This window comes from Myotis myotis, unplaced genomic scaffold, assembly GCF_014108235.1.
Source record: "Myotis myotis isolate mMyoMyo1 unplaced genomic scaffold, mMyoMyo1.p scaffold_m19_p_1, whole genome shotgun sequence".
NCBI classification, from domain to species: domain Eukaryota; kingdom Metazoa; phylum Chordata; class Mammalia; order Chiroptera; family Vespertilionidae; genus Myotis; species Myotis myotis.
In genome coordinates this window covers 106039494-106270465 of record NW_023416313.1, presented here as the reverse complement: position 1 = coordinate 106270465, position 230972 = coordinate 106039494, and the positions used below count along the sequence as shown (strand labels likewise).

Sequence of the window (230972 nt, the reverse complement as noted above, 5' to 3'; positions counted from 1 at the left end):
GCAGTCCCTTTAATATTTCTAGCAATGATGGTTTGGTGTTGATAAACTCCTTTAGACTCCTTTTGTCTGGGAAGCTCTTTACTTCACCACCATCTATTTTGAATGATAGCCTCACTGGATAGAGTAGTCTTGGTTTCAGATACTTGCTTTCCATTAATTTGGAGGCTTCATGCCTTCTGACCTGTAGAGTTTCTGATGAGAAATCAGCTGACAGCTTTAGGAGCTCCTTTGTAGTTCACAAATTGCTGTTCTCTTGCTGCCTTTGAGATTCTCTCTTTACCCTTATGCTGGGGTGTTATCTGCTTCTAGACGGGTTCAGGAATCTGGAAAAGGGGCCGTGCATACATGGATTAAAGAGACTAGAGAAGAAATATGAATTTGGAAGGCATTTTGGAGGGCCAGATGGAAACTTAGTTCTAGTGACTAAGCTCCTGGAATCTCTGCACCCAGGCTTTTTATTCACACATTTGCCCTCTAGCAAAGCAGATATACATATCAAAGGTAAGGAAGGCCTGGTAAACAATAAGAAGATTATCAAGTTAGGGGAACTGCCTTCAGCTGTTCCAGCAGCAGGTAATAACATGCAGATTTTCAGCCCTGCTGAAAGTGTCCATCAATCTTTTGATTGACCTCCTGCATTTATTATGTTAACTATTGTTCCTAGCCTCCAGCACCCTTAATTTTTGGCATTTTAATTATGATGTGTTTAGGTGTGGGCCTGTTTGGGTTCTTCTTGTTTAAAACTCTCTGTGCCTCCTGAACTTGTGGGACATTTTTATTTACCAGGTTAGGGAAGTTTTCTGCTATTATTTCTTCAAACACATCTCTATCCCTTGCTCACTTTCTTCTCCTCTTGGCACATATGCAAATATTGTTACATTTTGCATTGTCCCACAGGTCCCTTAAGCTGTCCTATTTTTTGTGTTTTTTTCTTTTTTTTCTTTTTGGTTCTCTGATTGAGTGATTTTTTCTACCCTGTCTTCTAATTCACTGATCCGATCCTTGGCTTCTCCTAATCTGCTGTGTATTCCTTCCAATGTGTTCCTTAGTAGTGCTATGTCATTTTTCATAGTTACTATATCTTTTCTCATGCTATTGAGTATCCTTGCTATCATTATTCTGAACTCTATGTCTGATAAATTTATCTTCATTTCATTTAACACTTCTGTAGAATTCTCCTGTTCTTTCATTTGGGGCTTGTTTATTTGTCTCCCCATATTGGCTGCCTGTTTGGGTTTGTGACTACGTATTAGGTAGATCTGCTATGCCTCCCAATCTCTAATGCAGGACAGTTTCAAACACAGTTTCTGACTAATTAGATCAGGCAAAGATTCAAAGTCTCCAGAGGCCTGTTTCTGCCTGCAGACTGATTGGATTCAGTTTTGAGTAGCCTAAGACAATTGTCCACAGGTGGGGCTAGAGGTTTTCCAACATGGTGGGGCAATTGCTTCTGTCTGGAGGCTAATTGTTATTCTCAGTCTCTTATTGGGCCTCAGAAACTCAACAGGGTGGGGCAAGGGGTTTTCCAATAGAGCAGGTCAACTGTCTTCCTCTCAGGAAAAAGCACACCAGATTAGCAAAGATCTGCTAGAGAATGATGTCCTCCACAGTGTGAGGGGACAACTCAGCACAAGAAACCAGGTGTCTTCCTTCTGAGCTCTAACCCTAGAGCCCCCAACCCTGGCTTCTGCTCACACAGCTCCATTCCACTCTGCACTCCCTCTGCAAGGGCCCAGGGTGAGTAGCTGCGCAGAAATTTTGTGCATTGATCCTTTAAGAGGGTGCCTGCATTTCTAGCCATCTCTCCCTGGCAGGCAACAACCCTGCTGTTTTTCACAGTCAGATATTATGCGGACATCTTTCTCAGTTCTGATGCTCTGTACTGGGGGGCCCATTTTGGGGTTTAGACCCTGGTGTTCTCAGTGGCCCCCCCCCCCCCATAGCTGAGATATCTCTCTGGAAACTCAGCTGCTGTCTGTGGGAGCCTGGCCAGACCTTTTTGTGTCTCTGCACTTCCTACTAGTCTCTATGTGGTCTCCTCTTTCTGTCCTTGGTTATCAAGGTTCCCTCCAGCTAAACTTCAGGTAATTATTAGGGATGGTTTCTTTGTATTTTATTCGTAATTCCAGTTTGATCCTGGGAGTGTGTCTGTGTAGCATCAACTTACTCTGCTTCCATTTTTAATCTGTTATTATTTCTTCAAACAGGTTTTCAATGTTTTGCTCTCTCTCTTTTACTTCTGGCACCCTTATAATGTGAATGTTGGTATGCTTAAAGTTGTCCCAGAGACTCTTAACACTATCTTCATATTTTTAAATTCTTTTTTCTTTTTGTTTTCCTGATTGTTTTTTGCTTCCTCATATTCTAAATTGTTGATTTGATTTTCAGAATCCTCTACTCTACTGTTGAAACCCTATAAAATACTTTGTTTCAGTTAGTGTATGCTCAATTTCTGGCCTGTTCTTTTTCATCTTTGACATTCTCACTAATATTTTTGAAAGTCTCACTAAGTCTCTTGAAGCTCTCATTAAGTTCCTTAAATCTCTCATTTTGAACTCTGTATCTTATAGTTTGCTTGCTTTCTTTTCTTTCATTTGTGTAGCCTTAGTTGACTTTAAAAGAAATTGAATACCACATTGATAAGCTTTGGGAAGCAAAAAGATATACAAAATACTGTAGGTTAGTGGTTGTGTCAAGTTCTAAAACACAGTAAAGTCAGATGATCTCAGAATCAGAGAACGAAAAGATCAGACCAATGGGGAAAGGTGTTATTAATGAAATGAATTTCTTCCATTTACTTCTCCAGATCAACTATCCACCCTTCTCCAAGTTCCATTCTCCAGAGATTGACCCTAATGAATTATATTCCTTTCTTCCTGGCTACTAGTTGTGTCTGGCTAACAAAGAGTCCTGGCAGATGGATGGGAAAAGTGAGGTCAGAATGTTTATTTCCCAAGCTCTCTCCATGTGGGGGATCTCGGCTCTAATCAAGGTGGCCCTCTCCATATCACTTTCTTCTTCCAGGTTTCCCTAAACCCTGCAATTGTAAATAGTCTCAAATTACCCACTTATTAACCACTTCTCAAATTACCCTAATGTTGATATGCCATCTATTTCCTTCTTGGATCCTGACTGATAAAAAGAGCAAAGAGCTTCTTCTGATATTCAGTGTTAATCACAACATTTGAGCTATTCCGTATAAGATTCCTGTTTATTTCTTCAAAATGTAATATGCAATGAAAAAGTGCATAAAACACCATATGGCTCACTTAATTTACAGAATATATTTGCTCTGGGGAATGAAATTTGTTCATTTATATTATGCATTTTCCAACTTAATTGTGGTGACTCTTGTATTAGTTAGAAACATTTAGACTCCTGTATTAAGTGTAACTCACCTGTAACCTTGGATCCTTAGAGTGCTAGGTCAGTGATGGTGAACCTTTTGAGCTCGGTGTGTCAGCATTTTGAAAAACCCTAACTTAACTCTGCTGCCATGTCACATATAGAAATTTTTTGATATTTGCAACCATAGTAAAACAAAAACTTATATTTTTGATATTTATTTTATATACTTAAATGCCATTTAACAAAGAAAAATCAACCAAAAAAATGAGTTTGCGTGTCACCTCTGACACGTATGTCATAGGTTCGCCATCACTGTGCTAGGTACATTCCCTTCACCAAGAATTTTTTTTAAAACATTTTATTTATTTACTAGAGGCCTGGTGCATGATATTCATGCATCAAGGAGCAGGTCTAAGCTGTCAATTTGACATCCTTAGTGCTGCAGCAGAGGCGGAGGCGGGAGAGGCTCCCGCCACTACTGCTGCGCTCGCGAGCCGCGAACCATGAGCCCAGCTTCTGGCTGAGTGGTGCTCCCCCTGTGGGAATGCATTGACCACAAGGGGTCAGCTCCTGCATTGAGCATCTGACCCCTGGTGGTCAGTGCACATCATAGCAACCAGTCATGCCACCATTTGGTCAATTTGCATATTGCCCTTTTATTATATAGGATTTTTATTTTGTTATTGTTAATCCTCACCTGGGGCTATTTTTCAATTGATTATTATAGAGAGTGGAAGAGAAGGGAAAGAGAAAAAAACATCGATGTGAGAGAAATACATTATTGGTTGCCTCCTGCACAAGCCCTGACCAGGTCCTGGGCTGGGGAGGAACCTGCAACCGAGGTACATGCCCTTGATCAGAATCGAACCTGGGACCCTTTGGTCCCCAGGCTGAGGCTCTATCCACTGAGCCAAACTGGCTAGGGCTAAGCAATACACAGGTGCAGGGAGAATCAGCATCTTTGAAAAGTACTTGTGGTTGTTCTCTTTGGCTGGGGATGCTACAGTTGATATAGCTGCCATGATTTCAATGGTGATACAGATTCCTAGGTGGCAGGGAACTCAATTATCAGAGGCAAAAGAGGCATGATTATGAATAGGGAGCAGGACCTTGTGGTAATTGGGTGGTGTGACCAGCAGGGATATTTAGTAATACCTAATTGATCATAGTTCTAAACCAGATGAGTAAAATACTCATTTTTTATTTTAAATATCCCTCCATTCTAGTGAAGGGAACCACAATCTCTCAGCTACTTCCTAGGACATCTTGAAATAAGATGAGGGCAAATAACCCTAGAGAAGGATTCTACAGTACTCTCACTATGACTATTCCTCCTATTCCTCCAGAGACTTTTAGACATTTATCTATCATCTATCTATCATCTATCTATCTATCTATCTATCTATCTATCTATCTATCTATCTATCTATCTACTAGAGGCCTGGTGCACGAATTTGTGCACGGGTAGGGTCCCTAGGCCTGGCCTGGGATCAAGGCCAATCTTTCCCTGCTGCTGGCAGCCGGCCCTGCTCCCCCCTCTGCCCCCCCCCCCCCCCCCCGCTACTGACGCTGGTCGTCCTCTGTGTGTGGGGAGACTGGTGGGGTGATTGGGGGCCCTCTCGCTCGCACCCGCCTTAGCCTGGTGCTGCCCACATCCGCTGCCACCCACCCCGAGTTCCCTGTTCCCCATTGGGTGATCAGAGCCTGCTGTCTAGGGAGAAGGACCGAGAGGTTGGCCGGCAGGCCCCAATCAGGCCATCGGGGCTTGTGGGCTGGTGGCAGCTCCCAAGTTGAGCTTCTGCCTTCAGTGGTCAGTGCATATCATAGCGACCAGTCATTCTGCCGTCCAGTTGATTTGCATATTATGCTTTTATATATATATATAGATTTATTTTTTATTTTTTTCATGAGACCTTTAGACCTTTAAGAGCTACTTCTTAAAGCAACTTTGCACTGGGAAAAATGTGCTTACTTTTGAGAATTTATTGGACACTGGTTCTAAACTAATATCATGTCTTTAAGGCATAGAATGCCATCAGACAGAGTGGAGTTTTAGAATACGACAGATTGTAGGTTGGATCACTCACATCCATTCCTACTACCTTCCTATTATCTTCCTATACTATTAAGACAAGGAATTAAATACTCAATTTCCCAGCCTCCCTTGAATCTAAGCATGTCCCAGGAGATGTAGGCAGAAGTACACAGGAAGGGCCTTCTTTCCTAAATAAAGAATAAAACCTCAATAGAGAAACTCACTATTATTACAAATTTAAATGTTGACTCCTTTATTCTCCTGATCTAAGTGTGTCATCAATTCAGTTCAGTCCTACCACCAGAATACCTTCCAGGTACATTGCTTTAATTTCCACTACTTCTATAGTTTAGACCGTACTATATAGAGTTTAGCTCAGAGCCTAGCTAGTAAATTACTATACTCCTATTGGAATTTGATGTAACCTCACAGTCTTTTTCAGCACATTGCACAAACAGACGTTATCAATGCTTTAGGCTAGAACCTTTGATGAAATCCATTTGTACAGGTAGGTTTTAGATCCATGTTTCCAAATTGATTTCCCTGCCTACATCTTTTTCTCCTTCCATCCATCCAACTACCACTCTGCCACTGGTTATTTTCAATACACTACTTCCAATCTTGAAAACATTTTTTTCTATCTCCAGAATAAATTTCAAAATTATACATCATTCACCATTTTATTCAAGTATTATTTATTTAGCTCCCAATATAGACCATATTCCAGGCATAGTGGTAAAGAAGAAAAAAAACTGGTCCATTCAAAATTGGTCATAGTTGGGTACCAACAGATCATCCTGCCTTCAATTTTACATAATGATGTCTTACCCCTTCCACACTCTAGTATTTTTTTAACCACTACTTTGCTAAATCTGTAATTTACTTCAATGCCCTTTTAAGTATTGGGTTGGCCCATTGTTCTGCCCAGAGAAGTTTGAGTTAAGAGTTTAAATTCTCTTTTACAGTACACACTATGAGACTATCAATGATTAATAATACTATAGTGCTTAATTGATTTTGCCTTTGCTTGACATATTCAACCAGATAACTAGCAATGAAATAAGTAGGCTTAGCTTATCCTAGCACTAAAGATTTCTGTAGGGTTTCTGCTCATCTTTCATCTTCATTTGCTGCTGGGAATAAATGACTTTTGTAGGAATTTGAGGTTTAAAAATATTTTCTTATACATAATCCCATTTTAATTTGGTATGCCATAATAACTCCAGGATATATATAAGATTTGACAGATAATAATAAAATTGGTTTCTAAATCCATGCTTTCTGAATCAAAGTCTTATGCTCTTTACCTTTATAATTACTTGCTTCCCTCACTCATCTCCCTTCTGGTCATATCACTGTCTACCTCCTCTAGCACTTTAGATATTCACTACTGTCTCTCTTTTGGCCCGTATTTTTTCTCTTCATATTCTTTATTTTCAGCTTACCTTCATTTACTGTAATTTAAATTTTTACATAAGCAATACATGTTGCTTATTTCTGAAAAATTAGAAATTTCAGAATAGTACACTGGAAAAACTTCTTCACCAATGGTTTACCACCATTAATATGTTGGTGTATACGTATAGCTCTAGTTTTATTTTCTGGGTGCATATATATTTGATGGAGACACTGTACTTATTTTTTAGTTAGGCTCTCCCCCACCCCCCGCTTTAACACATTATGAACATTGTCCTGTGATGAAAGTATTTCACATACTCATTACTAAATGACATGACTTCAATTGAGTAAAATATTCCATTGAAATGCTTTTTCCCCCCTCTTAATTTTAGTTGCAGTGTTAGAGGGATTAGATTTTTATAATTATCACTGCTTGTAAAAAAAAAAAAAATCATTTAGCCCTGGCTGGTGTGGTTGGGTGTTGCCCTGTGCACCAGAAGGTTGCTGGTTCAATTCCTGGTCAGGGCACATGCCCTGGTTGCCAGCTCCATCCCTGTGGGGCGTGCAGAAGACACTGATTTTTGCTCTGACATGGACTTTTCTCTTTTTCTCCCCCATCTCCCTTCCTCTCTAAAAATTAATAAAAAATAATTTTATAAAACCACAAACAAAAAATCCCATCCTTTTATTCCAATTTATTCAGGCCTTCAGCTTTCCTTTAGTTCTTTCAAACAGTGATCAGATTTCAATTTTTTTTTAAAAAAATATTTTTATTGATTTCACAGAGGAAGGGAAAGGAAGAGAGAGTTAGAAACATCAATGATGAGCCCTAACCGGTTTGGCTCAGTGGATAGAGCATCGGCCTGTGGACTGAGGGGTCCCGGGTTCGATTCGTCGGGGTCATGTACCTTGGTTGCTGGCACATCACCTGTGGGGGGTGTGCAGGAGGCAGCTGATTGATGTTTCTCTCATCGGTGTTTCTGGCTCTCTGTCCCTCTCCCTTCCTCTCTGTAAAAAAAAATAATAATAAAATATATTAAAAAAAACGAACATCAATGATGAGAGAGAACCATTGATTGGCTGCCTCCTACATGCCCCACTGGAGACTGAGTCTACAACCTGGGCATGTGTCCTGACCGGGAATCGAACTGTGGACTTCTTGGTTCATAGGTCGATGTTCAACCACTGAGCCACACTAGCTGGACTTCAATTCTTTGTTAATTTCCAAACTGATAATAATTCTTGTTCATAGAGTGCAAGACTTCTAAGTACTCAATATCAAGAAGTTACTTAAAATAGAGAACTCTTTTAGGCCTGGAACTATATTACATTATTACTATCCTATATAATAAAAGGGTAATATGCAAATTGACCCTAATGGAGGCATGACTGGGAACAACCGGTTGCTATGACATGCACTGATTACTAGGGGGCAGACGCTCAATGCAGGAGCTGCCCCCTGGTGGTCAGTGTGCTTCCACAGGGGGAGCTCTGCTCAGCCACAAGCCAGGCTGAGGGTTATGAGTGCAGCAGTGGTGGTGGTGGGAGCCTCTCTGGCCTCCTCAGCAGCGCTAAGGATGTCCGACTAACAGCTTAGGCCTGCTTGCCCCTGGCAGGTGGACATCTCCTGAAGGCTCCCAGGCTGCCAGAGGGATGTCTGACTGCCAGCTTAGGCCCGCCAGCAGGTGGACATCCCCCGAGGGATCCTGGACTGCGAGAGGGTGCAGGCCTGGCCGAGGGACCTCCCCAAATGCATGAATTTTCATGCACCGGGCCTCTAGTTTTCTTTATAATAAGAGAAAACACTGGCACTCAGTTGGTTAGAGCATCATTCCGATACACCAAGGTCACGGGTTCACTCTCTGTTCAGGGCACATATAAGAATCAACCAATGAATGCATAAAAATGTGGAGTAATAAATTGATGCCTCTCTTGTCTCTTTCTGATCCTTTGTCTCTCTAAAAAATCAGTAAATTAAAAAAGGAGAGAAAACACAAAGATTATGTGAAGTAAAGTCTCCATTTACTAGTAGTGATTATATTTACTGTACTTTCTTCAATACTAAGTTCAAACTATATCTATTTAAAATAATAGGTCAGCCCTAGCCAGTTTGGCTCAGTGGATAGAGTGTCAGCCTGTGGGTTGAAGAGTCCCGGGTTCGATTCCAGTCAAGGGCATATACCTTGGTTGCAGGCTTGACCCCCGTGTGTGCAGGAGGCAACAATGGATGTTTCTTTCTCTCTGTCTCTCCCTCCAACACACTCTTTTAGGGATTCACCACTCTTTTAGGGATTCCCACCACCACCACTGCTGCACTCATAACCCTAAGCCTGGCTTGTGGCTGAGCAGAGCTCCCCCTGTGGAAGCACACTGACCACCAGGGGGCAGCTCCTGCATTGAGCGTCTGCCCCCTGGTAATCAGTGCATGTCATAGCGACCGGTTGTTCCCAGTCATTCCTCCATTAGGGTCAATTAGGGATGCAGAACACATTCCTCCATTAGGGTCAATCAATGGAAAAATATCCTCAGGTGAGGATTAACAACAACAAGAAATAATAAAATGTCTCCATGTATTTTTTTTTTTTTTTTTAAAGTTTTTTTTTTTTTTTTTGTTTTTTTTTTAATTAAATCTTTATTGTTCAGATTATTACATTTGTTCCTCTTTTTTTCCCCCCCATAACTCCCCTCCTCCCAGTTCCCGCCCCACCCTCCGCCCTCACTCCCCACCCACTGTCCTCATCCATAGGTGCACGATTTTTGTCCAGTCTCTTCCCGCATCTCCCACACCCCTTTCCCCCCCAGGAATAGTCAGTCCATTCCCTTTCTATGTCCCTGATTCTATTATAATCAACAGTTTATTCTGTTCATCAGATTATTTATTCACTTGATTCTTAGATTCACTTGTTGATAGATGCATATTTGTTGTTCATAATTTGTATCTTTACCTTTTTCTTCCTCTTCCCCTTCTTAAAGGATACCTTTCAGCATTTCATATAATCCTGGTTTGGTGGTGATGAACTCCTTTAGCTTTTCCTTATCTGTGAAGCTCTTTATCTGACCTTCAATTCTGAATGATAGCTTTGCTGGATAAAGTAATCTTGGTTGTAGGTTCTTGGTATTCATCACTTTGAATATTTCTTGCCACTCCCTTCTGGCCTGCAAAGTTTCTGTTGAGAAATCAGCTGACAGTCGTATGGGTATTCCCTTGTAGGTAACTGAGTTTCTTTCTCTTGCTGTTTTTAAGATTCTCTCTTTATCTTTTGCTCTTGGCATTTTAATTATGATGTGTCTTGGTGTGGTCCTCTTTGGATTCCTTTTGTTTGGGGTTCTCCGCGCTTCTTGGACCTGTAAGTCCATTTCTTTCACCAGGTGGGGGAAGTTTTCTGTCATTATTTCTTCAAATAGGTTTTCAATATCTTGCTCTCTCTCATCTTCTGGCACCCCTATAATTCTGATGTTGGTACGCTTGAAGCTGTCCCAGAGGCTCCTTACACTATCCTCGCATTTTTGGATTCTTTTTTCATTTTGCTTTTCCGGTTGGGTGTTTTTTGCTTCCTCGCATTTCAAATCATTGACTTGATTCTTGCGCTCCTCTGGTCTGCTGTCGGAAGTCTGTATAATATTCGTTATTTCAGTCCGTGTATGCTTAATTTCTAGTTGGTTCCCCAATATAAGATCGAGGGTCTTATTAGTTTTCTTGTAGATCTCATTAAGATTATCGATGGCTTCTAAACAGTTCTTGAGAGACCTTAAAAGTGTGGTTCTGAACTCTATATCTTCCATTGACAATTTTGTCCTGTTTCTTTGTCTCCGCATTTTGTTATGCTTCCTTGGTGCACCCCCTAGTGGTCTTTGTTCACAGTCTTATAGTTAAATCTTGATTGTTGTAGCTAATTCCAGGGAGGGTTTGACCTCCAGGCCAAGTGGCTATGAGAATCAGCTGTGTCAGCAGTGAGAGAACTTCTGTCCTCTAGGGAGGTGCTAATCTGGCGTTTGCCTGAGGCTATCCGGCAAATGCCTGTGTGCAGGGCTTGGGCGGGGCGGGTCGCACAGGATCAACAGGGTGGGCCGGAGAGAGCAGTTATGGCGGCTCTCAGTCCTGTCCCCAGGGGCTCTGCCTCTCTGAGTCCCAGCAAAGCTCAGAGAGAAAGCTGCACTCGCTCTGACCGAAGCCAGACAGTCCCGCTTCTCCCGTTTGAGTCTGGGTCCCTAAAGACTCGCCCGGATCTGGAGCTCAGAGTCTGCGACTCCCTCCCGATTGAAAACGCCAACCGCGCCCTCCGCCGCCAGCCCGCTCCACGCACTCCGCACCTCAGAATTTGACTTCAGCACTGCGCCTCTTCTGAGTGTCCGTATGCGTTTCTCTTTCCTCCTAGTTGTAGGACTTCCACTCAGGCAGCGTTCCTGTGGTTCTGGGTGATGTCCCTTCCGTTTTTTGGTTTCACTTTTGAAGTAGTTGTTCAAAGCAGCAAACTCCAGCGTTAACCTATGCCGCCATCTTGGTTCTCTCTCCATGTATTTTTAAAAATAAAACAATGGGTCTGCTTATAGAGAAATGGTCTTTTGCCTTTAAAACTTAAACTTTACCTTATCAACAATCAATCAATGTAAACTTAGTAGACACATTTGCAATGACACAGGTCAGTAGTCAAAATTAATAAAGTCTGGAATCTGTAATTATAGTGTCAATGACACATATCATAAAGGGTTGAAGCAAATTTAATGATGCATTCAGTTTTATAACTTAGGTTAAAGGGTCTAAACCAGGTGTTGCAAGCTATGCCAGAGGCCTATTTTTGTTTGTTCTGAGTTAAGAATGTGTTTTATACTTTTTAAAGGGTTGTAAAACAAACAAAAACAAAGAATATGCTACAATTTGTCTGTGACTTACAAAGCCAAAATTATTTACTTTCTGGTCCCTTACAGAAAAAGTTTGCCAACTTCAAACCTGAATTATAAGAACATAAAATACACTTAAAGAAAAGAGAAAGTATTTTAAAAGTATGTTTGTAACTATAAAACAGTGCATATAAATAAAGTAAGTTTTTACTTTCCTTTCAGCTTAGCTTCAAATGGCATTAAAAACATTTTTTTTTTTTTAAGTCACGGATTAATAAAAAAAAAAAAAAAAAAAGGCAAACCCATTTTTTAATAATCTTTACCCAAGGATTTTTTTTCCATTGGTTTTTAGAGAGTGGAAGGGAGGGAGGGAGGTAGGGACGGAGGGAGAGAGAAACATTGATGCAAGAGAGTCACACATCGATTGGTTGCCTTCTGCATGCACCCTGACCAGGGCCGGGATCAAACCTGCAACCCAGGTATATGCTCTTGATGAGCAACCAAATCTGTGACCCTTTGGTCCAAGGGCCAATGCTCTAACCACTGAGAACACTGACCAGGGCCAAAAAAAATCACAATTTATAAAGCAGCCAAATACGTTTAAAAACTGGTCAGTGACATAAGAAGTAAAAGAGAATGGAAGAACCCAGAATTATAGAATTGTAGAACAAGATAGAACCTTAAAGATCATCTAGTCCACCCTCACATTTTAGAAATGAGAAATCTGAGGTCTAGATTTAGCAAGTGACTTACTCAAGGTCACACAGCTACTTTCCTGTAAAGCTACTATAATTCAGGCAGTAGAAATAGGTCAACATTATAATATATATATATTTTGCCATTTTAACATATACGGGAGTTGGAAAAATAGGACACCTTTCACAAACCTACAGAAATAAATCCTTTTATTTTATAACAATCCTTTTCTTTTTTAAGATGCATACAGTACTTGTAGTCCAAGAATTCTGAGAAAAGCTACAGACAATCTGGCACTATTTTTGAGAATTATACAACTGGACAGCAAATTAACACCTTTATAAATGTTAGGACATATAGAAATATAATTTAGTGTTTGCACAAAAAATAGGGAAGTTACATTCAACACGTTTTCTTAAACGTGCATTTAAAATGTTTAAATGTCTTCTAAAACTTTGGTCATCATGCTTTATTATAATTTGTTAAATTTCACAATTATGTAGATGATTAAACCCAAGTGGTAAGTAAATATATCACATTAACACAAAACAGCAAAAACAAGCTAATACTGCACAATCATATTAGCAGACTGATTTGAGAATACATATTTTTCACAAATAGTACACAAAACTTTGTGATAACATAGTTCAATGACTTTTCTTCCACTTCATAAAATAAGGCTGAGTAAGGAGACATAGCAGAACATGATTACATAATAAAAAGTATATTTTTAATTACAAATCTAATTGTACATATAGGGCAACAAATTGCGATTTCTATAGAATAGTGCAAACGAGCAGGACTTTTCTCAAAAATATTAAAATTGGATTCACTTCATGTTCCTCGTATTTTAATGAATATTAAGTTATATTAATTATTTTAGGTTTTTGTGTGATGGGACATGTGATAGGGTTGATAGAGGTCAGATGTGTACTCATAGGCTGCAAATAAAAATAGCCATTGACTTAATTTACTGGATTAGAAGTGCAGGCACTGAAAATGTAACTTTAAAAAAGCTCCATTTGTCATCATGTAAACACTTTTGTTCATCATACCATATTTCATGAAAGATTTCTAATTCATTTCAAATTGTCATATTGAGTAATTCCTCTAAACTCTTTTTAATATGTGGTGGTTGAGATGCAGCCTGATTTAACAGATTCTGGCCCATCTGTGCAAAAAGTGCTTTTGACAATTTAGCTGTGGCTACTCGTATATTTCCTCCAGCTCCAGGCAGAGAGCCACTATTTGTCATGTTCCCTAAGAGGTGCCATAAAACAACCAACACTTTCTGTTCTGTGGCAAAGGGCTTCCTTTGATAGAGTTCCATAACAATATCTGAAATATAAAAATATGATAAATCATAAGGTTTAAAAAATAAATTCAAGTTCTGCTAATTAAAAAGCATATATACATAACTTCTTTCTACTGCCATTTTTCTAAAATGTTAGGTATCTTAAAAGAAGTAGGTCAGAAACTTCCCTCCTAAAGAGTGGAATCTTCAAGTACTAGAATTCCATATATGATGATTAGTTCAGGCAAAAGTAGTGAAGATGGGAATGAAATCCAAAATTCATCTCCATGTTTTCTAAATGCAGTTAATTAAAGATTTCTACACTTTCCACTCATGGACCTTTTATCAAAGACATAATTTGAAATAGCAGTTTTTATGAATACCAATAATTGATTTTAATTATTTTTATTCATTCTGTTTATTTCTACGAACAGTAAGACTAAACACTTACTGGGGAAAAATAATAAAATTCTTTTAAAGAAAAATTTTGGGGTAAAAGTCTTAAAGGTCCTCTTGTGAATCATGATACAATTTATTTCTACTTCCTGGGTAATGATATTGAATTTGGCAGCTTTATTTATTTGGTTTTATTTATTTATTTTTTAAAATATATTTTATTAATTTTTTACAGAGAGGAAGGGAGAGAGATAGAGAGTTAGAAACATCAATGAGAGAGAAACATCGATCAGCTGCCTCCTACACATCTCCTACTGGGGATGTGCCCGCAACCCAGGTACATGCCCTTGACCAGAATTGAACCTGGGACCTTTCAGTCAGCAGGCTGACGCTCTATCCACTGAGCCAAACCAGTTTCAGCTGGCAGCTTTATTTAAATTAAAATGAAATACCCATCAGTTTATCCTTAATTAATAAAATATTTCTTTATCCCTGACCAGATAGCTCAGTTGGTTAGAGTGTCGTTCCCACGCCAAGGTTGCATGTTTGATTCACTGTCAGGGTACATACAATATTCAACCAATGAATAAAGAAATGATTGGAACAACAAATTGATGTCTCTCTAAAGTAATAAAATAAAATTAACAAAAAATATTTACCAGCAAGCTTTTCAGTCATATCCTGTTTTGCTTTTCCATTTAAAAACTGAGCTTTTGTGCAAAATGGCTGTAGAAGTAAGTAATTGTCTGAACAAAAAGAAGAGAGACATGTTTAAAGAGTTATGAGAGCTTAGTTATTTTCAATTACACAGAATTGAAAACAAAAAAGATGCAAGTGATTGCAAATGCATTAAAAAGATTTTTTAATCTTCCTACATGACCACTATTTAAAATTCTCTATAAAACCTTAACAAAGTAACATTCTTAGAGCAAATGAAACATAAAAATACATCACAAAACATTAAAGGAGCTATCCTATGGTGTATATGTATAAAGAACTGTCTACATCCTAGGTATCTTATTCTAAATGATACTATGTATGTTTATAAAAAAAACAGAAAATAATTGTTTTGGGGGGCGTTTACCTTTAGTGATTTTTCCAGTTTTCATTTAGAAATAATTATAGATTGATAGGAAGGTGTAAAGACAGTACAGAGAGGTCTTATGTACCTTTCACCCAAAGGTTATAGCTTACATAATTACAGGTGTCCTCTGCTTTTTTAAAGTTCATTTTTCATCACCCTGCTTTTAGAAAAGACGAACATATCTATTTTTACTAACCAAAAGAAAGACCTAGACAAAGACCAAAAGAAAGACCAAGAGATCATGGTCTTAATTTGTATTTGTATTTCCCTAGTAACTGGCGAAGTGAACATCTTTTCATGTGTTTATTTACCATCCATATATCCTCTTTGGTAAAAAGTATTTTCATGTCTTTTGCTCATTTTCTAGTTGAAATGCTATTTTTAATTTTAATGTTGCGTTTTGAGAGTTCTATATATATTTTAGAAATAAGTTCTTTGTCATATATGTGGTTTGCAAATATTTTGTCCCAATCTGTAGTTTATCTCTATATTAGTTAAAGGGATTTTTACAGAGCAAATGTTTTTAATTTTAATGATGTCCAATGTATCAGCTTTTATGGATCATGCATTTAGTGTCATGCTAACAATTCTTCACCGAGCCCTAAGGTCCTTTCCTATGTTGTCTTCTAAAAGTTTTATAGTTATGTTTTTCATTTAAATCTATGATCCATTTTGAATTAATTTTTAAAAAGAATTGAAGTTGAGGTAGGAAAAAAAATTGAAAAGTCAAAGGTAAGGGAAGAGAAAGTCAATTTTATATGATAACATTTAATTACTAATAGTAATTTAAAATATACTAAATGAAGAAATTTTATAACATTAAATGATTAAAATTGGATAGTTAGAATTTTAGCATTATAAAAAATATGCAAAATAAAAAAGTACAAAAGTAAAGTCCCAGTAACTGGAGTGCCAAAGTAAGATTTCTTACCTACATGCTGACTCAGTGCCTGAACAACATTTGTGGCAGCAGTATAGATGCCTGGATTCTTGGAATTCAGATTGTTATCTACTATTGCTGGAATTAGCATGTTGATGATAGGAGATAAGTTGTCTCTAAGCAAAGGAATCAATTTGTGCATTGTTTCCAGAGCCACCAGATTTACTTTACTATTAGAATCATGAAGTCGAGATTTAAAAGCATCAAAAATCTGAAAGTAAAGTGGTAAATTATTTAAAATGAAATACTGTTTATACCTATTATATTTATGTTTCTTTTGGCATTTCATAGTATTTCTCCTTTAGCATACTGTTTAAAAACACATGCACATTTCATTTAACCTAAATTTAGAAAATAAAAGCTTTATAAAAACTTGGATGATAAATCTAAGTGTCAAATTTTCTAATAGCAAAAAGAGAAGGCTTAAAAAATCACTCCAAAAGACATCTTAATAAATTAAGGTTGAGAAATCTGGATTAGTAGGCAATGACTGATTTACTATAAATGTGATAAAAGTGATGTTTTCTGGACGGTGCAGTTAGCTTAGCTACCTCTAAGGAATTAAGATAAGTTTCTATCTTTATCGACTCATAGCAAAAAGTAGATATGTAAGTTTTACTGTAAAAATTTCAGTTTAGGTAACAAAAGAAACGATCAACAAAACAACAAGAAAACCCACTGCATAGGAGAACATATTTGCCAATGTTATCTCTGATAAGGGTTTAATCTCCAAAATTTACAGAAAACTCATACAACTTAACAAAAGGAAGATAAATAATCCAATCAAAAAAATGGACAAAGGAATTAAATAGATACTTTTCAAAAGAGGACATACAGAAGGCCAAGAGACATATGAAAACATGCTCAAAGTCACTAATCATCCGCGAGATGCAAATCAAAACAACAATGAGGTACCATTTCACACCTGTCAGAATGGCTATCAACAACAAATCAACAAGTAAGTGCTGGTGACGATGTGGAGAAAAAGGAACACTTGTGCACTGCTGATGGGAACGCAGCCTCTGTGGAAAACAGTATGGAGTTTCCTCAAAAAGTTAATGAAACTCCCATTTGATCCAGTAATCCCACTTCTAGGAATATATCCCAGGAAGTCAGAAACACCAATCAGAAAGGACATATGCGCCCCTATGTTCATAGAAGCACAATTTACAATAGCTAAGATTTGGAAACAGCCTAAGTGCCCATCAGCAGCAAGTGGATTAAAAAACTGTGGTATATCTGCACAGTGGAATACTATCTATACTAATAAAAGGGTAATATGCTAATTAGACTGGACATCTTCCGGACAAAGCCATGGTGGCGGGGCTGAGGCAGAGGCGGTTAGAGGCGATCAGGCCGGCAGGGGAGAGCAGTAAGGACGATCAGGCTGGCAGGGGAGAGCAGTTAGAGAGATCAGGCTGGCAGGGGAAAGCAGTTAGGAGGATCAGGCTGGCAAGGAGGTGAGTGGTTAGGAGCCAGCAGTCCTGGATTGGAGAGGGTGCAAGCCGGGCTGAGGGACCGCCCCCCCCCACCCCTGTGCACGAATTTTGTGCACTGGGCCTCTAGTCCTATATAATAAAAGGGTAATATGCAAATTGACCCTAATGGAGGAACAACTGGTCACTATGATGCACACTGACCACCAGGAGGCAGATACTCAACACAGGAGCTGCCCTCTGGTGGTCAGTGTGCTTCCACAGGGGAGCATTGCTCAGCCAGAAGCTGGCTCATGGCTGGCCAGTGCAGTGGCGGTGGTGGGAGCCTCTCCCGCCTCCACAGCAGTATTAAGGATGTCCAACTAATGGCTTAGGCACACTCCCCAGGGAGCAGGCCTAAGCCATCAGTCGGACATCCCTCAAGGGGTCCTGGACTGTGAGAGGGCGCAGGCCGGGCTGAGGGCCCCCCCAACCCCCCAGTGCACAAATTTCGTGCACCGGGCCTCTAGTGCTGCTATAAAAAAAGAAGAAACTTTTATCATTTGCAACAGCATGGATGGACCTGAAAGCATTATGCTAAGTGAAATAAGTCAGTCGGAGAAAGATAAATATCACATGATCTCACTCATTTGTGGAATATAATGAATAACATAAACTGATAAACAAAAGTAGATCCAGAGACATAGAAACACCAAACAGACTGTCAAACTCAGAGGAAAGGTGAGGGGGGTGGAGCATAAAATATTAACCAAAGGACTTGTATGCATGCATATTAGCATAACCAATGGACACTGACACTGGGCAGTGGGGGCTTGTCCTGGGGAGTGGGAGTGGCTGGAGAGGGGTTGTGGGGGGAAAAAGGAGACATATGTAATACTTTAAAAAAATTTTCAGTTTAGGTTTCTTATGATAATTTTAGCTGCAATTTCAGTTAAATTTTATTATCTTTTAACCTGATTACTTTAACAATTATTCCTTCCTTTTTAGAATTTTATAAATTTCATAAATTAAAGATATAATACAGTGAATGATAAGCAATTCTTAAGTCATGTTAGGTGAGTGAAGAGTTATTCTGTGAGGCTGAGACTCTCACTAATAATTCCCGATATATATTATCCTATCTAATAATAGACAAACATGATAATTGACCATACCTTCGCTATGCCTCCCATGGGCTAATCAGCACGATATGCAAATTAACCAACAACAAAGATGGCGGCTAATTTGCATACTGCAGGCAGGGCGGGACAGCATGAGCCACCATCCAGGCCCCCTGTGCGACCCCAGAAGCCGCCTGTGATCGGATCTGATCATGGGCCGCAGGCCAGCCCCCGAAGCCCCAGAAGCCGCCTGATATGGTAGTAACTCTATCAGTAAGCACTCTGAAAGTCAGGGGCATAAATGCACCAATTAAAAGACATATTATGAGGGTGAATCAAAAACAAAACCCACTTTAAAAATAAAGACACATATAGATTAAAAGTAAATGAATTAAGCTGCAGCCTGTTTTGCTCAGTTGATAGAACATTAGCCCATGGCCTGAAGGGTCCCAGGTTCGATTCCAGTCAAGGGCATGTACCTCAGTTGCTGGCTTGATCCCCAGTCCCTATCAGAGCATGTGCAGGAGGCAACCATTCAATGTGTCTCTCCCTTTCCCTTTACTCTCTCTAAAATTCAATGGAAAAATATCCCTGGGTGAAGATTAACAAAAACAAAGTAAATGCATTAAGTAACATTAAAGAGATTATAAGAAAAATATATTCCAAATTCTGTTAGTTATATAATGGTTATATTTAAATTATTAACACCTAAGAAATTGGGTGAAGGGTACATATAATATGCTTAGTATTTTATAGTTTTTTTTACATGTATGAGATTATTTCAAATTAAATTATTAAAAAATTAAAAATTAATAAAATATTAATGGAAATGTATCTGCATTACATGAAAAATCTCCTAATTGCTTCTAGCATAATTTATTAAATTGTGCTAAAATTTACAAGGGTTAAGTTAAAAAATATCTTAATTCTAAATGATATAATTGAAAATATATAATAGTGCAGTTATAAGCACTTATCTGAAAACAAAAATTTAAAGAAGTGAATTTAAAGAAGGGATTAGCCAAAGAAAATATATGCACAACCCATGGACACAGACAACAGTATGGTGATGGCCAGAGAGAAGTGGGGGGCAAGAGCTGGGTAGAGGGGGCAAAAGGGGGGAAATAGGGACATCCTATATAATAATAATAAAAGGCTAATATGCACATTGACTGAATGGCAGAATGACTGGTTGCTATGATGCGCACTGGCCACCAGGGGGGAGACGCTCAATGCAGGAGCTGTCCTTTGGTGGTCAGTGTACTTCCATATGGGGAGTGCCACTCAGCCAGAACCTGGCTCATGGCTGGCCAGTGCAGTGGTGGTGGCAGGAGCCTCTCCTACCTCTGTGGTAGCACTAAGAATGTCCAAGTAATGGTTTAGACCCGATCCCTTGGGGGCCTAAGCCTTTAGTTGGACATCCCCCGAGGGTTCCCTGGCTGCCAGAAGGATGTCTGACTGCAAGCTTAGGCCTGATCCCCTGGGGAGTGAGCCTAAGTCAACAGGTGGATATCCCCCAAGAGGTCCGGGACTGGGAATGGGCGCAGGCCGGGCTGAGAACCCCCCCCGTCTACCACCGTGCACAAATTTTTGTGTACCGGGCCTCTAGTATATATATAAAACTCTTCATGTTAAGAATAGTCTGCCCAAGACATTTATTTATACTCAACAGAAACAGAAAATCTAACTTTCTGGTTTGCATGATACTTTTCTTCTGAAAAGTGATGTGGTACTTTTCTTTTGAAAATTAAGAGGCAACACTACTGGAACTAAAGAGTATAATATATTTGCCAAGTTTAATATACATAATACAAATTTTAAATGAAATTTAATTAATAAATTACTAATAAAATTAAGTAAACTAAACTCTGATGAAGCATAAATAATTTATGCTTTAATACCACTAACATTTATTACTCTGTCTTTCTATTGCTTTTTGTTTTCCTAAAGGTAGGTAGTTAAGCTGGTATATTTAATCTCTACCCTATATATGAAAAATGTTAATACATCCAATTCTAAAGTGATAACACATCCCTTAAATTCTCTGGTTTTAAAAATATTTATTGATTCATTCAACATATATTTACTGATTGTCAGGTTCCAAGAACTTTCAAGGAGTTATCATCTAGTGAGAAGATTCATACTTAAATAAGCAGCCATTTTGTTACTTTTTAAAAAAATTACTTTGAATTGTTCTAGAATGCTCTTCAAAGAGCAAAACCTAAGTAAAACACCCTTTTCACTAAGGTTATTTTAACATTTAAAAATAATATATATATAAAATACTAAGATTTAGGGAAGCGTTTTATACTAATAAACTTTATTAGCAACAGATTGAAAAGGAAAATTAATTTTGATGTGTCCTTACCTTCACAATGTTTCCAACAACAAGCTCTTGATTGTTTTCAGTATCTGATAAAAGCTGCTTAATCCCATTAATACGATCACGAAAGTCTTTTGCATTTAATAAACCTGTTATGACTTTGATGTACTCAGCACTTTCTAAGGAATTACGAGGAACTGACCTTCTGGAGACTTCACGAATTTCAGTTACCTCTCTAAAGTAAAAGAAAGGTAAAATTAACTTTATTATTAATGTCCTATCTAAAACACAAACCTAAAACATAATTCTCATTATATATTTATTTTCTAAAAATTCACAAAATGACCTGTCTTGGCCGGTGTGGCTCAGTTGATGGAGCGTCATCCTATGCACCAGGAGGGAGCAGGTTCAATTCCTGGTCAGGACACATGTCCAGGTTGTAGACGTGATCCCCAGTACAAGGTGCACAGGAGGCAGCCAACCGATGTTTCTCTCTCTCCCTCTCCCTTATTCTCTCTCTAAAAATCAATAAAAAATATTTTAAAAAATATGTTTTTATTGATTTCAGGAGGGAGAGGGAGAGAGAGATAGAAACATCAATGATGAGAGAGAATCATTGATTGGCTGCATCTTGCATGTCCCACACTGGGGATCAAGCCCACAACCAGGATACATGGCCTGACCAGAATTGAACCATGACCTCCTGATTCACAGATTGCGAAGCTCAACCACTGAGCCATGGTGGCTGGGCAAAAACATATTAAAAAATAAATAAATAAAAATAAAAATGTGTGAGGCTTTAGAAAAACACAACAGGATGCATTTGATAGTAAAATAACATTAATACACATTAGGGAGAAAAGATAAAGTAACATCGAGGAACTCACTAGGTATATTAACAATAATACAATTTATTTTTAAAAAAGAAGACATTAAGAATGATAACAGAGCAGATACAAACATCCTCAACAAAAATATTAGTAAACCAAATTTGATAAATTAAAAGAATCATACACAATGACCAAGTGGGATTTATTCCAGGGATACAAGGATGGCTTAACATTTACAAATTAATCAATGTGATACACTACATTAACAAAATGAAGGATAAAAAGTCATGTGACCATCTCAATAGATGCAAAAAAAACATTTGATAAAAATCAACATCCACCCATGATAAAAATACTCAACAAATTGGATATAGAGAAAACATACCTCAACATATTAAAGGCAACATGTGATAAGCCCATAGCTAATATCACAATCAACAGCAAAAAGTTGAAGGGTTTTTCTCTAATATAAGGAATAAGAAAAGGATGACTCTTCTCACCACTTTTATTCAACATACTATTGAAAATCCCAGCTGAAGCAATTAGGCAAGAAAAAGAAATAAAAGGTATTTGAATTGAAAAAGAGGAAGTTGCTCTGGCTACTCAGTGGTTAGAGCATTAGCCCGTGGACTGAAGAGTCCTGGGATCAATTCTGGTCAAGGGCAGGTACATCGGTTGCAGTCTCCATCCTCAGTCCTGGTCAGTCATGTGTGGAAGGCAACCAATTGGTGTGTCTCTCTCACAACGATGTTTCTTTCTCTCTGTTTCTCCCTTTCCCTTTCACTCTCTCTAAAAATCAATGGAAAAAATATCCTCGGATGAGGATGAAACAAAAAAAGCCAGAAATAAAACAACAACAAAAGAAACAGAGGAAGTAAAACAGTCTCTATGTGCAAATGATATATTACATACAGAAAACCCTAAAGACTCCACCAAAACACTTTTAGAACTAATCATTAAATTCAGTAAAGTTGCAGGATACAAAATCAATATGTAAAATTCAGTTGTATTTGTAAACACAAATAATAAACTATCAGAGAAATTAAAAAAACAATCCCAATTACGTAAGAATAAAATACCTAGGAATAAATTTAACCAGGAAAGTGAAAGGCTTTGAACACTGAAAACTGTAAGACAATGATAAAAAAATTGAAGACACAAAGAAATGAAAGGTATTTTGTGCTTGTGAACAGAAAGAATTAATATGTTAAAATGTCTATAGTATCCAAAGCAATGCACAGATTCAGTATAATACCTATAAAAATTCCAGTGGTATTTTCCACAACTCTAATATTTATATGAAATCACAAAAGACCCAGAATAACCAAAGCAATCTTTCCCCCCACTTTAATTGCTTTTATTACTCAAAAAAGCTTCATTTTTAAAATTTAGGTTTCTGACTCTGTGCTTGTGCCTTCAATATTTTCACAATAATTTTCTGCTCCTCAATAAGGAAAGCACACTTTGATCCTGTCATGGAAGCATTTAGCACACATGGATCTAACATAAGCTCTGCTGACATATTTTTTCATTTTAGACAACCTCATTAGAACTTTAGGTCTCATAGCACGAACTCCATGGAGTGAGCCTGGGCACATGCCACATGCAGATTTTGGTGCTTTCCAAACTTTTTTGGTTAAAAGGTAAACAATTCTATTACCAGGGGTTTGGGACAGTGTAGTTTTTTTTTTTTTTTTAAACCTTTATTGTTGAAAATATTACATATGTCTCCCTTTTTTTCCCTATTGTCCTCTTCCAGTCTGCCCCCCAAGGGACAGCCTAGTTTTGTTAGAGGCTGTATGTTAGATAAGCCTTTAATGGTATGTTAAGTGCTGGACCACTGTGAGTAGCTGAAGTTGCTGTCCCCAGAAGAGGACCAAACAAATTTCAAGAAAGAAAAACAAAGCTGGAAGCATCACACTTCTTTTTTTTTTTTTTTTTAATATATTTTATTGATTTTTTACAGAGAAGAAGGGAGAGGGATAGAGATTTAGAAACATCGATGAGAGAGATCGATCAGCTGCCTCCTGCACGCCCCCCACTGGGGATGTGCCCGCAACCAAGGTACATGCCCTTGACCAGAATCGAACCTGGGACCCTTGAGTCCGCAGGCCAACGCTCTATCCACTGAGCCAAACCGGTTCGGCCACACTTCTTGATTTTAAACTATATTAATTGAAACAGTATGGTATTAGCATAAAAACAGACATATGAATCAATGGAATAGAATAAAGAGCTCAAAGATAAACCCACATATACATGGTCAATTAACTTATGACAAAAGAGGAAGGATAATTTCTTCAATAAATGATATTGGCAAAACCAAACACTAACATGCAAAAGAGTGAAACTGGACCCCTATCTTATACTATACACAAAAATCAATTCAAAATTAATTAGAGGATAGCTGGTGTGGCTCAGAAGCTGAGCGGTTCAATTCCTGGTCAGGGCACATGCTTGGGTTGTGAGCTTGCTCCCCAGTAGGGAACATGCAGGAGGCAGCCGAATGAAGATGTTTCTGATCAATGTTTCTATCTCTCTATCCTTCTCCCTTCCTCTCTCCCTAAAAATCAATAAAAACAGCCGAAACCGGTTTGGCTCAGTGGATAGAGCGTCGGCCTGTGGACTGAAAGGTCCCAGGTTTGATTCCGGTCAAGGGCATGTACCTGGGTTGCGGGCACATCCCCAGTAGGAGATGTGCAGGAGGCGGCTGATCGATGTTTCTCTCCCATCGATGTTTCTAACTCTCTATCTCTCTCCCTTCCTCTCTGTAAAAAATCAATAAAATATATTTTAAAAAAGTCAATAAAAACATATAAAGAAAATTAATTAAAGACTTAAATGTAAGAACTGAGACCATAAAACTCCTAGAACAAAAAAGGTATAAGCTCCTTTATGTTGGAATTGGCAATGATTTTTTTGGATCTGACACCAAAAATAAAGGCAACAAAAGAAAAAATAAACAAGTAGGACTACATCAAACTAAAAAGCTTCTGCACAGTAAAGAAAACCATATGCAAAGTGAAAAAGCAATCCATGGAATGGGAGAAAATATCTGCAAATGATATATCTGATAAGAGGTTAATATCCAAAATTATAAAGAACTCATATGACTTGCCCTGGCCAGTGTGGCTCAGTTGGTTGAATGTCATCTCATGCACCAAAAGGTTGCCCGTTTGATTCTGGTCAAGGCACATCAGGTTGCAGGTTCGGTGCCCAATTGGTGTGCGTACAGGAGGCAACCCATCGATGTTTCTCTCTCTTCCTCTCCATGCCTCTCTCTAAAAAAATCAATAAAAACAACTCATATGACTCAATAGTAAAAATACCAATCTGATTAGAAAATGAGTAGAGAAACGAAATAGACATTTTTCCAAAGAAGATATACAAACGGTCAACAGATACATGAAAAGGTGCTCAACATCACTAATCCTCAGGGGGAAAAAATCACAATGAAGTATCACCTCATTGTGATAGTCTCTTATAATAGCCTGTCAGAATGGCTATTACAAAAAAAGACAAGAGTCCTCGCTGGTTTGGTGTTGGCCTACGGACTGAAGGGTCCTAGGTTGAATTCCAATCAAGGGCACATGCCCAGGTTGCAGGCTTGATCCCCAATAAAGGGCATGCAGGAGGCAGCCAATTAATGATTCTCTCTCATCATTGATGTTTCTATCTCTCCCTCTCCCTTCCTCTCTGAAATCAATAAAAAAATATTTTTAAAAAAAGACAAGAAATAACAAGTGTTGGCAAGGATGTAGTGAACCCTTGCATACTCATTTTTTTAAGTATTATCTTTTTTTAAAAAATATATATTTTATTGATTTTTACAGAGAGGAAGGGAGAGGGATAGAGAGTTAGAAACATCGAAGAGAGAGAAACATAGATTTAGCTGCCTCCTGCGCACTCCCCACTGGGGATGTGCCCGCAACCAAGGTACATGCCCTTGACCAGAACCGAACCTGGGACCCTTTAGTCTGCAGGCCGACGCTCTATCCACTGAGCCAAACCGGTTAGGGCCCTTGGGTACTCTTAGTGAGAATGTAATCTGATATAGTATGGAGATTACTAAAAAAAAATTTAAAAATAGAACTATCGCCCTGGCTGGTGTGGCTCGGTTGGAGCACTGTCCTGTGCACTGAAAGGTTGCGGGTTCAATTCCAGGTCAGGGCACTTACCTGAATTGAGGTTTGATCCCTGGTCAGGGTAGATGCTGGAGGCAACCGATCATTATTTCTCACTTCTCTCTCTCTCTCTCTCTCTCTCTCTCTCTCTCTCTCTCTCTCTCTCTCTCTCTCTCCGCCTTCCAATCTCTCTAAAATCAAGAATAAAATAAAATAAAAAACAGAACTATCATATGATCCAGCAATTCCATTTCTGGTTTTATATCTAAAAAAAATAAAATAAAATCACTATCTTGAAAAGATATATGTACTACCATGTTCATTGCAGCATTAGGTATAATAATCAAGACATAGAAACCATGTAAGTGTCCATTGAGGGATGAATGGATAAGGAAAATGTGGTATCTATATACACAATGAAATATTATTCAGCCATAAAAGGAGGGAAATCCTGCCATTTGGGACAATATGGATAGGCCTTGATGGCATTAGGCTAAGTGAAATGTCAGAGAGACAAATATTGTATGATCTCACTTCTATGTGGAATCTAAGAAAAAACCAAACTCATAGATACAAAAACAGATAAGTAGTTGCCAGAGGCAGAGAGTGAGGGCAAATGGGTGAAGGTGGTCAAAAGGCACACATTTCCAGTTATAAGTAAATTCTGGTAACTCTAGTTAACAATACCAGCCTGTATCTTTGAAAGTAGCTAACAAAGTAAATCTTAAAAGGTCGCATCACACAAAAAAATTATGTAAGGTGATGGATGTTAACTAAACTTATTGTGGTAATCATTTCACAATATAAACATAGATCATTATGTTGTATACCTTACAGTAATAGAACATTATATGTCAATTATAGCTCAATAAAATTGGGGGAGGAGGGAATGAACATAGTCATGCAACATTTATACACTATATCGACTGTTCAAAGTAAATTTAACAAGATTGTATTGTGGAGACAAAAATAACATAAAAGATAAAAAGAAGATATGAAAGCATACTGTTATATGGTTTTCACATTATACCTAAATTGGTCTAATATCATTTGAAAGTAGACTATGAGAAGACAAAAATACATACTGTAAAGTATGTATATTACAAAGTCTAGATCAATCATTTAAAAAAAGAATGAGGAGTTAATGAAATAAAAAAAGAAACACACACATCAATCAATTCAAAAGAAGGGAGGAAAAGAGAAAAAAAGAAACAAAAAACATAGTACTGATTGAACAATACCTTCAAGATGTAGGCTTACACCAAACCTTATGAATAATTAATATCAAATATAAATGGTCAGATACCCCATGCCCAGCTGGTGTGGCTCAGTTGGTTGAACGTCATCCCATGCACCAGGGGGTTGCTGGTTCATGGTTCAAATCCTGGTCAGGACACATGCCCGGGTTTCAGGCTTGATCCCCACTAGGCGGCATGCAGGGGCAGCCAATCAATGTTTCTCTCTCATTGATGTTTCTATCTCTCCCCCACTCCCTTCCTCACTGAAATCAATAAAAACATATTTAAAAAATTAAAATAAAAAATAAATGGTTAAATACTCCAATCAAAAGGCACAGATTGTTAGACTGAATAAGAAAAGCAAGGCTTAATTATATACTGTCTACAAAATAAAAACACTTTAAAAATACATACTAGGATATAGAAGCCCAAACCACAACATGTTAAAGAAAAATTATTCTGACACTTGTAAAATGATTAAGAAAACATTATTCAAGACTACTGGAATAGGGACCATGACTATTGTAACAGGGGAGAAAAAGTGTGTTCAACTTTGAATACAGCAGAGACAAATGGGATTTATAGCCAACATACATAGTGAGGGGGTCAGTGGACAGAAAATTACTAAGAGGAGACATCAAGGGTAGGGAGTTTCTTGCTAAACTGGCTGAGTAAGATTTTTGCTAAAGGCAGGCTAGGTAGTTATACATCAAAGGTGGAGGATAAGGAACCTTCTCAGATAACAAGGGGGAGGGAGGAAATGACAGCAGGATTCTTTGCTAAGACTGGCTTATGTAAGCCAAGAACAGTGCAAAAGAGGGCTCAGAGGAGTCTGTCTAAAGTTTGGTCAAAGAGAGAGTCTGTCAAATGAGATATCAGTTTATACCCACTTGGATAACTACAAGTGTTGATGAGGATGTGGAGAAATTGGTAGGCTGTGCCCTTGACCAGAATCGAACCCAGGACCTTTCAGTCTGCAGGCTGACGCTCTATCCACTGAGCCAAACCAGCTCAGAGCAATAGTTATTTTTTTTTAAAAAAAGACTTAACCAAAATAAAAAAGAAATATCATACAAACATTACAAAACTAGACAAAGTAGACTTTAAGAAAAGAAATAATCTAAGAGGGAAAGAGAGATACTTAATAAATGATAAAAAGGTCAATTTATCAAAAAGTCACAAGTATCCCAAATATATGTGAATTTAATCACATTAATCACATTGCATCAATATACATAGAGCAGAAAGCGATAGAACTTAAAGTAGAAATAAACAATTTCACAAATATGGCTGGAGATATCAATACTTTTATCTCAGCAATTGATAGATAGTAGATAGAAAATCAGTAAGGATTTAGAAGAGTTTATTTAAAAAATCAATCAACTTAACCTGACATTTTATAGAACATTACACCCAACAAGAGTATAAGTACACCTTCTTTTAAGTAGATATAAAAATACCAGAGGCCCAGTATGCGAAATTGCGCGAGGCTCCCCGCCTCCCATCTGTGCCGTGAGAGCCGCTGCTCCTGGACCAGGGGAAGGGCCCGAGAGATGCTCCAGCACCTCCTGCTGATCGGTCGTTATGGCATGAGGGCATGATGACCATTTGCATATTAGCCTTTTATTATAATAGATTCTCTAACAAACTATATGCTGGGCCATAAAACAGTAATTTTAAAAGAACTGAAATCAGCCCTAACCGGTTTGGCTCAGTGGATAGAGTGTCAGCCTGCGGACGGAAAGGTCCTGGGTTCAATTTCGGTCAAGGGCATGTACCTTGGTTGCGGGGGCGTGCAGGAGGCAGCTGATCGATGTTTCTCTCTCATCACTGTTTCTAACTCTCTCTTCCTCTCCGTAAAAAATCAATGAAATATGTTTAAAAAAATAAATAAAAGAACTGAAATCATATGAAGTACAATTAATGACACCACAGAACTATTCAGAATTACTAACTAAAAGGTGTTAAAAAACCTCCAAATATTTGGAAATTAAACACATTTCTAAACAGCCCCTGTATTAAAGAAGAAGTTCCTGTATTAAATAGGAAACCACAATGATATTAACCAATATTATTTCAATACCAGGAGAAACCACCCATTATCAGTAATAAGATAATAACATCATCCACCTCATGAAATGATGCACTAAGAAGGGCAAAATATCATTTTTGTGGTATTCCTGCATCACCTAACTGTGAGGAAATATTAGATAAACCCAAATTGAGAAACATCTACAAAATAAGTAACTCACTAGTAAAGTGTATAGAAAAGATTTGGAACACAGTACACTCTCAATAGATGTTAAAAAATAATTTTTGTTGGGTGTGAAAAAACATTTTTGACCAGAATATCTGATCTAGGATCTTATGCGACAATATCTCAATGTGGAAAAACAGCAGATTCTGATTTAGTAGGCCTAGAGGGAGTACAAGATTTTGGATTTTTTAATAAACTTCTAGGTGATGCTAATGCAGCTGTTTAGTGGACTGTACTTTCATTTCAATAACAAGGTCCCCAAAGCATATATTGTCACATGAATTTTTAATAAAATGTATTATTTTAGTTTATAAAATATTTTAAAGATATACAAATACAGAAAACATAAAATATGCCTATGTATTTACTCATACAGTTTTTTTTTTTAAAAATATTTTTATTGACTTTTTACAGAGAGGAAGGGAGAGGGATAGAGAGTCAGAAACATAGATGAGAGAGAAACATTGGTCAGCTGCCTCTTGCAAGCCCCACACACTGAGGATCGAGCCTGCAATCGAGGTACATGCCCTCGACTGGAATCAAACCCGGGACCCTTCAGTCCACGGCCTGACGCTCTATCCACTGAGCCAAACTGGTCAGGGCTACTCATATAGTTTTTAAATGTTTAAAATATACCAGAGCAATCATAATACTTTTGAAAGATTTTAAAAAATGAAATAATCAACCTACTAAATGCTGTTAAAAGAGTTAAAACAGATGAGACAACTACATATACAATTATATTTATAAAATATTTAAGAGTACAGTGGGGCCTTGACTTACGAGTTTAATTCGTTCCGTGACGGAGCTCGTAACTCAAATTACTCGTATGTCAAATCAACAGTGAACGAGTGAGACACGTGATGCTGGGCTGATGTTGTGGCGTTCACTGTGACGTTTGCTGCGCCAACTAGCGGTGGGGCATCTGAAGCTGGCTTATAACCCGAATTTTAGCTCGCAACTCAAAGCAAAAAATCAGCGGAGAGACGGCTCGTATCTCGAAAAACTCGTTAGTCAGAACACTAGTAAGTCAAGGCCCCACTGTAGTTTTTTACTGGTTATTGGCATTATTGGTTAAATTCTTCTTTTAATGTTTGTATTTCCTAAAGGTGTTTTTTCTTTAACCATAATTATGTATTACTTTTATAATTAAGGGAAAAAAGTAAAGGCTATATATTAAAAAAATCAATCACAGCTATCCAACACAAGCATAATATTGCTAAGTTCAATAACACTAAAGCTTTACTAATGTTTATTACATGTAAAAGCAAGTTGTTGTAAGTATATGCATAATTGCCTTATTAAATCTAATTACCTCACTTTCTAAGTCCTTAACTTTTAGAGTTCTGTTAAATTTTGGCAAATACCTCTGGGATAGCTTATGGAAATATCCAAATGAGACTACTATCACTAGAGAGTAATTTCTCTAATGATGTGGACTATCAAATGATTCTACCTTTCGGCTGCATTTAAAACATCTCTGGAAACAGATGATGACCTTGCATTTCCAACACTGCCAGTATGAGATCGTCTTCCTTTTGCTGAAGAAGTATCTAATGGTAAATCTCCCAAGCCCTGTAAGTCATATAAAGAAAGGCACTGTAATGAAAGTCTTAACTAATAAATTGAAATAACTCATAAAATGTAATTTTCATAGCAACCATTAATAATCTGTTTTTATGAGTGAAAACATTTTTATTTTGGGGGTTAAGCAATGACATTTATTTATTTTTAAAATATATTTTTATTAATTTCAGAGAGGAAGGTGGAGGGAGAGAGAGAGAAACATCAATGATGAGAGAGAATCATTGACCGGCTGCCTACTGCACGCCCCTACTGGGGATCTAGCCCGCAACCCAAGCATGTGCCTTGACCATAATCAAACCATGACTTCCTGATTCACAGGTCAACACTAAACCACTGAACCACACTGGTCAGGCATGATTTAAAACATTTTAATAATCTGCTATGTTTATGCTTTAAAAATTATCAAGTATCAGATATATATAAAGTATCCTGTAATTAGTAATAAATTAACAAAATATGTGAACAATTAATAGGAAATGATACTGGCTTTGGTAAAGTGTTTAAAATTTTGTAAATGAATATGTGAAAATTTAAAAAATGAATATGCTATATTTTAGGTTTTGTAAGTACTCTTATTTTATATATATATATATACTAGAGACCCGGTGCACAAATATTGTGCACTCGGCGGGGGGGGGGTCCCTCAGCCTGGCCTGTGCCCTCTCACAGTCTGGGACCCTTCGGGAGATAATGACCTGCTGGCTTAGGCCCGCTCCCGGGTGGCAGAGGGCAGGCCCAATCCCTAGGTGCAGCCCCTGGTCGGGCTCAGAGAAGGGCCGATTGGGGAGTTGGGGCGCCGCCCCGTCATGCACAGAGCAGGGTGGATCGGGAGGTTGCGATGCCACCCTCAGTCACACTTAGGGTAGAGCCGATTGGGGGGTTGGGGCACCTCCCCCTGTCACACTCAAGGCAGGGTAAATGGGGAGGTTGCGGCGCCACCCCCTGTCACGCACAGAGCAGGGCCATTCAGGGGGTTGGGGCGCTGCCCCTTGTCACTCACAGAGCAGGACCCATCAGGGGGGTTGGGGCTCCATACCCTGTCACGCACAGAGCAGGGTTGATCAGGGGGGTTGGGGCTCCGTACCGTCACGCACAGAGCAGGGCCAATCAGGGGGTTAGGGTGCTTTCCCCTGTCACGCACAGAGCAGGGCAGATCAGGGGGTTGGGGCGCCACCCTCTATCACCCACAGAGCAGGGCCGATCAGGGGGTTGGGGCACCGCCACCGTCACACTCAGGGCAGGGCCCGTGGGGGGGGGGGGGTTGGGGCACCGCACCCTGTCACACACAGAGCCCCAGGGCGATCAGGGGGTTGGGGAGCTCCCCCCTATCAGGCACAGAGCAGGGCTGATCAGGGGGTTGGGGCGCCTTCCCCTGTCACGAACAGAGCAGGGTGGATAGGGAGGTTGTGGCCCCGCCCCGTCACACACAGAGCTGCAGGGTGATCAGGAGGTTTGGGCGCTGCCCCCTGTCACACTGATCCCAGTGCCGGGAGGCCTCTCGGCTCCACTGATCCTGGTGCTGGGAGGCATATTACCCTTTTACTATATAGGATAGAGGCCTGGTGCATGGGTGGGGGCCAGCTGGTTTGCCCTGAAGGGTGTCCTGGATCAGGGTGGGGTGCCTGGCCAGCCTGGATGAGGGGATGTTGGCTGTTTGCAGCTGGTCACACACCCTTCAGGGTGGGGGTCCCCACTGGGGTGCCTGGCCAGCCTCTGGGGTGCCTGGCCAGTCTGGGTGAGGGGCTGAGGGCTGTTTTCAGGCTGGCGGGTGACTGAAGTTCCCAACTGCTCCTTTTTTTCTTTTTCTTTTTTTATTCTGGGCCAGCTTTAGCTCTGACTCCAGCTCTGAGGCCTCTGCTGCTGAAAGCAGGTATCTGGTTGGTTTGTGTTATATAATCGAAACACTGTATCAAATCCAGCTCTGAGAACCTGGCTGGCTGACAGCAGGCTTCTGGGGTTTTGTTTAGCTTCTATATTTGTAACTATGTTTCAAACTGGAAGCTCAGAGGCCGGCAAGGCAGGCGGGGAACGTTGGTTTCCTCCGTCACTGAAGCAAGCAAGTCTCAGGTTAGTTTCAAGCTGCCTGGCTGCCGGCCGCCATCTTGGCTGGCAGTTAATTTGCTTATCGCCCTGATTAGCCAATGGGAAGGGTAGCGGACATATGCTAATTACCACGTTTCTCTTTTATTAGACAGGATATAATTGATTTTTTTACAGAGAGGAAGGGAGAGGGATAGAAACATCAATGAGAGAGAAACATTGATCAGCTGCCTCCTACACACTCCCTAATGAGTATGTGCTGTGTCTGCAAGCAGTGCCCGCAACCAAGGTACATGCCCTTGACCAGGTCAAACCTGGGACCCTTGAATCCACAGGCTGATGCTCTATCCACTGAGCCAAATTGGTTAGGGCTGTAAGCACTCTTCTTAAACCTAACCTCTATATAGAAAATAAGAACACATTACATAAACAATGAGTTCCTATGGAAACACCAATGTGAGAATAAACCTTTTGATAATAACTATTTAAAACCTCTTTTATCCCTCTGACACTTATGTGAAATGATTCACAAATACAAAATGCCTCATTTGAGTAAGATAATTTTTTCATGGTTATTTTAATAAATTCTATGGGAATGAAGCTGAAGTCTTTAACATCAGTAGGCAGAAAAAATGTTCTAAAATGTATATTACCACGTATCTTTGAAACATCCTTTTATAAATAACCTAGAGGCCCGGTGCACAAAAATTTGTGCACTGGGGGGGTGTCCCTCGGCCTGACCTGTGCGCTCTCTCTGTCTGGGATCCCTCGGGAGATAACCACCTGCTGGCTTAGGCCCGCTACCCAGGTGGCAGATGGCAGGCCCGATCCCATGGTGCCTGCCCCGCCTCCCCGGGTCACAAATGGCAGGCCTGGATCCCACGCTGGGTTGCAGATGGCAGGCCCGGATGGTGGCGGGATGGGTGGCAAATCGCACTGCCCGGCCCCACTGCCCCGGGTCGCACACAGGAGGCCCGGATGGTGGCGGGCGGGCGGCGGATCGCACTGTCCCGCCCCGCGTACAGTATGCAAAATTTAAGGGCCATCTTTGTTGGGTTAATTTGCATACTCTTCTGATTGGCTGATGGGCGTAGCAAAGGTATGGTCAATTAGCATCTTTGTTTTTTTTTTTTTTTAAATACATTTTATTGATTTTTTACAGAGAGGAAGGGAGAGAGATAGAGAGTTAGAAACATCGATGAGAGAGAAACATCGATCAGCTGCCTCCTGCACATCCCCCACTGGGGAAGTGCCCGCAACCCAGGTACATGCCCTTGACCAGAATCGAACCTGGGACCTTTCAGTCCACAGGCCGACGCTCTATCCACTGAGCCAAACCGGTTTCAGCATTAAACATACTTTTAAAAAAACTAGTATATGAATGGAATACATTTCTACAAGACAATTTCACATTTTAATTTACTTGGTATTCCTTGAGCCACTCATTTCACAGACATTTCTAAATCCCTTATATTACTTATCAGGAGAAAGGGGCTTCCTCTCAAGGAGCTCTGCAGTGTGGTGGGAGCTATAATAGTGAAACATACAAGGTAAATAAAGCAGGCACCCAGCATAATAAACATTATTACCCTCATTTTATAAAAATAAAAATTCTGGTTAAAGAAACAATGTGCCTGCCCTGGCTGATGTGGCTCAGTTGGTTAAGCACCATCACATGCACCAAGAAAGCACCAGTTCAATTCCTGGTCAGGGCACATACTCAGGTTGCGGGTTTGAGGTGCATGCCGAAGGCAACTGATTTTTCTCTCTCATGTCAATGTTTCTCTCCCTCTCTCCCCCTTCCACTCTCTCTAAAATCAATAAAAAAATTTTTTAAAAAATGATGTGCCTAAAATTATATATTTTAATTTGCTAAATTCTCATAGTTGATTCAAACCCAAGTCTTGTAACTCCAATAAACCACACTGCATCCTACCAAGTATCAAGCTCCTGTTCAGTAAACATTTATTGACACCATGGATGTCTACTTAGCACTGCAGTTGCTGAAATACTCCTGTAGATATATTCTAATGATCAACGAAGACAATTGAAAAAGTAATTACTTCTATCCTTTACCTTGCTGGGCAAATAAACTTTGCTTTGAAAGTTGTTTATATTAAACTTTTTTTACATACCTTGTGTCGTAAGCTTTTAACAGATTCCTTAATATATGGCAAATCTTTAGATGGCACATACTTTTCAAGCATTTTATCAAAATTAGGATGACACATCATGAGGAAAAGCATCTTTCGACCATAATACCTATAGATATTTGAGAAATACGTAAATAGTTTCACATGTATTAAACAAGCTCAATTTCTGTCCTTAGATATGAGGATCCAAAAGCTTTAAGTCTATTTTTCAGGCACTCTAGGATCCATATCTAGGATGGCCTTTGGCAAAACTATGAATTAGGATAATTCTTATCTTTTTTCTGGGCTCCTTGCCCAGTGTCCTTCTGCTGCTCATCTGCTTGTTAGATGCTTTGACCTAAGTCAACCTCCCCTTGGTTCTGTATTTCTGACTCTATTTTTTCCTAGTCACAACTTACCTGGGATCCAATTTGTCAAAAACCTATTCTCTGCTACCTAAAATAAACCCAAAGTTAGTTGATAAGTCATGGTTGGTATATTAATGAATGTGTAATGCTCTCTAAACTAGGATTTTTATGGTATATGAATTTAAACTATTTCTTTTAGGATAATACCTTAAGCTATCAGTCTAATGGTAGAAACTCAAATATCATGGAAGTGCATATTGGAAATATTTTTGGATTGAGAGATCATACAGTATCTCATAACAATACCATATTTTATTTTTCAAGGAAGTTTGGCCCCCAAATAAATTACAGTTATACTTTTGCCTATAACTAAGGATATGTATATGGGACTAGAAGAACCAGAGAAGGCAGTGCTTTTGAGGGGGAGGGATATAGGATGATCCCAGAATCATACATAACAACAGATTCTCAAAAAAAAAAAAAAAAAAAAAAAAAAAAGAAATTACAGAAAGGGTATAGAAGAGAATAAAAATTACCTTTTCTCTCCTCACAACCAGAATTAGGTCTATATCCATATAGGTCGCTCCTAACCAGTTACTTTCAACCAACAATTCTAACTTCTGGGGATTATCAATCCCCAGAATGTTAAAGACAAGAGGTCTACCAGAGGACCTAATTTGGGAGTGGCTAAAACAACCAAGTAAGAAAGCAATAGAAACACAAAATGTGAGAAATATTAAAACTGGAAATTTGTAAACATTTTATAATTTTAAATTTTCAAATAAGAATCTAGGAAGTGACAAATGGATTATAAGAATTACTAGGCCATCAACAAAAAGTTATGACACAAAACAACCATTATCTTTTTTTGTTCCTAAATAGTCTATTAGGATCCAATCCTCCTAAACTGTTTTGCACATTACTGTGGTATGTAGAACTTCCAAAATGGTTCCCCCAGGATGTCCTGCTCTTTCAGGATTATGTTATATGGCACCGATGATTTTAGGATAGGGAAATTATCTAGATCTAATCGAATCACATGGGCCCTTAAAAGCAGAGAGCTCTCTATGGCTTGCAGCAGAAGTCAGGTTCTTACCCTTAAGGAACTGAGAGAGAACCCTGACTGACAGCCAGCAAAGAAATGGTTACTCATTCCTATAACCACAAGGAACTAAATTTAGCCAACAAGTGGAATGAATTTGCAACCAGATTCTTCTATAGACCCTCTAGGTAAGGGTCCAGCACTGTGGTCACCTTGATTTCCACCTTGTGAGACCCTAAGTGGAAGCAGTTGAGCCATGCCAGACTTCTAACCTAAAGAACAGTAAGCTAAAGAAAAAAAAAAAAAGAAAAAAGAAAAATCTGTGTTGACTTAAACCACTATATTTGTAGTAATTTGTTATGCAGCAATAGAAAATTAACATAGTTACCTTCTATATTATTAGCTTTTGATATGACTCCCACAAGATTAACTCCAGTTACCTCAAGTAATGAGCATCTTAAAATGTTAAAAATTTGAATCCTTTTTTACTTTAGTCTCTATGAACTCAGGAGTCTCCCTCTCCCCTTTTATTTTTTATTATTTATTTATTTATTTAATTTCCTCTCCCCTTTTAATCTAACTTCATATATAACTGCCATAAATTTTTAGATTTTGTGTGGGGCATTATCAATCCCCAGTCTAACCTTTCTAATTTTATAGACAAGGAAACAAAGGCTAACGGAGGTTGAGTAACTTGCTTAAGGGCAAACAGTGATTGGAGTTAGGAATTGAACCTAGGCATCTGACTATATCCAAAATTCCTGTCACCACTACACCTACTGCACCATCCACATCTTAATTATTTTGCCATTTTCCTTTGACAGTTCTTAACCTTCATAAAATTGTTCTTCAAGTACAGATAGCAATTAGAAATTCATGGAATTTTCTAAGTGCAGATATCTCATGTTTCTGGAGTTAGTATGCTATCCATTTTTTATGTGCACTGATTTCCTTGATTTTACCTGGCTGCTTGGAAAATATATCATTTCTCCCTAAATACATTACCTTACATTTCTCACAATGAAGTTCTGCCACTTTTCTGCCCATTCATACAGTCTTGTGACATTTTCATGCAGTTCATCCCTGTAGCATGGTATCTTACTACACAGAAGTATTGCAGTGTCATCTGCAAATCTGGAGGATTCACTGTGCACTCCCCAAAGATCATTTACAAATTGGTTAAATAAAACCATTCCCCCAGCACCAATCCCTGGGTACACCACTTGTACATTTAAAAAAATGTTCATTCTTTTCAAACATTTGTTTCTTTATATTAAGCCCTTATACTAAGAGATTCAACAAATATTATTAGCAACCATTCACCTGGTTTCTTGTGAGCTGTCCTGAGCAAACTTAGCAGCAGCTGGTAATATACGTTCAGCCATATCTTTTGTTCCAGATAAAATACGCTCCACTTCCATAAGTTCCACTACATCTGAAAGGTGCTGGGCTGTACATCTTCTTACTGCAATGTGTAAATGGCTATAAGGAAACATGGTGAATTAAAACAAAGTTGATGTATAAACAATTTTCCAAAGGTATACCTTTATCTTTAATTTCTTTATTGGTTAAGGTATTACAAATGTGTCCTCATCCCCCAATTAACCCCCAACTTCCCCCCTCTCCCCCCCGACTCATGCTCTCATCCCCCTGTTGTCCGTGTCCATTGGTTTGGCTTATATGCATGCATACAAGTCCTTTAGTTGATCTCTTTCCCTTACCTCCACCCTCCCCTACTTTCCATCTGGGGATTGATAGTCTGATCACTGTTTCTCTGTCTTTGGATCTGTCCCTGTTCATCAGTCTATGTTGTTCTCCATATTCCACAAATGAGTGAGATCATGTGGTATTTATCTTTCTCTGACTGGCTTATTTCACTTAGCATAATGCTCTCCAGTTCCATCCATGCTGTTGCAAATGGCAAGAGTTCCTTCTTTTTTACTGCAGCATAGTGTAGATGTACCACTATTCCATTGTGTAGATGTACCACTGTTTTTTAATCCACTCATCTGCTGATGGGCACTTAAGGCTGTTTCCAGATCTTAGCTATGGTGAATTGAGCTGCTATGAACATAGGGGTGCATATATCCTTTCTGATTGGTGTTTCTGGCTTCCTGGGATATATTCCTAGAAGTGATATTACTGGGTCAAATGGGAGTTCCATTTTTAGTTTTTTGGGGAAACTCCATACTGTTCTCCACAGTGGCTGCACCAGTCTGCATTCCCACCAGCAGTGCAGAAGGGTTCCTTTTTCTCCACATCCTCTCTAACACTTGTTGTTTGTTGATTTGTTGATGATAGCCATTCTGGTGGGTGTGAGATGATACTGCATTGTCGTTTTGATTTGAATCTCTCATATAACTAGTGACTTTGAGCATGTTTTCATATGTCTTTCAGCCTTCTGTATGTCCTCTTTCGAAAAGTGTCTATCTAGGTCCACTGCCCATTTTTTGATTGGATTGTTTATCTTCCTATTGTTAAGTTGCATGAGGTCCCTGTAAATGTTGGAGATTAAACCCTTATTGGTGATATCATTGGCAAATATGTTCTCCCATGCAGTGGGCCTTCTTGTTGTTTTGTTGATGGTTTCCTTTGCTGTGCAAAAGCTTTTTATTTTGATGTAGTCCCATTTGTTTATTTTCTCTTTAGTTTCCATTGCCCTAGGAGCAGTATCAGAGAAGAAATTCCTTCGGCATATGTTTGCGATTTTGCTGCCTGTGGATTCCTCTAGTATTTTTATGGTTTCCCGTCTTACGTTTAAGTCTTTTATCCATTTTGAGTTTATTTTTGTGTATGCTGTGAGTTGGTGGTCTAGTTTCATCTTTTTGCATGTATCTGTCCAATTTTCCTAACACCATTTATTGAAGAGGCTGTCTTGACTCCATTGTATGCTCTTGCCTCCTATGTCAAATATTAATTGGGCAAAGTGGTTTGGGTCGATTTCTGGGTTCTCTATTTTATTCCATTGATCTATATGTCTGTTCTTGTGCCAGTACCAAGCTGTTTTAAGAACAGTGGCTTTGTAATACAGCTTGATACCTGGTATTGAGATCTCACCTACTTTGTTCTTTCTCAGGATTGCTGCAGCTATTCGAGGTCTTTTTTTATTCCAGATGAATTTTTGGAACATTCGTTCTAGATCTGTGAAATATGCCGTTGGTAATTTAATGGGGATTGCGTTGAATCTATAGATTGCTTTGGGTAGTATGGACATTTTGATGATGTTGAGTCTACCAATCCATGAACACAGTATGTTCTTCCATCTATTTATGTCTTCCTCTATCTCTTTTTTCAGTGTCCTGTAGTTTTTCGCATATAAGTCTTTTACCTCCTTAGTTAAGTTTATTCCTAGGTATCTTAATTTTTTTGGTGTGATGGTAAATGGGATTGCTTTTTTAGTCTCACTTTCTGTAAGTTCACTATTGGTGTAAAGAAATGCCATAGATTTCTTGGCATTAATTTTGTATCCTGCTACATTGTTGAATTCATTTATTAAGTCTCATAATTTTTTGTCCCCAGCTGGGACAGTTCCGCCTTCAAGTCGTCCAGCTGTTTGAGCAGCTCCTCCTTCTTCTTGCCGCGAAGGTCCCGAGCCTTAATTTTGGCCATAGCTGAACACCCCGCCGCCTGCTTGGAGGGTTCTCTATGTACAGTAGGGTTCTCTATGTACAGTATCATGTCATCTGTAAATAAGAACAGTTTTACTTCTTCTTTTCCAATTTGGATGATTTTATTTCTTCTTCTTGTCTGATCGCAACGGCTAGTACTTCCAGTACTATGTTGAACAGGAGTGGTGAGAGGGGGCATCCCTGTCTTGTTCCTGTTTTTAGGGGGAATGGTTTTAGTTTTTGCCCAGTGATTATGATGTTGGCTGTGGATTTGTCATATATGGCTTTTATTATGTTGAGGTATGATCCTTCTATTCCTACCTTGCTGAGAGTTTTTATCAAAAAAGGGTGTTGGATTTTGTCAAATGCTTTTTCTGCATCAGTTGATATGACTGTGGTTTTTATCTCTGAATTTGTTTATGTGATGTATTACATTTATTGTTTTGCGGATATTGTACCATCCTTGCATCCCTGGGATAAATCCTACTTAGTCATGGTGTATGATCTTTCTGATGTACTGCTGGATCCGATTTGCTAGGATTTTGTTGAGGATTTTGGCATCTATGTTCATGAGGGATATTGGCCTGCAATTCACTTTCATTGTGTTGTCTTTACCTGGCTTTGGTATTAGGGTGATGCTGGCTTCATAGAATGAGCTTGGAAGTGTTCTTTCCTCTTGAATTTTTTAGAATAGTCTGAGGAGGATAGGTTTTAGTTCTTCCTTGAATGTTTGGTAAAACTCCCCTGTGAAGCCATCTGGTCCTGAGCTTTTGTTTGCTGGAAGCTTTTTGATGACTGCTTCAATTTCTTCCATAGTTACTGGCCTATTGAGATTTTCAGATTCTTCCTGATTAAGTTTTGGAAGGTTGTATTTTTCTAGGAATATGGCCATTTCCTCCAGGTTGTCTAGTTTGTTGGAGTAGAGTTGTTCATAGTATTTTTTTTTACAATCTTTTGTATTTCTGTGGGGTCTGTTATTGCTCCTCTTTCATTTCTGATTTTGTTTATTTGGGTCCTTTCTCTTTGTTTCTTGCTGAGTCTGGCTAGAGGTTCATCAATCTTGTTTATCCTTTCAAAGAACCAGCTCTTGGTTTTGTTGATCTTTTGTATTGTTTTTTTTTTTTTTTTGTCTCTATGTCATTTATCTCCATTCTGATCTTTATTCTTTCTTTCCTTCTGCTTACACTGGGCTTTTCTTGTTGCTCTCTTTCTAACTCTTTGAGTTATAGTGTTAGGTAATTTATTATTATTTTTTCTTGTATTTTTTTTTGCAGTAGGCTTGTACAGCTATGAACTTCCCTCTCAAGACTGCTTTCGCTGTGTCCCATAGGTTTTGGATTGTTGTGTTTTCATTGTTGTTTGTTGCCATGATGTTTTTTATTTCTTCTTTGATCTCTCTGGTAACCCAGTCATTGTTTAATAGCATGTTATTTAGTCTCCATGTGTTTGATTTTTTTGGATTGTTTTTATTGTAGTTGATTTCCAGTTTTATGCCATTGTGATCTGAGAAGATGCTTGATATGATTTCTATCTTCTTGAATTTGAAGAGACTTTGTCTGTGACCCAATATATGGTCTATCTTTGAAAATGACCCATGTGCACTTGAGAAGAATGTATATTCTGTCGCTTTGGGGTGAAATGGTCTGAATATGTCAATTAATTCCATCTGATCTAGTGAGTCATTTAGAATTGATGTTTCTTTGCTGATTTTTTGTTTAGAGGATTTGTCCAATGATGATAGTGGGGTGTTAAAGTCCCCTACTATGACTGTATTGCTGTCAATCTCTCCCTTGATCTCTTCCAGAAGTTTTCTTATGTATTTGGGTGCTCCTATATTGGGTGCGTATATGTTTACCGGAGTTATTTCTTCTTGTTGGATTGCTCCCTTTAGTATTATGAAGTGGCCTTCCTTATCTCTTTTTATGTCCTTCACTTTGAGATCTAATTTGTCAGATATAAGTGTTGCTACCCCAGCTTTTTTTTCATTTCCATTCGCCTGAAAAACTTTTTTCCATCCCTTCACCATCAATCTGTGTGCGTCTTTTTTTCTGAGGTGTGTTTTCTGTAGACAGCAGATATATGGGCCTTGTTTTCTTATCCACTCAGTTACCCTATGTCTTTTGATTGGGGAATTTAATCCCTTTACATTTAAAGTTATTATTGATAGATACTTGTTTGTCACCATTTTTATTCTTTACCCCTGTGTTCCTTCTTTGTTTCTTATTTTTATTTTTTATTTTTTTTTACAGCAGACCCTTTAGCATTTCTTGCATTGCTGGTTTGGTGGTAATAAACTTCCGTAGTCCTTTTTTTGTCTGTGAAGCTCTTGATTTCACCCTTAATTTTGATTGATAGCCTTGCTAGGTACAGTATTCTTGGATTCAGAACATTCCTTTGCATGACTTTGTATATTTCATTCCATTCCCTTCTTGCCTGATGTGTTTCTGTTGAGAAATCCGTCGCTAGTCTGATGGGGAATCCTTTGTAAGTAACTTTCTGTCTCTCTCTGGCCACTTTTAAGATTCTTGCTTTGTCGTTGGTGTTTGCCAATTTAATTATGTGCCTTGGTGTCGGTCTTTTGGGGTTCATTTTGTTTGGGACTCTGTGAGCTTCTTGGATTTGTGTGAGTTTTTTCTTCCCTATATCAGGGAAGTTTTCTGTCATTATTTTTTCAAACAGGTTTTCTATTTCTTGCTCAGTTTCCTTTCCTTCTGGCACCCCCATTATGTGGATGTTGTTTCATTTGATGGTGTCCCAAAGTTCTCTTAGGCTCTCCTGCTTTTTAATTTTTTTTTCTAGAAGCTGCTCTGCTTGGGTATTTTTTCCTACCTTGTCTTCTAGCTCACTGATGCAGTCCTCTGCTCCTTCTAGTCTACTGTTGATGCTTTCTATTGAGTTCTTTATAGCAGTGATGCCATTTTTCATTTCTCCTTGGTTCTTCTTTATTTCCTCTTGGTTCTTACACATATTGTTGAATTTGTCTTCCATTCTTTTCATCCACCTTATGACCATTTCTCTGAATTCTTTCTCTGACAGGTTGCTTGCCTCCATTGCCTACATTTCGTTACTTCCTTTTCTGGTGATGCCTGTTCTTCTTTCATATGCGGGCTGTTTCTTTGTCTCCCCATGATCTCTCTTCTCCAGGTGTTTGGTTATGTAGTTCTCTCTCTACTGTGTTGATTTAAAGGCACAAAATACAACACAACAAGGCACAATGCACAAGGCATGAACACAAATGTATTAATGATACTAATAACCCCAAATAAAGGTGACCACCAGATCAAAGAGAATTAGGGGATAAGGAAGAAAGAAGAGAAAAAGAAAAGAGAGAAAAAGAAAAAGAAAAAAAGGAGTGCAAAAATGAAATTGGGAAAAGGAAAAAAAAAGTAAGAGAGAAAAGAGAATGAAATAGAAGAGGGGAAGAAGCTATTTATATGGGGAGAAAACTCCAATAGAACAGCCACTAATCCCAACAAATTCCAGCAACAGATCCCTGGTGATGAATGCAAACTACAAACAATAAGTAATATCAAGCAAGGCAAGGGAAAACAGAAGCAAAAAAAAACCGGAAAAAATAATAACCAACAGAGAAACCAAGATGGCGGCATAGGTAAACACTGGAGATTGCTGCCTCGCACAACCACTTCAAAAATACAACTAAAAGACAGAACGGACATCACCCAGAACCACAGGAAGTCTGGCAGAGGGGAAATTCTACAACTAGAAGGAAAGAGAAAAGCACACCGAGACTCAGAGGAGGTGCAGTGCGGAAAATACAAAGGTGCGGAGGTGCATGCGGAGCGGGCTGGCGGCTGAGGGCGCGGTTGTCTGTTTCAATCGGGAGGGAGTCTCAGGCTCTGAGCTCCAGTTCTGGGCGAGTCTCTGGGGACCCAGACTCAAACGGGAGAAGCAGGACTGTCTGGCATCGGTCGGAACTCAAGAGCAGCTTTCTCTCCGAGGTTTGCAGCGGTTGCTGGGACTCTGAGAGGCAGAGCCTCTGGGGATGGGACTGATTGCAGCCATAACTGCTCTCTCCGCCCGCCCTGTTGATCCCCTGGGCCCCTCCCTGGCCAAGCCTTGCACAGAGGCATTTGCGGGATAGCCTTAGGCAAAGGCTAGATTAGCACCGCCCTAGAGATCCAGCACAGAAGTTCTCCCACTGCAGACACAGCTGACTCTCATAGCCAGTTGGCCTGGAGGTCAAATCCCCCCCAGTATTACCTACAACAATCAAGGCTTAACTACAACAAGACTGCACACAAAGACCACAAGGGGGTGCACCAAGAAAGCATAAAAAATGTGGAGACAAAGAAACAGGACAGAAATGACAGGAATGGAGGATACAGAGTTCAAAACCACACTTTTAAGGTCTCTCAAGAACTGTCTAGAAGCTGCCGATAAATTTTGTGAGGCCCTTGAAAAGACTGGTGAGACCGCCGATAAATTTAGTAAGGCCCTCGAAAAGACTGGTGAGACCGCCGATAAGTATAGTGAGATCCTCAAGAAATCTAATGAGACCCTCAATGTTGTGATAAAGAACCAACTAGAAATTAAGCATACACTGACTGAAATAAAGAATATTATACAGACTCCGAACAGCAGACCAGAGGAGCGCAAGAATCAAGTCAAAGATTTGAAATGCGAAGAAGCAAAAAACACCCAACCGGAAAAGCAAAATGAAAAAAGAATCCGATAATACGAAGATAGTGTAAGGAGCCTCTGGGACAACTTCAAGAGTACCAACACTCACATTATAAGGGTGCCAGAAGGAGAAAAGAGAGAGCAAGATATTGAAAACCTATTTGAAGAAATAATGACAGAAAACTTGCCCTACCTGGTGAAAGAAATAGACTTACAAGTCCAGGAAGCGCAGAGAACCCCAAACAAAAGGAATCCAAAGCGGACCACACCAAGACACATCATAATTAAAATGCCAAGAGCAAAAGACAAAGAGAGAATCTTAAAAGCAGCAAGAGAAAGAAACTCAGTTACCTACAAGGGAATACCCATACGAATGTCAGCTGATTTCTCAACAGAAACTTTGCAGGCCAGAAGGGAGTGGCAAGAAATATTCAAAGTGATGAATGCCAAGAACCTACAACCAAGATTACTGTATCCAGCAAAGCTATCATTCAGAATTGAAGGTCAGATAAAGAGCTTCACAGATAAGGAAAAGCTAAAGGAGTTCATCACCACCAAACCAGTATTATATGAAATGCTGAAAGGTATCCTTTAAGAAGAGGAAGAAGAAGAAAAAGGTAAAGATACAAATTATGAACAACAAATACACATCTTTCAACAAGTGAATCTAAGAATCAAGTGAATAAATAATCTGATGAACAGAATGAACTGGTGATTATAATAGAATCAGGGACATAGAAAGGGAATGGACTGACTATTCTTGGGGGGGAAAGGGGTGTGGGAGATGTGGGAAGAGACTGGACAAAAATCATGCACCTATGGATGAGGACAGTGGGTGGGGAGTGAGGGCGGAGGGTGGGGCGGGAACTGGGAGGAGGGGAGTTATGGGGGGAAAAAAGAGGAAGAAATGTAATAATCTGAATAATAAAGATTTAATTAAAAAAAACAAAACAAAAACAAAAACAAAAAACCAACAGAAAAAGAAAAAAAACAATCTCATAAACAAGCATAAAACCCCCCCAATAAACTCAACAATCAAGCAGACAACAAAACGACAGAGAGAAAAGAAACTTTGGATAGTGAAGAAAGAGAAGAGAGAGGTGTATATGGATTTAGAGCAGGAGATTGGTAATTAGATATATAAGTAGGGTGAAATTTTAACAGGTGGTAAAAATAAGGAATAGGAAAAATCTAAAGCAGGGATAGGGTAAGAGAAACAGGACAACAAAAGGGGAAAAGTGAGGAAGAGAATTTTGGCATAAAGGTAAAGTTGATGTAGAGTAAAAGGATGCTAAAGGAAAGATGAAAATAGAATGTAGAACACTAATCCCAAAATATTCACCTTAACAAGACATGACCCAAAGGGAACAAAGCATGAATGCACCCACGGCACCGACAACCCCAATACAAGCAACCACCCGAGAAAAGATAATTAGGGGAGAGAAAAGAGAGCACAATGATATACAAGAGAGAGAAAAAAAGATTCAAAGGTATACCTTTAAAGTTAAATGATTAAACTACTCTTAACCTTCATCACCCTTGAAAGCTAAAATGACTAATTATTTGCATTACCTATCCCTCAGCCAAGAAGTTAAAAATAAATAAGTGAAAACTCAATCACTAACATTTATTTAGCGTTTGGTCTACAAAAGTAGATATTACTAGAAAAATAATATTATTCAGCACCTAATATAGTGTTTATCACAAACAGATTATTTAATAAATGTTTTTCAATTGAAATAATATTGGAATCTGTTAGTTTTTGTCTATACCTCTGATTACAAACAACTGCATTTTTAGTTTAAGGACATATCAAGATTATTTTGAACATTACCTCTGTCCTCCATTGATAAGAGAAACAACTGCACGTGCAGGAGTTACATTACTGACCATAGCTCTCAAGGCTTTGTCAACATCTTCTCTTATAAATGTATTTGATTCTCCTGCCTTATGCAACAAAACTTTTACTGTAGTATCTAGTTCTTGATCCATGTTCTTTTTCAGGTAAGTGAAAAGATCACTTAAACAGACCACAGCAGCACGAGAAACTCCAGAGCGTAAATTTTTCACCTAAAAAAAAAAATCTACAATGTACATTTTGCTGATATTCTGAAAGAAAATCAGTAATAATAACTTTGAAACCCAATTTACTATTAAAATAACATGTTTTAACATGTATTATCTTATGTACTAAAAATAAACATTTAATAATTTTTATAAATGTTGCATATTTATTCTTTGTTATTAAACAATCCTTAACTCAGCTGAAAATAAGTTTACCTCTTGAACTACTGCAAAATTTGTTTCATGCAACTTTGTGTTCAATGTTTCAGAATGAAAAGCAGCTAAGCATCTGATAAAATTCAGTCCCTCAATTTTCTTCTCCCTATGGGAAAAAGAAACAAGTGATAAAATTATTTATTAAAATGAGGCTCAAATGGAACAGGATGTCTTCTTTTGTGTATGAAATAATGCCAATGAAGACACCTTGCCTATTTTCCTTTATCATGTAGGAACTTCAAATTAAAAAAATATGTAACGTGCTATTTGCTCTAATAGTTCTCTTTCATGATTCAAAACCACTACTAACAAACTAAGTTCATGCTTTGTAAATAAAAAGGAAAATGTTTGTCCCCTAGTAAGAGTGCCATATTCTTTCTAAAAAGGAGGGAAGGGAATGGCAAACAAAAGGTGAGGGAAACAGTAAAACAAAAATATGAAAAAAATAACTACCTGTTACCTTATTGTTGAATATATAATTTAAGAACAGAAAACCACCAATAGGTGGTTCTATAACTTGTATTTCTTTTCATTATCTAATGTAATGAGCCAGATGAAGGGTAGGTGAATACTAACACCAACAGGGTGGATTCAATTGGATTTTAGATACAACATTTCAAATTTGATGGTTTTCATCTTGAGGGTTTGATAATGTGAACTAAGGTGAGTTTCCTAAGTTAGTAATATTAAGTTAATGGTTATTTTTTTAAGCAGTTAAATTCTCTGAAAAAATTATGGAAAACAGAGAGAAAAGACCTAAGATTCTAAGGTGGTAAGAACAAACCTACTTAATAACTGTCTGGTTCAAAATTTTCATTTTATAGATAAGCATAAAACAGTTTACAGTAACAAGTTAGATGTAGAAGCAACCCAATTCTATACAGATAAAAGTAAATAGAAAGTGGAGTTGAGAGAAGTATAAAAAAGAAATTAAAAAACAGTGGCTGAAATTTTTCCAAATTTGGTCAAAATTATAAACTCTCAGATCCAAGAATAAGCCCCAAAAAGGATAACCACAAAACAAACAAACCTCTCCCCCGCGGCCCCCCCCCCGCCCCCATCAGCACCACAATATGGGAAATCAGAATGAAATTGCTAAAAAAGAGTGTTAAAGGGAATATTCTTAAAGGCAGCTATGGAAAAAAGACACATAACATACAGAAGAACAAAGATAATAATTGCAGAAGACTTCAGGTCAGAAATATAAAAGCCAGAAATCAACTGAACAAAATCCAAGTGCTAAAAGGAAAATAACAACAACAAAAATAAAGTTTAATTATTAATAAACTTCAACAAATCTTCAATTATAGTTGGAGATTTCAAAAGCCCTTTCCTAGTAATTGATAAAACAGACAGAAAATCAGTAAGAACACAGAAAACTTAAACATTAGCAACCATTAGCAACCAACTTGATCTACTTGACATTTATAGAACACCACAATCAACAACAGCAGAACACAGATTCCTTCCAACTTCATGTGAAATGTTCGTCTGAAAAAGAGAAAACATCTCTGTCCTCATGGATCTTATAATGAGAAAAAAAAAATATAAGGTCAGGTCACAAAATGGGATATTAAAAATAAAGCAGCAGCCCTAGCTGGTTTGGCTCAGTGGATAGAGGTCAGCCTGTGGACTGAAGGGTCCCAGGTTTAATTTCAGCCAAGGGCACATGCCGGGGTTGCAGGCTCAATCCCCAGTAGGGGGCGTGTAGGAGGCAGCCAATCAATGATTCTCTCTCATTGTTGATGTTTCTATTTCTCTCTCCCTCTCCCTTCCTCTCTGAAATCAGTAAAGATATATTTTAAAAAATAAAGCAGCATAAGTCGATGGGGAAAAACACTATTTTAATGAGGGTCATGAAAGAAAGCTTTCTGAGGTGACATTTGGCAGGTATCTGAATGAAGTGAGAGAGAAAGCCATTGGGAAACTGTTCAAAGAATGAAGTACAAAGATCTTGAGGTAGAAGTGAGCTTGGGTGTAGCTAGAGTGGTAGCTAGATAGCTAGAGTGGATAAGTAAGGCAGAGCATGGTAGGGAATAAGGCTACAAAAAGAGGCAAGGGAGAGAACCAAGACAGAGGTGTAGGTAAACGTCAGTACTCACCACCTCCCATAACCACATCAAAATTACAACTAAATACAGAACAACCATCATTCAGAACCACCTGAAAGCTGGCTGAATGGAAGTCCTACAACTAGAGAAGTAAAGAAAGTACATCAAGACTGGTAGGAGGAATGGAATGGGCTGGTCCGACACCCAGGTGTGGTGTTTTTTTTTTTTAAATTGGGAGGGATATCTTGGCTGAGGAGGCTGCCCGTGAAAAGCAAGGGGTCCCAGCCCCATACCAGACCCCCAGCCCAGGGTTCTGGAGCCAAGATGAGAAGTCCCCGTAACTTCGAGCAGTAAAAACCAGTGGGGATTGTGGCTGAATGATACCAAGTCTGCTAGAGCCCCAGGTAGTTCTGCTTAAAGGTCCTGCTTCCTCCGAGCTTCAGTGTCTGACAGTGAATTTGGGGAACCCGGGGACATAAGGGGAGGAACTGGATTGTCTGGCATTGGGGCAGGAACTCAGGGACAGTTCTTCCATGCTGGGGGAGGGTGTGCTCACAGGGGTAATTGTTCTTACGCTGGGACCCCCCCGCCCCCCGCAGGGCAGACTGGCAGCCATACCTGAGTTTCCTTCAGGGTGACCCACACTGTTTGTTCCGCTTTGGTGAATCCCTGAGACCCTGCCCCATCCAATTTGCCAGCCCCACCCAAACTGTTTGCAGTGGCTTTTCCATATGAATGGCCCCAGACTTTTTGAAAATCTCTCAAACAAGCAGCAGCTGGCATCACCATGCCCCAAACCTATCAATAAGAGGCCCAAGACCCAGCACTAGTAGCAGCCTGCCTTGCTTCAGAGCTAGGCCTCACCTGGGCTCTTCCAAGCCCAATACAAATAGCAGCCATCAGCAGATCGCTCTGTGGCTCCTGCCAGGTGGCCTCAGGCAGTAGCTGACTTTGTACCTCCCTGGGGGCCCCAGAGCCAGTGCACCCAGTGGACAGCTTCAGACCATACTGGATTACAACTCTACACATCGGTAAGCAACACACTCAAGGGGCAGGCTCAGTGAGCAGCAAAGCCTAATGGAAGCAAGTCCTGCTTTATAGGAGTTTCTCCTGCATAGCAGCTCTCCCACTGTAGTTTCACTTGGTCCTCACAGCCAATTGGCCTGGAAGTCAGTTCCTCCCAGTGACACCAACAGCAATCGAAGCTCAACTATAAGATTGCTCACACAACCAACACAGGGGTAGACCTAGCAAGCTCAGTCAGCTCAGGTGACTGAGGAGGCTGAGCCACTGGGCTCTACAGGACACCTACTACATAAGGCCACTCTACCAACTCCAGGAGACAGAGCAGCTCTACCTAATACATAGAAACACAGGGAAGCAGTCATAATACAGAGACAAAGAAACATGTCACAAATGAAAGAAATGGGAGCAGACAAGCTACTGGATGCAGAATTCAAAACAATGGTTCTAAGGTTACTACTCAAGGATCTTAATGAGAGCTTGCTTCAAGGGATTTAGTGAGACTTTCAAGGATCTTAGTGAGAATTTTAAAGACATGATAAAGGACAAGTCAGAAATTATGCATACACTAATTGAAATAAAAAATGATTTACAGGAATTCAACAGTAGAGTAGAGGATTCTGAGAGTAAAATCAACAATTTGCAATATGAGGAAGCAAAAAACACCCAATCAGAAGAACAAAAAAAGAATAAAGAATCCAAAAATATGAAGACAGTGTAAGGAGACTCTGGGACAACTTCAAGCGTACCAACATTCACATTAGGTGGGGGGTGGGGGGGTGTAGGGTGGCGGGGGGCGGGAAGGAGGGTGTTGCCAGAAGAGAAGAGAAAGAGCAAAATATTGAAACCTATTTGAAGAAATAATGACAGAAAACTTCCCCTACTTGGTGAAAGAAATAAACTTACAAGTCCAGGAAGCACAGAAAGTCCCACACAAGAGGAACCTAAAGAGGCCGACACCAAGACACATCATAATTAAAGTGCCAAGGGTTAAAGACAAAATCTTTTTTTTTTTTTTTAAATATATTTTATTGTTTTTTTTACAGAGAGGAAGGGAGAGAGATAGAGAGTTAGAAACATCGATGAGAGAGAAACATCGATCAGCTGCCTCCTGCACATCTCCTACTGGGGATGTGCCCGCAACCCAGGTACATGCCCTTGACCGGAATCGAACCTGGGACCTTTCAGTCCGCAGGCCGACACTCTATCCACTGAGCCAAACCAGTTTCGGCAAAGACAAAATCTTAAAAGCAGCAAGAGAAAAGCAGTTAGTTACCTACAAGGGAGCACCACACAACTGTCAGCTGATTACTCAATAGAAACTTGGCAGGCCAGAAGGGAGTGGCAAGAAATATTCAAAGTGATGAATAGCAAGGACCTACAACCAAGATTACTCTACCCAGCAAAGCTATCATTTAAAATTGAAGGTCAGATAAAGAGCTTCACAGACAAGAAAAAGCTAAAGGAGTTCACCACCACCAAACCAGTATTATATGAAATGTTGAAGGGTATTCTTTTTTTGTAAAAATATATTTTATTGATTTTTTACAGAGAAGAAGGGAGAGGGATAGAGAATTAGAAACATCAATGAGAGAGATCGATCAGCTGCCTCCTGCACGCCCCCCAGTGGGGATGTGCCCGCACCCAAGGTACATGCCCATGACCGGAATCGAACCTGGGACCCTTCAGTCCGCAGGCTGACGCTCTTTCCACTGAGCCAAACTAGTTCGGCTTGAAGGGTATTCTTGAAGAAGAGGAAGAGGAAGAAGAAAAATATGAACAACAAAATGGCAATAAACACATATGTATCAACAATTGAATCTAAAAATAAAAATAAGTGAACAAGAAATCTAATGAACAAAATAAACTGATGAATAAAATAGAACCAGAGGCATAGAAACGTGGAACAGACTGACACATTTAGAGGGAAGGGGGGTAGGAGTGGTGCGAAGAGATTAACCAAAGATCTTATATGCATACTAGAGGCCCAGTGCATGGGATTTGTGCACTTGTGAGGGGTGTGGCCTGTGGGGATCCACCCGCTATGGGAGCGCTCATCTGGCTCAGCCGAACAGCTGTGGACACGCCCTCTGAGTGGCTGCTCCTGATGTGGGCGCAGCTGCTCATCCCTGTCAGCTAAGCGGTGCTCCCACTGTGGGAGTGCACATCCAGGGGGCAGCTCCTGCGTTGAGCATCTTTCCCCTGGTGGACAGTGAGTGTCATAGCGACTGGTCAACCGATTGTTCTGGTTCTTCCGCCATTCAGTCGCTGGGCTTTTATTATATAGAATATGCATTACCTATGGACACAGACAATAGGGTGGTGAAGGCCTGGGGTGGGGCAGAAACCAGGTGAAGTGGGGCATTGGGGAAAAAAAGGGGAACATCTGTAATACTCTCAACAATAAAATTTACAAAAAAAAAAAAGAGATAAGAGACAGATAACGAAGGACCCTGAAAGTTATAGTAAGCAGTTAAAGGACCCTGTAAGCTACAGTGACCAGTTAAAAAAAATTTTTCTGTGTTTTAGAGAGCCACTGGAGGGTTTTTTCATGAGGGAATTCCATGGTCTGATTTATGTTTTAAAAGCATCTCTCTGGCTGTTGTATGAAATGGGCAAATAATGGATGCATGGAAACTAGCAATCACACTGCTATAGCAAGGTGAGTGGCAGTTGTGGCTTAGAGAAGAATAGCAGCAGAGATTGCAGTATGTGAATGGGTTTAGGACATGTTTTATAAACAGTAAAACTGATGAAATGGGAAGAAATGAGAAAAAGTTAACACTTAGTACGAACAAATAAATGTCTATGGCAGGGGGATTAATTAAGACGGTGAATACTGGTGGAGAAGCAGATTTGGGACTAGGAGAAGGGGAAATAAAAAGTTTTGTTTTAAGAATTTTTGCATCTATGTTCATGAGATATATTGGGTATAATTCTGTAGTTTTCTTTTTTTGTCTTTGTATGGCTTTGATATCAGGGTAATACTGGCCTCAAAGAATTAGATGGAGAGTACTCTAACATCTTCAATGTTCTACAATATTGTGTAGAGTTGATTTCTTCCTTAAATATTTGGAATAATGCACTAATGAAATTATCTGAGCCTGGAGTTTTCTTTGTGGGAAAATTTTAAACTCAATTTCCTTAATAGATATTGAGTTATACAGGTTATCTAATTTCTTTTTGAGTTTTATTAGTTTGTATATTTCAAGGAATTTGCCCATTTTACTAAGTTGTCAAATTTAAGGGCATAAAGCTGTTTATGACATTCCTTTTATTATTTAATAGCTATATGGTCAGTAGTGATGTTCCTTCTTTCATTTCTGATGTGGTAATTTGTTTCTTCTCTTTTCATGTCTGACTTAAGGTTTATCAATTTTACTGATCTTTTCCAAGAACACACTTACGCTTTCACTGATTTGTTAAAAATTTCATTGATTCTGTTTTGCATGTCATTGATTTCAATTCTATATTTATTATTTCCTTTATTTGCTTATTTTGGGCTTCATTTGCTCCTTTGTTTCTAGTTTAAGGTGAAAGCTGAGGTCCTTGATATAAAGCTTTTCTTCTTTTCTGATATAGGTGCTACAGTGCTTATATAAATTCCCCCTTTAACTTAACTGCATCCCAGAATTTTTTTTAATGTTTTATTCTTAATTCCTAATTTATTTAATTCCACTGTGGTCAAAGAACAAAATTTGTATAATCTGAATCCTTTTATAATATTTGTTTTATGTTCTAGAATATAGTCATTCTTGATAAATGTTCCTTGTGAACTTAAAAATAATATGAATTTTGTTGTTTTAGATCAGTGATGGCGAACCTTTTGAGCTCGGCGTGTCAGCATTTTGAAAAACCCTAACTTAACTCTGGTGCCGTGTCACGTATAGAAATTTTTTGATATTTGCAACCATAGTAAAACAAAGACTTATATTTTTGATATTTATTTTACATATTTAAATGCCATTTAACAAAGAAAAATCGCCGAAACCGGTTTGGCTCAGTGGATAGAGCGTCGGCCTGCGGACTGAAAGGTCCCAGGTTCGATTCCGGTCAAGGGCATGTACCTGGGTTGTGGGCATATTCCCAGTAGGGGATGTGCGGGAGGCAGCTGATCGATGTTTCTCTCTCATCGATGTTTCTAACTCTCTATCTCTCTCCCTTCCTCTCTGTAAAAAATCAATAAAATATATTTTAAAAAAAAAGAAAAAAAAATCAACCAAAAAAATGAGTTCGCGTGACACCTCTGACACGTGTGTCATAGGTTCACCATCACTGTTTTAGATGGAGTATTCTATAATCTCAATTAGTTCTATAGTGTTCAAGTTTTCTATATACTCATTGATTTCGTTTCTACTAGTTCTGTCAATTAATGACAGAGGGTTATTGAAGTTACAACTATAATGTGAATTTGTTTACTTCTCCTTGTAGGTCTACCACTTTTTGCTTAATGTATTTTGAAGCTCTGTTATATGGTAAATAAAAGTTTAGGATTGCTATGAACTCTTGATGATTTACCCTTTTTCATTATAAAATGACCCTCTTTATTCCTAATGTTATAAGCAGAATTTTAAAATGCCACCACATGATTCTTCTCCTGGTGTATACATCTGTATAAGACCCTTTCCTTGATGGCAAATATGATGGGATATCACTTCCCTTAACCATGTTACATTATATGGCTAAAGGAATTTTGCAAGTTGTCCTACAGCTCACTGTTTCTCTGTTCATATCTTTCTTTTAGCTTCTTTAATTTTGAAAAAATTTATTGATGTTAGAGAGAGAGAGGAAGGGAGGGAAAACGAGAGAAAGAAACATCAATTTGCTGTTCCTCTTATTTATGCATTCATTGGTTGCTTCTTGTATGTTCCCTGATTGGAGATCAAACCTGCAACCTCGGCATATGGGGACGACACTCTAAGTGACTGAGCTATCTGGCCAGGGCTTCTTCTAGTTTCTTTAACACATGGATTAGAACGATAACTATAGTTACAATGTCCTTGTCTATGAATTCTTCCATCTGTATCCTTTTGGCATTAGTTTCAATTGTTTAATTTTTTTCTTCTCATTATAGGTTGTATTTTCCTACTTCTTGGCATGCCTGGCAATTTTTGTTAATCCTGACTGGAGGATATTATTTTTCCTCATTGATATTTAGAGAGAATGTAAGAAAGGGGGGGAGAGAGAGAGAGAGAGAGAGAGAGAAACATTGATGTGAGAGACATCAATTAGCTGCCTCCCAAATGAGTTTCGACCAGAGTGGAGTATCGTGCCTGCAACTGAGGTATGTGCCCTTGACGGGAATCGAACCCGAGACTCTTCAGTCCATGGGCTGACACTCCAACTATTGAGCCAAGCCAGCCAGGGCTGCCTGGCAATTGTTTACTGGATGCCAGACATTGTGAATTTTACCTTGGATATTGTATTCCTATAAATATTTTTGAACTTTGTACTGGGATGTAGTTATTTGGAAAATTTGATGATCTCAGGCCTTGCTTTGTTTGGTGGGACCAATCCGGTCTTTACCTTAGAGTTTATTCATTCCATAGTCAGCGGTTCTCAACCCGTGGGTCGCGAACAATGAAAATACATCCTGCATATCAGATATTTACATTACGATTCATAACAATAGCAAAATTACAGTTATGAAGTAGCAACGAAAATAATTTTATGGTTGGGGGTCACCACAACATGAGGAACTGTATTAAAGGGTCGTGGCATTAGGAAGGTTAGGAACCACTGCATGAAGCAAAATTCTTCTGAATTTTCCAAACCTTTGTGAATTGTGAAGTTTTCCACTCTGCTGGTAGGAGCAGGAGGTATTCTTGGTATTGTATATGCTCTAGGGATTATTACCGATACTTCTCTGAATGGCCCTTGTTCTGGGGGCAGGTAATTCACCTGCATGCCTGACCAGCTCTCAGATAAAAATTTGAGAAGATTCCTCTGACGGCCTCCGAAGCTCCTTGTGGAGCTCTATTCTCTCTGGCATTCTGCCCTGCATACTCTATCTACCATCGACATCCCAAACTTCCATCTCCATCTCCATCTCTGCTGATATCGAGATGGTTTCTCCCTCCTTGAGCTGTGACCTGCAGATTGTGGTTCAATTTCTGGTCAGGGCACATGCCTTGGTTGCAGGCTAGATCCTTGGTTGCGGGTGCGCAGGAGGAAGCAGAGAGATGTTCCATTCTCACAGTGATGTTTCTCTCTCCCTTTCCCTCTCCCCCTCCCTTCCTCTCTTTCTAAAAATCAATTAAAAAATCTTAAAAAAAAAAACTTGTTAAAAAGAAAATAATGGTGAACTTACCAATCCTCATCAGCTAAAAGCTTCAAGGCTTCTATCAGCGCTATATCTGGTTTAGAAAATGGCCGTAGTTCTGATGAATCCATTATTTCTGGACTATGAGTGACAGAAGACATCCTTTCTTTATACTGTGGAATAGCTCCAGGAGACGCTTCACCTAAACGAAAAAACATTAACTCAAGAATCAATTGGAGATCGAGGAAGATGGCAGCGTAGGTAAACGCATGTACTCGCCGCCTCCCACAACCACATCAAAATTACAACTAAAATAGAATAACCATCATCCAGAACTGCTGGAAAGCTGGCTGAATGGAAGTCCTACAACTAGAGAAGTAAAGAAGAAAACACACTGAGGCTGATAGGAGGTGCAGAACGGGCTGGTCTGGCACCCATGGGCTTTTGCACCAAGTGTGCTGCTTTTTAATTGGGAGGGAGATTGTCACTGTGGAGGTTGCCAGTAAGGAGCAAGGGGTCCCAGTCCTACACCAGCCCCCCAGCCCAGAGTCCTAAGGCTGGGAAAAGAAGTTCCTATGGGCATTAAGAACGATGGGCTGTAAAAACCAGTGCAAATTGGGGCTCAGTGACACAGAGGCTGCTGGAGACCCAGCTGTTCCTCTTAAAAGGACGGCACCATGTACTGAACTTACAAGGTCCCACTTCCTCTTAGCTCCAGCACCAGGGTGAGGCTCTGGGGAACACAGACACATACAAGAAGGAACTGGATTGTTTGGCATTGGGGCAGGAACTCAGGGACAGCTTTCTCCCAGATGGAGGTGCTCAAAGGGATCATTGTTCCTATGCTGGGCTGACTGGCAGCCATTCCTATTTGCTCCACCCTAGTGATTCCTTAAGACCTTGTCTCATCCAATTTACAACCACACCCAAGCTGTGTGCAGCAGCTTTTGCATATGAATGACCTGTCCTTGCTCAGGCTAAAATCTGTCAGATATGCTGCAGCTGGGTCAGGGAGCCCCAAACCTATCAATAAAAGGCCTAAGACCTGACACCAGCACCAGCCTGCCTTGCTTCACAGCTGGGCCTCATTTGGGTGTTTCCAAACCCGATACAAAGAGGAGGAATCTGCAGATCTGTAGTTCCTGCTGGGTGGCCCAAGGCAGTGGCTGACTTTGCACCTCCTTCAGACCATACCAGGTTACAACTCTACACATCTGTAAGCAACACACTCAAGGGGCAGACTCAGTGAGCAGGAAGGCACAGCCTCACTGAAGCAAGTCCTGCCCCATAGGGGTTTCTCCTGCACAGCAGCTCTCCCACTGTAGTTTCACCTGGTCCTCACAGCCAATTGGCCTGGAGGTCAATTTCTCCCAGTGACACCAACAGCACTCAAGTCTCAACTACAACAAGACTGTGCTCACAGCCCACAAAGGGCTAGATCTCCCAGCTCAGGTGACTGGGAGGCTGAGCCACTGGGCCCTATAGAACCCCTACTACACCAGGTGACTCTACCAACTCCAGGAGACATAGCAACTCTACCCAATACACAGAAACAAACACAGGGAAGCAGCCAAAATGTGGAAACAAAGAAACTTGTCACAAATGAAAGAAAGCAAACTACTGGATATAGAGTTCAAAACCATGGTTATAAGATTACTCAAGAATCTTCTAGAAATCTCAAAAAAAAAAAAAAAAAGGAAGAGGAAAAGGACCAGTCAGAAATTAAGCATACACTGACTGAAATAAAGAATAACATACAGGGATTCAACAGTACACTAAAGGATTCTGAGAATCAATGATTTAAAATATGAGGAAGCAAAAAACACCCAACCAGAAGAGCAAAAAGAAAATGGAATCCAAAAATATGAAGATAGTGTAAGGAGCCTCTGGGACAACTTCAAGAGTACCAACACTCACATTATAAGGGTGCCAGAAGGAGAAAAGAGAGAGCAAGATATTGAAAACCTATTTGAAGAAATAATGACAGAAAACTTCCCCTATCTGGTGAAAGAAATAGGCTTAGGAAGCGCAGAGAACCCCAAACAAGAAGAACCCAAAGAGGACCACATCAAGGCACATCATAATTAAAATGCCAAGGGCTAAAGACAAAGAGAGAACCTTAAAAGCAGCAAGAGAAAAGCAGTTAGTTACCTACAAGGGAGTACCCATATAACTGTCAGCTGATTACTCAACAGAAACTTTGCAGGCCAGAAGGGAGTGGCAAGAAATATTCAAAGTGATGAATAGCAAGTACCTACAACCATGATCACTCTGCCCAGCAAACTATCATTTAAAATTGAAGGTCAGATAAAGAGCTTCACAGACAAGAAAAAGCTAAAGGAGTTCATCACCACCAAACCAGTATTATATGAAATGCTGAAGGGTATTCTTTAAGAAGAGGAAGAATAAAAAGAAAGAGAAAAAAAATATGAACAACAAAATGGCAATAAATACATACCTATTAACAATTGAATCTAAAAATCAAAATAAACAAATAAGAAATCTAATTAACAGAATAAACTGGTGAATAAAATAGAATCAGCAGGATGGAAATGGAACAGACTGATGATTCTCAGAGGGAAGAAGAGCGAAGGGTTGGGAAGAGATTACACAAAGATCTTATATGCATATATGCATTACCAATGGACACAGACAATTGGGTGGCGAAGGCCTGGGGTGGAGCGGAACCAGGTGGAAGGGGGCAATGGGGAGAAAAAAGAGGGACATCTGTAATAATCTCAACAATAAAGATTTTAAAAATATTTAAAAAATTAAATCAAGCATCACAGAATACAAATGGTATTCTGATAATATTCTATGAATATTTCATATAGGAACTAGTGCTATTAGTTTAGTCTCCAACAAAATTGTAATATCCACATACCAAAGCTATTTAAAACTTTACTTTTTTAAAAAAATATATTTTATTGATTTTTTACAGAGAGGAAGGGAGAAGGATAGAGAGGTAGAAACATCGATGAGAGAGAAACATCAATCAGCTGCCTCCTGCACACCTCTTACTGGGGATGTTCCCGCAATCAAGGTACATGCCCTTGACTGGAATCGAACCTGGGACCTTTCAGTCCGCAGGCCGACGCTCTATCTGACGCTCTATCCACTGAGCCAAACTGGTTAGGACTAAAACTTTACTTTTTATATACAAAATTATTAAATTACATATAACAGTTATGAGTTATGTAACAAAACCTAGCTTTAAGAACTAAGTCTTTAAGAAGCATATAATCCCATTTTGTAAAAAATGTGCGAATATATCCCTGTCTTACTATACAACTGATAACTAAAAATGAAGCTTCAAGGCATCTGTATTTAGAATTCTAGTTGAATTATAAAAATATCAATTTTTGCTATTAGCATAGAATCAGTAGTATATCATAAATCTTAAGCCTATATGTAGTTCTAAAAACAATGTTTTTTTCACAATCAGTGACTTCCAGATGAAAGGTATTTTCTTACATCACCCCTCAGTGCTCAGGATAATGTCATGAGGGTGTTGCACAATGTAAACTTTGCAGGGAGGTATTAGAAATGTGTAATGGCTTTTGTAGATGGGTAAAGATTTGTTAGCTATTTTTCATGTTAATATTACTCTTAAAATAATATTAGGTACTAGAAAATGACTAGCATAAAAGTATTTATCAATAATGCTATTGGTAAGAAAATGTTACATAAAATATACGAGATACACAAATATAAGAAATTTCACTTGTTGCTACTCCCTAATTATGTATTCAGATGCACTTAAAATTCAAAGGAAACAAGGTATTAACAATATTAGTTAACTTTAATAAAATATTTTGTGCTATATCTTATATCTGCTTTTACAATCTTTACTACATTTAATTTTCTCAAAAGCTGATATAGATAGTATCATCTCTATTTTATGACAGAAGATAATTGAGTTTTACAGAGGGTAAAAAACTTATTCAAGGTCTCAATGATAATGAGTGGCAAAGGCAGAATTTAGATCTAGGTCCACTATTACCTTTGATTTTATATAAAGAGGTCTAAGACAAAATTCCTGTTTTCAAGAAGTTCACCACATAACTGACAAGAGATATTCAAATAGATAAATATGATATTTTGGATTACTGCAGTAATAAACTAGTAGCAGTCTTTATCAGAGTAAATTATACACAGGAAAGATGATGTAGCAATTAAAGAATATAATAAGTAACCCTGGCCAGTGTGGCTCAGTTGGTTGGTTTGATTCCTGGTCAAGACACATGTCAGGACTGTGGGCTCCATTCCCAGTAGGGGGCGTGCAGAAGGCAGGCAATTGATGTGCGCTCTCATGTCAATGTTTCTCTTTCTGTCTCTCTCTCTCTCTCCCTTTAAAAAAACAAAATAAAAAAAACTTGCCAAGGATACCAATGATCTACTTGTTGCCAAATCCAATAAACACTTCTCTATATTAATTTCTTTTTGATATATATATATTGATTTCAGAGAGGAAGGGAGATGGAGAGAGATAGAAACATCAATGATGATAAGAGAATCAATCATTAATTGGCTGCCTCCCACATGCCCCCTGCTGGGGATCGAGCCCGCAACCTGGGCATGTGCCCTTGACTAGAATCAAACCCAAGACCCTTCAGTCTGCAAGCTGACACTCTATCTACTGAGCCAAACCAGTTAGGGCTATATTAATTTCTTAAAAAAAAATAAAAAGAAGAAGAAGAATATAATTAATAGCCCTGGTCCAGTAGCTCAGTTGGTTAGCATGTCCTCCTGATACACCAAGGTTGTAGGTTTTTTTTTTATAATCTTTTTAAACTATATATATTTTATTGATTTTTTACAGAGAGGAAAGGAGAGGGATAGAGTTAGAAACACTGATGAGAGAGACACATCGATCAGCTGCCTCCTGCACGCCCCCTACTGGGGATCAAGCTCACAACCCAGGCACGTGCCCTTGACCGGAATTGAACCCGGGACCCTTCAGTTCGCAGGTTGATGTTCTATCCACTGAGTCAAACCAGCCAGGGCAAGGTTGTAGGTTTGATCTCCAGTCAGGGCACATACAAGAAGCAACCAATGAATGCATAAATAAGTGGAAAAACAAATCGCTGGATGGGGCCTGCTGGCCGACCTCTTGGTCCCTTCTCCCGGGGGCAGGCTCCAATCTCTCCATTTCTCTTTCTCTCTCTCAAATCAATAAATTTTAACCTAGCCGGTGTGGCTCAGTGGCTGAAAGTTGATCCATGAGCCAGGAAGTCATTGGTTCCATTCCAATCAGGGCACATGCCTGTGTTGTGGGGTTGATCCCCAGTGGCGGGGAAGGGGGCATGCAGGATGTGGCCAATCGATGATGCTTCTCTGTCACCCATCAATGTTTCTATCTTTCTATCTCTCTCCCTTCCTCTCTCTCTAAAAATGAATAAAAACATATTTAAAACAAATAAAAATTTTCAAAAGAACAGTCCTCATTTTTCTTAAAATTTTTTTTTCAATTACAGTTTATACTCAATATTACTTTGTATAAAAATATAGAATTCTTCATGAATTTGGGTGTCATACTTGCACAGGGGCCATACTAATCTTCTCTGTATTATTCCAATTTTAGTACATGTGCTGCCGAAGCAAGCACCCTCATTTAAAAAAAATTTTTTTTTTGGTATGATTCAGATTATAACCTTATTAGGTTTCATATGTAAGCCTGATATGTATAAATAAAAACCTCCAACTTGGGAATTTCATAACCCCCCAAAAATAACAAATACAAAATACTAGCTATTATTTGAGAATTTGCCTAGTATTGTGCTAAGTGCTTCATTTACATTATCTAATTTCATTCATTCAGGAACCCTATCTGATAGTTATATTATTCCTACACTAGAGGTCCAGCGCACGAAATTCGTGCTGGCCCTGGTGCCCGCCGCCCACCGCCACCCACCCCCGGTTCCCTGTTCACCATTGGGCGATCAGAGCCTGCTGGCCGGGGGGCGGGGGAGGGGCGGGGGCAGGGACCGAGAGGTTGGCTGTTCCTGCCCTCTGGCTGGCTCTATTCCCTGTCACGGGTTGCCCTCTGTATGTGGGGCTATCAGTGGGGCAGGGGCCTTGGCCAGGCACCGCCCTTGTCTGCCATCACCCACCCCGGTTCTCTGTTTGTTATCAGGCAATTGGATCCTGCCCCAGGGGGAAGGGACCCAGAGGTTGGCAGGCAGGCCCCATCCAGCGATAGGGGCCTGTGGGCTGGGGGCAGCTCCCGTGTTGAGTGTCTGCACCCTGGTGGTCAGTGCGCGTCATAGCAACTGGACGTTCTGCCGTTCAGTTGATTTGCATATTACCCTTTTATTATAAAGGATTATGAAGCTGTAACCGGTTTGGCTCAGTGGATAGAGCATTGGCCTGTTGACTGAGAGGTCCCAGGTTTGATTCCGGTCAAGGGCATGTACCTTGGTTGCGGGCACATCCCCAGTAGGGGGTGTGCAGGAGGCAGCTGATTGATGTTTCTCTCTCATTGATGTTTCTAACTCTCTGTCCCTTTCCCTTCCTCTCTGTAAAAAATCAATAAATATATATATATATATAAAAAGGATTATGAAGAAACTGATGCTAACATTTTAAGGATTCCCTTTCTATACTCCACCTAAATTAGAGAGAGAATAACTCATTATGAAAGAAATGTAGATAAATACCAAATTTTCAACCTTGCAGTTATATCAGTATCTTTAGCATTTTCATGTGGAAAAAAAAAAAGAAAGAAAGAAAACTAAACAAAATTTTAGTCTTGAACAGGAGTTGTATACAATATAAATCCAAAGCAGTAATGCTCAAACTAAATTGGTTTTGTTTTAAACTTCCACCATATTGTAGACTAATACTCTTATAAAATACAATAAAAGTGTCATGGCAACGTCGAACTGTTGAAATAGTTCCTAAAAGTTTGCTTTCAGCCCTGACTAGTGTGCTAAGCGGTTAGACATGGGTTCCTGGGTTGCAGATTTGATACCTGGCCCTGGTCAGGGCTCCTGCAGGTGACAACCAATCGATGTGTCTCTCTCACATGGATATTTCTCTCTCTCTCTCCTCCTTCTCCTCTTCTCCCTTCCTGCCTTCCACTCTCTCTAAAAATCAATGGAAAAAATATTCTCAGATGAGGATTAACAAAAAATAAATAAATAAAAGTTTACTTGCACCTTTTGTATTTATCTTGTAAGCATATTCTTCTGCTCAAATAATACCAGGGTGACTTCAAGGATGCACTCTCCTCATACTTCCTAGAAACACAATCTGTGAAGCCTCCATTATAGGCAAAATAACGAAATTAGGTGATATCTCTAATAAGAATGAATACTTAAAAATTTATGATTTGGGTTGAGCTTCAACCCATGAACCAAGAGGTCACTGGTTTGATTCCTAGTCAGGGCACATGCCTGAGTTGTGGGCTCAATCCGAGTAGGGGGCACGCAGGAGGCAGCTAATCAATGTTTCTCTCTATAGATGCTTCTATCTCTCTACCCCTCTCCCTACCTCTCTCTAAAATCAATAAAGACATATTAAAAAAAACATAATTATGACTTATTGCTATTTTGTACTATTTGGTACTGTTAACAACTAGTGTAGGTAAGAGGTTTTGTGGGTTTTTCTCCCAATAGCCTGTCCACACTTAACCAGTTCTTAGGGCCATTTTTCCCTAGTAACTTTATAGACGAACATCTCTCATCAGTAATACTCTCAACAATGATTAGTTTTGAGGATACAGAATTTTTTAAGTTTTCACAACTTCTTGCATTATAAAAGAATTACAAGCTAGGAAAAACCTGAGACATTCATCTAGCTCAAATATTTTTTATATTTATCTTTGAGAAGGTTAAATATTTATTTTTTCATACTTGTTTTTTTGTTGTTGATACCTTGACTTTAGACTCAACATAAATTAAAGAATGTTTATTATAGTTCACACAGTTTATTCCTTAGAAGTAATTAATAATAAACGTAGCTAATAAGCAATAATCCTTAATGTTTGTTATAGTTCTCACAATATTTCAGTTTAACCTCTGATTTTACCTAGTTGCTACTATACCTCAGACCTTTTTAATATTTTTAAAAACAATACAGGAGCCCGGCAGGTGTAGCTATGTGGTTGAGTGTGGATCCATGAACCAGGAGATCACGGTTTGATTTCTGGTCAGGGCACATGCAGGGTTGCGGGCTCAATCCCCAGTAATGGATGTGCAGGGGGCAGCCGATCGGTGATTCTCTCTCATCATTTATGTTTCTATCCCTCTTTCCCTCTCCCTTCCTTTCTCTGAAATCAATAAAATAAAATAAAATAAAATAAAATAAAATAAATAAAATAAAATAAAATAAAAAAACAATACAGGAAACATAGAGCCTACGTTTGGCCAGGTATGGAACCTTGTAAATACTCAATGAGAGGCTGAATAAATGATAAATATAATTTTAAAAAATCATGCCCTAATATAAACTAGCTTCAAAATCTCCATTATCTTACCTGTAAAATGGAAAAACTCTATTCAACGAAACAGGAATATTTGCAGGGAGCATGGAAGAAATCTTTGAGATAATCTGGATCTTTGGGATAATGTAGATATTTATAAAGACAGAAAATAAGGCCTGTTTTCAGGTCACAAAGCTAATTAAAAGGCAGAACTGATACTTAAAAAGCCAGGTTTGTCTAATGACTCCTACTAGTTTAGTGTTCTCTCCATCACCAATGAGCTGAACCAGATGTGGTCTCTTAAGCTCAACAAGCATGGTGACATTACTCTTTACATTTAAACAAGTGACTTACCTGAATCTGAAAACACTAGAGATGGTGACCTTTTTAAACTGGCCCCTCCTTTCAATGGAGGGTTAAAGGTAATGTTTTCTAAAGAGGAACTCTCATTTTTTGATATTCCCACCTCATCTCCAAAAATATTTAAGTCTAGAAAAGAGAAAAACAATCAGTCACCTCCTGCTTATGAGTAATAGTTAATATTTATAATAGCTACTGGGTTTTATAAATTTCAGCATTATAGCTCAACATATTCCACTATTAGCCATATATAACCCTAAGTAAAACCTCATTACACTAGCTCTAGAATATTATTGTTAAAAAAGCACACCATAAGCTAAATTCCACTTACTTTCTGATATCATTTTTTCAGTTTCTGTATGTTTCATTTCCTCCCAGGGATTATGTTTCTTCTTTTCACAATCTTTAATGTCAAAAAGTTCCTTTTCCTCTTTTCTCTTTTGTTTCATCTTGCCAAAGGTAGATTTTGAAACAGAAAGTTTGACCTGCATTAAAAAGTTGAAATATCTGAAAGTATTCAGGGACTCTGACATTTAAAATAACTATCTTAATCTCAGACAATTGTATATAGGCATTAAATGTCTATATATAATATAAATCATACATTTCTTAGTTCTTACTTCAGGAATTCTAAAATAGAATAGAATTACATAGAGCTAATATCCAACAAAATTTGTGCCTGAGGATATTAGTCTGTACACATACACATGTACATACATAAAGTAACATAAAGTATAAAATACACTAGATGCTATATACCAGAACATGAACATATTTGGTGGAAAAAATAATAATTTATTATTTAAAAAATTAAGCATCAGAATTTTCAATTACATTGCAATTAAAAAATTTTTAACTGGAACACTTTCATCAACCCAAATCAGACATATACAAAACAATAATGTATGACAGGCTTAAAGTTACTCTAATAATTAAGCAAATAAACTTACATCTTTTTCATTCTCAACATCAAGATATGATGGAATACTTTGTTGGACTGCTCTTCCATAAATCCCTGATGGTGGTTCAATGTTTTGTTTAACTGAAAATCTATACCCATTTTCCACAGAAGATATCACTGATTGGCTGCAGGTTGCTGGTGCTGAATTTGGACTTCCAAATACACCTGAAATCAACCAACAATAGATTGCCATTAAGTATCTATGCGTCACTCTGAAAAATAAAGTTTAAGACAAGGCTTTGGCCTTCAAGAAATGAACAATATAGTTAATAAGAAAAACATGTTAAATAATCATCTCTCTATATAAAAGCCTAAGTGACCATCCAACCGGTAGCTATGATGTGCACTGACCACCAGGGGGCAGATGCTCAACACACAGGCATGGAAAAATGGAACAGGTTGATTAACCTAAGAGGGAAGGGGGGACGGGGAAGGGTGCTAACAGATTAACCAAAGATCTTATATGCATACTAGAGCCCGGTGCATGGATTCGTGCACATTGAAAGGAAATTAATTAGAAGGAGGCCGGTGGGGCAGGACTGGGTGAGATGGACTGGGCACGCCCTGTTGCCAACCTGCCGTGGTCCCTCCCTGGCCGACTGCACCTGGGGTGGCGCCGTGGCTCACAAGGTGTCTGCAGAGTGAGTGGGGTCTGTCTGGCAGGTGAGGATCCTCAGCCGGGCCTACGGGGATCGGCTGAAACCCGCTCTCTGACATCCCGAGGGGTACTGGAGTGCGAGAGGGTATTCTGCAAAGTTGCTGCTGTACAGGGTGTGGAACGCAAACTCGAGTGTGCAGTAAATCAGATTTGGGGCCAACAATGCCCCAGTAACAACAGAACCCATGGCCAAAGGTGGAATTGCGTGGCCCTGCGAGGAATCGGGCTTCCTCCTCTCTGGTTTTGGGGTGCATCACCCGAGAACCGCTGCTGCCAAGTCACTGCAGCTCGGCAGCTCCTGCGATGAGTGTCTGCCCCCTGGTGGTCAATGTGCATCATAGCAACTGGTTGGATGGTTGGATACTTAGCATATTAGCCTTTTATATATATACTAGTAGCCCGGTGCACGAAATTTCTGCACATTAAAAGGGAATTAATTGCCCTAACTGGTTTGGCTCAGTGGATAAAGCATCGGCCTGCGGACTCAAGGGTACCGGGTTCAATTCTAGTCAAGGGCATGTACCCTGGTTGCAGGCACATCCCCAGTGGGGAGTGTGCAGGAGGCAGCTGATCGATGTTTCTCTCTCATTGATGTTTCTAACTCTCTATCCCTCTCCTTTCTCTGTAAAAAATCAATAAAATATATATTTTTTTAAAAAAGGGAATTAATTAGCAGAGATATTTTAATATTGCTATTTGCCATTTCTCTATAATAGAAGTGTGAGAGATGAAAGGAAATTAGTAAAATGTATATGAAAATAATATATAAATTTATTAATAAACTAGAGGCCTAGTGCAAAAAAATTTGTGCACACAGCGGGGAGAGGGGGTCCCTCAGCCCGGCCTGTGCCCTCTCGCAGTCTGGGACCCCTCGGGAGATAACGACCTGCTGGCTTAGGCCTGCTACCGGGTGGCAGAGGGCAGGCCCAATCCCTAGGTGCAGCCCCTGGTCAGGCTCAGAGCAGGACTGATTGGGGAGTTGGGGCGCCGCCCCCTGTCATGCACAGGGCAGTGCGAATCGGGAGGTTGCGATGCCACCCTCAGTCACGCTCAGGGTAGGGCCGATTGGGGGGTTGGGGCACCGCCCCCTGTCACACTCAAGGCAGGGTCGATGGGGAGGTTGTGGCGCCACCCCCTGTCACGCAAAGAGCAGGGCCAGTCAGGGGGTTGGGGCGCTGCCCTCTGTCACGCACAGAGCAGGTCCCATCAGGGGGGCTGGGGCTCCATACCCTGTCAAGAACAGAGCAAGGCCCATCAGGGGGTTGGGTAGCTCCTCCGTCACGTACAGAGCAGGGCTGATCAGGTGGTTGAGGAGCTCCCCCCTGTCACTCACAGAGTAGGGCCGATAGGGGAGTTGGGGCACCGCACCCTGTCACACACAGAGCAGGGCGGATCAGGGGGTTGGGGCACCGCACCCTGTCACACTCAGGGCTGGGCCGATGGGAAGGTTATGGCTCTACCCTGTCACACACAGAGCAGGGCCCGTGGGGGGAAGGGGGGGTTTGGGGCGCCACACCCTGTCACACACAGAGCAGGGCTGATCAGGGGGTTGGGGCGCCACACCCTGTCACACACAGAGCCGCCAGGTGATCAGGGGGTTGGGGCGCCTTCCCCTGTCACGAACAGAGCAGTGCGGATAGGGAGGTTGTGGCCCCGTCCCCCTGTCACACACTGAGCTGCAGGGTGATCAGGGGGTTTAGGCGCTGCCCCCTGTCACACTGATCCCGGTGCCGGGAGGCCTCGCGGCTCCGCTGATCCCGGTGCTGGGAGGCATATTACCCTTTTACTATATAGGATAGAGGCCTGGTGCATGGGTGGGGCTGGCTGGTTTGCCCTGAAGGGTGTCCTGGATCAGGGTGGGGGTCTCCACTGGGGTGCCTGGCCAGCCTGGATGAGGGGATGTTGGCTGTTTGCAGCTGGTCACACACCCTTCAGGGTGGGGGTCCCCACTGGGGTGCCTGGCCAGTCTTGGTGAGGGGCTGAGGGCTGTTTTCAGGCTGGCGGGTGACTAAAGCTCCCAACTGCTCCTTTATTTCTTTTTCTTTTTTTATTCTGGGCCAGCTTTAGCTCTGAGGCTTGGCTGCTGAAAGCAGGTATCTGGTTTGTTTGGGTTCTATAATCAAAACACTGTTTCAACTCCAGCTCTGAGATCCCGGCTGGCTGAAAGCACGTTTCTGGGGTTTTGTTTAGCTTCTATATTTGTAACAATGTTTCAAACTGCAAGCTCAGCGGCCGGGAGTGGCAGGCGGAGAACGTTGGAGTCCTCCGTCACTGAAGCAAGCAAGCCTCATGTTCGCTTCAAGCTGCCTGGCTGCCAGCCGCCATTTTGGCTGGCAGTTAATTTGCATATCACCCTAATTAGCCAATGGGAAGGGTAGCGGAGGTACAGCTAATTACCATGTTTCTCTTTTATTAGATAGGATAAACAGTAACAAAAGGATATAACAACAGAGGCATGATAAAAAAATGACAAAAACATGATATGAAAACAACAAAAACATGAAAACAACAAAAACATTATATAAAAACAACAGTGATGCAAACAATGACTGATAAAGTGATTAAACTTATTCTAATATCTCCCTGTACACCACATTAAGAGTGAAAACACTTTCAGAGTGCTTGACTAATTTCCCTTGTGATGAAGTACTTAGAACTTTAACTGTAACATCACATGCTTTTCAAACTTGAGAGACAGCAACATATAACTGACCATGTGCAGAAACGGGTTCAGGTAGGAATATGCCTACTTTGTCTAGAGCAGGGGTCCTCAAACTTTTTAAACAGGGGGCCAGTTCACTGTCCCTCAGACAGTTGGAGGGCCGGACTATAGTTTAAAATAAAAACTATGAACAAATTCCTATGCACACTGCACATATCTTATTTTGAAGTAAAAAAACAAAATGGGAACAAATACAATATTTGTATTTGCATGTGGCCCGCGGGCCATAGTTTAAGGACCCCTGGTCTAGAATTTGTCCTTGTGATTTATCAATAGTCATCACAAATGCTGGCATCATGGGAAACTGTCATCGAATAAATTTAAATGGGAGGCCAGTGTCAGATGGGGACAAATTAATTCTTGGAATCAGAATAGCCTCTCCCTCTGCAGATCCTGTTAATACTTCAGCTTCGAAAATGTTCGGTCGTAATCTTTTGATAATAAATCTGGTACCATTATAAAGACCCCATTTACTATTGAGATCTCTCAATAGCATGATGATTGCACCCACTTTCAATTTTAATTTATGACACGGCATTCCCGAAGGAGTAATACTATTAAGAAATTCGATGGGAAAATTTTCCTTTTCAGCATCATCTGTGGAATCAATGGAATCATCACTCAAACATGTGTGAAAATCTCCATCGAGTATATCCAAATTTTCTTCATTTAATTTTTGAACATGCTAATTTTTTGGACAAAGAATTGCATGTTTAGATATATTTTTAATATTATCTATATCAGTGGTTCTCAACCTTGGCTGCACATTAGAATCACCTGGGAATCTTTTTACAATCCTGATTCCTGGGCCTCATCCTCCGGAAATTGTTTCTTTGTTATGGGGTGGGGCTACAACATTAGTAACAAAGAAACAGAATTGAAACTTCATTGTGGGGAGCCGCTACAGTGTTTTGGACAGGTTCAAGCCTTGGACTGATGAGAGGGCACAGTCTTCTCATTGCCACGTGCAAGTCCCAGCTTGGAGGGCAGGGCCCTCCCAGCACAATGATAGCCAACAGCTATAGTTGTAAGCTTGAACCTATGGTCTGAACACGTGGTCCCATGTGCCTGAGTGATGTAGGCTTGATAGAGTTCAGGTGCATGTAGCTGAGTAGGATTGAAACCCAGGAGAATGTTTTAAACATCTTGGTCACACCCTTACTTTGCCTCGTAGCATCTGCTATAAACTAAAGGCATGGCTGTGGGCGTGGTCGCTGTCTCTCAGAGAAGCAGCATCCCACCAAGACCCGGCTTTCATTCTCTTGTCTGTCTTTTCTAAGCCTTTCAGCCACCCTCACTCAGGTTCACCCTTGGCTGTGCTGGTGAGGCACACTTTAGAAAGATATATGCCTCCACGCTCCCAGGGCGGGTTCCTGCCTCAATCCCCGCCCTTACAGAAAACAGCTTTGGGAAACAGGTCGGGGGAGGGCACAGCCATTGCCAAGACAACCCCTGCAGGACTGACTTCCTTCCACTTGGTCGCCGCGGTTGTGGTCGTGATGAACACCACCCATAGTTTTTATACAAGTAGACTAGAGGCCCAGCGCATGATTAAGTCATGCGTGTGTAAGGTCCCCTAGACCTAGCCTGCCATCAGGGCCATGTCCACTGCCCCCAGACGCCTCGCACGCTCCGTGGATGCTACCAGTGCCCCGCGACTCTCCACAAACTCTGCCAGCACCCTGCGATGCTCCAGGGATGCTGCCGGTGCCCCGCGACTCTCCACAAACTCTGCCGGCACCCTGCAATGGTCCAGGGATGCTGCCGGTGCCTCGTGACGCTCCGCAAACACTGCTGGAGCCCCACGACGCTCCGGGGAACTGCCAGCGCCCTGTGACACTCCGTTGACACTGCCGGAGCCCCGTGAGGGGGGGGCCCAAGAGGTGGTCCATGAACATCCTGGTGACTGGTCCTTTGGTCATTACGGTATTACGGCCACTGGCCTTTAATAATATAGAGGATCGGTGCATGGATTTGTGCACCAGTGGGGTCCCTTGGCCTGGCCTGCGCCCTCTTGCAATCTAGGACTCCTCGGGGGTGTTAGACTGCTGGTTTTGGCCCGATCCCCGCAGGCCAGGCCGAGGGACCCCACCAGTACATGAATCCGTGCACTGGGCCTCTAGAATGCATATGAGATCTTTGGTTAATCTCTTCCTGCCTTCCCCCCTTCCACCTTCCCTCTGAGATTCATCAGTCTGTTCCATGTTTCCATGCCTGTGTGTTGAGTGTCTTCCCCCTGGTGGTCAGTGCATCATAGCTACCAGCCGAACGGTTGGATGGTTGCTTAGGCTTTTACATATACAGATTAGAGGCCTGGTGCATGCATTCGTGCACCGGTGGGGTCCCTCAGCCTGGCCTGTGGGGATTGGGCCGAATCAGTGCACTGGGCCTCCAACATGCCTCTAGTAAAGTCTAAAAGCAAATGCACTAATAAGAGTATTATAAGACATAATATCAAATGAGATCATGTAAGTGCTGAATTCACAGGAAGGAAAGGCTGTTGTGAGTTGGGTGTTAAACACAGTTTCAAGAAGAAAGGGTTTGCCTGGCTTGCATGGCTCAGTGGTTGAGCGTCTACCCATGAAACAGGAGGTCATGTTTCGATTCCCGGTCAGGGCATATACCCGGGTTGTAGGCTCGATCCCCAGTAAGGGCATGCAGGAGGCAACTGGTCAATGACTCTCATCACTGATGTTTCTTTCTCTTTCTTTCTCTCTCCCTCTCCCTCTCCCACTTCCACTCCCTCTCCCTCCTCCTCTCCCACTTCCTCTCCCACTTCCTCTCCCTCTCCCTCCCCCTCTCCCTCTCCCTCCCTGTTCTCTGAAATCAATTAAAAAATATTCTATCTAATAAAAGAGAAACTTGGTAATTAGCGTACAACCGCTATGCTTCCCATTGGCTAATCAGGGCAATATGCAAATTAGCTGCCAGCCAAGATGGCGGCCGGCAGCCAGGCAGCTGACACGAACAGGGAGGCTTGCTTGCTTCAGTGATGGAGGAAGCCAAGCTTCCCCGCCTGCCTTGCCGGCCTCTCAGCTGCACTCTAAGTAACATTGTAACAAATATAGAAGCTAAACAAAACCCCAGGCTTCAGCCAGCAGGACCGCAACATTGTTTCAAATACAGAGGGTAAACAAAGGCCAGAAACCTGCTTTCAGCAGGTCTCATAGCTGGAGCCGAGCCTCAGAGCTAAAGCTGGCCCAGAATAAAAAAAAAAAAGGAAAAAAGGACAGGTTGGGAGCTTCAGGCACCCGCCAGCCTGAAAACAGCCCTCATCCCCTCACCCAGACTGGCCAGGCACCCAAGTGGGACCCCCACCCTGATCTAGGACACCCTTCAGGGCAAACCAGCCGGCCCCCACCCATGCACCAGGCTTCTATCCTATATAGTAAAAGGGTAATATGCCTCCCAGCACCGGGATCAGTGTGACAGGGGGCAGCGCCCAAACCCCCTGATCGCACTGGGGCTCTGTGTGTGACAGGGGGGCGGGGCCACAACCTCCCTATCCACCCTGCTCTGTGTGTGACAGGGGGGAGCTCCCCAACCCCGATCGCCGTGCGGCTCTGTGTGTGACAGGGTGCGGCGCCCCAACCTCCACCCCCCCATCGGCCCTGCCCTGAGTGTGACAGGGGGCGGTGCCCCAACTCCCCTATCGGCCCTGCTCTGTGAGTGACAGGGGGGAGCTCCTCAACCCCCTGATTGGCCCTGCTTTGTGCGTGACAGGGGGGAGCTTCCCAACCCCCTGATCGGCCCTGCTCTGTGCGTGACAGGGTACAGAGCCCAAACCCCCCTGATGGGCCCTGCTCTGTGCGTGACAGAGGGTGGTGCCGCAACCTCCCTATCGACCCTGCCTTGAGTGTGACAGGGGGTGGTGCCCCAACCCCCCAATCGGCCCTACCCTGAGCGTGACTGAGGGTGGCATTGCAACCTCCCGATCCGCCCTGCTCTGTGCATGACAGGGGAAGGTGCCCCAACTCCCCAATCGGCCCTGCTCTGAGCCCGACCAGGGGCTGCACCTAGGGATTGGGCCTGCCCTCTGCCACCAGGTAGCAGGCCTAAGCCAGCAGGTCGTTATCTCCCGAGGGGTCCCAGGCTGCAAGAGGGCACAGGCCGGGCTGAGGGACCTTCCCTCCCCCTGGAGTGCACAAATTTTTGTGCACCGGGCCTCTAGTTTAAAATAAAAAAATAAAAGAATATATATTTTTAAAAAATAAAAAAGAAGCAAGGATTTGAGCTGGGATTGGAAGACACAATGGATTTGGAGACCAGAGGAGGGAAGGATATCCTATGAAGGTAAGTATGCTTGTAAGCAGAGTTGAACAAGTATAAAGCATGAATGTGGAGTGAATAAATTAGTTTGGTTTGGTACAAGGCAAGTAGAAAACTAAGAGAAAATAAGTTTGTAAGAGTAGGTTGGAGTCAATCTGAGGAGGGCCTTATAATGACTTAATAAGACTCTATCAGGTAAAGAAGTTAGGAAAGCTTTTCAGACATTTCATTCTTTTTACCAAAAATAAGATGTATATCCTCAATGCCTATCATCACATTCTAGTTTTTCAATTAAAACAGAGTCTAGTTGGGATGTGCTAAGTAACTTCATAGGGAATCCTTTCTCAATTTATATGGATGTCAGATCATGTTTTACACTTTAAATACCTTACAATTTTGTCAATTAAGTATCAATAAAGCTGGAAACACTCCATCTAGTTTTAAAGGATATTTGCAAATATGTACTACAAAGGTCCCCTAATCCCCCTAAGATATAACAAGTGTTAACTCTAATTTGGTTAGACACTATATAAGTGGTAATAAATTTATATTAATTTGTATTGGTCCCTAAATTCATAAATAAGGACTATCATTTGAATTTAAACTATGGTAAAACTGTCTTAGCTATCCTAAAAGTGCCTTAGATGTTTCCAAACTGTAGTTGTTATGTACATAAAACATCTCTCTGAAAATTACTGACATGAGTTACTGTAGTTTCACTAGAAATGTGAAGTATTCACTTCTAATTCTTTCAATTTAATAACTTTTCAAAAAGGAAGTTCTATTCACCACCTGAACCAAACTCTTCTTTATTCAGATACTTTGCTTGTGAGTGAAGAACATGAAATACAATTAAAAAACTAAATAGATTTGAAATACCTTTTCCAACAACTACTACTGAATCTTCCGATAAGGTATTTGTGGATGTGAAGTCAAAATTGGTTACATGTTGTAAATTTGATGATGACCCTGTAAATCCTAAGGAAAAAAAACACACTCACATTAAAAAATACATAGTATTTGGGGATATCATAATATAGTCTTTTAAAACTAAAAATTTATTATATACAAAGAATTTAGCATTTATTTATTCACACATGCTCATTAATTCAATATATATTTATAATTTGAATATCTAATATAGACTAGGCACCTTAAAAAGTTTATACATGCCAGTGTTAGTGGGAGAGATACACAAGAAAATAATCACATGCCCAGCCAGTGTGGCTCAGTGAAAAGAGATATATCCAGATGTTATTTATAACGGCCAAGATATGGAAGCAACCTAAGTGTTCATCAACAGATGAGTGGATAAAGAACAAGTGGTACATATATACAAGGAAATGTGACTCAGCCATAAAAAAGAATGAAATCTTGCCATCTACAACATGGGTGAACCTAGAAGGTATTGTACTGAGTGAAATAAGTCTGACAGAGGAATACAGTGCCATATGATTTCACTTAGATGTGGAATCTAAAAAATAAAATAAATGAACAAGCAAAACAAAAAGAGACTCGTAGACATCAAGAGCATTTTGATAGTTGCCAAATCGAAGAGAAAGGGATTGCAGGGATGGGTGAAAAAGGTGAAGGGATTATGAAGTCCAAATTGATAGCTATAGAATAGTCATGGGGCTGTAAAGTACAGCATAGGGAATATAGTCAATAATATCGTAATAACTGTGTATGGTGTCAGATGGGTTCTAGATTTATCAGGGTGATCATTTTAAGTTATATAATGTCTAATCACTGGGCTGTACACCTGAAACTAATATAATATTGTAAGTCAACCATGAGAAATAAAAAATTATTTAAAGTAAAAAAAGAGAGCAGAACAACAATAAGAGAAAAATAATTGAAAAACCTGTTTATGTATACTCATACCTTTGTATGAACAAGAAAAAAGGCTGAAAAAAAATTATATATAAGTGAAACTGACAAAAAGTTAATAAATAAAATGTGAGAGAAAAGAAATTAAGCAGATAGATTACTTTGCTAACTTGCTAAAGATAATGACTTGCTTTGCTTTTGCACAAACATGACAAAGATTAAAGAAAGAAACCCATGTAGTTTATCATATTTTATATTTTTCTTTATAGTTTGGAATAATCAAAATTAATGTGCATTGTTTCAGCACATGCCAACTGACGGAAACATCTGACAGCCCCCAAAGATGGTCAGTAACAAAGAGAAGCAAATGTCAGTAAATGAAACAATTTACTCAATAGCCCACAAACATAAAATCTATACGTAAACTATTAAGAGTTGGCTGAATAATTAGATAAATCACAGGAAATAGATAAAGAACAAGTTATCTATAAGTAATTTAATTTTTGTTATGAGAGAGGCTGACATAACTAATCATTTTTAATGTTACTTTTACTTTTTACACTATATTTTCTTCTAAACAAAGACGTATTGAAAGAAATATTGCTCAAATCTCACTTGGGAAATATAAGGAAAAAATATTCTTTAAAGATACTTTACATATAAACTATCCTTATACAATCTCTTTTTGCTACTTCTATCCAATTCATTCAACTAGAGAAAAATATTAATGCATGGAATCTAGTTTGCTAACACTTCAAGCATTCATCATTAATAACTTTCTCAAGTTATTCATTGGGGCTCTAAGTTGTTATTATGTTATTAAACAGGTTCAAAAGGACAACCAGCAGAGGAGAGGAATGGAAAAAAGACAAAATTCTGAGATCTTATCCTACAAAAGTCTGAAGTTTACTGCAATATGAATTCACTCACATATATAACTCATTGGCATACTTCTTTGGGAAGTCTTTTCATTCCCTGCACCACTGCACTCAGTATTTACTTTAACCAGATTATTTGAGAATGCAATTTTTGAGTGATTATGCCCACCACTACACTATTAATTTTGGTTGGCTCATCACCACCCCATTCCTTTAACATGTGGCACTCGGCACCTTCACTCATTCATTCATTTACTCTTCACCCGAGGATTTTTTTTTTATTTTTTAGGGAGAGAGAGAGAGAGAGAGAGAGAGAGAGAGACAGAGAGACAGACAGACATTGATGGGTTGCCTCTCCTACATGCCCCACCAGGGATCAAACCCAAAATCTAGGTATGAACCCTGACCGGGAATCTAACCCACAAACTTTTGGTGTTTGGGACAATACTCCAACCAATTGAGGCACCCCGCCAGGGCTGAACACCTTTATATACAAAGCATAAGACTAAGAGAGATATAAAGGTAATAGTGTCTTTAGTTTTAAGTATTTTGTCCTGCTTCAGGCTAGTAGAGTAGGGAAAGTAGCAGGAGAGTAGGGAAAACTTTCTAAAGAAACAGCTTTTAAACCAGTATTCTAAAAGTAGACATGATCTGGACATATTAAGATTGGGAAAAAGAATGTAGGAAGACTATACATACTAAAAAAAACTACTATTAAAAATGCTAGAGCACAGGGCATGAAAGAAGGATAATAGTAAGAATTAATGCAAAAAGTTAAACTACATAGCCCTGGCCACTGTGGTTCCCTTGATTGGAGGGTAGTTCAGTACAAGGAAAGGTCACAGGTTTGATTCCTGGTGAGGGCACACACTTGGGTTTCCGGTTTGGTCACTGGTCGGGGCACATATGGGAGGCAACCCATTGATGTTTCTGTTTCTTTCTCTCTCTCTTACATTCTCTGAAAATAAGCAGCAAGACGTTTTATTAGATTCCAGGGTGTGGTAATGAAGGCCCAAATTAAACTGAGAAGTACTTGTAGGATGGGTCGGTCACTGACTGAACTTGGAGAGTAAGGAGAAGATGACTCTAAAGTTTTAAGTCTCCATAACTGGGACATGCTGATGCTGCTAACAGAAATGGATAACAAAGGTAGAGGAACAGGTCTGGAAAGAAAAGTAAGTTTGGTTTTGAACATGTATATTCTTGTTGACCAGATCTAGTGCATATTTGGTTTAGAATTAGAAGCCTGAGTCCAACCAGTATGGTTCAGTGATTGAGCGTCGACCCAGGAACCAAGAGGTCGCCCGTTAGATTCCTGGTTGGGCCTGGGTTGTGGTCTGATCCCCAGTGGGAGGCATGGAGGAGGGAGCAGATGGATGTTTCACTCTCATTGATGTTTTTATCTCTCTCCCTTCCTCTCTAAAAATCAATAAAGACATTTTAAAAAAAAATTGAAAGTATGAGTGTGAAGTAATTTTCTGGAGAATTAGCTGCTGGTCAAAAGACATACATATTTATATGATTTTGCTTTATAAAAAAGAATACCATTAGCAGTGAATGAATATATTCAGCAATTATTTCAAAACAATTACAAAGCACGGCCAGTATGGCTCAGTGGTTGAGCGGCATATGAATCAGGAGGTCACGGTTCCATTCCCGGTCAGGGCACATGCCCGGGTTGCGGGCTTGATCCTCAATGTGGGGTGTGCAGGAGGCAGCTGATTAATGATTTTCTCTCATCATTGATGTTTCTATTTCTCTCTCCCTGTCCTTTCCTTTCTGAAATCAATAAAAAATAAAAAAAGTTATGAAAAAGAAAATTTAAAAATTGTATGTTAGGGTAAGGATTGCCTTTGGAAAGAAAAGTATATTTTGTATTTGATTTTCTTTACATGAAAAATAAAATATGCAAGAAAACATGAAACAACTCTGTCATTCTCTTCTTTAAATATGTTTTTTATTGATTTTTAGAGAGAAGAAGGGGAGGGAGAAAGATAGAAACATCAGTGATGAAAGAGAATCATTGATTGGCTGCCTCCTGCATGCCCCCTATAGGGATCAAGCCTGTAAACTGATGGGGAATGGAACCATGCTTTCTTGGTTCATAGGTCAACGATTCAACCACTGAGCAACACCTGCCAGACTCCTGTCATTCTCTCTTTTTTTTTTTTTTTAAAAATATATTTTATTGATTTTTTACAGAGAGGAAGGGAGAGAGATAGAGAGTTAGAAACATCGATGAGAGAGAAACATCGATCAGCTGCCTCCTGCACATCCCCCACTGGGGATATGCCCGCAACCCAGGTACATGCCCTTGACCGGAATCGAACCTGGGACCCCTCAGTCCGCAGGCCGACGCTCTATCCACTGAGCCAAACCGGTTTCGGCCTGTCATTCTCTTTTATAAAAACAAAGAACAACTGATCTCCTTGACAAAGAAAAGATAGAATTACATTATGGATTAAATTATAAGAAATGTACACAAAAAAGAGAAGTTTCTAATCAATTTCTCTCTTACTCAATTTGAGTTATTTACTGCAAAATTATACATGTCCTGGAATGCCAGCACACATATGACTTAAGATCTCAGGAATAAGAAAAGTTGACCTTATTACAACCCTAGTTGCTATACATAAAAAATGACAGCTCCTTACACTTACCAGATGATTACAATGCTTAAATACAGGTTACTTCTAATTATTCTATTTAAATATTTATACCCTTAAAAAATCACTTACTCCTTGCCCTGGCCGTGTGGCTCAGTTGGTTGGAGTGTCATTCCATGCAATGAAATTTGGTTGCCCATTCGATTCTTGGTGAGGTCCCAAACCTAGGTTGTGGATTTGATTGGTGGGCATACATATGGGAAGCAACTGATCGATGTTTCTTTCTCATATTGATGTCTCTCTCTCTTTTTTCTTCCTCCCCCTTCCTCTCTCTAAAGTCAATAAACAAATCATGAGGTGAGGATTTAAAAAAATCACTACTCCTTAACCTAAGGGAAATTTTTTAAATGCAGCTGTAATAAGAGCTCTGAAAAAATGGAAAGAGCAGTCACAGAGATGCTACTTGCTACTAAAACAAACAAACAAAGAATGTAAATTGTTAGTGATAATAAAGAAGCCTTCACAGGTTCTACCACATGGAAATTATATTCCAGTTTCCATAGTTTTACTCCATGGTTACAACCTACGTAGGCATCTGAGAGTCATTTACTCACATGATTTCTCCACCCATTTTAGTGGTAAAATGTCTTATAAAAAAAAGTGTGTGAGTGTGTTCTGGGGGGGAGGCACTGTCAGTAGGGATTCCCTACTTTTAACCTACTGGGCAGTTGCTTCTCTGCACTGGCTCCTCAGGCAAGCCCATAAGCCAATACATGAATTATGTGTTCTACTTAGTAAAATTATTTAAGCAACAACATATTAGCAGAAGGGTAAGAGAAAAAATTTCAAAACTGAGAAATTTCAATCAATGTTTCTCTAACGGCAAGTTTAGGGAGAATTCTGATTTAGAGACAATCAGTCTTAAAAATTAACTTGCTATGAAATTTACTAACCTTTTGTATGCTTATGTCTTGGGTGTTCCTTATTTTGTATTTTTAAAACACTAGAGGAAATGTCATGTGACCTAACATCTTCAAAATCACCACATTCAAACCCATAGTTCATACGTTGACCAATTATGCTTACGTTGGATGTTGTAATCCCTACAAAATACAATAACAAAAATATTTATTTGAATGATTTAGGTAATATGATAGAGATACATATCTCCCCTCTAAATCTATCTTGCCTTCTACCCTTTTAAAAATGTCATTAATATAACAATAGAAATTATAACATTATAGTAATTTTAAAAGTTTTACCTTATTTTAAATTTTGTATTACTTTTTACTTACTAGCAGATAAGAACATTTATTATAAGCCATACTACAATATTTTACAAAACAGGCTTTAAAATTACAATGAAATATAAAATTCAATGTTGAAAGAGATAATAAAATACATATATTTTAAAAATATGACAAGCATATCATGTTTAAATGACATTTTAAATTTTACAGCAAAAAGAAAAATTTTAAGTCTAAAATGTTTAAACTGTGTCTTGAGACATCCTTTGCATTGAAAGGCTGTTGGTTCGACACTCCATTCTTTTCTTAATATATATTTTTATTGACTTCAGACGGGAAGGGAGAGGGAAAGATAGAAACATCAATGATGAGAGAATCATTAATTGGTTGCCTCCTGCACACCCCCGATGGGGGATCAAGCCCCCAACCCAGGCATGTGTCCCGAACTTGAGTCAAACCGTGACCTTCTGGTTAATAAGTTGATGCTCACCCACTGAGCAACACTGGCCAGATTTTATCCCATTCTTGTGTAATGGGTCTATACTGGTCTGGCTGGTGAGGCAGTAAACTACATCGTGAATAAGAGCTCAGAATCTGGAATCTTACTTCCTGGCTTTATTGTTTGAAAATATTTTCTTTTTTAAAAATTTATTTTAGAGAAGGAATACGAGAGACAGAAAGAGAAATGGAGAGACATGGGTGTGAGAGGTAAATCAATTGGTTGCTTCCCATACTCTACCCGACCAGGGATCCACCTGCAACCTGGTATGTGCCCTGACTGGGAATCAAACCTGAGGCCTATGGTGCACAGGAAGACACTCCAAGTAACTGAGCCCCATTGGCCAGGACCCTGGCTTTAAAACATAGTACCACCACTTAAAATGCTGACAGAACTTGAGGAACACACTTAACCTTATTTGTAAAATGGGTATAACAGTAATACTTCTTCCAGAACTGTTGTGAGGATGAAATTAAGAAAATAGATGTAAAGGGTTTAGCAAAGTGCCTAGCATATTATAAATATCCAAACAAATCAAAACCTTAATGTAGGCCTCCTTTTAACAAATATCAAAAATTTAATCTATATGTTTGGATGTTTAAACTGACCACCCTATGCTAATACTCTGCAGCTGTGAAAACCACTGTGTACTAAATGAAAGTCCTAGGCAATATATATTTGAGTCACCATCCATTTTTATATATAGCTCCTATGTAAACCATTAAGCAGTGATAACAACATATCATATTTTTAATATAGTTATGGGTATTTTAATAAAATGATAATGAGGAGAGGAAGTGGGTGGTTGCAAGGGGGCTAGAGAGGACTGTAAAGGGCACTGGGTCAGTTCATAGAGAATGATTTAAAACTATCTGATAATAGCCTGGCCAGAATGGCTCAGCTAATTAAGCATCATCCTGTGCATTGAAACGCTGTTGGTTTGATTCCTGGTCAGGGCACACACCTGGGTTGTGAATTCAATCCCCAGTCCTGGCACTTATGGAAGGCAACCAATTGATGTTATCTCTCACATCAATATTTCTCTCTCCCTTTCTCTCTTCTTCTCTCCCTCTCTCTAAGCAATGTCCTTGGGTGAGGATTGAAAACAATCTGATAAATAAATTATAGAGAACTTCCAGGAATAAAGTGCCTATCTTTCCAAATTCTTCTTAGTTTTTTTAAAAAATATATTTTATTGATTTTTTACGGAGAAGAAGGGAGAGGGATAGAGAGCTAGAATCATCAATGAGAGAGAAACACCGATCAGCTGCCTCCTGCACACCCCCTACTGGGGATGTGCCCACAACCAAGGTACATGCCCTTGACTGGAATCGAACCTGGGACCTTTAGTCCGCAGGCCGACGCTCTATCCACTGAGCCAAACCGGTCAGGGCTTCTTCTTAATTTTGATATTCATAAAGTAAGCATCATAAAGATACTGGCTTTGAGTGGAAATGCTTTCTATTAATAGGTGAGACTAATCATTAAAACCAAGAGCTGGTTCTTTAGGGATGTTCTTTTTAAGCATATACATACATTTTTATTGATTTCAGAGAGGAAGAGAAAGGGAGAAAGAGAAACATCAATGATGAGAGAGAATCATTGATCAGCTGCCTCCTGCACACCCCCTACTGGGGATCCAGCCCACAACCCAGGCATGTGTCATGACTGGGAATCCAACCGTGACCTCCTGATTCATAAGTTGATGCTCAACACTGAGCCATGCCAGCCGGCTAAGAGCTGGTTCTTTTTTATTTTTATTGATTTCAGAGAGGAAGGGAGAGAGAGAGAGAGAGAGACAGAAACATTAATGATGAGAGAGAATCATTGATCAGTTGCCTCCTGCACGCCACCTACTGGGGATTGAGCCCACAACCCAGGCATGTGCTCTTGACCAGAATAGAACCTGGGACCCTTCAGTTCACAGGCCGACACTCTATCTACTGAGCCAAACCAGCCAGGGCTAAGAGCTGGTTCTTTAAAAAGCTAAACAAAAATGACAAACCTTTAGCATCATACTTCCTGATTTCAAACTATATTACAAAGCAAGTAATTGAAGCAGTGTGGTATTGGCATAAAAACAGACACATAATTATTGAAACAGAACAGAGAGCCCAGAAACAAAACAAGTTATACATGTTGAGTGAATTTACAATAAAGGAGCCAATAATATACAATAGTGAAAGGACAGTCTCTACAATAAATGGTGTTGGGAAAATTGGACACCACATCCAAAAGAATGAAATTGATTATCTTATAAACTACACAAAAAATTAACCCAAATGGATTAGATGATAAGCTCACTGACATCAGTCTTGGAGATAAGTTTTTGGAATTAACACCAAAACCAAAGGCAACAAAAGCCAAAAATAAGCAAGCGGGATTACATTAAACCAAAAAGCTTCTGCAAAGCAAAGCAAACCAACAAAATGAAAAGGCAAATTACAGAATGAGAAAAAATACTTACAAATCATAAAACTGGTAAGGGTTTTAATATCCAAAATATATATTTTAAAAACTCATGCAACTATATCTCAAAAAAACCCCAAACAATCCAATTTAAAAATGGGCAGAAGATCTGAATATAAATTTTTCCAAAGAAGATATAAAAATGGCCAACAGACACATGAAAAGATGCTCAACATCACTAATCTTTAGGTAAGTGCAAATAAAAATCATGATATATTACCTCACACCTGTTAGAATAGCTATTATCAAAAAGACAAGAAATAACAAGTATTGGTGAGGATGCGGAGAAAAGGGAACACTTGTGCACGGTCAGTGGGAATGTAAAGTGGTGCAGCCACTATGGAAAACAGTATGGAGGTTCCCCCCAAAAACTAAAAACAGAACTATCATATGATCCAGCAACTTCGCTTCTGGGTATATAACCAAAAAAAAAAACAAAACCACTGCCTTGAAAAGATATCTGACTTCCATGTTCAATACAGCATACTTTATGATAGCCAAGATATGAAAACAACTTAAATGTTCACCTATGGTTGAATGGATAAAGAGATGATATAGAGACACAATGGAATATTATTTAGCCATAATAATAAAATCTTGCCATTTGCAACAATATGGATAAAGCTTGAGGGCAGTATGCTAAGCAAACTCAGACAGACAGAAAAGGCAAATACCGTATGATCTCCCTTATATGTGGAACAAAAAACCCTCATAGATAGAACAGATTGCTGGTTGCCAGAGGAGAGGGCTGGGGATGGGCCAAATGAGTGAGGGAGTCAAAGGTACAAATTTCCAGTTATAAAATAAATAAGTCATTGGGATTTAATTCATACAACTGTACTGCATATTTGGAAGTTGCTAAAAGAGTAGATCTTAAAAGTTCTTATCTAAGAAATAAAATTCTATACCTGTATAGTAACAGATGTTAATTAGATTGGTGGTGATCATTTTGCAAAGCATACAAATATTGAATCATTATATTATACACCTGAAACTAATATAATGTCTTATATCAATTACATCTCAATTAAAAAAAAAATAGGTGATACCAATATAATGCTATGGGAAAAAAGTTTACTATAATATCATTCAGAAAATTTAGCACTATGTGCTATAATAGATAGTGGTAGAATATATGTGGAAATATTTATTGGAAGTGCTGTTGTAAGGACAGATTAGGTTTATAGTTTTTACATAATTATTTTTGTTTTTTCTTCAGATAGTCTTTATTATAACAATTAAATAATAAACTTGTAGAAATTGTTTGCTTACCGAAAAGAAAACAAACCCCATCCCACATAAGCAAAAAATATAAAGTCAAGTTTATAAAACACTAAACCAACGGTTCTCAACCTGTGGGTCGCAACCCCTTTGGCAGTCGAACGAACCTTTCACAGGGGTCGCCTAAGACCATCCTGCATATCAGATATTTACATTACGATTCATAACAGTAGCAACATTACAGTTATGAAGTAGCAACGAAAATAATTTTATGGTTGGGTCACAACATGAGGAACTGTATTTAAAGGGCCAGAAGGTTGAGAACCACTGCCCTAAACCTTAGCAACTTGACATTTTGACAGTATATTACATTTAACCAAGACTATCCTATACTGAATTCAATAACAGTGTTTCTAAAACTTGATCCTAGAAATACCTAAGTTGTTAAAAATACAGATCACTAACCCTAAAGATTGATTCATTAGTGTGAGGCGAGGACTAGAATCTGTATGTCATATGCATTCCTGGTTATTCCTAGGATTAGGCAAGTTAGAGAACCATTCAATATTAGACAATGTTGAAAAACACAGAATATTGCCTTTTGAAGTATGTACTATTGTAAGAATGATCACTCTAACATAACTTAAATGACTCACAAGGTCATAGAACTAGGTTCTGAGGGAAACACACTAGAATTTCTAAGTCTATTCTTTTCTACTTCCAAAGACATTCTTCCAAACGAGGGCTCCACTTTTATAAACGAGATACAACCTAGCAATAGCATGTTTCTTCAAATGTACATAAATATTTGTAAAGCTACAAATAAGTTATTAGAACAATCAGCCTTAAAAAAGTATTGAAGAGTAAGTTTATGTATTGTATTTCTTTATGTCTTCCCTTTAGGGGAACAAATGCCAAGTGTCCACCATGCATTAGGTGCTTTATATGTTATACATCTAAATCTTCAGTACCCTTCTCAAGGTTTACATCATCAGACAAGGAAACTGAGTTTCAAAGTGGTTAAGTAACTTGCACAGTTCATGAATATGGTTATTAAATATTAAATTAGGATTATAACTAGAGTCTTTCAGATTCCAAAGCACATACATTGTCTCCCTGTGCCTAGTAGAACTCTTTGTTGAATACTGCCTTTGTGAAAGCCAGTATACCAGGCACAAATGGTTGAGTTGGGCACTCGTGATTATGACAGAAACTTGGTAGATAATTTAGAGGTAAATAATCTCTGGGAATCAAGGCTCTGAGAGTCCAAAAAAGTAAAACAACTGTAATACCAATATAAAGATGTCAGTGCAAAATGTAATATCACAAAAGAATGAACAATTTTATTTATGAATTGGGGAAGGCTGCCCAGAAAGAGCAACTGAACTGTTTTCACACCTGAATAAGTGTGATGTGAATTCCAGATTTCATCCAGAAGAAATGGTATGCACCACTGCAAAGAGATTGGAAAAGGTATTGAAGATGATCTGATTTAACTGGAACACAAGATACAAAGAGGGAAGTAAAAGATGAGGCTGGAGAGGTGGGCAAGGGCCAGAACATGGAAAAATGTTCTGAATAAATTTAGGCTGGGCAACACAGTCAGATTTACACTGTGGGGAATAGATTGTAAGTGAACGAGACTATGACTGGAGAGAAATCTTAGGAGGCTAAGTAGGTAAGAAATGAATAAGAGTGATAGTGGGAATCAAACTGAGATGAATTTAAGACATATTTAATAGCAAGAAATTAATAATTATAGCAAACAATTAGCTATATATATATAGCTTTTCAGGACGGTAAAGTAGCCTTAAAAGTTGATAGGATTTTTATACTGAGATCATGTGAAAATAAGTATTATATCCTAATTTGTTATCATTTATTCATAATTCCATATAGTTTACTAATCATAAAAAAACATATACAGTTCCCATCCTAAATAGACAAGAATCCAAATATTTTTCTAATTGATTACTAATAAATTATTTTTTTGTGAAAAATGATTATAAATTAGAGACTTCCAGGTTAGTTCACAAAATGTTTAACATAAGATACATATGAACTCAACTACTAGTTAAATTTTTTAAACTGACTTATAATAATTTTTCATAAAAAACAATTTATTAGTAATAAATTAGAAAAATATTTGGATTCTGATCTATTTAGGATGGGAGAGCATTATGCTGAGTGAAATAAGCCAGTAAGAAAGATAAATATCACATGATCTCACTCATTTATGGACTATAATGAACAACATAAACTGATGAACAAAAACAGATCCAGAGACAGAGAAGCATCGATCAGACCGTCAAACCTCAGAGGGAAGGTAGGAGAAGGTGGGGGTAAGGGGGAGAGATTAACCAAAGGACTTGCATGCATGCATATAAACCTAATCAATGGACACAGACACTAGGGGGGTGATGGCATGCGTGAAGGGGTGAGGGGCAATGGGGGGATAATGACACATTTGTAATACCTTAATCAATAAAGAAAAAAAAAAAGAAATTGTCTTTTGTGATGTTCAGTGGTTCTCAAACTAAGCTGCCTATTAGAATTACCTGGAAAGCTTTCAAAAACTGATAGCCAGGTCTCTTTCTATATCAATTAAGTCTAAATGTCTAGGAGCTATAGGCTTACAGGGAGAGCATTTATTCAGGTAAATACTTTTTATAAAAAACATATATTTTTATTAATTTCAGAGAGGAAGGGAGAGGGAGAGAGAGAAACATAAATGACGAGAGAGAATCACTGATTGGCTGCCTCCTGTATGCCCCACACTGGAGATCGGGCCTGCAATCTCGACATGTGCCCTGACTGGGAATCAAACTGTGATCTCCTGATTCATAGGTCGATGCTCAAACACTGAGCCATGCTGGCTGGGCCAGGTAAATACTTTTTCTTCCAAGAATAAATAATACAATATTTATTCTTGCCAAAATGTCTTTTTAAGGAGTTAAAAGAATTAGTCCTAATTGGTAACTATAAAATTCTAACTCTGAAATGTATCCATTATCATTTCTGACATCATTTAAAAATCATACTTTCTATAAATAACATTCATAAAACAGTCATACAATACCTGTACTGGGGCTTTGTTCAGCTATTTGAGAGATTTTATTCTTTCCAGAAGAAAGACTTGTTAGACAAAGTTTTGATCCAAATGTTGGTAATATGTCTGACCTACAATGAAACAAAATAATTTCAATAAACATTTAAGATCGAGAGCTATTCAATACTCTTAAATCAAACATTCTTTATACTTTTTATTAATTCACTAAACAGGCAGCAACAAGTATAAAAAACTATGGCTCAGAATGTTTTAAATATATATATGTGTACACACATATATATATATAAATTTTTTTTCATTGATTTCAGAGAGGGAGAGAGAATCAATGATTGGCTGCTTCCTGCATGCTCCCCACTGGGGGATTGAGCTCACAACCATGGCATGTGCCCTGACCAGGAATTGAACTATGACCTCCTGGTTCATAAGTTGACACTCAATTATTGAGCCACACCAGCAGGGCAAGAATGGTTTTTATTGGTATTCCTAGTTTGCCTTTTGAACTTCCAATCTTTTGAACATACAGTCAGTTCTTAATTAATCATGAGAGGACTGCCAAAGAAACTTAAAACTCTCTAACTTGTGCCATATAGTCTTTTGTTGGATCAAAAAACCCCCCACCTAATTCTAGAAGAGTCCATTCCAAACTAAAACAAATGATTCTACATAATTATCTAATACTAGAGGCCCGGTGCACAAATTCGTGCACAGGTGGGGTCTCTTTGCCTGGCCGGCGATCAGGGCCAATTGGGGCCTCGGGAGCACACTGACCACCAGGGGGAAGCTCTTGTGTTGAGTGTCTGCCCCCTAGTGATGAGTGTGCATCATAGCAACTGGCCACTTAGGTCACTAGTAGATACTATCTACCTTCATATATAATCTAGATCATAAAAGGCCTGTGGTCGTGACACCATAATAGCATCATGACCAAACAACCGGTCACCAGGAGGTGCATGGAGCACCTCTTGTGGGCCAGGACTCGTGGCTCGCGTGGTGAGGCAGGGCTCGAGTGGGGCTGGCGGGGCCCACGGCTCACGTGGTGAAGGTGGGGCCCATGGCTCGCGCAAGGTGGGTCTGGGGTCCTGAGGCTCATGCAGGGCGGGTCTGGGTATCATGCGATTTCATGTGCTGGGCCTCTCGTAATACAAAAATAGAGACTTAACTATGTGATAATACATCTGCAACAAGTGAGTTTAGTGAATGCCACTTTCTTCTTGGACTACTATTTGTTTATTTTCCTAACTTTATAAAGGCCTAAAGGCCTTATTTCTCAAAGAAAGCAGCCCTAGCTGGTTTTGCTCAGTGGTTAGAGTGTTGGCTCCTGAAGGGTCTCCGGTTCCATTCCAGGTCAGGGCACATGCTTGGGTTGTGGGCTTGATCCCCAGTGAGGGGGTGTGCAGGAGGCAGCCAATCAGTGATTCTCTCTCATCGTTGTTTCTATCTCTCTCTCACTCCTTCTCCCTTCCATTTAAACTTAAATGTGGAAATACTGAATTCTTTAAAAATAATTCAGTCCATAGATGAAGGTATACTGAACTCACTTCTCACTGAGTTCAATATCTGAAGAAAATAACTCTGAGACAATATAGGAAATAGTGAGTTCTAAATGTTACAGTATCAAATGAAGTCTCTTCCCAGTTGTGTACCAAATTAGTTACAGGACCTTGCAACTGTAGTAGTATGTAACATAAAATTTCGCATTCATGGACAATAAGGGAAGGACTTTAGATCTAAATCATAAATATATATTTTAAATGCCTGATAATTTAATGAAAAAATAGTTACATACTGATTCCAAATTCATTTTGTAAATATATAGCATTAGTCTACCAATGTAATTAAAACAAGGGAATTCCCAGTAGAAAAAAAATTCCAACTGCAAAATAAGCTGCTATTTAAATTAAAAATGATAAGGAAATCAAGAAATGAGAAACACATTCCACAACAGGACACAAAAATTCAGTTTACTTCTATGAACTGCTGAAATAAAACACCCTTTTTCATTAAAGTTACTAGAACACTGGCTCTCTTTTGATTACACCAGTGGTCAGCAAACTGTGGCTCGTGAGCCACATGCGGCTCTTTGGCCCCTTGAGGGTGGCTCTTCCAAAAATACCGACTTCTGCGCACGGGCCACGAAGTTTTAATCGTACTGTACATGCGCGCCTGCATGTGGTATTTTGTGGGAGAGCCACACTCAAGGGGCCAAAGAGCCGCATGTGCCTCGCGAGCCGCAGTTTGCCGACCACTGGATTACACAATCTATATTTACCTAAATTATTGTGGTTCTAGCTCATTTAAGTGAAAATAATATTAATTTTAAATATTTACTTTAAAAATTATTTACTTGTAATAGGTGTATATAAACATGGTTCAGATTGAAATCAAAGGAAAATAAAATTAAAAAGACTGACAACATTAACTGTTAATAAGTATGTAAAAAAAACTGGAACTCTCATACATTGCTTCTGGGAGTGCAAAATTGCACAAGCAATTTACTAGTAAAAGTTAAATGTACATCAACCCTATAATCAAGCAATTTTACTCTTAGATTTTTGTCTAAAATAAAAAAGATAGGACTCCCTAAAATTCTAGAATAGAGTCACAGAGATCTCAGAAATCAAGGTGGGATCACTGTTTAAAACTTAGAGTTTACTGAGGTAATCTAAAAAAATTTGTCAAATTGCTATGCTGAAAAATAGATGGCTAGGACTCTAATTCTAACACTATTGTTTTAAGAAGACTTCTAAGAGGGCTGGGAAAGCTATGGCATGAAATCCTAAGTTTCTACAAAATAATGGAATAACAAAACATAATAGTAAAGTAGCAGCTAAATGGAGTTTATCCATAAATTAGAGGAAATTGGCACTGAATTTAAAATGAAAGCAGTAATATCAGCTATAGGTCAATTGCCAAAGAGCAGTGATCCAGAAAAGAGCTAAGGAACAAGAAATGTTGAGATAAATCTTAGATAGGTAAATGAAAAACTGATGCTGGGGGAACAGACTTTATACATATTAATTTAGGTGCTCTAGATTAGAGCTGGGGTTGTGTTCTCTCTCCACCCCATCCCAAACCAACGTCAAGCAAAGTAAGATATGTAAACTTTTCCATTGTCTTTTAAATGTATTTAAACATTTTTAAAATTAGAAAATTGCTTTAAAGGTTTGTTTTTTTTCAAAGATGATATTAGGGCTTTAGACTATAAACTACAGATTAGCATTCAAATATCAACTTAAAACATAAAATACATCATTCTATTCCCCTGGGGAGTTGTAGACAGAGAGGAAGTCAATGATTCTTGGCTGTAAACTCCACTTTCACTATAAGAGCTGATGTTTGGAGAGGAAGAGCGAGATGGGGAGTCCATAGTCAAGTCGAGCTTAATTGCAGAATCAGGGCTTTCAAGATCCGAAGTACTGCCATTCAGTTTTGCTCTTTTCTTAGCTGCACTGTTACGAAGGGACCTAAGAGAGCTCTGCATCTGAGAAAAAATAAAAGCAATCAACTTCACAAAGTAATTATATTACTAAAAGTTATCCTTAGATTTTAAAATCCATTAACTGTATCTATTTTTCCCCATTAACTATATCTAGCTCCCCACTCTTCTTTAATCCACTAGTAACAAGATGGATGCTAACATATCTGCACATAGTATTTTTTTAATATATATTTATTGATTTCAGAGAGGAAGGGAAAGGGAGAGAGAGATAGAAATATCAATGATGAGAGAGAATCATTGATTGGCTGCGACCTGCACAACACCCACCAGGGATTGAGCCCGCAGCTGGGGCATGTGCCCTTGGCTGGAATCGAATCTGGGACTCTTCAGTCTGCAGGCTGATGCTCTATCCACTGAGCCAAACCAGCCAGGGCTGCACATAGTATAAATATAGATTTCATCACTTAGGTATTTATAAATAACCCACTATTTTATAAACCCTGTAAGAGAAGGATCTTATTATTTACCATGGTATTTCCAGCACTGGGCACAAAGATTAATAAATGAATCACTGAATTAGATGGTAGACAGCGGAGTGGGTTAAAGTCACAGAGATCCAGCTAATCTTAAGTCAATTGTGTGCTTATGTGACTATTTAGATGTTCTATGAGGTTAGCAAAAAGTAATCCATTTTTTAAAATTTAAAGTTCACATCCAGCCTGCCAGTGTTAGAATTCAGAAAATAATAGATCATTTTATTTAACTTCTGAAGCCAAGTATTTCTAGAAATGCAGAGTAGAAATCATTATCTGAAACTAATACATTAAGGTTGGGAATAGAAATCTGAACAAATTAAGGAACACAGAAATATACATAACTGTGCTTTGTTTATATTTTGATTATAACAATTATAATGGTTGATTCAATAGGATGCCACTTCCTTAGTAAATCTTTGAAAGATTCAATATCTAAAAAGAGTAGTATCTTCTTACATTTACTAATAATTATATATTAAAAATTACCCTTTCAATTATCCACTGAAAGAAAAAGGCCTATTTTACGTTACTGTAAAATCAATACAAAATGTATAATCAGATGAAATTTATAAATTATGTAGGTAAATGCCTTTTCTATAAAAGTTTGTTTTCTTAAATAAATCCCCTTCCAAGTACCACTGAAGTAAAAAAACCAAGAAAGATTTTTACAAGTAGTTAGAATTTGGAATGACTAACTCATTAAGAACCAATTTTGGCACTTTATTAGTTTTACACATGCTTAATGCTAAAGAAATGCTTTGAAAATAAATATGCATCAATATTTATTTTATTGAGCAAGTGATCTGTGCATGATGCTTACAGCTTTAAAATCAGCTAAAAAAGACCCCATAATATCAACATCTAGTGTTTCAATTTACATATTTAATGTAAAACACTTTTTTAAACTTAAAATCAGGCAAACAAATGATAAAAAGAAAGCATTTATAAAAGCTGTGCTCTGAATCCAAACTAATATAACAGCCACATTCTTTATCTGGCATATTAATATGTACAGAGTTATCATATTGACAATACATTTGTATAATTTAAATGGAATAACCTAGCATTCAAAGATGAGTATCCAATATGATCTTAATTTCATAAAGATAAATAATGATGCACATATATGGACAAGGGACATGCTCAAGAATGAAGAGGAAACTATATTATGTTTCACTTATTTAAAAATGAAAACAAATATGACAAATTGTTAATTTGGGAGGGGTTAGTGCAAGAGTATATAGCTATATTATTCTTATTTTTAATTTAAATAGTAATAATATATGCATAAAGGGAATACTTAAAGGAAAACACATTAGTGTTAACAGTTAATTATTCTGGGCATTAGGATTTGGTGTGATGAATTTTCTTCCTAGTACTTCACTAAAATTTCCACGTTTTCTATAATGAACATGAAATATTTTTATAAGCAAGAAAACATGTTATGGGATAAAAACTACTTGATTTTTCCTTAGATAAAACTATTATATTATAGAAAATCACAAACATTTAAAAAATTAAAAATGGTATTTGGTTCTAACCTCTTCTTGATCCAAATCTTTGTCCTTGATATTTAATTCTGAAAGATCAATTTTAACACTATCATTTTCACTTTTCCAAATATCATTAGGCTCTTCCTTTTTGGGTCCCACTGTGCTTAAATCGGTTTTATCAGGCAAAAGGCTGATTCCCCTTGGTATGGGAGGAACAGGCTTGGTCCCATTCAGGCCTCGTCGGGAAGATGATGATCTTGCCAAGGCAGGTGTGAGTTGAACTGGAAGTTTTTCTTGAGAATTTTCTCCTGCATGAAAAAATGCATATTTTACTTTTTTAAAAAATGTTCAGAGAAGTGGAAGTTTAAATCACAAATGCCTGGAATACAGTGTTTTAAAATTAAAAAGCACAATATCTTTTATTAGAAATAGATTACTACTTAAAATGAGATAAAAGGATCATTGTCTCCTAAACAAATATAACAAAAATGAGCCACTTCATCCAGCTGGTGTAGCTCAGTGGTTGAGCGTTGACAAATAAACCAGGAGGTCACCGTTTGATTCTTGGTCAGAGCACATGCCCAGATTTCAGGCTCAATCCCTAGTAGGGAGTGTTCAGGAGGCAGCCGATCAATGATCTTTCAGGCATTATTGAAATCAATAAAAACATATTTTAAAAAATTATAAAAAAATGAGCCAACAGATATATTTAAACATGATTTATTTATAAAAATAAAAATATGACATACCAAGTTAAATTTCTATCTTCATATACATTACCATGGCCAGTATTTGTATAGTAAAGTCCATAATAAGGTAGAAGAGCTACTTTTTTTTGCTTGATTTAATTACATAAGCAACATTTGAAGGACTACCATATGCAAAACAGAAATACTGGTCACTGGGGAGAACAAGTTGAATGCCTCAGCTTTCAATAATATTTGATCTTGTAGGAAAAACAAATTCAGAAAGAAATTAATACAAGAAAATGAAAGTTTAGTGCTAACAGAAAGTGATAAAATTCACTATAAGTTAAAGTGACCTTATATTTATAAACTGGAACATTAGCATTGTGGGATAGTTTAAAGGTGAAATATCTTACCTCAGGCGCTGCGGATAGGAAAGCCTGTGGGATAAGGGGGTTGCCTTTAACAGACATTTTATTTTGAGACTGAATCTGTCTTGAATAAACTTATATGCTAATTTCATAATTAAAAGAATATTTTAATTCTCATCTGAGGACATGTTTAGACAGAGGAAGGGGGAAAGAGAGAAACATGGATGTGAGAGAAAAACACTGATCGGCTGCCTTCTGTATGTACCCCAACTGGGGATCGAACCAGCAACCCAGGTATATGTCCTAACCGGTAATCAATCGGCAACCATTGATGCATAGGATGATGCTGAACCAACTGAGCCATTCTGGCCAGGCAAGAAAAAAATATTTTGTTAAAAATAAATAGAAAACCCATTAAAATAATTTTAACATATCCTATATAATAAAAGGCTAATATGCAAATTGACTGAATGGCAGAACGGCTGGTTGCTATGATGCTCACTGACCACCAGGGGGCAGATGCTCAATGCAGGAGCTTCCCCCTGGTGGTCAGTGCACTACCACAGTGGGAGCACTGCTCAGCCAGCCAGAAGCTTGGCTCAAGGCTGGCAAGTGCAGTGGCAGTGGCAGGAGCCTCTTCTGCCTCCACAGCAGCATTAAGGATGTCTGACTTACTGCTTAGGTCCACGGGGAGCAGGCCTAAGCCGTCAGTTGGAAATCCCCTGAGCGCTCCTGAACTGCGAGAGGGAGCAGGCTGGGCTGAGGGACTCCCCCTCCCCCTCTCCAGTGCACAAATCCCGAGCACTGGGTCTCTAGTATTAAATATTCAATAAATGTTGAATGATGAATAGATATTATAGTAAACATGAATGACATTTTATATTTGTAAAGCTAAAATTTTTAGTAGCTTCTCAGGCTGTTCATGTTTATGTCCATTATAAAGCATTATTGTTTACCTAGTTCTGAAAAGGATTTTGAAGTGGCAATAGAAGAAAAAAAGCAATTCAAAATTTCAACTGAATTTTATATTACACATTTGATCTAATTAACATATGGTTATTTTCTTAAATATTTACTAATGCACAGAAAAATGTAATTTACAAGCTTTTAAAGATCTAACAACATAATTTTAAAATACAATCAAACATACAAGTAAATTTGAAAAAATATTAATTTTTACCATCATTTCTTCCTGTTGAGCCAGATGATTTTTGGCTGACAAGCTTTTTTTGAGGACTTGGCTTTGATAGTCCTTCAAAACTTTTAAGAGGCCAGGAATTTGAGAAATTAACAGAATTATCTTGAGACTTCTTTGGAGACACAGTAAGAGATGTGTGTTTTGGGCTAGTTCGAGATGAGAGAGGATAGGAAGGAAGGATGAAGGCTCCTGGGCTTGGATTTGGACCAGAGTATGATGAAATACATTCCATTTGGTTACCAAATGTTGGCTGTGTCCTACTGCCAAAATTTAGGCTAGCATACACTATAATAAAACAAACAAAAAAATGTTATTCCCACTAAACTTTGAAACCAATGAAATAAACAAAAATAAATAAGACAGAATACACACACACACACACACACGCACACACTTTCTAAGAGTTTTAAGATTTTTGCTTTTCACATTAAGGTTTTTATTCCATCTGGCATTTATATTTTTGTACAGTGTGAGGTAAAGATCTAATTAACGTTTTTCTATATAGATAATGCAATTTTTCCAGTGCCACTTTTTGAGCTAACCATTCTTTCCCTTTTATCTATAAATCTATATATTATTTGAGTCTATTCTTAGATGCTTCTTATTGGTTCCATTAATCTATTTATGTATACCTATTACAATATATTATTTGTAATCAAGCTGATAGGATAAATTCCCTTCCATTTTGGTTTACTTTAGAATTATCTAGGCCAGGGGTGGGCAACCCCTGTCACGCGTGCCAAACATGGCACGCCAGTAACTTTTTTTTTTTTTAAATATATTTTATTGATTTCTTACAGAGAGGAAGGGAGAGGGAGAGAGAGTTAGAAACATCGATGAGAGAGAAACATCGATCAGCTGCTTCCTGCACACTCCCTACTGGGTATGTGCCTGCAACCAAGGTACATGCCCTTGACCGGAATCTAACCTGGGACCCTCGAGTCCGCAGGCCGATGCTCTATCCATTGAGCCAAACCGGTTAGGGGATGCCAGTAACTTTTGCTGGCACGCAAAACCCTCTCTTATAATCTTCCATTTACAACTTTTGTGAACATTTGAACGACTTAAATGTTAAATTACAAGGAACTGGCAAGACACTTGATGTTATGTTTGGTTACATAAAGGCTTTTGAAAAGAAACTGGAAGGCTTTAAGAGGGATGTGGACAGTGAGAAATTTAGATATTTCCCAAATCTTAAGAGGCACATTGAAGACCTCCCAAAAGATGACAGAACAGACTGTCAAAGCCTTCAAAAGCTGTTTTTAAGCATCACTGAGTCAAGTATTGAGCAGTTCTTCTCAAGATTTGCGAAATTCAGAGAACTGGAAGAGACAGCAAAATTCATGAGGTTTCCAGACAGCATGAAACTGGAGGAACTAAACTTACAAATGTTTTCATGGGTAGACATGGCTGACTTCGAAATGCAGTTGATTAAATTTCAGAGTAGCTCAATTTGGAAGGAGAAACTTATTGACCTTAGAGTTGACTTGGAAAACATTGAAAAAAAGTGATTAGAGACAGGAGTACCAGAGAGAAGTGTCAAAAACGAACTATTGAGGACTTGGAATGCCATTCCAGAAAATTTTTCCTGTTTAAAACACTTTGCAACAGCATTGCTCTCCATGTTTTCATCCACATACGCTTGTGAATCTTTGTTCTCAGTGATGAATTTTGTTAAGTCTCGTAATAGGAGTAGCCTGACGGATGAAAGTAGTAGCTCGTGCATATCTCTGAAGGTCACGAAATAGAAACCTGATGTAAAATCTCTGTCATCAGTGATGCAGCAGCAAAAGTCCCACTGATAATATCAAGCGGAGTCATAGTTTTCTATCGGACTATCAGTGTACATGTATACATTAAAAAATAAATGTATTTTTCATCATCATATACTGTGTTTTTGTCGCTTGAATGAATTTTATTATTTCTTCAAGGTTCTTCACATACATACACTTTAAGAGATATCAAGTAGGTGTAACATGATCTCAAAAAATTAGGGTTGGCACGCAGAAGAATTTTGAGTCAGAGATTTTTCTGGTTTTGGCACGCACTCACAAAAAGGTTGCCCATCCCTGATCTAGGCCATTCTTGACCCTCTATTCTGTCATATGAATTTCAGGATCAGCTTGTCAGTGTCCATAAAAGATTCTGTTGGGACTTTGGTTGAAATGACATTTAATTTACAGATTAATCTGGGAATAAGTGTCATTTTCCTGCTATTGAGTCTCCCTGTTTAAAAATATAGGATCTTTTAGCCCTGGCCATGTAACTCAGTTGGTTATAGCATTGTCCTAAACACCAAAAGGCTGTGTTGATAGGAGGAAACCAATCAATGTATCTCTATCACATTGATGTTTCTCTCAAAAAAAAAAATAAATCAATAAGAATATATCCTTGGGTGAGGATTAAAAAATACATATTTATTTATTTACATAAATTTATTTACATGTACTAATATATTTATGTAAATAAATATACTTATTTATATATGGGATCTTTTAGTTTATTCAGATTTTCTTTCACGTCTCTCAAAAAAGTATTTTAGCTATTACAATAAAGGACATGCAAATCTTTGTTAGATATCCATATATTTACAAATTTTGTTCTATAATTTCTTAAAAACTACATTTTTCTAAAAGTTGCTGGTATTCAGGAACTTTATTTAGCTTAACATTCTAATATTATACCTGGCAAACTTGCTAAATTATTTAATATTTTAATAGTTTTCTGTATATCCTTTTGAATAGTCTATGTAATCTAATAATGATTATAATAATAATGGTGACTATAATGATAATAATGATGAGCTAATGTTTATTGAGCTCTTACTATATGCCATGTGGTATTCTAAACACTTTCCATGTATTAACTAATTTAATCCTTACAACAATCCTGTGGGAATAGGTATTAGTCTTATTTTACAGATTAAAAAAATGTACAAAGGGGATAATAAGTAAATAACTAAAGGGCATACATTAGGAAATTATAAAACTGAGATATCAACCCAGGCATTTTGGCTCCCAAGCTTGTGCTCTAAACCATTACACTGTACCATGTATTATCTGTAACAATGCCAATTTTTGTTTCTTCCTCCTCAAATTTTATATTTTTAATTTTGAGCTAGGTATTCCCTAGATAGATAACGACTCCCAAATTTTTAGGACTGATTTTCCCTTACACTCCAGACTCAGCATCAAAATGCCATTTGACATCTCTGAAGAGACAGATGTCCCAAACATTGCATATCTATAACAAAAACTCTTGATTTCCCAGTCAAATCTGTTTCTCCTCATCTTCCTCCTCTTGGTAAACAGTAGCTCTATTCTTCAAGTTGCTCAGACCAACAGTGTTGGACTCATCCTTGACTCTTCTCTTCAACTTCAGATTTAATCCATTAAGAAATCTCATTGGCTCCAAATTAGTGATACACAATGATCACTAAATCTGGAAACTTGGGTGAATACAGAATAAATGGCTTGTTCATATTACATTACTATATATGTAAAATAAAATTACTAATGTTTCTAAACTTTACAACCATGCTGGGTATCAGAATCTAACCATTTTTCATCACTTTCATTGCTTCCTCTAAAACAAGCCATATCATCATGTCTTACCTTTACTATTGCCATCACTTCCTAACTCATCTGCTTTGTATCCGCCCCCACTCCTGCCAAGGCTAATTTCTACGCGGCAGCTCTGATCCTGTAAAAAGGCAGCCAGATAATGCTATTTCTCTTCTCAAAAACCTCCAATGACTTCCCAACCCACTCAGAATATAATCCCAAATCCTTACCATGCCCTACTAGGCCAAATGTTATCGCCTATAATTATTCTCCCCACTGATCATTCCACTGAGTTCCTTGCTATTTATTCCTCCAACAAGGCCAAATATGACCCTACTTCATAGCATTTGTACTTAGTTGTTCTCTCTGACTGGAATGTTCTTTCTCCAAATACCCATGTGGTTCATAGCTTCATTTCATTTAAGTTTGTTTAAATGTTATCACTTCAGAGAGGCCTTTCCTATCACATTCTATCCCCTCATGCTGTCTTATTTTTCTTCTTAGCACTTACTTTCATTCTTATTATCTTCTCCTCTACTAGATTTTGATCTTTAGATCCTAGAACAGTGTCTGGTCTCAATAAATATTAAAGGGATTAATAATAAATGCTCACTAGCAGTAGTTAACTGAGCATTTGTGTCTGTTCTTGACTTTAAAGTCAATTCTAATATTTTACCACTAAGTATATTTGCTATTGGTATTAACAGGCATCTGTTCAGGTTAAGAAAATTATTCTTAGTTATGGGTTTATAAGTATGCATGGATGTTGATTTTTCATCAATTGCTTTTACTACATCTATTGGTACAATTATATAGTTTTTCTCTTGTTATATGTGATAAGGTTCAACTACAGGTTTTTCTGAAAACACCTACTTAGGCATAATATGTAACATACAAATTTAAAAAACACATCGATAGCCAATATGAAGATCTGGTTTGCTAGTACTTTATTTAGGACTTTAACTTTCATAAAAGTGAAACTGGATCACCATTTATTTTGCTTTATTCATTGACCTTACCTGGTCATGGTATTAAGGTTATATTTATTTCATAAAATGAATTAGGGAGCCTTCTTTCTTCCTTAATGCTTTTAGTTTGTCTAAGATAGGGTTTACCTCTGCCTTGAAGGTTTCACAGAATACAAGGAAAACCATCTGTACCTGGGATATTTTGTTTCTGTGGTTAAAATTTTAATTAAAAATTCCTTTAATGATTATACATCTGTTCAGTTTTTATATTTCTGAGATAACTGTGACAAAGTTATTGTGTTGTTCAAATATTATGTATCATCTAATTCCAAAATTCTTTATCCTATTCAAATTTTCTACTAACATTTGTAGATTTGTTCATTTTTTTCCTTGTAATTTTGTCAAATTACATATGTAGACACTCACACATACATGTACACACACACACTTTTTAAAAAGTCTTATCTGCTTAGTGAACTATTCTTTTTTCATTATGATGATCCTCTTTAGCCCTAAAAGTGTTTTTAGCTTTAGTGTGTATATTTTCCTTAATATCAATATTTTATACTTGCTTTGAGTATTTGTCTAGTATAGTAGTTACTTCCTTATCACAGGGGATAGGTTCCAAGACCCCCAGTGGATGCTTGAAACCCTGAATATTATCAAACACTATATATATATACACTATGTTTTTCCTGTACATACTATCTAGAATAAAGTTTAATTTATAAATTAGGCAGACTAAGAAATTAACAATAACTACTAATAAAAAGAACATTAGGAGTAGTGATGGAGAACAATTATAACAATGTACTGTAATAAAAGTTACATGAATTGGAAAAACTAAGATGGCGGCATAGGTAAACACCGGGAAATTGTCGCCTCACACAACAATTGAAAATTACCGCAAAGGACTGAGCAAACATCATCCAGAACAACAGGAAGGCTGGCTGAGTGTAAATTCTACAACTAGAAGGAAAGAAAAGCACGCTGAGAGCCAGAGGCGCTGCGGAGGTGAAGTGCAGAGGTACGGCGGTTCGCGCGTGAAAGGAAAGGGGGTGGCACCTGAGGACGCGGCTGTCTTTTTGAATCACAAGCTCCCGACTGCTCTGAACTCCGGTTCCGGGAAGTCTCTGGGGACCCAGGACTCATACGGGGAGAGGCTGGTCTGTCCGGCAGCGGGCGAACTTGAGTGCGGCTTTCCCTCAGAGGTGCTTGCAGCCGTTACCGGGACACTGAGACGCGCGACTCCGGGCGGAGAATCGGCCATAGCTGCTTTCTCCGCCCTTTGACTCCCTGAGACCCCGCCCCACCCAGGCTGCGGCAGAGGCTTTTGCATGTGAATGTACCTAACTGCAGCCGAACCAGGCAGACCCGGAACTTCCAAGAGAAGGCCCAAGGCCCCGCAGCGGCTTGCATTGCTTCACAGCTGAGCCTCTTCGTGGCTCCTGCTGTGTGGCCTTAGGCAGAGGCTGAATTAGCACCTCCTTAGATCCAGGAGCCACTGTACCCAGTGGTCAGAGGGGGACCATCCAGACTGCAACTCCTCAGATCCTTAAGGGTCACACTCAGGGAGCAGACTCAGTGAGCACCAAAGCCCCACTGAAGCAAGTCTTGCCCCAGAAGGGTGTCTTCAGCACAGAAGTTCTCCTACTTTAGACACAGCTGATTCTCACAGCCAATTGGCCTGGAGGTCAATTCCTCCCAGTGATTCTACAACAACCAAGGCACCAAGAGTGTCCACCCCAGGTAACTGGGGAGGCTGAGCTACTGGGCCCTACAGGACACCTGGCGCACAGGGCCACTCTATCAACACAGGGAAACTGCCAAAATGCGGAGACAAAGAAACAGGTCACAAATGGCAGAAATGGAGGAAAGCAAACGATTGGATATAGAGTTCAAGGCCACGTTTATAAGGTTTTTCAAGAATTTTATGGAAACCGCCGATAAATTTAATGAATCCCTCAATAAGTATAGTGAGACCATGGAGGACATGAAAAAGGACCAACTAGAAATTAAGCATACACTGACTGAAATAAAGAATAATTTACAGAGATCCAGCAGCAGACAAGAGGACCCCAAGAATCAAGTCAAAGATTTGAAATACAAAGAAACAAAAAATACCCAACCGAAAAAGAAAAAAGAAAAGAGATTCCAAAAATATGAAGATAGTGTAAGGAACCTCTGGGACAACTTCAAGCGTACCAACATCAGAATTATAGGGGTACCAGAAGGAGAGAGAGGGCAAGATATTGAAAACCTTTTTGAAGAAATAATGACAGAAAACTTCCCCTCCCTGGTGAAAGAAATGGACTTACAAGTCCAGGAAGCGCAGAGAACCCCAAACAAAAGGAATCCAAGGAGGACCACACCAAGACACATCATCATTAAAATGCCAAGAGCAAAAGATAAAGAGAGAATCTTAAAAGCAGCAAGAGAAAGACAGTCAGTTACCTACAAGGGAGTACCCATACGACTGTCAGCTGATTTCTCAACAGAAACCATGCAGGCCAGAAGAGACTGGCAAGAAATATTCAAAGTGATGAATAGCAAGAACCTGCAACCAAGATTACTTTATCCAGCAAAGCTATCATTCAGAATAGAAGGTCAGATAAAGAGCTTCACGGATAAGAAAAAGCTAAAGGAGTTCATCACCACCAAACCAGCATTATATGAAATGCTGAAAGGTATTCTTTAAGAAGAGGAAGAAGAAAAAGGAACTCTTACCATTTGCCACAGCATGGATGGAACTGGAGAGCGGATAAATACCACATGATCTCACTCATTTGTGGAATATAATGAACAACATAAGCTGATGAACAGGGACTGATCCAGAGACGGAGAGGCATTGATTGGACTGTCGGGACTAGGAGGGAAGGTAGGGGAGGGTGGGGGTAAGGGGGAAAGATCAACCAAAGGACTTATATGCAAGCATATAGGCCTAATCAATGGACATGGACAACAGGGGGGTGAGGGCATGAGCGGGGGGGGGGGGGGGTAGAGGGTAACATGGGGACAAGGACACATATGTAATATCTTAATCAATAAAAAATATATTAAAAAAAAATCTTTGATTGAAAAAAAAAAAAGTTACATGAATTGAATGTGGTCTCTCTCTCAAACATCCTATTGTACTGTACTCAACTTTTCACTTAAAGAAAGCAATTTACGACTTCTCTAAGGCATATCTGAATTGCCAGCATCACCTCTCTTGTGCTTTGGGACCACTATTAAATAATATATGGATTACTTGAATACAAGCCCTGCAATGCCACAACAGTTGATCTGGGTAGTGTATACAGAGTGGATACATTGGATACAGAAATGATTCATGTCCTCAGTGGGACAAGTGAGAGAGAGATTTCATTGCACTACTCAGAACAGTACGTAGTTTAAAACTTATAAATCATTTATTTCTGGGTAAAATAAATAAATTTATTATTTCCATTTAGTATTTCTGGATCTAGGTTAACTGTGAGGTAACTGAAACCGTAGAAATCACAACTGTGAATAAGAGGGGACTACTGCATGTTTTGCATGCTTTACTTTCTCCAATTCTATTCTGATCTATTTTGGGTGTAACTTAGTTTTTAAATTTTAAAAATCTAATCATCTCTGTTATTTAAATGTCCACTCTGTCCATTTATCTTTATAGCAACTGCTGATATGGTTTACTTCAACCATCTTATTTTGTGCTTCTTCTTTATTACGTTTTTTCTTACCTTTTATTGACTTTTTTGTTTTACTCCTCAGCTAATATAAAAGTCTACTTGTACTTTTTAGGGGTTCCCTTAAATTTTCCTTCAATATTTTTTTGGAATACTTTCCATGACAAAAGACCTAGCTTATGTATACTAACAAATACAACATTCTTCTGAAGACTTAAGCAATATATATTATTTACTTTACTTTTATTTTATTTTTTAAATATATTTTATTGATTTTTTACAGAGAGAAAGGGAGAGAGATAGAGAGCTAGAAACATCGATGAGAGAGAAACATCGATCAGCCGCCTCCTGCTACTTTTAATTCATATTTGACAAAGTTAGAACCTCTGCTACTACCTAAATCTTATTTGGGTGGAAAATGGGCTACAGTGGTCAAAATTTATATACGAATGAAAACTTTATTTCCTGATTTCAATTAAGTGCTCTATTAATAGATTCTGATGCTTCCATGCCAGGGTATAATTATATATTTCTTTTTTAAGAGATTTAAATATAAGGTATTCCCCATTAATGTGTACATACACTTTTAATAATTATAAAGGCAATTTTATTAAAACACATTTCATTTTCAAAATTTAGCGATCAGCTGTTAAAGTGTGTATAATTTTGGGAAGGACACTCTGTATATTTCTTACAAAGAAATCAAACATCAGATTTCTTTATACACATAGAGAGACCCAATGTTTGCAACAAAAGAAACCAACACGTCCAACATTTAGCGTGGTTCACTGCAGCATTTAAAATTGGGATGGGAACTTCTAGATGATTTGGCATTTGGCATTCATACACTGGGCCCTTCAGAAATACCATGGAGAATGTTAGCTGAGAAGGTGGTGGGCTTGACAAAATTTTTAACGTATAACTTACTAATAAGTTAAATCTTGACTTTCTTTTTTTAAAATCTTTATTGTTGAGATTACAGATGTCCCTCTTTTTCGCCCTCATTGCCCCCTTCCACCTGGTTCCCACCCCACCCCAGGCCTTCTCAACCCCATTATCTGTGCCCCTATGTAATGCATACCTGTGCTGGGAGCCGGTCCATCCTTGCTGTTTCAAGGGACCTGGCATATATGGCATACTGTTCTTAATATGTTTGCTCACCTTCTTGGCACTATGTGTTTTAACCAAGGTCTCCTCTCTGAGAAAGGTTGTTTCCCCAGGTAGGGATTTTCCCCTGAAGTTAGGGAGGGAATAAAACCTCTTAACTAAGTGCCAGGCGGGTAATTAATCACTTTAACTATGAACAATCATGCTTAAGCTACATAATCTTTACTCCCTGGAATGGAGATAAGAAACGCCCTAACCTTTGTAATAGAGATTGATAGGATTGAATCAACTGGTATAAATACAGATGTAATAAGACAGCAAGAGACAGAACTTAGAACTCAGAACTTAGAATACAGAGCTTAGAACACAGAACTGAGAAGACAGAACCTACACAGAACCTAGAGACAGAAGAACTTCGCTGGAGAGAACATGGCAAAAGATCCTGGACTGAACCTGATTATAGAAATTGGCAAGAGAACCTGACTAGAACCTGGTGACTGAACCTGGCTGGAGAACCTGGACAGAACCTGGCTGGAGAACCTGGCTGGAGAACCTAGCAAGACAACATGGATACAGAACCTGGCTGGGGAACCTAGCAAGAGAACATGGACACAGAACCTGGCTGGGGAACCTAGCAAGAGAACATGGACACAGAACCTGGCTGGAGATCCTAAGCAGAACTTCGCTGGAGATCCAGACCAGAACTTGGCTGGAGATCCTGGCTGGAGATCCTGGCTAGGCTGCTGATCAACTGAACACTGTCTCCGTGTCCTTCCTTCTTCACGGACTCCATCCACACCTTTGGGGACCCCTGGACCTGCTGGGGTTGGACTCCGGCATCTGGCGCCCGAACAGGGACATGAACCCCTGGACCCATATGCCGGAGTCCAACCCCAGCAGGTCCAGGGGTCCCCAAAGGTGTGGATGGAGTCCGCGAAGAAGGAAGGACACGGAGACAGTGTTCAGTTGATCAGCAGCCTAGCCAGGATCTCCAGCCAGGATCTCCAGCCAAGTTCTGGTCTGGATCTCCAGCGAAGTTCTGCTTAGGATCTCCAGCCAGGTTCTGTGTCCATGTTCTCTTGCTAGGTTCCCCAGCCAGGTTCTGTGTCCATGTTCTCTTGCTAGGTTCCCCAGCCAGGTTCTGTATCCATGTTGTCTTGCTAGGTTCTCCAGCCAGGTTCTCCAGGTTCTCCAGCCAGGTTCAGTCACCAGGTTCTAGTCAGGTTCTCTTGCCAATTTCTGTAATCAGGTTCAGTCCAGGATCTTTTGCCATGTTCTCTCCAGCGAAGTTCTTCTGTCTCTAGGTTCTGTGTAGGTTCTGTCTTCTCAGTTCTGTGTTCTAAGCTCTGTATTCTAAGTTCTGAGTTCTATTGCTGTCTTATTACATCTGTATTTATACCAGTTGATTCAATCCTATCAATCTCTATTACAAAGGTTAGGGCGTTTCTTATCTCCATTCCAGGGAGTAAAGATTATGTAGCTTAAGCATGATTGTTCATAGTTAAAGTGATTAATTACCCGCCTGGCACTTAGTTAAGAGGTTTTATTCCCTCCCTAACTTCAGGGGAAAATCCCTACCTGGGGAAACAACCTTTCTCAGAGAGGAGACCTTGGTTAAAACACATAGTGCCAAGAAGGTGAGCAAACATATTAAGAACAGTATGCCATATATGCCAGGTCCCTTGAAACAGCAAGGATGGACCGGCTCCCAGCATACCTGCACATAAAATCTTTGTTTAATCTCTTCACGCACCTCCACCACCCTTCCCTCTGAGAATCGTTTCATTTCCATGCCTCTGATTCTATTTTATTCACCATTTTATTCTGTTCATTAGATTTCTTATTTGTTTATTTTGATTTTTAGATTCAATTATTGATAGGTATGTATTTGTTGCCATTTTGTTGTTCATATTTTGATCTTTTTCTTTTTCTTCTTCTTAAAGAATACCTTTCCATATTTCATATAATACTGATTTGGTGGTGATGAACTCCTTTAACCTTTTCTTGTCTGTGAAGCTCTTTCTCTGACCTTCAATTCTAAATGACTAGAGGCCTGATGCATGAAGATTCGTGCAAGAATAGGCCTTCCTTCCCCTGGCTGCCAGCACCGGCTTCCCTCTGGCACCTGGGATCTGGGCCTTCGCTCTGGCCGCCACCTCCCACCTTTGCTTTGGGCCGGAGCCACATCCCGCCCACTCCGGGTCAGCTCCATAGCCACCGCCCAGAGGCCGGCCCTGAGCAGCTGGCAGGGGCTTGTGGGAGGCTTGGCTTCCTTTGTCACTGGGGCGACAAAAGAAGCCAAGTGTCCCGCCCAAAGGAAGCCAAGGGTCCTGCTCGCTCTGGTTGGTTCCAGCTGGCACCACCATCTTTGTGGCTATGGGCGCCGCCATCTTTGTGGCTATGGGTGCTACCATCTTTGTGGCAGAGTGATGGTTAATTTGCAAATTACCCTTTTATTGGTATAGACTAGTGGCCCATTGCACCTGGTGTAGTAGGTGTCTTGTAGGGCCCAGTGGCTAAGCCTCCCAGTCACCTGAACTGAGCACTGTAGGTGCACCCCTTTGTGGGCTGTGAGCAGTCTTGTTGTAGTTGAGACTTGATTGCTGTTGGTGTCATTGGGAGGAATTGACCTCGAGGCCAATTGGCTGTGAGGACAAGCTGCGACTACAATGGGAGAGCTGCTATGCAGGAGACACCCTTTTAGAGCAGTACTTGCTTCAGTGGAGCTTTGGCGCTCACTGAATCTGCCCCTTGAGTGTGTCGCTTATGGATGTGTAGAGGTGTAATCTGGTATGGTCTGACACTGACCACTGGGTACACTGGCTCTTGGGTCTCCAGGGAGGTGCAAAGTCAGTCACTGCCTAGGGCCACCCAGTAGGAGCTACAGAGAGATCTGCAGATTCCTCCTCTTTGTATCGGGTTTGGAAGTGCCCAAATGAGGCCCAGCTATGAAGCAAGGCAGGCTGGTTCTGGTGCCAGGTCTTGGGCTCTTTACCCTTTGTACACCATAAGTGTCTACAGACGCAAGCAGCGGACCGTCCCCACACACTACGTGTGTCTACAGCCGCAAAAATACTAGCAATATTACACTTGGTGATTTCCAGTTACAGGTAATCATGCAATTAATTAAAAAACATAAATTAGCACAACCTGAGAAAAGAAAATGTTATACCACCGACTTGCCATCCAGATTATACAAACGACATTTTTTGGGGGAATATCTGCTGATTAGAAAATAAAACCGAAAAAGGAACCAAGATGGCGGCATAGGTTAACGCTGGAGTTTACTGCCTCGAAAAACCACTTCAAAAATACAACTAAAAGACGGAACGGACATCACCCAGAACCATAGGAAAGCTGGCTGGATGGAAGTCCTACAACTAGGAGGAAAGAGAAACGCATACCGAGACTCAGAGGAGGCGCAGTGCTGAAGTCAAATACTAAGGTGCGGAGTGCGCGGAGCGGGCTGGTGGCTGAGGGCGTGGTTGGCGTTTTCAATCAGGAGGGAGTCGCAGACTCTGAGCTCCAGATACAGGAGAGTCTTTAGGGACCCAGACTCAAACGGGAGAAGCGGGACTGTCTGGCTTCGGTCGGAGTGAGTGCAGCTTTCTCTCCGAGGTTTGCAGCGGGTGCTGGGACTCAGAGAGGCAGAGCCCCTGGGGACGGGACTGAGAGCAGCCATAACTGCCTGCTCTGGCCCACCCTGTTGATCCCGTGCGACCCGCCCTGCCCAAGCCCTGCACAGAGGCATTTGCGGGATAGCCTCAGGCAAAGGCTAGATTAGCACCTCCCTAGAGGACAGAAGTTCTCTCACTGCAGACACAGCTGATTCTCACAGCCAGTTGGCCTGGAGGTCAAACCCTCCCTGGTATTACCTACAACAATCTAGGCTTACCTACAACAAGACTGCGCATAAAGACCACTAGGGGTTGCACCAAGAAAGCATAAAAAATGCGGAGACAAAGAAACTGGACGCAGATGTCAGAAATGGAAGATATAGAGCTCAAAACCACACTTTTAAGGTCTTTCAATAATCTTCTAAAAACTGCTGATAAATGTAGTGAGATCCTCAAGAAATCTAATGAGACCCTCGATGTTGTGATAAAGGACCAACTAGAAATTAGGCATACACTGACTGAAATAAAGAATATTATACAGACACCCAACAGCAGACCAGAGGAGCGCAAGAATCAAGTCAAAGAATTGAAATGTGAAGAAGCAAAAAACACCCAACCGGAAAAGCAAAACGAAAACAGAATCCGAAAATACGAAGATAGTGTAAGGAGCCTCTGGGACAGCTTCAAACGTGCCAACATCTGAATTATAGGGGTGCCAGAAGAAGAGAGAGAGCAAGATATTGAAAACCTATTTGAAGAAATAATGACAGAAAACTTCCCCCACCTGGTGAAAGAAATAGACTTACAGGTCCAAGAAGCGCAGAGAACCCCAAACAAAAGGAATCCAAAGAGGACCACACCAAGACACATCATCATTAAAATGCCAAGAGCAAAAGACAAAGAGAGAATCTTAAAAGCAGCAAGAGAAAGAAACTCAGTTACCTACAAGGGAATACCCATACGAATGTCAGCTGATTTCTCAACAGAAACTTTGCAGGCCAGAAGGGAGTGGCAAGAAGTATTCAAAGTGATGAATGCCAAGAACCTACAACCAAGATTACTTTATCATTCAGAATTGAAGGTCAGATAAAGAGCTTCACAGATAAGAAAAAGCTAAAGGAGTTCATCACCACCAAACCAGTATTATATGAAATGCTGAAAGGTATCCTTTAAGAAGAGGAAGAGGAAGAGGAAGAAAAAGGTAAAGATACAAATTATGAACAACAAATATGCATCTATCAACAAATGAATCTAAGAATTAAGTGAATAAATAATCTGATGTACAGAATGAACTGGTGATTATAATAGGATCAGGGACATAGAAAGGGAATGGACTGACTATTCTTGGGGGGGAAAGGGGTGTGGGAGATGTGGGAAGAGACTGGACAAAAATCGTGCACCTATGGATGAGGACAGTGGGTGGGGAGTGAGGGCGGAGGGTGGGGCGGGAACTGGGAGCAGGGGAGTTATGGGGGAAAAAGAGGAACAAATGTAATAATCTGAACAATAAAGATTTAATTTAAAAAAAAAAAGAAAATAAAACCTACGTGGAAAAGGTGTTTGGTATGCTCTTCTACTAGTATTGGTACAAAATAGCAAAAAGAAACCAAATACTTTTATAAACAATGTAATGTTCCGTTATGTGTTGTACTGTGTTTTGAATTTTATCATATAGTCAGACAATTTTAATAACTAAGTGTAAATAATACTTTTTCCCCCCCATTGTGTATGTGCTACGTAAAAATAATTAAAAATGTCCTTTGGAAGAATTAAAAAAAAAAAATGTTTTCCCTAAGTGGCAGCCCTGACCAACTTTAAAATAATTTTTCGTGAGAATTTTCAACTGAAAATATTCAAGAACACCTGAATTGTAATATATTTATTTTTATAATAGCCATTGCAAATTGATTTTTTAAATTAAATTCAAAATATTGTAGTGTGTGGGGATGGTTTCTGTTTTGGACGCGTGGCAGTTAACTGGTTAATTGATAGGTTTGGAGCTCCCTGACCCAGCTGCAGCTTGTTTGACAGATTTTAGCCTGAGCAAGAACAGGCCATTCATATGCAAAAGCTGCTGCACATAGCTTGGGTGGGGTTGTAAATTGGATGAGGCAGGGTCTTAGGGAATCACCAGGGTGGAGCAAACAGAAATGGTGCCAGTCAGCTGTAACCGGTTTGGCTCAGTGGATAGAGCGTTGGCCTGCGGACTGAAAGGTCCCGGGTTCGATTCTGGTCAAGGGCATGTACCTTGGTTGTGGGCACATCCCCAATAGGAGGTGTGCAGGAGGCGGCTGATTGATATTTCTCTCTCATCGATGTTTCTAACTCTTTATCTCTCTCCCTTCCCCTCTGTAAAAAATCAATAAAATATATATTAAAAAAAAGAAAGAAATGGCACCAGTCAGCCTTGCAACCTACTGGGAGGTCCCAGCATAGGAACAATGATCCTTGTAAGCAACTCTGTCTGAGAGAAAGCTGCCCCTGAGTACTTGCCCCAATGCTAGACAATCCAGTTCCTTCTCATATGTGTCTGGGTCCCCCAGAGCCTTGCCCTGGTGCTGGAGCTCAGAGGAAGCAGGACCTTGTAAGTTCTGTTTGTGGTGTCGGCCTTTTAAGAGGAACAGCTGGGTTTCCAGCAGCCTCAGTGTCACTGAGCCCCAAGTTGCACTGGTTTTTACAGCCCATAGCTACAGGGAGTTCTCTTCTCAGCTCCGGGGCCTTGGACCGGGTTTCTGGTATGGGGCTGGAACCCCTTGCTCCTCATGGGTGGCCTCCACAGAGACGATCTCTCTCCCGGTTAAAAAAAAATGATACACATGGGTGCCGGACCAGCCCATTCTGCACTTCCTCACCTCCTACCAGTCTCAGTGTGCTTTATTTACTTCTCTAGTTGTAGGATTTCCATTCAGCCAGCTTCCAGGTGTTTCTGGATGATGGTTGTTCTGTATTTTAGTTATGGTTGTGGGAGCCAGTATTTACCTATGCCGCCACCTTGGTTCCTCTCTAAATCTTGACTTTAGAAGAACATGGTATCTCTTTAGCCACTGCTCTATAATAGGTATTCTGAGAGGTTATAGAAAATTAGATGCACTACAAAGATCTGATTAAGCACTGAGAGTGAAGGTAGCCTTCAAAGGTAATGTAACCATTTAGGGATATCCTAAACAGGAACAGGCCAAGCAACACAGAGAATCCTCTCTGCGTCTATTAATTATGAGTCCCGCCCTGACCGGTTTGGCTCAGTGGATAGAGCATTGGCCTGCGGACTCAAGGGTCCCGGGTTCAATTCCAGTCAAGGGCAAGTACCTTGGTTGCAGGCACGTCCCCAGTGGGAAGTGTGTAGGAGGCAGTTGATCAATGTTTCTAACTCCCTATCCCTCTCCCTTCCTCTCTGTAAAAAATCAATAAAATATATTTAAAAAAAAAATTTTGAGTCCCAAAGGCATCTAGCCAAGATTTAGGAAATCCCTATATTATTAAGAAAGATAAATTATTTTATTGGGAAGAACACCACAAAGGAAAACTTTATGGAATTACATGGCCCTTTGGAGTGGATGGAGGAAAAGGTAGTTAAAATATAAGTGTTATATTAACTAAATCCTCTTTACTAATTTCAAATGAGAATTACTTTTCACCACCAAATACAGAAAGAGGTACATACATCAGTATCATTAATATCTCTTAGAAATATTTGATTTGTTCCTACCTCTAAATAATACTTGATAAAGCTATTAATTAGCATGGAAGAAAAAAAAAACATTTTCAAATCCAAAATCCATATGACTGACAGCCTCAAATCTTCCTTTTGTTCTATATCTTTCAGACATATAAGAGATCTGAAATGAAAGCTAGTCAGGAAGTTATGGTTCCTAACAGGGAATATAATAAATTCTAAATAGCCTCAAAATTTAAAACTGTTATGGAAAATAACTCTCTTCTGCTAACACAGTACTCCTTAATGAATAATGTTACGTTCAATTACTTGGTATTAAAATGCTCATCTCCACCATGAGTAGAAACTCTAATTTTAATCAGTGACTATAATAATAAAAGCGTAATATGCTAATTAGACCGGACGTCCTTCCAGAGGAAACTGGGGCTTTGAGGGAAGCCTGGGTCCCAGGTGCCAGAGGGAAGCCGGTGCTGGTAGCTTGGGGAAGAAAGGCCTACTCTTGCACGATTTTCGTGCATTGGGCCAGCCTCTAGTATTTATATGAAGATTATGGTATTTATCATTTTGGGGTAATAGCTATTTAAATGTGTTGAAAATTTTTACTAAAATATAACTTTTTTGATGAGTATGATTATACAAAATAACATACAAGCTAGGTTTGAAAACCCCACACAACATTTATATATATCATTTGTATTTAAATAAATTTGGAATTGAAACCTTTATCTTGATAACTGTTAGTTGTCCCCAGGTATTGTAAGTCAGAATCCACACTTCCAGTTTTACCACATATCTGTGAAAATCCAAGTTGTCCACATTTCCCAGAAAGATTTGTCTGATGAGTCCCAGTAGTGCCTTTGGAAGGAAGAATAAAAATATAATAAAAGTTAGCTTTATTTCATGAATAAATCTAATTTCATAAATGGTATCATTTGTGTGGAATTAAATATAAAAATACATGGAAAGTGATCATGGCAGGCAAGAAAGGCATAAAGCTTTTGCTACTGGCAGAGCTGATTAGCAGCAGGGATTAAAGGACAGAAAATAGACAGGTAAAGTACAGAGAAAAGCATATTGAAAAATGCAGACAAAGGCAGTTTCTTCCTACATGCTCCCTTCTCTTACCATGGAATGTTCCTTCAGACCTGGCTTTCCTTCTTCCTAGTATTTGTAGTATACACTCAACCCAAAAAATTTCTACTGCAAAACACGTCTACCTTCTTTCCTAACATATAACACAGCATTCACATAGCTCCCAATCTTATCCAGGTATACTTCCCAGATTTCTTTCCCTCTCCTGTGGCTAGTTAAGGTTAATTCTGGGCAGAGGAATAAGTCTGAATTAAAGAAGGTAATAATGGCCTCTCTGGCATTCATTTATCTATAATAATAAAAGTGTAATATGCTAATTAGACTGGACATCCTTCCGGACGACCTTCTGGATGAAGCCAGGGCTTCGAGGGAAGCTGGTGCCAGCAGCTGGGGGAAGGAAGGCCTACTCTTGCATGAATTTCATGCATCAGGCCTCTAGTTTATATATAAAATCAGCTGATCACTTGCAGTTCTGAAACTATTTTAAAAATTCTCTTCTTATAATTTCAAGTTCCTTTATCCTTCAGGTACTGGACATCTTCTAGGTTAATTCTCACATTCATGCTTCTGTTATTCTCCCTACCTGCAGTAGTCCCTTTTGCCTCACTGCCAATCACAGACCCTTTGACCCTTTGTTTTTTTTTTTTAAATATATTTTATTGATTTTTTAACAGAGAGGTAGGGAGAGGGATAGAGAGTTAGTAACATCAATGAGAGAGAACATTGATCAGCTGCCTCCTACACACTCCCCACTGGGGACGTGCCTGCAACCAAGGTACTTGCCCTTGACCAGAATCGAACCTGCGACCCTTGAGTCCGCAGGCTGACGCTCTATCCACTGAGCCAAACCAGTTAGGGCAACCCTTTGTTCTTTAAAGTCCAGCCTCTTTCTTGGTATTTTTATAAATCACTTCAATACCTATTATCTTTTCCTTTCTTGAATTCCTATATACTTATAATCTGTAACATCCAATCTAGAATTGGGTTATATGTTGTCTTATCATTCAGTTATTTAAAATCTGTACTACTAGGCCCTAGCAGGTTTGGCTCGTGAATAGAGCATTGGAATTTGGACTGAAGGGTCCTGGGTTCAACTCTGGACAATGGCACATGCCTCAATTGCAGGCCTGAAAATAAACATTAAACTATACAATCATTATGACACTTCATTTTTATATGAAAATACCATGGAATACTACTTACTGCATAAAGATCTATAAATTCTACTAGGATAACAATGTTTTCTAAATATTGTGTCCAAACTCATAGTCAACAAATTTCAGTAACTAATATCATTTGGATACTAAATAAATGTTAATATCTATGACAAACTCCATCTTTACCTTATAAAATATTTTTCATTTCCAACTAATTTTGTTAACACATACATGATCATTTTTCTAATTAGTCAGGTGTTAAGTTTTGACATCTTTCTCTACTCCCCTAGTCATCAAATTTTCCTGATTATTCCTTTTATTCCATTTGTAAATAACTATCAACTAGCTTTTTTCCTTTACAATAACAACAACAACAAATCTCCAATAGGTCCCTATAGCTTACCAGTATGAGCAGCTTAGCTACAGGGATCCCTAAATCCAAATTTATCTTTGACCATCTACAGTGAATCTTGTCTTTACACAGCTCCCAGAATATCTCAAGCTTTTTCTTAATGTAAGCCTTTGAGCCCAGCTGGTGTGGCTCAGTGGTTGAGCATTGATCGACCCAAGAACTAAGAGGTCACTGGTTTGATTCCCAGTCAGGGCACATGCCGTTTGTGGACTTGATCCCCAGTAAGGGGTGTGCAAGAGGCAGCTGATGGATGATATTTCTCTCTCATCAATGTTTCTCTCTTTCTATCCCTCTCCCTTCCTCTCTCTCTTTCTTAAAAAAAAAAGAATTCAATAATGTTAAGCCTTTGCACTTGTCATACTTTCCATCTAACTACTTGTATCGTATACATCCCAAAAAGATGAAATTCAAATACTATCTCCTCTTCAATGTCTTTTCTGACTGATATGCCCATGCCAATGCCAATGTACTCTGAACTACTATATTTACTTTCTGTAACACTTACTTAGGCAATTAAACATCTTTCTAGTTGCTCTAACCAAGAAAACCTTATGGTACTCTTGACTTTTCCCTCCCTCCTCTCCCTCCCTCCCTCCGTCCCTCTATACCAGGGGTGGGCTAACTTTTTGACTCGAGGGCCACAATGGGTTCTTAAACTGGACCGGAGTGCCGGAACAAAAGCATGGATGGAGTGTTTGTGTGAACTAATATAAATTCAAAGTAAACATCATTACATAAAAGGGTACGGTCTTTTTTTTATTTTTAGTTTTATTCATTTCAAACGGGCCGGATCCGGCCCTCGGGCCGTAGTTTGCCCACGGCTGCTCTATACCCAATCCATCAACAAATCCTATCAACTCTACCTTTGACATATAATCGGAATCTAATCACTTTAATTACATTCATTGCTACTCTGGTCAAAGCCCCCATCAATTCTAGCCTGGATTACTACAACAGACTCCCTGTTTTCACCCTTGCCCTCCTTAAGTCTATTTTAAATATAATGTTCAAGCCCTAGCCGGTTTGGCTCAGTAGATAGAACATTGGTCTAGGGCGGTGATGGCAAACCTATGACACGCGTGTCAGAGGTGACACGCGAACTCATTTTTTTGGCCGATTTTTCTTTGTTAAATGGCATTTAAAAATATAAAATAAATATCAAAAATATAAATCTTTGTTTTACTATGGTTGCGAATATCAAAACATTTCTATATGTGACACAGCACCAGAGTTAAGTTAGGGCTTTTCAAAATGCTGACACACCGAGCTCAAAAGGTTCCCCATCACTGGTCTAGGGTTTGAAGGGTCCTGGGTTTGATTCTGGTCAAGTGCACATGCCCGGGCTGCAGGCTCAATCCCCCAGTAGGGGGCGTGCAGGAAGCAGCCGATCAATGATTCTCTCATCATTGATGTTTCTCTCTCTCTCTCTTCCTCTCTGAAATCAATAAAAATATATTAAAACAAATAAACAATAAATAAATATAATGTTCAAAACAAAGCAAATGATGTTATTTCTTTCCTCAAAATATCCCTCATTCAGAGTAAATGTCAAGTTTATTCAATAGCCCATTAGGTCTTATAAATAAGAACACCTAATATTTCTTTTTTAAAAAATATATTTTTATTGATTTCAGAGATGAAGGGAGAGGGAGAGAGAGAAACATCAATGATGAGAGAATCATTGATCAGCTGCCTCCTGCATGCCCCCTACTGGGGATTGAGTCCACAACCCGGGCATGTGCCCCCTACTGGGATTGAACCCAGCACCCTTTAGTCCGAAGGCCAACGCTCTATCCACTGAGACAAATGGACTAGGGTCCTAATATCTCTTGAATTTCATTTTCTCCTTCTCTTCGTCTTATTCATTTCATTCCAGACTTAACAGACTCTTTGATCTTTCTCAAACTTGTTCCATACTCTGCACTTACTGTTCCCTCTTCCTGGAATTATTTGCTCTTCTCTCTATGTAGTTTGTTTCAAGTATTTTTATCTGACTATGGCCTTCTTTCAATACATTATTTAAAATAGGACTTCCTTCATATTCCTCTTCTCTGCTTATTTTTTTCCATAGCATTTATCACCATCTAATCTGATTTACATTAATTTAATATCTGCTTCATTCCAAACAGACTGCAAGATCTACTAGGCACAAAGCTTTCCCTCTTTGTTGACAGCTATATGCCCAGTACTTAGGAAAGTACCTGATACATAGGAGATACTCAATAATATTGACTTATATTAGGACTTAAAGGGTTTCAATGAGAAGCCCCTCCAGGGTCTTAAGAGACAATTTATGTCTAAGTGTCCACTCTTATCAGATCTTTAACAAATATTTATTGAATCTAAATTGCCTACTAGATTGTAAGTTCTATGAGCCCTTAAATAAACTATAAAGTTTAGAGACATATTTCACTTAGTTCAACATATCAATTATCTGCACCTATTACTTACCAGCAGCACATACAGGAAGTGAATCTGAGTTAAAATCCCGACTACTTTGAAATAAGTTTCTTGATACTCTTTTTCTGCTAAAACATAAATCATCATTGACTGACATTCCTTGGGAGGGCTTTAATTTTGACGAAGGGATGAAATCATATGCTGAAAACTATAGAAACAGAGTAAGTTAGCAAATTTGTGTTAAGGCTACTTGTGCAATAACTGAGATAATAATTTAGACCCAATTATAAAATTCAGATTAAAAGAAAAAATTATAAATTTATCAAATATACAATGATACAAGTAAACATCCATATTTAGTATGGTAAAATAACAGTATTTTTCATTTTATGATAGAAAAAACAAATTTTTCCCTCTTTTCTACTACTTCACCCCAAATCTTTTCTATATCTTACCTTCCTATAGTACAAATCTGACAGCTAGGAAAGAAAGACTGTAATAACAAAAAGAGTAAAATAGCAACTTGAATAGAGAAAAGAACCTTTTGTTGTTGTTGTCAATCCTTACCCAAGGATATTTTCCATAGTTTTTTTTTTTTAGGGAGAGTGGAAGAGAGAGTGAAAGACAGAGAGAAACACTGATGTGAGAGAAATACATTGATTGGTTGCCACCAGCAAGAACCCGGACCAGGACCTGGGCTAGAGAGGAGGCTGCAACCAAGGTATGTGCCCTTGACTAGAATCAAACCCAGGACCCTTTGGTTTGCAGGCCAATGCTCTATCCACTGAGCCAAACAGGTTAGGGTGAGAAAAGTATATTTTTTATTCAGTGGCATAGCCTCTCATACTATGCCATCTGTGTTTCAACATTAGACAGTACATGACAGGTGAAGGTCACTGAACCACTCAACTATTATTACTGAAGCAAGTTTCTTCTTCCTAGTCTGCAGCCTACATGTAAATGAACACATGGTCATGGTTCCCTTAAAATATATTCTTTTTTTGTATTCCAATAAAATTGTATTTTTAGATACTTAAATTTCATATCATTTTCACCTGTCACAGAACATTATTCTTTTGACTTTTTTCAACTATTAAAAAAATGTAAAAAGCATTCTAGCTCACAGGCTTGACAAAAAAAAAGGTGGTGGGCCAGATTTGGCGAGAGGCCGCAGTGTGCAGACTCCAGCTCTAGAAGGGTAAACAGAGAGGTTAGTGACTAAAGCTAATGCCCACATATTAAGATCGACAGGCAGGGTCAAAAGTGTGAGTCTCTGATTCCATGCTGGCGGGTATGGTCAGGGAACTGAGAATTCATTATTTTTCTCATTCCAGTTACATACAGAAATGGTCTCTCGAGTTACAAGGCCAGGAGACAGGACAGGCCCCAGGAAAAGGAGAAGGGGATGGAGACTGCGTAGTGCTGCAAGAAGTCATCCTTAGCCCTGTGGGACATGGCAACCCAACTAGGGCCAAGAAGACCGCTGTCCCCGCCCCTCTGGGTCAGCCGCTGCCAGCCACAGCCTCTCACAGGCCTACACCCTCCATCCTCTGGCCCAGGGAGCTGGTCGCAAGTCTAAAATATATTCTAAAGATAGATGGGTCTTTTATTTAAAACAAAGTATATAACACTTTATATATGTCTAGTACTTTACAGTTTCCAATTCCTTTTTCACATACCTCCTTTGATCCTTAAGGTACAAAAGTGCAAGGATAGAATTTTGAAGTTCTACCTAATCATAGTTAAAGAACTACATGAGAACATGATCCAAGTGTTCAGAATTCTTCACCAATGACAACCTCAATTATTCTGGATCACTTCATATTCAACATGACTATAGAACATTTTAAAAATGGAGTGAACAGACAAGAAATTATACATACTGTCTATATATTTTCTTGAGGTTTACCAACACAATAAAATCTAGACATGTGGTATTCTATAAGCCTTCTCAGTAATACTTATCTGTAAACTTTGCATCTTATCAAATAGTATTGAAATAAAACAAAATTAAAGTAATGTAGCTCTGGCTGGTGTGGCTCAATTCCCCATCGGGCACACACATTCTTCCTTCCCTTCCTCTCTCTCTACATATCCTCAGGTGAGGATTAAAAAAATTAAAGCAATGTCTATTTGAAAACTTTTTAGCTACTTGTCAATTAAACTATAAGACTATAAACTACTAAATATACCTTAGGGACTTGTTACTCCTCATCAAATTTTGCAAAAAACCTATGAACTCTTTCAAAAATTAACCCAGAAAAATACCAATGAGAAAAAAAAACAATGCCTCAAAGGCCTGACTTTACTTTCTTGAAATCTCATAATTTCTATGACTGATTATATAGTAGTCAGGATTAAAAGGACACAATGGAATAAAAATGAGGCCAATTACAGTCAACTTCTTATTAGGTACATTTAAAGACATACGCAGTTGAAAGAGTAATTTAGAAAAAATAATCCAGTATGGAATACATTTTATATTAGATTTATTCTGTAATTAATTTCTGCTTAGAGAACAGAACATTCATATGTATGCCAGATACAACAGCCAGTGTTGGTGGTGGTGATGGGGATAAAGAGGGCAGTGGTCATAGTGGAAAATGTGTATATGAGTATAAGATTTTCAAGAATCTAGAAGTCAGTCAGGAATTAAACTTTGCTATAGAAAATTCTGCAAATATTTAAAAGCAGACTTTAGGACACATAATTATTATCAACATGATAGGCCCTTTTTGGTCTCAAAATCAGTCAAATTATTTTTCATCAGGATAAGCTCTGATGACACTAAACAATGAATAAAGGGAAAAGGAAATGAGAGTAAAAGAGAAAAGTGCAGATATATTTTGATAGAGTTATGATAGAGTTATAAATTTACAGAATGTGAAGCAGTCTGTTTAGAGTACCTTAGGAACATGGCACTGAGTTTTTGGTCTTTGAAGTTAATATCTAAAATTTTAATTTGTTTAATTCCTTCAAGTTATAGTACATGAAAATATTATAAAAGGCAATTTCATACTTAATATTTTAACAATGATTTAATTCACATAGTCTTATGTACAATTTTGTTTGTTTTATCAATTTCAGAGAAGGGAGAAGGAGAGAGACAGAAATATCAATGATGAGAGAGAATCATCAATAGGCTGCCTCCCGCACGCCGCACACTGCCGGGGTCCAACCCCACCAGGTCCAGGGGTTCCCAAAGGCGTAGTCCGAGTCGGCGAAGAAGGAAGGACACGGAGACAGTGTTCAGTTGATCAGAAGCCTAGACAGGATCTCTAGCCAGGATCTCCAGCCAGGATCTGGTCTGGATCTCCAGAGAGGTTCTGGTTCGGATCTCCAGCCAGGTTCTGTAGCCATGTTCCCTCGCTAGGTTCTCCAGCCAGGTTCTGTCCAGGTTCTCCAGCCAGGTTCAGTCACCAGGTTCTAGTCAGGTTCTCTTGCCAATTTCTGTAGTCAGGTTCAGTCCAGGATCTTTTGCCATGTTCTCTCGCTAGGTTCTGTCTCTAGGTTCTGAGGCCAGTTTCTGTCCAGTATCTTTTGCCATGTTCTCTCCAGCGAAGTTCTTCTGTCTCTAGAGAATGTTCTGTGTAGGTTCTATGCCTCCTGGTTCTGTCTTCTTAGTTCTGTGTTCTGCTGTCTTATTACATCTGTATTTATACCAGTTGATTCAATCCTATCAATCTCTATTACAAAGGTTAAGGCGTTTCTTATCTCCATTCCAGGGAGTAAAGATTATGTAGCTTAAGCGTGATTGTTTATAGTTAAAGTGATTAACTACCTGCCTGGCACTTAGTTAAGGAGTTTTATCCCCTCCCTGACTTCAGGGAAAAATCCCTACCTGGGGAAACAACCTTTCTCAGAGAGGAGACCTTGGTTAAAACACATAGTGCCAAGAAGGTTAGCAAACATTTTAAGAACAGTATGCCATATATGCCAGGTCCCTTGAAACAGCAAAGATGGACCGGCTCCCGGCAAATTCCCCCTTTTTTATTTTTTAAAAGCAGGCATTAAAAAGAAAAACCCCAAATGGTCTCTTGTATCCATTTTAAGAGTAGGATTGGCGCTTTCCGCTATTACCTGAGTCCTGATCTATCACCCCAGGGAGAGCTTGTCAATCCTGCACTTTCCCTGGGTGGAAAGGCTGCAGTGGGGTTAAGGATAAGGCTCCTTGGGCCTACCTCCTCCCATGCCTTTACATTTACCTTTCCTTCCTCAGAAAAGCATGGACATACTTCTTGTATAAAACGTTCTGACTGGGAGTAACCTTAATTCCTCTGCTAGCAAGCATATGTGTTAAAAGATCAATACAGAGTCTTATTTCTTTAGACTCAGTATGGCACATCTTCTTAATCTAAAGATCAATACAGAGTCTTCTTTGGACTCAGTATGGCACATCTTCTCAATCTAAGTTCTGTACTATCCACCTTCTTACCCTACTTATTCTTTATAGGGGGGTCTGTAGCACCCTGGTGGAGTCCTATCCGTCCCGAATGTGGGGGTTCTCAATGGGGGGGGGGGCTTACCTATGGGAATCCTGTTCCAGGGGTTCCCAAAGGTGTGGACGGAGTCGGCGAAGACTATCCACCCTCTTCCTATGGTGGAGCCCTATCCATCCTGAGAGTGGGGCTTACCTAGGGGTCCCTGTTCGGGCGCCAGATGCCGGGGTCCAACCCCAGCAGGTCCAGGGGTTCCCAAAGGTGTAGATGGAGTCAGCGAAGAAGGAAGGACACGGAGACAGTGTTCAGTTGATCAGCAGCCTAGCCAGGATCTCCAGCCAAGTTCTGGTCTGGATCTCCAGCGAAGTTCTGCTTAGGATCTCCAGCCAGGTTCTGTGTCCATGTTGTCTTGCTAGGTTCTCCAGCCAGGTTCTGTAGCCAAGTTCCCTCGCTAGGTTCTCTAGCCAGGTTCTGTCCAGGTTCTCCAGCCAGGTTTAGTCACTAGGTTCTAGTCAGGTTCTCTTGCCAATTTCTGTAGTCAGGTTCAGTCCAGGATCTTTTGCCATGTTCTCTCGCTAGGTTCTGTCTCTAGGTTCTGAGGCCAGTTTCTGTCCAGTATCTTTTGCCATGTTCTCTCCAGCGAAGTTCTTCTGTCTCTAGAGAATGTTCTGTGTAGGTTCTATGCCTCCTGGTTCTGTCTTCTTAGTTCTGTGTTCTGCTGTCTTATTACATCTGTATTTATACCAGTTGATTCAATCCTATCAATCTCTATTACAAAGGTTAAGGCGTTTCTTATCTCCATTCCAGGGAGTAAAGATTATGTAGCTTAAGCGTGATTGTTTATAGTTAAAGTGATTAACTACCTGCCTGGCACTTAGTTAAGGAGTTTTATCCCCTCCCTGACTTCAGGGAAAAATCCCTACCTGGGGAAACAACCTTTCTCAGAGAGGAGACCTTGGTTAAAACACATAGTGCCAAGAAGGTTAGCAAACATTTTAAGAACAGTATGCCATATATGCCAGGTCCCTTGAAACAGCAAAGATGGACCGGCTCCCGGCAAATTCCCCCTTTTTTATTTTTTAAAAGCAGGCATTAAAAAGAAAAACCCCAAATGGTCTCTTGTATCCATTTTAAGAGTAGGATTGGCGCTTTCCGCTATTACCTGAGTCCTGATCTATCACCCCAGGGAGAGCTTGTCAATCCTGCACTTTCCCTGGGTGGAAAGGCTGCAGTGGGGTTAAGGATAAGGCTCCTTGGGCCTACCTCCTCCCATGCCTTTACATTTACCTTTCCTTCCTCAGAAAAGCATGGACATACTTCTTGTATAAAACGTTCTGACTGGGAGTAACCTTAATTCCTCTGCTAGCAAGCATATGTGTTAAAAGATCAATACAGAGTCTTATTTCTTTAGACTCAGTATGGCACATCTTCTTAATCTAAAGATCAATACAGAGTCTTCTTTGGACTCAGTATGGCACATCTTCTCAATCTAAGTTCTGTACTATCCACCTTCTTACCCTACTTATTCTTTATAGGGGGGTCTGTAGCACCCTGGTGGAGTCCTATCCGTCCCGAATGTGGGGGTTCTCAATGGGGGGGGGGGATTACCTATGGGAATCCTGTTCCAGGGGTTCTCAAAGGTGTGGACGGAGTCGGCGAAGACTATCCACCCTCTTCCTATGGTGGAGTCCTATCCATCCTGAGAGTGGGGCTTACCTAGGGGTCCCTGTTCGGGCGCCAGATGCCGGGGTCCAACCCCAGCAGGTCCAGGGGTTCCCAAAGGTGTAGATGGAGTCAGCGAAGGAAGGAAGGACACGGAGACAGTGTTCAGTTGATCAGCATCCTAGCCAGGATCTCCAGCCAAGTTCTGGTCTGGATCTCCAGCGAAGTTCTGCTTAGGATCTCCAGCCAGGTTCTGTGTCCATGTTGTCTTGCTAGGTTCTCCAGCCAGGTTCTGTAGCCAAGTTCCCTCGCTAGGTTCTCTAGCCAGGTTCTGTCCAGGTTCTCCAGCCAGGTTTAGTCACTAGGTTCTAGTCAGGTTCTCTTGCCAATTTCTGTAGTCAGGTTCAGTCCAGGATCTTTTGCCATGTTCTCTCGCTAGGTTCTGTCTCTAGGTTCTGAGGCCAGTTTCTGTCCAGTATCTTTTGCCATGTTCTCTCCAGCGAAGTTCTTCTGTCTCTAGAGAATGTTCTGTGTAGGTTCTATGCCTCCTGGTTCTGTCTTCTTAGTTCTGTGTTCTGCTGTCTTATTACATCTGTATTTATACCAGTTGATTCAATCCTATCAATCTCTATTACAAAGGTTAAGGCGTTTCTTATCTCCATTCCAGGGAGTAAAGATTATGTAGCTTAAGCGTGATTGTTTATAGTTAAAGTGATTAACTACCCGCCTGGCACTTAGTTAAGGAGTTTTATCCCCTCCCTGACTTCAGGGAAAAATCCCTACCTGGGGAAACAACCTTTCTCAGAGAGGAGACCTTGGTTAAAACACATAGTGCCAAGAAGGTTAGCAAACATTTTAAGAACAGTATGCCATATATGCCAGGACCCTTGAAACAGCAAAGATGGACCGGCTCCCAGCAGTAATATCTAACATATAGCTTGTATTTAAATTTCTCTAGTTGTCCCCAAAATGTGTTTCATAGTATTTCTTTTACTTTTGTCATCTAGGATCCAATCAATGTAATGTGGTTAATATGTATCTCTTATCTACAATATGCCCAACTGTTTGTTTGTTTGTTTATTCATGACATTGAGTTTATTTGAAGAGTTTGGGGTAGTGTTTTGTAGAATTTCCCACATTCTTAGTTTATCTGATTGTTTACTTATTCTTAATTTATCTTATTGTTTCCTTATGAGTACATCAAACATAAACAGTTTCAGCAGACATACTCCATAGGAGAGATGTTGTGAACTTAACATTACATCACACCACAAGGCATATAATACTAGGTTGGCCCACTATTGGTGATGCTAAATTTTATCATTTGCTTAAGGTGGTGATAGCTAGATCACACCATTGTAGAGATTTATTTTCCTCTTTATAATTAGCACATGATCTGCAGGATATTTTGTGACTTTATTAATACCTCAACAACCTTTCATCCACTGTTCTTAGCATTTCTTAATGATCCTTACCTGTATCACTTAATACATTAGGGGCTACAAAAAAAGGGTAACTCTTTTAAAAATTCTAATATTTCTCCTATATTTGTTACTTGGCATTCTTTTTAAATCTATATGTAAATAATTATATCAGTATTCTTTTTGATGCTAAAATTGTTTTAAAGATTTAACAAGTGTTTGGCTTCTATATCTTTGACATGGCTCTTTTAGTTTGTGAACACTTTCTTAACTTAAACATAACACTTGCGCAGGCTTACCTCACATTTTTATTGCTCCAGACATAGGCTCAACCTTTTTTTTTCTTCAAGGGTTCTAGAATTGCTTTTTTAGTGAAGAATGAAATTTAAAAACCAAAGTTTGGGTATAGATGTACTCATTACTATTGCCTACTATTGCAAATTGGCCTTTTCACCTGACAGAGCCAGAGAGTACCTTTTTTTTTTTTTTTTAAATGAATTCATGCTGATACCTTCCAATTCAGCACTACAGGGTTCTTCCTCATCTAATTTTAGTTCATATTTGTATCTCTCACAATAAAATTCTGATTCCCAACACTAGTCATATGTATTCATATGCTGTACCCTACAATACACAAAAAATAATTGCTATACCAGTAACACAACTACCTATCTACCTATTAAATAAAGTTCAAGATTTCTTTGCAGTATTTTTTCTGCTTAGAAATATCCCACAGTTAGAATTCTATGTTCAAACTTTTCTTAAATTGTTTTCTGGGTGATTATGACTCAAATAGTGTGATAGAAGATGAATAGGAGTTCGCCAAGTGTGCATGGGTCCTGGTGAATTTCAGAACAAAAGAATGTATGTTCAGAGATACTGAGTTACGAAAAGACTTAGCAAATTAAGAAATGGCGAGTTTCTGCATAGCCGAATAAGGCATTTCGGTGGGAGTAGCAGAAGATGATAGTAGAATGTAGGCAGGGGCAGAGTATGGAAATCATTTTTGCAAATAAGGAATTCATACTTTTTGTGGTTGACCTCAGAGGGATTGAGATGAACTAAGTGTTCTCTTTCATTCCTTCCAGTTACAAAATTTATAGTTTTTAAAAATAATTTTTAGACTTGCATAATGTAGTTATACAGTTATACTCATGTATTGTAAACATTACCTGGCAGTGGATGATTTTCTGTAAGCATTGATCGTAACATGGCTTGTTATACTTCAAGTCTGAAATGTTAATGTATTAAGATTATGGTCCTGGCCAAAGCACCAAGAATTTGAAAATAAGTGCCTTTCTGAAATTCTAGTGCAGACATTTGTTGCTTTTGAAGGATTTTGGTGAAGTTAAAAGTTATCTAAGAAGTTATACTTTCTTACTCAGAAATGATCTATAGAAGAACTACATTGGAAATTATCTTAACAGAGGACAGGGATTAAATTTTTAAATATTTTTATGTGTGCAGTTTTTAATAGTAAATTTTTAGAGCAGTTTTAGGTTTACAGTAAATTGAACAGAAAGTACAGAGATTTCCCATATCCCCCTGCCCCACACATGCACAACTTCCCACACTACTACATCAAACTCTACAGCGGTATGTTACAATTGATGAACCTATACTGACACATCATTATTACCCAAAGTCCCTAGCTTCATCAGTGGTTCTCATCCTTCTGGCCCTTTAAATACAGTTCCTCATGTTGTGACCCAAAATTATTTTTGTTGCTACTTCATAACTGTAATGTTGCTACTGTTATGAATCGTAATGTAAATATCTGATATGCAGGATGGTTTTAGGCGACCCCTGTGAAAGGGTCATTCGATCGCCAAAGGGGCCGCGACCCACAGGTTGAGAACCGCTGCTTTAGGGTTTATTCATGATGTATATTCTGTGGATTTGGACACATATATCCATGTCCATTTTCTACCATTATAGTATACAAAATAGTTTCATTGCCATAAAAATCCTCTGTGCTCTACCTATTTACTCCTTCCTCATTCTCTCCCTAACTCCTAGCAACCACTGATCTTTTTACTCTATAGTTTGCTTTTTCCAGAATGTTATGGCCCCTGGTCTGATTTGTACTGGTTCTTACCTAGCTCTGCCTTAATATTTACAGTCTACTGTTAATCTGTTACAGTAAACACTCGATTTTGCAGACCTCGATTTAATGAACTTCGGATTTAATGGACAAAATTTCTGGTCTGTATGTCATATGTGAAAAGTTAACACCCTGTTAATTTTAAAATGCTTTTAACAAAGATTTACTTATAATTAAATTAACAGGTTATTTCTTTTGTTATTAATTCACTGTTATTTTAGCAAATTTTAACAAATAGTCCATATGTTGGGAAAAACACTGCAGTAATTTTGCCCACAGAAATAAATATTACATATCTATAACTATAGTCTACATGTTTAAATCCAAGAGGAACCACTCCTAAACAATGTTCGGGGAATAATTAGCATGTGATCACACTATATCTCGGGTGGTAATTGGTTCTGTTGTTGTATGGTGCAACTTTGTGCAGCAGTTTTGTGGGGTTTTTTGTTGTTTTTTTTAAATATATTTTTATTGATATCAGGAAGGGAGAGGGAGAGAAAGATAGAAACATCAGTGATGAGAGAGAATCCTTTATCGGCTGCCTCCTGCATGCCCCCTACTAGGATCAAGCCTGCAACCAACCTAACCTGGGCATGTGCCCTGACTGGAATCGAACCTTGACCTCCTGATTCATAGGTCAACACTCAACCACTGAACCACACCATCAGGGCTGTGCAGCAGTTTGTTTTTTTAAAATATCTTTTTATTGATTTCGGAGAGGAAGGGAGAGGGAAAGAGAGAAACATCAACGATGAGAGAGAACCATTGATCGGCTGCTTCCTGCATGCTCCCCACTGGGGATCGAGCCAGCAACCCAGGCATGTGCCCTGAGCAGAATTAAACCCAGAACCCTTCAATCTGCAGGTCTACGCTCTATTCACTGAGCCAAGCCAGCCAGAGCTATGCAGCAGTTTTAACCCGAGCCAGCTGCAGATATTCTGACATGTGCTAAGCCATGCCCCAGCTGTGTGCATTTGTTTACTGGAGGTGACTGGCAATGCACACATTTAACTACACCTATTCAGTATAAATCTAAAATTACTGTAATACATATAGAAAACTTTTCTGTGAAATTAAACTTTTCATAAATACTTAACTTTAATTATACAAACGCATCTACTTAAGTAAAAACAGGTAAATTAACTAATTTGTCAACTTTTTAACATATACATTTGGAAAACCTACTTTAAGGGACACCCCCTCCTTGCCAGTATTTCTGTCTTGTCCATGTGTAGCATCATTGGTTAGTGACAATAAATAGCAAAGTTTCCAGAAAAACTCAAGAATGTTTCAGTTACAAATTTCTATAACTCATTTTGAAGATAGACTAGTTTGCTTAGAAGGATGATTTTCATAGTGTAGGAAGTAAGGTTACAAGAGGGAGGTAGGGACTAGATTGGAGACTAAAATTTAGCCTGTAATTTTGACAGTGATTTGAGACTAGGGTTTAGGTTTTTGTTTTGTTTTTCTTTCTTTTTTTTAAGCAATGTTTTAGGAAAATTAATCACAACAGGAGCAATATGTAAGTTCTGTTTGTGTGTATGTTTCTTTTTTTCAGAGAAGTTAGACACTTAGAAACTAAGGGCACTTAGAAGATCAGTTAGACTTACACTTATTGGACTACTTTAGGTGTGAGGTGTTGATTTTTATAAGGATTGGCAGGGTATCAGATTCGACTGGAAAGAAAATCATGGATGTAAGAGGTATTTCGAAGGATTCTGTGACTAAGAGTTGAAGAGAAGGAAAGAAAGAGGGGGTAACTCTAAAATTTGAATGAGGTGACAAAATGCATAATAGATCTGTGAATACACATAGAAAGGTCCAAAAAGAGGACATTAATTTGGGGGGAGGGGAATGAATTTTAGGTAAAAGAAGACAGAATATTCCAGTTGAGTTTAAAGACTATACTATTTAAGAAAGAAGGAAAGAATCAGAGATGTAAATCTTGGAAGTCATGTACTGAGAAGTAATTGCTGAATGATCTTTCTGTTGAAGAGCATGTAGGGGCAAGAGCAGAGTGCTTAAGACTCAGTCTTGACTTTCAGCCCCATTTAGTGAATAGCAGTAGGGGACAGAACCAAACCAGGCCAAGAGAAAGGATGCCTAAGAGAAGAGAACCAAGAAACAACAAGGTTTTAGAAGTGAAGTAGAGTTTCAGGAAGTATATCAATACTGTTACATGCAGGAGAGATTAGGGAGAATGAAAACTGAAAAGCATGATTTGTTCTTAAATATTCAGCCTGCCACTTGTAGGATAATTTTTATGGTAACTTTCTCTTAATTTTATCTTTATTACATTCTTCCAATAATTCTTCTAACTGTAAAAATGTTGTATGTTCTCATTATAGAAAATTTGGGAAAAAAAAGAAAAAAAACAAGAAATTTAAGTTTTCAGCAATCTCATCACTCAGGTCTGCAGTAAAAATTTTTTGCTTGTACTTCAAGTATTTCAATTTATGTATATAGGTATAGATTCTTTTTTTCTTCTTAAAATTTATTTATTTGAGAGAGAGAAAGGGAGAAAGAAAGAGAAAGAGACAAACACCAAACATCAATCTGTTGCCTCCTGCACACACCAGACCAGGGATCAAAACCAAAACCTGGGTATGTGCTCTGACGTGACCAGGAATGGGATCAGTAACCTTTCAGTGCATGGGATGATGCTCAACCAACTAAGCCACACCAGCGAGGGCTAGATTTATTTTTCCATACATAAAAGTCTCCCCTTTTCACTTACTTTACCATGAACATTTTTTCTTTAACTGTAGTAGGATCTTTAATGTCTGTTTAATATTACATTATATAATATCTTGGTCTGTTTAACTGTTCTTTCTTTTGAATATTTAGGCTTTTTTTTTTTTTTAATATATTTTATTGATTTTTTACAGAGAGGAAGGGAGAGAGATAGAGAGTTAGAAACATCGATGAGAGAGAAACATCGATAAGCTGCCTCCTGCACATCTCCTACTGGGGATATGCCCGCAACCCAGGTACATGCCCTTGACCGGAATCGAACCTGGGACCTTTCAGTCTGCAGGCCAGCGCTCTATCCATTGAGCCAAACCGGTTTCGGCTATTTAGGCTTTTTAATTCTGTTTTTGTATCCACCATTTAGTCAATTATTTTTGTGTCCTGATATGTCATAGACTGATAACCAGATTCCTGTCATGTTCTAACTTTGCAACTCTTTCTAGGTTTTTATGAGTGTTTAATGGCTTAGTGGGGTCAAGTAATCCGGCATAACTAGATAGCTACCATATGAGCTACATTTTTTCTAACAGATTTCTCTATAGTATAGTAAAAGTCATAGTCAGTCAACTAGACTGAAAAATAAGGAGCATATTTGCTTCAGGGTAGAGGATTTGGTTATTGCAAGATGTTGGGACATGGAAAAGAGTAGTTTTAGAAGAATATTGTCGACAAAGACCACATTTAAAAGTTTATGAGGTGAGTTGATAAGGAAATACAGACAATAAGCATTTACTCAACATCTTGTTTATTATCTACTATGTGCAAAGCCAAGTGCGAGCTTGTAGACTACTCTTTAAAGCACCACCTAGTATTGTTTCCTCTTGTGGTATTTAGCACATGTGAACCATGTCTTTTTTCCTCTTCAATGATGGTAAGCACTGTGATAACAGAGACTGGGTTTTTGGGGTTTTTTTGTAACAGTACTAACCATGGTGCTGCATCCACAATCAATATCAACAAATATCTGTTAAGAGAAAATACAGTGTCTAAGGGTTTGACAGTGAAAGAAAGGACCAAGCAAAATACAGCAGGATGTAGCAGGATGAGTTATGACTGTGTTCTTAAATCGGAAATACCTGATTTGGCAGAGAAAAGAAACACCTATGAATTTAACATGCCTGTTCTATGTCTTGCACTGTGTGATAGATGTTAGACATGTACAGTTCATTCCTTGTTATCATATTTGAGAATCACATTTGAGAGAAAAAGGCAAGAAATTACTATTCCTACATAAAGACTGAATGAGTCTAGAACACAGGTGTATAGAGAGGATAGCTTTGGAACAGAAAAGGAAGTGTTTTCCTCTAGAATTGAAGGGAAAACATCCGTATGATTACTTAAGATACAGAAAAGTTTTGCGATAGCAAGAAGGGTGTGTGTGTGTGTGTGTGCTCTTTTAAGTCAAAAGAAAGAAGATATGAGCTCTAGAACAGTGCCAATCAAACTTTAATGTGCATATGAATTGTCTCAGAATCTTGTTAAAATACATATTCTGATTCAGTTTGTCTGAAATGAGGTCTGAGACTAAATGTCTAATCAGCTGCTAGTTGTTGCTGATTTGTGAACCACCTTTTGAGAGCAGAGCACCAAGATTAAGCTTCCATATTCTAGTAAACTAACAGGCAAACTTAGAATGGAAAATAGAAGATCAGATATTTGAAGAATGTGGGAAAGATTTAGAATACTCAATATGACAAATTTAAAGTAATAGAAAACCTAAAATTATTAATTTACACTAATGTATTTTAACTTAATCCTAAAAATTAGTATTTTCCTTGGGTGTTGGATTGTTTCCAATAAGTAGTCTTTATTTTATTTTTTTAAATATTAGACTTTCTGGCCCTAGCCAGTTTGGCTCAGTGGATAGAGCTTCGGCCTGCAGGCTGAGGGTCCCAGGTTTGATCCTGGCCAAGGGCACATGCCCAGGTTGTGAGCTCGATCCCCAGTACGGGGCTTGCAGGAAACAGCCAATCAATGATTCTCCCTCATCATTGATGTTTCTATCTCTCTCTCCCTCTCCCTTCCTCTATGAAATCAATCAATAAATATATATATTTTTTAAAAACTAGCCAAGGTTTAAAAAAAAAGTTTTTAAAAAAATTGGACTTCCTGACCAGAACTTCCCTGGAGATCCAGACCAGAACTTGGATGGAGATCCTGGCTAGAGATCCTGGCTAGGCTGCTGATCAACTGAACGCTGTCTCCGTGTCATTCCTTCTTCGCCGTCCACACCTCTGGGGACCCCTGGACCTGCTGGGGTTGGACCCCAGCACTTTTTGTAAAAAAATATATTTTATTGATTTTGTACAGAGAGGAAGGGAGAGGGATAGAGAGTTAGAAACATCGATGAGAGAGAAACATCGATCAGCTGCCTCCTGCATACTCCCCACTGGGGATGTGCCCGCAACCAAGATACATGCCCTTGACTGGAATCGAACCTGGGACCCTTGAGACCGCAGGCCGACGCTCTATCTTCTGAGCCAAACCGGTTAGGGCTCCCAAACATATTTTCTTCTTTTTTTTTTAAAGGTAAGAGTAATTTGGGCATGTGTGCTCGCCCCACCTTCCTTATGTAATGTCCAGTCATTTTTTTTAATGTGACAGTTTTATTATAATTTAATTCACAGATAGTATAATTTACCCATTTAATATGTAAAAGTTTAATGTTTTTACTATTTACAGAGTTGTGCAACTACTGCTACAGTAAATTTTAGATTATTTAAAAAATATTTTTATTGATTTCAGAGAGAAGGGAGAGGGAGAGAGATAGAAACGTCAATGATAAGAGAGATGATTGATAGACTGCCTCCTGCACGGCCCCTACTGAGGATTGGGCCTGCAACCATGGCATGTGTCCTGACTGAGAATCAAACAGATTCATGGTTCCTCTCTGAAATAAATAAAATTTTTTTTTTTAAAAACTCAAAAAAAAAAAAAATGGACTTCCTGAATAAGAAAAAACCTTAGTTTTAAAGCTTGTCAAAATCATGATCAGTTGCTGCGACTTGATGACTCAGTGGGTTAGAGCATCATCCCAGTACTCCAAGGTGGTTGCTTTGATCCCTGGTTAGGGCACATGCATAAGTCAACCAGTGAATGCATAGATGAGTGGAACAGCAAATTGATATTTCTTTCTTGCGCTCGCTCTCTCTCTCTGTCCTTTCCTCTTTCTCAAACCAATAAATAAAAATTTTTTTGTTAAATAATGATCAACTCTAAAAGAATATCTAATATCAGTAGAGTTGTTTGTTTCAAATAACTAGTCATTAATTTCCTTTTTAAAATTTTATGGTGCTTGAAGAATTTGAAAAACTTTTATTTTTAATGCTTGTCAAAATCATGAACAATAAAATATCTATTCTCAGTATAAATGATATATTTAAAAATTATTAAGTAATCTATATATATAAAAAGCCAGGACCTTAACGCCGTCACAACCAAAATGACAAGAAACGAGAACACCACGGCCCCAGCGGAGACCCACACCCCAACTGGGGGCGTGGCCAGCCTGTAAACCACCGGTGCGCCTCACCCAGGACTTGTGCACCCCAGCAGGGCCCTCACCCCAATTGGGGGGCCCCATCACGGCAAGGGGCTGGCCCCCGCCCGTGCACTGGGCCTCTATAGAAATATAAAACCCTACCCCACCACCCCTCCAACCCAACCCGCTAAAGGTTCCTAAAACCACAAAATTAGATCACTGAGTCAGGCTAGCAGTTCACACGTGAGGAATTCACACCTTTCTCCTTCCCTTTTGACTCTGTGTCTCAGAGGAGGCATGCATAGTATGGACATGCAAATGAAAGGTCAGAAAAGTCGCTCTTTTGGGGTCCTGTGGCACATACAGGCAGAGACAAACTGATCATCAAAAGCCAAGCACCAGATTCTGTCCCTTCCTCATTCCACGGCCTCAGCCCCAGACAGGCACTCCTGTGGCAGGATACAAGGAGAACCCCGTCTTGAATCTTTGCAGAGATAGGAATGCTCAGGAGTCGAAGATAATAGAAACCTAAGGACCTAAATGCTGGGGCCTATGCCGCCAGGGCCCACTCAGCACAAGGCCAAGGGGAGCTCGGACCAAGTTCTGGTCCAATTCCTAACCCAGTTGCGATCTGCCATCCCATACTTCTTCCTGCCCTGCCCTACCTCCATTCTGTCCTCTTTCCCCACACCACCCAGCAGCCCTGTTTCCAGGATAAATGGTTAGAAGAAAGCTTTCCTTGATCGGAAGAGACTCTCCAGGGAGCTGCATGCAGAAAGGTGCTCCCAGTCCTGTACCTGCAATTGCTCTGTTCTGCCAGATGCCAATCAGAAATTGTGTCCCTGGAGACAGAGCTTAGCAGAAGTAGGCTGCTGTTCTTTAGGCCCCTCATCAGGAGGAAACTCTTCCCCCTCAAAAAAAAAAAAAAAAAGTTCACCATGCTGCCTCCCTTATCACTTTCAGCAACCCTCCTTTGCCCCTTTCCTTGGAAATAGAAGGATTGGAGCACATCTATCTATCTATCTATCTGTCTGTCTGTCTGTCTGTCTATCTATCTATCTATATATATATATATCATATGCAAATCGGTGGAACAACCAGAACGACCACTTGAGCAGTCACTATGAGGCACACTGACCACTTCTCAGTCCCTCCCCCTGGCTGGCAGACTCCGATCCCCCAATGGCAAAGGGGGAGCTGGGGGTGGGTGGTGGCAGCTGCTGGCAGCTAGGTAAGATGGCCCTGATCATAGGCCAGGCCTAGGGACCATACCCGCACACGAATTTCATGCACCGGGCCTGTAGTTTTTTAGATAAACTTCAAAAATAAATCTTAAAAGCATCCTATCTAATAAAAGACAAAAAGGGTAATTAACCATACCTCCGCTACGCTTCCCATTGGCTAATCAGGGTGGTATGCAAATTAACTGCCAACAAAGATGGCGGCCGGCAGCCACGCAGCTGAAGTGAGCGGGAGGCTTGCTTGCTCCAGTGATGGAGGAAGCCAAGGTTCCCCGCCTGCCGCAGCACGGCTCTGAGCCCGAAAGCAACAATGTTTCAAAATATAGAAGCTAAACAAACCCCAGATACCTGCTTTCAGCTGGCCACAGCCCCAGAGCTGGGAGCATCAATGACAGCAACAATGTTTCAATTATAGAAGGTAAATAAATCCCAGGAAAAAAAAGAAAAGAAAAAAAGGAGAGGCTGGGAGCTTCAGTCGCCTGCCAGCCTGAAAACGGCCCTCAGCCCCTCACCCAGACTGGCCAGGCACCCCAGTGGGGACCCCCACCCTAAAGGGGGTGTGACCAGCTGCAAACAGCCATCAGCCCCTCATCCAGGCTGGCCAGGCACCCCAGCGGGACCCCCACCCTGATCCAGGACACCAGGGCAAACCAGCCAGCCCCCACCCGTGCACCAGGCCTCTATGCTATATAGTAAAAGGGTAATATGCAAACTGACCCTAACAGCAGAAAGACTGGGAATGACTGGTCACTAATGACACACACTGACCACCAGGGGGCAGACGCTCAATGCAGGAGCTGCCCTCTGGTGGTCAGTCGCTCCCACATCGGGGAGCTCTGCTCAGCCACAAGCCAGACTGATGGCTGCCAGTACAGCGGTGCTGGTGGGAGCCTCTCCTGCCTCCTCAGCAGCGCTAAGGATGTCTGACTGCAGCTTAAGTCTGCTCCCTGCTGGCAAGTGAACATCCCCCAAGGGCTGCCAGGCTGTCAGAGGGATGTCTGACTACCAACTTAGGCCCAATCCCCCGGGGAGCAGGCCTAAGCCAGCAGGTGGTCATCCCCCGATGGGTCTCAGACTGTGAGAGGGCACAGGCCGGGTTGAGGGACCCGCCCCCCAAGTGTACAAATTTTTGTGCACTGGGCCTCTAGTATTAACTAAAATAACTTATACTCATTTTACTATCTTTTTAAAAAATATTTTTTTTAGAGAAGAAGAAGGGAGAGGGACAGAGAGGAAAATCATTGTAAGAGAGAAACATCACTCTATTGGCTCCCACATGTGCTCTGACTAGGATCAAACCTGTAAACTGGGTATGTGCCCTGAACTGGAATCAAACCTGCCACCTTTTGGGATTACACTCAACCAACGGAGCCACATCGGCCAGGCTGATTTTACCATCTTTAAAAATCTATAACAGAGAAACCAAGATGGCGGCATAGGTCAACAACGCAGTTTGCTGCGTCAAACAATCACTTCAAAAATACAACTAAAAGACGGAACGGACATCATCCAGAACCACAGGAAGGCTGGCTGAGTGGAAATCCCACAACTAGAAGGAAAGAGAAAAGCATACTGAGACTCAGAGGGAGCGCCGTGCAGAAGTAAAATACTAAGGTGCGGAGGTGCATGCGGAGAGGGCTGGCGGCTGAGGGCACGGTTGTCGTTTTCAATCAGGAGGGAGTCTCAGGCGCTGAGCTCCAGTTCCGGGCAAGTCTCTGGGGACCCAGACTCATACGGGAGAAGCGGGACTGTCTGGCATCGGTCGGAACTCGAGGGCAGCTTTCTCTTGGAGGGGCAAGCAGCAATTGCCCAGACACTGAGAAGCAGAGCCTCTGAGAGCAGCCATAACTGCTAGCACCACCCTGTTGATTCCGTAGGACCTGACCTGCCCAAGCCCTGCAGGGAGGCTCTTGCTGGATAGCCTCAGGAAGAGGCTAGATTAGCACCTCCCTAGAGATCCAGGAGCCATCCAGAGGTCAGAGTGGGACCATCCAGTTTGCAGCTCTGCGGAACCATAAAGGTCACTCTCAGGGGGTAGATTCAGTGAGCACCAAAGCCCCACTGAAGCAAGTCTAGCCCCAGAGGGGTGTCTCCAGCACAGAAGTTCTCCCACTGCAGACACAGCTGATACTCATAGCCAATTGGCCTGGAGGTCAATTCCTCCCAGTGATACCTACAACAATCAAGGCTTAACTACAACAAGACTGTGCACAACGCCCACAAGGGGGTGCACCAAGAGTGTCCTCCTCAGGTAATTGGGGAGGCTAAACCACTGGGCCCTAGAGGACACTCAGCACAGAAAACCACTTTATCAACACAGGGAAGCATAAAAAAGTGGAAACAAAGAAAAAGGACACATATGACAGAAATGGAGGAAAGCAAACTGCTGGATATAGAGTTCAAAACCACACTTTTAAGGTTTTCAAGAATTTTCTAGAAACTGCTGATAAACTTAATGAGATCTACAAGAAATCTAATGAGACCCTCGTGGTTGTGATAAAGGACCAACTAGAAATTAAGCATACACTGACTGAAATAAAAAATATTATACAGACTCCCAAGAGCAGATTAGAGGATTGCAAGAATCAAGTCAACGATTTGAAATACGAAGAAGCAAAAAACACCCAACCGGAAAAGCAAAATGAAAACAGAATCCAAAAACACAAAGATAGTGTAAGGATCCTCTGGGACAGCTTCAAGCGTGCCAACATCTGAATTATAGGGGTGCCAGAAGAAGAGAGAGAGCAAGATATTGAAAACCTATTTGAAGAAATAATGACAGAAAACTTGCCCTACCTGGTGAAAGAAATAGACTTACAAGTCCAGGAAGCGCAGAGAACCCCAAACTAAAGGAATCCAAAGAGGACCACACCAAGACACATCATAATTAAAATGCCAAGAGCAAAAGACAAAGAGAGAATCTTAAAAGCGGCAAGAGAAAGAAAGTCAGTTACCTACAAGGGAGTACCCATATGACTGTCAGCTGATTTCTCAACAGAAACTTTGCAAGCCAGAAGGGAGTGGCAAGAAATATTCAAAGTGATGAATGCCAAGAACCTACAACCAAGATTACTTTATCCAGCAAAGCTATCATTCAGAATTGAAGGTCAGATAAAGAGCTTCACAGATAAGGAAAAGCTAAAGGAGTTCATCACCACCAAACCAGTATTATATGAAATGCTGAAAGGTATCCTTTAAGAAGAGAAGAAAGAAGAAAAAGGTAAAGATACAAATTATGAACAACAAATACACATCTATCAACAAGTGAATCTGAAAATCAAGTGAATAAATGATCTGATGAACAGAATGAACTGGTGAATATAATAGAATCAGGGGCATAGAAAGGGAGTGGACTATTCTTGGGGGGGAAAGGGGTGAGGGGGATTCGGGAAGAGACTGGACAAAAATCGTGCACCTGTGGATGAGGACAGTGGGTGGGGAGTGAGAGAGGAGGGTGGGGTGGGAACTGGGTGGAGGGGAGTTATGGGGGGAAAAGAGGAACAACTGTAATAATCTGAACAATAAAGATTTAATTTTAAAAAATCAATAAAATATATTTTAAAAAATCTATAACAGCCTTGGCTGGTGTGGCTCCTTGGTTGAGCACTGTCCCATGTACCAAAAGGTCACTCGTTTGATTCCTGGTCAGGTCATATGCCTGGGTTGTGGGCTTGATCCCCAATAATGTAGGAGACAGCTAATTGATGTTTTTCACATCGATGTTTCTCTTTCTGTTCCTCTCTCTCCCTCTCCTGAGTCAATTAAAATTTTTTTTAAAGAAAGTAAAAAGCTATAACAATTTCCTTGATAAATGGATAAAATATATTAATTATTTTGTATACATATTTTTATTTCCCTATAACTTTATTTTACCTCGGTAGTATCAGCTATACTTATTAAATACAACCTTATCCAAAGAAACCAACTGTTGTTTTCATGCAGACAAAGAAAAAATTAAGTCATGTAACCAAGAACTATTTTTTCATTCTCTTCATCAATACACATTTTATGTCATTTTTATAATGATTTTAAGTGGCAAAATAAACATAATTAACATCATCCAAAAGCACTTATATAACCTGTTTGTTTAATGGTTATTCTACAATGTATAAGACAGAAGGATATATTAAAAACATCTGGTGACCAGTGATTTGCATTTTTCTTAATTAGAAATTGTTCAAGGGCTAAAGATTTTTCATTGATTTCATTTTATAGTAGAGGCCCAGTACAAGAATTCATGCACTGGTGGGGTCTGGCCAGCCTACCCCGATCGGGGCCCATCAGGCCAGACCAGCAGGGCGGAGTGGCCACAGGCAGTTGGCCAGCCGGCCCCACCCCTGATCGGGGTGTTGGGGGCCAATTGGAGGCAGGGTCTGCTGCGGGGGGGCCAATTGGGGCCTGGATCAGGCTGGTTGGCTGCTTCAGTGCACGTCATAGCCACCAGTCGTTCTGGTCATTCCACTGTTCAGGTCGCTGGGCTTTTATATATATGGACTAGAGGCCTGATGCACAAAATTCATGCAGGGGGCTAGGTCCTCACAGCTTTGGCCAGCCCTCACAACCTCAGCCAGCCCTTGCAGACCCAGCTTCGTCCAGAAGGTCATCAGAAGGACGTCTAATTAGCATATTAGCTCATTATTATATAGGATTAGTTTTAAAAGTTAACTTTAGTGTTTGAAACTTACAACATAAGCTAATATATAAAGCATTATAAGACTTGTCTATATATATATAAAAGCCCAAGTGACCGGCCGACCAGTTGCTATGACATGCACTGACCACCAGGTGGCAGATGCCCAATGCAGAATCTGCCCCCTGGTGTTCAGTGCGCTCCCATAGTGGGAGCCCCGCTCAGCTGACCGGGATGAGCGGGGCCGGGATGAGTGGGAGCGGCTCCTTCCTGGATTCCCTCAGGCCATGCCAAGGGACCCCCACAGTGCACAAATTTGTGCACCAGGCCTCTAGTGTTATTATAAGAATCAACCCCTTTTAATAAAGATACTATCTATATCAAGTTTAATGGATCACATAATTTTATAATTTTATATTTTGAAAAAGATGTGTGGTAAATGTGAAACTAGTGTAGAAAATTTAAGAAATTTGCTTTGACTGGGTGGCTCAGTTGCTTGGAACATTGCCCCATACACCAAAAGGTTACAGGTACAATGCCCAGTCAGGGTATATATGTAGGCTGTGGATCTCAGTCTCCTGTTGGGGTGTATGCGGGAGGCAACCAATTGATGTTTCTCTTTCACATGGATGTTTTTCTGTCTCTTCTCCCCCCCCCCCCCCAAAATCAATAAAAACATATCCTCTAGTGAGGATTTAAAAAATAGAAATTTAAGTTAATTAGCCATTTCCTGAAAAAAAGTTAAAGTTTACACAAACATTTGTATCTTGCTATTATCATTTTCAGATGGTGATAAAATCTGGACAAAGACAAAGCGCTGCTTGTGTAGTTTTTTTTGTGTTTTTTTTTTGTTAATCCTCACCCAAGGATATTTTCCCTATTGATTTTTAGAGAGAGTGGAAGGGCGGGGGAGGGAGGGAGAGAGAGAGAAGACATCAATGTGAGAGAGACACATCGATTGATTGCCTCCTGCACAAAGCCCCATGGAGTGGGAATTGAACTTGAGGCAGACCAATGCTCTAACCACTGAGTAGCGATGGCGACAAATAGCTGTTTTTCAATGAGTGTAGGTTGTCCAAAGAGCCATTGTAAATAGGATTTTTACAATTACTTGTTTTTACAATTATATACCAATATGAAAACTTTGTTTGCTTAAGAACATTTTTTTTTTCTTGTTCTAGTGACCAAGGTCATTAATTAAATTCAGAGCTAGTCTGTTTTCCCTTGAATGTACAACTTTTGGCAAGACCATTTTTTCCTTAAAGAGACAGTACATTTAAATCATAAGTAATAAAAGAAATGTTAGAAATCTGTGGGTTTTACTTAGTTAACCTCATAATAGTGATTTTTACAAGCCAGTTGGAACAGAAGCTTGTTCTAGTTTACTGTATTTTATCCTGATTGATTAATACTCTCTGTAGATAGACAAGATATGCCAATTTGTTGGCTCAAAAAATACTTCATGTTCATAAAATGGAAAGTTTTTACCTTCTATGTAATTTAGAGGAGCTAACAATGATAAAGCAGCATAATTTAAGGTAGAAGAAGGTGCTAGTCTTTTTAAAAAGTTGACCATATTTTCAAGGATTTTTTTTCTTTATTTTAACAGTTAAAAAATATATGGCATTATAATAACTACTTAAAGGAAAGATAAGATTTTTTTTCTACTTGATGGCCTTTGTGTGGTCCCTACTTGCCAAGGTTGCAGATTTGGTCCCTGGTCAAGGCATATACAAGAAGCAACCAATGAATGCACAAATAAGTGGAACAACAAATGGATATTTATATCTCTCTCTCTCCTTCTCTCTCTCCCTTCCTTTCTCTCTCAAATCAATAAATTTTAAAAAATTAAGATATTTTTCTATTTCTAAGTGTATGATACTGTGATACTTTAGACACTAAAGCAGAGCTAGTTTTTCTTTTCTAGCTTTATGTTGGCATATTGTTATTTTTTAAATCTTCATCCGGGGATATGTTTATATTGATTTTAGAGAGAGGGAAAGTGTGTGTGGGAGAGAGAGAGAGAGAAAACAGCTATAACTATTGGTTGCCTCCTGTACCCATCTCGACTGGGGATCAAACCCTCCACCTAGGTATGTGCTCAGAAATCAAATCTGCAGCCTTTTGGTGTATGGGACAGTGCTCCAATCAACTTAGCCACCCAGCCAGGGCTTTGTTGGCTTATTTTAACAGAATGAGGTATGTTTATTGGAAGGTGTATGTAACCTATTGTTTAAGTTTGTGGTCTGAAGTATTTAGCAATCAAGCAGATTCCTTAGTAGACAAATCTTCTGTCACTGAAGTGTTCTAAGACAAATGTGGTTAAAACAACTTTCATGAATCCTGAGGATTCCAACATGGCGGCCAGCAGGACCTGAGTGAGAGTGAGTGTGTGTGTGTGTGTGTGTGTGTGTGTGTGTGTGTGTGTGAGAGAGAGAGAGAGAGAGAGAGAGAGAGAGAGAGAGAGAGTCCCATTGCATGTAGGAATCTTGGGGGGGGGGGGGGGGGGCGGACAGTACAGGCTCTCCTGGCCCCAGAGTAGCTGCTACTACCACAACTACTACCCGGATCAGGCTTAGGCTTGGAGACCTTACCACCTTGAAAGATTTACAAGGTCCTCCTTGGGAGGAGGCTATGGGAGTGGTAGTGGCTAGGCACCCAACATGGCCACCACCCAGACTCACGAAGGCCCAGGCCCGAAATCACGCATGCGTGCACCCTGCCCAAACCCCCTGCACCTGCAGCGAACATCAGCAGGACTCCATGCAACCACCGTGTGACTGCCACTGACCCAGCAGAACTCTTGCCCCTGCTGTGGACTTACCCAACGCCACCGCTATTGTGCTGCCACCACCATTATCTTGCCACGCTACCCTAGAGCCCAACTGCTCAACTCCAATGCCCGGGGCCCCGGAGGCAGGATCTGCGCTGAAGGCCAGGGAGGTGAATGGATGTAGCTTCCCCTGCCCTGGGCCTACTAGAACTGAGGATCTGAGTAGACTGAAGAGCTGCGTTTTGAATGTCAAGGATTTTATTCCCTTTCATCTTTGGTATAGGAATTTGATTTTTGTAGGTGTTGACAGATATTGGGCCCAAAATAAGTAAACATAAAAAAATCTTAAGTTTTAGATGGAGGAAGTAGTCTCTGGCTATTAGAGTAAAGGAGTTGAGATCAGTACATTTAAAAACAGAACACACCAATAAGGAAACAAAATTCCAGATTCCCTGTCAGCTGCTACCTGACCAGAATACTGTCATCCAGTAGAAATCACCAAATAGACTATAAAATCAAAACCCATTTCCACCACACTGCCATCTGTGTGGCAACTATTGTCCATGTGCTCAGTCAAAAACAGAGCCAGAAATAGGCTTTGCCCAGAATCAGATTTACTGTGTAAGAACTATATTGTTCAGGCAGTTATATGAGGAAAGGGTCCAAGTCTCAGAAAAGGTACACTTTCAGGCCATGTGTTTGATTCTCATCTAAGGACCCAGAAGGACAATATATTAGTGAAACCTTCAGAAATAAACATCAATCAAAGAGTCAGAAACATTTTGTTCGTTATTTTGCAATTTGTTTCCTTTCATATAAGTGAGTCAACTAATAGTCTAAATCAAGGAAAAACTGGAAATGAGAAAAGAGAGAAAAAAAATTGCAGACTAGACATAGTAAGTCTTATTTGCACACTTTATGAGAAAACTGGTTAGCTGACAACTACAGAGTTTAATTTGCGTATTCTGCCCTTGTGTAGGAAGCCTAAGGATATAGCAAAGAAAACATTTTAGTTGTTTAAGAAATACATTTTAGCTGTGTAATACATGTGGCAATCCTTTTAAGGTCTTCCAATCTCCTTCTACCAGCACTATTATCTTTTTTTTTTTTTTAAATATATTTTATTGATTTTTTACAGAGAGGAAGGGAGAGAGATAGAGAGCCAGAAACATCAATGAGAGAGAAACATCGATCAGCTGCCTCCTGCACATCCCCCACTGGGGAAATGCCCGCAACCCAGGTACATGCCCTTGACCGGAATTGAACCTGGGACCTTTCAGTCCGCAGGCTGACGCTCTATCCACTGAGCCAAACCGGTTTCGGCAATTATCTTGAGTCAAGTATGTACCATTTCCCTCACTAAAATTTCTTCCTTAGCAATATTAAAAAAAAAATAGAAGTAAACCAAATAAATTCCCTTAATAGGAGAATGGTATATCTAGTCAATAGAATATTATGCAGCCTTTAAAAATAGTTTATGTCCTTAGACCTAACAATTTTATTTTTAGTATTTCTGTTCTACTAAATTTCTGTTCTACAGAAATACTAATAGGATGCATACATACATACAAGGATATGTGCATAACAATGTTGGCTACAAGATTATAATAGTGGAAAGTTGTGACAAAGAAAGTGATCATCAGTAGGGAACTGAGTCCAACCATAATGTAGAACACTAGACAACCATTATAAAGAATAAGCAGATATGTATGGATTAACATGAAAGGGTAGCTACAATATATTGAGCACTTTCTCAATGAGGTGTATTGAGTATTATGTGATCTATTTTTATTTTTAAAAATAGCTTATTGGAGAATGTTTATATATAGAAAAAGGCAAGTTAACAGTTTATCAATAGGATTCTAGTGAAAGGGTGCCAAAGAAGAATTTTATTTTATATCTTACTAGAGGCCCAGTGTATGAATTCATGCACCTTGAAAAGGAACTGTGGGCTGCGAGGCTGCAGTGGGCACAGGGGTGGGTCTCAGCCCATCCTCTGCGCCCCCTCCCAGCCCCTCCCACTGCGGCCCCTGGTCCCCTGTCTGCTGGCAGCCCCGCTTCCACCAGCACTCCCACGCACTGACGGGGCCATCCCCGCAGCAGGTGTGAGAGGCAGCTGCCGGCCCCAATCGCCCCTCAGAAGCAGGGGGAGGTGGAGAAGCCCTGAGAGGCAATCGGGGCCGGCAGCTGCTACACCCACTGACAGCGCTGAGGATCAGGGCTGGCGCCAGGTGCCAGAAGCGGGTCCTAGCTGGGCTGGCGCTGGCAGCAGGTGTGAGCACCGGGTGGGACCACAGCGCACGGGAGCAAAGAATTTTCAGTAACCACCAGAGGCTTGCCCTGATGATAGTGACCAGCGCCCCACCTTGGTCTGGTGTCCCCGCTCACCTACTCTACCATCCCACCGCAGCCAATGCCCACCATGGTCTGTGCACGCCCTCTGGTGGTTAGCACACGTCATAGCGACTGGTTGTTCGATATATATAAATAGATGTATATGTATATTTTTAGCAATAAGCAGTTACTACTTTTGTAATTAAACTTTATAGCACTTAGAGAGGTTTTAACATGGAAAATACTTCTGTTAAGTGCAAAAATGGTATATAAAATTTTATATATGTAATATCACAACTGTGTTTTCTTAAAGTGCATGGAAAGTGATTTGAGCACTGGCTGGTGTGGTTCAGTTGGAGCATGGCCCTATTCACCAGAAGGTGGTGGTTGGATTCCCGTTCAGGCCACATACCCAGGTGTCTGTTCAATCCCCAGTTAGGGCTGGTGTGTGAGGCGACAAATCAATATTTCTCTCCCTCTCTCCCTCTCTCTCTTCCTTTCTTCTCCCTCTTCCACCCCGCCTCCTCCCTCCTCTCTCCAAAGTAAAAATAAAAATGTTTTTAAAGTGATTAGAAAAAACACACAACAATGTTCCAGAAGGAGACTTTGGGTAATTGGAATAAAGTTTTTAAATGACCACCATTAAGGGGCAATGTTGGAATCCAGGTAAAACCAGAAAGAACTGATAGAAGATGAAAGGCTCACCAAACTGGAAATCACAATAAATTTTAGTATGAGTTCAATAAATGCAGGAATATAGGTAGTTTCTGAGAGCATTAGCTATTAAAAGGTCTTTTTCTGATAATTTGCTGCTATACCAAAATAGAATAAAACTATGTTTATACCCTTTGCCAGAAGATTAAATAAAATGCATTAGTAAGTCAAAGAATCTTTTTATGGCCGAGACCGGTTTGGCTCAGTGGATAGAGCGTCGGCCTGCGGACTGAAAGGTCCCGGGTTCGATTCCGGTCAAGGGCATGTACCTGGGTTGCGGGCGCATCCCCAGTGGGAGATGTGCGGGAGGCAGCTGATCGATGTTTCTCTCTCATCGATGTTTCTGGCTCTCTATCTCTCTCCCTTCCTCTCTGTAAAAAATCAATAAAATATATTTAAAAAAAGAAAAGAAAAGAATATTTTTATGAAAAATATATAGGAAAGCAAATGCAAGATTAAAATAATTCATAAGCCCAGCTGGTGTGGCTCAGGCTCAGTACTTGAGCGTCAACCTATGAACCTAAGAACCAGGAGGTCACAGTTAGATTCTCAGTCAGGGCACATGCCTGGGTTGCAGACTCAATCCCCAGTGTGCGGCGTGCGGGAGGCAGCCTATTGATGATTCTCTCTCATCATTGATATTTCTGTCTCTCTCCTTCTCCCTTCTCTGAAATTGATAAAACAAACAAAATTGTACATAAGACTATGTGAATTAAATCATTGTTAAAATATTAAGTATGAAATTGCCTTTTATAATATTTTCATGTACTATAACTTGAAGGAATTAAACAAATTAAAATTTTAGATATTAACTTCAAAGACCAAAAACTCAGTGCCATGTTCCTAAGGTACTCTAAACAGACTGCTTCACATTCTGTAAATTTATAACTCTATCATAACTCTATCAAAATATATCTGCACTTTTCTCTTTTACTCTCATTTCCTTTTCCCTTTATTCATTGTTTAGTGTCATCAAAACTTATCCTGATGAAAAATAATTTGACTGATTTTGAGACCAAAAAGGGCCTATCATGTTGATAATAATTATGTGTCCTAAAGTCTGCTTTTAAATATTTGCAGAATTTTCTATAGCAAAGTTTAATTCCTGACTGACTTCTAGATTCTTGAAAATCTTATACTCATATACACATTTTCCACTATGACCACTGCCCTCTTTATCCCCATCACCACCACCAACACTGGCTGTTGTATCTGGCATACATATGAATGTTCTGTTCTCTAAGCAGAAATTAATTACAGAATAAATCTAATATAAAATGTATTCCATACTGGATTATTTTCTCTAAATTACTCTTTCAACTGCATATGTCTTTAAATGTACCTAATAAGAAGTTGACTGTAATTGGCCTCATTTTTATTCCATTGTGTCCTTTTAATCCTGACTACTATATAATCAGTCATAGAAATTATGAGATTTCAAGAAAGTAAAGTCAGGCCTTTGAGGCATTGTTTTTTTTTCATTCTGAGGAATGATAGTGGTATGATGGCTACAAAGAAGAATGTCATTCTTAGGAGATATATGTAGAAATATTTAGGAGTGAAATGTTAAGATATCTGCACTTTCAATTGGTTTGGCAAATATATAGTACATATGGCAAGAGGATAATAAATGGTGTATATATAGATGAAGTATATGAATATCCATTGTACTATTAAGCTATCTGTAGATTTGAACATTTCAAAATAAAAACTTCGGGAGGGGCATGGGGAAGAATTTCAATTCAGATGTCACATCTCCAAAGGCTTTTTTGACTTTTCTAGTGGAATTATTTTTCCTGTTTTCAGTATTCCCACAAGACTATTTTTATTTTAGCACTTAACAAATTTGTAATTGCCTGTTTACAGGTCTAACTTGGTGGAATTGGTCTCATTTTCATTCCCAGAACTTAGCTCTTTAACTGGTTCTTACTAGATAATTAGTGCTTGTTGTTTGAATGAGATCACTGATAAGCCAAAGTGACCGGTTAAAACTGAAATCCAGCTATTGTCTATGTCACATTGTGCCTAGAATTTAATCAAATCCATCAAACAAAAAGCCTATTAAACACTCCTATGTGACCTGTACCATTATAATACCCACATCAGCATTCAAATTAGTTTAAAAATAAAGCATAACAACTCTAAAGCAGCATAACCCTTAAATTACAGGCATACTTTCATTTTAAATTATTTTAGTATCAATACAAGGAAATTAGGGATGCATACCTGTTCTGTATCCTTCAGATTGGAGGTCTGGTTTTCTTCCATGACTCCACGCTGCTCATTTTCCCATGGTAATTTATTTTTTCCTTTTCCTGCACTTAATACCCTCCGGGTACAGATAGTTGGACTGTAAGATCCATAAATTTGCATGCTATCCCTTGTGTGGTCACCACAGGGACAGTATGCACTCTGAGTTCTGTTACCAGTCAAAAGCCAATCTGTATCTGCTCCATGTGCCAAATGGCTTGACCTACCCTGGGCAGATGATGGCATGAGTATGGCATACTCCACAAATCCCTGTTCCGTTAACCTTGGGAGGGTTTTCCTAGCCAATCTGGCCTGCACAGCATTCATCACTCCATCTCCATTATCTTGTAGTTCAACAGTATCCACAGCTTTGAAAAGGATGTTGGTTTTACCTGAGCCCATTGATGATGCCAACACAGCAAAGGCTTCCAGAGCTGCTTGTCGCACCCTGCGTTTGCTATCTACAAGAGCTGGGGCAAGATCAAATGACAATTTGGGTAAGTCAAAATCCTCACTAGGGTATGTCAAGAGGGAGCAAATGCAAATGTTCACCACCTCCTCTCGAACTCTGGAATGCTTATGTTTGAGATGTTCCAGGAGTAAACAAAGCACCTGTTGAGGACCTACTTCCTTCATGAGTTTGAGGAAGATTTTCATGTATTCTTGTTTGATCACCAACTTGTTGTCTGCCAGCACTTTGACAGAAGCTGCTATAACTGGTCCCAAGAAGTGCTGTACCTGCTCTCCAAGGCGAATAACCAGTAAATGCAGAACCTGAAGTGTGCCATGGACCACTCTGAAGTTAGAATCGTCTAACAAATTATACAGCAAGCTAATAAAACTGACAAGGCTAGAATGAGGATTAGAACTTGGGTTAAATCGTCCCATCACCTGTTTTAGTTCCTCAACAGCCTGAGTCCGGTTCTTATAGTCTTCCTGATCTAACAATCTTGAATGCAGCTCCTGAGGAATAATCCCAAATTTAAGATTGCTGTTGGAAACGGTCACTGCACAGGGAAGGGGGTCTTCGGGAAATCCAGAAGCTTCAAGTTCCAAATAATAAGGAATCTGGCTGCCAAACTGGGACTCCAGGCGGCGATTGTAGTGTCTCCTCAGGGCAGACGGCAGGCGAGAGATATAGGATTGAAACCTCTCTTGGCCAAGTCGCTCCCCAATTTGTTGAAGTGCAGAGAAAGCTGTCTCAGATTCTTCTTCTATCTCCTGATCGCCAAGCTTTCGGGCTAAGGATATTATCACCTCGGTAAGATCTAGGCCCAGCAACAAGTCCTCAGGAGTAAGCAAGATAGGGAACAGCAGCGCTGTTGCAGTTCTAAGCCGAGCATCAGTACTTTCCAGGCCTTGCTGTATAAGCGTTCTTAGCACCTGCCCAGAACTACGTTTCAGACAAATGTGGAGGATCTGCAGCGCATCTTTCCGCAGGGCCGGATTCTCTTCTCGTAAAGAGACAACCAGTTGAGGCAGAAGTGCTAAGCTAAAGGCCTCTTCCAGCTGGCCTGCCTCCCCCTGACCTCGAAGAACGTCCAAGAGGAGTTGCAAGCAGAGTCGCTTCTCATCTCTACCTCCTTCCACAAGCACTCGGCCCAGGGCTCGATACAACGCTTCCTTCCGTCTGGGGAAGCCAAGTCGACCGCCACGCCGCGGCAAAACAGCCTGCAGCGCCTGAAAGGCCTCCGAAGGATCTGGCGCGGTCCGCAGGAGTTGAAGGAGCCGAGTCTCCTCTTCATCCCCCCCTGACAAACCGCCTCCAGACCCAGGCCAACTACTGGAGATAGCCTCCGCGGGCATCAAGAGGGCCGAGGCCAGAGGCGAAGGAGTGGAGGGGCAGGAACCGTGATCTCCCGCAGCTCCACGGCAGCAGTTTTTCTCGCCTCTCATGGTGCCCGCACCTCGACTTTCATCAGTCTCTGGGGCAGAAGGACGGCTGTGGCTCTCGGGGCGATAGGAACATTTGGCTGGAAGGGGAAGCAGCAGGAGCAGCGCGGAGGGCGCAGCCTCCATGGTGGGTCGTTAAGTGGCAGAGGCTGGAGGAAACCATCGTCTCCGAAGGGTTTGATGGAGCCCAGCCTTCTTGTTCCTCTCCAAATCCCAAGCTGCAGAGGAGAAAACACAGCTTCAGTCAGCTTCCAAGCCACCCCCAACTCCGGAAGCCCTCGGCAAAATGGCCCCCGGCAAAGCCCCAGACCCCACAGCTACCACCGGGCGTAACCAGGGGCGCCACGTGACCAAACCCATCGCTTCCATGGTGATGCATCAGCGCGGACCTTTTGACCCGGAAATCAACCTGCCGTGGTGAATGCTGGGTCATGTAGTCCACGTCAGGTGTTAAGACTGGGCAGAGGTCTCCTGGAAAAGGAAGTGAGAACAATGCGAACATAGCGAGCTTAGTGAATGTATCTGGAGCCGAGTACTCGAAGAAGGTGTGTTGGGGGAGCCGCGGGGGAGGAGGCATTAGGCGGAAGTGACGGTCTCCAGGTTCAGGGCGGAAGTTCCCTGCCCCACCCGTAAGAATTGAGGTTTGATTAGAGGCAAGCGAGGATCCTGCCCGGACTCCAGTTGTCCTCGGCTCCTCCTCCTGTCGTTGCCTGCGTGATTCCTGGGACTCAGGTATTTTCCTTTCGCTGTCCACCTGCGGCGCAGGCATTGGCAGAGTTTTGCCGGGGTGCCGTTGGTGCTGGAGAGAGGTAAAGAAATAGACGGGAGTAAGCAAGGAGAGAGAGGAGACATCTTCTTGTGCAGGACTAGTTAGCGTTGTGAGCGCGTTGCTCTCTACAACCCGGAGGCAGTGCGATCCTTCTCCCCTGCCGTCCGCCTCAGAGGCAGAAGATCCGGATCAAGACCAGGCTCAGAGCTTGCGTTCTTTTTTCAAATCCGGGTTTTGGGCCCTTGCACTCCCCGCCCTATCCCCGACCCCCCATTTCCTACTTTGCTTATCCTTCCCTCCGGCCGTGGAGGGTTCAAGGTTTTATGTCATTTTTCCTTACCACCATCACTAAGTTCTCTTTGGAAACATACGTAATCTGTAATAAACCTATTTTTCCCTAAACCTAACCGCCTCTCCCTTGTGTTCTCCAAGTCTCCCAAGGCAGTTCCCCTGTGGGACTTACCTCTCCACCCCTCCCGCTCCCCCGCCGCCCCAGGCTCCCTCCAGGATGCTCGTGCATCTCTGCAGCCACTCAGTCTTCTGGAAACGGAGATTGCAGAGAATATTTCCGTTGGGTCGACTTCTTGGCATCGTGGTCCTAAGAGAATTCTGCCCTGTAGGTTTAAGGCTGATACTAAACGTTTCTTTGTTTTAGGACTTAGGTGAACTGTGGATTTGATTAGCATTTTAACCTTCTTGTAAGTGAAACGTTAGCGGACACAATTGAAGAGATGGAGTGTTTGTTGTAAGACTGACTTCTCTGAAGTGTGGAAGAGAATTTTTGTTGTTGTTGAAGGAATAACACAATTCCTTTTGAATGATCCAGTGAGCAACGTCTGAGTTTTCATTTGAAGTCTCCAGTTTATGCACTTCAGATGCAAGTGCGCCTACCCTGCTCTGTGCCACATGGGATGTTTAAGTACATTTTTAAACCTTAGAATAATTGAGTCACATGTGCCAAACCACTTTATAAATAATGTTGATGAATAATTTAAGTTTAAGATTAATATCTGATGTTGTCTGACAGCACAATTTGAATATCATAGGTTTCTTTTGGGGCTAGAATAAATGTAAATGCGTTTTGTGTAAACCATGCATCCGTGTTTTGCTTTTAAGTTCTAATCTAGATTGTTCCTTTAAAATTACTCATTTTGATGGGTAAGTGAATCTGCCTAAATTTGGTTTGGCTATGTTTCAGTAGACTAAAGAAAAACGATCTCTCTCTCTCTCTCTCTCTTTCTCTTTCTTATAGGAGCAGAGTAAGGTCAGGGAGAGAAAACCAAGAGATGATTGTCACAGTTGTCAATGAGACATTATGTCTAGTTCTCTTACTTCCAATGTATACTTTTACTCAAGTTTTCTCAGACTTCAGGAACACAACTCAAACTAATCTAAATAAGGGAATGGTTTACACATTAGAATGTACACATTAGAATGCCAGTTTATGTTGGAATAGAAGATTACCCTTTCCAGTGATTAGAATTTTCAGGTTGAAAATCCAGTGAAGTCTTTCATGTATCTGAGAACTTGGGAATAGTAAGTAGAGGTTGTGTGGTAATCATAAAGTTAAAGAAAAGGAACTTGGAAAGTCTTGAATGGTATTCATCATCAAAGTTATGGTAGAAGCTTAAGAATTATCCCTTATCTCTATAGAGCAGGGGTGGGGGAAGGTCCAGCCGAGGGCCGTACAGTATAAGGTTCTCGAAATCATTTGGTCTGGCCCTGCCGAGGCATTAGGGATGAGTTAATTAAATGTTTGTCTGAATATAGAAGGCCCTTTGATGTCATAAATATCCAAACGCCCCTTGGCAGAAAAAAGTTTCCCCACCCCTGCTATAGAGAATTCTTCGCAAGTCCTGTTCCTTAGATTAACAAAGCAAGATAAAGTTTGATTTTGACTACTTTTCTCTGGGCCTTGTAGATAGATCACTGTGTTATAGATTGCAATTTACTTTATAGCTGTTACATTAAATTTCTTTGATGAAGATTTGAAAGATGCATTAATCTCCATGGTGGATATTTAGGAAATGGGATCTTAACAGCATCACACATCTTACTAATTGTCTGTGGAAGATAAATCTCATCCATTTAATGTGTATTGTTTATTTCAATTACAAAGAATTTTTTAATCTTATTTTTGAAGTGTACAAATCCAGGAAATTCTAGGAATTGTGTATGGACTAGAAAAATGCCTTTTATATTGAACCATAAATAGAGGTAGGATAAAAAAATTAAATTCTAGAAGAGTGGAATTCTCTGTTAGGTGTATTAATAGTACACCTCTGAAAGTTGAAAGTGGATAATTAAAGATACATTGAAAATAGCAAATTAAAGTAAAACAACTTAAAAATGTCAATAATTTCAAAAAAGCTTAGTTGAAATAATGGATTACAGGAGTGTTTGTGATATATACCTTAGTTTTTTGAACTGAATTTAAGCAAGTTAAATACAATTGCCCTAAAAACATCCTTTATTTCCTTCATCAGTGATATTAATTGATTGCATAAACCATTATAGTTTTTTCTGTGTTCGTACTCAAATTTTACAGACATCCAGGAATATTGAAAATCAATGTGAGTTCTGTAAACTACTATGACTTTTGTGTAGGTTAAGAAGTTATTGTGAAGAAATATTATGCAAATGAAAGGTGTTATTAATGTTAACAGGTAATTATAATAACACTACCATATATTGAGTGTTTGCTATGTGCCATACACTATGTTAGGTATTTATTGAATTTTAATTCATTTAATCCTCACAACAAATTTTTGAGGTTACATTTTCTACATTTGTAATTTAGCAATTTTTATGGATGTTCCTATTGGAAAGTAATTGGACAGAGAAAAAAAGTAAAATTAAGGTTAGTCGTTTAGCTACTTACTTGGAGCTTTGGGGAAGTTTTGGTGGGGGAGAGTGTTAAACTATAGGATAAAATTAGATTTTTTCATTATTAATCATTCATATATTTGATTATATATTTGATTATATATATATTTTAATTTTTTTGGTTCCTGTTCTGAATCTTTTTAGTTTCTTGTTTGAGTCAAAACTTTAGGAAGGTTTAAGATATTATGAGCTTATTTTTACACATGTGGGATTAAACAGGTGCTATGGATTTAAATCAGTGATAATGTTTTAAATTACTTAGGTTTATGTTCCAAAGCCATTGTACATTTCTGACTGAGTCAAAACTATAATTTTACACAGAAATCCAATTTTCGTTGCATTTTAAGCAATAATTTGAATAAGTTAACAGGATTTCACATCCATTTAAACCAGTTTTTCAGTGGCTAGGTTAATTATGTAACTTTTAGTTTTCAGTAATGCCTTTCTTCTGTTTTTCCTGATTCTGTGATGCAATGATTCATATTATATAACATGCTCTAATTTTACTATTGTTTCTCCAGATATAAAGAAAGTCTATCTCAGAGAAAAGGCAAATATATCAATTTGTGCCATAGGTTCACTCATAAAATTCTATGCCATCATTAGTTGAATTCTTCTGTGAGCAATTGAACTGTCGGAAAAAAATTTAAGAAAAGAGCTAACGTGATAAAATATTCTCTTAAATTCACAAATTACACTTTTACAGAAAGGTACATGTGTGTTTGGATTTTTTTAAACAACTTCATTTCCCTTCATCATTTATTTGCTTTCTTTGTAGCAGATAATTGCCTCCCAACTGATTTCAGCACCACTGTCAGCACCACTGTTTTGTAGCTTAGATGTCAATTAAGCAGTTACAAAACACCTGGCTTGACCTTTATTAACTTTGTTTCAGAACCTAAAATTGTGAAGCTGCTGTAGACTCTGGAAAGTTTAATTTTATCTAACAGTGTATTTATGTTGTGGATATTTATTATATATCAAATATATAATAAGAGATGAATGTGATTAGAAGTGAAGTACAATACTCTTACCTTTTAAAACACTTTTCAAATGGATGCTATTTATTCAATCTTGACTGATCTAGTTATTTGGATTTAGAGTATCCTAAATATTTGTTTATGGTACCAAAATTAAAAACAAAATAAGTATGGCAGGGATGTGGGGGAAGAAGAATCAATCCTTCTATGATATAAATAAAAGGAAATGAATGTTCCATGATCCCTCTTTATTTCCTTTTAAATCCCTTATGTATTTTTGTGTCTGATCTGCATAGTGTATGTTTATATTTTATATATGTGTGTGTGTGTGTGATCTATATTTTTGGGGTTTCTACTTTTCACTTTTTTATTTTTTTGTTTGAATTAAAACTTTAACAAGATTAAGAAATTATGAGCTCATAAGTGAGGCAGAATAACATACTATTTTATTTTAGAACTCTGGAAACAGTGTGCCACGGTTTAACTCTTCCCTTGGACCTAATTTCTTCATGCTTTGATTTCTTCATCTGTAAAATGGGAATAATAATAACAGTGCCTATCTCATGGTGTTACTCTGAAGATGAAAGGTGTTCATACATGTAAAAAGCTTACTTTATTATGACAATAGATGCTCTTTATAGAATAATTTAGTCTTGTCAGGAGTGGCAACAATTATAAATAGACTCAGTAAATATTTTAAGCAGGTCAACACTGTATTACATATGTCTTCTTTTTCCCCCATTGATCTCTCCCCGGCCCCTCCCTCCACCCAGCACATGCCCTTACCCCCCTACTGTCTGTGTCCATTGGTTATGCCCATATGCATGCATACAAGTCCTTTGGTTGATCTATTACCCCACCCTCACCCTCTCCTGCCTTCCCTCCGAGGTTTGACGGTCTGATCGATGCTTCTCTATCTAGGTATCTATTTTTGTTTATCAGTTTATGTTGTTCATTATATTCCACAAATGAGTGAGATAATGTGTATTTATCTTTCTCTGATTGGCTTATTTTGCTTAGCATAATGCTCTCCAGGTCCATCCATGCTGTTGCAAATGGTAAGAATTCCTTCTTTTTTACCACAGCATAGTATTCCATTGTGTAGATGTACTGCAGTTTTTTGTGTGTGTGTGTGTGTGTGTGTGTTTTTAAGAGTATAGAGAGGTTTATTCAGAATAGCATAAACCTGTAAGGATATTTATCCATTCCATAAAAAGTTCATCCTCCATACAAGTGATTATGGGAATTCTCTTATTGCATTTTATTAAATATGTATACATGCATATGAGATCTTTGTCTAATCTCTTTTTGTACCCCCCCCCCCCACACACACACCCCCTTCCCTCTGAGAATTGTCAGTCTCTGCATTTTGGCTGCTTCTCTGTGTTTGTTTCTATGTATTGGGTAGCTGCTAAGTCCCCTTGAGTTGATAGAGTGGCCTTGTGTAGTAGGGGCTCTATAGGGCCCAGTGAGTCAGCCTCCCCAGTCTGCTGAGATGGACACGCTTGGTGCACCCTTTTGTGGGCTGTGTGCACAGTTTTCTTGTAGTTGAGCCTTGATTGTTGTTGGTGTCACTGGAAGGAATTGGCTGTGGGAACCAGCTTTGACTACAGTGGGAGAGCTGCTATGCAGGAGACACCCTTTTGGAGCAGGACTTGCTTCAGTGGGGCTTTGGTGCTCACTGAGTCTGCTCCTTGAGTGTGTCGCTTATGGATGTGAAGAGTTGTCATCTGGTACAGTCTCACACTGACCACTGGGTGCACTGGCTCTTGGGTCTCCAGGGAGGTGCAAAATCAGCCACTGCCTGGGGCCACCCAGCAGGAGCTACAGAGAGATCTTCAGATTCCTCCTCTTTGTATCGGGTTTGGAAGTGCCCAGACAAGGCTCAGCTGTGAAGCAAGGCAGGCTGCTGCTGGTGCCAGTCTTGGGCCTTTTATTAATAGGTTTGGGGCTCTCTGACCCAGCTGCAGCTTTTTTTTTTAACACATTTCGTACCGCTTTGGAGTTTTCTTGTGTTTCGCGCGCCATCTGTTAAGGACCACTCATGAGTGTTCTCGTTTTTCACGCCCGTGGAAAAAGGAGCGAATCTAGATACTTATGTAAATTTTGTTTGGTCCCTCTTCATAGAGGAGAATGTTTTACGCAGTGCCATACGTTAAAAAAGTACTAGGAACTTTAATTATTTAATTGTTTTTGTAAATAAAAATGTTATAATTATTGAAGAACAACACCTAAAGTGCATTATGATGATTTAAATAAAGTGCAGTTTGCCCAAAAAACGTGAGGTCCCTGGCGTATGTCTTAGAGATTTCTATGCAGTACGCAATGTGTTAAGAGAGTTTTTGCCTGAGAAAGGACAGCCATTCATATGCAAAAGCCACTGCAGACAGCTTGGGTGGGGTTGTAAATTGAGCGGGAGGGGGACTCAGGGAATCACCAGGGTGGAGCAAACAGAAATGGCTGTCAGCCTTACACCGGGGAGGTTCCAGCACGGGAGCAATGACCACTTCGAGCACCTCTGTCTGGAAGAAAACCACCCACGAATTCCTGCCCCGATGCCGCACAGTCCAGTTTCTCCCCGTATGTGCCTGGGTCCCCTATAGCAGTGATGGCGAACCTATGACACGCATGTCAGAGTTGACACGCGAACTCATTTTTTTGGTTGATTTTTCTTTGTTAAATGGCATTTAATTATATAAAATAAATATCAAAAATATAAGTCTTTGTTTTACTATGGTTGCAAATATTGAAAAATTTCTATATGTGACACGGCACCAGAGTTAGGGTTTTTCAAAATGCTGACACGCCGAGCTCAAAAGGTTCGCCATCACTGCCCTAGAGCCTCACCCGGCACTGGAGCTCAGAGGAAGTGGGAGCTTGTAAATTGAATTGTGGTGCCAGCCTTTTAAGAGGAGCAGCTGGGTCTCCAGCAACCTGTGTGTCACTCAGCCCCAATCCACACTGGTTTTTACAGCCTCTTACTGCCCTTAGGGGCTTCTTTCCTCAGCTCTGGGACCCTGGGCTGGGGGACTGGTGTGGGACTGGGACTCCTTGCTCTTCCAGGCAGCCTCTGCAGAGGCGATCTCCCTCCCGATTAAAAAAGCGGCACACCTGGGTGCCAGACCAGCTTGTTCTGCACCTCCGCGCCTCCTACCAGTCTCAATACGCTTTCTTCTTTACCTCTCTAGTTGCAGTACTTCTACTCAGCTAGCTTTCCCATGATTCTGGGTGATAGTTGTTTTGTATTTTAGTTGTAATTTTGATGTGGTTGTGGGAGGCAGCAAGTACAGATGCTGACTTATGCCGCCATCTTGGTTCTCTGTACCACAGTTTTTTATTTTATTTATTTTTTTGGATGTTGTTGTTAATCCTCACCTGAGGATATATTTTTTTAAAATTTTTTCTTTATTGATTAAGGTATTACATATGTGTCCTTATTGCCCAATTGCCTCCCCAACCCCTACTCATGCCCTCATCCCCCTGTAGTCCGTGTCCATTAGTTAGGCTTGTATGCATGCATACAAGTCCTTTGGTTGATCTCTCCCTCTTACCCCCACCCTTCCCAACCTTCCCTCTGAGGTTTGATAGTCTGATTGATGCTTCTCTGTCTCTGGATCTGTTTTTGTTCATCAGTTTATGTTCATTATAGTCCATAAATGAGTGAGATCATATGATATTTCTCTTTCTCTGACTGGCTTATTTCACTTAGCATAATGCTCTTCAGTTCCATCCAGCTATTGCAAATGGTAAGAATTCCCTCTTTTTTTTTTTTTAACCACAGCATAGTATTCCATTGTATAGATGTACCACAGTTTTTTAATCCACTCATCTGCTGATGAGCACTTAGGCTGTTTCCAAATCTTAGCTATGGTGAATTGTGATGCTATGAACGTAGGGATGCATATATCCTTTCTGATTGGTGTTTCTGATTTCTTGGGATATATTCCTAGATGTGAGATCACTGGGTCAAATGGGAGTTCCATTTTTAGTTTTTTGAGGAAACTCCATACTGTTCTCCACAGTGGCTGTGCCAGTCTGCATTCCCACCAGCAGTGCACCAGGGTTCCTTTTTCTCCGCATCCTCTCCAGCACTTGTCGTTTGTTGATTTGTTGATGAAAGCCATTCTGACAGTTGTGAGATGTTACCGCATTGTTGTTTTGATTTGCATCTCTCGGATGATTAGTGACTTTGAGCATGTTTTCATATGTCTCTTGGCCTTCCTTATTGCTCCTTTCAAAAAGTATCTATTTAGATCCATTGCCCATTTTTTGATTGGGTTGTTTATCTTCCTTTTGTTAAGTTGTATGAGTTCCCTGTAAATGTTGGAGATTAAACCTTATTGGTGATAACATTGGCAAATATGTTCTCCCATGCAGTGGGCTTTCTTGTTTTGTTGATGGTTTCTTTTGCTGTGCAAAAGCTTTTTATTTATTTATTTTTTTATGTAGTCCCATTTGTTTATTTTCTCTTTAGTTTCCATTGCCCTAAGAGCTATAAACGGTGAAGAAATTACTTTGGCATATGTCTGAGATTTTGCTGCTTGTGGATTCCTCTAGTATTTTTATGGTTTCTGTCTTATGTTTAAGTCTTTTATCCGTTTTGAGTTTTTTTGTGTGTATGGTGTAGGTTGGTGGTCTAGTTTCATTTTTTTTTTTGCAAGTATCTGTCCTGTTTTCCCAAAACCATTTATTGAAGAGACTGTCTTGACTCCATTGTATGTTCTTGCCTCCTTTGTCGAATATTAATTGAGCATAGTGGTTTGGGTTGATTTCTGGGTTCTTTATTCTGTTCCATCGATCTATATGTCTGTTCTTGTGCCAGTACCAGGCAGTTCTGAGAACAGTGACTTTGTAATACAGCTTGATATCTGAAATTGAGTTCCCACCTACTTTGTTCTTCTTTCTCAGCTATTTGGGGTCTTTTTTTATTCCAGATGAATTTTTGGAGAGTTCGTTCTAGGTTGCACCGCAGTTTTTTAATCCATTCATCTGCTGATGAGCACTTAGGCTATTTCCAAATCTTAGCTATTGCAAATTGTGATGCGATGAACATCAGCATGCATATATCTTTTCTGATTGGTGTTTCTGATATCTTGGTATATATTCCTAGAAGTAGGTTCACTGGGTCAAATGGGAGTTCCATTTTCAGTTTTTTGAGGAAACTCCATACTGTTCTCCACAGTGGCTGCACCAGTGTGCATTCCCACCAGCAGTGCACGAGGGTTCATTTTTTTCCGCATCCTCGCCAGCACTTGTAGTTTGTTGATTTGTTAATGATAGCCATTCTGACAGGTGTGAGTTGGTATCTCAAAAACATGTATGTGTGTTTATGAGTTTGTTTACATATATATGTGTGTGTATGTATATTTACAAATCAATATTATAGTATGCTTTCACTAGAGGCCCGGTGCACGAAATTAGTGCATGGGTGCAGTCCCTAGGCCTTGCCAGCGATTGAAGCATGAGCGTCGGGCGTGGAAGGGCAGGTCCCAGCTGACCTCTGGGCCCCTGCGCACCCCCCTCCACCTGAGTCACAGCGCCCGAGTCCCCATGCAGAGATGCGATGAGCATGGCTGGACATTGTGGGCCAGGGCACAGCGTGGGTGTCTGCGCTGCCCAGCAGTGCCACATGGAAGCTGGGAGGGCAATGTTCTCTCTCCCGGCTGGCCTCGCAGACCGGCTTCTTCATGAACCCACAAGGAGCCTGACTGGCCTCTGTGATCCCAGCGGCTGTGGCCCGGCTCACCCAGAAGAGGCCGCGCAGGTGCAGGACAGCCTCCTCGCAGGCACTTGGTACCTGAGCGCCGGGGCTTCCCTGGTGCACAAGTCCTGGTGTCCAGGGGAGGGTAGCAGGGGGAGTGTGAGTGAGCTCAGCAAACACCCCACATTCTCACTGCACCTCCATCCCTGTCACCCCTAAGATAGCCGGCAAGAGGTCGCAGCCACGTGCCCGGGCGCCATAGGAGGTTGGTCGCTGCCACCCACCCCCAGTTCCCTGTCCTAGCCCGGGGCCCAGCCCTAGTTGGGCAATCAGGACCTGCTGGCTGCTGGTTGCTGTCTGTGGAATGATCGGTCATGGCCGGGTCCCCCACCCACCTCCCTCAGCTCCCGGGAGCCAGGTGGTGGCCCCGCACCCCGCTCTCACCCCTGGTCGCCATCGGTGGGGCGATCAGGCCCCCACTTGTACTCACCTTGGCCTGGCACCACCTGCTCACCTATTCCACCATCCCTCAATGGTCCTGCTCCCGTCAGGGTCCATCGGGGCTGGCAGTGCCTCCACTGCCGCCCGCTGCCAGCGCCATGTTCTGTGCCACCCCCGGGTAGTCAGCACACGTCATAGCGAGCAGTGGAACTCCCGGTTGAACTCCTGGTCAAGGGGACAATTTGCATATTCAGCTTTTATTATATAGGATATCCTATATTAATGGCAATTTACCAGTGTTGAACTGGATACACAAAAATCTACTTAAGGATCTGTCACTGTGTTTCCTATTTATATTAAAAATGAATCTAACTTGCCGAACCGGTTTGGCTCAGTGGATAGAGCGTCGGCCTGCGGACTCAAGGGTCCTGGGTTCGATTCCGGTCAAGGGCATGTACCTTGGTTGCGGGCACGTCCCCACTGGGGGACTTGCAGGAGGCAGCTGATCGATCTCTCTCATCGATGTTTCTGACTTTCTATCCCTCTCCCTTCTTCTCTGTAAAAAATCAATAAAATATATATTTAAAAAAAAATGAATCTAACCAATAACTCATTAACTTCATGTAAGAATCATCAATTCTGCAATACTTCGTGTGGCCTAGAATGTTAATGGTACAAGGTGGATTTCTTTTCTAGTAATGAGAGATGATACAACATAGAAAGCAGAATACTTTTTAAGCAGATAACTTAAAAAACTTACTAGTAATAAGATAACTTACTGGTAAAAAAGATAATATTTATCAAGAGCTTACTAAGTGATAGGCTCTATTTCTATTATATTGTTATTATTAACTTTTTATCCCTTGGTTTTTCACATGATATCCTCAGTTATCCTTTTTTCCCCAGACTTATTGTTCTCAGTTTCATTACCCATTACACATAATTTGAATTTTTTTCTCCTCATCAGGTACTAGACTTTGTTTCGCTTCCTTTTACAGGATGGCACCCCAAATCTGTACTCTAGATGTGTTCTGATATTTTCAGAGCAAAGAAAGAATGTGCTAAGTCTGTATATTATAATTCTGTTGATGCAGCTTAAACTTACATAAACTTAGTGTATTAAAGTAGTACTAAAATTAAAATTCTTAAGCCCTCTAAAGACATCCTACAGATGAGTTTTTTCTCTCTCTTATTCTATACTTGTATAGCTGTTTTGGAATTCACTATAGAATCTTAGCATTTATTCCTATGAAACTTCTTGTTAGATGTCAGTTCTTTTGGATCCTTGTTTTATTATCCAGTGTTTTCACTGTACTTTGCAGCTTCATGTCATCTGCAAAACTAGAACAAATTTCTTTCTCCTTTATTACAATTTCACAGATAGAAGCTTTGTTCTTACTGTAAATCTTAGCAACCCTACATATAATTGTTTTCCCCTTATTAAGTCAAAATTCTCATCTTTTCATTTAAAGAAAGCACTTTATGGCTTTCTTGGCATATCTGAATTGCCAACATCACTACTCTTACAGTTTGGGGCCATTATTAAGTAAAATAAATGTTACTTGACCACAAGTACTGCAGTACCATGACAGCTGATTATAACTGAGACAGCTACTAAGTGGCGAATGGGCAGGCAGTGTATACAATGTGGATACACTGGAAAAAGGGATGACTCATGTTCCAGGTGGGCTGGAGCAGGACAGCCCAAGATTTTATTATGCTACTCAGAACAGCAAGCAATTTAAAACTTGCGACGTTTTTTCTCTAGAATTTTCCTTTTAGTATTTTCAGACCACGGTTGACCAGGGGTAACTGGTTGGGGCGTGTACAGGAGGCAATTGACCAATGTTTCTCTCAAACAGTAATGTTTCTGTCTCTCTCTCTTTTTCTCTCTACCTTCCTCTCTCTCTCAAATCAATAAACATCCTCGGTTGAGGATAAAAAAATGCACAGGAATGAAGTGCTGTACTCACTCCTACCAATATTTATATTATTTAATAGTGTTGGGAATTTTAATTTATTGATAATACTTTTAAAATAGGAACTAAATCATATACTTTTTTATTTTCATAACTTGTATTTGAGATGTTAATGAGACAGAAAGGATGCAGTTTATATTATACTAGAGGCCCAGTGCACAAAAATTTGTGCACTCAGGGGGAAGGAGGGGTCCCTCAGCCTGGCCTGTGCCCTCTCGCAGTCTGGGACCCCTCAGGAGATAACGCCCTGCTGGCTTAGGCCTGCTCCTGGGTGGCAGAGGGCAGGCCCAATCCCTAGGTGCAGCCCCTGGTCAGGCTCAGAGCAGGGCCGACTGGGGAGTTGGGGCGCCGCCCCTGTCATGCACAGAGCAGGGCGGATCGGGAGGTTGCGATGCCACCCTCAGTCACGCTCAGGGTAGGGCTGATTGGGGGTTGGGGCACTGCCCCCTGCCACACTCAAGGCAGGGTCGATGGGGAGGTTGCGGCGCCACCCCCTGTCACGCACAGAGTAGGGCAAATCTGGGGGTTGGGGCGCCACCCCCTGTCACGCACAGAGCAGGGCCCATCAGGGGGGTTGGGGCTCCTTACCCTGTCACGCACAGAGCAGGGCCGATCAGGGGGTTGGGGCGCCGCCACTGTCACACTCAGGGCAGGGCCGATGGGGAGGTTATGGCTCTACCCCATCACACACACACACAGCAAGGCCCGTGGGGCGGGGAGGGGTTGGGGCACCGCCCTCTATCACCCACGGAGCAGGGTCGATCAGGGGGTTGGGACCCACCACTCTCACTCAGGGCAGGGCCGATGGGGAGGTTATGGCTCTACCCTGTCACACACAGAGCAGGGCCCGTGTGGGGCGGGGGGGACCCGCCCCCTGTCACACACAGAGCCGCAGGGCGATCAGGGGGTTTGGGCGCTGCCCCCTGTCACGCTGATCCCGGTGCCGGGAGGCCTCGCAGCTCTGCTGATCCCGGTCCTGGGAGGCATATTACCCTTTTACTATATAGGAATATAGGATAGAGGCCTGGTGCATGGGTGGGGCTGGCTGGTTTTCCCTGAAGGGTGTCCTGGATCAGGGTAGGGGTCCCCACTGGGGGGCCTGGTCAGCCTGGGTGAGGGGATGATGGCTGTTTGCAGGTGGTCACACGCCCTTCAGGGTGGGGGTCCCCACTGGGGTGCCTGGCCAGTCTGGGTGAGGGGCTGAGGGCTGAAGCTCCCAGCTACTCCTTTTTTACTTTATTTTTTTATTCTGGGCCAGCTTTAGCTCTGGCTCCAGCTCTGAGGCCTCTGCTGCTGAAAGCAGGTATCTGGTTTGTTAGGGTTCTATAATCGAAACAATGTATAACTCCAGCTCTGAGATCCCGGCTCGCTGAAAGCACGTTTCTGGGGTTTTGTTTAGCTTCTATATTTGTTACAATGTTTCAAACTGCAGGCTCAGAGGCCGGCAAGGCAGGCGGGGAACATTGGAGTCCTCTGTCACTGAAGCAAGCAAGCCTCATGTTAGTTTCAAGCTGCCTGGCTGCCGGTCACCATCTTGGCTGGCAGTTAATTTGCATATCCCCCTGATTAGCCAATGGGAAGGGTAGTGGTCGTACGCTAATTACCATGTTTCTCTTTTATTAGATAGGATAGGTGTTTTGTGTTTTATGCATTATAAACAGCTGTGATCTAGTTTGAAGTATTTATGTATTAATTTTTAAAATATAGTTGTATTGATTTCAAAGAGGAAGAGAAAGGGAGAGATAGAAACATCACTGATGAGAGAGAATCATTGATTGGCTGCCCCCCGCAGACCCCCCACTGGAAATAGAGCCCGAACACTGTGCATGTGCCCAGTTGTCCTGACTAGGAATCAAACCGTGACTTCCTGGTTCATAGGTAAATGCTCAACCACTGAGCCACGCCAGCCCAGCTAATTTTCTTTTTTAATCCTCACCCAAGGACATACTCAGAGAGAGAAAGAGAGGAAGAGAGAGAGAGTGTGAGAAGGAGAGAAACATCAACGTGAGAGAAAGAGACACATCATTCGTTGCCTTCCATACATGCTCCGACCAGAGATCGAACCCACAACCCAGGTATGTGCCCCAACCCGGAATCGAACCAGCAACTTTTTGGTGCATGGGGTAACACTCAACCAACTGAGCCACACCAGCTGCACTAATTTCTTTTTTTAAATTTTTATTTATTTATTTTAAATATATTTTTATTGATATCAGAGAGGAAGGAGAGGGAGAGAGAGAGAGATAGAGACATCAATGATGAGAGAGAATCATTGATCGGCCGCCTCCTGCATACCTCCCACCTGGTATCGATCACGCAACCTGGGCATGTGCCCTTGACCAAAATCAAACCCCGGACGCTTCAATCCACAGGCCGATGCTCTATCCACTGAACCAAAACATCTAGGGCTAATTTTTTTTTAAATGATTCTTTCTACCCCCCTTCTTTTAAAAAAAATATTTATTGATTGAATTCAGAGAGAAAGAGAGAGAAAGAGAGAAGAGAAACATCAATTTGTTGTCCTACTTATTTATGCATTCATAAGTTGTTTCTTGTATGTGCCCTGACTGGGATTGAATCCGTAACCTTGGCTATGGGGACGATGCTCTAACCAAATGAGCTATCTTAGCATCTATATATTAATTTGTTATGTCTGACGCAACAAACTACTACAAACTCAGTTGCTTAAAAAACCAGAAATTTATTCTCTTACAGTTCTGAAGGCCAAACATCTGAAATTAATATATCTGGGCTGAAATTAAGGTGTTGGTAGGGCTGTACTCCCTCTGGAGACTCTAGGGGAGAATTTGTTCTTTGCTTCTTCCAGCTTCTGGTGGCTGCCAGTATTACTTGGTTTGTGGCTCCATCACAGTAATCTCTGTCTCTGTGGCCACATTACCTTCTCTTTTGCCTGTGTCAAATCTTATAATAGACCTGTGGTTATATTTAGGGCCCACCAGGATAATCTCCCCTTCTCGGAATCCTTAGTCATACCTGCAAAGCCTTTTATTGCCATGGAAAGTCACCTTCAAAAGCTCCAGGGATTAGGATGTGGATGTCTTTTTAGGGAGCCATTATTTAATATACCACAGTCCTTATTGCCTTTCACTTGTTCTTTTTTCCCCCCTCATCTCTTTTCTTCTCTCCGATTTTTTTTTCTTCATCTTTCAGAAGCACAGATTGTGTGGGTATGATCTGAAGTTGTGATCAAGAGTTGAGTAGCCCTGGCTGGTGTATCTCAGTGATAGCTCAGACTTTAATTTAATGAAGGTAAATAGAAGAGTTGGCAGAATTGTGATCCAAAAGTCAATTGTCAAGAGACCTTTGTGGTTTGGGGCATAAACTCATAATCTGTGGGCCTCTGCTTCTTTTTCGTTTTTTTAAAAATTGATTTCAGAGAGGAAGAGAGAGAGAGAAACATCAATGATGAGAAACATTGATCGGCTGCCTCCTGCACACCCCCTACTGGGGACTGAGTCCGCAACCCTGGCATGTGCTCTTGACCAAAATCGAACCTAGGACCCTTCAGTCCGTAGGCTGACACTCTATCCACTGAGCCCAACTGTCTAGGGCAGGCCTCTGTTTCTTAATATCTATGTTGAAGGAGTTGAATTACATGACTGGTTATTATCCCTTGTAACTTTAAAAGCCTCTGTTGCCTGGCTGGTGTGATTCAATGGTTGAGCATCAACCTATGAACCAGGAGGTCACAGTTTGATTCCTGGTCAGGGCACATGTCCAAATTGCAGACTTGATCCCCAGTAGGGGGTGTGCAGGAGGCAGCCAATCAATGATTCTCTCTTATCATTGATGTTTCTATCTCTTTCTCCCTCTCCTTCCTCTTTGAAATCAATAAAAATATATTTTTTAAAAAGCCTCTGTCTGGTATTTAGCATAATGTATGTAAAACACAACAAACAACAAATTTTATTTATTTTGTACTATTAGGAAAAGATATCATATTGGCAAGATTATTTTGAATTAACTGTTTGTGCTTTTTGTTTTTCTGTAGATGGACCATACATCCCCGACCTACATGCTTGCTAACTTAACACACTTACATTCTGAACAACTTCTGCAGGGTCTGAATCTTCTTCGTCAACATCATGAACTCTGTGACATCATTCTTCGAGTAGGTGATGTTAAAATTCATGCTCACAAAGTGGTACTTGCCAGCATCAGCCCATATTTCAAAGCTATGTTTACTGGAAATCTTTCTGAAAAAGAGAACAGTGAGGTTGAGTTTCAGTGCATTGATGAAACTGCTCTCCAGGCTATTGTGGAATATGCCTACACAGGGACTATTTTTATTTCACAGGACACAGTGGAATCTCTCCTTCCAGCAGCAAACCTACTCCAGATAAAACTTGTCCTGAAAGAATGTTGTGCATTTCTTGAAAGCCAACTTGATCCTGGTAATTGTATTGGAATTTCTCGTTTTGCAGAGACGTATGGTTGTCATGACCTTTATTTGGCAGCCACTAAATATATATGCCAGAATTTTGAAGCTGTTTGCCAGACTGAAGAATTTTTTGAGCTTACACATGCTGATTTGGATGAAATTGTTTCCAATGACTGTTTGAATGTAGCTACCGAAGAGACTGTTTTTTATGCACTTGAATCTTGGATCAATTATGATGTACAAGAACGCCAGAAATACTTAGCACAGCTACTTAACAGTGTGCGATTACCATTGCTAAGTGTTAAGTTTCTCACTAGATTGTATGAAGCAAATCATCTTATCCGTGATGACCGTACTTGTAAACATCTTTTGAATGAAGCCCTAAAGTACCACTTTATGCCTGAACATAGACTCTCTCATCAGTCAGTCTTGATGACACGACCTCGCTGTGCTCCCAAAGTACTTTGTGCAGTAGGAGGAAAATCTGGACTGTTTGCCTCTTTGGATAGGTAAATAGAAGGATTGATATTAATAGATTTTATACTTTCTAAATGTGCTTTCCATAATTTTAAAATAGTTTGATTTTCTTATTTTTTAAAAATTTGCTTCTTTTTTCTCTTCTTCCTAAACACTTACCTGATTGTTTCAATGACATTGTCATTCATTCTCTACACCACTTAATTATTAACACCCCAACTTGCAGTGTACAAACTTCATCTCTTCTGGGTACTTACTAACTTTTCTATTTTATGTCTTTTTTATTTGTGAAACCATTTGTGTCTTTATTAGAGTCACACCAGGTCAGAGGGATTTATTATTGCTAGCTATATCAGAAGGTGCTAAAGAGGAGAGCTAGAAATCTGATGAGGGAGACTTAGGGCCAACATTGGGTTTGAATGAATTCAGTTAATTAGAAGAACCACTAAAGAAATAAGAAAAAGTAGGATATTGATACAAATCATGGACTTTATATGCAATTTATTTTCTTCACTGTAAATTTTTGTAGTGACAGTAGTAAAAAGTGCTTTCTTTTCTAATAACTTGGAGTTATCAGACTATTTCTATGAAGAGCCAAATAATAAATATTTTAGACTTTGTGGCCATATGGTCTCTGTTATAACTACTCAACTCTGCCATGTGTGAGAGAAGTCATAGACAGTACATAAATGAATTAGCATAGCTAGGTTCCAATAAAACTTTATTTACAAAAGTATTGAGCTGAATTTGGCCCATACTGTTATTTGCCAATCCCTGATTTAGAGCATTATACAAATAACTTTTATATATTGAAAATATAACTGGATGTTATCTTTGCTTTTCGCTTAAAGGGGATTGCTTCATAAAAACTTTTGTGTTTGATAATATTTCTTCAATACTGTGGATTTCTTTCTGGCTATTTCCAAAAATTTGGTAGATTGCTTTCCCCGCCTCAATGGTAGGGTGTTTTATCAATGTCAACTGATATATTCTGTATCTTTTAAAAATATCTTTTTATTGATTTTAGAGAGAGGAAGGGGGAGAGAGAGGGGGAGAGAGAGAGAAACATTGATGTGAGAAAGAAACATCACCAGGCTGATCAGAAATTGAACCAGCAACTTTTCAGTGCCCAGGGATGCACAGGATGATGTTCAATCAACTGAAGCACTATTCTGAATTTTCTGTGCAGTATTCCTTTGTGTTATAATTTTGCCATATCTTTTATGTGCCCCAACATATCGTTAGTTTTTACACTTTTTTTTCTTCTTCTTTTTTTTTTAAAGAATAGTTTATTGATTTTTAGGGAGTGAGGAAAGGAGAGGGAGAGAGAAACATCAACGTGAGAGTACAACATTGATTGGCTGCCTCTTGTATCCCCCTACCAGGGATTGAACCCACAACCCAGGCATCTGCCCTTGACTGGGAATCCATCTGGCAACCTCCTGGTGCACAGGATGACGCCCAGCCAACTGAGCCATAATGGCCAGGGCTATACATTTTTATATAAATGAAGTAGTACTATATATATTTTTCATATATGTGTTTTCTCTCTCAGCAGTAAGTTTATGAAAGCATGAGAGACTGCATAAGGAAATAGTTTATTTAGTTCCACTGGTGTGCGGTATTATGTGGACATAATACAATACTTTCTAGAATGAACATGTTAATTATAAAAATAAATTGAAATGCTACACACATGCAGAAAAGTTCACAAATTCTAAGTGTACAGCTTAGAATTATCACAAAGTGAACATTACAAACCAGATTAAGAAACAGGAAACATGACTAAAACCCAGAAACCATCCTTGAGTTCCCTCCCTGTCTTCCCCAAAGGTCAACACTATCCTCATTTTTAATCCAGAGGTTAGAAATGTTTTTGAACTTCATATGACTGAAACTATACAGAATATAATTTTCTCAATTTTGGCTTCTTTCCCTCAATGTTATATGTGTAAGATTCATCCCTGTTGCATGTAGCTATAGTTTGTTCATTTCATTGCTTTGTAGTATTCTCTTGTATAATATGCCGCAATTTATCCATTTTTTTGTTGATGAACATTTGGAACATTCAAAAACATCTAGTTTTTAACTATTACAAATAATGCATCTGTGACATCCTTGTACATGTATATATGTGTACTTTTCTCTTGGGTATACTAGTATATCTAGGAATGGAATTGCTCAGTCATAGGGTGGATATACCATCTTATTTATTCACTAGAGGCCCAGCGCACGAAATTCATGCACTTGGAGGGCGGTGTCCCTCAGCCTGGCCTGTGCCCTCTCACAGTTCAGGAGCCCTCGCTCTTTACTACCCACCTGCTCACTGCTCCTTACCGCTCAGCTTGCTGCTCCTTAGCGCTGCCCCAGAGGCAGGAGAGGCTCCTGCCACCACCACTGCACTCGCCAGCCGTGAGCCTGGCTTCTGGCTGAGCGGTGCCCCCCCTGTGGGAGCACACTGACTACTAGGGGGCAATTCCTGCCTTGAGCGTCAGCCCCCTGGTGGTCAGTGCGCATTGTAGCGACCGGTTGTTCTGGTCATTCTGCTGTAATGGTCACTTAGGCTTTTATTATATAGATAGAGGCCCAGTGCATGAAATTCATGCACTTGGGAGGAGGTCCCTCAGCCTGGCCTATGCCCTCTCTCAGTCCAGGAGCCCTCACTCCTCACCACCTGCCTGCTCACTGCTCCTTACTGCTCAGCTTGCTGCTCCTTAGCGCTGCCCCAGAGGCAGGAGAGGCTCCCGCCACCGCCACTGCACTCACCAGCCATGAGCCTGGCTTCTGGCTGAGCAGTGCGCCCCCTGTGGGAGCGCACTGACCACCAGGGGGAAGCTCCTGCATTGAGCGTCTGCCCCCTGGTAGTCAGTGCGCATCATAGCAACCGGTCATTCTGGTCGTTCCGCTGTAATGGTCACTTAGGCTTTTACTATATAGATTCTTCTTTTGATGGATGATTGTGTTGTGCTGCTATGAACATTTCTGTATATGTGGCCTGGTGTAAAACTGTAATATGCATTCAATAGAATACATATACAGGAATGAAACTGCTGTCAGGCATGTATATATCTTCAAATTTACCAGAAAATGTGAAATCATTTTCCAGGGTAGTTTTGCCAGTTTACACTCTCACCAACAGAGTATTTATTCCTTGCTCCACATCCTTGTCAGTAGTTATTATCTGACTTTAAATTTTTCCCAGTCTGGAAAGTGTGTCATGGTTTAATGTGATTTTAGTTTCATGTCCCTGATTACTAACGAAATTAAACATTTTTGTTTATGGACCATTTTGATTTTTAAAATGTAATTGTTTCTGCTTATTCTTTAGTGTGGAGATGTACTTTCCTCAGAATGACTCTTGGATTGGTTTGGCACCCCTAAACATGCCTCGCTATGAATTTGGAATATGCGTTTTAGACCAAAAAGTGTATGTTATAGGTGGTATTGAAACTGATGTGCGTCCTGATTTCACTATCAGAAATCATGAAAATTCAGTAGAATGCTGGAATCCTGATACAAATACCTGGACTTCTCTTGAGAGAATGAATGAGCACCGAAGTACCCTTGGAGTGGTAGTACTTGCAGGAGAACTTTATGCTTTAGGTGGTTATGATGGACAGTCTTATTTACAGTCTGTAGAGAAGTATATTCCCAAATTAAGAAAATGGGAACCTGTGGCACCAATGACTACAACACGAAGTTGTTTTGCTGCAGCTGTGCTGGATGGAATGATATATGCCATTGGTGGGTATGGTCCCGCCCACATGAACAGGTATTTAACTTAATCAAGCTGTAGATTTTTAAAGTATTAACAATTAGTGGCCCAGTGAACGGAATTCGTGTGGGCGGGGGCGGGGGGTTGTCCCTCAGCCCCGCCTGCACCCTCTCCAATCTGGGACCCCCCGGGGGATGTCCGGCTGCTGGTTTAGGCCCGATCCCTGTGGGCCTAAACTGGCAGTCAGATATCCATCCCTCTTGCAATCCAGGACCGCTGGCTCCTAACTGCTCACCTGCCTGCTTGCCTGATCGCCCCTAACCACTCTGCCTGCCGGCCTGATTGCCCCCCTTCCGGCCTGATCACCCCTAACTTCCCCACCCCTGCTGGCCTGATCAGCCCCCAACTGCCCCCCCCCCCCCCGCTGGCCTGCTCGCCCCCACCTGCCACCCCCTGATGGCCTGATGGCTCCCAACTACCCACCTCCCTGCTGACCTGCTTGCCCCCAACTGCCCCTCCAGCTGGCTTGCTCGCCCCCAACTGCCCCCCCAGGCGGCCTGCTCACTCCCAACTGCCACCCCCTTCCGGCCTGATCACCCCTAACTGTCCCATTCCTGCCAGCCTGATTGCCACCAACTGCCCCCCCCCCCCCCACCGCCTACCTGCTTGCCCCCAACTGTCCTCCCCACACTGGCCTGCTTGCCCCCAACTGCCCCCCTGCAGGCCTGCTCACCCCCAACTGCTCCTCCTGCTGGCCTGCTCTTCCCCAAGTGCCCCCCCCCCCCCCCGCTGGCCTGCTCTCCCCCAATTGACCCCACCCTGCCAGCCTGCTTGCCCCCAACTGCCCCCCCTCTTGGCCTTCTCGCCCCCAACTGCCCCCCTCCCACCGGCCTGATCGCCCCCCTGTCCCCCCTGCCGGCCTGATCACCCCAAACCTGCCTTTGCCTCGGCCCCACCACCATGACTTTGTCCGGAAGGTTTGCCTGTGTCTAATTAGCATATTATCCTTTAATTAGTATAGATGATTTCTGGTTTTTAAACAATTTGTGTGTATAAATTAACTTCCCCTTTTAATTTTTAAAGTAATAATAATAGATGTTTTGGAAATTTAATCTGCCCTATAAGTATAATTATAATTGTTTATGTGGGGATTTAATACAAACCTAAGAGTCAAATGCTTCTTACTAAATTTTATATTCAATCAATATAAATGGATGGATTTTAAAATTCAGAAATCTGAAAATAAGATTAAGTTAGACAACTAGATTTTGGGTTGTGTGTGTGTGTAAATGGCCTGTTATTGCGCTGCTTAATAGAATAAAAAGGTGAAAAATGCAATTCCTATATGCTTACACTATGTATGTATATTTATTTTAAAATATATATTTACTTATTAAAAAATATCCTCACCTGAGGATATTTTTCCGTTGATTTTTAGAGAGAGTGGAAGGAAGGGGGAGAGACAAACATCCATGTGAGAGAGATGTGTTGATTGGTTGGCCTCCGCACCCAACCAGTACACACCCTTGACTGGAATTGAACCCGGGACCCCTCAGTCTGAGGGCCAACGCTCTATCCACTGAGCCAAACCGGCTAGGGCCCAGGCATACATTTCTATATTTTGAAAAATTGCTGGCAGAGATTTATAAGATGAAAGACTAAGTATTTTAGTTTTGAGATACTCTTGACGTTTTAAGTTTTTGCTACAGTTTATTGACTCTTATCCAGTGATTTTGCTCTAGAGGTTTTTATTGTGGGGTCCTTTTAGAAAGTTATAATTTAGTCTACATTCTAGTCTAGTCTCTATTCTAAATCCAGAATTAAGTTATTGACATTCAAATGCTTTAGGATTTTTTGAGAGGTTAGATTAAGACCGGAACAAGCTTAAAAAGCTTATCTTTGTGCTGCTTCAAGGCAAAGCATAGGCTACATGACCTTCTGGAATGTTCTAGGGAAGCTCTTGTAGAAATTCTGATTTGATTCAGATTTCCATAGGATAGCTTGAAAATGCCAAGTGTTGTCTGGCATGCAGATTTGACTTACATCCTTGAATTCTCCTAAATCACTGAGATTATTATGATTATCCAATTTTTGCTATGAAATCTGCAGTGTTTGCTTTGCAGTAAACCACTGTGAATTCTCCTGTAAGAAAAAATTCCTCTTCTTTCCTTCTTTTCCCTTTTTCTTGGCTGTGTAGAAGAAGACTCTTAATATCCTTAGAATACATCTATATTCAGTTTGTGATTTTCAAAGTTCTTTCCCATGTATACTCATTTGACTATTCTTCCAGGATCCTTTGAGGTTGTATTATTGCCATTTACGTAGCTGAGAGGAAATATAACTTACCCAGGATTACACAAGTCCAAAGTGGTAGGGCTAGGGTTCATTCAGCTCTAAATATGGTGCATTAAGCACTTGAACCCAGGTTTTCTGGCTCCAAAAGTTCTATAACTTGTTATCCCATTATATTGCTGCTTACACAATATAATGGGATAACATACGGCTATTTTTGCACCCATTCCACAAGGTAAACTTTTATCCCTGCAATCTCACCAGCAAAATCAAAACGTTTGGGACAAATTACTCTGGTTTTATATCTGTCTATTTAACTTTTAAAAGTTCAAAGGTGGGGTTTAGTGTTGATTTAGTAGGAAGAGTAACACAAAAAATACGTGAATTAATTTATTCTTTTGTGAATATTTGCAGTGTGGAGCGTTATGATCCAAGTAAGGATTCCTGGGAGATGGTTGCATCTATGGCAGATAAAAGGATCCACTTTGGTGTGGGTGTCATGCTGGGCTTTATTTTTGTGGTAGGTGGACATAACGGTGTCTCACATTTGTCAAGCATTGAAAGATATGATCCTCATCAAAATCAGTGGACTGTGTGTAGACCAATGAAAGAACCCAGAACAGGTAATAATAATTTACTGATTTCGAACATAGAAGATAATATTTTTATAGTGATGTTCTTGGAATAGTAGTTCTTTGGAATATAATAGTAAAGAGTATTACTTGTTCAGAAAAAAACACACTTTTGTGGTAAACTTGCAAGGTAACGAGATTAGACAAAACCACATAGATTTCTTTATTGTGGTTTTAATATGCCAGTGTGCATATTATCATTTCTTAAACTTGGAGAACACATTTTGAGATATGCTGGTAATAGAATGTATCTTATAGAAACTCTTTTTGTCCATATAACAAATGCCATCTTTTTATATGTTATACGCATACACAGACACAGAATCCTTGGATGTTCTATTTTGTTTTTTATTGCACATCAGCACTTCTATATTCACTTTCAAATGTCCTCTCTTCCTCAAGGGGTATAGTTAAGAAAAGTCTGAATTTCAGGGTTCCTAGAGAAAAACAATTACATTAAGGAAAAGAAGAAATTATCTTTCAGTTCTACTAAGTAACATCATTTTAAAGGGAAAGTTTTAAGTTACTGATGGAATATGTTAGTATTCTTTGCTTTTGTGATTTAAGAAACTTGTGAAACATAAACATACAAAGGAAACTGAAAGGAACAATGGAATGAACTATTAGTTGTTTACTATAGTTTGTGTAGCATCATTGCGAGAGAAAGCCATAAAAAAAGAGAATGTAAAAAATTTAGGCAGCCTTGTTCTTTTTAAAACTATAAAATATAAAGTAAAATTTTTAGAGCATAAATTATGTAGCTCAATAGATACTTTTGAATATTTTGAATATAGGTTTCCCCTGCTCCTCAAAAAAAGAGCATTATTATGAAACCTTTTCTAAACCGAAGTGGCTAAAGCCTAGAAGCAGTTACCTTAGGTGGCTTGATGCTGAGATGCTGAGGGTAGTTCCCAGGGAAAGAGCTTGGCAGTGTCACTCTCGCTGCTTGGTGCGTGCTGCCTCTATAACAGATTGCTGCAACAAAATAAATGCTCATTGCTAGTTTTGCTTTTTGCTATTTTTTTGTAAAAACAAAAATCCTCTTCAGATTTCTTTTGATTAGTGAAACAGGTACAATTGACCCATGAAGAACATGGGTTTGAACTGCTTTAGTCCGCATATACATGGTTTTATTTGTGTGGTATTTTCTTCAAAAAATACTGTATATACTAGTATATTTTCTATTCATTATGATTTTCTTTTAAAAAAATATATTTCATTGAAATTTTTACAGAAAGGAAGGGAGAGGGATAGAGAGTTAGAAACATCGAAGAGAGAGAAACATCTATCGACTGCCTCCTGCACACCCCCTACTGGGGATGTGCCTACAACAAAGGTACATGCCCTTGACCAGAATGGATCCTGGGACCCTTCATTCTGCAGGCCGATGCTCTATCCACTGAGCCAAACTGGTTAGGGCCATTATGATTTTCTTAATATTTTTTCTCTAGGTTACTTCATTGTAAGAATACGGGATATAATACATGTAATTACAAAATATGGGTTAATCAACTGTTTATATTATTGGTAAGGCTTCCAGTCAGTAGTAGGCTCTTACGTTTTTGGGGAATCGAATTTTTTACTGTGCAGGTGTTGGCACCCCTAACCCCTTCATTGTTCAAGGGTCAATTGTAATATAGGTCTTTTGTGAAGCAAAATGGTGTAACGTGAACTTTGAAAAATGGGATACTTGTATTTGAAAACTTGATGAAAATGAATTATTTCTTGAAAAAAATATGTAGATATCAAATGAGACGAAAACATATGAAAAGATATATACTGCATTCTTCTTTTAAATGTTTGTTCATTATTCATTAACAATGTTGAGGCCCTGGCTGGTTTGACTTAGTGGTTGGAGCATTGGCCCGGCCCATGGACTGACGGGTCACAGGTTCGATTCTGGTCAAGATCACATACCTCAGTTACAATCTTGATTCCCAGTTCTGGTCGTCACGTGTGGGAGGCAACCAATTGATGTGCCTCTCTCACCTCGACCCTTCTTTCTCTCTGTCTCTCCTCCTCCCTTCCACTTTTTCTAGAGGTTAACGGAGAAAATATTATTGGGTGAGGGTTAAAAAAACACACGTTGTGTTACAAACATTCCAATTCATAAATAGTTAAGGTGGGTGGTATAGTATACTGCATTCTCTTTTTTTTCTTTTTTTCTTTTTTTCCTCATCCAAGTCTTTAGTAAGTACTTACCAGATGAACAATTTGGTGCAGATATTAAAGGAATACAAAGATGAATTTTAAAATGGTGCCAACTCTCAAGGAGTTTGCAATCTAATACTAGTGACAGATAGTTTAACACAAATTGTAGGAAAGGAATTACTGCATTTATTTATTTATGTGTGTGTGTGTGTGTGTGTGTGTGTGTTGATCTTCACCCAACAATATTTTTTCCATTCATTATTTTCATTATTTCCCAAAGAGTAGAAGGGGATGAGGGGGACAGGGGGAGAGAAAGAGAGAGAGAGAGAGAGAGAGAGAGAGAGAGAGAGAGAGAGAGAGAGAGAGAGAGAGAGAGAGAGAAACATTGATGTGAGAGAGACACATTGATTGGTTACCTCCTGCATACACTCCAACCTGGGCAGGGATGGAACCTGCAACCAAGGTACATGCCCTTGACTGGACTATAGCCTGAGACCCTGTGGTGTGCGGGCTGATGCTCTAACCACTGAGTAACCCTGGCCAGAGCTGCTTTTTTAAAAGAAAATGTTTTATTGATTTTAGAGAGGAAGGGAGAGGAAGAGAGAGATAGAAACATTGATTGGCAGCCTCTTGCATGCCCCTACTGGGGATCAAGCCTGCAACCCAGGCAAGTGCCCTGACTGGTAATCCAGCTGGTGTCCTCTTAATTCACAGGTGTACGCTCAACCACTGAGCCACACCCACCGGGACAGGACTGTGTTTTTAATATTTTTTTTGTGGTGTAGGAAAGGGAGAGTATGATTGGGGAAAAGAGGTGAAGGAAGCCTTCAGCTCTTACTTTACTTTTTTATTCAGGGATATTTTCCCAGTGAGCTCATCCTATAAAAATCTTAACATGAAAAACGACCAGTCGCTATGATGCACAATGACCACCAGGGGCAGACGCTCAACGCAGGAGCTGCCCCCTGGTGGTCACTGTGCTACCACAGGGGGAGCACCGCTCAGCCAGAAGCCAGGCTCACAGCTGGCAAGCACAGTGGCGGTGGTAGGAGCCACCCAGCGTCCACTGCAGGCGGGCGGTAAGGAGTGAGAGGTCCTGGACTGAGAGAGCTCCGGACTGCAAGAGGGATATCTGACTGACGGCTTAGCCCCAATTCCCGGGCGTATCAGGCCTAAGCCGGCCGGTGGACATCCCCTCAGGGGTCCTGGACTGCAAGAGGGTGCAGGCTGGGCTGAGGACCCCCCCTTGCCCCCCCCCCCCCCCGTAGTGCACGAATGTGCATCAGGCCTCTAGTATTACTATATTGCTTGTATAATTAATAATGGATTATTGATATGTATTTTAAGAAAACATTAAAATACAAATTCACTTATTTTTAGTGAGAAGTCTACTAGATGCTTAATGTGTTTTTTTCCCCATTTTTATTCACCTTTCCTAGGAGTTGGTGCTGCAGTAATCGATAACTACCTTTATGTAGTCGGTGGTCACTCAGGGTCTTCCTACCTGAACACCGTGCAGAAATATGACCCTATCTCAGATACATGGCTGGATTCAGCTGGCATGATATACTGTCGCTGCAATTTTGGGTTAACTGCACTTTGACAAGTGTGGACTCATGGAAATAGTGAGGTGAAGAACTTCGTGCCGCATGAAAGGAGCCCAATTTTCTGAAACCCCAAAGCTGCATTGCTTTTTAACTAGAAATGTCATGAAGACTCAGCATTTTGTTGGGTACTTTGAACTGACAAGTAGCTTTGGTTGCTCTTGATTACAGTGAATCAATAATCAAAAAAAAAAAAAAAAAAAAAGGAAAGATCTTGCCAATTGAATTGTGCACCTTTTTCCTTTAATACTGGCATAAAGTAGTTTCTTTTAATTGTATTTATTGCTTTTAGAGAAAGAGGAAGGGAGAGGAATAGAGATAGCAACATTGACGAGAGAGAAACATCGATCGGCTGCCTCCTGCATGTCCCGCACTGGGGATTGAGCCTGAAACCCAAGCATGTGCCCTAACCAGGAATTGAACCAGTAACCTCCTGGTTAACGGATTGATGCTCAACCACTGAGCCACACCAGCTGGGCTGACATAAAGTAGTTTTATGTTCATAAGTGTACATGTGAAAAACTTGGTTTTTAAAAATATTTTTAGCTCTCTCCCTCCTTAATATGCACCATGATTACTAGGATGAATGATGTTTAGATGCTGCAATGTAGTGAATGTCTGGACAGAGTACTGATACTGTCTATTGGATATAAGTTCAAATGCTTCACATTTTAAATAAAGGGCTGCACTTTTTTGGTACTTTTAAGGGGTATAAATTACACACTCTAGTGAATCACCTGGACATTCTTCCTGCTAAATGGCTTTAGGGCTGGGGCTGTAATAACTTTGCAAAACAAATGCTTTTACTATCATGATATTTGGGGGCCTGTTAAAAGATATTTACTGTTTATATCTTTTTTACGTGGGCAGGTTAATGCTGGAAGAAGTTACTTATCCAGTTCTGCTATGCTAAGCATGGATAGAGTTAAGCACATCAGTTTATTTTTTTAGTAGTACAGCAAGCTTCCCAGTGTTGATGCACATAAATGACAAATATTTAGTATCACCCTTAGTGCATATTGATTTTTTTATATATCCTTATAATAATTTCAGGTTTTAAGACATTTGTTTGCTTTTTCAAAGTGTTTTTAGATATAAAAATGGTGCTAATGTAGGAGCTATAACAAGGCTATAACGATGTTCTTTTGGATGTTCAGTATGAAATTTGCATGACATGTTTTGATAGTATTTTTCATTTTGACTGGCTTGATTTATTTGTGCTTATTAAAAATGTTAGTGAATATACTAATGTTAACATCCAAAAATTATCTAAATGATATTCTATGCTTTCCATGGTTCCTGAATAATGATTTAAAGAAAGATACATTTTTTTATCTTCTTTCTTATGCTAGATATTACATGTCCTTCTAAAAAAACAAAAATATATGCATTAAATATAAAGCACTAGGCAGTTATGCATTACTCCACATTTCTTGGTAACTGAAAATTTTAAAGTCATTGAGGAAAACTGGAACTCATTGTTTACTTGAGTAATGGTTCTAAATTTGGTTCTACTTTGACTAAAGAAATGATCTTTTAAAGCAAAATGGTTTGCTGTTGCCAAGTGACAGCTTATTTAAAAGAAGTGGATGATTCATTTTGTTTTAGCATGTTTTACAAAATGTCCATTAGACTTGAACACATTACCTTGCATTTTATTAGGATGTCGGTACTTTTATTTTTGTTACTATAGTAATTTCATTTTCTTCTTCATTATTTTTTTTTACTTGTCCACCATCTCTTTATAGTCTAAAATACCAGTGAATATTTGTAAGAAAAATTAACTGCATTCTTAAGTGCCATAAGGTTCTCTAAACTATTGTTAAGAAGCCATTTGTAATTATAAAACGTAAGTTAATTTGTTAGCATACATGTTATTTCTTAAAAACTGTAGCTGGCAATTTGCTGTTTTCCTTGTTCTTCCATAAACTGCCAGTTGTAGATTTAAATATATACTACCAAATTATTTAAAAGTCATCTTTAAACACAAGTAGTATCATGCTTTATGAATATTTGCACAGATTATAAAACCTTGCAAGTGATTTTTAGTCTCTTGTAAATAAGAACTCAACAGGAGCTACTAATAAACTTCACAGGCTATTTTCTATGTTGCTTGTTTAAATCACAATGATATATAGCAATAACTTTTTAATTGATTTAAATAAATTTTGTGGATAGAAACAAGGTGCATTATTGTGATTGGCCTAGACTTTATTTAAAGAAAAAGCAATTTAAAATGGATTCCATCACATATTTGGTTTAAATTTCCAAACTCAGTTTTCTTTCTATTTATATCAATAAAGTTGTTAAATACATCCTGTCATTCTATATTTAATCCTTTCTCCCTAGAAGGGAATTTGAAAGACTAGAAAATTATTTTAATCATAAACAGTGCTATACTACACATTTTATTTTAATTATGTTTTATTCAATGTATCAGTGCCACTCTCAAATTAAAACAGAATATATAAATCATTTGGTAAATTAGATCAAAAGCATCTCTTAATCGTTGTTTTGGAAAAAATTTGAATTTCATGTTGAAGAAGACTAAATGTGAAATATTTGGGGCAATAATAGAAGCCATATACCAGAGAAAAAATTATGAAAACCTATAAAATAAAGGGAAAAAAGAAAACAAATTTAGAAATATTTATTTCAGGTTTGCTAAAGCTGCTCTACTATTCATAACAACCTTAGGTGTTAATGTGATTTGACAACTAATAACTATACAGCAGAACCTTCTTGTACAGATTTATGAGAAGTTTCATTATGAATACTCGGCTGATAAATTATGAATTTAATGTCACATGTTTCTGATACTAAAAAGGATAAAGATATTTAACTATAAATTCACAGGGTTAAAGATGTTAGACATAATTTTATATAATCAAGGAGAAGACAGCTAATTAAGATTGCCCACAAATATTTTTTTTAAAGTGGCAGTGAGAAATAGAGATTGTCTAATCAGTTGGAAGATAATTGCCTTTTATGATTACTTTATGAGGACATAATCAGTTAGGAATGTTTGGCTATTTAGTATTTGCTGACTATAGTAATAGAACTTAAGTGATTTTTAAAGTAGACCAAAGGATATTTATGTAAGTTCTGTATGTTATTGCTGATATTGTTTTAGATATGAATGAATATAAAATTATAGGAAGTGGTATCAAGTGATAGAAAAATGGCATTCACTAGGTTTTGAAAATTATTTTGATAGCTTGACAAATATGGAGGGTCTACTATCTGTATGAGATATTGTGCTAGATGCTATAGAGGCTAGAAATATAAATAGGATATAATCTTTTCATTCAAAGAATAAAATATAGTGAGGGAGACCTATACCCAAAGTGATAAAGTGTGAATCTAATTCCTTATCTCCAACATCATAATTAATTAGAGACCCAGTTTATGTATAAACATTTGTATCCTTTTGTGTTCAATTAGGTTTTATTGGCATGAAAGAGATTTATAAAAAAAAACCCCTAAAATATATAGAATTCCAAATTCCCTGGAATTTGATAATATATTTTCTAGTAGGCAAACAAAATCATAGAAGCTTAAAAAAAATACTATATTATCAATGCTCTGGCTGATACTAAAGGAAATATGTGTACATATAATGTTCTGTTTGTTTTCAGTTTTGGTGTTGGATTTCTGGTATTCTCACCTAAGTGCTCATTTTCAGGAAAATAAGATTCCACCATAAATATACTGCTTAAAGTTCAGTAAACTGGTGATAACCTCTATAACCTCTGTAGTTTGAAAGTTAAGAATTATAAGATATCACCTGTCAAGGTAACATCCCGTTCTACCTTTTAACCTTTTTTTTTCCTTTGTAAAGCAGCACTTTAATTAGACATTTGATTAGATGCAATTATTCTGTGGCTGGATAGAAATTGGGTTTTCGCTTACAGTATATTGATTCAGTGTTGATACATATTTGAAAAGAGTGAGGACTACAATAAGTTTTAAAACTATAGGTTTACAAGTTTTCTTATTGGTGTGAATATGGAGTCAAATAAAAATCCAGTTTACATCTCTGCAGAGAGAAAAATTGTTATCCATATGTCTTTTATATTACACATATTTAAGTAGGGATATTTATTGTTACTTTTGTCAGATTATCATGTGTAAGTCCAAGCAAAAAGTTCCAAGTTTGCCTTAAAATACAAGTGAAATAAAAGAACTGGATAATAATGCCTATATTTTTGCCTTATGAATTGTGCTGTATCATAAACCAGAGATGGTTTTGATTTTAACAGAATTCTGAAATTTTATAGATGTAGAGTACTATATATGTACTCTCTTGCAAAGAATGTGAGCTAGTGTGGATTATGTTAATATTTAAATGTTTTTGTATGTGTATTTTACCTCTGAATAGTTACCTTTTAGCATCAGGGTTTCATTTTAATTTTGTTTACATAGTAAAGTGGCATTAACTTGTTGAAGGTTGTATTCTTTTGTCTTATTTTAAAAGTTCTTTGTATGTACTATTGTGGTATGCTCTGTAGTGACTATGTTTAGAATAAATTTGAAAAACATGACTTTGTATGTGTCAGTTGTTGTGAACTGACCTAAACTAACTTGTTTATGCTCAACTCTTAGATTCTTCTTGGTAGATAGGTCGTAGTCACAAAAGTTGAGGTAAATGTAGGATAGCCATTCATTAACACACTTATTAAAGAAACATTTATTAGCAAAGCAGGCACAAGAGTTCAGTGGGTAAGTTCAGTGCTGTCCCTGCTTTCTATCCTTTAGATTCTCTAACCAGTCTTTAAGAAGGTTTACTTGAGGCAGACAAGGTAGCAGTCCAGAGGATTTTGTTACCTTATGGCCAGCGTCAGGTAACAGCAGTCCTCCTTAAAGAGAGGCTGAGCTCCAGGTGCCATCTTTAAGGTAGTTGTAAACTATAGATTTGAATGGATTTAGATAACCTGTCCATGTAAGGATTGGAAATGTCTCATATTTTTAGATAACCCATAGTCTTGAAAAGGGGTTTTTACTTTCATTCCTGTTTTTATTTTTATTTTTAGAGAGAGTAGAGGGGGGGAGGAGAGATACAGAGAGAGAAACATCACATAGATCAGTTGCCTCCTGCACAGGCCCCGACCAGGGCCAGGGATTGAGCCTGCAAGCAAGATACATGCCCATATCCAGAACTGAACCTGAGACCCTTCAGTCCACGGGCCAACGCTCTATCCACTGAGCCAAACCGGCCAGGACTCATTCTTGGATTTCAATGTATGTTTGTTTTTGTTTTTTAGCCTAAAAATCTTGGTTTCTATCAAGATGGCAGGGAGTAGCTGGATGTTACACTCACCTCCTAGGAGCAAACTGGCATCACTGTGCCCCATATCCTATATAATAAAGGGGGAATATGCAAATTGACCATCACTCCACCACAAAGATGGCAGCACCCACAGTGGAGGCGGGGCTTCCCATAACACAAGATGGCTGCGCCCACAACGGAGGCAGGGTTTCTGTAACACAAGATGGCTGTGCCCACAGCAGAGGCCAAGTTCCTGTAACAAGCCTTAATGAGCAATTAGCAGGGACCTGAGGCTGTGCCCCCCACCCTGGCCCAGGCTGGGGGACCTCAGGCCGCGCCCGCTTCCCCGGCACCAGGCCAGGGGACCTAAGGTTGCGCCTCCTGCCCAGCGGGGCTTGACAAGGGTGGGATTTAGCCCAATTAGGGAGAGGGGGCGACCGGGTCTGGGTCTTGTGTGATTTTGAGGCACACGTGAGTGGGTGGGGACTTGACTCTAGGTCCTGTGGTGCACCCCAGACTCTGACAGGAGGAAGGTTTTCATATACATTTTACTAATTTTCTTTCATTTCTGACACTTCTATTATAGAGAAATGGCAAATAGCAATAGTAAAATATTTCCTCTAATTAACCCTTTTAATGTGCACGAATTTTGTGCACCGGGCCACTAGTCTATCAAGAGGCCCAAGTCCCAGCACTAGCACTAACCTGCCTTGCTTCACAGCTGGGCCTCACCTGGGCAATTCCAAGCCCAATACAAATAACAACCATCTGCAGATCGCTCTGTAGCTTCTGCCAGGTAGCCTCAGGCAGTGGCTGACTTTGCCATTCCTGGGAGGCCCAGAGCCAGTGCACTCGGTGGACAGCTTCAGGCCATACCAGATTACAACTCTACACATCCACAAGCAACATACTCAAGGGGAAGACTCAGTGAACACCAAAGCCTCACTGAAGCAAGTCCTGCTCCATAGGGGTATCTCTTGCATAGCAGCTCTCCCACTGTAGTCACAGCTGTTTCTCACAGCCAATTGGCCTGGGGTTCAATTCCTCCCAGTAACATCAACAGCAATTAAGGCTCAACTACAACAAGACTGTGCACACAGACCACAAATGGCACACCTAGAATGCTCAGCTCAGGTGACTGAGGAGGCTGAGCCACTGGGCCTTACAGGACCCCTACTACACAAAGGCTACTCTACCAATTCCAGGAGACATAGAAACTCTACCTAATATATAGAAACAAACACAGGGAAGAAGCCAAAATGTAAAGACAAAGAAACATGTCACAATGGTTATAAGGTTGCTCAAGGATCTTAATGAGAGCTTCAAGGGATTCAGTGAGACTTTCAAGGATCTTAGAATTTCAAAGACATGAAAAAGGACAGGGTAGAAATTAAGCATACACTAACTGAAGTAAAGAATAATTTACAGGGAATCAACAGTAGGGGATCTGAGAATATGAGGAAGCAAAAAACACCCAATCAAAAGATTAAAAAAGTAAAAATATGAAGATAGTGTTAAGAAGCCTCTGGGACAACTTCAAACATACCAACATTTGCATTATGGGGGTGGCAGAAGGAGAAAAGAGCAAGATATTGAAAACCTATTTGCAAAAATAATGACAGAAAACTTCCCCTATTTGGTGAAGGAAATAGAATTACAAGTCCAGGAAGTGCAGAGTCCCAAACCAGAGGAACCCAAAGAGACCCACACGAAAACACATCATAATTAAAATGCCAAATGTTAAAGTCAAGAGAGACTCTTAAAAGCAGCAAGAGAAAAGCAGTTACCTACAGGGGAGTGCCTGTAGAACTGTCAGTTGATTTCTCAACAGAAACTTTGCAGGCTGGAAGTGACTGGCAAGAAATATTCAAAGTGATGAATAGCAAGAACCTACAACCAAGATTACTTTATCCAGCAAAGCTATCATTCAGAATTGAAGGTCAGATAAAGAGCTTCACAGATAAGAAAAAGCTAAAGGAGTTCACCACCACCAAAACAGTATTATATGAAATGTAGAAGGGTATTCTTTAAGATGAGGAAGAAGGAGGAGAAGGAAGACGAGGAGGAGGAGGAGGAGGAGGAGGAGAAGGAAGAGAATGAAAATAAATCCATATCTATCAACAATTGAATCTAAAAATCAAAATAAATGAACAAGAAATATAATGAACAAAATAAACTGATGAATAAAATGGAACCAGAGGCCTGGAACAGACTGACAGATCTCAGAAGGAAGGGGTAAGGGGCACAGGAAGAAATTAACCAAAGGTCTTATATGCATATATGCATTTTCTATGGACACAGACAATAGGGTGGTGAAGGCCTCGGGCAGGGCTGGAACCAGGTGGAGGAGGGAAATGGGGGGAAAAGAGGGACATCTGGAATACTCTCAATAATAAAGTTTAAAAACTAAACAAATAAAAACAAACCTATATCCAGTCCCATCAAGGAAAAGAGAGATCCCTAGCTGGTTTTTCTCAGTGGGTAGAACATCAGCCTGTGGACTGAAGGGTCTTGGGTTCAATTCCAGTCAAGGACACATACCTCTCCCTGGCCCTGGTGCCTACAGGAGGCAACCAATAGATGTTTTTCTCTGTGTCTATCCTCCTCCCTTCCACTATCTCTAAAAAGCAATGGAAAAATATCCTCGGGTGAGGATTAAAAATAAATAAACCTTTTTTTAAAAAGAAGAAAAGAAATAGAAAGGACCAAAATAAATAAAACCAGAAATGAAAGAGGAGAAGTTAAAACTGATTCCACAGAAGTGCAAAGGGTTGTAAGAAAATATTCTGAACAATTATACTATAGGTCAACAAATAGGACAATCTGTACAAAATGGATAAATTATTAGAAATACTCTTCCAAAACTGAATAGGAAGATTCAGAAAATCTGAATAGACAGAACACAACTAATGAAATTAATGCAGTAATAATAATAATAATAAAAAAACTCCCAACAAACAAAAGTCCTGGACCTGATGGATTCCCAGGTGAATTTTACCAAATATTAATAACTAACACCAATCTTTTTCAAACTATTCCAAAAAATTCAAGAAGAAGAAAACTTCCAAGCTAATTTTATGTGGCCAGCATTATCCTAATTCCAAAACCAGATAAAGACAATACAAAAAAATAAAAGTCTAGGCCTATATCCCAGATGAACATAGATGTTAAAATTCTCAACAAATTATTAGCAAACCAGCCATGGCCAGATAGCTCAGTTGGTTAGAGCATTGTCCCCATATGCCAGGGTTGCTGGTTTGATCTATGGTCAGGGCACATACAATAATCAACCATTGAATGCATAAATATGTGGAGCAACAAGTTGATTTCTCTCTCTGTCTCTCCCCCAGTTCCTCTTTCTCTAAAAAATAAAAATAAAATAACATATATAATAGTATATGCACTTAAAAAAATACTAGCAAATCATATCCAACAATACATTAAAAACATCATACACCAAGATCAAGTGGGTTTTATTCTGGGGATTCAACATTAGCTCAATATCCACAAAACAATGAATGTGATACATCACATAAACCAAAAGGAAGTATAAAAATCATATGATTATATCAATAGATGCAGAAAAAACTTTTGATAAAGTCCAGCATCTACTAAGATAAAAACTCTCAGCCAAATGGGAATAGAGGGAACATATCTGAACACAATAAAGGCCATACTTGACAACCCACAGCCAACATTATACTCAACTAGAGGCCCGGTGCACAAAATTCATGCATGGGGGAGAGGAGGGGAAAGGTTGTCCCTCTCACTATCCAGGACTGCTGGCTCCCAACTGCTTGCTTGCCTGCCTGCCTGATTGCCCCTAACCGCTTCTGCCTGCCAGCCTGATCACCCCGTAACCACTCCTCTGCCAGGCTGATTGATGCCTAACTGCTCTCCTGCTGGCCCGATTGGCCCTGACTGCCCTCCTCTGCTGGCCTCGTCACCCCTAACTGCCCTCCCTTGCCAGCCTGGTCACCCCTAACTGTCCTCCCCTGCTGGCCTTGTTGCCCCCAACTGCCCTCCCCTGCAGGCCTGGTTCCCCCCAATTGCCCTCCCCTTCAGGCCTGGTCCCCCCCAACTGTCCTCCCCTACAGGCCTGGCCCCTCCCAACTGCCCTTCCCTGCTGGCCTGATCGCCCACAACTGCCTTCCCCTGCTGGTCATCCTGTGGCGGCCATCTTGTGTGTTAGAGTGATGGTCAATTTGCATATTGCCTCTTTATTATATAGGATGGGCAAAAACTACAAGCATTTTTCTTAATATCAGGGATAAGACAGGGATATCTGCTTTCACCACTCTTTTATTTTGAGAGAGCGAAAGGGAGAGAGAGAAAGAGAAACATAGATTTGTTGTTCCACTTATTTATGCTTCAGTGGTTGATTTTGATATGTGCTCTTATTGGGGATCAAACTTGCAACCTTGATGTATTGGGACAATGCTCTAACCAACTAAGCTTCCTGGCTAGGGTTTTTATTTTTTTTTATTTTTCCACTTTCACCACTCTTATTCAGCATAATACTCCAAGTCCTAGCTACAGCAACCAGACAAGAAGAAGAAATAAAAGACATCAAAATTAGAAAAGAGAAAAGTAAATCTGTCATTATTTGCAGATGACATGATACCGTATAGAGAAAACACAAAAGTTTTCACCAAAAACATACTAGAACTGATAAACAAATTCAGCAAAGTAGCAGGATACAAAATAAATATCCAGATATCAGTTGCATTTTTATACACCTACTAGAGGCCCGGTGCACAAATTCATGCATGGGTGGGGTCTCTTGGCCTGGCCGGCGATTGGGCCGATTTGGGCTGTCTCGCTCAGTCCCGATCAGGCTGATTGGGGCCGGCTGGCCAGGGGGAGGGACCGCGGGAGGTTGGCTGGCCCAGAGGTTGGCTGTGGGAGCACACTGACCACCAGGGGAAAGCTCCTGCATTGAGCATCTTACCCCTGGTGGTCAGTATGAGTCATAGCTACCAGCTGGCCATCCAGTCGTAACAGTCCCTTAGGCTTTTAAATATATAGATAATGAACTATCTGAAAGGGAAACTAAAAAACAGACACATTCACAATTGCTTCAAAAAGAATAAAATACCCAGGAATAAATTTAACCTAGGATGCAGAAGTTCTGTACTTGGAAAATTATAAGACACCCAGGAAAAAAATGAAAAAAGATTCAAATAAGTGGAAGCATACTGGTATATCATGTTCATGGGTAGGAAGAAATAACATCATTAAAATGTCCATACCAGCCAAAGCAATCAATAGATTCAATGCAATTCCTATCAAGATACCAATGGACTAGAACAGATATTCTAAAAATTTATATGGAACCCCAAAAGACCCAGAATAGCCACAACAATCTTGAGAAAAAAGTACAAAGTGGAAGAAGTCATGCTACCTGGTATCAAACTATACTATAAGGCCATAGTAAACACAACAGCATGGTACTGGCATAAAAAACAGACATATAGATAAATAGAATAGAACACAGAGTTCAGAAATAAATACATCTTTATGGTCAAGTAATATTTGACAAATGATGCAAGGACATACAATGGAGTAAAATAGTATCTTCAATAAGTGGTATTGGGGAAAATTGGGCAGATATATGCAAATAATTGAAACTAGACTACCTTATTACACCATACACAAGAATAAAATCAAAATGAATTAAAGACTTAGATGTTAGACTCAAAACCCTAAAAAGTCTAGAAGAAAATAGGTAGTAAAATCTCAGACATTTCTTGTAGCAATATTTTTTCTAATATATGTCCTCGTGCAAGGGAAAGAAAAGAAAAACTAAACTAACAAGACTACATGAAACTAAAAGGTTTTTGCACAGAGTAGGAAACTATCAACAAAATGAAATGACAACCCACTGAATGGGAGAACATATTCACCAATGATACATCTGCTAAGGGGTTAATATCCACAATTTATAAAGAACTTATAAAACTCAACACCAAAAACCAAAAATGGGCAAAAGACCTGAATAGATGCTTCTCCAAAGAGGACATACAGATGGCCAATAGACATATAAAAGATGCTCAATGTCCCTAACCATCAGAGAAATGCAAATTAAAACCACAGTCAGATATCTCACATCTGTGAGAATGTCTATCATTAATAAATTAATAACAAGCTGGTGAGGATGTGGAGAAAAGGGAACATTTGTGCACAGTGCTGGTAGAAATGCAGAATGGTGCAACCATGTGTAAAGCAGTATAGAGTTACCTCAAAAACTTAACAATGGAACTGGCTTATGATCCAGCAATTCCACTTCTAGGAATATAGAATATACAAAGAAATCCAAAACACTAATTCTAAAAAATATACGCAAAAAAACAAGGATCTACAATCAAGGCTACTTTACCCAGCAAGGCTATCATTTAAAACTAGAGGCCCGGTACATGAAATTCGTGCATTGGCGGGGGGGGCGGGGGGAGTTGTCCTTCACCCAGCCTGCACCCTCTCCAATCTAGGACCGCTTGGGGGATGTCCGACTGCTGGATTAGGCCCAATCTCTGTGAGCCTAAACCGGCAGTTGGACATTCCTCTCACAATCCAGGACTGCTGGCTCCTAACTGCTCGCCTGCCTGCCTGCCTGATTGCCCCTAATCACTTCTGCCTGCCAGCCTGATCACCCTGTAACCGTTCCCCTGCTGGCCTGATTAACACCTAACTGCTCTCCTGGCATGATTTCCCCCAACTGCCCTCTCTTGCTGGCCTGGTTGTCCCCAACTGCCCTCCCCTGCTGGCCTGATCTCACCCCCAACTGCCCTTCCCTGCCAGCTTGATCACCCCTAACTGCTTCTGCCTGCCTGATCACCCCCAACTGCCCTCCTCTGCTGGCCAATTTGGTTCTGATTGGTCAGTTTCTATGCAGTCAGCATCAAAAGCTCTGCCTCTTAGGCAGCCATTGGCTCCTCACAGTTCACACGGATTTGGTTCTGATTGGTTGGTTCCTATGCTAGTCAGTGTCAAAAGCTTGGCCTCCTAGGCAGCCATTGGCTTCTCACACTTCACCCAGATTTGGTTCTGATTGGTCGGTGTCTATGCCAGTCAGCGTCTCTGGGCCTATCAACGGGGCCTGATCAGAAAGGCAGGTCTGATCAGCAGCCCCAGTGGAGGGCCGAGAGAAATAGAGGCTGGCTGCTGGAGTGAGAGAGGCAAGTGATGATCAACAGCTGCCTCAGAGGCTACAGATCAGACCCTGCTTCTCTCTTCAGGCCTCTCTCCGGGCCTGATTTGCAGCCCCCTCAGCAGTCAGTGCTGGGTCACTGTGCATGCAGCCAGAGCGGTCAGTGCTGGGTCGCCATTGCAACCCAGTGCTGACTGCAGGACTGACTTCTGGTTGGTCGAGCCTCTGGTTGTGAGGGACCCAGGGTTTTTATATATTAGGATTGAAGGAGAAATAAAGAGCTTCCCACACACAAAAAAAGCTAAAGGAGTTTGTTATGACCAAACCAGTATTAAAAGAAATGTTAAAGGGCTTGCTTTAAGAAGCAAAAGAAGGAGAAGGAAACCAAACAAACAAAGGAACATAGTTAAAAAATAAAATGGCAATAGATACATAACCTATCAATAATTAATTTATTTTTTTAATATATTTTATTGGTTTTTTACAGAGAAGAAGGGAGAGAGATAGAGAGTTAGAAACATTAATGAGAGAGAAACATCGCTCAGCTGCCTCCTGCACACCTCCTACTGGGGATGTGCCCGCAACCAAGGTACATGCCCTTGACCTCAACCAAACCTGGGACCTTTCAGTCTGCAGGCTGACACTCTATCCCAGCGGTTCTCAACCTGTGGGTCGAGACCCCTTTGGGGTTCGAACAACCCTTTCACAGGGGTTGCCTAAGACCATCGAAAAACACATATATAATTACATATTGTTTTTGTGATTAATCACTATGCTTTTTTTAAAAAAATTAAATCTTTATTGTTCAGATTATTACAGTTGTTCCTCTCCCCCCCCCCCCATAGCTCCCCTCCACCCGGTTCCTAGCCCACCCTCTGCCCTTACCCCCCCCACCACACACACACTGTCCTCATCCATAGGTGTACGATTTTTGTCCAGTCTCTTCCTGCACCCCCCACACACCTGCCCCCCACCCCCAGAATAGTCAGTCCACTCCCTTTCTATGCCCCTGATTCTATTATATTCACCAGTTCATTCTGTTCATCAGATCATTTATTCACTTGATTTTTAGATTCACTTGTTGATAGATGTGTATTTGTCATTCATAATTTGTATCTTTACCTTTTTCTTCTTCCTTCTCTTCTTAAAGAATACCTTTCAGCATTTCATATAATCCTGGTTTGGTGGTGATGAACTCCTTTAGCTTTTTCTTATCTGTGAAGCTCTTAATCTGACCTTTAATTCTGAATGATAGCTTTGCTGGGTAAAGTAATCTTGGTTGTAGGTTCTTGCTATTCATCACTTTGAATATTTCTTGCCACTCCCTTCTGGCCTGCATAGTTTCTGTTGAGAAATCAGCTGACAGTCGTATGGGTACTCCCTTGTGGTAACTGACTGTTTTTCTCTTGCTGCTTTTAAGATTCTTTGTCTTTTGCTCTTGGCATTTTAATTATGATGTGTCTTGGTGTGGTCCTCTTTGGATTCCTTTAGTTTGGGGTTCTCTGCGCTTCCTGGACTTGTAAGTCTATTTCTTTCACCAGGTAAGGGAAGTTTTCTGTCATTATTTCTTCAAATAGGTTTTCAATATTTTGCTCTCTCTTTTCTTCTGGCACCCCCATAATTCAGATGTTGTATGCTTGAAGTTGTCCCAGAGGCTCCTTACACTATCTTAATATTTTTGGATTCTTTTTTCTTTTTTCTTTTCCAGTTGGGTGTTTTTTGCTTCTTCGTATTTCAAATCTTTGACTTGATTCTTGTGATCCTTTAGTCTGCTGTTGGAACTCTGTATAATATTCTTTATTTCAGTCTGTGTATGCTTAATTTCTATTTGGTCCTTGTTCATAACCTCGAGGGTCTCACTAGATTTCTTGAGGGTCTCACTAAATTTATCCGTGGTTTCTAGAAAATTTTTAAAAAACCTTATAAGTGTGGTTTTGAACTCTATATCCAGTAGTTTGCTTTCCTCCATTTGTCATTTGTGACATGTTTCTTTGTTTCCGCATTTTTTATGCTTCCCTGTGTTGAGAGAGTGGCTTTGTGTGCTAAATGTCCTATAGGGCCCAGTGGCTCAGCCTTCCCAATTACCTGAGGTGGACACTCTTGGTGCACCCCTTTGTGGGCATTGTGAACAGTCTTATTGTAGTTAAGCCTTGATTGTTGTAGGTATCACTAGGAGGAATTGACCTCCTGGCCAATTGGCTGTGAGAATCAGCTGTGTCTGCAGTGGGAGAATTTCTGTGCTGGAGACACCCTTTTGGGGCAAGACTTGCTTCAGTGGGGCTTTGATGTTCACTGAGTCTGCCCCCTGTGTGTGTCCCTTATGGATCTGAGGAGTTGTAATCTGGATGGTCCCACTCTGACCACTGGGTACACTGGCTCTTGGATCTCTAAGGAGGTGCTAATTTAGCCTCTTCCTGAGGCTACCCAGCAGGAGCTATGGAGAGATTTGCAGATTCCTCTTCTTTGTTTGGGGTTTGGAGGTTCCCAGATGAGGCCCAGCTGTGAAGCAATGCAAGCTGCTGTGGGGCCTTGGGCCTTCTTTTGGAAGTTCTGGGTCTCTCTGACCCAGCTGCAGTTTGTTAGGTAATTTTCAGATTGCAAAGGGCTAGGTCTTTCATATGCAAAAGCCTCTGCCCACAGCTTGGGTGGGGCAGGGTCTCAGGGGATCAACAGGGTGGAGCAAGCAGCTATGGCTGCTCCTCAGTCCTACCCTAAGAGGCCCTGGGTCTCAGTGTCCCGGTAACCGCTGTAAGCACCTCTGAGAGAAAACCGCCCTCGAGTTCTGCCCGCTGCCAGACAGTCCAGTTTCTCCCCGTATGAGTCTGGGTCCCCAGAGACTCTCCCGGAACTGGAGTTCAGAGCTGTCGGGAACGTGTGTCTCCCTCCCGATTGAAAAAGACAACCGAGTCCTCAGTTGCCAGCCCTTTCCACGTGCACGTCTGTACCTCTGCACTTTACTTCTGCACCTCCTCTGAGTCTCAGTATGCTTTTCTCTTTCCTTCTAGTTGTAGAATTTCCACTCAGCCAGCCTTCCTGTGGTTCTGGATGAAGTCCATTTTGTCTTTTAGTTGTATTTTTGAAGTGGTTGTGTGCGGCAGCAATTTCTGGTGTTTACCTATGCTGCCATCTTGGTTTCTCCACTATGCTTTAATTATGTTCAATTTGTAACAATGAAAATACATCCTGCATATCAGATATTTACATTATTATTCATAACAGTAGCAAAATTATAGTTATGAAGTAGCAACGAAAATAATTTTTTGGTTGGGGGTCACCATAACATGAGGAACTGTATTAAAGGGTCTAGGCATTAGGAAGGTTGAGAACCACTACTCTATCCATTGAGCCAAACTGATTAGGGCTATCAATAATCACTTTAAATGTAAATGGCTTAAGTGCTCCAATAAAAAGATATAAGGCAGCTCAGTGGATAAGAAAACAAGACATGTATATGCTGTCTTCAAGAGACCCACCTCAGAATGAATGATACACATAGAATAAAAGTAAAGGGATGGGCCCTAACCGGTTTGGCTCAGTGGATAGAGCGTCAGCCTGCAGACTCAAGGGTCCCAGGTTCGATTCCGGTCAAGGGCGTGTACCTTGGTTGTGGGCACATCCCCAGTAGGGAGTGTGCAGGAGGCAGCTGATCGATGTTTCTCTCTCATTGATATTTCTAACTCTCTATCCCTCTCCCTTCCTCTCTGTAAAAAATCAATAAAATATATTTTTTAAAAAAGGGATGGAAAAAGATGCAAATGAAAAGTAAATAAAGGCTGGGGTAGCAATACTTATATCCGACAAAATATAACCAAGACTATAATAAGAGACAAAAAAAAGCACACTACAAAATCACAAGGAAAGCAATCTCACAAGAGGATATAACCCTTATAAACATTTATGCACACAATATAGGAGCACCTCAATATGTAAAGCAGGTCTTGATGGACATAAAAGGAGAGATTCACAGTAATTCAGTTATAGTAGGAGATTTTTTAAAAAATATATATTTTATTGATTTTTTACAGAGAGGAAGGGAGAGAGATAGAGAGTTAGAAACATTGATGAGAGAGAAACATCGATCAGCCGCCTCCTGCACATCTCCCACTGGGGATGTGCCCTCAACCCAGGTACATGCCCTTGACCGGAATTGAACCTGGGACCCCTCAGTCTGCAGGCCGACGCTCTATCCACTGAGCCAAACCGGTTTCAGCAATATAGTAGGAGATTTTAACACCCCATTGACATCAATGGATAGATCTTTCAGACAGAAAACCAACAAGGAGACAGCAGCCTTAAATGACATACTAGATTAAATGGAGTTAATTGATATCTTCAGGGCATTCCACCCAAAACAGTAGAATATACATTCATTTCAAGTGCACATAGAACATTTTCTAGGATAGACCATATGTTATGACACAACATATGTGTCAAACACTAGTGTCAATAAATTTAAGAAGACTGAAATCATATCACCATCTTCTCTTACCATACTGTTATGAAGCTTGAAACCAATCACAAGAAGAAAATGGAAAAACTCACAAAGACATATATGTGAAAAAACATGTTAAATAATGAATGGGTTAACAATGAGATCAAGGAAGAAATCAAAAGATACCTTGAAACAAATTAAAATGAGAACATAACAACCCCAAATCTATGTGACACAGGGAAAGCAGTCCTAAGAGGGAAATTCAGAGCATTATAGACCTATCTCAGGAAACAAGAAAAAGCTCTAATAAACAACCTAACTTTACACTTAAATAAAATTGAAAATGAACTACATAGTCCAGAGTGAATATAAGGAATGAAATAAAAAAGATCAGAGCAGGAATAAGTGAAATAGTCTAAAAAACCAATACAAATCATTAATGAAATCAAAAGCTGGTTTGTTGAAAACACAAACAAGATTGACAAACCTTTAACCAGACTCATCAGGAAAAAAATAGAGAGGACCCCAATAAATAAAATAAAAAATGAAAATGGAGAAGTAACAATGGATACTAAGGAAATACAAAGATTTGTAAGAAAATATTATGAACAACTATATGACAACAAATTGGATAATCTGGAGGAAATGGATAGATTTCTAGAAACAGACAACCTTCCAAAACTAAATCAGGAAGAATCAGAGAATCTGAATAGTCAGATTACAACCAGTAAATTGAAGCAGTAATCAAAATACTCCCAACAAAGTAAAGCCCTGGACCAGATGGCTTTAAAGGTAAATTCTCCCAAACATTTAAAGAAGAACTAACACCTATCCTTTTCAAAAGATTCCAAAAAATTCAAGAGGACATAAGACACCCAAGCCTTCTTTATGAGGCCAGCATGAGCCTAATTCCAAAACCAGATAAAGACACTACAAAGAAAGAAAATTACAGGCCAATATCCCTGATGAACATAGATGCTAAAATCCTCAACAAAATATTAGCAAATTGCCTGACCAGCATGGCTCGGTGGTTGAGCATTGACCTACGAACCAGGAGGTCATAGTTTTATTCCTGGTCAGGGCACATACCCAGGTTGTGGGCTCAGAGGATGGGGGAGGTTGGGGGCAGGTGCAGGAGGCAGCCAATGAATGATTCTCTCTATTGATGTTTCTATCTCTCCCTTCCTCTTTAAAATCAATAAAAATAAATTTAAAAATATTAGGAAATTGAATCCAGCAATATATTAAAATGATCATACACCATGACCATTATTCGAGGGATGCAAGGATGGTACAATATTAGCAAATCAATAAGCCTGATACATCACATAAACAAAGTGAGAGACCAAAAAAAAAACCATGACCATGTCAAAAGTATTTGACAAAATTCAACACCCTTTTCTGATAAAAACTGTCAGCAAAGTGGGAATTGAGGGATCATACCTCAACATAATAAAAGCCTTATATGAGAAACCTACAACCAACATCATATTCAATGGGCAAAAACTAAAACCATTTCACCTAAGACCAGGGATGCCCACTTTCACCACTCCTGTTCAACATAGTCCTGGAAGTGCTAACCATAGCAATTAGACAAGAAGAAGAAATAAAAGGTAACCAAATTGGAAAAGAAGACATAAAAATGTCATTATTCATAGATGACATGACATAGAAAACCCTAAAGACTCCATCAAAAAATTATTAGACTTAATAAATGAATTCAGCAATGTAGCAGGATACAAAATTAATTCCAAGAAATCTATGGCATTTCTATACACCAATAGTGAATTTACAGAAAGAGAGACTGAAAAATCAATCCCATTTACCATCACATGAAAAAAATTAAGATACCTAGGAATAAACTTAACTAAGGAGGTAAAAGACCTCTACTCGGGAAACTACAGAACGTTGAAAAAGAGATAGAAGAAGACATAAAAAGAGATAGATGGAAGAACATACCGTGTTCATGCATTGGTAGAGTCAATATCATAAAATGTCCATACTACCCAAAGTAATCTATAGATTCAATTCACTCCCCATTAAAATACCAACAGCATATTTCACAGACCTAGAACAAACTCTCCAAAAATTCATCTGGAATAAAAAAAGACCCCGAATAGCTTCAGTGATCCTGAGAAAGAAGAACAAAGTAGGTGGGATCTCAATACCAGATATCAAAGCCACTGTTCTCAAAACTGCCTGGTACTGGCACAAGTACAGACATATAGACCAATGGAATAGAATAGAGAACCCAGAAATCAACCCAAACCACTATGCTCAGTTAATAGTTGACAAAGTAGGCAAGAACATACAATGCAGTCAAGATAGTCTCTTCAATAAATGGTGTTGGGAAAATTGGATGGATACATGCAAAAAAATGAAACTAGACCACCAACTTACACCACACACAAAAATAAACTCAAAATGGATAAAGGATTTAAACATAAGACAGGAAACCATAAAAATACTAGAGGAATCCACAGGCAGCAAAATCTCAGACATACGCCGAAGCAATTTCTTCACCGTTACAGCTCCTAGGGCAGTGGTTCTCAACCTGTGGGTCACGACCCCTTTGGCAGTCGAACGACCCTTTCACAGGGGTTGCCTAAGACCATCCTGCATATCAGATATTTACATTATGATTCATAACAGTAGCAACATTACAGTTATGAAGTAGCAACGAAAATAATTTTATTGTTGGGTCACAACATGAGCAACTGTATTTAAAGGGCCAGAAGGTTGAGAACCACTGAATTTTACAGTAACCAAGACTTGGAAGCAGCCCAAGTGCCTATCAATAGATGAGGAGATTTTTTATTTTTTATTTATTTATTTATTTTTTAAAATATATTTTATTGATTTTTCACAGAGAGGGATAGAGAATTAGAAACATTGATGAGAAAGAAACATCTATCAGCTGCCTCTTGCACACCTCCTACTGGGGATGTGCCCGCAACCAAGGTACATGCCCTTGGCCATAATCGAACCTGGGACCTTTCAGTTCGCAGGCCGACGCTCTATCCACTGAGCCAAACCGATCAGGGCAAGGAGATTTTTTGAAAAGGTACATTTACACAATGGAATACTACTTGGCTGAAAAAAAAAATAAAAAAAAAAAAAAAAAAGAAAGAAAAGAAAAGAAAAAAAAAAAGATAAAGGAAAAAGGAATCTTACCTTTTGGGACAAAAAGGATGGACCTGGAGAGTATTATCATGAGTGAAATAAATCAGTTAGAAAAGAAAAGTGCCATATGATTTTACTTACATGTGGAATCTAATGAACAAGATAAACTAACAAACAAAATAGAAACTGACTCATAGATACAGAGAACAGACTGACAGCAGTCAGAGGGGATGGACATTGTGGGGGTGGGTGAAAAAGCAAAGCAAAACAAAACAAAACAAAAAACTCACAGACACAGACAACAGCATGGTGGTTACCAGAGGGAATATGGGTAAGGGGTGGTGGAAGAAGGAAAAGTAGTTTAGGGTAAAGGAAGGATAAATGGTGATGGAAGGAGACTTGACTTGGGGTGGTGAACACACAATATTATATACAAAGGAATTATTATAGAATTGTACCCAGAAAACCTATATAAATTTATTAACCCCTGTCCACAGTAAATTTAATAAAAAAGAACGAAAAGTTTATAATTTTTAGTGTACTTGAATCCTTTATTGAGTAAAGCAGAATCTAAATAAGGATGGACTAATCACTTTTGTTATTGTGATCAGAAAGAAAGTCTTGGAAGGTATATTCTTGTGTGTGTCCCGAGGAGACTTATGAGTTTAAATAGCAGTGGTCCTAGAATCTATTTGAGTAGGTGGTTCCCACTGTATAGAAGGGGATGTGTCAAAAAAGTTTTAGAGCCTGATTTTAAAAGATTTTGAATAAATGATTTTGGACAATTTTGAGCAGGAACAAGGTAGGATATTTCATTATTATTTAGTATCAAGGGAAATTTAAGTTATTAACTTTTCTCCAACATTTCAACCTTTGCTTTATTTGTTCTTGCATTTCAAACTAATTAATGAATTTAACATTTTTTCCAGTTTAATATCATAATTTGTTCTTGAGCTTAATTGCCCACAGAAAGGCCAGCCAATAAACTCAAAATATTCACAGAGCATTTAGTTTATTTTCTACAGCAGTGCTACTTACCTACTAATTTCATTTCTTTTTTTTTTTTTAGAGAATTTTTATAAGAATTTATTTGAGCCAAGCTGAGCCTAATTTCATTTCTTAACAAAATATTAAAAGAGAAATCAACAATAACAGTAGCTAACATTTTCATGGTTCTTACTCTGTGCCACACACTAAATGCTATACATAATTCAGTTAATCCTCACCACAGCCTTACGAGATATATTCTATTATCTCCATTTTACAGTAGAAACAGAACAGAGATGTTAAACAACAGACTCAAAGCACACAGTGACCGTGTTAGAATTTAAACCCAGGCAATCTGGCTTTAGATTGCCATCTTCTTACCTCTCCCTTAGGGCATAAAATTCAGTAGTGGAGGACTGATGATACTAGAGATATAACAGTGGTAGTGTGGTCGCATCTCACGATTCACCTCGAAAATGCAATTTCTTAACCTTTTTTCCCGAGTGAAAAATGTCAATCCTGAATCAGGTCTTCTGGCATTTGCATAAGATCTCCAGGAACAGAGATTCCTAACCCTTTCAAAAGAAGAAAGAAAGCATAGAGGAGTCCAGAAACCATGAGAGTTGGGAAAGCAGATGAAGAAACAAACCAGAGTCAACTGACAAATGTTATTTGGACTGGGGTGTTGTTGGCAGAGAGCATAGCTAACCTCACCAAAGACATCACCACTGAATGTTATCCCCAAACTATGGGTGTGTCATAGAACAGAAGGAAAACTGGACTTGCCTCACCCAAATCCTAAAGTAGATTTATACTTTAAAGCCAGAAAGTTCCTTTACATTCCATACTGAGGAGCGTCTGCCACCTATTGTTCATGTAGAAGACTACAGGAGTTGGAAATCCAGTCCTGCCCCTCCACAAGTTAACTCATTCACCAAGTATTCAGAGGGCCCATCCCAATGGCCCTCCACTTTCCTCTCAAGTCTCTTCCCTCTTACTAAAAATAGAAAATATTTGAGATTATGAATCTTTGTGAATTACTTTAACTATAATAAACCTCTCTCTAAATGTGATGGTGTTTGAAAATTCTTTTATTTTTAATTTTAAGATTTATAGCTTTCTAACAGAATTTAAAGGTGGTTAGGCTTTGTGGGTAGAGTTAGAGGCAGTAGCACTGACAGTTGCCCTTGAAATCACAAACTGGACTGTCTTTCCTCCCCAACCCTCTTTGCCAGAATGCTAGGCAGCAACTGTGAAGGGCTTGAGGACTTCATCACAGAAGTCTGCTGACCTCCTCTGTACTATCAAAGCCTCAGGTACTTACCCTGCCATAGTACCTCCCTTTGTGCAATCATTGATTGACACATCTTTCCCTTTTTCTAGATGTGTACACCTTCAGGGAAGAAATCATATCTAGTTCAACTAGCAAACAGCAGATAGTAAATATGTATTGAGTGCTACAGAGAAAGTATGTCTGATATTAATTTGTTCTAGCTTGCAGCTCCCAAATCACCACTATGCCAGACTCCAGGAGAATACATTTCTTATTTCAAAGCCCTAACTCCTTGGTCCTCTTCAGTACTAGGCAGCCATGCTGGATGTCTCAAAAAGGTTTTACCAGTATGAACCAATGATTTTCACTGGGTGGAGAAATCATAGATGATCATTTTTTTCTTTACACTTTTTTTGGGGGACTTATTGTTTTTTAAAACTAATTGATATGTTATTTTTATAATTATATTAAAAAGTAACACTACAGCCCAGCTGGAGTGGCTCAGTTGGTTGAGCATCATCTTGTGCACCCAAAGGTTGCCAGTTTGATTCCTGGTCAGTGCATACACATGGGTTGAGGGTTTGATCCCCACTTGGGGAGTGTACAGGAGGCAACTGATCCATGTTTCGCTTCTCTCCCCTCTCTCTCTCTCTTTTTCTCTCTGTCTCCCTTCCCTCCCTCCTCCTCTTACTCTCCTTAAGTCCTCAAGTGCTCAAGTGAGGATTAAAAAAAGAAAAAAACTGCCCTAACCGGTTTGGCTCAGTGGATAGAGCATCAGCCTGCAGACCGAAAGGTCCCAGGTTTGATTCCCGTCAAGGGCATGTACCTTGGTTGCCAGCACATCCCCAGTAGGGGGTGTGCAGGAGGCAGGTGATCAATGTTTTTCTCTCACTGATGTTTCTAACTCTCTATCCCTCTCCCATCCTCTCTGTAAAAAAATCAATAAAATATATTAAAAAAAAAAAAAAAGCCTGGCCAATGTGGTTTAGTGGTTCAGTGTCCACTCAGTTCGATTCATGGTCAGGGCACATGCCCGGATTGCAGGCTCAGTCCTCAGTAGGGGCATGCAGCTGATCAATGTTTCTCTCTCATTGAGGTTTCTATCTCTCTGTCACTCTCCTTTCCTCTCTCTATAAGGTCAATAAAAACATATTTTAAAAAAAGAAAAAAATAACTACAGAATTCAAAGGGAAAACAAGGAAGTAATAAAACTAAGAACAGATTTCTTTTTTTTTAAAAATCTCCCTTCCTCCCCTCTCCCCCATACTCTCTTCTACCTCCTCTGATCCTCCTCTCCCTCTGGGAATTACATATAGTTGTCTTTGTCTATGAGTTGTTTTTTTTTTTCTTCTTAATTTCTTCACCTTTTTCACCCAGCCTCTCAACCTCTCTCTCCTCTGACAGTTGTCAGTCTGTTCTCTATTAGTCATTTTCTATTTTGTTAGTTTATTTTATTCATTAGATTCCACATGAGTGAAATAATTTGGTACTTACCTTTCTCTGACTGGCTTATTTCACTTAGTATGCTTACCAGGTCTATTCATCATTTTTTATTATTTTACTAGAGGCCTGGTGCACAGAATTCATGCAGGGGGGTGGTCCCTCAGCCTGGCCTGCACCCTCTCCAATTTGGGATCCCTCTCGCAATCCGGAACCACTGGCTCCTAACCGCTCACCTGCCTGCCTGCCTGATCTCCCTAACTGCTCCTCTGCTGGCCTGATCACCCTAACTGCTCCCCTCCTGGCCTGATTCCCCTGCCTATCTGCACTTCCCTCCTGGCCTGATCCCCCTAACTGCCTATCTGCTCTCCCCTCCTGGCCTGATCCCCCTAACTGCCTGTCTGCTCTCCCCTCCTGGCCTGATCCCCCTAACTGCCTATCTGCTCTCCCTTCCTCTCCGTGCCCTTTGAACCCCTGGTGCAGAGAGCTGAGAGCTCTCTGCTGCAGCCCCGCCCCTGTCCTGATTGTTTGTTATGTGATGGCATCCCAGCAATTTGCATATTCCTCTATTACTAGTTTGTTTTTTGCGTCCAAGTAGTATTCCATTGTGTACCATAGCTTTTTATCCACTGATTTTTAGAGAGAGTGGAAGAGATGGAGGAGAGGGTGAGAGAGAAACAGCTAGATGAGAAAGACACATTGATTGGTTGCCTCCCATACTCACCCCCGCTGGGGAACCTGCAACTGAGCTATGTGCCTTTGACTGAGAATTGAACCTGGGATCCTTCAGTGCATAGGCTGACACTCTAACCACTGAGAAAACTGGCCAAGGCTGGACCATAGCTTGGGCTGTTTCCAAATCTTGGCTATTGTAAAAAATGCTGCAATGAACATAGGGGTGTATATATTCTTTCAAATTAGTGTTTTGGGTTCCTTTGGATATATTCCCAGGACTGGAATCACTGGGTCATAAGGCAGTTCCATTTTTAATTTTTTGAGGAAACTCCACACTGCTTTCCACAACGGCTGCACCAGTCTGCATTCCCACCAAAGGTGCATGAGGCTCCCTTGTCTCTGTATCCTCACCAACACTTGTTTGTTGTTTTATTGATGATAGCCCTTCTGATAGGGGTGAGACATGTCATTGTAGTGAGCAGATTTTTTTGTTGTTGTTAATCCTCACCCGAGGTTATTTTTCCATTGATTTTTAGGGAGAGTGGAAGACAGAGGGAAAGACAGAGAGAAACACCGATGTGAGAGAAACACATCAATTGGTTGCTTCCTGCATATGCCCCAACCAGGCCCGGGCTAGAGAGGAGCCTGCAACCAAGGGGTGTGCCCTTGACTGGAATTGACCCGGGACCTTTTGGTCCATGCCAACATTCTATCCACTGAGCCAAATCAGCTAGAATGGATTTCTTTCTTTTCATAAAAAAATATATTTTTATTGATTTCAGAGAGGAAGGGAGAGGGAGAAACATCAATGAAGAGAATCATTGATTGCCTGCATCCTGCATGCCCCCGCCCCCCCCCCCCCCCCCCCCCCCCTGCCCCGGGAATTGAGTCTGCAACCCTGGCATGTGCCCTGACCAGGAATCGAACTGTGACCTCCTGGTTCATAGGTCGACACTCAACCACTGAGCCATGCTGGCTGGGTGGAACAGCAGATTTCTAATTCTACCATGGCTAACTTGACTGCACAGGTCATTTGCTCCCAAGCTCCTATTCTAGTCCATATCACTTTTGAGGGCCCTAAAGAGCTGCTCACTTTTTCATTTTCAAGATAATTCCTCTTGATAGCTTCCAGCAGACCTCACTGAGGAAAGAATGGAAGTCTATAGAACTGATTGCTCATTGAGGGTAAATAACCTAATATACCCACTCAGGTACTTATCAGCATATAAAGAAATTACTTTACAGAGACTCCCCAACTAACTTTTTTCTTAATTTCCCAGAGATAGAGTAAAAGTTTATGTTTTCCTCAGAATCAAATTAAAATGTGAAGTTAAAAGCTGTCCAGGTGACCCTAGTGAACCCGGGGTCAGCAGGGTGGGTTGGAACCTGTTAGTAAGGCAGCATTAAGATGCACTTCAAAAGCTATGTGAGTTTAGCTTTTAATGCAGAAACATTTGATGCTGATTTTAAATGTTGGAGCATTAATAAAGGATGATGAGAATACAAGGTGAGGCAAAAGTAGGGTTATAGTTGTGAGTAGGCGAGACAGAGTTTATTCTTGTATTATTTTCCATACAAACAACTGTAAACCTACTTTTGCCACACTGTGTATACGTTTGCTTTGGCTGTAATTTAATACTTGTTGCAGTCATTTTTATGTGAACTGCTCACCCTTTCTTCTTATAGTGTATTACAGTTATTTTCAAAAAACTGTCATGAGTTCATTTAATTATAAAACTAAACTGTCAATATGTTTAATAAGTACAGCTTTTTATGTCATAGTAGTTATCTGCTTATATAGCTTAGTTGTTTGCTCATAATCTGAGAATGTAATAGATATAGAATTTACCCTAATAAGCATGCAAAGCTTGCCTGTAGTCAGTTACCTTTAGTTTTTTTCCTCTTTGATAGGATCAGATGCAGTGAGAAGGCCTCAGATATTAAATAAAGTCTAATAATTAATAGTGAAAAGTCACCCTGAAGGATACATCTAAGTAAGATCATCTGCTAAATTGGGAGGGAAAAGTTTTCTTTTTCTGAAGAGAAACTGGAAATTCCTCCTTAAATTTGCTGTATTTATTCTTTATACCCCTCTGAGGCCAGGGTTTAAAAATCATTTTTGCTTTCCCCATAGGTATAATTATGATTTGTGGCATTTTGATTAAAAATATATTCTGATTATTCCCTCAGAACTTTGCCCCTTCACCCCAATTTCTCTAAGGGTGTTTAAGGTTATAAAGAATGTTCCATGCCCTCACCTTAACATTCTGCCAATAATCGAATTCATTCTTTTTCACCCCTTTTCTACTATTTGGTCAGCAGGAATAATTTTTTCTTTCTACCAATCAACCATTACCATAAAAATTAACTACCTATTACCTTAAAACCCCAGCCATCTGGGGTCCAGAAGACATACTTAAAAATTCCATTACACATTAATAAATCCATTACTCATAGGAGCTACTGTCTAAATAATAATAAAAAAGATCTGAAAAGTTCATTAGTAAGAATCTGGGAGACTTTCCTGTACATGAAAGAGGTAGAAAAAATACGTTTATTAGCATGTTCAAGGTAGTCAAGTTTTTAACAAATATCTAATTCCTCACAACAACCCTGTGAGGTAGGTAAGTCACTGTTTTGTGATAAACTAACATCATTCCAAATAAAGTGCAATTCCTAAAAAAATAAATCTGCAGTAGGAATAATTTTGTTAATGATACCATTTATGTATATACTAGAATTTGTGTTTCTGTATACTCTGATTCATGCAATAAGGTGTCCCTAGAAAAGTTTACTGCAAATCAAATTCTATTTAAACACACGTGGGGAACTATTTAAATAAACTTTGGGGTGAAGTTTTTTGTAAAATAAATCAGTATTTTTAATCTTATGTAAAAAAGGAATTTTCTTAGTATTTGCTCAAAGTGAGGCATTCTCAACAAATTTTCACTCACATTTATCCAATCTTCGGTATATTCTCTCAGTATGGCACTATGCCAATTTAAGACTTAATTTACTAAATTAAAACTTAGCAATTTGGTATATGGCAGTGACCTGGGTTATCATATAGAAATCTCCAATATGTTGTGCTCAATCTCAACCCAAAACCTATGGTAGAAATGAAATGTAAACACAAAAAAATTGGAATTAACTTCAAAAAATATTTTTCCTTAAGAACATTACTTAATTTTTTCCTTTACATCACAAAAGAGAGATCTTAGGGTCTTTGAAGAGAAACACAATATTCTGTTATCTATACAATTCTAGTGATTTTTATTGCAAATTAAAGCCTGATTTTACCAATTTACTATTTATAAGGGAGCTAGCAGATATTACTATAAAAATTTAAGTGTCTTTTTTTTCCCTGTAGCAGTATGACTTACTAGGAAAAGAAATATTCCCAAGCACCCATTTTTTCTTAAGTATATATTTAAAGTACATTTCTACTGTTAATCCAACATTAGTAAACATCCAGTTGCCTAATTTTTTTTATGGTTGTCTTATCTGAAAAATACATTTCTACTGGAGAATTTCCATTACATTTAATTAGGAGATAGATATTTAGATTAGTTATATAATTTATTTTGAACAATAACTCCAATTACGCTCAGGAACTTAGTTAACACTTAAAATCCACTGGCAGGTTTATAATACTTTAGCAAGTGGTTAAAGGAATTTGCCATTGTAAAAAATTATTCAAGCCCAGAAAAATCATTCTCACCAAAATTTTTAAAAATTAGGCAAAACAACAGGTAAAATAGACTAAGCCATCTATAACCTGTACATTCAAATACATACGAATCCAATAGTGCACTTTGGATTATAGTGAGGTAGGGCAAAGAAATAAAGTCAAATACATTTTGAACTGTGAAATTTATATAAACTGAAACAGTGACTTGTACCCAGGTTTTAGCTGAATATAAACAAAAATTTTGAGAATTCAATGACAAAGTATTTTCTTAGATTCAAGGACAGAATTGTAAAAAAAAACCTTTGAGGTACATATAAATAAAAAATACAAAGATATATTTTCTCTCAACATAAAATATGCTTGTATAAAAATAACCCACGATATAGAAAAAAGAAATACAAACATTTTTGCATAGATTCTCCATATAAAATATTTACCTGGGGCTAAACACTGGAAAATACACCTCTGAAACTAATATAGTTGAACTATTTTTCTTGGATACCAAGTATATAGAAAATAAAAGCCCTTCATCTTAGGGAGCATGGGCAGGAGGGAAAACAATTAAATTTAGCATCAGTCTATATTTATTTCTCTGCTGCTCGAATATAAACCAATGATGACAAGAGGAGAAACTCTGGGGGTTTATTTAACAAAATTAAATTCACATTTCTGAGGCCATCATAATGCATCCAATGTCCATCAATCTGGAAAGCTGCAGAATAATGATGTTCCTCTTTGTTAAATAATGTGGCACCTTCCAACAAATACCTGTAAATTCAATGACAAAGTGTAGCAGAAAATTACAATACTTTGTTCTTAAGAGAAATATTCCTTAAATTCTTAACTAAGGAAAAAAAATTGAGATTGTTTGCATTGTATTCCCTGAAAAAGATATCCATCTAAAAAAACTAATGTACAATAATGGGTAATTAAGAATAAAACATTTAAGAATTTAAAAAATTGATATAATTTAAGAATTAAAAAAAAAACTTAATTCATAACCTGTATGGTTCTATTAAGAGAAAACACACAAAAAACTTTTAAAGCAAAAAGTTAAAGGAACCCTGCATGTCCTAATTTGTATGCAGATATTTTTATCTATAATAATGATGGTAACATTTTATTTAAAAATTTTTTTAAAGATGCCCTGACTGGGGATTGAACCCTGTAAACCTGGCGCATTGGGACAATGCTCCAACCAACTGAGCTACCTGGCCAGAGCCAGTAATATTTTATTTTTAAATGATGACTTCATACCATATACTACTTTGACTTGAAATACCAGTAATAATCAGAATTTACTGTTTACTATATATAGGTACTATCCTAAACATTTTCGTGTGCTATGTAAATTAAATCCTCACAGTAATGGCACCCCAGATAAATAGATATTGTCATCTCTGCTTTACAGATAAGAAAACTGATAAGTAAACTTGTTTTATAAGCTATGTGACCTTACTGGTCCACAGTCACATAGCTTATAAATGGTGGGGCTGGGTTTGAACCCAATTCTTTCTATTCCATAATTTAAGCACCTAACCAATATGCACCCTGTCGGCAACTAACTTCCTGTAGTAGATGCTGATCCTATTCAGTATACACAAATTTAAAGACAGCCATGATCTAAATAATATTTCCTTACGGGCTAGAAGAAGTCATACCAGAATAGCAGAAAAACATAAAATAAATTTATTTTTCACTAATTTTACAAAACAAACAAAAAACCACCTACTTGTGATCAGATAAATCCAAATAATAGGGTACATATGCCAGATCTTCAGATTTCCAATGCTGCATATTTAAGACAACAAAAGGAGGTGCCCCATGACAGAAAACTCGTTGGGAGAATTCTCTTAAGCCACCACACCTAAAATTGAAAGTAGGCATGAGCTTTATTAAACTTGGAATAAAGCTGCCTTTTATCACTTTTGGGTTGTCTTTATTACTTCATGTCATAAGCATAAATATCTATTTTAGGCATGGGTAATAGTGTAGCTATATTAATACCTTTATACAAGGTGGGCAAAAGTAGGTTTAGAGTTGTGAGTTCACAAAACAGTTTATTCTTGTATTATTATTTAGTGCTAGAGGCCCGGTGCATGAAATTTATGCAGTGCGCGGGGGGCGGGGTGGGGGGGCCCCCTCAGCCCGGTCTGCGCCCTCTTGCAGTCTGGGAGCCCTCACTCCTTACCACCCGCCTGATCGCTGCTCCTTACCACTCGGCTCGCTGCTCCTTAGCATGCGGTGGAGGCGGGAGAGGCTCCTGCCACTGCTGCTGCACTCACCAGCCATGAGCCTGGCGTCTGTCTAAGGGCACTGACCATCAGGGGGCAGCTCCTGTGTTGAGCGTCTGCCCCCTGGTGGTCAGTGCGCATCACAGTGACCGGTCGTTCTGGTCGTTCCGCCGTAACGGTTGCTTAGGCTTTTATTATATAGATTGTATTATTTATTTGTATTCAAACTGTAAATCTACTTTTGCACACCCTTGTATATCTATTTCCAGAAGTTTACAAGCTCTAAGATTCTATATGCAAGAAATGATACTTTTAAAAACTCCAGGAAAAGCTAGCTGCTTTATCTAGGCTATAAAAGTGAGTAGCTTTTATTTTTAGATACATTTTTCTTTATCTAAGATGGTTTCAAAGGGAAATAATGACAGAGATGTGAAAATAGGATTCTTACAGGCCTCTTTAGACGAGATATAATTTCCTAATTGCTTCCTTTTGCCATTGAATGAAGCAAATTCTATTTTCTTAGCAGCATCAGGTATTAAGCATATGGATCAGAATTCAACAAATACAGTTATACAGTAAAATCTCGATTAACCGGAATGTTCAGGGTATAGTATTTTGGTTAACATCACTGACTAAACAAAATTAACAGGAAAACCATTTTGCTTTAGTATTGGTTGCTAAAATACATTAGTTCACTCTCTGAACTCAAGTACAATTAACTGAAAATATTTTATTCTTTCCTTCTTCAGTGATTAATTAGCTGTAAGATCATCATTCTAAATATTTATTCTCATTGTACAATAATGTAGATATAGAAATTAAGAGGTTGGGATGAATATATTCTTTCTACCCCTTTGGATTTCTATTTTTAAAAAATTTTATTAAATTTTTTGGTTGCAATTTACCTTTCTCCTAAATGAGGAGTGCAGAAAAAATCCAGTTAATTGAGGGTGCCGACTATCTGGGTTCCGGTTAAGCAAGGTTTTATTGTACCTACTCAGCAGTGGGGAAAAAAAGAAAAGGCATTTGCTTTGTATTCATCAATTAACTATCCTATATAATAAAAGGCCAGCAACCATAATGGCGTTAATGACCAGAACGATTGATCAACCAGTCGTTAGGAGGTGTATTGACCACCTCTCGATCCCAACCCCCATCCCACAGGCTCTGATCACTGGATGGCCAACGGGGAACCACGGGGAACCACGGGGAACTGGGGTGGGTGGCGGCGGGGCGGGACTGGGGACTGGTGAGTGGGCAGAATGACCGACCTCTTGGTCTCTCCCCCCAGCCCGCAGACTCCGATTGCTGGATGGTGAACGGGGAACCACAGGGAACTACGGGGAAGTGAAGTGGGTGGCGGCAGGGCGGGACTGGTGACTGGCAAGCAGCAGAAGATGGCCTGGATCGCAGGCTAGGCCTACTCTCCCATGCACCATTTTGTGCGCTGGGCCTCCAGTAGTATTATATTCTACTTGGTAATGACAATGCAGAATAAGTATAGGAAACTAGAAGGTGTTAAGATTTTAAAAATATTAGACTTCCTAAATACTTATGAGTATCTATTTCATATAGTATTAACATCAAAGAGATATCAGTCCAGGTTTCTTTATAAAAAACACAGAATACTTTCATCTTAAATGTCATATACTCACCCCCGCTCTTCACACAGTTCAATCCTGGAACAGAATAACTCAGCCACAGCCAGTCGTATCAAGTTTCCATGTGGAATTTCTTGGGGAGGACTACAAGAATTGCAAAATGCATGTAAGAACTGCTTCAACATTTTACAGGCAAATACATTATTAGGATTACAAAATTTACAGGTCAATTCATTATTAGCAAATCCAATAAAAGTATAACCTCTGTTACTCATCTTTGTACTTCTTGTAAATAGTAGAGAAACCAGTTACATTTAATAAATGTCAATGCATGAAGCTTTCCAAGAAATATTAAATCTTTCTGTAAACTGATGCTGAAATCTGCAGTAGTTGTTACTTTAAAAAAATTTCCAGAGAATTTAGCAGAAGGGGGAAGAAATTAGGACCCAGAATCAGGAAGGCAGCTGATTAGTTACTAAAATTGCTAGCCTAAGTTGCAGCCACTGTTGGCCTCACTTACTTGATTTATTAAAAAACTTTTTTCCACCTATTTCAGAAGTTGTTTTAAATATAGGATTAAATAAAATATGCAAAAGCTTAAAAAGTAGAGTATAATAAAATATTTTATTGAGAAACACAAAATATTAGTATTAATATAGTACTATAAATATTTCACTATAGTTTCAAAACATATTCAGATTAAAATATTAGTTTTTTAAAAAACAAGACAAATTTCTGAAATACTTTAAGTTGTGGTTTTAAGTAACAGAACTTTTTTGCCTGATTTGAAAATCAACATCCTTATATCAGCAATACAGGAAAATGGACAAAGTATATTTCAGAAAAAAAGAGACATTGACTCTAAAAAGAATAAAATATCTTCAGTGTACCATGATATTATAATATTAAAGTAAATGTGCAATAAAGAAATATGAACTTAGTAAGTTAGTGTATGTGAGGTATATCCTTCAAATAGAACAATCTATTAGGCTGTTTTTCTGGACCATAGGGCCAAATACAATTTCTGACAACAATGTGTTTGAGTTTGTTTTTCTGTCCTGTTTTTTCACTGACAATTATCCCTTTTCCAGCTCATGTCCCTTGGGGGCTTTAATGTTTCCTAACACTCCATAGGGCTTGCCAGTTTGGCCTTCCTCCCTGTCATTTACTAGCCTGGAGGTCTGCCTTCGTTCTGAAAGCGAAAAATACTTAGGCTACCAGCACCTTTCCTAGCCAGTGAAAATGCTCCTCATAGCCACATCTCCAGGTGTTAAGGTTCTAAGTTTGTGATTTCTGTCTATAATTATTGAAAGTACATGGAGTACTTTCAATCTTTTTTTAAAACGGATTTAAAAAAAAAATAATTAAAAATTGATTTTAGAGGAAGGGGGGGGAAGGAGAGAGGGAGAAGGAGAGGGAGAAGGAGAGGGAGAGGGAGAGGGAAAGAGGGAGAGGGTGAGGGAGAGAGGGAGGGAGGGAGGGGGAGAGGGAGAGAGAGAGAGAGAGAGAGAGAGAGAGAGAGAGAGAGAGAGAGAGAGAGAGAGAGAGATCAGTTGCTCCCATACGTGCCCCCATGGGGGATCAGACCCACAACCTGGGTATATGCCCTGACCTGGAATCAAACCCGCCACCAACCGAGCCACGGCTCAATTTTCTTATTCATGTAGAACTAGCCCACTCAACATAGATCTATTCAAAAGGTGAAACATTACATTGGAAACACATATTGGATAGTGTTTTTCAAGAGGTTACATTTGTGATGCAGAAATTCATTATCTACAAAATCACATTAGTAAATCAAAGGGCAATATATTTTGCACTCTCAATAATTCATTACTTTGCAAGCGAAATGGTTATCAGTTGGTTTTGTAAAGTAAATTCTAAGATGTTTGGATATTTCTGTCATGGGACTAAAGAGTCTTGAATTTGTGTGGTTGATTTGTCTAATTACAGTGTTGTACTTTAAGAAGTACTTGGACTATATATTTATATTTATAGCACTTCATTAAAAAAGTTGTATACTGTTTCTAAAAGTGACAAAACAGCCCTGGTTGGTTGGCTCAATGGAAAGAACATTGGCCTGTGCACCAAAGGGTCCCAAGTTCGATTCTGGTCAAGGGCATGAACCTAGGTTGCAGGCTCCTCCCTTGCCTGGGCCCTGGTCAGGAAATCTGAAGGAAGCAACCAATTGATGTGTTTCTGTCACATCGATGTTTCTCTCTGTCTTTCCCTCTCTCTTTCCCTCTCTCTAAAAGATCAATGGAAAAATTATCCTCAGGTGAGGATTAACAAAAAAAAAAAATAATTTTTTTTTATTTTTAAAAAGTGACAAAACAAACTTTAGAGCAGATAAAAGGCTTTTAGAGAAACTTACTTTATATTAATTGTACGCTGCTGATCTTCCTGCACTCGAATTGGGCATCGCCAATTGGAACAGTAACTCTCTTGTATGGTAGACATGAGATTTTCGAGATTTTTTGTAAAATTATCATGTTCATTCCCAAACAAATCGATTATTAATGAAGCTTTATGAACTTCAGATTTATATTGCTGTTTTTCCATCTTGTCCCAAATCCAAAGTAGCTTCACAGTTGTAAAACTGTAGGTGTCCATTAAATAAAGAAAACAGTCTACAAACTCTCTACCTAAATGAAGAGAGAGTTCCCTGGGAAAATTTTCATTTTCATGAAGAATGACATATAATAACATCAAGAATCCATCTATGGTGCAGGTATTTTTCAGTCTTATTTCAACATAGAGTGGTGTACAGGATACTGCTTTGCGGCCAGCTTTGATAGTAAAAACACCTCCCCAAGGAAGAACAGGCCTCCAAAATGAGCGATCTTGATTATAGTTATTTTTAATTGATGCTTTGATCTCTTCAAACAGTGTCTTCATCCTGCATTTTTAAAAATTAAAAGTAGAACATGTATGTGATTACATATGATATGTTTAAATGAAAATAAAGCTATCTAAAGATTTAAATTAAATTTGGTTAGATGGCCTCCCAATCCAACAAAAATATCTTAAGACAATTCTAGCTATGAGTCATTTTGGGGGCAATATACATGGTCTTTGAAAAGACCACTTCAGAAGCTGCAACCTTTTTTCGAGGTACTGAATGGCTATTTGATAGGCTCTTATATTAATTATACTGAAGATTTTCGTCTGTGATATAGGAAAACCCACTTCTAGGAATATATTCTAAGAATCCCAAAACAACCAGAAAGAATATATGCACCCCTATGTTCATAGCAGCACAATTTATAATAGCTAAGCTGTGGAAACAGCCCAAGTGCCCATCAGTAGATGAGTGGATAAAAAAGCTGTGGTATATTTATACCACGAAATACTATGCAGCTTTAAAAACGAAGGATCTCTTACCCTTTGAGACAGCATGGAGGGACCTGGAGACTATTAGTCTAAGCCAGCGGTTCTCAACCTGTGGGTCACGACCCCTTTGGCGGTCGAACGACCCTTTCACAGGGGTCGCCTAAGACCACCCTGCATATCAGATATTTACATTACGATTCATAACAGTAGCAACATTACAGTTATGAAGCAGCAACGAAAATAATTTTATGGTTGGGTCACAACATGAGGAACTGTATTTAAAGGGCCAGGAGGTTGAGAACCACTGGTCTAAGTGAAATAAGCCAGTCAGAAAGATAAATGTCACATAAGCTCACTTATATGTGGAGTCTAATGAACTGATGAATAAAATAAAACCAGAGGCATGGAAACATGGAACAGACTGGCAAATCTGAGGTAATCTCAGAGGTAAGGAGTCTGGGGGAGTGGGCAGGAAGAGACTAACCAAAGAATTTATATGCATATATGCAATACCCATGGACACAGACAACAGGGTGGTGAAGGCCTGGGCGAGTGAAAACCGGGTGGAGCAGGGCAATGGGGGAAAAGTGTGTGGGGGGGACATCTGTAATACTCTCAACAATAAAGATGGGGAAAAAAAAGAAACTGCAACCTTTTTTTTGGAGAGGCCTTTATATTATACTGCAGATTTTTTCGATGATATAGGAAAACCCTGTAATAAGCAGTCTTAAATGAAGGTAAAACTATTTAAAGATACAATCTAAATTTGGTTTTGGTATTCCTAATGTAAACTTCTTCCATCCTCCAAAATACAAGCTGTACTTCATTTTCTTGTTAATATGTGTAGTTTTACTTATAAAATGAACTGTAATGGAACCCTTATTTGGGCTACAGAATAATTACCAATTAGCTTTGAAAGATAACATAGGAAGAGTAATCATGAGACTTAACTGAATAGTAGCACAACTAATACAAATATTATTTATATGTACTTTGGGATTTTTACTTACAATCTAGGACCACGTTATATATCCGACAATTTGAGGCCGTGCTGTGAAGATTTGATTCAGAACTTGGTAAGTATCCTGATGCCCTTCTCTGCATGTTTTGGGAATGAACTGAGGTGTCCTCTCTGTTTAAATTGGTACATATCCTTCCCCCAACTCTGAGTGTAGCTAAGTATTCTGTTTTTAAAGTAATTGACAGTATTCTAACACACATGTTCATGTCATATGTATGGTATATAGAACAAAATTTTTTAAAAAAATAGAGTGATGTCCTAATAAAACTGAATAGAAAACTGCTTTACTTGGGATAAAAAAAAGTCAACTAAAAACATCATAGTACTTTCCAATATATTACTTTTATGGAAAAGTATATTTTTCATGAAAAAAGGGAAGCATCTGAGGAACAGGAAAAGAGAAGTGAGTGACTGAGGTCAGTGTCTTATTTTGACCATCTTTTCAAGTGCCACACCTTCCCAAGCATAACATGAATCCAACACTCAATACTTTGGACCTGTATATTTTATTTGCGGGAAAAATTTAGTTCAAGTTGATTTTACAACAGTAGTAGACTAAAAATTCAGTTATATGATATATAAACACAGTATTTTTGGCTTGAAGATATTCTACACTCTAAAGTATTCAATACTATATTTAGTCTGAAATGTAGATGTTTATACACAGTAACAGGTTGGCTCTAGTCAACCAATTAGGAATCAGAGGGAGTGGCAAACCTGGAACCTAAGAAAACACAAAACTCAGTTTCTTCTACAGAACTAACATATTTCTAGGGCAGATTTGAAAAAAAGTATCATAAGGCATTCAAATACTTTAAAAATGAAAATAAATTTCTTCATGGTTTATTTCTGTTGAATTTTAAAGAACTTTGTAGCAAAGTCATAGGATCGAGAGCTTGAGTTCACACTCCTACATACTACATTGAAAAGGAATCGTAAATCTCTAGTGCCTTTTTTCAAATTATCTTTTGGGCATGACCCAATGAAGAGTAAGTACAGCTCTACAAAGCAACATTTATACTTTAAGAGAATTAAACTACAATTTTATATATTTGCAATGAAACTTCTTTAGACTTTTTCAGGAAAAATAAAAAAGAGGGGCGTAGAGAGCACTGGAAGAACAAGAAGACACTTAATCTAGTATCAGCACTAATGTGGTGATGTGTCCCAAAGAATTACTAAAAATTACTTAAAAAGATGAAGAAATGCCTGCAAAGCCCTGACTAGCTTTCGCCACACCTTCTAAGATCGCTCATTAGGCACAGCATTGGACATCTTGGAGGAGTTATCCTGCCGTCTTTATTTTCCTGCCTCAACAGGGCCTCCAGTTTGAATAAACCTGCTGAACTGCCCTGACCTCTTACGGTATTTCCTTGGCAAAGCACCACCTCTTTTCCTGCGGTCCTTTCCAGGGGTGACAATCTGTACCCCACATTGGTCGTGAAAACCATACCATTTCCCCAAGGTATTGAATGCCGGACTCCCTAAAAGCTCGCGAGTTCTAAAGGTCCCGTCTGCAATCAGCGCTCTGAAATAATGGGAAAGACAGCCACGCGCCCCACCACGAAGCGGCGCGGGGCTTAGGGGTGGTGAGGAGGGGGGAGGGACGGTACCCGCTGCGGGCCCGGTGGGCACCCAGCTCAGCCCCCGGTCCGCGCTCCGGCCACGCCCACCCTGCCCCCTGCCCGCCGCACCCTGGAAGGCCTGGCACCGAGCACTGGCTCCGCACTGCGGGCGGGTCCCTGAAACAGAAGCCGGTGGAAGGCTGGACGCCGCTGTCTGCGTCCAGGCAGGGGCCCCGCAGAGCGCCTGGGACTGCTGGCAATGGGCTAGCGGACGGGGCAGCGGATGGCGTTTCCACACCCGACAGCCTCCGTCCACCGGGAAGCCGAATCCCCTCGTACCTCCTCGGGGACCGAAAACCGCCGGTGCCACCGCACCCGTCGCCGCCGCCGCTCGCTCATGGAGAGCCCGGGCTGCCGTCGCTGCCGCCGCCGACTCATGTACTAGAACCGCCGGCTGTCTCGGCCTCCCCCGGCGAGCGTGGTGGGCTCCGGCACGGCCTCCATCGCACCCGCCGCGGCGGGAGCCACAGCAGCTCCGGCGCCCAGGCCCGATCTGACCGGACCCACGGAGCCAGGACCGCGGGACGCGTTGCTTATTACGGAGGAAGATTCGGCCTGACCTCCGCCTCCCTTCCCCCAGCCCCCAGTTCCCAGACGCCCGACGGTGCTGCTGCGCAGGCGCAAAGACGCCCCAGTCAAACGTGCGTGTGTCGGGGGTGTACACAGCATTCAGCTTTGCCCAATGGGAGCGAACATCAGGTGCGGGGGGCGGGACCTCGCAGAGAGGGGCGTGGTTCCAGCGTCTGAGGAAAAGTGGAGCAACCAAAGTGGGCAGGCTTTGCACGGAGGAGGAGCTTAGTGCCAAGCCCGTTAGGCTTTTTGAGGTTTGTACCATTTTTGGACCTTCCTTGATTTGTGTTTGATTTTAGATCTTGCCTTCTCAAATTCTTAACTTAGAGGGGGAAAACTTTGTTTTCTCAGAATTATTCAAGCTTTTGCGGTTCTCAACCTGTGGGTCGCGACCCCTTTGGCGGTCGAACGACCCTTTCACAGGGGTCGCCTAAGACCATCCTGCGTATCAGATATTTACATTATGATTCATAACAGTAGCAACATTACAGTTATGAAGTGGCAACGAAAATAATTTTATGGTTGGGTCACAACATGAGGAACTGTATTTAAAGGGTCAGAAGGTTTGAGAACCACTGGAAAATTTTGAATTAGTGTATAAATGCTGCCTTTAGTGTTGAAGGTAATGCTTGGCCAAAATGTTGTAATTTATAACAAGTTAATATCCACTAAATAAATTAGATAGCTTTAATTTGTGATGAAAAATTTTTGGTTTGGATATAATAAGAAGTGACATTCAGAAATTTAAGCACGAGTTGCTTAATGCTGCAGTCTGTGGGCTCAACCATAATAGCTGTTCAGTAGGCCCTGGTTCTTGTATTCTCCCTTAAAGAGTCAAAGCCCACATGGCTTTGCTTCTGTAGAACACAGACCACCCTGGAAAACTACCTCCACCTACAATTAGAAATGGGATAATGTTGAGATTTTCCCTATCTAGTCATTCAACAGATGATTGTCTGGAAAGACAAGTGCAACCCTTAGAACACACAATTCAGAGAGCTCAGTGTCAGCCCAGCACATTACTGTGGTCCTTAGTCACAGCTGAGTCTGGTGGAGATAGAATGTCATCTTGACCAATGTGATGGTCAGCCAGACTGGGGACCTCAGTCCTCTCTCAAGGAGTCTAGTGATGGAAGGATGCAGGCTGGGAGAGAAGCCTGACTTACTGAAGTTAATTACTGCTGGTGGAGATGGGAATAAATGCATATCTCTCAGAGCAGAGGGGGAAGAAAGATGGCTCTGCCCCAAACAAAGGAATTAATAATTGTGTCAAAGTCTGATCTTTTCTGCTTTTTCTTATTATGGTATTTCACAAATGAGGAAACTGAGGCTCATTAAATAACTAGTGTGTATTGGAATTCACATGCAAAAAAGTTCACTCTCAATATTAAAACCATTCTGCAAGTAGAAAGTTCTTTAAAATGTTTATAAATTGGATTATATGTTTAATTGACAATCTCTCATAAGACATGGAATTCATTTTATACTCTTTGGGTCATTCTCTTCCAGAAAACAGACACAATAATGGTGGTTGTTACCATTTCTGGAGAATAGCAGGGCCCATTAAACTCAGCTGAGGCTTGGCCAAGGAGGGGAAGCATGAATTCCTTGCATACTTGGATAACTCACAAACCTCACTGAAGCCTTTAACCCAGATTTTCATTCTGCTTCCTTTCTGCTCCCCGCAAAGTCTGATACCTGAGTTGCAGTTTTTAAAAGACAGCTTTATTCAGGTATAATTGACAAATATATGGAGCATATTTAAAATATATAATTTGGTAAGTTTTGACATATGTATACCCTCTTGAAATCATCACTACAATCAAATGAATAAATTCATCATCCTCAAGTTTTCTCATGTCCCTTTAAACTTTTTCCCCATCCCTCTTTGCCTCTCACACCTAAGCAACCACTGATCCATTTTTTGTCATGATAGGTTCATTTGCATTTTCTAAAGTTTTATGTAAGCAGAATCAGACAGTATGTATTATTTTGGTTGGGGGTGTCTAGTTTCTTATACTTAGCATCATTATCTTGACATTCACCCACGTTGTTCTGTGTATCAATAGTTCATTCCTTTTAGTTGTTTTGCTGAATGTATTCCATTATGTGGATGTACTGCAATTTGTTTATTCACTTACCTGTTGATGGACATTTGCATTGCATCTACTTTTGGGCTGTTACCAGTGAAGCTACTATGAACAGTGTATACAACTGTTTATATGGACATACAGGAATGGGCAAAAGTAGATTTACAGTTGTTTGTATGTAAAAAAAGACATGCAGGTTATGATTATTGCAGTAGCTTTATTGGAATGTCACAATGCAACTGTAAGCCTACTTTTGCGAACCCTGTATATTTCCATTTTTTTTTCTGGGGTAAAAATCTAGAGGTGGAATGATTGGATCTCATGGTAGATGTATGTTTAACTTTGTAAGAAACTGCTGAATTGCTTTCCAGAGTGGTTGTACTATTTTACATTCCCATTTCCTCCATAACCTCACCAGCACTTGGTATGTCAATCATTTTTAATTTAAGCTGTTCTAATAGGTATGTAGTCATATCTTGTTGTGGTTTGAATTTTCCTAGTGAGTAATGAAGTTGAGCATCGTTTTATGTGCTTATTTGCCATCTGTGTATCTTTTTTGGTGAGGTGTCTGTTCAGATCTTTGTTTCATTAAAAAAATTGGGTAGTGCCTGGCCAGAGTGGCTCAGTTGGTTGAGTGTCTACCTGTGCACCAAAGGGCTGCTGGTTTGATTCCTGGTCAGGGCACATACCTGAGTTGTGGATTCGATCCCTGGTTGGGGCACATACAGAAGGCAACCAATCAATGTTTTTCTCTCTCTCCCTTCCTCCCTCCCTCTCTCTAAGCATGTCCTAGGGTAGGGGTGGGCAACCCCTGGCACACGTGTCAAACATGGCACGCCAGTAACTTTTGCTGGCATGCAAAACCTTCTCTTATAATCTTCCATTTACAATTTTTGTGAACATTTGAATGACTTAAATGTTAAATTACAAGGAACTGGCAAGACACTTGATGTTATGTTTGGTTACATAAGGCTTTTGAAAAGAAACTGGAAGTCTTTAAGAGGGATGTGGATGGTGAGAGATTTAGAAATTTCCCAAACCTCAAGAGGCACATCAAAGACCTCCCAAAAGATGACAGAACAGACTGTCTAAACCTTCAAAAGCAGTTTTTAAACATCATCGAGTCAACTATTGAGCAGTTCTTCTCAAGATTTGTGAAATTCAGAGAACTGGAAGAGACAGCAAAATTCATGAGGTTTCCAGACAGCATGAAACTGGAGGAACTGCACTTACAAATGTTTTCATGGGTAGACATGGCTGACTTTGAAATGCAGTTGATTGAATTTCAGAGTAGCTCAATTTGGAAGCAGAAATTTATTGACCTTAGAGTTAACTTGGAAAACATTGAAAAAAAGTGATTAGAGACAGGAGTACCAGAGAGAAGTGTCGAAACGAACTATTGAGGACTTGGAATGCCATTCCAGAAAATTTTTCCTGTTTAAAACACTTTGCAACAGCATTGCTCTCCATGTTTTCATCCACATACGCTTGTGAATCTTTGTTCTCAGTGATGAATTTTGTTAAGTCTCCTAATAGGAGTAGCCTGATGGGTGAAAGTAGTAGCTTGTGCGTATCTTTGAAGGTCACGAAATAGAAACCTGATGTAAAATCTCTGTCATCAGTGATGCAGCAGCAAAAGTCCCACTGATAATATCAAACGGAGTCATAAAGTTTTCTGTCGGACTATCAGTGTACATGTATATATGTTCTCAAAAAATTAGGGTTGGCACGCAGAAGAATTTTGAGTCAGAGATTTTTCTGGTTTTGGCACGCACTCATAAAAAGGTTGCCCACCCCTGTCCTAGGGTAAGGATTAAAAAAAAAGTTGGGTTGTTTGTTTTTAGAGTTCTTTATATTTTCTGGAAACAAGTTCTTTATCAGATATAGGCTTTACAAAGATTTTCTTCCAGTATGTGGCTTCCCCCACCCCCTTTCTCTTAACAGTACATTTTGAAGAATATAAGTTTTAAATTTTAATAAAGTTCAAACTATCTTTTTTATGGTTGTGCTTTTAGTGTAATTTCTAAGAAATCTTTACCTACTCTAGGCTCACAAAGACCTTTTCCTGTGTTCTTCTAGAATTTTTCTTGTTTAGGCTGTATATTTAGGTCTATGATACATTTTGAGTTAATTTTTAAAAAATTTACCATAGCCACTATTTAAAATTTTTTAAAAAAATATATTTTATTGATTTTTCACAGAGAGGAAGGGAGAGAGATAGAGAGTTAGAAACATCGATGTGAGAGATACACCGATCAGCTGCCTCCTGCACATCTCCTACTGGGGATGTGCCCGCAACCCAGGTACATGCCCTTGACCGGAATCGAACCTGGGACCTTTCAGTCCGCAGGCCGACGCTCTATCCACTGAGCCAAACCGGTTTCGGCCACTATTTAAAATTTTTTAAAAAATTTATTGATTTGAGAGAGAGAGCAAAACATCAATTTGTTGTTCCACTTATTTATGCATTCATTGGTTGATTCTTATATGTGCCCTGACCTGGGATCAAACTTTCAACCTAGGCATATAGGGACAACACTCTAATCAACTGAGCTACCTGGCCAGGGCTTGAATTTATTTTTTAAATATATATTTTTATTGATTTCAGAGAAGAAAGGAGAGGGAGAGAGAGATCGAAGCATCAATGATAGGAATCATTGGTAGGCTGCCTCCTGCACACCCCTTACGGGGGATCGAGCCTGCAACCCAGGCATATACCCTTGACTGGAATCGAACCGGGACCCTTCAGTCCCCAGGTTGACTTTCTATCCACTGAGCTAAACTGGCTAGGGCTAATTTTAATTTATGGGCTACAACAATGATCCAAGTTCATATTTGTTACAAATGAATAATCAGTTGTTCAGCAACATTTGTTGAAAGGCTATTCTTTTCCACTGTGTTGCCTTTGTACTTTTGTCCAAAAATCAGTTGTGCATTATCATTTATAAACATTTTATTTAATATTTATTTGTTCTCAATTGTATGTTACACAGTGTTCTACTATTGGAGATATACATCAGTAAGTGTTCTTAGGTTGCAAAGACTAGAGACCAGATATTACTAACTTAAAATAAGAAATTTATTAGAAGGATGCAAAGTATAACAGAATTAAAGAAAATGCTGAAAGCCCGGCCGGTGTGGCTCAATCGTTGCGCATCACCTATGAACCAGGAGGTCACCGTTTGATTCCCGGTCAGGGCACATACCTGAGTTGCAGGCTCAATCCCTAGTGTGGGGTGTGCAGGAGGCAGCTGATCAATGATTCTCTCTCATCATTGATGTTTCTACCTGTTTCTCCTTCTCCCTTATTCTCTGAAATCAGTAAAAATATATTAAGAAAAAAAGAAAAAGAAAAAGCTGAATCAGGTTTCAGCTACCTTGGTTGATCAGAAGTGAGGTAGTTCCCCAATAGGCAATGGAACCCTATTGACAGAAGAAGAGGGAATGATGCTGGGCAGATATTGCATAACAGTGCTTCCCAACATTTTTTATATCCACACATAATAAATAGTCAGAATTGGGCAGTGTGAGGGTAAACTGATGGAGATTATGAGCTGTCTCTATAGGGTGTGGTGAAAAATATTGTTACATTTTCTTTTATTATATAATTATAAGAAAAAGGCAAAGTATGAGGGAGATATCAAATATTGAATTTATATACAATCTATTAAAAATTTGATGAGAAATTTGAGCTAGTTTTCATGATATGATTTTTATTTCAAAATTTTATTCAAACCTGCCTAACATATACAGTGTCCCAAAAAATGTATACACATTTTTATTTTATTTAGTTAAAAAATATATTTTTATTAACTTCAGAGAAGAAGGAAGAGAGCTAGAAACATCAATGATGAGAGAGAATCATTGATTGCCTCCTGCACACAACTTGGGCATGTACCCTGACCAGGAATCGAACCATGACCTCCTGTTTCATAGTTTGATGTTCAACCACTGAGCCACACCAGCTGGGCTGTATACATATTTTTAATAATTATGAATTCCAATGGGTTAAATCTGAAAAGAAAGAAACATCAATTGAGCTATGGGTTGTTAAAGTGTATAAACATTTTTTGGGACACCATGTATATAAGAAAAGTGTATCTATATATATAAAAGTGTAAGTGACCAAATGACCGGTCCACTGGTCGCTATGACATGCACTGACCATCAGGGGACAGATGCTGGGCTCACGGCTGGTGAGACACTGGGTTCATGGCTGGCGAGCGCAGTGGCGGAGCAGCAGCAAGCCTACTGAGTGGTGGTGGCAGGCACAGTGCGGCCAGGATTAGCAGGAGTGGTGTGGCACCTGGCCCAGGCTCAGGCTCCTCCCCAGCTGCCTGCCATTTCACACACTACTACATCCCTTGGGGGATGTTGGACTGCTGGTTTTGGCCGATCCCTGCAGGCCATGCTGAGGGACCCCACCGGTGCATGAATCCATGCACCAGACCTCTAGTACAGTGATGGCGAACCTATGACACGCGTGTCAGAGGTGACATGCGAACTCATTTTTTTGGTTGATTTTTCTTTGTTAAATGGCATTTAAATATATAAAATAAATATCCAAAATATAAATCTTTGTTTTACTATGGTTGCAAATATCAAAAAATTTCTATATGTGACACGGCACCAGAGTTAAGTTAGGGTTTTTCAAAATGCTGGCACGCCGAGCTCAAAAGGTTCACCATCACTGCTCTAGTATATAATAATTATGCATGTATCTTGATGAATTTTCAAAAAAATTCACTTGTGTGTTCTAGTTATGTATTTTTGTATAACAAATCACCCCTAAACTTATTGGCTTAAAATAGCAGTATTTATTTTGCTTATGAATTTGCAGTTTGGTCAGAGCTTGGCTGGAATAATTTGAAGGCTGGAGGCTGGAATTATTGGAAGTCTCCTTCACTTACAGGTTTGCTTATTGATGCTACCTATTGACTGGACTTTAGCTGCCTATGTGACCAGAATACCTTCATGTGATTCCTTGACTTTCTCATAGCATGGTGTTTGGGTACCAAGGATGAATATCCAAAGAAAGAGAGCCAGTAGAAGCTCTAGTGCCTTATCTTTTATATTTTAAAACATATATTTTTATTGATTTCAGAGAGGAAGGGAGAGGGAGAGAGAGATAGAAACATCAATGATGATGAGAGAATCATCAATTGGCTGCCTCCTGCTCGCCCCACACTGGGGATTGAACCTGCAACCTGGGCATATGCCCTGACTGGGAATCAAAACGTGACCTCCTGGTTCATAGGTTGACACTCAGCCACTGAGCCACGCCAGCTGAGCTGTAGTGCCTTTCCTAACCTAACATTGGAAATCATGTTATGTCAGTTCCAGTGCTTTCTGTATCATGGAGGTAAGCCACTAAGGCTATCCAATATTCAAGGGGAAGGAATTGGACTTCACCTTCTGATGGGAGAAGTGTCAAAGGATCTGTCGACATGTTTTTTTAAAAAAATTTTATTTTATTGTTTAAAGTATTACAGATAGTAGTACATATGTCTTCTTCCCCCCCCCCCCCTATTAACCTCCCCCCGGCCTCCCCTACTCCCCGGCACATGTCCCCTCACCCTCCCCCCCATGTTTTTAAACCACCACACTTATGTAACCAACTCTCTGTTCAAGAAGCAGAACATTACCAATATTCCAACCTCACATTCCTATCGTTACCTGCTGCCCCAAGTGTAACCACTATCCTTATTTCTAGTAGCATAGATTGCCTATTTTTGTACTTTATGGAAATGAATCATGCAAAATGTACCTTTTGTGTCTAGCTTTTTTTCTCTCAGCATTGGTTGTGAGATTCATCTATGTTGCTCCATGTAGATTGTTCTTATTACTGTTTAGTATTCTATTTTGTAAATAGCACATAATGTTTTTTGTCCTATTTATTGTTGATAGGCATTTGGGCAGTTTCTAGTTTTTGGCTAATATGAGAGGTTCTGATTTGAAATTCTAGTCCATGTGTTATATTACTTATGTATGTTGAGAAAATGTGGTGTAGGAGTGAAATTACTGGGTTTAGGGTATGCATATATTAAATTTTAGTAGATACTGTTGAACAGTTTTCCAAACTCTGCCACCTGGTAATTTTGAACATGGTTTCTTAATACTAGGTTTTATGCTTGAAAAGGGTACACAAAATCCTCTTCAAAATGTGTTAATAATGTGCTCCTCAGATTCTGGATAGTTATTATTGACAGACAAGGCTGGGCTCAGCTATCTCTGTTGACCGGAATGTGGCTTCTTCAGCGTGGTGTCTTCTCACATGGTGACTCAGATTTGTAAGAGCAAGTGTGCCAGTGAACAAAGCAAATTCTGCATGGCCTTTTTGATCTAACCCCAGAAGTCTAGCCCAGTTTTTGCATGAGAAATGAATTCTCCATTGCATTTCTTCAATTCACAGAATTGTCATTAATCAGAATTTAGATAATTTGATTTTTAAAAATTGTATTCTAAATCTAATATCTGTTTCACTAACAAGTGTTAAGATTGAAATTCTTTGTTATAATGAGAATGGGTTTACAATAAATTCAAATTTTCATATAAATACTTAATAGTAATGTTTTTCTTTAAACATACATTGATGTTGATCTATTTAATTTTAATAAGTAATTTTAGGACTCATATTATTATTAGTGAACTATTTTTACTATCACTTTTCCAATGTTGAATTTGTGCTTTGAATCTGTAAACTTTGTTGGTTGGTGTTAAAAGAGGTCCAGATTGTACCCCAAGGTTTAATAAAGTGGGTACCCTGGGGTAGTAAGAGTGCCTGAAGCCGAAACCGGTTTGGCTCAGTGGATAGAGCGTCGGCCTGCGGACTGAAAGGTCCCAGGTTTGATTCCGGTCAAGGGCATGTACCTGGGTTGCGGGCATATCCCCAGTAGGAGATGTGCAGGAGGCAGCTGATCGATGTTTCTCTCTCATCAATGTTTCTAACTCTCTATCTGTCTCCCTTCCTCTCTGTAAAAAATCAATAAAATATATTAAAAAAAAAAAAGAGTGCCTGAAAAGATGAGAGGAGGATATCTGAACTTGGAGACAGAGAGGCTGTTTGAAGAGGCCATCTTACAAATACAACCAGCTTATCGTGACCCCTCAAAGAGAGACATGGGAAATAAAAACTCCGAGTTCATTCCCTTCCTCCCTTTGAAACTATGATGTGTTGTTAATACTTATACTATTGTACTATTTGAAAGTGGCACCTTTTCTATCTCCCTTGCTTCATTGGTTGACAGTATTGCCAATTTCTATCCTGGTTGATAAAATGAGTGATTCTGCAATTGATTAAGGTCAGATCCATTTTATTAACTCCTGTTTTTGTGTGTGTGTGGTTGCCATATATTTTTAATGTTATGTGGGAACTTAGGAAATAAAAAAATATCCTTTTTATTTATCTACATGTTTACCATTTCTGGTGCTCTTCATTCTTTTGTGTAGATCAAAGTTTCCATGTGGTATCATTTCACTTCAGCCTGAAGAACTTTCCTTAATGTTTTCTGTAGTACAGATCGGCTATGTTGTTTTAAAAAATGGCTGTAAATTTTTTTACCTTTTCCCTACTGCCCCCTCCTCTTGAATCTGGGTAGGCTAGCAATTTCTTTGACCTGTGATATATAGCAGAAATGAAACACTATGACTTTCTGAAGCTAGTTACTAAAAGACCATGAAATTTGTACTTTATTCATTAGAACACTTGTTCTTAGAGCTCTGAGTCACCTTGTGAGAAAACTTACCAGTCTGGTGAGGCCACATTCTGGTCAACAGAGGCAGCTGAGCCAAGCAGTCTAGTCACTCTTTCCATGGCGTCAGATATGTGAGTGAAGCTGTCTTGAACCCCACTAAGCTTCTCATTCACCAGGTGAATACCACGGAGTGACTTCCTTTGATGCCTAAGGAGTGGAAAGATAACCTAGCCAAAACCTGCCTAAATTCATGATTCTCTTAATTGTGAGATATAATGAAATCATTGATTTAAGCAATTATTTTTTGAAGTATTTACACAACATTAGGTAAGTGGAACAAAATTTGGGGTGCTGTTGTAAAAAACCTAAAATGTGGCATTGGCTTTGCAACAAGATGTCAGGCAGAAGTGGAAAGGACTTTGAGAAGACTTAGTAGAATCCTCACATCCATGGAGGAAGGTGTCAATGAGGACTTAAAGGAAAGTAAGGAAAATTTTATTGGAAGATGATGGAGGATCTTGTTGTGTAATGACACATGCTTTAGAAAATTTTATATTGCCGAAACCGGTTTGGCTCAGTGGATAGAGCATCGGCCTGCGGACTGAAAGGTCCCAGGTTTGATTCCGGTCAAGGGCATGTACCTGGGTTGCGGGCACATCCCCAGTGGGAGATGTGCAGGAGGCGGCTGATCGATGTTTCTCTCCCATCGATGTTTCTAGCTCTCTATCTTTCTCCCTTCCTCTCTGTAAAAAAATCAATAAAATATATTTTAAAAAAGAAAATTTTATAATATGTAGAATTATGTATTTAATGAACTGATGAATGCTGCTTAGGAGATTTCAAGATAGAATGTTGAAAGGGTCAACCGGTTTTTGTTTGGTTTTGAACTGTGAATCATGAAGTATGGCTAGACAAAGCTATACGAGAGAAGGAACTATTCAATTTCACACAGAATTTAGAGGAACAAGATCTGAAAATGAAACTATTTTTCATCCTTAGTTTCTCCCAGCAGAACATACTCAAAGTAAAGTACTACCTCAGGACAAAGATAAAATCTAAGGCCCTGTTAGAAAAGCATGGATTCAAGGTAGAGATGAAGCCAAGGTTTATAAAACTTTCTGTTAAGAGTTCAGAAACAGATAAAAGGGCTTGTAAGGTTCTTAAAGAGTTATAGTATAGACTCTCTCACTTAAAAACTACAGTTTCTAAGAATCTTTAGGACATTGCCCCACAGCAACCTCACAGGTAGCCCAAGGTAGAAAAGGATTTATTTAGAAGGAATTTGTGGATATGACTTTTATCTATGGAATAGGATATAAATTGATACACAAAAAATCCATGACATTTATACAGTAATTATATAAGCTTGGATTTAAGTCCCCCATCCCACCCCCAAAACCAAAACAAAGACTGTATGAAATAAAGAGAGACTTTTGGACTTTTAACCATCTATGGGCAGGAAGCAGGCTGAGTAGGCTACACAGCTTCAGAAATGGTATAGTTCTGACTGACAGAGGAATGGTGGCATGAGAGATCCCCTTGAGCTCCTTCCCTGAAATTTCAACAAGTTAACCAACTATAATTCAATAAAGAATTCCCTGCTTAATACAGAGGCACACCTGAGAGACCTGCATATTGAAACATCTAAAGGTGGGCAACCAGGAATAAATGGGCAAACAGGAAGGGTGGAAAGCTTAGATGGACCACAGATGCAGCCCTGCAGCCAGGAGCTCGTGGCTCAGCCTGGAGAGGGGAGGAAGCTGGTGGTAGCAGGCACTTCACTTAGGAAGGACAGAGCTGCAGGGGACAGTCAGCAGGGCAAGTGGATGATGGAACAGTGATTAAGCAAACAGATAACTGACAGACCCTGCTTCCCCACCTCCCAACCTCCCCACCTCCCTGTCTCCTACTTCCCTCACCACCCGCGGGCCCCCCCCCCCCCACTCCTCCTTTCCTGGCTCCCTCACCGCCCCTCCGCTGGTCACCTGCCATGTTCTGTGCTGCCCCCTGGTGGTCAGCGCACATCATAGTGATCAGTCGAGCTCCCGGTCTCCTGGTGAAACTCCTGAGGGGACAATTTGCCTATTAGCCTTTTATATATATAGACTAGAGGCCTGGTGCGCAAAAATTTGTGCACGGGGGGGGGGGGGGAAGAGGGGGTCCCTCAGCCCGGCCTGTGCCCTCTCGCAGTCTGGGACCCCTCGGAGGATAATGACCTGCTGGCTTAGGCCTGCTCCCGGGTGGCAGAGGGCAGGCCCAGTCCCTAGGTGCAGCCCCTGGTCGGGCTCAGAGCAGGGCCGATTGGGGAGTTGGAGCGCCGCCCCCTGTCATGCACAGAGCAGGGCAGATCGGGAGGTTGCGATGCCACCCTCGGTCACGCTCAGGGTAGGGTCGATTGGGGGGTTGGGGCACCACCCCCTGTCACAATCAAGGCAGGGTCGATGGGGAGGTTGCGGCGCCACCCCCTGTCACGCACAGAGCAGGGCCAATCAGGGGGTTGGGGCACTGCCCCCTGTCACGCACAGAGCAGGGCCCATCAGGGGGGTTGGGGCTCTGTACCCTGTCACGCACAGAGCAGGGCCAATCAAGGGGTTGGGGAGCTCCCCCCTGTCACGCACAGAGCAGGGCCGATCAGGGGGTTGAGGAGCTCCCCCCTGTCACTCACAGAGTAGGGCAGATAGGGGAGTTGGGGCACCGCCCCCTGTCACACACAGAGCAGGGCGGATCAGGGGGTTGGGGTGCCACCCTCTATCACCCACAGAGCAGGGCCGATCAGGAGGTTGGGGCGCTGCCACTGTCACACTCAGGGCAGGGCTGATGGGGAGGTTATGGCTCTACCCCATCACACATAGAGCAGGGCCTGTGTGGGGGGGTTGGGGTGCTGCACCCTTTCACACACAGAGCAGGGCCGATCAGGGGCTTGGAGAACTCCCCCATCAGGCACAGAGCAGGGCTGATCAGGGGGTTGGGGCGCCTTCCCCTGTCACAAACAGAGCAGGGTGGATAGGGAGGTTGTGGCCCCGCCCCCTGTCAAACACAGAGCCATAGGGCGATCAGGGGGTTTGGGCGCTGCCCCCTGTCATGCTGATCCCTGTGCTGGGAGGCCTCGCAGCTCTGCTGATCCCGGTGCTGGGAGGCATATTAACCTTTTACAATATAGGATAGAGGCCTGGTGCATGAGTGGGGGCCAGCTGGTTTGCCCTGAAGGGTGTCCTGGATCAGGGTGGGGGTCCCTACTGGGGTGCCTGGCCAGTCTGGGTGAGGGGATGATGGCTGTTTGCAGTTGGTCACACACCCTTCAGGGTGGGGGTCCCCACTGGGGTGCCTGGCCAGTCTGGGTGAGGGGCTGAGGGCTGTTTTCAGGCTGGCGGGTGACTGAAGCTCCCAACCGCTCCTTTTTTTCTTTTTCTTTTTTATTCTGGGCCAGCTTTAGCTCTGGCTCCAGCTCTGAGGCCTCTGCTGCTGAAAGCAGGTATCTGGCTTGTTTGGGTTCTATAATCGAAACACTGTATCAACTCCAGCTCTGAGATCCCGGCTGGCTGAATGCAGGTTTCTGGGGTTTTGTTTAGCTTCTATATTTGTAACAATGTTTCAAACTGCAAGCTCAGAGGCCGGCAGCGGCAGGCGGGGAACGTTGCAGTCCTCCGTCACTGAAGCAAGCAAGCCTCATGTTAGCTTCAAGCTGCCTGGCTGCCGGCCACCATCTTGGCTGGCAGTAAATTTGCATATCGCCCTGATTAGCCAATGGGAAGGGTAGCGGATATACGGCTAATTACCATGTTTCTCTTTTATTAGATAGGATACCATGATGGACAATGTAGATGAAATGGAAAAATACAATGTTCCAAAACTGAATCAGGAAGAATCAGAAACCTGAATAGGCCAATAACAAATGATGAAATTCAAGCACTGATAAACAAAACAAAACAAAACAAAAACACCTCCAAGCAAAGAAAAGCCCTGGTCCAGATGTCTTCACAGGGGAGTTTTAGCAGACATTCAAAGAACTAACACTCATCCTCCTCAAACTATTCCAAGAAATCCAAGAGGAAGGAACACTTCCAAGTTCTTTTTATGAGGCCAGCATTACCCTAATTCCAAAATCAGATAAAGACACTACAAGGGAAGAGAATTACAGGCCAATATCCCTGGTGAACATAGATGCTAAAATCCTCAAAAAATATTAGCAAATCGGATCCAGCAATATATTAAAAAAAAGATCATACACCATGACAAGTGTGATTTATTTTAGGGATGCACATCTGGCACAATATTTGTGAATCAATAAACGTGATACATCACATAAACAAGTTGAAAGACAAAAATCACACTATCATAACAATAGATGCAGAAAAAGCATTAGACAAAATCCAACACCCATCTAATCTAATAAAAGAGAAATATGCAAATTGACCGCACCCCCGCTACACCCCAAGCCACACCTACCAGCCAATCAGAGCGACTATATGCAAATTAACCCAACCAAGATGGCGGCTGACAGCCACAGAGCTGGAGCAAGCATGAGGCTTGGTTGACTCAGCAATGGAGGAAGCCAAGCTTCCCGCCTGCCCTGGTCAGCTGTTGCCTCTGCTCACGGCAACAAAGTTTCAATTATAGAAGAAAAACAAATCCCAGATACCTGCTTCCAGCCATCTCCACTGGGAGCTTGGGTGGCTGTGGGCCGTGGCCAGCCTGAAAACATCCCTTAGCCCCTCACCCAGGCTGGCCAGGCACTCCAGCGGGGACCCCTACCCGAAAGGGGCTGTGGCCAGCCTTCAAACAGCCATCAGCCCCTCACCCAGGCTGGCCACACCCTCATGGGGTGAGGGTCCCCACTGGGGGGCTTGACTAGTCTGCAAACAGCCACCAGCCGCTCACCCAGACTGGCCACACCCTCATGGGCTGAGGGTCCCGCTGGGGGCTTGGCCAGCCTGCAAACAGCCATCAGCCCCTCACCCAGGCTGGCCAGGCACCCCAGTGGAGACCCCCACACTGAAGAGGCTATGTTCTGCCTGCAAACATCCATCAGCCCCCACCCAGGCTGTCCAGGCACCCCAGCAGGGACCCCCACCCTGAAGGGGATGTGGCCAGCCTGCAAACAGCCATCAGCCCCTCACCCAGGCTGGCCAGGCACCCCAGCAGGGACCCCCACCCTGAAGGGGCTATGGCCAGCCTGAAAACATCCATCAGCCCCTCACCCAGGCTGGCTAGGCACCCCAGCAGGAACCCCCACCGTGATCTGGGACACCCTTCAGGGCAAACCAGCCGGCCCCACCCATGCACCAGGCCTCTATCCTATAATAAAAGGGTAATATGCAAATTGACCCTAAGAGCAGAATGACTGGGAATGACTGGTCACTATGACACACACTGACCACCAGGGAGCAGACGCTCAATGCAGGAGCTGCCTCCTGGTGGCCAGTGCGCTCCCACAGGGGGAGCTCTGCTCAGCCACAAGCCAGGCTGCCAGCTGCCAGTACAGTGGTGGTGGGGGGGAGCCTCTCCTGCCTCCTCAGCAGTGCTAAGGATGTCCAACTGTAGTTTAAGCCTGCTCCCCGCTGGCAAGTGGACATCCCCTGAGGGCTCCTGGGCTGCCAGAGGGATGTCTGACTGCCAGCTTAGGCCTGGTCCCCCTGGGGAGTGGGCCTAAGCCAGGTGGTGGTCATCCCCTGAGGGGTCTCAGACTGCGAGGGGCACAGGCTGGGCTTAGGGACCCGCCCCCCCCACCCCCCCCACCCCGAGTGCACAAAGTTTTATGCACCGGACATCTAGTTTTTGATAAAAACTGTCAGTAAAGTGGGAATAGAGGGATCATACTTCAACATAATAAAGACCTTATATGGCTTACCTGCAGCCAAAATCATACTCAATGGGCAAACCTAAAACCATTATCCCTAAGAACAGGAACAAGACAGGGATGTCCATTTTCATAACTCTTACTTGAGATAGTATTGGAAGTCTTAGTCACAGTGATCAGAAAAGAAGAAAACATAAAAGGCATCAAAATTGGAAAGGAGGAAGTAAAACTGCCATTATTGGCAGATGACATTATATTGTACATATAAAACCCTAAAG

General features: G+C 40.0%; 4 protein-coding genes and 1 non-coding gene across 20 annotated transcripts; 2 read left to right on the top strand and 3 right to left on the bottom strand.

Moving 5' to 3' along the window:
• Nucleotides 1–11276: 11276 nt before the first annotated feature.
• TOGARAM1 (TOG array regulator of axonemal microtubules 1) lies at nt 11277–148962 on the bottom strand. 11 transcript variants are annotated; one of them, XM_036346760.1, is made up of 22 exons: nt 146747–148959; nt 117019–117175; nt 112627–112761; nt 95293–95595; nt 93104–93363; nt 90836–91068; nt 87597–87697; nt 80035–80184; nt 74647–74745; nt 66108–66283; nt 65489–65642; nt 65152–65286; nt 56421–56574; nt 47037–47142; nt 46591–46826; nt 37831–37989; nt 35101–35227; nt 30795–30913; nt 20935–21124; nt 16022–16241; nt 14666–14752; nt 12509–13654 (listed from the first exon to the last, which is right to left on the bottom strand). In XM_036346760.1, exons 1-22 carry the CDS (start codon nt 148787–148789, stop codon nt 13401–13403), a joined length of 5598 nt encoding a protein of 1865 aa, XP_036202653.1. In that variant the 5' UTR covers nt 148790–148959; the 3' UTR covers nt 12509–13400. The 11 variants fall into 11 exon arrangements, 9 of the variants coding, with proteins under 9 accessions (XP_036202691.1, XP_036202653.1, XP_036202656.1 ...); XM_036346798.1 differs by lacking the exons at nt 12509–13654; nt 16022–16241 and adding an exon at nt 11277–11290 and having other exon boundaries at nt 146747–148962; XM_036346763.1 differs by lacking the exon at nt 65152–65286 and having other exon boundaries at nt 146747–148960.
• Nucleotides 61874–61980, bottom strand: LOC118661202. Its single transcript, XR_004969198.1, has one exon. It is a non-coding gene; the product is annotated as a U6 spliceosomal RNA (small nuclear RNA).
• Nucleotides 148963–149133: 171 nt separating the features above from the next.
• KLHL28 (kelch like family member 28) lies at nt 149134–181236 on the top strand. Of its 4 annotated transcripts, XM_036346817.1 has the most exons (6): nt 149241–149395; nt 164591–164689; nt 165432–166330; nt 169627–170070; nt 172720–172928; nt 176528–181236. In XM_036346817.1, exons 2-6 carry the CDS (start codon nt 164684–164686, stop codon nt 176689–176691), a joined length of 1722 nt encoding a protein of 573 aa, XP_036202710.1. In that variant the 5' UTR covers nt 149241–149395; nt 164591–164683; the 3' UTR covers nt 176692–181236. The 4 variants fall into 4 exon arrangements, with proteins under 4 accessions (XP_036202735.1, XP_036202710.1, XP_036202715.1 ...); XM_036346842.1 differs by lacking the exons at nt 149241–149395; nt 164591–164689 and adding an exon at nt 149134–149208; XM_036346822.1 differs by lacking the exon at nt 164591–164689 and having other exon boundaries at nt 149261–149395.
• A 22329-nt stretch (nt 181237–203565) lies between these two features.
• On the bottom strand, nt 203566–214960 carry CUNH14orf28 (chromosome unknown C14orf28 homolog). Of its 3 annotated transcripts, XM_036346751.1 has the most exons (6): nt 214823–214960; nt 210939–211463; nt 208619–208708; nt 207869–207956; nt 206462–206596; nt 205362–205497 (listed from the first exon to the last, which is right to left on the bottom strand). In XM_036346751.1, exons 2-5 carry the CDS (start codon nt 211460–211462, stop codon nt 206507–206509), a joined length of 792 nt encoding a protein of 263 aa, XP_036202644.1. In that variant the 5' UTR covers nt 211463; nt 214823–214960; the 3' UTR covers nt 205362–205497; nt 206462–206506. The 3 variants fall into 3 exon arrangements, with proteins under 3 accessions (XP_036202633.1, XP_036202640.1, XP_036202644.1); XM_036346740.1 differs by lacking the exon at nt 207869–207956 and having other exon boundaries at nt 203566–205497; XM_036346747.1 differs by lacking the exons at nt 207869–207956; nt 214823–214960 and adding an exon at nt 212908–214464 and having other exon boundaries at nt 203566–205497.
• LOC118667901 (ribonucleoprotein RB97D-like) lies at nt 211633–216962 on the top strand. The gene is made up of 3 exons (XM_036331646.1): nt 211633–211678; nt 214464–215367; nt 216623–216962. Exons 1-2 carry the CDS (start codon nt 211633–211635, stop codon nt 215288–215290), a joined length of 873 nt encoding a protein of 290 aa, XP_036187539.1. The 3' UTR covers nt 215291–215367; nt 216623–216962.
• Nucleotides 216963–230972: the final 14010 nt, after the last annotated feature.

What these genes read in the sequence shown, in the direction of transcription:
- TOGARAM1 (XM_036346760.1), bottom strand. Translation starts at nt 148,789, where the DNA reads ATGGAGGCTGCGCCCTCCGCGCTGCTCCTGCTGCTTCCCCTTCCAGCC. An exon ending in ATCTGAAGGATACAGAACAG is followed by an intron (nt 117,176 to 146,746) that starts GTATGCATCCCT and finishes CTGTTTCTATAG; the next exon opens with TTTTCAGCATATGATTTCAT. An exon ending in AAGATTTGGATCAAGAAGAG is followed by an intron (nt 91,069 to 93,103) that starts GTTAGAACCAAA and finishes ATTTTTTCTCAG; the next exon opens with ATGCAGAGCTCTCTTAGGTC.
- KLHL28 (XM_036346817.1), top strand. An exon ending in CTGTTTGCCTCTTTGGATAG is followed by an intron (nt 166,331 to 169,626) that starts GTAAATAGAAGG and finishes CTTATTCTTTAG; the next exon opens with TGTGGAGATGTACTTTCCTC. An exon ending in AATGAAAGAACCCAGAACAG is followed by an intron (nt 172,929 to 176,527) that starts GTAATAATAATT and finishes CACCTTTCCTAG; the next exon opens with GAGTTGGTGCTGCAGTAATC.
- CUNH14orf28 (XM_036346740.1), bottom strand. Translation starts at nt 211,462, where the DNA reads ATGAAGACACTGTTTGAAGAGATCAAAGCATCAATTAAAAATAACTAT. An exon ending in GAACTGTGTGAAGAGCGGGG is followed by an intron (nt 206,597 to 208,618) that starts GTGAGTATATGA and finishes TTTCAATTTTAG; the next exon opens with GTGTGGTGGCTTAAGAGAAT. An exon ending in TTGGATTTATCTGATCACAA is followed by an intron (nt 205,498 to 206,461) that starts GTAGGTGGTTTT and finishes TTGAATTTACAG; the next exon opens with GTATTTGTTGGAAGGTGCCA.
- LOC118667901 (XM_036331646.1), top strand. Translation starts at nt 211,633, where the DNA reads ATGGTCTTTGAAAAGACCACTTCAGAAGCTGCAACCTTTTTTCGAG. An exon ending in AGCTGCAACCTTTTTTCGAG is followed by an intron (nt 211,679 to 214,463) that starts GTACTGAATGGC and finishes ATAATGGGAAAG; the next exon opens with ACAGCCACGCGCCCCACCAC.